Raw genomic sequence first — 209,314 nt, 5'->3', positions numbered from 1 at the left:
ACCTGTAGTAAGTGCTATATAAATGTAAATTAAATGAGCCTCAGTAAAATTTTAAAATATTAAAGATATTTTTAAATACTTAAAGATATTTCATCAGTCTATCCCGGCGCTGTCCTGATGATGAAACCCTGAGGTGGCACGTCCAGAGCTGCCTTGCTCACGCTCCCTCAGTGACATTGCTGGGACTAGGGCCCCACTCTGTCCCCCTGCCTGGGCTCTTCCTGGCAGGCCAAGGGCAGTTTCCAGGACACTGCCCAGGACCATGTGGGCCCATCTTTTTTTTTTTTTTTTTTTATCAATTAAAAAAAGAAAAAAAAGAAATTAACACAACATTTAGAAATCATTCCATTCTACATATGCAATCAGTAATTCTTAATATCATCACAAAGATGTATGATCATCATTTCTTAGTACATTTGCATCGATGTAGGAAAAGAACTAGCAAAACAACAGAAAAAGATAGAATGTTAATATAGAGAAAAAATAAAAATAATAATAAAAAATAAAATATATATATATATAAAAGGAAAAAAAAAACAAAAGACAAACAAACAAAAAAAACTATAGCTCAGATGCAGCTTCATTCAGTGTTTTAACATAATTACATTACAATTAGGTATTATTGTGCTGTCCATTTTTGAGTTTTTGTATCTAGTCCTGTTGCCCAGTCTGTATCCCTTCAGCTCCAATTACCCATTATCTTACCCTGTTTCTAACTCCTGCTGGTCTCTGTTACCAATGACATATTCCAAGTTTATTCTCGAATGTCGGTTCACATCAGTGGGACCATACAGTATTTGTCCTTTAGTTTTTGGCTAGACTCACTCAGCATAATGTTCTCTAGGTCCATCCATGTTATTACATACTTCATAAGTTTATTCTGTCTTAGAGCTGCATAATATTCCATCGTATGTATATACCACAGTTTGTTTAGCCACTCGTCTGTTGATGGACGATCATCAAATTTTGGCTGTTTCCATCTCGTTGCCCTTAAGTCCTTTGAGTAGATACCTAGCAATGGTATTGCTGGGTCGTATGGCAGTTCTATATTCAGTTTTTTGAGGAACCGTTAAACTGCCTTCCACAGTGGTTGCACCATTTGACATTCCCACCAACAGTGGATAAGTGTGCCTCTTTCTCCGCATCCTTTCCAGCACTTGTCATTTTCTGTTTTGTTGATAATGGCCATTCTGGTGGGTGTGAGATGATATCTCATTGTGGTTTTGATTTGCATTTCTCTAATGGCCAGGGACATTGAGCATCTCTTCATGTGCCTTTTGGCCATTTGTATTTCCTCTTCTGAGAGGTGTCTGTTCAAGTCTTCTCCCATTTTGTAATTGGGTTGGCTGTCTTTTTGTTGTTGAGTTGGACAATCTCTTTATAAATTCTGGATACTAGACCTTTATCTGATATGTCATTTCCAAATATTGTCTCCCATTGTGTAGGCTGTCTTTCTACTTTCTTGATGAAGTTCTTTGATGCACAAAAGTGTTTAATTTTGAGGAGCTCCCATTTATTTATTTCCTTCTTCAGTGCTCTTGCTTTAGGTTTAAGGTCCATAAAACCGCCTCCAATTGTAAGTTTCATAAGCTATCTCCCTACATTTTCCTCTAACTGTTTTATGGTCTTAGACCTAATGTTTAGATCTTTGATCCATTTTGACTTAACTTTTGTATAGGGTGTGAGATACGGGTCTTCTTTCATTCTTTTGCATGTGGATATCCAGTTCTCTAGGCACCATTTATTGAAGAGACTGTTCTGTCCCAGCTGAGTTGGCTTGACTGCCTTATCGAAGATCAAATGTCCATAGATGAGAGGGTCTATATCTGAGCACTCTATTCGATTCCATTGGTCGATATATCTATCTTTATGCCAATCCCATGCTGTTTTGACCACTGTGGCTTCATAATATGCCTTAAAGTCCAGAAGCGTGAGACCTCCAGCTTCGTTTTTTTTCCTCAAGATACTTTTAGCAATTCGGGGCACCCTGCCCTTCCAGATAAATTTGCTTATTGGTTTTTCTATTTCTGAAAAATAAGTTGTTGGGATTTTGATTGGTATTGCATTGAATCTGTAAATCAATTTAGGTAGGATTGGCATCTTAACTATATTTAGTCTTCCAATCCATGAACACGGTATGCCCTTCCATCTATTTAGGTCTTCTGTGATTTCTTTTAACAGTTTTTTGTAGTTTTCTTTGTATAGGTTTTTTGTCTCTTTAGTTAAATTTATTCCTAGGTATTTTATTCTTTTAGTTGCAATTGTACATGGAATTCATTTCTTGATTTCCCCCTCAGCTTGTTCATTGCTTGTGTATAGAAATGCTACAGATTTTTGAATGTTGATCTTGTAACCTGCTACTTTGCTGTACTCATTTATTAGCTCTAGTAGTTTTGTTGTGGATTTTTCCGGGTTTTCGACGGATAGTATCATATCGTCTGCAAACAGTGATAGTTTTACTTCTTCCTTTCCAATTTTGATGCCTTGTATTTCTTTTTCTTGTCTAATTGCTCTGGCTAGAACCTCCAACACGATGTTGAATAATAGTGGTGATAATGGACATCCTTGTCTTGTTCCTGATCTTAGGGGGAAAGTTTTCAATTTTTCCCCATTGAGGATGATATTAGCTGTGTGTTTTTCATATAGTCCCTCTATCATTTTAAGGAAGTTCCCTTGTATTCCTATCCTTTGAAGTGTTTTCAACAGGAAAGGATGTTGAATCTTGTCAAATTCCTTCTCTGCATCAACTGAGATGATCATGTGATTTTTCTGCTTTGATTTGTTGATATGGTGTATTACATTAATTGATTTTCTTATGTTGAACCATCCTTGCATACCTGGGATGAATCCTGCTTGGTCATGATGTATAATTCTTTTAATGTATTGTTGGATTCGGTTTGCTAGAATTTTGTTGAGGATTTTGCATCTATATTCGTTAGAGAGATTGGTCTGTAGTTTTCTTTTTTTGTAATATCTTTGCCTGGTTTTGGTGTGAGGGTGATATTGGCTTCATAGAATGAATTAGGTAGCTTTCCCTCCACTTTGATTTTTTTGAAGAGTTTGAGGAGAGTTGGTACTAATTCTTTCTGGAATGTTTGGTAGAATTCACATGTGAAGCCATCTGGTCCTGGACTTTTCTTTTTAGGAAGCTTTTGAATGACTGATTCAATTTCTTTACTTGTGATTGGTTTGTTGAGGTCATCTATGTCTTCTTGAGTCAAAGTTGGTTGTTCATGTCTTTCCAGGAACCCATCCATTTCATCTAAATTGTTGTATTTATTAGCGTAAAATTGTTCATAGTATCCTGTTATTACCTCCTTTATTTCTGTGAGGTCAGTAGTTATGTCTCCTCTTCCATCTCTGATCTTATTTATTTGCATCCTCTCTCTTCTTCTTTTTGTCGATCTCGCTAAGGGCCCATCAATCTTATTGATTTTCTCTATTGTTTTCATGTTTTCATTTCATTTATTTCTGCTCTAATCTTTGTTATTTCTTTCCTTTTGCTTGCTTTGGGGTTAGTTTGCTGTTCTTTCTCCAGTTCTTCCAAGTGGACAGTTAATTCCTGAATTTTTGCCTTTTCTTCTTTTCTGATATAGGCATTTAGGGCAATAAATTTCCCTGTTAGCACTGCCTTTGCTGCGTCCCATAGGTTTTGATATGTTGTGTTTTCATTTTCATTCGCCTCGAGGTATTTACTAATTTCTCTTGCAATTTCTTCCTTGACCCACTCGTTGTTTAAGAGTGTGTTGTTGAGCCTCCACGTATTTGTGAATTTTCTGGCACTCCGCCTATTATTGATTTCCAACTTCATTCCTTTATGATCCAAGAAAGTGTTGTGTATGATTTCAATCTTTTTAAATTTGTTAAGACTTGCTTTGTGACCCAGCATATGGTCTATCTTTGAGAATGATCCATGAGCACTTGAGAAAAAGGTATATCCTGTTGTTGTGGGATGTAATGTCCTATAAATGTCTGTTAAGTCTAGCTCATTTATTGTAGTATTCAGATTCTCTACTTCTTTATTGCTCCTGTGTTTAGATGTTCTGTCCATTGATGAGAGTGGTGAATTGAAGTCTCCAGCTATTATGGTATATGTGTCTATTTCCCTTTTCAGTGTTTGCAGTGTATTCCTCACGTATTTTGGGGCATTCTGGTTCGGTGCATAAATATTTATGATTGTTATGTCTTCTTGTTGAATTGTTCCTTTTATTAGTATATAGTGTCCTTCTTTATCTCTTTTAACTGTTTTACATTTGAAGTCTAATTTGTTGGATATTAGTATAGCTACTCCTGCTCTTTTCTGGTTGTTATTTGCATGAAATATCTTTTCCCAACCTTTCACTTTCAACCTATGTTTATCTTTGGGTCTAAGATGTGTTTCCTGTAGACAGCATATCGAAGGATCCTGTTTTTTAATCCATTCTGCCAGTCTATGTCTTTTGATTGGGGAATTCAGTCCATTAACATTTAGTGTTATTACTGTTTGGATGATATTTTCCTCTACCATTTTGCCTTTTGTATTATATATATCATATCTGATTTTCCTTCTTTCTACACTCTTCTCCATACCTCTCTCTTCTGTCTTTTCGTATCTGACTCTAGTGCTCCCTTTAGTATTTCTTGCAGAGTTGGTCTCTTGGTCACAAATTCTCTCAGTGACTTTTTGTCTGAAAATGTTTTAATTTCTCCCTCATTTTTGAAGGATAATTTTGCTGGGTATAGGAGTCTTGGTTGGCAGTTTTTCTCTTTTAGTAATTTAAATATATCATCCCACTGTCTTCTAGCTTCCATGGTTTCTGCTGAGAAATCTACACATAGTCTTATTGGGTTTCCCTTGTATGTGATGGATTGTTTTTCTCTTGCTGCTTTCAAGATCTTCTCTTTCTCTTTGACCTCTGACGTTCTAACTAGTAAGTGTCTTGGAGAACGCCTATTTGGGTCTATTCTCTTTGGGGTGTGCTGCACTTCTTGGATCTGTAATTTTAGATCTTTCATAAGAGTTGGGAAATTTTCAGTGATAATTTCTTCCATTAGTTTTTCTCCTCCTTTTCCCTTCTCTTCTCCTTCTGGGACACCCACAACACGTATATTTGTGCGGTTCATATTGTCCTTGAGTTCCCTGATCCCCTGTACAAATTTTTCCATTCTTTTCCGTATAGGTTCTGTTTCTTTTTGGAATTCAGATGTTCCATCCTCCAGTTCACTAATTCTAGCTTCTGTCTCTTTAAATCTACCATTGTAGGTATCCATTGTTTTTTCCATCTTTTCTACTTTGTCCTTCACTCCCATAAGTTCTGCGATTTGTTTTTTCAGATTTTCTATTTCTTCTTTTTGTTCAGCCCATGTCTTCTTCATGTCCTCCCTCAATTTATTGATTTGGTTTTTGAAGAGGTTTTCCATTTCTGTTCGTATATTCAGCATTAGTTGTCTCAGCTCCTGTATCTCATTTGAACTATTGGTTTGTTCCTTTGACTGGGCCATATCTTCAGTTTTCCGAGCGTGATCCGTTATTTTCTTTTGGCGTCTGGGCATTTAACCAGATATCCCTGGGTGTGGGACCCAGCAGGGTGAAAGATTTTTCTGTGAAATCTCTGGGTTCTGTTTTTCTTATCCTGCCCAGTAGGTGGCACTCGTTGCGCTCGTCTGTCTGCGGGTCCCACCAGTAAAAGATGCTGTGGCTCCTTTAACTTTGGAAAACTCTCACTGTGGGGGGGGGTCGCCAGCCAAAGCGGCTTGGGGTAGTGCTGATCCGAATCTCCCAGCCAGCCCGGGAATCCGCGCGTGGGGAGGGTCGCCGGCCTCCGCGGCTTGCGGGAGTGCTGGTCCAAATATCCCAGCCGGCCCGAGACGCCAAGCGTAGTGGGGGGGGCGCTGGCTGCCGCGGCTTGTGGGAGTGCCTATCCAACGTTCCCAGCCAGACCGGGAAGCCACGTGTGTGGAAGGGACCCTGATCGCCGGTCTCCGCAGCTTGGGGGACCTCCGATCCAATTCTCCCAGCCGGTTCGGGGCCCGCACGTGGGGGGGGGGTGCGCCAGCCGCCGCAGCTTGAGGAGATCGCCTGTCCAATTCTCCCAGCTGGCCTGGGAAGGAGGGAGGGAGGGACTCCGGCCGCCAGCCGCCCCGGCCCGGGGAAGCGCGCGCCCCTTGGTGATCTCACTGCAGTGGATTCTCCCTGCCGGTTCAGCCGTTCCAAAGTGGGGTACGCTGTCTTTTTGGTCTCTGTTGTGGCTCCGGGAGGTGTTCTGTACCGTTTCTATTTCTTTAGTAGCTGTTCTGGAGGAGGAACTAAGACCTGCGCGTCTTACTAAGCCGCCATCTTCTCCGGAAGTCTCCATGTGGGCCCATCTTGATCAGAGGGTAGGATAAAGGGGGTTTTCTTTTCTAGGTATTTTTTTGTAGTGATAAAGACATATTTATCATGTTTATGTTCAACATGTAATTAATCATCCATTTACTCAGTTAACAGTTATTTACTGAAAACCTAGTGAGTACCAGGAAAACACAAATTCTTTAACAAAATATCCTCACTTCATCAAGGAAAAAAAAAACTCTTTAAAGCTAAATTTCGCATTTCCATTCCAGATTTGACACCTGAAGCTGTAAATGTAGCTATCGCAGCACCTCCCTCAGAAGGAGAGGCTAACGCAGAGCTCTGCCGATACCTTTCCAAGGTCTTAGAACTCAGGAAGAGTGATGTGGTTTTGGATAAGGTACGTCTCTCTGTTTTAAAAGTATCTTTTATTATTACACACCAATCATTATTTGTAAAATAATGATTTTTTTCTTTTTCAAATAAGTGAAATACCAGTTTCCCTCCCATATTCATGTAATCAGTCTTCATTCAGACCATCCAAACCCTGTATTTACATTCATTCCTTCATTACCACCATGTCTGGCACTTTCTTCCTCCTGAATGCATTCCTGCATCCTGCTCTGCCAGGCACTCTTGCTCGCCTTTTCCATCAAGCCTTTCCCCTACTAAAAAGCTTGTCACCTCCATTAGCCGCCCGGTGCCAGCCCCGCCTTGCCCTTGCTCACCAGCAGTTGCTCACTCGGAAGGTGGAAGGTCCATGTGATGTTAACACCAGGGGTGTGTATCAGGGTCACCTGACATTGGTTTCTAAACTAGATGTTTAAAACAGAATCTGCAGGATTGGGTCCTAGGCATGTTTACATATTTTAAAGCTTCACTTGTTTTCAGTGCTAGAGAGCGCCATCTGATTTCCAGCTGGCATTCAGAGCCATTGATTATTAGGCTCCACTTAATTCATTTGATGTGGCAAGGTCACTCCTCATTTTCTGCCAGTACTTGTACGCTAATGGTTGCCTGGAAGTTGCTCCCCACTTTTTGCCTGTATAAACTCTACCCATCTATCTTAGTCCTTGCTCACATTTTACCTTCTTTAAAGTATCTGTTTCAAAATAAATCCTTTTTAAAGTTGTCTTAAGTGGTTGTGAATCATAGCACTTGGATGTGTGTTTGGTTTTTGTTTGGAAATTTCAGAAGTGGGCAAGGGAAGGTGATTACAAAGCCATCAGGACAGCTTCAGCCCACCTGTGACAGCCTCTCAGCATGGGTGTGGCTGCGCACAGCATATCTCTGCTATTTCTGATAGCATTAGAAGGTTCAGAATGTGTTATCCTGACACTCTTTCCTTTTGGTCCAGGGTGGTAAATCTCGTGAGAAGGTGGTGAAGCTTTTGGTCTCCACAACTCCAGAAGAGATCTTAGAGAAATTAAAAAAGCAAGCTGAAGACAAATAGAAGCCAGAAATGAAAAATACATCCTTGAGAAACTTTTTTACTGCTACCAATGAAGAGGCTGTTATATAGGAAACATATTTAAGTACAGGGGGGAAATACATTATATATACATTTATTATGTATATATATATAATAAATACATATATATATGCATTTATTAAGAACAAAACTAAAAATTTTAAAAGTATTATACATTAATTACAGGGTTTAAAATTCCTGACCCAAAACAGTGTGGAGCACGTAACTATGATTTCATGGCACTACAGAATTACAGAGCTGGAAAGGAAATTCAAGATGACCTCACTTTACCCATTTCATTTTATGATGGAGATTCTAGTATCCAGAGGTTGAGAGACTTAAGGTTACACAATGCAAGATGATGACTAGAACCCAGATCCTTTAATTCCTTGTTGAATGTAGTTTATCCTGAGTGTAAATTAAAATATTTCTATTTGTGCTTTACTTGTTTAGAACAAACATTTCTGGAATTCTGACAGTTTACAAGTAACAGGAGAATATCTGCCACTGTATTGTAGTCTTAACTTATATTTTAAAATGCTTATCTAAATGCAAAAATGTTTTCTACACCTTTTTAAACAATTATATTGAGGGTGCACGGGTAGTTCACTGGTAGAATTCTAGCCTGCCATGTGGGAGACCAGGGTTAAATTTCTAGCCTATGCACTCCAAAAAAAAAAAAAAAAAAATTCAACAGATGGTGCTGCAATAATGGGATATCCCCATGGGAATGAGTAAAATGTGACCCCACTGCACATATACCAAAAAAACTATTGAGCCTTTTTATGAAAAACTAAATAAAAATAATCCAGACTTATAATTTATTGATGTTAATTATAATTTCAAGAAGTCAATGAATATTTTTCTCCTCAGAACATTGATGGTAGCTGTGCTCATCAAATTTAGTAGTTTGTGTGAATTTCCAAAGATCCTTAAAAGAAGAAAGAGTATCAAACCTATTTTCAGTAGTTGTAAAAGCCTTTCAAAAATCACATCTATAGTAAAGCTTCAAAACCTACTAATGAATATCTTTTAATATTCAGTGCAAATTATAATAACATAGTGTATTAGTTTGTTAAGCTGGAGGAATGCAATATACCCAAAGTGGAACAGTTTTTTAAAAAGGAATTTAATAAGCTGTAAGTTTACAGTTCTGAGGCCATGAGAATGCCAAATTAAGGCACCAACAAGAGGTTACCTTCACTCAAGAAAGGCCGATGTCCCCAGGACAGCTGTCAACTGGAAAGGTGCAGGGCACTGCCTGCTAGCTTCTCTCCCAGCCTCTCTTTTCATAATGCTTCCCTGGGGTCACTTTCCTTCTGAATCTCCAAAGGTCTCTGCTGTGTGGGCTCTATCAGCTCTGAAACTGTTCTCCAGGTGTTTGCATCTGCTCTCCTTTCTCCACAATGCTCCCCCTTTTACAGGACTCCAGTAAAACTAATCAAGACCCATGTATAATGGGTGGAGTCACGTATCCATCTAATCAAAAGGCCACACACACAATCGGGGGTGTCACATCTCTGTGGAGATAATTTAATAAAGTTTCCACCCTACATATTGAATCAAGATTAAAAGAAACAGCTGCCCACCCACAATTAAAACATGGTTTTTCTGGGGTACATAACGGTTTCAAACCGGCACACATAGTAAGGTAAATAACTTGATTTCCTTGTGTTAACCAGAAGAGCTGATTTACAGCTGTGTGCTTTGTCTAGTAAGTACATGAGAGAATGTGTTAATAGAAAAATCTTTAGAAATCTACAAAAAGCCCCAATAATAAAAATTATTGCTGGTAAGCACTGGAAACCACACATCTGACACCGCTCTCTTGTCAGTATGAACTGAGAGCGAGAAGAATGAGGCGGCTTGTAATGGTCATGACCACAGTGCATGGCTACGGCAGAGCCCGGGCTAACGCCCAGTTACCTGGTCTTGTAAACCTTTCTGCCTCCCGGCAGGTGTATTTATGATCTTAGCGAGAACTTTTCCCACTCTTTCAACACTGTTCCAGGATGTGCACTCTGAAAGCATTCACTTGTGATTTTTTGTAATGTGGATCACTGTTTGTTAGTATACTTTCCTTGACAAGAAACAGAAACCCGACGCCATGTGACAATAAAGGGATACATACCTGGAAAACCTAGAAGCAAGGTGCACTTACGCATTTGTTAGACTTGGCAGCTCAGGGATATAGAGGATCACTTTTTTTCCTTCCCCTGGCTCATAGCTCTCTGCTTCATCCTTAGGCCCACTTCCTTCACAGAAGCAAGGCCTTGGTTCCAGGTTCTCATAAGAGCTGTGCATTTATTTTCCAGAGACTCCCAGTTAGCTTCCTTTTCTATCTCAGCCCTGATTAGGGCACATGAGGTTTCTAAACCAGCCCCTGTGGTCAAGTGATGCCATACTATAACCCAATATACCTAAACCAGTGACTGTAGAAAAGACAATTACCCTAACGTCTTAGACCAGTTAAGGCCCATCCTAAAGCTGGAGATGGAGGTACTATACTCAGAGGCAAAGGGGTGAGTAGTGAGGGGTAGATGTCTAAATAGAAACGAGAAAGTTAGGAAGAGAGGAATAGGTGCTGGATTGGAGCCAACAAATATCCACTACAATTGACTTCATTTTAAGTTGCCATAGTTTTTTTTTTTTTTTTTTTGTTTTTTTTTTAAAGAGAGAGGGAGGAAGGGAAGGAAAGACAGAGAAGGAAGGAAGGATGGAAGGAAGGAAGGGAGGAAGAAAGGGAAACATCTTGTTTTATTATATTTTGTTTGTTTGTTTGTTTTTTACATGGGCTGGGGCCGGGAATCGAACCGGGGTCCTCCGGCATAGCAGGCAAGCACTCTTGCCCGCTGAGCCACCGCGGCCCGCCGCCATAGTTTTTTAATATGGGGTTTTTTTGCCTAACCACAGTTGTGTCTTGATTTTTTGTTTGTTTTTGTTTTGTTTTTGAGGAACATAGTATTGTTTAATGAAGAAGATACATTCCAGTGACACTTTGTTGTCAAAAGCTGGAAGATAAACTGGTCTGGAAGCTATTCCAGGACACGATCTCCCTTCCTTCTCCCCTTGCAAACAGCAGTCTTCTGTGGTCTAGCCTTCTTGTCCCAGACTGGGCTGTTCCCACCAGGGACAGCCCAGCTAGAGCCTGTGGAAGTTCAGCTAATGCACCTTTCTTCAGCCGGGCCCCTGGGCTTCCCCCGAGAATCTACCTGAAGCAGGTCCAGTGACCTTCCACCACGGAGGCAGTATCCAACCCTCATACTATTCGTGTGTCTGATGGCACGACTCTAACTCTGCCCATCCCCATTAAGTTTAAGTGAGTAGCTGTGAAGTGACCCAACTGCATTGCCTTTCTTGCCCCGGGGACCCTACGTCTGAGACGACCCTTGAACGAGGTTTGGAAGATAGTTTTCTAACTCTGGTGAATAGTATCATGGTGATGGCCGAGCACTGCATCTGCCATCTATCAGCCCCACCCTGACAAGTGATAATTGCTCCTGCGAAAATGATTTATTGACAACCTGGGTGCCCACTACTTGCCAGACGCTGCTAGGTGCTTCACCTACAGCATACATGCATGGGACCTGGGAGGAAACGCCTGAGTCATCCTGCTCCAGGCAGTAGCAGAGAATTTAGACTCCTGACTTTGGTGGGCCCTTCCACACTCCTCTTGGTAAGGGAATGGAGAGAGAGCACCAGGGGATGTAGGTGGCACTTTAGCAGTGTTTAAAGTTCCAAATAGCTACAAACTCATAAATTTTATGAGGAAGTTCTTTTCTTGGCTGTTGACTATGAACAACCTTCTAGACAGATTCCAAGGGTTTGGTTAAGTAGTTCCTCAACTGTAATGCAGGATATAATTTTTAGAACCCACCAGGGTTTCTAATTCTGATTTTTTTCAATGCATGTAAGACTAAAAATTAAAGCTAGATTTTCAGTTTCCTTCCAAGAGGTGGCACCATAATGCAACAGCAAAAGCCACACAGTTTGGGAAAAGGAACTGACTTAATTCCTTTTGAAATGAACAGCACTATTAGGAAATCCATTCTGCAGTGCCTGACTGCCAATCTTACACACTCTGATCGTTCTTATCTGGTCTTCTCAGAGGCACTCTTTGCACTTAATCCCCTCGTAGCTTAAGTAGCTTAGCTCAGTCACAGTGTTTAGTGGAAACCCAGCTGGGCACTCAGGAATCCTGGCTCAGTCTTGATGGGGATGGCATGGTCCTGAGTCCCTCCCTTAATTCTGCAGTTTTCAGAAATCCCATTTAATCAGTGTTTTTGAAAAATGGAATTGGGCTAGGCAAATGGAAAGAACTGATTGTTAAATAGATGCCATTTTACTAGTTTGCGTGAAGAACACATCTGCTAAATTAGACTGCATGGTGGAATCCTCTAGTTGGTACATTCTGTCTCTTGGGAAAACCTTTTCAAGAAGCCAGTCATCACTGAAGTCTACCTGGAGGGTGTGGGGACACAGCCATGGAGACAGGGGCCGGGGCCCGGGAGCTCCCTGGACCTATTTGTACCTAACTTACCAGCTGGCTGCAGCCCTCTCCTCGAACATGGTACAGGAGTTCTTGTTTTCCAGGCTCCAGGAAGACTACCTTATCTGCCAACATCGGCTTTCTTCAGACAGCTTTTATAATTCAATTGATAAAGTTTTAGCATTTTTTAACCCCGTTTTAGCTTTCTGCCACAGGATCCATCTAGTCCCCTTGATTTTAGTGAATGAGGGAATCCTCAAACTTTGCAGATACAGATTACAGACTCTCTGGTCATTCTACATGAAAGTCACCCCATCCATGATGTGATTTTACTGTCACAGTGGCTTTCAATTTGTTTCTGTTTCAAAGCCTTAGGGGCCCTGGGAGTTTGGGGTTTGTGCGTAAGTGGGAAAGTCAAGACAGCAGAATCCAAGTCTTTAGTTGTGGTTGTCTGAAGTTGTGCTGTCCAATACAGTAGCTGCAAACCACAGGTGGCTACTGAACACATGATATGTGGCTAATCCAAATTGAGTTATCCGTGGATTGCAAAGACTTTGTTTACCATTTTTATGAGAAAAATGGTAAACATTTTGTTAATTTTTTATATTATTACATGTTGAAATGATGTTTCAGATATAATGGGTTAAATAAAATAGATTATTAAAAAAAATTTTACTGGTTTCTTTTTACTTTTTTTCTCTTTAATATGGCTACTAGAAAATTTAAAATTACACATGTGGGGTGCGCAGGTGGTTCAGTGGTAGAATGCTCACCTTCCATGCAGGAGACACAGGTTCGATTCCCAGACCATGCACCCCCCCACAAAAAAAATTACACGTGTGGCTCACAGTGTAATTCTGGCATGTGTATACATAAACATATATATATAATTTTAGTGAGATTAAATTCAGGTTGGAGTCCTTATACCACCACTCCTCTCACTCTCAAAGCAGAACACAAGAACTCAAGGAAGATATTGCAAGGCTTGTTGGAGGAGATAAAAGGTGAGCTAATAGACCTCAAGAAAGTAAAAGATAAAAATGTCCTAGAAAGAAAGACCATGTTGGAAACAACACATCAGAAAAGAGGCTGAAACAAGGTATGGAGTTTGGAGGGCAAGACAGAAAGGTGAACAAAGAAAGGAAAATGACAGATATGGAAGTCAAACAGGAAATCCAACATAGACATAATGGAGGTTCCTGAAGAAGAGACCCAAAGAAATCCAAACAAAAAAACTTAAAAGATAAAACCAAGAAAACTTTGAAGAAACAAAAGAAAAACTTACAGAATGAAAAGGTGAAGTAATGACAGAAGAACGACCAATAATAAGACATAATCTATAAAGTTCTCTGCTTTTAATGATAAAAAGCTTGTTGAGGTCATTGGGGAAGAAGGGGAGACACAATATCCGTGGACTATTAAATTACTGTGGATTACATGTATTATTGATGGGAATGTGAATCACTACAGTGTTTTAGAAAATGTGGCAGTATTTATTAAAATTAAAAATATAAATCTTTTAACTCAACAATTCAATTTTTAGAACAATCCTAAAAGAACATGAAAAATAAAAGTACCAGTACAAAGGGATATATGTACAAAAGAATTGCAGCATTGTTGGGGGGGTGTTGAACAACTTAAGTGTACAGATGGGAGAAAAATCATATAATTAATGGTATAGCCATACTATAGAATGTGCTATTTTTAAGGTTAATCATTTCTAATTTATAGCTATTGATCTGGAGTGATGTGTATTATATTCTGTTGAGTGAAGAGTAACATATAATGTAACCCCAATTCAGTAAAAAACAAAAAGAAAAAATGTATATGTATATCAAATTATATAGGTATATCAAATTTTATATATTTGTGTGGACATGATGAATGGGACAGAAGCATGCACAACAGGTCACAGCCACTACTGGGTGTGTATTACTTATTTTCATATTGTTCAACCCTTTATAATAAGCATTATTTTGTCACAAAATGTACATAATGAAGGACATTTTAAAATGGGATAAACACAATAAAACGAAGCTTCTGGCCTTTAGCAGTAACATCAGTTTTATTTATGTAATTCAGACAAAGAGGCTGGAAATTCTTTAGGGAGTTAAAGGCACTGGCAGTGGAAAAAAAGCATGAGATCATCATCACATCATCTCCTGAAGCTGTCTCAGGAGAAGTAACTGAAACCCTGAGAAAGTCTAACTGGTAATTAATACATGGGGCTCTCTGTGCCCCTTAGGAACAGAAACCAAAACACCAACTGAATCAGCCCATGAAGACACTGGTGAAAGATTTGTGAGCCACAATTCTTACACCCAAGCCACCCAGATATCCACTGTAACTGTGGAGGCACAAAACATGGTATTCGCTGGGTATCTAGTGCGGGGTACTTGCGTCTGCTTAATCCTGCAAGGGGTAGTCAAATTATAGCTGTTCTTTTCATTAATCTGCTCCTCCATAACCCTCTGAGTATTAGCCACAACTCATTCTTCACTGTTCCAGCCTGACAGCTCTTGATAACTGAACTCAGAAGGAAGAACATTTCTTTGGTATCCAGAGGCCTCAGTTGCAGCAGCTACCAAGCTCCTTCCTCAGCACTGGCATACTGCAATACAGTGCACCTTTACAACTGGAGACCAATGCAGCCAGCTTGGCCCTTGTCTATTTTCTCCCAGAAAGGAATCTCTGTTCCCCTCCCTCTTTTTCCTAAAAACTGGCTCCATTGGAGGTCGACCAGACTTCTGGAAAGGAGAACATACTTGCTCTCAGGGTTACCTTGCAGTCCAATGGCATAAGCTACTACTTCAATCTCGTTGTTGATTTGGCTCTATAATCATCTAATGTAGCAGGACCCAGGATAAATCTTTTTTTTTGAAATATTATAGAATGTCACATCTCAATATATCTGAATCCTTAACTACTAGCATCACTGACGAATACCAATGTCAAAAGAGTATTTTCTCCCAATAGTCCTAATTCATTCTAAATTGAAACATGAGAATTTTAAAAGCATACCTTTCTAAGTTTATAAACAGAAGAAATAAAAGAATGAGTGACCTATATAATTAGGTTTTTCACACACAATTAACCAAAGCCTAGTATTTCAAAGTCTTCATATACATATATTAGACATGCTTCTTTGGTGAAAATACAAAATATTGAAAGAAAAATCTAAATAGGCTTCTTTTTAAATCAGGGGAATAGTTTACATATAATACCTCATTCATCTGACATTACCAAAGCAAGAGCTTTTCCAAGTAATATTTCCAGATGAATGAAGTTATCCAGAGGTAACAAGCTGCCTCAAGCTCAGATTATATGCTACTTTCTATGTTTCCTAAAGAAAATAAAATTCCTTTTCACTGCAGACAACAATGCTTAAATAAAATAAGTCAGAGGCTCTGGACACAGATTTCTTTGCACAGCCAAAGTTGTGTTTGAATTGAATCAAATGGAATAGAAAGTCTAGGAAATGCTCTACTCATTTATTAGCTCTAGTAGTTTTCCTGTAGATTTTTCAGGGTTTTTAACATAGTGTATCATATCTCCTGCAAACAGTCAGAGTTTTACTTCTTCCTTTCCAATTTGGATGCCTTGTATTTCTTTTTCTTGTCTAATTGCTCTGGCTAGAACTTCCAACATAATGTTGAATAACAGTGGTGACAATGGACATCCTTGTCTTGTTCCTGATCTTATGGGGAAAGCTTCCAGCTTTTCCCCATTAAGGATGATGTTAGCTGTGGTTTTTTCATATATTCCCTTTATCATGTTGAGGAAGTTCCATTCTGTTCCTATCCTTAGAAGTGTTTTCAACAAGAAACGATGTTGAATTTTGTTAAATGCCTTTTCTGCATCAACTGAGATGATTATGTGGTTTTTCTGCTTTGATTTGTTGATACATGGTGTATTACATTGATTGATTTTCTTATGTTGAACCATCCTTGCACACCTAGGATGAATCCTCCTTGGTCATAGTGTATAATTCTTTTAATGTGCTGCTGGGTTTGATTTGCAAGAATTTTATTCAGAATTTTTGCATCTATATTCATTAGAGAGGTTGGTCTGTAATTTTCTTTTCTTGTAGTATCCTTGTCTGGCTTTGGTATGAGGGTGATATTGGCTTCATAGAATGAATAGGTAGCCTTCCCTCCTCTTCAATTTTTTTGAAAAGTTTGAGCAGAATTGGTACTAATTCTTTCTTGAATGCTTGGTAGAATTCACATGTGAAGCCATGTGGTCCTGGACTTTTCTTTTTTGGGAGCTTCTTAATGACTAATTCGATTTCTTTACTTGTGATTGGTTTGTTGAGGTCGTCTATTTTTTCTCAAGTCAGTGTTGGTTGTTCATGCCTTTCTAGGAAGTTGTCCATTTCATCTATGTTGTCTAGTTTATTAGCATAAAGTTGTTCATAGTATCCTCTCATTACCTCCTTTATTTCTGCAGGGTCAGTGGTTATGTCTCCTCTTCCATTTCTGATCTTATTTATTTGCATCCTCTCTCTTCTTCTTTTTATCAACCTTGCTAGGGTCCATCAGTCTTACTGATTTTCTCATAGAACAAACTTCTAGTATTGTTGATTTTCTTAATCATTTTCATGTTCTCAATTTCATTTATTTCTGCTTTAGTCTTTGTTACTTCTTTCCTTTTGCTTGCTTTGGGGTTAGTTTGCTGTTCTTTCTCTAGTTCTTCCAAGTGAACAGTTAATTCTTCCATTTTTGCTGTCTTCTTTTTTGATATAGGCATTTAGGGCAATAAATTTCCCTCTTAGCACTGCCTTTACTGCATCCCATAAGTTTTGATATGTTGTATTTTCATTTTCATTTGCCTCAAGATATTTATTGATTTCTCTTGTAATTTCTTCCTTGACCCCACTGGTTGTTTAAGAGTGTATTATTGAGCATTCATATATTTATGAATTTTCTGGCACTCTGCCTATTATTGATTTCCAACTTCATTCCTTTATGATCCAAGAAAGTGTTCTGTACGATTTCAGCCTTTTTGAATTTACTGGGACTAGTAAATTCTTGGTTGGCAATTTTTCTCTTTTAGAATCTTAAATATATCATACCACTGTCTTCTTGCCTCCATGGTTTCTGCTGAGAAATCTATGCATAGTCTTATTTGGCTTCCCTTGTATATAATGGATTGCTTTTCTCTTGCTGCTTTCAAAATTCTCTCTTTCTCTTTGACATCCGACATTCTGATTAGTAAGTGTCTTGGCGTATGTCCATTTCAATCTGTTCTGTTTGGGATATACTGCACTTCTTGGATCTGTCATTTTAAGTCTCTCATAAGAGTTGGGAAATTTTCAGTGATAATTTCCTCCATTAGTCTTTCTCCTTCTTTTCCCTTCTCTCCTTCTGGGACACCTGCAACATGTATATTCGTGCACTTCATGCTGTCATTCAATTCCCTGAGTCCCTGCTCATATTCTTCCATTCTTTACCCTATATTTCCTTTTGCTTGTCAGATTTCAGATGTCCCATCCTCCAGTTCACTAATCCTGTTTTCTGTCTCCTGAAATCTAACATTGTAGGTTTCCATTGTTTCTTTCATCTCTTCTGCTGTGCTTTTCATTTCTTTAAGTTCTGCGATTTGTTTTTTCAGACTTTCGATTTCTTTTTGTTCACCCCTTACCTTCTTTATATCCTCCCTCAATTCGTTGATTTCATTTTTGATGAGATTTTCCATGTCTGTTCGAGCATCCTGAATTAATTGTTTAAACTCCTGTATCTCATTTGAATTGTTGGTTTGTTCCTTAGAGTGGACCATATCTTCAATTTCCATAGTATGATTTTTTTGCTGGTGTCTAGGCATTTAATTTCCTTAGTTTATTCTGGAGATTGTTTTCACTCTTATAGCCATGATTTTCTTGCTGGATGGCTTTGTTCTCTGTTCTTTGACATTCAGTTCAGCTTATTCTAGACCTCTAGCGTAGGTTTTTTTTAACAGATCAGAATTTTTCAGTGCTTATTTTCTTGTTTTTTGCTCTGCCTGTATGGTGCCTCTGTTTTTCCCCTCTTTTGGTAGGGTCTACTTAGGTATTATAACCCCAGTCAGATTTTCTCAGATCAGTCTGGTCTCTCAGGAGGAAAGAGTCACCTGTGTCAGTTTTCCTTGAGGGTGAGACCCAGCAGGTTGAAAGACTTTCCTGTGAAGTCTCTGGGCTCTGTTTTTCCTGTCCTGCCTGGTATGTGGTGCTTGTCTGCCTGCAGGTCCCACCAGCCTAACTTCAGCAGACTCTCCCTGCGGGGGGGTGGTTGAGACAGAGGAGAGGTTGTAGGCTGGCTTTCATAGCTTTAGTTTTCCTGTCCCTGGGGTCTGAACTCCTTGAGGGAGGGATTCCACCTGAGCTGGGCCCCACCCCTCTCCTGGGAAAGGCACAGCTCCAGGGAATTGCCTTCTTTCCCTTGACCAGCCTCTTTGTCTCTCAGACAAGCTTACTTCCTCCCTTGCCTGGGGCAGTTGGGGCCTGAGAGCAGTTTTAAGTGGTAGAAACAAAGGGAAAAAAACCCCTTTTCAGAGTAGGACCCCATTCCTCCTGTTTGTTAATCAAGAGCTTAAGTTGATACTTTGCTCTAAGTATCTTCAGGTCCTATGTGTCCCCTCTGTTTTTTTTTTTAGGGTCCAGATCTTTTACAAGTATTTTGTGCTGTCCGATCAAAAAAACTTCTGGGTTTCCTCCCCACCTCAGCTCTGCCCCCTCTGCACTGGGGTAAAAACTAGTAACTTTACCTTTTCTAGGTTTCGGCTGAGCTGGGGGCCTATTTTTAGTAGTCAGAATTTGTTAATTAGTTCCACAATTCGAGTTTGGTTGGGCTCAGCCCCTGGGAAGCAGCCTGTTGGGGAGAGGCACTGGCCACCATGGCTTGGGGGACGCAGGGTTCTGGGGGGGCTCGCAGCAGGTCCAGCGTGTCCGGACTGGAGTATGCTGTATGTCCAGTCACTAATTTGGCCCCAGCTGTTGTTCTGTCCTGTTCCTGCTATTTACTAGCTGCTCTAGAGGATGAACTAAATCCTGCACCTTGATAAGCCACCATCGAAGGGGTGGACTATTCTTTCAAGTAGGGCTAATAGGCCACAGGCCCCCCATTTATACTAGGTACTAAAATATTTAAATACTGTTGGAAAATAACCTCTTCTGAGATTCCAGAGAGACATCCCCTGCTCCCACACTGCCCCTTGGGCCCACAGATTCCCCTAACAAATGTAAACAGCTGGCACAGCAAAGGGCCCTCAGGATCCTACTCCAAAGCTATGACCAACCATTGTCCTGACCTGTCAGTGCCTGGGCTTTAGCAGCTGACAAGTATTTTGAACACCCGCTGCTTTCGGAGATCTTGGGTTGCAATCAGGACAGTCTAGCCTCTCTAGACTAAATATTTATAGTCGAGCTTGTTGCTGGCTGATGTAATTAGAGGAATGCAGGAAAAATCCTTCCCTTATCATCTTTTTATTTACAAACCAGTGTGAACTGGTTTATTAGACCCTTCCCAAGAAAACAGTTATGTGAAAGTATGATTCTTCAGGAAGGGGAACGGTGGGGAAAGAACCCCAACATGGGTAAGTACCAAGAGGAGTCAACCTCAAGGACCTAAAATGGGGTGCTGAGAGAGAAGGCAGCAGAAGGCAGATTTAGGAAGGTGCTTTTTAATTCCTATGACCTAAGAAAAAATTTGTACTTTTGATATTACCCTTAAATCAAATAAACCCTTTCCAACAGATATGAAGGACAGTTAATAAAAAAATCAAAAACCTCATCTCAGCACAATGATGAATGGGATAACTCCAAAACTTGGGAATAAAGGTGCTCAATTTTATATGGAAGTATCATGACCATTTAAATAATATGGAATACAATGATCACTCAGAGTCATTTACAGCAACACTGTATTTCTAGAAAAGCAAGCAGCAAAGGTACACATTTGGAAGTAAAGAGAACATTGCAAAATGAACCAACATTAAATGCAATAAGAGTAGAGAGTCAAAATACACCATTATTTATCATTACAGGTAAACATTTGTATGATGTATGAATTTTGACCCCTATATTTAAGTTAGCAAAAAGCCTAGTTTACAGAAAACGATGTATGCCCTAATCCCACCTACCACATCAATAGACACTGAAACTGAAAGTAATTCCTTCCTCATTTTACAGCTTTATTCTTAATTTCCCTACAAAAAGAGCCTGAAGTGAATGTGGAGGTGACTCAAACCTGTAGAACCAATAATCATACACAAAGTACATTATTTTTATCTTCTAACTGCGAGTGGTATGTACAATATATTACAAGTAAGCATAGCTGTGCATCCATAAGGTGATTGTACTAATATCTGTAAAATTTTAGAAATGAGCATGTCTGGGTGTATGGATACTCTCTCTTTTTTTTTTTAACATGGGCAGGCACCGGGAATCGAACCCGGGTCCTCTGGCATCGCAGGCAAGCATTCCTGCCTACTGAGCCACCGTGGCCCGCCCTGGATACTCTCTTATATTACAAAGGAAAAGCAAGTATTTTCTAGTTAAAAGTTTTTATTTCTGTGTAAAACAAAGAACTCCTGAAGGTCAGACATGGAAAAAAAATACCAAACTCAAAACACATTAAGTTGTAAAACAGATGAATCTGGGGTAGAAGTTCAAGCAATATAATCCACAACCTTGTTAGGGGACGATTTATTCCCAGCTACCACCACATCTCTCTAGTAACATCTATTTAAAAAAAAAAAAAGTCTCAAGTTGCAAAAAATTAATAATCTACTCTCTAAAATCAGATGTGAAACTTTAACCAAATGAAGACACACTCAGACTTCTGTGGCTGAAGTGAATGGCAGAAATTCAGTAGTAGCCGTGACCGTAGGGAGGCCGCTGACTGTAGCCGTAGTGTCCATACTGGGGAGGGTAGGGGGGTTCTCGTCGGTGCTGCTGGTAGCTGTCGCCCCAGAAGCGTCCATGCCACTGATTGGAGCGATTGTCACTTGGCCACCCCCGTCTGCTATCCCTACCTCTAAACTGTCGGTTATCTTGCAACCTACAACAAAACAAAATGGTTTTTAAACTTCCCTTTTAGAAACATGACAAATCTATCTAGTACACTTGATTTCTCAAGCTAATCCTCAACAAACAAGAGAGTAAAAGCATTTTTCTCTGTAAGAACATTACAGCATCACTCGCTCGAAGCTTTTCTAAGATCTAAGGCATTTTTCCAGCATTGGTGGGCACACTTCACAGAGAAACAGACAGACTACAACACAAACCAGTAAAACAGTTCTGAATCAACTGAAACCAATTCAGTTGCACAAAAGCCATATGGCAATTGATTATTTTGATAATGCTGAAATATTAGATATAAGTTGTTTCCATTTTATAAACCTGAAGTAAAACCAAAATGACACCCTCTTTATGGAGTTTTGTGGAAACATGCAGGGATTCTGTGGAGGATTTTTTTGTATATTTGCAAAGAAAATAATATATTGCTTAGCCCATAGAAGGAACATTTTTAAAAACATTAAAACACATATACACAATTGAACAGCAAGAGAGAAAAATACGGTGCTGACAAAACATTAAAGCAGTGTTTTTCAGGCACTTAGTCAGTGCCAGGCGCTGTCACTAGGGCCTCGGTGCGTCATTCTCAACAGCACGCTGGTCCCTGTCCTCACGGGCCTCAGCCTAGCTATTCCAGAACAGAATAAAGCTATTCTTCCCCAGTCAGCCCCTATTCTTCACAAGTAATACATACCGATTTCCTCTGTTTCTCTGGGTCCCTCCAGCTCTGCTATTCCAGTCTTCAACAACTGGAGGGGTCTGAGGAGGTCGTCTCAGATATTCCTGGTACTCCTTGTCATCCTCTGAAAATCTACTGGCAAACATCTCTTCAAAATTCGGAACAGCTTCAGAAGTATCAGTCATCCTGAAATCCTGTATAGTTTCTAATTAGTCATTTTTAAGAAATTAATACTGTCTTACCAGTTAATAAAAAAACAAGTGAAGGGGGTGCAAGGGTAGTTCAGTGGTAGAATTCTCGCCCACCACATGGGAGGCCCAGGATTGATTCCTGGCCCATGCACTTCCCAAGCACAAACAAACAAAAGCAAACAGACAGACAAAAAAACCTCAACAAATGGTGCTGCAATAACGGGATACTTACATGGAAAAAGAATGAAATGTGATCCCGCCCATACAGCATACAAAAAAAAAGTAAACTATTTTAGACAGCGTATTCATAGCTGTCCCTATGTAGTTTTAAAGCTCAGTTAGACTTTAGACATTCAACATTTCTTGACAATTTTCTTCCAGGCATTGTCCTAACCAGGAGCCATCATGGACCCTGCCCTCAAAGAGCTCCCAGACTAGAAGAAACAGATATGGTGCAAATATAAAGAGAACAGGGAATGTCAAGAGATGAGACTGGCCAGGTAGGCAGAGGTTAAATCTCGAAAAGCAACACAAATTACTTTGCACTTTTTCTTGTAGGCAATGGGGGAAAAATGAAGGTTTGGTTTTGTTTTAAGCAGGAAGTCTAAAATCAAATTTACTATTTTAGAAGGTTCACTTTTCTAACAGGAAAATAGATTAGTGAAATCAGACCACAGCAGATAACTGCAGTAATTTACATGACATGCTGAGGGCTTAATCTGGGGCATGGACTGAGATTAGTTTTAAAAGAATTCTAGGAGGAATGTATCATTGAATAGATGCAGGAGGTGAGGGGGAAATAAAGGATAACTTTTAGGCTTCTGTCCAAATAAATTAGATTATAGTGCCAGGAAGAAGGGGGAACTAAAGCACACGCTTGGGTTTGAAGTTAGCTGTAGTCCCTACATCCAAACAGAGAGTCAGTTCACAGTTAACTATGTGAAAGCTGTGCTGAAGATGACTATTGGAGTCATCAGAAATTTTGTTGGTGGTTAATGCTGTGAGAATGGATATGATTCCTACCAGAAAATGTGAAATCAGAGGATAATGGAACAAAATCCCGGAGAACATCAATATTTAAAGACAAGATGAAGAAAAGATAAGAGGAGAACCTGAAGATTATCATAGAAGCCAAGAGAATACTGAGCGAATGGCCAGCAGTGGCAAGTGGTACAGTGATAAAGAAGCAAAAGAAAAAAACTGGATTTACCACTGGGAGGTGACTGAATAGTGGAGATTGAAGCAGGACTGAAATTGATTTGAGAAGCAAATGAAAGGGACAGTATAAACTAAGATTTCAAGAAGCCTGGCTAAAAAGGAGAAAGATAGGATAGTAGTTAAGGATTACTAAGCAGTTTATCTCTTGGTTTTCCTAGGATAGGGTATCTGAACTTGCTTATAAGAGATGAGAAAGGAGCCAATAAAAAGAGGAAAGACTGAAAATATGTTGAGAGACATGAAAATAGAAAATGTTTGAAAGGTATTTAAATGCACAGCTATTAAAGTCTAGGATAATTACTTTATATTAATTATATTCACTGGATTCTTATTCCAGATCTTGAGACAAATGAAAAATAACTACTATAGATAAGATTTTATCTGATAGCTATAAAAACTGAAATCTGTATCAGCTGGGTTTTACCAGGTCGATCATGGATTCACTCAACTAGTAGTATTTCTTAACCAAGACCTCCACTTTATCAGACAGCCCTCTGCCTCTAGGAAAAGATTTAAGCCTCAGAAGGCCTAATCCTCGAGGAACCAGGAACAGTTGACTTCTTTCCATCTTCATTCAAGGCCTTGGAGCCAGCCCTAGGAGGACTCTGCAGAAAGCCCTCACTTCCCAGTCTTCCTTGCCCAGGTACTGATCAGCATTCCCATCCTTACTTTCTCTAACTAAAAACTCACCTTTCTGCCCCTTGCCTCAAGATTCCTAAAACTTGTTTTGTAACTTAGGGCAAATAGGGCATTATGCTGAAACTTTGAAACCAAATCTTCCTTTTATCTGACATCTAAAAACTGGGTTTTTTCCTGTATTATTTCAACTTCTAATAAAAAGTTTATGGTAAAGAGATGTGCTTGCTATTGGAAGACTGCTTCTTCATTAACAAAAACTATTAGTTTGTCTTTTCTTCAAATCCTTAAAACACATGTAGAAAGTAAAACGACAGCCTATTCAATCAGGGAAAATATTCAAAAACCACATATCTGATAAGAGTTTAATATCCAGACTACATGAAGAAATCCTATAACTCAAGAACAAAAAGACAAACAACCCAATTAAAAAATGGGCAAAAGACATGGATAGATACTTTTCCAAAGAGGAAATACAAATGGCTAAAAATCATATGAAAATATGCTCAATTCCAATAGCTATTAGGGAAATGCAAATCAAAACCACAATGAGACACCATTTCATACCCACCAGAATGGCCATTACTGAAGAAAAAAAAAAAATTTTTTTTAAAGCCAAAATACCACAAGTGGTGGAGAGGATATAGAACAATAAGTATACTTATTCACTATGAGTGGGAACACAGAGAGGTGCAGCCGCTCTGGAAGGCAGTTTGACAGTTCCTCATGAAGCCAAGTATAGAACAGCCACATGATCTGGCAATCCCATTACCAGGAATATACGTTACTAGGTATATACTCGGAAGAACTGAAAACAAGGACATAAATAGACATGTGCACACCAATGTTTATAGTGGCATTATTCACAATTGCCAAAAGATGGAAACAGCCCAAATGTCAATCAACTGATGAGCGCATAAACAAACTGTGGTGTGTGCATGTGATAGAACACAATGCAGCTATAAGAAGGAAGGAAGTGATGACGCATACAACAACGTGGATGAACTCTGAGGACATTACATTTGAGTGAAATAAGCCAGAATCAAAAGGACAAATATTGCATCATCTCACTAATATTAACTATAATGAGCAAACTCCAGGAGTTAAATTTGAGAGCCGAAGTTATCAGTAGATAAAAAGTGGGTAGAGATTGGGCAATGATGCTTAAAAGTAAAGAATGTTTAATAACACTGATTGTAAATGTTCGGAAATGAATAGCACAATATTGTGTGATGACAGCACAATACTGTAAGTGTAATTACCAAAGCTGAGTGTGAGTATGGTTGCAAGAGGAAGGCTAGAGTCATGTATGTCACCAGAAGGAAAGCTAGAGGAGAAAACCTGGGACTATTTAATTTAGCAAAACCTAGAGTGTATGATGACACTGGTTAATTGTACAAATATAAGAAAGTTCTTACATGAACTGGAACAAACGTCATTATTACTGTGTTAATAGGGTGGAATGTGGGGAAAAAAATTACTGCAAATTAAGGTCTGTTAACGTGACATCGCAATATTCTTTCATTAATTGTAACAAAGGTACTATACCAAAACTAAATGTCAATAATAAGGAGAAAAAATAGGTATGGGATTTTTTTTCCCCCAGGGAAGAAATGAGAATGTTCTAGTATTAATTATGGTGGTGAATGCATAACTGTGTGATTCTATCAACAGCCACTGACTGTACACTTAGGATGGGTTGTAGGTTGTGTGAATAAAACTTAAAAAAAAAAAGAGCAAATAATATTTAGAATATTATTTCTAATATTTAGAATAATATTTAATATTTAGAATATTATTTCCATACTTCCAAAATTTAACCAAGGTTATGGTGTAGATGCAAGAAACACTATCCAGACTTTCTACCTCCCAGACTGCTGCTGCTATCTCAACAAATACCAGACTTTCAATGTGGCCAAATGATGTCAACCACTCAAAATCCAAAGTGAGTTTAAAATAAATTCAGCTAATGAAAAACGTACCTCGATTTTTACAGAAATCACTATAAAGATGACCCACACCTAATCAAGATGGGCAGTAAAAATCACCATTTTTATGTTCTGTCCCCCTCCAACATGAGGTAACAAATGTTATCTTTACATTATTCATATTAGGATGGAATTTCAGTTGATCCCATGTTTACCTACCTCAGGGATTTGAGGCAGCTGTCTTGTTTAATACTTAGGTTCTTAAAATCTGTGGGAGAAAAACAGAACTTCACTGAAGGAAACCCTAAAAACCTGGGGTAGGCGAAACAACACCAGGGCCTTGGTCAATGAATTATTAGTGCTCCGAACACCTCCACGGCCACCACCCGAAACTCAGTCTCCTCCAGAGCCAGAGGAGGAGCCGCAGCCTCCGGCCTTGAAGCCAGGCTACCTCGAGCGCGAATAATACCGTCCCAAGGCATCTTCCCTTTTGAATAAAGGGCACAGCCTTTCGGATGTGTGCTGGAACACTACTCACTCGTTCATCACTAGGAGAGGCGCAGACCCTCTGGAAACGAGTCCCCGGAACGGAGTTCGCGGCCCAGGGGGGTGAGCACAGGAAACCAGCAGACTAAGAGAAAGGCTGGAATCGACTGCGTTTTCAGTCCTGCTCCCTCGATGCACCCACGGCTTGTTTGTCAAGGCTTCGAGTATTCTGCCGCAAACCGACGCACTGGCCGTGAGGGTGGGCGAGTGGCGGGGCAGGAGCCGAGAGGGCAGCGGCTCCCGGTCTCCCACAGTCCAGACTCGGGATGCGCAGACCAAGGACGCCAGGCCGGCCGCTCGGCTCGGCCCAGCGCGCTCCGCCCGGCCCGGCCCAGCGCGCTCCGCCCGGCCCGCTCGCGCCTTCCCCTTGCCCCGAGTGGGGGCTCACCAGCTGAGGGCGGCGTCTACCCACCACCGGCCCGACGCCGCCGGCGAGACACGCAGAAGAAACCGCCTCGGCCACAACTCGGTCAGGGGACGTCCAGACCCCCACACCGCTCCAAGGCAACGGAGTCACTTCCGGCAGGGCCCGCTCACCACCGACTTCCGCTTCCGGCAGGCAAAGGCCGCGGCGGGACCGTCGAGCCTCGCGATGTCTCAGGCTCCCCTCGCTTCTCTTCAGCGTCCGCCGGGTGCCAGGTGGCGAGGAAACAGGCTGCGGCAGGCGGTGCTCCCCTGCCGCTGAGCAGGGAAGCTCGGGCCGAGTACGAAGCCCTCAGAATGGGCGCGCCTCGCGTGAGGGCGGAAGTTCTGGGAAGACGTGGCGAAGCGAGGGCGAGGCTGAGGAGGCGATGGACGCGTCTGGACCTCTGCCGCGGGCCCGTGAGCCGGCCTCGGCCGGGAGGCCTCGGGAGCCGGGTCCCGGGTGCCCTCTGCCCGCGCTTCTGCCGAGGCGCCGCGGCCCCTCAGCCCGTCCCGGCTCGGTCTCGGCCTGCCTGCGGGTGTGCAGGCGCCGTACGTGGCCCCAGCTCGGAGCTCGGGCGCGTTTCACGCGGTCCTTTCCCTTCTCGCCGCCGGGGACTGCAGGGGGTGCGCCGGCGCGGGCATGCGGGCGCCGCCGCCCCTCGTGGGCGTCCCCCGCCCCTGGCCGAGGCGCGCGGCCCTGCCGCCGGCCCACCTGTGGCTGCGCCTCGGCCCTGCGCTTTCTCGGGACCAGCCGCAAAGCCGCGGTCCTGGCCCCACCGGCGCCCGGCTGCCGGCGGAGGAAGGCGGATCCGGGACCCCTTCTCTCACTGGGTTCCCTGGCCTTGCCGGGCCGTTCCCCGTGGCCGCGGCCCCGCAGCGCCTCGGGGTGAGTAGCGGTCCGCTGCGCCGGCCCCGCCTGGGCTTCCCCCACCCTCTCACGTGCGGGGTCGCGGAGACCCTCCCCGGAGGCGCCCCCCGGTTAGCCGCGCGGCTCCTCCGGTCCGAGCCGCCTGCACCGGCAGCGCCTCGCCCGGCCCTTCCGCGCGGCCCGGAGCAGACCGTGGTCCTCCGCGTTGCCGCGCCGCGCTCAGGAGAGGAGCCGCGTGGAGTGAAGTAGGGAACTGTGAGTTTTAGAAACATCGACGTGCCGAAAATAGAGAGTGGAGTGTGGGCAGTTCTGTTCCATCCAAGTACAGCAAAGGTACTCGGATTTTTCTAGTTCTCAGGGAGTTACATTTGGGGGGTTTTCTTACGCATGTGTGTTTTCTTTTCAGTTTTTAATCTTTATCCCTAAACATGTTTTGTACTGCTTTTTAGAAAATTCTTTTGTGTATACAGAGAGAGACGCGTCACACAGTAGTCAACGTGTAGTTCCTCAGGTCTTGTGCTGTCAGGTGTCATGAATTACATCCCTCATGATTGCTTTAAACACATTTCATTTGTAAGTGAAAGTGGGACATTTGGCCCTTGAAAAATATGTATAGAAGATATTATGGAAGGGGAGATATGACAGTCTTAGTGCTGGGAAGTAAAGGTCAGCAGGAAGGACCAGGGTAAGAGGTGAATAGCACTGCCCTTAGTGACCCACAGATCGAGGGGAATCCGCTCAATTCTTTGAGCCTGGGAAATGAGGACTTCGGGTCCATGTAATAGCATGAAAGAAATGACGTTTGGTGCCTAGTCACCGTGCCTGGCTGAGTCCTAAGTTTCCCTTCTGAGTGAGTCCCGCCCTGGCCGTCCCTGCAGCTGCTAAGGCTGCTCCCCCAGTTTGGGCTGGTCACCGCCGCCCTAGCCTCTGCAAGGGCCGGCCCCTTCCGCACTGCAGTCCCCTTCCACTTCCTCACGGACGGTTCTCAGCTGCCCTCAACGGCCCTTGCTGCTTCTGCTTTTCGTGCCTTCTGTTTTGAAACTTCCAATTTCGCGCATCCTGGGACGCCCTGTTCCTCTGCTCTGGATTTCACAGCCCCACATGTGCTTCTTACCTCCTCCTCCGCCACCCTTGCAGGGGCCTAGGTTGTAAACCCGACCAGCCCCCTCGTCACCCCCACTCCCCTGTCTCCGTCCAGGTAGGCTAACAACACGTCCTTTCATGGGTTCTCGGTCAGCTGACTGTGTCTGCGCTTCCTCACCAAAGCTTTCCACATGACATCCGAAACAGTCCCAACGGTGTGAGTTGGTTCTAAGGCATAAATGAGTTTAGAGCTGAAATAGATTATAAAGTTTGAGATGATAATGAAATGTCCAAGAGAAAATTTCTGGGGTACTGATGGGAGGGAGGTTGTTAGAAGTAAAGGACTAAAGCTCAGAAAAATGAGGCTATGCCTAATTATGTAAATATGAGTCATCCATGAAAAGACAACACTTGAAGTCATGAGAACATATGATCTTTCAAAGGGAGAAAGCCTTTATATGGAAGAGCAAAAGGCCAAGGTCTTTGCCTCAGGAAATACCCACATTTAGAAGGCAAGAAAGGTAATATAAAACTTGAAGAGCAGATTGAAATAAATACCTGGGTAGCAATGTGACAGTTGAAAAACAGAGAAATGCTTCCCCACCTAGTAGCCTCAGGAGCCAGGGAAGGTATTTGGAAAGGGAATAGGGTGGGGATGGTGAGGGTTGAAGGCCAGCTTTCTGGTTCCCCTGTGACTTTATTATGACAGTATTTCCTTTTTTCTTTTTTTTTTGGTTTTTAAAAAGGGAATTTATTAAATTGCAAGTTTACATTTCTAAGGCCATGAAAGTTTAAAAATTCAGACACCAACAAGAAGTTACCTTCACTTAAGAAGGTTCATGCATCTGAAACACCTCTGTTAGCTGAAAAGGCACGTGGTGACATCTGCTAACCTTGTCTTCTGGCTTTTCATTTCATAAGGATTCTCTGGGGGTGTTTTCCTTCTGCATCTCCAAACGTCTCTGGCTGTGTAGGCTCTGAAGCTTTTTCCAAATTGGTCCCATTGTAAAGAAATGTATTACACAACCCCACCTTGAATGGGTGGAGACACACCGTGGAAATCACTTAATCAAAAGGTACCACCCACACTTGGGTGGGTCATATCTTCATGGAAACAATAAAGATAACATAGCAGTATTGAATGAGGGTTAAAGAACATAGCTTGGCTTTTCTAGAGAACACAACAGTTTCAAGCCAGCACAAATGCTAACCCTTCCTTATTCTACCAACCCTAACCAAAACCTAACACTATCCCTCATCTTAATGATAAAAATAAGCCTAAACCTCACCCCAATCCTATTCCAACACCAACTTCAAAACTTAACCCTAATGCTTTTTACTCATAAAAAAGGCTGATATTACAAGGAATCACTAATGTTTTTGGTATAGGTTGATGTGCCGTTATGGCAGTATTTCTAGGTAATGAGAACTTACCCAGAAAGTAGGCATTTCTTTCCTTTAAATTCATATAATGCCCCTGAGGAGCTCCTGGTCTTCTGAGAGTTTCTATGAAGAACTTAAGGTTTTCACCCAATTTTCATATCAAACTTTTTCTCCCTGTAATGTTTTCTCATATACTGATATCCTATTAATTATTATATATCGTTTTTTAGCATCATCAAGAAATAATTTATCCCATGAAAGGGAATTTTCCAGTTAACTCACATTTAGCTTTTAAGCACCAAAACTTTTTCATTGGAAACACTTTTGATGGTAATGTACATACAGTGCATTCCTTACTTCTCTGCATCAGCCAGAGTATATAGGCCATAATCTTACTTTTTATTTGTGACTAAAGGCGATATTTATAACATCAGTTACTGTATTCTGCTGGACAATAATGTCCTGGAGCCTGTTGATGTATATGGGAAAAGCTGCCTTTTAATACTTGATTTTGTTGTCTCTGTTATTATCTCCCTCCACATTGGGTAGTAGTGTCATATCTCAGTGTTTCACCTTCTAGCAACTTTATAAATTGACCTAGTTTTACCTGTAATTTTAATTCTCACTTTGACCCAGTGATTTAGGGCAAAATTCGCCAGCAGAAGGCCCTGGCGAATCCTAGAGTAGAAAAAGCCCTGCTTTCAGAGGCCCTGCATGACCTTGGACAATGACCATTTTAAAGATGATGAAACTGCAGCTCAAGAGCTTATATAATTTATCCAGTGGCACAGCTTGTAAGTGACAGAGCAGGGTTGGGATCAGGTCTGTGGTATTCCAGAAAGCCTTGCTCTTTCCTCAGTGAAACTGTTTTCTCCTTCCCGTTCCCTCCTTCACAAATCTTAAGACACGTCAGACAACTTGTTATTCCCTACACCCACTGGTTATATACCTTATTGCCTCCTTTCTCCTGTTTTTTTTTCTTTCAATGTAGAATGTCCTTTCACCTTTCAACAAGTGTGTGTTGAAATCTTACACTCAAATCTCCCCTCAATCCATGAATTCTCCCATGATTTCTCTCAAATAACATTAATTATTCTTCCCTATTCAAGCCCCCAACATTTTGTTTATGTCTTATGTGAGTTAGAGTTCTTAGTTGCAGATGTCAGAACCCAAAGTAGCTCATGTAAGTAGAGAAACAATTTATTAAAGGATATGTGGTAAGTCACAGAATCTTGACAATATAGAGATTTGGATACCTCGTAACCAGGAACAACACACAAACCCCAAAGCTGTGGAACTACACCAGCAGAGCTCATCTTGCTACTGAAGCCCAGCCCAGACCCTCGCATGCCACGGGAGATGTGGAGCCCTGGAAGAAAGAAAATCACCCTCTGCAGTTTCTCTGCCAGAAACTAAATTCCAGAATTACCTGTTTCCTCACATTGCTTACCTTAAAAAAAATATTTTTGAAGGTGCATCTCATTGGCAAAGCCCAAGTCCTCAGCTAAAAGGAAGGCCAGCACCTAAGGGTATGGTGTTCTCCTTGGGGACACGTTTCTCATAAGACAACACGTTCTCTAAACAGAGGAAAGGTGTTCAGGAGATGCTGAGCAGCCAAGAAACATGACTGTTACCGCTACCCACCTTGCCTGGTAGCACACTTCATTGTGCACACAGAACCCCAACGAAGCACTGAAATGGATCATTTAGTTGAATGTGTTTTAAAAACTGTTGTGCTGAGAGATTGATTCCTCCAACATCACAAAGCTGGTCAGTGACAGAGCTGGAACTACATGACCTGTAACAGACTCGCCGGCTACCGTCAGGCAGTGCTACAGGTGCTGCCACACCAGGGAGTAAGGCTGGAGCCCTGCTCTTACAGAACCCATGCTCTGTCGGGGAGATGAATGATAAAAAAGTGACCATGTGAGTGCTATGGGGAATAACTAAGCCCAGTAAGGGGACAGCAGGTCACATGGACTGCTACTTTGGATAGTGTGCCAGCTTGAAAAGATTATGTACCTCAGAAAAGCCATGTTTTAATCCTGGTCCAAACTTGTGGGAACAGCTGTTTCTTTTAATCCTGACTCAATACTGTAGGGTGGAAAATTAATTAGATTACCTCCATGGAGATGGAGCTCCACCCATTCCAGGTGGGTCTTGATTAGATTACTGGAATCTTTTAAAAGAGGAAAGATTTTGAAGAGTCAGGAAGCAACAGAAGTGACAGAAGCCTTGGAGCCTACAGAGAGAGCAGATGTAGACGCTTGGAAAACAGTTGCTTCAGAGAACAGAGACACGGATGTTTGGAGATGCTTGGAGCCCAGAAGATATCGTGATGAGATGTTAAGCAAACCAGACCCTAGAGAGAGCCAAAGGAAGCCAAGAGATGAAGGCCAGCCCAGAATAGCAAAATGAGGGACTCCCACAGGAACAGAGACTGAAAGCAACGGAGTGCAGGAACAAGGGACCAGCACATGCCAGCTGACGGAGGTGTTCCTACCCATCAGCCTTTCTTGAGTCAGGGAAACCTCTTGCTGGTACCTTAATTTGGACATGCTCACTTCCTTAGAACTGTAAACTTGTTGAATTACCCTTTATAAAAGCTGTTCCAGTTCTGGTATCTCGCATTCTGGCAGCTTGCAAATTTACACAGTGTAATCAACAAATGTGTGAAAGTGTATGGTGTTTATCTTAATACACTTCCTCGTAATGGGAAATACTTAGCAATTTCCCTTCCCATTAGAAATGTAGAAATTGAATGCTTAATTCTGAATATCTTTTCCCTTCATAAATGAGTAGAGGAATAGCTCTCATTTCTGGGACAAAGCATAGATAGCAGTGTTTTAGATCCTAGACCATGTTGGGTAGCAAAATTGAAATTCTGTATCTTTCTCTATAGCTTAGATTTGGAATTACAAATTTCCAGACTGTTCTTCTGCCACTGTATCACTATTCAAACCACATTCCTCTCCTCCCACCTCCTGCTCTATTCAAAAATGCCCTGACCATGTTCACAGAGGCAAGCACATGGATGAGACCTCATAGATGAGATAACTTACTAAACAAAAATAGCAGCACCCAGTACAGGCATAGCGCTGTCATAAAGCGAATATGATAAAGTGAGTCACAGAAATTGTTGTTTCCTGATGCATCTAACAGGTTTATGCTACACTGTAGCTTATTAACTCTGCAATAGCATTATGTCTAAAAAATATACAAACCTTAATTTAAAAGTATTATACTGCTAAAAAAAAAAAAAGGCTAACCGTCATCGGAGCCTTTAAGTAAATGGAAACTGGTGGTGGGGAGTCTGCCTCATATTGGGACCTGCTGACTGACCAGGGTGCTGGCCGCTGAATGTTGCGGAGTCTGTGGCCATTTCTTAAAATAAGACAACAATGAAGTTTGCTGTACTGGTTGACTCTTCCTTTCCTGAAATATTTCTCTGTAGCATGTGATACTATTTTACCCACCATAGAACTTCTTTCAAATTACAGTCACTCATCTCAAACCCTGCCTCTCCTTTATCTCCTAAGTTGATATAATATTCTAAATCCCGTGTCGTCATTTCAACGATGTTCACCGCATCGTGACCAGAAGGGGATTCCATCTTAAAAAAACCACTTTCTTTGCTCATCCATAAGAAGCAGCTCCTCACCTGTTAGTTTTATCATGAGATTGCAGCAACCCAGTCACATCTCCAGGCTCCTCTTCCGTTTCTGGTCCTCTTGCTATTTCCACCACATCTGCAGTGGCTTCTTCCACTGAAGTCTCAAACCACTCAGAGTCCTCCGTGAGGGCTGCCGTCAGCTTCTTCCAGACTCCTGTTACTGCTGATGCTTTGGTCTCCTCCATGAACGACTGAAGTGAATCCTTTCCAGATGGTTTTCTAATTACTTTGCCCAGATCCACTGGACGAATCACTGTCTATGGCCATTCTATATCAACTAAATATAGCTTACTAACTATAGCCTTCAAAATGTATTTCTTAAATATTAAGACTTGAAGTTCTCTGATCCATGGCTGCAGAATGGATGTTGCCTTAGCAGCATGAAAACAACACCCATCTCGTTGTGCGTCTCCGTCAGAGAGCTCTGGGGTGACCAGGTGCATTGTCAATAGGCAGTAATGTTTGGAAAGAGATCTTTTTTTTCTGAGCAATAGTTCTCAACCATGGGCTTCAAATACTGGGTGAACCGTGTTGTAAACAGGTGTGCTGTCGTCTAGGCTTTGTCCTCCATCTCTAGAGCAGAGGCGGCATAGATTTTGCATCATTCTTAAGGGACCTAGGATTTTCAGAATGGCAAATGGGAATCACCAGATGCACTTGCCCCTAGTAAGACAGCCTGGCCTTTGAAGCTCTGAAGCCAGACACCGATTCTGCCTGTCCAGCTCCAAAGTCCTAGACGGCTTCTTCTTCCGATAGAAGGCTGTTTCATCTCCATGAGAATCTGCTGTTTAGTGGAGCAGCCGTCGTCAGTTATCTTAGCTAGAGCCTCTGTAACTTGCTGCAGCTTCGACCTCAGCAATTGCTGCTCCACTTGCCTTCAATGCTATGGAGGTGGCTTCTTTCCTTAACCCTCTGGCACCCACGCCTGCTAGCTTCGGACTTTCCTTCCACAGCTTCCTCACCTCCCTCAGCCTTCAGAGAAAGGAAGATAGTTGAGGCCTTGCTCTGGATTAGGCTTTGGTTTAAAGGAATGTTGTGGCCGGTTTGGTCCATCCTGACCACTCAGACTTTCTCCGTTTGAGCAATGCGGCCGTTTGCTTTTTTACCATTTAGGTGTTCACTGGAGTAGCACTTTTAATCTCCTTCAAGATCTTTCCCTTCGCATCCTCAACCTGACACTCTCTTTGGTGCGAGAGGCCTGGGTTTTGGCCTGTTTGGGCTTCTGGCATGCCTTCCTCACTAAGCTTAATCACTTCTAGCTTTTGATTGAACATGAAAGACATGTGAGTCTTCTTTTCACTTAGAGGCCATTGTAGGCCGTTAACTGGTCTAATTTCAGTATTGTTGTGACTCAGGGAAGAGGGAGGCCTGAGGAGAGGCGGAGAGGCGGAGAGGCGGAGAGGCGAGGGGCCAGCTCGTCCGTGGAGTAGTAGAGCACACACAGCAGAGATCAGTGAAGTTCACTGTCTCATGAGTTCAATTCATGGTGCCCAAAAACCATGACAGTGAGAACATCGAAGATTCCTGATTACAGATCACCATAACAGATAGAATAATAACGAAAAAGTTTGAAATATTACAAGAAATATGAAAATGAGGCACAGAAACACGAAGTGAGCACCTGCTGCTGGGAAAATGGTGCGGCAGACTTGCTGGATGCAGGGTTGTCACAAACCTTCAATTTGTAGAAAATGCATTATCTGTGAAATGCAATAAAGCAAAACACAATAAAACGAGGTATGTCTATGCTTGGTCAGATCTGAGTGAATCTCATCCTGTTTCCCTGCCCTGATTTTATCTTCCGTAAAATAGGAATAATAATCCTTGCTACCTCATTGCTTTCATAAATTTATTATGAGAATTAATTACAGTATTCATAAAACCTTTTAGGTTTAAGTGAAGAAAGGTGCTATGTCAATGCAAATAATAATTAGAGCTATTATAAGTTATGTAAGTGTTTAGTCTTCAGGAAATCATTTCAGGTTGTATAAGGCATTGGTTTGCGTTCACATCTGTGCTCCTGCACCTCAGTGACATGGAATTCTTTTGATCACAGATTGCAAAACCCCCAGCTCCTCACCTCTATGTCATCCTCCCACATAAGAATCCTTTGAGTAGGGGACTCTCTTCAGGGAAATGCAAGAGGTGTGCCAGTGCCGGTTGCAAGTTTAAGTATTTGTAACATAGATGCCAGTTAATATCATGCAGGAAATCACAGAAGAAAGTGAAAGAAACAATCTTGGGGCAAAAAAGCTGCCAATTGGATTTAATGAGATTGGATTAAAGACTTCCAGTTCTATAATAACCTGTGATGATGAGATGAAATCATTTTCTCTTTTTCTTGATGTTTATTATATAAATAACAGCACGAACTGTATTTTCCAAGTGGGAGTGTTTTGGACTGATATGATGGTTGGATTCTGGTGTCAGCTTGCCCAGAGGATGGTGCCCAGTTGCATGGTCAGGCAGGCACTGGCCTAACTGTTACTGTGAGGACATTTTGTAGCTGGCTGATAAACCAGAAGGCTGGTTTATTAAATCATCAGCCAGCTGAATTACATCTATGGCTGATGACAATTAACGATCAACTAAAAATGTGTCTTCCACAAATGAGAGAACCCATCAGTCGGATTTGATCCAATTACTTGAAGACTTTTAAAGGAGAAGAGAGAATTTTCACTGCTGCTTTGGCCAGCCAGCCTCTCCTGTGGCTGAGACCCTTCATCGCACTTGCTGGCTTGCAGCCTGCCCTACAGATTTTGGACTTGTACATCCCCACAGTTGCGTGAGACACTTACAAATCTCACATCTACAGATATCTCCCATTGGTTCCATTTCTCTAGAGAACTCGGACTAATACAGCTTGGTGCCACTAGAGTGGCTATTATTTTAAAAACTGAAAATAACAACTGTTGGAAAGAATGCAGAGAAACAGGAATCCTTGTACATTGTTGTTGGCGATGGAAAATGATGTAGCCATTTGGAAACAGTTTGGTGGTTCCTCAGAAAGTTAAACATAGAATTACCATCTGACCCAGTAATTCCACTCTAGGTATGTACCTAAGAGAATTAGGAGTAGGAATTCAGATATGTGTACACGTATGTTATTTGCAGCATTATTCACAATAGCCAAAAGGTGGAAGCAACCGAAGTGTCCGTTAACATGTGAACGGGTAAAAGAAATTGGTTTATCCATACAATGGAATGTTGTTGTGAAAGAGAGAAGTGAATGACTGGTACATGCTACAACATGAATGAACTTAGAAGATACCATATTGAGTGAAATAAGCTGGACACTAAAGGACAAATATTTTATTGTTCCACTTATATGAAAGAGGTAGAACAAGCAAATTCATAGAGACAGAAAGCAGAACGGTTACTAGGGGTCAGGGGAGAGGGGAATGGGGAGTCATTGCTAAATGAGTGAGTTTTGGTTTGGGATGATGAAAATAGTCTGGAAATACACAGCTGTGAAAGTTATACCTTATTGTCAGTGTACTTAATGTCAATGGTTAAAATGATTTTTATATTACATATATTTTGCCACAGTTAAAAATTGATTTAAAAAAAGACAAGACGGACTTAAAAGTTCCACATTAAAAAGATGTTCAAGCGCGGGCCACGGTGGCTCAGCAGGCAGAGTTCTCGCCTGCCATGCCAGAGACCCGGGTTCCCTTCCCGGTGCCTGCCCATGCAAAAAAAGAAAAGTGTTCAAGGGCAGCAAGTATCTTCCTCAGGGTCAGTGTGATTTAGGGAGTGAAAAGGGCATCAGGCAAGGAGTCAGAAACTTGGGTTAAAGTCTTACTCCCTTGATGCAAATTTCTAAAAAATGTTCATGGGTGATGAATATACTACTATGTGATGATATTGTGAGCCACTGATTGTACACCATGTGTGAAATGTTTGTATGTTAAGGATATATGTGCTTGTAAGTTGTATCAATAAAAATTAAAAAGAAAAAAATTTACTCCCTGTGAGCTGTCAGGCAAATCACCCCCTCTCTGGGCCTCAGTTTTCTCATGTTGCTTCTTATTTCACAGAAAAAGTGAGACTTGAGCATCAATTCCCTTAACGTCCTAATGCCCTGCCTACTGTTTTACCTCTTCCTGCCTCGTTTCACCTTTTGTCCTTGGATCTCTGGCTGCTGGCTATGTCTTTGGTTATTACACCCTCTGCTCCTCTGGACGTTATTTCTTGTCTCTGCTCCATGTTCAGTTCTCCCTCTTTACTAGCTGCCTTGCTCCCTGCTATGTAAACTTTCTTGAGTTTCTCCAGCATCAAAACAAAACCAATACCCTGCCCTTAACCCTGTGTCCTCCTCTACCTCCTATCTCCCCGCCTCCCTCCACCTACAGTAAGTAAGAACATTCCACACCTGCATTTTACCCTTCCCTACCTTTTCTATTTAGGGTAGTTGGCTTTTTGCCCCAAGCACTCCACTGAAAGCAAAGCTCACTAGGGTAAAATTGACCTACAGTCAAATTCAAGACTGTCTAAAACCTTCAGTTTACTTAATGTCTGCAGCACTCGGCATTTTTAACTTCTCCCTTAAATCTTCTTCTCACTTTGTTTCCAAGTTTCTCATGATTCTCCTCTGCTCTGGGTCACTCTTTCTTCTCTAGCCTGTCTCCTTGGCTGCCTCCTCATTCCTCTACTTACCCCTTACATGCTGATGACCCCACTAGCCTGTGTGTACTCTCCTTGTGACCTCTATGCAGGCTCTGTCCGTGACGGCTTCACCTACCTGCTTTGTGCTGGTGATTTAACAATCTCCATCCCACACGACTTTTGAGCTCTCGACTCATAAATACTCCTGTGCACTAGAAATTTCTGATAGCTCCAGCCAGTTGTCTGGTGCATCTCCTGCATGTATCTGAATTTGAATTCCTACCTGATTCACAGCAAGCTAAAGAAATATTTATTGAGCTGGTCCCTACCTTCCTCTCCAGTTTTGTATCTGTCTAATATTTTCCCATTTACTTTCCCCTCGGTAAATACTCAACCATATTTTAAGACTCAGTTCACCTCTGCACATGACCCATTTGCTCCCTAGAGATCCCTTTATCACCTAGATTACTTTATTGAGTCTTTTTATCTTCATGTCCACCCCACCTGCTAAAGTGTAAGCACAGACGTCTAGGACCAGGGGTGACATGTCTGTGTCCTGGCACCTTGCACGGGAGCTGACACACACTCGGCAGTGAAAAAATGTCTGGGAATATGTAAGTGAAGGAATGAGACCTGCTGATTTCTAAGGTCTCCCCCAACTCCAAAACCATTATTTGAGGTTTAGAAAACTAACATAAATTAGAAGTTTTCGTTCAGCAGATGAGAACAGCTGAAGCACCAATTCAAACAGTTGGCAAATAGAAAAGTAAACATTTAGGAAAGTGAGTCAGAATGAAGGTTCCAAAGAATCGGGAACATTGAAAGCAATGGGTCTGAGTGGGCAGTGAGTCTGAGCGGGCAGTGGGTGTGAGCGGGCAGTGGGTGTGAGTGGGCAGTGGGTGTGAGCGGGCAGTGGGACTGAGGGGCAGTGGGTGTGAGTGGGCAGTGGGACTGAGTGGGCAGTGGGACTGAGTGGGCAGTGGGTGTGAGTGGGCAGTGGGTTTGAGGGGCAGTGGGACTGAGCAGGCAGTGGGTGTGAGCGAGCAGTGAGTCTGAGTGGGCAGTGGGACTGAGTGGGCCGTGGGACTGAGCAGGCAGTGGGACTGAGTGGGCAGTGGATGTGAGTGGGCAGTGGGTTTGAGGGTCAGTGGGTCTGAGTGGGCAGTGGGTGTGAGCGAGCAGTGAGTCTGAGTGGGCAGTGGGTGTGAGCGAGCAGTGAGTCTGAGTGGGCAGTGGGACTGAGTGGGCCGTGGGACTGAGCGGGCAGTGGGTCTGAGCTGGCAGTGGGCCTGAGGGGCAGTGGGTCTGAGCGGGCAGTGGAACTGAGTGGGCAGTGGGTCTGAGTGGGCAGTGAGTCTGAGCGGGCAGTGGGACTGAGTAGGCACAGGCACCCTCATTGCACTGCTGGTGGATTCCATATGTTCCCTCCAACGACACCGGCATCCTGAGAACTTCTCAGAAGTTTGACAACCTTCCTGTGCAAAACCTGCTCCTTCTGGAACTTAACTGAAAGTACATTATTTCTCTGTAGCAACAATTAACTTTTTTCCTTCAGTAAATTTCACTTTAATTTGCTCATTTTGTAAGCTAAAAACAAATTGCCATTTATTTACTATTTTATTTTTCTTGAGATAGAACTCTAGAAAAACCCTAGCTTAAAGACTCTTGGGATTTGTGATCTTGCTTATTTTTTCATTCCACAAACATTTATTGATATCTAGCCTAATAGTCGGCTAAGGTGTGGAGGAGTGGGGAGAAGTTTTAAAATGTAGAACACAAATCCTAAGACCTAATCAAAGCGTCAAGCAGAAGATACTTATGCTGCAGTGTATATACTATATAAAATGGTGCGTGATAACCCATTAGGGTGAGGAGAGGGTCATTCCAACTGGACATATGAGTATAGAAGGACTTCGGGGAGAGGGAAAACATCAGAACAAGGTGAAACAGACCAAGACAAATGTACCGAAGGAGGTGGTTCTCCAGCGGGCACGTGAGCGTGCGCACACGCAGTGCACGGGGGGCCAGGAGATCCTGTACAGAGTCTGGGGGATAGAGAGCGGCTACTGTCCTACTAAATTCTCTTCAGATAAAGGCTCCAAGGTGTCTCCTAAACGTCCCTTCAGGCCAATTCATAGTTCCCCTTGCAAGTTCTCCTTCCCAAGTCCCCTCAGGGAGCCTCTGTCTACTCATCCTTGCTGTCTTTGGAATATGAGTGTAATCCCAGGGTAATCAACACTTAGGGAAATGCTTGGCTCTCCTCGGATTTCGGTGGACACCAGTTAGGTGTTGTTCACTGTTGACTCTGCTTTCCACGGCGGGGAGGAGCCTGCGCCCCACCCCAGTGGGTGGAGAACCTTTATCCTAGGGTGCTCTTTACTGTTTCAGGGTGGAAGGGCGTTGCCTCTAGGTGCAAATCCACCTCGATGGTTTTACTAAGGTACTTCATTGGAGCTCAGTTTCCTTGTTTCTAAACTGAGATTATAATGCTTATTGTTTCCCACCTCCTAGGTTATGAGGATTAACAGACATTAGTTACACTCTGTGATCTGAATAGGGAGAGGTTCTTATGGAAACATTTTGACTTCATCCTGTGAAAACAGTCATATCAAAATGTGAACACTATTACTACTGCTATTTATTGAGGATTTACTACATTCGGGCACTGTGCAAAGCTTTATGCTTATATCATCTTAGTTCATCCTCATAATAACCCACTGAAGTACAAGTTACACCTCTTTTATGAATGAGGCCTAGAAATAATAAGTAACTTGCCCAAGGTTGCATAAGCAAGCAGGAGAAACAAGAACTGAGCTCTTCTCTGCCCATGCCCTTCCCACAGAAGGGACACAGAATGCCGATGTTGGGTGGTGGTGGGTGAGACAAGGTCCTTTTACTTTCCACACTAGACTCCACTTGCACCTGAACTTGGAGCCTGTCAAGGTTTGAGTGATATTTTGAACTCACTTCACAGTTACTTTTACTTTAGTTTATTCCTAAAGTAGAGGAGATGCAGTGCTAGAGATATAAATGGGGCAAGGATGCAGGGAAGCTTCTGTGGCCTGCATCTTTAGAAACTTCTGGAGGTGGACTCAAAGTCAGGTGTGTCTTTAGGGCTACACAGAGCGAGATGCCCACCAGGTCTAAGCACACAGAACTGCGGACCCACTGCCCAGCTCCCCACAGCAGCTTATACCTCCAGACAGAGCAAAACTCTGGTATTCAGGAGGCCACATCACCTCAGCCTAATACCCACATTCTAGATCTTAACATTTCTGCTGTGCCAGCACTTGGGGCAATCTCCCTTTCCCTACACCTGCACTGCAGGGCCTGAGGATTTTCCTTTTCGTCCATTTGGGTGCTTTCCATGGGAAGATCTTGCCATGACCTACCACAGACACATTGGGCATAAAGCTGTTCCTAGTGAAAAACTGAAGAATGCAAGTCGTATATCCGCCTTCAGGTAGACGTGCAGAAGTGCTTAGATAATTAAGGACAAAATTTTGTTCAGAAAAACAAGCTCTTCCCCAACAAATTACTAACACATGGACTCCAACAGCACATTAAATGGATTATATGTTATGACCAAGTGTGTTTATCACAGGAATGCAAGGAAGGTTCAACATAAGAAAATCCATTACACTACATTAATTAAATGAAGGGGGGAAAAAGGCATGAAATTATCTCAATTGATACAGAAAATAATTTTTGAGAAAATTCAACACGCTTCATGATAAAAACACTCAGAAAACTAGGAAGAGAAGGAAACTTCCTCAACATGATAAAGGGAATTTTACAGCTAACGTTACACTAGTGGTGAGGACACATTGTTTGATTTAATTTGTATGAAATGTACAGAATAGGCAAATCCATTGAGACAGGAAGGTGATTAGTGGTTGCCAGGTGCTGAAGGGAGGGGAGAATGGAGAATGACTGCTTAATAGATGTGGGGTTTGCTTTTGGGGTGATGAAAATGCTTTGGGACAGGATAGTGGCGATGGCTGCACAACACAGTGAGTGTACTAAGTGTGACTAGTAATACATTTCATGTTACATGTATTTTACCAGTGAAAATAAAAGAAGCTCTGGTAGGGACAGAAAGCAGATCAGTGATCACTTGGGGCTGAGGGTGGGAAAGGGACTAACTACAAATGAGCACAAGAAACCCTTGGGGCAATGGAAATGTTCTAAAACTGGATTGTGGTGATGGTTGCACAATTCTACAAACTTACAAAAAGTCATGACATTGTACACTTACAATGGGTGAATTTTATGGTTTGTGAATTATTTCTTAGTTAAAAGAGAAAAATGAGAGGGAGGGGGGAGAAATGAAAAGAGAAAAACATCTCTGGATCTGCTTTAATATATGACAAGCACTTGGATGAAACCCCGGGTAACTGGCCAGAGAGCTTAGAAGAGAAGATTTTGGCCTGGAAAGCCTTAAGAGCAGGAGTTAGTAATCGAATCTCTTATCCAGACATGTAACTTTGAGTAGTTTACCTCCTGATGCACCCCTTGGAAAGATGATGAGTAAGTATTAATAATGGCTGCCCCCACCCCACCCCCAAGCCCCTCCTCCCATCTCCTTCCACAGTAGAGAAAGGACTTGAAGACGCTGGTGTGTTCCAGAACTGGGCTGACTTCAGCAGAGTCAGAGGTTCATCAGGAGAGCAGCAGCTTCTTGATTTCAGGAATCCTTTAAAATTCATTTGAATTTTAAAATAAACTCCCCATATTGTCACGGCATTTAAAGAGAAATGTCACCTGGCTAGAGCCATAATTACTAGTTTTATTTGAAAATGATGTCAAAGTAAAACATGAGACCCTCAGTGGCCCTGGCCACCTCTGTGCCTCTGTCCATCTCTCTCTCTCCCCCTCTCACCTCTCCCTCTCCCTGTCCCTCCTCTGACCCCACCTCTTCTCCCAACTAGTTCAGCATTCGGAGAGGGGGAGGAAAGGGATCACGAGTGATAGAAGCCAGAACCTTGTCCCCGCGCCCCATGGAAGGGCAGGAGCAGAAAGGAGGCCAGAGCTTCCTCCAACCCCAGAGTGGGTTTTGGTGCCGGCACCTGGGGCATGGTCCAGCCCCGCCCCCACCCCAGCCAGGCCTCAGCTGGACATGCCCCGAAAGCCAGAGTTGCTCATTATCAAGGATAGGCTTATGCTGACCAAGTCTACGATCAACTTGGAAAACTAAATACCAGTTTATTAATTTACAATAAGAAATATATCCTGCCCTTTGGATGGACCACTTCCTTCCCACTGATAATTCGGGTAGCCGGTACCTGGCGTCTTGGAATCTGGGTGCGACCGCAGGCTTCCCACCTCTGCACCCCCAGCACGGTCTAGAACACAGTGGTATTGGACAAATATTCCCAAGCAGTGAATTTCCCTGGGAATAAGACCTGCTTGTCTCCGACCATTTTTGGTTCAACAGGAGCTGGAAATATTTTCACCCTACGTATTAGCTCAGTCTGATATGGTTTCTGAGCCACAGGATCCACCCAAACACCGCATGGCAAGATTAATGAAGATGGCATTTGTTTGATATTTTTTCCCAGATAGCTGACTTCATGATAAAGAAAAATTCCCTCTCAGGGGATTTACCTAGCAAGATGTGCTCTACTTCATTCTGTGCTTTCTCTTTCCCTTTACACTTGAAATGGATGCTATAAAGGATTCCACTATGTCACAGGTAATAATAGCACACACACTACACAATGTCCACTGCCTGTCCCTAAAATAGATTCTCCAGTAGAGAGAACAACAGTGCTGTCATTTACCGAGTTGTATGGGAAATAAGGTTCTGAACAGAAGATATAAAAAGAATTATGAGTCAGTAGAATCCAGTTTAGCTGGAATGGTAGCATAAAGCACACTGTTAAGTCCATTTTCAGGGGACATTATCTTGTTTGGGCAGGAAGCATCCTGTCCAGCTGTCAGGACCTTGGTGATAAGGTCACTGAAGATCAGTAACTCTTCTTGGGCCCCAAAACATAAGTTTCCCCTTCTCTTGGGCCCCCTCAAATCCCCTGCTGGTCCAGATATCCTTAAAGATCCCTGAAGTCTCCAGACAGCTCTGTCCCCCTTGGCCTTAGGAAGGAACAGTTTCTGGTTGAGCTCAGGAGGCCTTGCTCAAAGCTCGTGTTTCTCTCTCTCCAAGACTTTCTCAGTGTCTTGCTGCTCTCCACTGAGGTCAGTACACTCAGGACCTGACCCTTGACCGCTTCTCATTCTACACACTCTTTGTGTGAAATCCTACCCACAGGTATACCTCATTTTATTGCACTTCACAGATAATTGTGATTTTACACATTGAAGGTTTGTGGCAACCCTGCATCCAGCAAGTCTGCCGCACCATTTTCCCAGCAGCAGGTGCTCACTTCGTGTTTCTGTGCCTCATTTTCATATTTCTTGTAATATTTCAAACTTTTTCGTTATTGTTCTATCTGTTATGGTGATCTGTAATCAGGAATCTTCGATGTTCTCACTGTCATGGTTTTTGGGCACCATGAATTGAACTCATGAGACAGTGAACTTCACTGATCTCTGCTGTGTGTGCTCTACTACTCCACGGACGAGCTGGCCCCTCGCCTCTCCGCCTCTCCGCCTCTCCGCCTCTCCGCCTCTCCTCAGGCCTCCCTCTTCCCTGAGTCACAACAATACTGAAATTAGACCAGTTAACAGCCTACAATGGCCTCTAAGTGAAAAGAAGACTCACATGTCTTTCATGTTCAATCAAAAGCTAGAAGTGATTAAGCTTAGTGAGGAAGGCATGCCAGAAGCCCAAACAGGCCAAAACCCAGGCCTCTCGCACCAAAGAGAGTGTCAGGTTGAGGATGCGAAGGGAAAGATCTTGAAGGAGATTAAAAGTGCTACTCCAGTGAACACCTAAATGGTAAAAAAGCAAACGGCCGCATTGCTCAAACGGAGAAAGTCTGAGTGGTCAGGATGGACCAAACCGGCCACAACATTCCTTTAAACCAAAGCCTAATCCAGAGCAAGGCCTCAACTATCTTCCTTTCTCTGAAGGCTGAGGGAGGTGAGGAAGCTGTGGAAGGAAAGTCCGAAGCTAGCAGGCGTGGGTGCCAGAGGGTTAAGGAAAGAAGCCACCTCCATAGCATTGAAGGCAAGTGGAGCAGCAATTGCTGAGGTCGAAGCTGCAGCAAGTTACAGAGGCTCTAGCTAAGATAACTGACGACGGCTGCTCCACTAAACAGCAGATTCTCATGGAGATGAAACAGCCTTCTATCGGAAGAAGAAGCCGTCTAGGACTTTGGAGCTGGACAGGCAGAATCGGTGTCTGGCTTCAGAGCTTCAAAGGCCAGGCTGTCTTACTAGGGGCAAGTGCATCTGGTGATTCCCATTTGCCATTCTGAAAATCCTAGGTCCCTTAAGAATGATGCAAAATCTATGCCGCCTCTGCTCTAGAGATGGAGGACAAAGCCTAGACGACAGCACACCTGTTTACAACACGGTTCACCCAGTATTTGAAGCCCATGGTTGAGAACTATTGCTCAGAAAAAAAGATCTCTTTCCAAACATTACTGCCTATTGACAATGCACCTGGTCACCCCAGAGCTCTCTGACGGAGACGCACAACGAGATGGGTGTTGTTTTCATGCTGCTAAGGCAACATCCATTCTGCAGCCATGGATCAGAGAACTTCAAGTCTTAATATTTAAGAAATACATTTTGAAGGCTATAGTTAGTAAGCTATATTTAGTTGATATAGAATGGCCATAGACAGTGATTCGTCCAGTGGATCTGGGCAAAGTAATTAGAAAACCATCTGGAAAGGATTCACTTCAGTCGTTCATGGAGGAGACCAAAGCATCAGCAGTAACAGGAGTCTGGAAGAAGCTGACGGCAGCCCTCACGGAGGACTCTGAGTGGTTTGAGACTTCAGTGGAAGAAGCCACTGCAGATGTGGTGGAAATAGCAAGAGGACCAGAAACAGAAAAGGAGCCTGGAGATGTGACTGGGTTGCTGCAATCTTATGATAAAACTAACAGGTGAGGAGCTGCTTCTTATGGATGAGCAAAGAAAGTGGTTTTTTTTAAGATGGAATCCCCTTCTGGTCACGATGCGGTGAACATCGTTGAAATGACGACACGGGATTTAGAATATTATATCAACTTAGGAGATAAAGGAGAGGCAGGGTTTGAGATGAGTGACTGTAATTTGAAAGAAGTTCTATGGTGGGTAAAATAGTATCACATGCTACAGAGAAATCTTCCAGGAAAGGAAGAGTCAACCAGTACAGCAAACTTCATTGTTGTCTTATTTTAAGAAATGGCCACAGACTGCGCAACCTTCAGCGGCCAGCACCCTGTTCAGTCAGCAGGTCCCAATATGAGGCAGACTCCCCACCACCAGTTTCCATTTTGTATAGATCATACTCAGATATGCATGTCAGACTGCACCTGTCTTACCTGTCTCATTCAGTGTATGCACTTAGAGCTCTGTTTCCTTAAAATAAAATTATATTGTGGCTTCAATTCCCAAATTTCCAATATTCAGAAACAAAGGGGGGAGATTTAGTGAGTTATGAAGTATCAATATAATGCAGCTTTTGTAAATTAGAGAATTTGTAGGTTTACAGAATCAACATGCATAAAATACAGGGTTCGCATACACCACCCTATTATTAGCATCTTGCACTGGTGTTGTACGTTTATTACAATTGATAAAAGCGCATTTTAATAATTGTAATATTAAGTAAAGTCCATGGTTTAACTTTGGGTTCACTGTGTTGTGCAGTTCCTTGGATTTTTGAAATGATTTTTATTCTAGTAACACACTTACAACCTGACACTTCCCTTGTAATCACTCTCACATATGAATTTCAGCGCTGTTGATAGTGTTCTCATCTTGTGCTGCCATTACCACTACCAAAAGTGTTCCATCACCCCAAACAGAAACACTTTCTATTTTAACTCCTTATTCCCGACCCATTCCCTGCCCCAATAATGTATATTCTACATTCTGACTCTATGAGTTTGTTTATTCTAATTATTTCATTTCAGTGCAATCATACAATATTTGTCCCTTTCTGTCTGGTTTATTTCACTCAACATTTTGTCTTTAAGGTTCTTCCATGTTGTCACATGTATCATTCCATTTTGTGGCCGAATAATATTCCATTGTATGCATAGACCACACTTTGTTTATCCGGTCATCAGTGATGGACACTTGGGTTACTTCCCTATGAATATCAGTGTGCAAATATCTGTTTGAGTCCCTGCTTCCAATTCTATTGGCTATATACCTAGAAGTGGAATTGTGAGGTCATATGGTAATTTTATACTTAACTTTCTGAGGAACTGCCAAGCTGTCTTCCACAGTGGTTGCACGATTTTACATTCTCACCAGCAATGGGTGACTGTTCCTATTTCTCCATATCCTTTCTAACACTTGTAATTTTCTGTTTGTTTTTTTAGTAGTAGTCATTCCATATTTGTATGTCTTCTTTGAAGAAATGCCTATTCAAATCTTTCACCCATTTGTAAATTGGGCCTTTTATCTTTTTGTTGTTGAGTTGAACCAATTCTCTAAATATTCTAGATATTAAATGCTTATTGGATATTTGCATTCCAAATATTTTCTCCCAGTGTGTAAGTTGTCATTTACTTTCATAATAAAGTCCTTTGATGCACAAGAGTTTTAAATTTTTTTTTATTTCTTTATTTTTTTTATTAATTAAAGAAAAAAAAGAAATTAACACAACGTTTAGAAATCATTCCATTCTACATATGCAATCAGTAATTCTTAACATCATCACATAGATGCATGATCATTATTTCTTAGTACATTTGCATCGATTTAGGAAAAGAACTAGCAAAACAACAGAAAAAGATATAGAATGTTAATATAGAGAAAAAAATAAAAATAATAATAATAGTAAAAAAAAAGACACAAACAAACAAACAAACAGACAAAAAAAAAACCTATAGCTCAGATGCAGCTTCATTCAGTGTTTTAACATGATTACTTTACGATTAGGTATTATTGTGCTGTCCATTTTTGAGTTTTTGTATCTAGTCCTGTTGCACAGTCTGTATCCCTTCAGCTCCAATTACCCATTATTTTACCCTGTTTCTAATTCCTGCTGGTCTCTGTTACCAATGATATATTCCAAGTTTATTCTCGAATGTCTGTTCACATCAGTGGGACCATACAGTATTTGTCCTTTAGTTTTTGGCTAGACTCACTCAGCATAATGTTCTCTAGGTCCATCCATGTTATTACATGCTTCATAAGTTTATTCTGTCTTAAAGCTGCATAATATTCCATCGGATGTATATACCACAGTTTGTTTAGCCACTCGTCTGTTGATGGACATTTTGGCTGTTTCCATCTCTTTGCAATTGTAAATAATGCTGCTATAAACATTGGTGTGCAAACGTCCGTTTGTGTCTTTGTCCTTAAGTCCTCTGAGTAGATACCTAGCCGTGGTATTGCTGGGTCGTATGGCAATTCTATATTCAGTTTTTTGAGGAACCGCTAAACTGCCTTCCACAGTGGTTGCACCATTTGACATTCCCACCAGCAGTGGATAAGTGTGCCTCTTTCTCCGCATCCTCTCCAGCACTTGTCATTTTCTGTTTTGTTGATAATGGCCATTCTGGTGGGTGTGAGATGATATCTCATTGTGGTTTTGATTTGCATTTCTCTAATGGCCAGGGACATTGAGCATCTCTTCATGTGCCTTTTGGCCATTTGTATTTCCTCTTCTGGTAGGTGTCTGTTCAAGTCTTTTTCCCATTTTGTAATTGGGTTGGCTGTCTTTTTGTTGTTAAGTTGGACAATCTCTTTATAAATTCTGGATACTAGACCTTTATCTGATATGTCGTTTCCAAATATTGTCTCCCATTGTGTAGGCTGTCTTTCTACTTTCTTGATGAAGTTCTTTGATGCACAAAAGTGTTTAATTTTGAGGAGCTCCCATTTATTTCTTTCTTTCTTCAGTGCTCTTGCTTTAGGTTTAAGGTCCATAAAACTGCCTCCAATTGTAAGTTTCATAAGCTATCTCCCTACATTTTCCTCTAACTGTTTTATGGTCTTAGACCTAATGTTTAGATCTTTGATCCATTTTGAGTTAACTTTTGTATAGGGTATGAGATACGGGTCCTCTTTCATTCTTTTGCATATGGATATCCAGTTCTCTAGGCACCATTTATTGAAGAGACTGTTCTGTCCCAGGTGAGTTGGCTTGACTGCCTTATCAAAGATCAAATGTCCATAGATGAGAGGGTCTATATCTGAGCACTCTATTCGATTCCATTGGTCGATATATCTATCTTTATGCCAATCCCATGCTGTTTTGACCACTGTGGCTTCATAATATGCCTTAAAGTCAGGCAGTGCAAGACCTCCAGCTTCGTTTTTTTTCCTCAAGATACTTTTAGCAATTCGGGGCACCCTGCCCTTCCAGATAAATTTGCTTATTGGTTTTGCTATTTCTGAAAAGTAAGTTGTTGGGATTTTGATTGTATTGCGTTGAATCTGTAAATCAATTTAGGTAGGATTGACATCTTAACTATATTTAGTCTTCCAATCCATGAACACAGTATGCCTTTCCATCTATTTAGGTCTTCTGTGATTTCTTTTAACAGTTTTTTGTAGTTTTCTTTGTATAGGTTTTTTGTCTCTTTAGTTAAATTTATTCCTAGGTATTTTATTCTTTTAGTTGCAATTGTAAATGGGATTCGTTTCTTGATTTCCCCCTCAGCTTGTTCTTTACTAGTGCATAGAAATGCTACAGATTTTTGAATGTTGATCTTGTAACCTACTACTTTGCTGTACTCCTTTATTAGCTCTAATAGTTTTGTTGTGGATTTTTCCGGGTTTTCGATGTGTAGTATCATATCATCTGCAAACAGTGATAGTTTTACTTCTTCCTTTCCAATTTTGATGCCTTGTATTTCTTTTTCTTGTCTAATTGCTCTGGCTAGAACCTCCAACACGATGTTGAATAATAGTGTTGATAATGGACATCCTTGTCTTGTTCCTGATCTTAGGGGGAAAATTTTCAATTTTTCCCCATTGAGGATGATATTAGCTGTGGGTTTTTCATATATTCCCTCTATCATTTTAAGGAAGTTCCCTTGTATTCCTATCTTTTGAAGTGTTTTCAACAGGAAAGGATGTTGAATCTTGTCGAATGCCTTCTCTGCATCAATTGAGATGATCATGTGATTTTTCTGCTTTGATTTGTTGATATGGTGTATTACATTAATTGATTTTCTTATGTTGAACCATCCTTGCATACCTGGGATGAATCCTACTTGGTCATGATGTATAATTCTTTTAATGTATTGTTGGATTCGGTTTGCTAGAATTTTGTTGAGGATTTTTGCATCTATATTCATTAGAGAGATTGTCCTGTAGTTTTCTTTTTTTGTAATGTCTTTGGCTGGTTTTGGTATGAGGGTGATGTTGGCTTCATAGAATGAATTAGGTAGCTTTCCCTCTGCTTCGATTTTTTTGAAGAGTTTGAGGAGAGTTGGTACTAATTCTTTCTGGAATGTTTGGTAGAATTCACATGTGAAGCCGTCTGGTCCTGGACTTTTCTTTTTAGGAAGCTTTTGAATGACTGATTCAATTTCTTTACTTGTGATTGCTTTGTTGAGGTCATCTATTTCTTCTTGAGTCAAAGTTGGTTGTTCATGTCTTTCCAGGAACCCATCCATTTCATCTAAATTGTTGTATTTATTAGCGTAAAGTTGTTCGTGGTATCCTGTTATTACCTCCTTTATTTCTGTGAGGTCAGTAGTTATGTCTCCTCTTCCATCTCTGATCTTATTTATTTGCATCCTCTCTCTTCTTCTTTTTGTCAGTCTTGCTAAGGGCCCATCAATCTTATTGATTTTCTCATAGGACCAACTTCTGGTCTTATTGATTTTCTCTATTGTTTTCATGTTTTCAATTTCATTTATTTCTGCTCTAATCTTTGTTATTTCTTTCCTTTTGCTTGCTTTGGGGTTAGTTTGCTGTTCTTTCTCCAGTTCTTCCAAGTGGACAGTTAATTCCTGAATTTTTGCCTTTTCTTCTTTTCTGATATAGGCATTTAGGGCAATAAATTTCCCTGTTAGCACTGCCTTTGCTGCGTCCCATAGGTTTTGATAAGTTGTGTTTTCATTTTCATTCGCCTCGAGGTATTTACTAATTTCTCTTGCAATTTCTTCTTTGACCCACTCATTGTTTAAGAGTGTGTTGTTGAGCCTCCACGTATTTGTGAATTTTCTGGCACTCCGTCTATTATTGATTTCCAACTTCATTCCTTTATGATCTGAGAAAGTGTTGTGTATGATCTCAATCTGTTTAAATTTGTTAAGACTTTATGACCCAGCATATGGTCTATCTTTGAGAATGATCCATGAGCACTTGAGAAAAAGGTGTATCCTGCTGTTGTGGGATGTAATGTCCTATAAATGTCTGTTAAGTCTAGCTCATTTATAGTAATATTCAGATTCTCTATTTCTTTATTGATCCTCTGTCTAGATGTTCTGTCCATTGATGAGAGTGGTGAATTGAAGTCTCCAACTATTATGGTATATGTGTCTATTTCCCTTTTCAGTGTTTGCAGTGTATTCCTCACGTATTTTGGGGCATTCTGGTTCGGTGCATAAATATTTATGATTGTTATGTCTTCTTGTTTAATTGTTCCTTTTATTAGTATATAGTGTCCTTCTTTGTCTCTTTTAACTGGTTTACATTTGAAATCTAATTTGTTGGATATTAGTATAGCCACTCCTGCTCTTTTCTGGTTGTTATTTGCATGAAATATCTTTTCCCAACCTTTCACTTTCAACCTATGTTCATCTTTAGGTCTAAGATTTGTTTCCTGTAGACAGCATTTAGAAGGATCCTGTTCTTTAATCCATTCTGCCAGTCTATGTCTTTTGATTGGGGAATTCAGTCCATTCACATTTAGTGTTATTACTGTTTGGATAATATTTTCCTGTACCATTTTGCCTTTTGTATTATATATGTCATATCTGATTTTCCTTCTTTCTACACTCTTCTCCATACCTCTCTCTTCTGTCTTTTCGTATCTGACTCTAGTGCTCCCTTTAGTATTTCTTGCAGAGCTGGTCTCTTGGTCACAAATTCTCTCAGTGACTTTTTGTCTGAAAATGTTTTAATTTCTCCCTCATTTTTGAAGGACAGTTTTGCTGGATATAGGAATCTTGGTTGGCAGTTTTTCTCTTTTAGTAATTTAAATATATCATCCCACTGTCTTCTAGCTTCCATGGTTTCTGCTGAGAAATCTACACATAGTCTTATTGGGTTTCCCTTGTATGTGATGGATTGTTTTTCTCTTGCTGCTTTCAAGATCCTCTCTTTCTCTTTGACTTCTGACATTCTAACTAGTAAGTGTCTTGGAGAACGCCTATTTGGGTCTATTCTCTTTGGAGTGCGCTGCACTTCTTGGATCTGTAATTTTAGGTCTTTCATAAGAGTTGGGAAATTTTCAGTGATAATTTCTTCCATTAGTGTTTCTCCTCCTTTTCCCTTCTGTTCTCCTTTGGGACACCCACAACACGTATATTTGTGCGGTTCATCTTGTCCTTGAGTTCCCTGATACCCTGTTCAAATTGTTCCATTCTTTTCCCGATATTTTCTGTTTCTTTTTGGAATTCAGATGTTCCATCCTCCAATTCTCTAATTCTGGCTTCTGTCTCTTTAAATCTACCATTGTAGTTATCCATTGTTTTTTCCAGCTTTTCTACCATAAGTTCTGTGATTTGTTTTTTCAGTTTTTCTATTTCTTCTTTTTGTTCAGCCCATGATTTCTTCATGTCCTCCCTCAATTTATTGATTTGGTTTTTGAAGAGGTTTTCCATTTCTGTTCGTATATTCAGCATTAGTTGTCTCAGCTCCTGTATCTCATTTGAACTATTGGTTTGTTCCTTTGACTGGGCCATATCTTCAATTTTCTGAGCGTGATCCGTTATCTTCTGCTGGCGTCTGGGCATTTAATCAGATTTCCCTGGGTGTAAGACCCCGCAGGGTGAAAGATTTTTCTGTGAAATCTCTGGGCTCTGTTTTTCTTATCCTGCCCAGTAGGTGGCGCTCGTGGTGCTCATCTGTTTGCGGGTCCCACCAGTAAAAGATGCTGTGGCCCCTTTAACTTTGGAAAACTCTCGCTGTAGGGGGGGGTCGCCAGCCGATGCGGTTTGGGGGAGTGCCAGTCCGAATCTCCCAGCCGGCCCGGGGATCTGCACGCAGGCTGGGTCGCCGGCCTCCGCGGCTTGGGGGAGTGCCTGTCCAAATTTCCCAGCTGGCCCAGGGCGCCAAGCGTGGCAGGGGGGCGCCAGTCACCGCGGCTTGGGGGAGTGCCTATCTACCATTCCCAGCTGGACCGTGAAGCCACGTGTTTGGAAGGGACCCCGGTCGCCGTTCTCCGCGGCTTGGGGATCTCCAATCCAATTCTCCCAGCTGGTCTAGGGGGCTGTACGTGGGGTGGGGTGTGCCAGCTGCCGCAGCTTGAGGGGACCGCCTGTCCAATTCTCCCAGCCAGCCCGGGAAGGAGGGAGGGAGGGACTCCGGCCGCCTGCCGCCCCAGCCCAGGGAAAGCCCACGCCCCTCGGCGATCTCATCGCAGCGGGTTCTCCCAGCCAGTCAGCCGTTCCAGAATGGGGTACGCTGTCTTCTTGGTCTCTGTCGTGGCTCCGGGAGCTGTTCTGTACCATTTCTACTTCCCTAGTAGCTGTTCTGGAGGAGGAACTAAGACCCGCGCGTCTTACTAAGCTGCCGTCTTCTCCAGAAGTCCCCAAGAGTTTTAAATTTTGATGAGGTTTAATTTATCTATTTTTTTCTTTTGTTGCTTGTGCTTTGCATGTAAAGTCTAAGAAACCACTGCCAAACACAGGGTCCTGAAGATGTGTCCTTATGTTTTCCTCTAGGAGCTTGATAGTTCTGGCTGTTATGTTCGATTCTTTGATCCATTTTGAGTGGATTTTTGTATATGTTATCAGATATATGGTATTCCTGTGCAAATACCAATTTTTTCAGCACCATTTGTTGAAGAGACTATTTTTTCCCAATTGAGCAGACTTTGCCACCTTATCAAAAACCAGCCAGCCATAAATATGAGAGTTGATTTCTGAGCTCCCATTTCTATTCCATTGAAATGTCTGTACTTGTACTAGTACTATGCTGTTTTGATTACTGTGACTTTGTAGTACATTTTAAGATTCGGAACTGTCTCCAACTTCATTCTTCTTTTTCAAGATGGCTTAGCTATTCAGAGCCCCTTATCCTTCCATATAAATTTAATGATTGGCCTTCCATTTCTGTGAAGAAGATTGTTTGTATTTTGATTGGGATTGCATTGAATCTATAAATTGCTTTGGATAGTATTGACATATTAAGGATATTTAGTGTTCCAATCCATGAACATGGGATATCCTTCCATTCATTTAGATCTTCTTTGATTTCTTTTATCAATGTTATATAGTCTTCTGTGTACAAGTCCTTTATATCTTTGATTAGTTTATTCTTATATTTTTTATTCTTTTTTGTTGCTATTGTAAATGAAATTTCTTTCTTGATTTCTTCTGATTGTTCATTACTAGTGTATAGGAACACTACTGATTTTTGAGTGTTGATCTTTTACCCCACCATTTCCTGAATGCATTTATTAGCTTCAGAATCTTTATTGAAGAATTTTCTGCATGTAAGAACATGTCTTCTACAAATAGGGAAAGGTTTACTTCTTCTTTTCCAGTTTGGATGTCTTTTATTTCTATTTCTTGCCAAATTGCTTTGGCTAGACCTTCCAGAACAGCGTTGAATAATAGTGGTGATAGAGGGCATCTTCAACTTGTTCCATATCTTAGAGTGAAAGCTTTCAATCTTTTACCATTAAGGATGATGTTAGCTGTGAATTTTCACATATGCCCTTTATCATGTTGAAGAACTTTCCCTCTATTCATAGTTTTCAAAGTGTTTTTATCAAGAAACGATGCTGTATTTTGTCAAATGCCTTTTCTGCATCAATTGAAATGATCATATCTCCCCCCTTCATTCTAGTAGTGTGTTATGTTGCATTAACTGATTTTCTTACGTTGAACCACACTTGTATAGCGGGGATCAATCCCACTTGATCATGGTATATAATTCTTTTAATGTGCTATTGGATGTGGTTTACTAGTATTTTATTGAGGATTCTTGCATCTATATCCATGAGAAATTGGTCTGTAATTTTCTTTTCTTGTGGTAGGTTTTTGATTGTTTGTTTGTTTTACATGGGCAGGCACTGGGAATCGAACCCGGGTCTTCGGCATGGCCGTGAGAACTCTGCCGCTGGGCCACCATCGCACCACCCTCTTGTGGCATCTCTATCTGGCTTGGGTATGAAGATGATGGTTGGCCTTGTAGAGTGAGTTAGGATGTGTTTCCTCCCATTCAATGTTTTTTCTCTTTTTAGAAATTCAATTGAATGAAAATCACCCACTACTGTAGCATTATATTCCATTGAAATTATTTTAAATATTTTTATTGACAAATCTTCACACACATACAGTCCATACATGGTGTACAATATCATCACATAGTTATGTATTTATCACCATGATAATCTTTAGAACATTTGCATCACAATGGAAAAAGAAATTACAAGAAAAAAGGAAAAGCTCATACATCACATATCCCTTACTCTTGTCTCTCATTGACCACTAGTATTTCCATCTACCCAACTAATTTTACCCCTTATCCTCCCTATTATTTATTTAGTTTTTATCCATATTTTTTTATTCATCTGTCCATACCCTGGATAAAGGAATACCAGACACAAGGTTTTCACAATTACACAGTCACATTGTACAAGCTATATTGTTACATTTTGTCTTCAGGAATGCAGGTCACTGGAACACAGCTTAACAGCTTCAGGTCCTTCCTTTCAGCCCCTCCAATACACCATAAACTAAACAGGGATATCTTTATAACACATAAGAATAACCTCCATGATAACCTCTCAACTCTGTTTAAAATCTCTTGGCCACTGACACTTTGCCTCATATCTCTCTTCTCCCTTTTGGTCAAGAAGGCTTTCTCAATCCCATGATGCTGGGTCCTGGCTCATCCCTGATTCTGTCCCACGTTGCCAGGGAAGCTTACACCCCTGGGAGTCATGTCCCACATAGGGAGGAGGGCAGTGAGTTCCCCTACTGCCTCCTCTTCAATTTTTTGGAAGACTTTTGGAAGTGTTAATTCTTTTTTTTTTTTTTTTGCCATTTATTTTTTTATTAATTAAAAAAATTAACAAACAAAACATTAAGATATCATTCCATTCTACATATACAATCAGTAATTCTTAATATCATCATATAGTTGCATATTCATCATTTCTTAGAACATTTGCATTGCTCCAGAAAAAGAAATAAAAGACAACAGAAAAAGAAATAAAACGATAACAGAGAGAAAAAAAAGATTATACATACCATAACCCTTACCCCTCTCTTTCATTTACCACTAGCATTTCAAACTAAATTTATTTTAACATTTGTTCCCCGTATTATTTATTTTTATTCCATATGTTCTACGCATCTGTTGATATAATAGATAAAAGGAACATCAGACATATGTTTTTCACATTCACAGAGTCTCATTGTGAAAGCTATATCATTGTTTAATCATCATCAAGAAACATGGCTACTGGAACACAGCTCTACATTTTCAGGCAGTTCCCTCCAGCCTCTCCACTACATCTTGAACAACAAGGTGATATCTACTTAATGCATAAGAATAACCTCCAGGATAACCTCTCGACTCTGTTTGGAATCTCTCAGCCATTGACACTTAGTCTCATTTCACTCTTCCCCCTTTGGTCGAGAAGGTTCTCTCAATCCCTTGATGTTAATTCTCAGCTCATTCTAGGGTTTTTCTCAGTCCTTTGATGCTGAGTCTCAGCTCATTCCAGGATCTCTGTCCCACATTGCCAGGAAGGTCTACACCCATGGGAGTCATGTCCCACGCAGAGAGGGGGAGGGTGGTAAGACTGCTCGTCATGTTGGCTGGAGAGAGAGGCCACATCTGAGCAACAAAAGAGGCTCTCTTGGGGGTGACTCTTAGGCCTAAATTTTAAGTAGACTTGACCTATCCTTTGTGGGGTTAAGTTTCATGTGAACAAACCCCAAGACTATAGCTTTGGTTGTCCACACTGCTTATGAGAATATCAAGAATTCAACTTGGGGAAGTTGAATTTCTCCCCACTCTCACCATTCCCCAAAGGGGGCTTGCAAATACTTTTCCAGTCACTGATCAAATCACTCTGGGATTCATCGGGGCATCACTCTGGATAAACCAACAAAATCTCATGTCCTACCTGAGATTCCAAGTACTTATGACATTCAATCAAACTATCTACATGAGTTATATTAGGAAATGCTCTAGTCAAAATATAAATTTTGTAACAAATAAACATTTTTTGCTTTAGTCTCACACAGAAGGTGACATTTTAAAGTATTAATTATCATCTATTTTCAGCACCCTGCAATAATGACATTCCTTTGTTCTTCCTCATGCAAAAACATTTTTAAAATTTGTACATTGTACATTTCACTATTATTATACACTCTAGGCATTCCTAGATTATACCATCTCGATCTTTACCAACTATCTTTCTTTCTGATTTCATTTATGTCCCCAGCCCTCGTCCCTCTATCATTCTCACATGCAGATTCATTCAGTGTTTTAACATAATTACATTACAGTTAGGTAGTATTGTGCTGTCCATTTATGAGTTTTTATATTCAGTCCTGTTGCACAATCTGTATCCCTTCAGCTCCAATTACCCAATATCTCACCCTATTTCTATTTCCTGATGGTCTCTGTCACCAAGGAAATATTCCAAGTTTATTCACTAATGTCAGTTTATACCAGTGAGACCATACAATATTTGTCCTTTTGTTTCTGGCTAATCACACTCAGCATAATGTCCTTAAGGTCCATTCATGTTGTTACATACTTCATAACTTTATTCTGTCTTACAGCTGCATAATATTCCATCTTATGTAAATGTCACAGTTTGTTTAGTCAACTGTCTGTTGATGGACATTTTGGCTGTTTCCATCTCTTGGTAATTGTTAATAATGCTGCTATAAACATTGGTGTGTAAATGTCCATTTGTGTCCTTGGCCTTGTGTCCTTTGAGTAGAGACAGCATATAGATGGGTCCTGTTTTTTAATCCATTCTGCCAGACTATGTCTTTTGATTGGAGAGTTTAATCCATTAACATTCAGTGTTATTACTGCATGGGTAATACTTTCTTCTACTATTTTGCCTTCTGGATTTTATATGTCATATCTAATTTTCCTTCTTTTTACCTTTACTCATAGTCTTCCTTTCTACACTCTTCTCCACACCTCTCTCTTCTGTCTTCGTATCTGTCTCTAGTGTTCCCTTTAGTATTTCTTACAGAGCTGGTCTCTTGGTCACAAATTCTCTCAGTGATTTTTTGTCTGAAAATCTTTTAATTTCGCCTTCATTTTTGAAGGACAGTTTTGCTGGATATAGAATTCTTGGTTGGCAGTTTTTCTCTTTTAATAATTTAAATATATTATCCCACTGTCTTCTCACCTCCATGGTTTCTGCTGAGAGATCTGCACATAGTCTTATTGGGCTTCCCTTGTATGTGACGGATTGCTTTTCTCTTGCTGCTTTCAAGATCCTCTCTTTCTCTTTGACCTCTGACGTTCTGATTATTAAATGTCTTGGAGTATGTCTATTTGGATCTATTCTCTTTGGGGTACGCTGCACTTCTTGGATCTGTAATTTTAAGTCTTTCATAAGAGTTGGGAAATTTTCAGTGATAATTTCCTCCATTAGTTTTTCTCCTCCTTTTCCCTTCTCTTCTCCTTCTGGGACACCCACAACACGTATATTCGTGTGCTTCATATTGTCTTTCAATTCCCTGAGTCCCTGCTCATATTTTTCCATTTTTTTCCTATAGTTTCTGTTTCTTGTCGAATTTCAGATGTTCCGTCCTCCAGTTTTGAAATCCTATGTTCTGTCTCTCGAAATCTACCATTGTAGGTTTCCATCGTTTTTTTCATCTCTTCTACTATCTTTCATTCCCATAAGTTCTGTGATTTGTTTTTTCAGACTTTCAGTTTCTTCTTTTTGTTCTTTCCTTACCTTCTTTATATCCTCCCTCAATTCACTGATTTGGTTTTTGATGAGGTTTTCCATGTCTGTCTGTACATTCTGAATTAATTGTTTCAGCTCCTGTATGTCATTTGAATTGTTGGTTTGTTCCTTTGACTGGGCCATATCTTCAATTTTCCTAGTGTGATTTGTTATTTTTGCTGGCGTCTAGGCATTTAATTTCTTTAATTAGTTTATTGTGGAGATTGCTTTCACTTCTTTTATCTAGGGTTTTCTTGCTGGATGAATTTGTTGTCTATCTGTTCTTTGACATTCCATTCAGCTTTATCTGGACCTTTAGCTTAAGTTTTGTTTAACAGAGGAGAATTTTTCAGTTCTTGTTTTCTTGTTTCTTGCCCTGCTTGTGTGGTGCCTTTCCCACGCACCCACTTAGGAGTGTCTACTTAGATATTATAGACCCCAGCCAGATTTTCCCAGACCAAACTGGCCTTCTATCAGGAAGAAAGAGTCACCTGCGTCGGTTTTCCCTGAGGGTGAGACCCAGCAGGTTGAAAGACATTCCTGTGAAGTCTCTGGACTGTTTTTCTTATCCTGCCCAGTATGTGGCGCTTGTCTGACTGCAGGTCCCACCAGCATAAGATGATGTGGTACCTTTAACTTTGGCAGACTCTCCCTGCTGGGGGCGTGGTGGAGACAGAGGAGAGGTTGTATGCTGGTTCTAATGGTTTCAAATTACCGAGCCCTAGTGTCTGAATTCCTTGAGAGTGGGATTCCACCAGAGTTGGGCTTCACCCCTCCCCTGGGGAAGGCACAGGCTCCAGACAAGCCTCCAAAAGAGCTCACTTCTGCCTATGACTGGGGCAGGTGCAGCCTGAAAAGTCCTGCCGCTGTATCCAGAGGCTGTCAAGCCTTTGTAGATATACAGCCACAAAAACCTGTTTCCTTCTTTTTTCCCCCCTTTTTCTGTCAGTCCTGCCCCCTTGGTGCCGGGGCAAAAATGAGCAACCTCCGCTTTGATCAGGTTCACCTAAGCTGGGGGCCTATTTTTAGTAGTCAGAATTTGTTAATTAGTTCCACAATTGGCGTTTGATTGTGCCCAGTCCCTGCTGCTGGTAAAGTCCTTTCCTTTCCCCTCTGGGAAGCGGCCTGTTGGGGAGGGGCACTGGTCACCACAGCTTTGGTAACTCACGGTTTTGGGGGGGCTTGCAGCCGGTCCAGCTGGTCCAGACTGGGGTACGCTGTGTGTCTGGTCACTGACGTGGCCCCAGGACGTCTGTACTGTTTCTGGTTATTTAGTAGTTGTTCTGGAGGATGAACTAAACGTGCACGTTGTTAAGTCGCCATCTTGACCTGGAACTATGGAAGTGTTAATTCTTATGGAAATGGTTGGGATAACTCCCCTGTGAAGCCATGTGGTCTTGGGCTTTTCTTTGTTGGGATTTTTAAAATTATTATTGATGCAATCTCTTTACTAGTATTGCTTTGTTGAGATCTTCTATTTCTTCTTGAGTCAATGTAGGTAGTTTGTGCGTTTCTTGGAATCTATCCATTTCATCAAGGTTATCAAATTTGTTGGCATACGGTTGTTCTTAGCATCCTCTTCTAGTCCTTTTTATTTCAGGGTGGTTATTAAGTAATGTCCCTCTTTCCATTTCTGATTTTAGTCTTCTGTGTCCTCTCTCTTTTTTCCATCAGTCTAGCTAAAGGTTTGTTAATTTTATTGATCTTTTCAAAGAACCAACTTTTGGTTTTGTTGATGCTATTATTTTTTTAATTCTCTAATTCATTTACCTCCATTCTAATCTTTATTTCAATCCTTCTGCTTGCTATGAGTTTAGTTTGTTCTTTCCTAATTCTTCCAGTTTTGAGGTTAGGTACCTGATTGAAATCTTTCTTTTTTTTTTTGAAATCTTTTTGATGTAAGTATTTAGAGCTATAAATTTCCCTCTCAGCACTGCCTTTGCTTCATCCCTTAAGCTTTGGTACGTTGTATTTTCATTTCCATTCACTTCAAGATATTTTCTAGTTTCCCTTGTGATTTTCTCTTTAACCCACTGGTTGTTTAACAGTATATTGTTTAATTTCCAGTTATTTGTGAATTTTCCATTTCTCCCTCTGCTATTGATTTTTAGCTTCGTTGGAGAAGATACATTGTATGATTTCAATATTTTAAAAATTTATTGAGATTTCTTTTGTGGCTAAGATATTGTCTATCTTGGAGAATGATTCATGCATACTCAAGAAGAATTTGTATTCTATTGTTGGATGAAGTATTCTATATATGTCTTTCAGTCTACTGGTTTAGAGCATCGTTGTATTGTCCAAGTGTTCTATTTCTTTATTGATCTTCTGTTTAGATCTGCTATCTTATTGAAAGTGGTGTACTAAAGTCTCTTAATATTAATGTAAAACCATCAATTTCTATCTTCAAATCTGTCAGTATTTGCTTCACATATTTTGGGCTCTTCTGTTAGGTGCATATATATATATATATGTATATAAATGTTATGTCTTCCTGTTGAAAATTGACCTTTACCAGTACATAATGACCATCTGTGCCCCTCATGACTGTTTTTTTACTTGAAGTCTATTTTATCTGATATTAGTATAGCTACCCCATCTCCCTTTTGCTTCCTGTTTGTGTGGAATATACTTTTTCAATGCTTTCAGCTTTATCTTACACATGGCTTTGAATTTAAGGTGAGTCTCTAATAGGTAGCATAAAGTTGGGTCATGCTTTTTTTACCCATTCTGCCAATCTTTGCCTTTTGTCTGGAGAGTTTAGTCCATTTATATTTAAAGGCACTACTGATAATGCGGGGCTTTCTCTTAACATTTTGCTATTTAGTCTTTGTATGTCATATACTTTTTTTGTCCCTGAATGTTTCCATTAATGCCGATTTTCATATTTATTTGATTTGTTTAATTGTACCATATTGAATCCCTTCTCTTTTCTGTCTGGATATAATTTTTCTGTATTTTCCTTCTGCTTACCATGGGGTTAAAATTTAGCATCCCAAATATGTAACAATCATATTAATACCATGCAGTTTTAAACAGTTATTTAAAATGTTTACAAACTATGGGCAATTTTATTTACCACTCCATATACTTTCTAAATTTCCCCAATGAGTATATCTTTTTTATAATTAGAAAAACAGTTAAGTGAAATAAAATAGGGTTGCATCAGAGAGGCAACGAGTGACATGATCAAGGGTGCCATGGAGGGAAGGAGGAAGAGAGGCAGCATTTTGCTGTCACATTTGCTGGTGGACCCCTAGCTCACCCCAAAGTTTTCTCAGAAACCTTCACTTTAGCTCTCTTTCCCCTTCCAAGTAGCCTGCCTTTGAAGGTAGCTGAGATTATGATCAGCCTTGAAAGTAAAGCCTCTACTTTGCCTTTTCCCTCCTCTCAAAAGAAAGTACTTTTTTATACTCTGAACTGCCTGAGAGAAGGCTCATATTTTCCTCATTTTTGTAGCCCTGACGCGCTTACACAGTGTGTGAGATGCAGGCTGAAATATTGGAATATTATGCAGTGTAAAAAGGGATAGGATGCTTTGTCTGTTTTGTTATGAAACGACCCCCAAGAGACATTATGTAAGAAAAGCCTACTGCAGAAAAGTATGTATAGAATATTACCATTTGGGTAAAAAAAGGGGAGGGGAAACAAAGTTTTAATTCCTGGAGGGAATTATAAGAAACTGGATATCTCTGGGAGGGCACTGTATTTCTGGGAAGAATGGGGTGGGAGTGGGACTTTTTTACTGAAACACTTCTTTACCTTTTGAATTTTAAATGATGTGAATATTTTACTGATGGAATAAAGAAATAAAAGTAAATTTAAAAATATATGTTGAATGAGTGAATAAATTAGTAAATGAATAAAATGCCTATTGTATTTACAAATATATTAGACATAGGTCTCTCTGCAATGAGATATCTCTGCTTTGTGTGGTTTTAAATGGAAAATTCCAAATATATAAAAAAGACAATATAATGAATCACCACTTACCTATCACCCAGCAGTAACTATTAACAACTCATAGCCAGTCTTATTCCTTGTATGCCCCACCCCACTTTCCTCATACACCTACTGGGTTATTTTGAAGCAAATTGTAGATACTTCAGTATGTATTCCTAAAAGCTAAGGGTTTTTTTAAAAAACATTTACATTATCATACCTAAAATATTATATTATCTTTTTTTTTTTTTTTTTTTTTTAGAGAGGGAGGAAAGGAAGGAAAGACAGAGAAGGAAGGAAGGGAGGAAGAAAGGGAAACATTTTTAAACATTTTCTTGTTTTATTATATTTTGTTTGTTTGTTTGTTTTTTACATGGGCTAGGGCCGGGAATCGAACCGGGGTCCTCCGGCATGGCAGGCAAGCACTCTTGCCCGCTGAGCCACCGCGGCCCGCCTATATTATCTTTTAATATCATCAAAAATCAGTGTTCAAATTTCCAAGATTATCTCAGAAATGTCCTTTTTAGAGTTGACTGTTTCTTGTGGTCTTAGAGACCAAATTACTTTTCCCAGAACGTCTTCAGAGATCAGTCTTCGAATTTCCCAAATTATTTCAGAAATATCTTGTTTAGTGTTTGATTTGTTGTTTTGTGGTTTTAAAGACCAAACTACTTTTCCCAGTACTAAGCTAGTAAGTTCATTTTAGGCCACAATGAGATCTGGAGAAAGTGAGAATTTCTTATCTGTAAGATGACCGGAGTTGGAAAAGATGCTGTCAGAGTCCCATTTCTACCTAACAGTTCTTTTAAAGGCGTTTCTGAGGAACTCCTTCCCCATATATGACCAGGAAGTGGCTGTAGATGCGAGTCATGAAATGCCACTGAGAAGGTTGACGTCCCGATTTGGAATGTCCCAATTTAGCACCTGAACTCATCAGCAGGAATCTGCTCTCCCTGTGGGTTATTATATCTTAGCCTTCCCTCCTTTGTTATACATGGTTCTGGGCACCCTTCCTTTCCCGCTCTCCCTGCCTCGCTGTCCCTCTATCCTCCCAATGCCCAGTGTCCAGGCATTCTGAAGCGGCTGCTGGTTCATCAGCTGGAAAAGGCAAGCCCAGAAGGAGGCTGGAGGATCCGCGTTCCTGCAGGGGATGAGTCTTCCCTGCTACACAGTAACTCTGCAAGAGGAGTCCTGAGCTTCCCCATTTCACAAACGGGAAAGGGAGGCACCGAAGGGGTTCTAACAAGTCTAAGGTGGTCCAGGTTGTAAGTGGGGAGCCAAGAGAAGCTTCCAGACCTCCTGCTCGCCTCACCGCATGCTCCACCCCTTTGCCCCAGGCCGTAATTTCTGCGGTTAGACAGCAGTACATTGGAAGAAGGAAACAATCACCTGATAGCAAGCAAAATAACAACTGCTTCTTTCTCACTCAGGTCGGCTCTGGGTGTTATATCCTTTATTTCAGCATTTCCCAAAATACGTTCTCTGGAAACCGCCTTGAGATGCTCCTCCCTAAAAGATTTCATTGTCAGTTTAATTTAGAAACTACAACACATTGAATTCACATCTCGGAGTTTCCACAATCTACATTGACATATGAAAAGTTTTTTTAAAAAGACCAGTGATGACCCCTGTTTCACCGTATTTAACCCAGCATTTCCTAAGCCCGTACAGCATGGAAACTTCTGCCCCCACCTCACACCTGGCGTCCCACGGAAGCACTGCTCTGGGTAAACTTTCTGGCGGGAAGATAAACAGGGGCGGTTTCAGAAATGACATCTGAATGAAACAAAGCCTTGTTGGCTTCCTCAGAAGGAAGCCTCTTCTGGCTCTGGCCAGGTGGTGTTCCCGGTGGGTTTGCGTCACAGGCTCTGCGGCCTGGTGCCCCGGGGTAGTGGGGGGCTGTGGTGCCCGGGGTGCTGTGGGGGGGCCGTGGCCCAGGTGTGTGTGGGGTGCTGTTGCCCAGGCATGGGGGACCGTGCACCTGCTGTGCTGGGGGTGGCACAGGCCCCAGGGAAGGGGCGGTGCGTGAACTCCCGCCCGGGCTGCCCTGGGCTGCTGGACCCAGGAGGCTGGAGGTGAAACTTCAGCTCCTCCAGCGTCACCGGTGTCCAACATCTCTGTAAATACTGACCTCAGCCCAAGGACATGGACACTTCCTGACTACCTGATTTCCATGAAATGACCCAGCTGGACCCAAGGTAGCCATGGTGTCCCCAGCACCTGCGGGCATCCCTGATGGCACTCCCTGGCCGGTGGGCACCTGGCCCCTTGGCTCCAGACGAAACCGTGCCCCTCAGCCATCCCCATCTGCAGGGCACGCGGCCAGGGCCTGATCCCCCGAGGCTGTGGAGGCCCGCAGTGGAGGTGGACGTGCGAGGGCTGCTGGAGGGTGTGGCGGGGTACAGGGGCCACAGGCCCGCGGGAGCCCTGGCTTCCTGCGGAGGTTCCGGAACGTGGCCAGCGGTCCAGGGGTTCCCAAGAGCGGGACGTGCTGCCCAGGGTCTCTGCTGTGTTGGGTGGCCATACCCTGATGCTGGAAGGGCCCCTCCAGGCCCCGTTGGCACACGAATGTCCAGTCGTATCCCCCAAGTGCTGAGTCAGCGTCTGCAGGTCACAGCCCTGAGAATCTGGACGTTTAATAAGCGTCGTGAGTGATTCTCACGATGGAGCAAGTGGGGGGAAGACGGCACCGTGGGTCAGCGGGGCCTGCTGGGAACGAGGGCGTTTACTCCACCACTCCACGTGCTTTTGCTTCCCAGCCTTTAGTTTTGCGCCCGACTTGGACATCCCCGGAGGATGGCAGGCTGGTCAGTGAGCCCCTCTCCTCCAGGGCTCTTCTCCAGGGCTTTCCCTCTAGCCAAGGGCACTTCTGAGCCTGAGGTGGGCCCAGCTGGAGATTTCTCCCTCTTTTCTGGGTCAGCATTTCTTCTTGGTTCAGTAAGAAGGGATCTTAAAAGAAGTAGCTTGATGGGAGGACACTGGTGCCAGCTTGGCCTTTTTAATTAAACCTCTGCTATATGCAAAACTAGGAATAATAAACACAGTACTGAGCAACTAAAGAACAATGACTATTAAAGGGAATAAATGACCCTGGTCAGGATCCAATGGGAGAGGAGAGAAGGCTCAAAAGGACATCATGGGACATACGAAAAAAAATGGGAATACACACTAAGCTTTATACCACTGTTAAATTGCTTGAACATGATAACTGCACTTAAGGTGGTTATGTAAATGAATATCCTTTTTCTTCGAGTGTTAGAAAATGGATTGATAAATGACAGATAGATAGAGGAATAGATAGATGGATGGATAGATTTATGACAGCAAATGTGACAAAATGTTAAAACTGGTGTAGCTGGGGGGATGTTTTAGTTTGTTAATGTTGCCAGAAATGCAATATGCCAGAAATGGATTGGCTTTCATAAACGGAGTTTATTAAGTTACAGGTTTATAGTTCTAAAGCCATAAAAATGTCCCAACTAAGGCATCCATAAAAAGATACCTTGACTCAAGAAAGGCCGATCTGGGAAGGCACGTGGCTGGCATCTGCTGGTCCTTTGGCTTCTGGGTTCAAAACAGCTTCCCCGGAGGCAGGCATAGACTTTCTGTATCTTCGAAGGTCCCTTCCTGTGTCTCTTTGAAGTTTTTTCCAAAATGATTCCCTCCTAAAGGGCTCCAATAAGTGACCCCACTTTAAATGGGTGGAGACGCCCCTCCATGGAAACCACCTAATTGAAAATTCCCACTCACAACTGGGTGGGTCACATCTCCATGAAAATAATTTAATAAAAAAAGCTCCCACCCAACAACATTGAATGAGGATTAAAGAACATGGCTTTTCTGGGGTCCACGACAGTTTCAGCCCAGCACAGGGGATATGGTATGCTGCAGTTCTCTGTATGAGGTTACCATCATTTTTGTAATCGTCCTGTAAGCTTGAAAGTATTCTGAAATAAGTCTAAAATAATTTTAAAAGCTATTAAAATAAGTAAAGTAAATGACTGTCTGAACATTTAAAAACTAGCTCAGGAGACAATACATCCAAGAAGTAACTGAAGAAATTTACAAAGTGATAAGCTGGCAAATGTAAAGAAGCACGTGAACTTGAAGGGGTGCTTGAAAAAAGTAGACCAAACTCTCAGACAGCTTTTGTGCAGGATTTTGAAAGAGGCAAACGCCTGTGGACCTGAGAATTATGCAAATGAAAGAGATGGCCTGTGCAAAGAGCACAATAAACCCGATGGAAAATTCTAGACTGGAGGGTCTGTTAAGCAGGCAGCCCTCGCGTGCTACCGACATAGCTTGGGCAGTGTTTGCTGTGTGCTGGGAGGCGCTGCAAAGGAAATGGCAGACAGGGACGGCAACTGCGGCAGGTGGACCACGTGTGAGGGAGCAGCTACCTCTTATGTTGAGTGTGTGGAAGGCATCGTCCGGACTCAAAGGGATTCTGTACAGTGTATCCAGGTATTAACTGAAGAGGGAGAAAGTAAACTCCTGGAGACTGCTGCGGGGTCACCCATTGGAAAGATGGTCAGAAAAGGAGCATTCATTTGGGTCAACTGCCAGATCACGCCTCTTCGCCTGGCACAGACGCTGGGCACAGAAATGGACCTTGGGCCGGGAATCAGCTCCTATGGGGAACCCAACATGGGGAAGGGCTTTGGGGATGGCCAATGGCTGGTTTCCAGGGAAGGCGGTGCCTGCCACAAGGACCCCAGAGCTGCAGGCGGACCTCACTGGGAACAGCTGGTGGATGAGCTGAGCTGTATTGAAGACAACAGCTCTAGGAATTAGAGCCACTGAGGCCCCCCAGATGGGACTGCGGAAGAGAGTGGGGGAGCGGGCTGTGTGCCCGATGAGCCACCCCGGCCAGCCAAACCATCTGGGGCGAGTCTGGCAAGTAGCAGGCGTTTAGTAAATATCTGCTCCATTGACGTGAGCTGAAAACCCAGTCTCTATTTTGGTATTATTTATTTTTTGTTTGTTTTTGTTTTGCTCTAAATTCGCTGGTAAAGAATTATTTCATTTTTTAAATGGTGACACTTGACTCAGCCAAATGAAACTGAAAAGGGGTCGGAATGCATCAGGAACAGGGTAGCCCCCCAAATAATGACAGCCTCTTCCCCCTCCTCAGTCTCTTCTCCCCTGGCGACTCCATTCATGCCCTCCGCAGCCTCCTTCAGCTTTTCCTGGGTTCAGACACCGTCTCGATGATGCCTCCCAACTCTCCCTTCCAAGCTCTGTACCTACCAGGTCTCCCGGACGTCTTCAGGAGGACAAAGCCTATTGGACGTCTGTGTTCGTTAGTTCCTCAGATTCCTGCATTCATCCAAAATTGCACTCAACCTCTCTGCTCTCATATTTGCTGCTGCCCCTCTCCCTCCTCGATCTCACATTTCCTTACGAGGCATTACCATCTGCAGAGCCTCTCCAGTGAACACATCTGTGCTACACCTCTCCACCATCACCTGGACTCAGTCCCAGCCTGGTGAAGTGTGCCTCAGACGTGGACCCCACGTCAGCTGTCTGAACGCGCCCCGTCCCAGCTGGTCCAGCTGTGCCAGTAGGTTCTCCTCACCCGGCAACCACAGGCAACTCGTCCTCATAACTCCAGCCCCTCTCAGACAGCTGGCAGACTTTAAAATGGTCCTTCTGCCCTGCATTCAGAGGGGGTTCCGCGTCTCTCTGGTTCCCCTCCAGAGCCCTGAGTCTCATGAAAGCCCAGTCAGTGAGCTCGGGTATGTGCTGTCACGTGTCCACCACCCACTTCTTTTCCGGCACTATTTGGGAACTTGCAGAGTCCTGACGCCCTGGCCGCCCCAGACCCATCAGGCAGCCTCTCTGGAGGCGGTGCTCCGTATTGGTGTCTGGTTGAGGCTCTTCAGGGGATTTTAATGTGAGTCATGGTTCAGAACTATTGGTTTAAGCTGTCTTTTTCCATTCTTTCCACTTAGGATCCTCGCAGCTGTGCCCTCTCTCCAGCTCTCAAGAGGAGCACTTTCAAGAACTAGTCCATTCTTCTCCGTGAAGAGCTTAACTTGGAATAATTCTGTTTCAACTTATCTTTCACCCAACGACTCATCCATTTTCTTTGTGCCTGGGATGTGCTGATTGTGAGGATTTGTCATTTGCTTTTCAGATTTTTTTGGGGGGGGAGGCACCATCCCATAGCCATCTACCTTACTGCTGGTTCTGAGCCCTTGATTTTCCTGTAGATGTCTCCTCCAATCTGACTCTCAGTCCGTACCACCCTGAGAAGCTGCCTCCACACCTGACCCCACGGTGGCATGTGGCCCTGGCGGCTTCCAGTTCCCCTGGGCACAGAGATGGGTTCAGGGAGGGGCCACACCCAAGGCAGCACGAACAGTCTGAGGAAGGAGCTGGAGCAGAGTGAGGGGGTCCCGGATGGACTCTGCCCTAGAAGATCAGAGTCTAGCAGAGGGGACTCACCTTCTGGCACCTGGAAGGAGCAGCAAGAGTGACAATCATGTGGCAGTCAGGAGTGGGGCTGCACAGCTTCCATGCTCCCGGGGCACTTGCAGCTGGCTGGGAATCATTTGCAGTGATTTTCACTTTTGCCTCTTCTAATTGAATTCTGCTGAGGGAAAGCCAGAGAGGCCCAGACTCTCCTCAGAGGAGAGTTTGATTACTGACCCCTCCCCTGGCAGCTGCAGCTTTTCATTTTTAGGAGAAAAAGAAATGAGAATTTTCTGCAAAGCATTTCTTTTTTTTCTGCTCCTACTCTTTACTGGGAGCTGGAGCCGGTCTTGCTTAGATCCTCCTAAGAAGCTTCTCCCACCTCTAGTCTCTAACCTTCTGGACGACCCTCCCGCTGCTGCCAGAGGATCCAAGACAGTGTGATGCCATCCTCCTGTTTCGAAACTTCCACTTGCTCCGTCTGGCCTTCAGTGTCACATCCCAACTCTCTAATGTGCCCTGAGGTCTTGACAATGTGGCTCCAATCTTCCTTCTTGGCCGCTTCCACCATCCAGTATTGAGCCAGCCACACGGCCATCCACATTCCAGAATGTCCTGCCTTTTTAATGCCCCCCCCCACCTGCCTTTGTACGCACTGCTCCCTCCACTGGAAATATGGTTTTTTTTTGCATGGGCAGACACTGGAAATCCCATAACAGCTTTTGAGACCCAGCTCAGAGATCTCCTTTCTGACACCTTCCCCAATCAGAGTCAGTATCTCTAAGGTCTGTGGTACTTCATTCAAACTTGAGTTACAATACAATATAATACAATACCTCAACAACACAATGCTTGTGTATTTTGCATATTAAGTTGAGGACAGACTGGCTCAAAATAGGTGCTCAGTTAAGGCTAAATGAATGAATGGATGGTATAGAATCCTGGAGGTTCGAGGACAGACGGACTTAAAAGCTGTGGCTGGGAAGGGGGGAGGACAGGGAACTGCAGGAAGCACAGCTGCCCTCCTAAGGGCCAGCCCTGGGACAGATCAGAAACAGGAGGGGAGGCGCTGGCTGTTCCGCATCGATCAGGTGATTCTTGAAGAATCTGCCCCAATCTTCTCACCCCTAAGGCGCCCTGCAAACAGATCCTGAAGCCATGGAGGTTTCTGGCACAGGTTAGAGGGGTTTGTCCTAGTTTGCTAGCTGCTAGAATGCAACACACCAGAGATGGATTGGCTTTTAATAAAAGGGGGTTTATTTCATTAGTTCTTCAGAGGAAAGGCAGCTAACTTTCAACTAAGGTTCTTCCTTACGTGGGAAGGCACAGGGTGATCTCTGCTGGCCTTCTCTCCAGGTCTCTGGGTTCCAACATCTTTCCCCAGGGTGATTCCTTTCTGCATCTCCAAGGGCCTGGGCTGAGCTGTGAGTGCTGAGATGAGATATGCTGAGCTGCTTGGGCTCTGCTACGTTGCTCTCTCTCATTTAAGCACCAGCCAATTAAGTCAAACATCATTCATTGCAGCAGGCACGCCTCCTAGCCGACTGCAGATGTAATCAGCAACAGATGAGGTTCATGTACCATTGGTTCATGTCCACAGCAACAGAACCAGGCACCTTCACCTGGCCAGGTTGACACCTGAATCTAACTGCCTCAGGGTGTTACCTGGCAGAAAGTGTGTGAGCCATTTCTGCAGTGGAGGCAGAGCTTCAGAATCCTCAAACCAACTCTACCAAGTTTAAAATGTGGATTATCTGAGTACCATTTTAACGGTATTGATTCAGGTCTGTCTGACGCCAATGCTCATGCGTCCATCCTCGGTTGTTCCGTCATCCCAATAAATTAACCCCATTATCTCTACTTCCAGGCCTTGTCCATGTGTACTAATTCTGTTTTTTTTTTATTAATTAACGGAAAAAAGAAATTAACCCAACATTTAGAAATCATACCATTCTACATATGCAATCAGTTCACATAGATGCATGATCATCATTTCTTAGTACATCTGCATCGGTTTAGAAGAACTAGCAACACAACAGAAAAAGATATAGAATGTTAATATAGAGAAAAAAATAAAAGTAATAATAATAGTAAAAAAAAAAACAAAAAAAACCCCTATAGCTCAGATGCAGCTTCATTCAGTGTTTTAACATCATTACTTTACGATTAGGTATTATTGTGCTGTCCATTTTTGAGTTTTTGTATCCAGTCCTGTTGCACAGTCTGTATCCCTTCAGCTCCAATTACCCATTATCTTACCCTGTTTCTAACTCCTGCTGGACTCTGTTACCAATGACATATTCCAAGTTTATTCTCGAATGTCGGTTCACATCAGTGGGACCATACAGTATTTGTCCTTTAGTTTTTGGCTAGACTCACTCAGCATAATGTTCTCTAGGTCCATCCATGTTATTACATGCTTCATAAGTTTATTCTGTCTTAAAGCTAAATAATATTCCATTGTATGTATATACCACAGTTTGTTTAGCCATTCTTCTGTTGATGGACATTTTGGCTGTTTCCATCTCTTTGCAATTGTAAATAACGCTGCTATAAACATTGGTGTGCAAATGTTCGTTTGTGTCTTTGCCCTTAAGTCCTTTGAGTAGATTCCCAGCAATGGTATTGCTGGGTCGTATGGCAATTCTATATTCAGCTTTTTGAGGAGTACTAATTCTTTTTACAGAATTATACTCATACCGAAGTTATAATTAGATTATTTTACAAACTTAACTTCAAATAATATGCATGCAAGCCATTACCAAGCCCTGTTGTATCTACCTCCAAATATATCTTCAGTCTGTAACCCACTTCCCTTCGATTAGAACTACCTGTATCTTTTTAAAAAAATGTATCATGGCGACATATACACAGCACAGAATTTCCCACTGTGACTACATTTATACGGTTTGATGATATTAATTACATTCCCAATACCGTGTTGCCATCACCATCATCCATTAGCAAAACTCTTTCATCTCTCCAAACAGGGACTCTGTGCCCATCAGGCCATAGCTCCCCACTGCCAACGCCCCCACACCCGACCTCACCAGCCCTTGGTAACCTGTAATCCGTTCACTGTCTCTGTATTTGCTTAGTTTAGGTATTTCATGTAAGTACAACACCTGTCCTTTGTCTCTGACTTCTGCTCAACATGCGGTCACAGGGTCCATACCCGTGGTAGCCGGTCAGCATTTCCCTCCTTCGCAGAGCTGCGTGCTATCCCACGGAGGGACATGCAGCATTCTGTTCAGTCCCCTGTGGGCGGACATGTGGGCTGCATCCACCTTTTGGCATTTGTGAACAGTGCCGTGATGAACCCTGGTGTGAAAAAGTCTGTTCGAGACCCTGCTTTCAATTCTTTGGGGTACGTACCTAGAACTGGAGCTGCCAGGTCATACATTGGTCCTCAGTTTAACTTTCAGAGGAATCACCCAACTGTTTTCCACAGTGGCTGCACCATTTTACATCCCTGCAAACAACATACGCAGATTCCTGGCTCTCTGCTTCCTTGTCAATGGCTGTTACTTTCTGATTTCTAACAGAATAACCATTCTGGTAGGTGTGAAGTGGGATCTCATCGTGCTTTTGATCTGCATTTCTCTGACGGCTAATGGTACTGAGCATCTTTTCATGCGCTTATTGGCCATTTAGCTCTTCTTTGAAAAAATCTCAAATCCTTTGCCCATTTTTTAATTGTCAGCTACCCTGGGCTTCTAGGGCCCCTCACCTGGCCTCCTGCTTCTACGCTCGTCCGCTTCCCATCTCGTCTCCTCCCAAGATCATTCTGCTCTCGAAAGTCATCAGCCTGAGCGTGACGTTCCCCAACCCACTGCAAAGTTCTCACCTGGCTCTGGTAAACCCAAGTCCCTCCCCACCCTGGGCGCCCGCGCTCCCCTCCTGCCCTGGGATGGCCTTGCCCAGCTCCGGCCCTCGGGCCGCCTGGCCCTTTCCCAGGGCCCTGCCTGGCTGAAGCTTCTCCATCCTTCTCAGAAGTCTCTTCAAAGAGGCCATTCCTGGCGGCCCTTCCCAGCCCAGACTAGGCCTGCTGATTTAGCCCCGCTCATCTGTTTACATCCTGGTGGTGACTGGATTGCTGCATTGCATCCTTTCCCACAGTTCCAGGAGGGAAGGGCTGTGCCGGTTTAGCTGCAGATGTGATCAATGTTTGTTGAAAGGTTAAATCTTTTTCCAGTTATTATCTAGTCTTCACCAATATAATCTAATAGTTGCATAATACTTGAGAGTGTATCGATTTAATTAGTGGCTTTAACAAGACATTTGTTTCGCGCAGTTAGGAGAGCTGACCTCTTGTGGTTAGAAGAAAAAAATCGCTGAATTTCCTGGATGAGTAATTCATAAATCTGAGCACATTAATAATAACAGTATACATGTATGTAGCGAGCCAAATTTTGTTAGCAAAAGAAAAAATGTAGAGTTACAGTGTTTCAGGTTAATTTAGCGCATTGCGAGTGGCACCGCTTAAAAAAATAGAGCAGAATAGAAAAGGTCTGAATGCATTGCAGGTGGGAGAACAACAACTGTTTTTGTATAAATTTTGTTTCCATTTTAAACAGATTTAGCTGTAGATAGAGAGTAGAAGTATGTAGTGGTTACAATGTAAAATATATTTCTCACTATGGGTGGCAGGGGAAAAAACAGGAAAACGCTGATTTCAATGACTTTATTTTGGAGTTATATACATATTCACCACCCCCGAGTAACCCCTGACCTGAGACTTATTCAGTGTCCCACATGCTCACCTTTCTGATATCACCGATGACTACTGGGTTGAGGAATTGATTTACAAGAAGCTCCCAGGTCCAGCTCTCTCTCTCTCTCTCTTTTTTTTCCTTGCATGGGCCGGCACCGGGAACTGAAGCCGGGTCTCCGGCATGACAGGCAAGAACTGTGCCTGCTGAGCCACTGTGGCCTGTCCCTAGCTCTCTTTTTAAATAAACTTTTTATTTTGGACTAATATTAGATTTATGGATAAATTGCAAAGATGGCACAGAATCCCTGCCTACCTCTCACCCACTTTCCCCTCTTGTTAACATTTTCACTACCACAGCACATGTGTCAGAACTAAGAAACCAACATGCATTTGCTGTCAAGTCCAAGCTGGGTTTGGACGGCACCGTTTTCCCACCCGCATCCTTTCTCTTCCCAGGAGCCAGTCCAGGCACCACGTGGCATTTAGGGGATGTGTCTCCGAGTCTCCTCTGGTTTGTGGCAGTTTCTCAGGCTACCCTTGTTTCTAATGACCTTGGCAGTATTGAGACGCGCTGGTCAGGCATGTTCTGGAACGTTCCTCAGTCCGGGCTGGTCTGATGTGTTTGTCACGAGCAGACTGGAGTTATGGGGCTTTGCGGCCAACACTGCAGAGGTGAGGGGTCCTTTTCGCCCCGGCCCCCCGCTGCCCCCGACGTCCTCGCGCCTCACTGCTGGGGCCTGAGCCTGGGCTGCTGGCGAGGGGCAGTGTCTGCCAGGCTTCTCCACTGCAGTGTGTTTCCCCCTTTCACTGGCAGCAAACCGCTAAGTTCAGTGCCTGGCGAGGGCAGGGGACTGAGCTCCACCCGTCGGAGGAAGGAAGACCTACGCTTACTACTTGGAATCCTTCTGTAAGGAAGATTTGTCTTTTTTCTCCCATTTGTGCATTCATCCAATCATTTAAATTCGAATGGACTCACGTACACTTATTTTTTACTTCGGGTCATAATTTCATGCAATGTTATTTATTTTATTGCTCACGGCGTCCAGCTTTGGCCTCGGAGCTCCGGCAGCTCAGCCCTGTGGCCCAATGACCCTCCTGTGTGTTTGGGGTTCGCCCTTACTTCCTGGCACTCTGGGACTTGTCCAGGCTTGGCTTGTATTTCCCTGGCAGCAAACCGCTAAATCAACCCGTTTTCAGGAGCTGGATTTCCTTTTCTTTCTCTTTTCAAACAATTTCAAACTTAGAGGAGAGTAGACCCACCAGCTTTTTGCATTTTGCCGCGTGTGGTATTCTATCTATCTAGCTAGCTAGCAGTTTAGCTGTCTATTTTCTGAACACTGAGGGTAGGCTGTGTGCAGCGTTGAACACTTAAGGTCTCCTGAGAACAAGGCTGCACACTTACGGAACTATCTCAAATACAGTTACCAAGCTGAAGCACTTGACATAAAGCTTACAGTGCATATTGCATGCTCCAATAATGCCCCTGGGCCTTTTCACCTCCATCATTAGTCCCAGGAGCTGGCTCTTGACGGACAAGTCACAGATGTGGAGGGGCCTGCTTAGACCAGAGCTGCACAGGGCAGGCCTGGCCCGAATTCCCTGGGAAAAGTAGTTGCCAGTAGAGAAGAGGGAGCCAAGCTCCGGGGCCGCCCCCTGCCCCCCTCATTCCTCGGGCATGGGTAGCTCTCTCTCTCTCTCCCGTCTGTCTGGAAAGCCCTCATGGGGACCCATCCTAGGTCTGGAGTGGAGGTGAAGGAAAGGGGTGAAGGGCACTGCCCACAGGGCTGGAAGCCAGAAGCTGGAGGAAAGAAAGGTGTCCATTCCAAATCTCGTCCAGTCCACCCTCCCTCTCTTAACTCCTGGAGAGCCTTTGTCCCTGGGTGTCAACCACTTCAGTCACGGAGCATCTAGCCTCCCGTGGGCCCAGACCTCCCGCCTGAGCCAGCAGCCCCCCTGCTTGGCCTCATGACCTCTTCCCAAGGTAACTCAGGTGGGCCCGTCCCATCAGAGGTGCAAAGGGAAATGCCCCACCCTGTGGTTGTGCCATGGACACTGTTCCCAAGCCCCTTCCCTGGCTCCCGCCACCGACTCTCCTTCTGCTGACTGCTGCCCTCGACCCAGCCTGGTTTCCTTCCCCCAGGACCGGCTCAGCCCTGCTCCTTGGGATTCAGCCCCAGGACCCAGTGCTCACCCTGGCTGGGCTCAGAATTCACTCACTTGTGCTTACACTGGCCACTTTTGCATGTGTATGGCTGACCTATTCAACTATTTATTCTTTCAACAAACAAGTATGGAGAACTGTCAGGCACAGCTCCAGGCACTGGGGGGACAGTGATGAGCAAAAAGACTTGGCTTCTTGGCGTTTGCAGAGATGTTGGGGAAGGACAAGTTTTAAACCAATAATTTATTTCACAAATATATAATATAATCCATAAGTGCAACCAAGAAAAAGTGCAGGGAGCTCCTACTCTTATCCCGGGCATTAGTGGAGCTTCCCCAAGGAAGCGGCAGTTTAAGGGAGGCCTGAAGAATGAGCAGGAATTGAGGAGGCAAGGGGGTTGGGGCGGGGCAGAAAGAAAAGGAGAAAGCCTTCCCAGGCTGAAGAAACACGGCGTGCAAAGGCCCCGGGCCGACCAGACCACCGAGTGGCCAGCTGGCGCAGTGCGGAAAGGAAGGGGGAGGTGGGAGGGACAAGGCTGGGGAGGGCAAGTGAGGATGCTGGGCCTGTTGGGTATCTTCATCTTCGCCTTCATCCCAAGGACAGGGGGAGGAACCCACTGACACCTGAAGCAGAGGGCAGGTTCGTGTCTGAGAAACTCTCAGACGGCCGCGGGATGCGCAGGTAGGAAAGGCCCCTGTAGGGCCCCGTCTGCAGGTGGCAGTCCTGGTCCCAGGGGAGATGGGGGTGGGGCTGCTGGCCCTGCGTGCCCCGCTGGCTTCTAGCCTCTGGCGCCCTGAGTGCCAGGTCCCTGCGGGCGGTGCGCCCCGTGCGCCCTCGCGGGGGCGGGCGGGGGCGGAGGCGCGGGGCCGACCCACGCGGGGCGGCTGCAGAAGCTGCCCTCTCCGTTGTCCCTCTGCCGCCCAATTCCCCTTGTCTAAGAATCAAGCCAAGCCCGCGGCCGCCTCGGCAGAAGCGCCTGCCCTCCTGCTGGGCTCCCTAGGGCGCCGGCCTGGCTGCAGGCGGGGACGCGTCGGGGACTTCGGGCAGGCGCTGGGTCGCTCCCCCGTCCTGTCCTGGGGGCCTGGCTCTAATTGGAATGCGCGACCTTGGGCAAATCGCGCCTCCGCGCTGGGACTCGGCTCCGGTAGCTGCGAACTAAGGGTGGCCCCAGAGTCCCCCTCCCCGGTTGCGAGTGGGACCCTCAGGCCAGCCCGCGGGACGCCCGGGGCACTGCGCCAGGCCCTGAGGGGGCGAGGCGGGGGCGCGTCGGCGGGTCTGTAGTGGGGGGGCTGCGGGGGGGGCGCCGCCCGGGGCCACGAGGTTACGTAAGGAGCGGGGGGGGGGGCCGCGGAGGCCGGGGGCGGGCGGGGAGGGCGGGGAGGGCGGGGCGGACACCGCCCAGCCCGTGGCGGCCCAGCCCCCGCCCGCCCCCCGCGCCCGGCGGCGGCGGTAGCGGCGGCCGCGCAGCCCCGCGAGTGGAGCGGCGCCGGGGCTGAGCCGGGCGCGCACGGGCCGCCGCATGTGCGGCGCGAGGGGCGGCTGCGGAGCGGGCGGAGAGCGCGAGCGAGAGGCCCCGTCGGAGCGGCCGCGGGAGCAGCGCCGGAGATGGGGTGAGTGCGCCCCGCGCCTCCGGCTCCCAGCCCCTGGCGCGGCTGCCAGCGCGCGGCCTGAGCCGGAGAGCCCGCGAACCCGCCCCCCGGCCCGCGCCCCGCGCCCCCCTCCCCGCGCCTGCACCCCACCCTCCACCCCCGAGCCCGCGACCCGCGGGGACGGCGCCCCGGCCCTGCGCCTCCTCCCGCCGGGCGCCGCCGGCTCCAGGGCCTGTGCCGGTGAGGACGGGACGCAGCTTGTCGTGTCCGCGACCGGAGTTACTGCAAACGGAATGAAATCGAAGTTTTCCTGGAAAGGGAACAAACCAGATCGCAGCCCTCCCGCCAGAGGACGCGCGCACTCGGGTTGCGCCCCGAGGGTGGCTGAGGCCGGGAGAGGGCTGGGAGGAGCCTCGCGGGGCGCAGTCTGTGAAACAGCCCAGCAGATGCCCGGGAGGGAGGTTGAGGCAGCCTAAACAGGGGACGGAGGCTTCCTGCGTGGGGGTTCGTTTGTGAAGCAGGGCTGACCCCTCCTGCGCCCCGAGCTCCGGCGCCGCGCGTCCGGCAGCGGTGCCGAGGGCGCTCCCGCCCCGCGCGCCGCGCTCGTGCGCCGTCTGCATGCAGGGAATGGTCACGATCCCGCTTCTCAGATGAGGAAACTGAGGCCAGGGGCGCTGGCGAACCCCTCGCGGCTGCACAACTGAGCGGCGATGCTGGAGGGGCTCGGCAGGGTGCTGGGGGTGACAGGGAGCCGCGCCCCGGTGCCTGTCCAGCGCCCTCATCCCGTGAACATGGCCCGAAGATGACCCTTGGTGGGTCCGGAGCGCCTGCTTTCCTGCGCGGGAGGGGTGAGCTGTGGGGAGACGCAGGCTCGGAGCAAAGGGGCAGGATTGTCCCGGCCACCTGGCGCAGCTGGAACACCGAGCCCGGCCCTGGCTGTGCCTCCTTCCGGTGTGCGCCCTGGGCCCCCAGCCACGCGGGGTTTGGAGGGACCAAGGCAAGCCAAGAGGAATTTTGAGGAAGGGAAGTATGAGGGCCACAGGCCGACATGAGTGGGCAAGGGGTGCCCAGAGGGATGAGGAAATGTGCTCAAGATATTGGCCTGGTCCCAGGAGATTTCATGCGCATGGAGACCGCGAGTGAATTTGTCCCCGGAGCCTTGGCTGAGAAGCAAATTTTCTGTAGCATTTTCAGTGACCTTTGGTGGGTTGTGAAAAGGCTGCTCTTTGAGCAGTAGGAATCTCTGAGCTTCTCAGATTTCATACTTAAAAAAAATGTGTATGGGAAGGAGTTGGCAATTGTAGGTCTCAAGATGGAAGATCAAAGGAACCTGGCCACTCTAACCAACCCCCACCCCACCTGCCAGCTCACACAAAACCAGAACCAGCCCAGCATACTTGCATGATCAAAAACAAATATTGAAGAACTAAGGAAATAAATTCCCTTTCATTAAAAGCCAAAAAAAAAAAAAAACAAATATTGAAACTCTGACTGTGGTTGAGATCAAATAGCTCTGTGGAAATGAAAATGTTTACTCTTAAAAGCATAAAGAAAGTGTCAGGAAATAATGTGTGTTTGTGGAGAAGCAGGGAGGAGTAGCTTGGGATTTTGTTTAAACACGGAATATGTCTTTCATGTAATTTTAAATCATCCAATAAATGTATCTTACTCACTTCTTGTAGGTGAGGGCTGGTTTGTAACTCCTGCCCACCTCTGTCATTTTTAATATATCTGCTTCTTCCATAATTTATGTGAATGTACAGACCATGACTGTAAGTTGAGATGGAGCCGAGAGCTGGATAAGCAGCTCACACAGAGGAGGGCGGAGGGAGTCATTTCAGCTGAAAATAGAACCAGTGTCGTCCTTTCAGAGTTGAGTGGGAAGAACCGAGAAATGCAGCTTAAAGAACCTCGCTGTGGTCCTGCGGCGTGGGTACAGCTCCGCTGCTCGGGCTCGACCAGGATTTAAGGGAAAAAAAAGACATCTGAGTTTCCTCTCCCCACATAAGATACTTCCCCACGTTCAGACACGCGCTGCTGTTTCCCCCTCCTGCGGAGTATTCTGCAGCGAGTGGCTTCCCCAGTAAGTGTGTGTCCTCACCTCCAGGACATTCGCTTCATTCCTTCTTCTCCCCTTCTCAGGCCTCGTCCCTTTCTTTGGCAAAGTAGAAGCCAGAGACCAAGGGAACACTTTTATCTCCCTGCATTCCAGGGTGCAGCAGGCCTGGCCTGTGAGAGGCCCACTCCTCCAGGGAGCCCTCCAGCCCTCCCCTCTCACCTTCCTGGGAGCACATCTTTCTCCACCCCCTCCTCCCCTTGGCATCTTCCCATCCATCCGTGAGCCGGGTGTGGCCCAGCCCTGTCCCACAAAGTTCTGTGCTGATGAAAATGTTCTATACCCCTGCAGCCTTTGGGTACCAAGGAACTGAATTTTTAATTGTATTCATTTCTAATTAATTTACATTTGAACAGCCACGTGTGGCTGGTGGCTCCCTCACTGTAGAGTGCCACCCTAGGCCTCTTTTAAAGAGGAGCTCTCCTTGGTCCCACACCCCTCCTGCTTCCATTCCACTTCTTTGCTTCCCTTCACCTGAAAACATGGAGAGAGAAGGCCAGACCCACCATCCCGAGTCCCCTTCACCTTCTCCTCCTGCCATCAGCTCCCGCTCCGTGCCCTCCGGGCTCCCTCCGCTGTTCCCTCACTGCCCCCTTACCACAGCTCCCACCCTCGGCCCAACCACTGCTGCCTCCTTCCCGGACTCACCGCACGGCCCGCAACGTCTGCAGCCCCAGTGACCGCCACCTTTTAGAAACGCCAGTTGGATTGTGTCCCTCCTCTGTCCACCTCTGGCCCACGGGGCTGGCCCCTGCCCTCTCTGTTTCTGGCCCTCTCCATCCCTCTCTGACTTTCACTGACCCTGGCCGCCTTTCCTTTCCTGGCATCCGGCCCTGCCTGGGGGTCTTTGGACTTACTGTTCTCTCTGCCTGGAAAGCTCTGGAGCCCACCGGAAAGCTCTGGAGCCCACTGGAAAGCTCTGGAGCCCACCGGAAAGCTCTGGAGCCCACTGGAACGCCCTGGCCGTGGCTCTGCACAGAGCTGCTTCCCTTCAGCGTCAGGGCCACCTGTCCGAGTCCCCCCGTGACCGCTCAAGACCCTGTTTTGTTTCCTGCACTTGCTCACCGCAGCTCAGTGGTGGTGATTTGGGCTTTGTTTACCGGTTTATGTCCTGCCTCCTCGGTTAGCAATTCCCCAGGACAGGATACCTTACCCCCTCAGCTGTGGATCCCAAGCCCGGCACTGCCTCAGGCACCCCACAGGCACCCCGTAAGTGTTTGGATGGGGACAGTGCTCCAAGTGGGGGCAGTGCTGCAGAGCTGCCTGCAGGCCGAGGTGGCTTTGCCTTTAGGTATAGAGCCTGCTTGAGTGAGAGTTGCAGGGGCCAAGGAGGGAAGGAATTTTGATGCAGTTTTCTTTTCAGGCTAAAGCAAGCCAGTTAGCTTTTACTGTGGTGTGGGTTAACATTTTGGCTGTAACCTGAGTAATGGGGCTGTAAATGATCTTTTCACACTCCTGCCAGAGACGCACAGAAAACCCGGCTTGTCTGCGGTGGTGACTTTTAGCTGATTTTGTCAGTGTTTACAAGCAAGATCGACTGTGTTTCTGTTTGGCTTCGTCTTACCTTGTTTATTTCGTTCTGCCAAGATCAGCTTGCACCGTGCGGACGCCCGGCCGTGGTTTCGGACCACCTGGGCCTTGTTTCAGCAATTGACACCGGCTGACTTTCTGCTGGGGTTCGTTCCTTCTCCTTTCGTTTTCCGTTCCTCCTGAATCACACCAAACTGTGCAGCTCCTACAAACTACAGGGCTTTTCTTTGATGTTCCTGTGGCCTAAAATAGATACAATCTCCCCTATGGGGAAGGGGATTTGTCTCCTCTTGGTCTGTTGCAGGTTTTAAAACTATGCAGGGCTCATTCCTCAGCTTTCATTGAAGACCCTTCATTGCTGAGGCCGTTGGCACTGCTGTGGGGGGGCCCAGAGGGGGCGAGACCTGCTGCTGAGGATTCCCTGCCCGTGTGGAATTCCTTCTTTAGAGGGAGATGAGCCACCCCCAAGTCCCAGCTTTGAGCAGAAGTGCTGCGAGTTTAACTAAAATGTCATCATCGGAGGGGGTGGGGCTGGGCCCTTCTGCTTGGGGGGCTTGGGGAAGGTGTCTTGGTCCACCGGGAGATGCTGGGGGTGGTGGCCCCTGGGGCCAGCCGCCTCCGTCGGTGCCCGGGGGGAGGGATGCGTGGCACCCGCTGTAGGGCAGGCACAGAAGCACTTGTCTTGGGTAAATGGGTGTCTACTCCTTTTGGTGGGACTTTCACTTTGGGAAGATGCTGCATTGTGTTGGGAACTCCTGGCCTGGACGGCTGCGGTTAGTTGTATCGCGTCTCCCCCAAATTTAAGTTCACTCAGAGCTTGGGAATGGGACCTTACTTGGACAGAGGGTCCTTGCAGGTGGGTGAGTTACGATGAGGCCACACCGCGTTCCCGGGTGGCCCTGAGTTCCGTGACTAGAGTCCTTGCCTGGGGAGGGGAGAGCAGGGCGGCCGGGGGGCTGGCCTCGCGCACACGGCAGGGGCAGGGAGGGGGCCCCCCGCCGACACCCCGGTCCCTGCGATGCAATGGGGCTGTGTGGTCACGGCCACCCCACTGCGGACTGGGACAGCCCGAGGACACGGCAGCACGGCTGCAGGGTCAGTCGCCCGGCCGTGGCTGCCTGCACACCCGTCCCAGGAGGGGGGCCCTGCCTCACTCCTGCCCGTGGGCTCCGAGGTTTGCGTGAGTCACCACGTCTCTTCTCCATAAAGGCTGCTGACAGCCCAGCGTCCAGGTGTGGCCACTCTAGCACAGTTTTCACACCCCATTTGTTCCTGGCCCACTTTTTTTTTTTAAATATTTTTTATTGTGGAATAGAACAGATATATTAAAAAGTGATGCATTTCAAAGTCCATTTTAAAGAGCAGTTATAGAGCAGATTTCAGAGTTGGGCATGGGTTACAGCCCCACACTTTCAGGTACTTCCTTCTAGCTGCTCTAATACGCTGCATACTAAAAGGGAATATCAGTGTCATGACTCAGCTGTCACATCGTTTGTTAAATCCTGTCTTCTCTGTATAACTCCTCCTTCTCCTTTGATCTTTCTCCCACTCTTTAGGGATATTTGGGCAATGAACACTCTTAACTTTTTCATGTTGTAAAGGGGTGCTGACATGATGGGGGGTAGAGGAAACTGGTTGAAGCTCTTGGAGACACTGGGAACTCAGGGCCCATCTGGTCTGGGAACCATCTGGAGGTTTTAGGTTTGTGGAAAGTAAACTTAGCCAGCGAAACTTTCGTAAGAGTCTCAGAACCCTGGGTGTTCTTTAGGGTTTGCTTTAGGAATACTGTTGGTTGGGGGTTGGCATACCATGGCAATTAGTAATATCTACCTGAAACTTGCATAGAGGAGCCTCCAGAGCAGCCTCTTGACTCTATCTGAGCTCTCCCTGCCACTGATACTTGATTAGTTACACTTCTTTTCCCTCTTTTGGTTAGGATGGAATTGTTGATCCCACAGTGCCAGGTCTGAACTCATCCCTGGGAGTCATCTCCCACGTCACCAGGGAGACTTTCACCCCTGGATGTCATGTTGCACTTAGGGGGGCGGGCAAAGGTTTCACTTACAGAGTTGGGCTTAGAGAGAGTGATGCCACATCTGAGCAATGAAAGAGGTCCTTCAGAAGTAACTCTTAGGCATAATTACAGATAGGTTTAGCTTATGTGTTACATAAATAAGCTTCACAAGAGCGAGCCTCAAGATCAAGGGCTTGGCCTGTTAGTTGACTTGTGTGTCCCTAATGTTTGCGAGAGTATCAGGGCTTTCCCACATGGGGAAACATAATAGTTCCATGTTTTTTCTCCAGACACTGAAGGGACTTTACCAATACTTTTTAATTATCTCCTGGCTCACTTTTATAGCACTACTCTTGTTTTGTCTTCATCCCTTCTCACCTACCACTTTTTTTTACAAAATGAAGAGTTTTACTTTTTTCCAATTATAGAAATATTACATGTTTATGCTAAAAAAGTCAGCATAAAGAAGGAAGCGAACATAACTTGCCATCCCATGCCTTCAGCAGGCACGGAAGACTTCCCGGTGAAGGTTCTTTTCCAGGCCTCTGTGTATCTAGATGTATGTTGACATATAACAAATGTATTTTTAAAAGATGGATTCATACATACTTTTTGTAATACAATTCTTTCAATGTAACATTTTTTGGGTGGCTATCCTTCCACATTAATAAGCACAGATATTCCGTCATCACGCACATCCACGCCTGCTTCTAATCTGTCACTTTGCCAAGTTTTATATTTGTAAACCTGCTTGAATCCTTCTTAGAACAAGGCAGGTTATCAAAAAAATAAAAACGACATTTTCACTGCTTCTCCCAGCATCTGCTGGCTTTCTGTGAATTACTGAAGGAAGGAAATGGCAGAGGAGACCAAGATCACAATTATCATTGTACAGTGTGCAGCGACTGTGTAATTTGGGGTGAGTCAGGCTCCTTGTGCCTCTTGGTAAGAATGCCGAGCATCCGTCATCGCTGCTGGGGCTGCTTGGTGAACCAGCCCAGCTGCTCAGCTCCGCTCCGCTTGTTTGGACCAGCACGGCAGAGTCAGGCTGCTCTACAGACCTTGCTGGGGGCTCTGCGGGCACCGGGCCCCTGCACCCACCCTGGCATGCCCTCTGCCTCCCGCCCTGCGTCCGGTCTGCCTCACCCCCCACCCCCCTTTCGAGAGAATTCCCTTGGCCACAGGATGGGCACAGGGAGGGTCGCGTCCCTGCTTTCCTTGTAAAGTAAATGAGAGAAAGCTGGGTAAATCCAGAGGAGCCCCCCAGCCTGCACAGGCATCTGACCCCTTTGCAGGAGGCCCCCCACCCTGGGGCATGGGTTGTGGGGCGGGGACTTTTCCATTTGGAAAGGAGGCTTCCTGTCCCTCGGATCACACTCACCTTTCTTTATGTCCAGAGTGAAATGAACAGCAGGCAAATAGCATGTTTGCAACTGAGAACACAACGTTTTTCCAGAGTATTAGAAATCCTAGGCACATCAAGTCCTGCCCCTACAGCTCTTGAGAGTTAGACACTGTCTTTCTCAAGCCTGAGACAAATTGAGCAAGAAGCATCATAGGGAATCAGGGCAAAAGGCTTCTAATTTACGTTGGTTGGGATGCCTGGATCTCCCAGCTGTGCTGTCGTGTGTCTGCCTGTCTTCGGCATTATACACTCAGCCTCCCCCAGGCGGACTTTTTGGGGGTGAGCCTGCTAGCGGGGTGCGCTGCTGGGAGGGGTGCAGGCCCCGCAGTTCTGCCACCAGTGAGTCAGCTGGGATCATCCTGGAATAATTTATTTAAATTATATTACAAATCAGCTTGCTGGAATAAAAATGCACTTGTGGGGAACACATTTAGACGTCTGTCAAAGACTAGAGCGATCCTTTAAAAACTCCTCTGCTCGCCAGCCTGGCTGAGGGTCCCTCCTCTGAGGACCTGGGGTGTGTGGGGTCCCTGCCGGCACTGCCCCCCATGGGCTTGGCACTGACCCCCTTGACCTTGGCACTGACCTCCAGCCCTGGCACTGCACCCCCCCCCCCCCGGCCTCAGCACTGCCCCCAGCGCCGCAGACCCCGGGAAGGCTGCCCCAGAGTGGAGGGGCTCCCGCGGCCCCTTTTCCCACCCTGGTCACCAGGGCGGGTGCCCGACCTTGGCCTTGCAGCTCTGGGGGTCTCTGCAGGTTAGGGTTTGGGGGTGTCTTCAGATCCCACTGCCGGACCCCACCTCCCTTGTGGGGGTTTAGTGGGGGTGTTCAGATAAAGGGGGGAAAGGGGTCACCGGGGTCTCTGCAGCCTGGGGGGGGTCCCCCTGGGGAGGGGCCTGGGTCTTGTTCACGAGCCTCGGAGCGTGGCCGGGGTGTCATGCGGGCCTGGGGTGACCTCAGTCGGACGCGGGACGTGCCCCCTGTTCCCGCAGAGCTGAAGGGTCAGGCCTGGCCCTCCACAGTGTTGAATGGGGGGGGGCCCAGGCCAGGAGAGCTGAGCCAGGACGCTAGGCACCCGCCCCTCAGCGGCCGCTTTCCCGGGGTGCAGGTGCCGGCCAGGAGGTGGCGCGTCTCACAGCGGGGCAGCAGCCCCGGAGGCGGAGCGAGCTGTTTGACGATTTTCATGTCCGCTTGTTCATGCAAGCTGTGTTGTCCGCTTGTCTGGTGTCGTGGCTGTGGCCGAATGTGTCCCCCAAAACAGAAAGCTGAAAACTTCCCAGTCCCTCACGCCTGGGACCTGAGAATGGCGCTGGGGGCCACGTGGGCTGCGAGGCAGATCTTCGCAGTCTGCCCTTCCCGCCCGCCCAGGGGGGCCGAGCTCCCTGCTGCTCTCCCCTGCCTGCCCACCGCGGTCAGGCCTTCCTGGGCCCCCTGGCCAACGGGCACCCCCTGGGCGTGGCCTCCGAGCGTCACCCGGGATACTGGCTGCAGCACAGGACGCCCTCCCGAGGGTGACGGGCGGGCAGCAGGCAGCGGGCAGCGGGCAGCGGGCAGCGGGTGAGCCCTGCACGGGAACAGGGGCCGGGATGAAATGCCCGGCTGTGAGGGGTCTGGAAGACTTCCTGCAGGGTGACCTTCGAGCTGGGTCTTAAAAGATGAACAGAAGTGTGTGGGGGTGTTTGGGGACGGAGGGCCACTGTGTGTGGGCAGCGGAGAAAGCTAGAGGTCAAGGGCAGGGGCCGTGGCTGTGTGTGGCCGCCGGCTGCCTGTGTGACCCGGACCCACCGCTCATGGGTCCTCCTGTTCTCTTGGCAGGAAACCGGGCTCCCCGATGGTGCCGCTTGGCACTGGCCATGGGGGGCCACAGGGAGTCCCGTCCAGTGGGCCTGGAGGTGAGAGAGGGCGTGGCGCCCTGGGGAGCGAATGGGGGGCCCTGGGAGGGCGTTGGGACCCCATCCTCTGGGTGGGGGAGCCAGTCTCAGTGAGGCTGCAGGAGGAGTGGGGGCACCTGGGCGGCGGGGGGCCGGGGGAAAGCAGTGTGCCGCATGCCGAGGACTTTGGGCGTCAGCCTGCAGGCAACGAGGCAACATTTTCAGCTTTGAAGAGGAGAATAATATCTGTTTTAGGAGAATTACTCCCAAGATAGCAGTTGAAGGGTGGAATGGAGAGGAAAGAGTGGAGTTGAGGGGCCTCCCAGGGACCGCTGCTGCTGCTTTCCGGGCAAGAGATGTTAAGAGCAGGAGGGGTGGAGAGAAAAGCAGACACAGCACAGGTGCATTTATAATTTACACCCTGCCTGCCTTGCGCCAGCCTGGGGATGGGGTTGGGGGGCACCTCGCGGGGGGCGGGGCTGCTGCAGGGACTCTCCTAAGTGTTGCTAAGTTAGGACCCACAGCTGGCTGTCATTCAATGAGGACTTAGTGGGTTGCGGTTTGCAGTGTCTCATTTAATTCTCGCAGCAGCCCCCACTGCCCTCGATGGAGAACCCGGGTTTGAGAGACTGAGTAGCCTCCCCAAGTTCCCGCAGCCGGAGGTGGATGGGTGAGAATTAAGCTTGGGTCTGTCTGAGAGCAAAATCCGTGTCCTTAAGAGGCACCTTGTGGAGGCCGAGCCCACCGGGCGGTGGGTTTACAGGTCCTGGTTGCTGGGGTGAGAGGAGGAGAGAGGCTGCGGGGCCAGCCCTCCGGGGCCCCCAGGTGTGCGCGCGGGAGGAGACGCTGCTCTGCGGGGTGGGGTGCGGACAGTGTTGGGTGGACGCGGTGATCCCCGGGTGTGGTGACTGTTCATGCCCTGGAGAGGGGCTCTGCGAGGGGCAGCTGGCCCAGCGCTCGGCCATCCGGAGAGCTGGAGATCCGCGTGCGGGAGGCGTCACCCCCGGGACAGACCTGCTCGCCTGAGGAGAGCGCGGGCCCAGAGGGAAGACGGGGCCTGGGAAAGGGCTGCAGTTAAAGGGGAGGAGAAGCAGCTGGAGGATGAGACTGAGCGGTGAAGGGAGCCAGACGGGGCGGGGTGGGGGGGGGGCAGTGTCCGCGGGGGGGGGGGGGGGGCAGTGTCCGCGGGGGGGGGCGTTGTCCGGGGGGGGCGGTGTCCGCGACGTGGGGGGGTTCTGGACGGGGCCTGCACGGGGCCCCACCAGGGTGGCGCTGGTGGGGACAGGGCCGGTGCTGACCTGTCACCGCCGTGTGGGGCACGGGCCGGAGGGCACCGGCGGGTTCGGAGCGCACGAGCGGTGGTGGGACAGCACAGGCCCGTCTGCGGCGGTCCGGCCTGCGTGGGGGTGTGGAAAGTCTGGCTGAAGGTAAAGGTGAGCGTGAGAGAGTCAGGTGGAGGGAAGATCGGTTTTTGTTTTCTAAGGTGAACATGTTGGGAGGCAGAGGGCAAAGAAAAGGGAGATTGAAGACATCGGAAAGGAGTCGGTGAAGTTGCCGCCAGGAAGACCGGTGGAAGCCGGAGCAGGAGCTCAGGAGATGGAGAAGCTTCCAGAAGGGGCTTGGGGCGTGGTCCTCAGAGCAGGGGAGGCATCGACAGATGCAGCTTGAGGCTGTCGTGGGAAGGGGTGCGAGGGGCGGCTCAGCCCTCTTCTCTGCCTCGGTGAGCGCCGAGGGGCTGGGCAGAGGACCGGGCTGATGCGGATCAGGTGAGGGGAAGGATGGGGGTGGGGTCAGCGGGGCAGAGGCCTGGGGCCGGCCTTGGGGGACAGCTGGAGATGCAAGACGGGAGTCTGCAAAGACGATGCCATCTGGCTGGGTGACCACAGACAGGCCAGGCCCTGGGGTGGGGGGGGCAGAGGGAGCCTCCCAGCCCCCAGGATAGGTGGAGGGGTGCTGCAGGGGGGCTGTAGGGGGCTTCATGGGGTTATGGGGGGGTGCTGGGGGCTACTGGGCCTACTGGGGGAGCTGAATGGGCTGCAGGGGGCTGTTGGGGGCTGCCAGGGCCCGCCAGGGGCCTGCAGGGGGTTGCTATCTCTGCGCTGCAGCCCCTGCCCCTCTCAGGGCAGGGTGCCAAGGGTCCTGGCCTGGCTGGTGGTGGGTGGCTGAGAGGGACGCAGAAAGGGCGGGGTGTGCTGTGTCAACCCCAGTGGAGGCGGCCAGGGTCTCCAACCTCCCGGGCAGGGCGTGCGGTGGGGACTGAGGGCCACAGGGCTGCCTGGACTGTGGGGGCGAGGCCAGCTGATGGCCGCATTTGGGGCCAGGCCAGGAAGGCCCAGCTTTGGGCGCTGTTGGAGGAGGTTTGGGAGCCTCCCCAGGTCGCTCTGGAGCCGCCTGCGCCCAGTCGTGGCTGGGACCACCACGGGGACGGCTTCCAGGTGACCTGGGAAAACAGTGTGAGACAAGGAAACGTGTAAGAAACGATAGAGGCGGAGGGTCTGGGACAAGGCCTGCCAGCTTCAGACTCCCAGGGCAGGGAGGGTGTCCCCTGCAAGCAGAGGGCAAATCCCAGACTCCTGTGAATGGGAAGCTCCAGATGAACCAACATGCAAAACCGCAGCACCAGGCAGAGGCTCAGGAAGGCAGGGGCCGCCCTGCACCTGCACTCGCCCCGGAGAGGCCTTGCTTATGTCGCTGGACAAAGGCTGTGGAGACCTTGCCCAGTGCACTCAAATGCCCAATTCCAGAGGCCCTGGGATTTCAAAGAGGGAACAAGTTTATTACTAAGCGCATAGTAGGGGATCAGATGGCCTAGCAGCCCAAAATCTGTCTCCCTGAACTGCAATAACTCTGATAGTTTTATGGAATGAAAAGATGGGCAGATTTAGGATAAGAGACACAGTGGCCCCCGATGATGGAATTGGGGGTGATCTGGTTTGAGCCTGCGCAGACTGACCACCTGCTGAGTCACAGAACCTACGTAAGAAAATGGCGGCATGAGGTCTAGGGGACCCGGAGGTTGAAGTCTAAGCTACTGCGCATGTCAGGTGCCCACTTTGGTTAGATCCAGTCTCGGTCACCAAGGTAACTTTGGACTTGAGGTGGGTTAGCTCTGGGCGGACCCAAGACCCTTCATTACTACGCATTTGGGGCTGTGTTTAGTGATCACAAGACTCCAAAGTTGGAAAACTGGATAGCTGGGTACAAATGAAGGCTAGTCACAAGGTTTTTACAATCACAGAGGCAGAAGATAAAGGCTGTACAATCATCATCAGGGACCAAGAGCTGGATTACGGTTTAGAGATTTCAGGTGTTTCCCTCTGTCTGTTCCAATACACCAGAAGCAAAAAGAAATGTCCATATATAATGATTCAGTAATCAAAATCATTAAAAGCATTGAGTGTTAATGCTCAAGAAAATCTCTGTCTTATCACCAGCTGGTTACAAAATCAAGACATCCCAGGGAGTAAATCCCAGAGCTAACATTTAAAAGAGTGTAAAGTAGAGAAACAGGAAATGACGGCCCATCGGAAGGGAGAGGATGAAAATCCAGAAAACAGCAGTGAAGAAGATGAGAATGTGGACATACCAAACAAAACCTTTAAAAAAATGATCTTGAAAGTGGTTAAAGAGATGAAGGAAAAATACAGAGGAAGAACTAGAGGCTCTCAGGAAGGCAGTGAGTGAGCAATATGAGAGTCTTAAGGGAGAGAAATTTTAAAATGGAAGCAGAGAGAAGTATTGGTGTTGAAGACACTGTGTCGGTGAGAGTTCTCTAGGAAAACAGAACCTGCGGGCGGGATCTGTAAACACTGTGAGATTTCATCAAAGCGTCTCACATAACTACAAATGCATGAGTCCAAATTCCATAGGGCTGGCTGCAAGCTGGGAATGCTGATGAAGGTTTTCAACAAATTCTCCAGGAGACGCTGGCCAGCTGAAGTAGAGATGGAATTTCTCTCCTCTGACGGCTGAAGTCATCACTTCTCTTTTTAAAGCCTTTAACTGAGTGGATGAAACATCTCTCGTTGCTGCTGATACTCTTCCTTAATTGATGGTAGAAGTATCAATTATAGGTGCAGTCAACTTACAGATGATTTAAGTCCATGAAATGTCCTCACAGAAGCAGTTAGGCCAGTGCTTGCCCGACCAGACAACGGGACACCATCACCTGGCCAGGTTGACACATGAACCCAACCACCACAAGCACAATAACTAAAATAAAAAATGCCCAGGGGGGTTTCAAGAGCAGATTGGAGTTGACAGATGACAAGACACTTGAAATGAGTCAGGCTAAGGAGCAGAAAGAAAAATGAAAAGAGCCTGAGACAACTATGGGACACCATCAGGTGCACCAACCTCTGCTTTCTGGGTGTCCTGGAAGGAGAAGAAAGAAAGAAAGGTACAGAATAACAGAGAAGGAAATAATGACAGAGAACTTCTCCAACGTAGCAAAAGACGTGAATGTGCACATTCTAGAAGCTCAGAGAACACCAAATGGGACAAACAGGAAGAGCACATCCCATCATGTATTGATTACACTGTCAAATGCAGAGGACAAGGAGAGAGTTCTGAAAGCTGTGAGAGAAAAGCAACATGATACATACATACAAGGGAGTCCCAATTCGAGTGAGTGCCAATTTCTCATCAGAACCCATGGCAGCAAGAAGGCAGTGGATTGAAATACTTAAAAGTGCTGGAGGAAAAAAACTGCCAGCCAAGAATTTTCTATCTGGCAAGAGTCTCTTTCAGAAATGAGGGAGGGATTCAGACATTTTCAGATAACTGAAACTGACCTGCCCCACAAGCAATGCTAAACAGAGTTCTTCAGACTGAAAGGAAAGGACATTAGACAGTGGTTCAGAGCAGCGTAAAGAAATAGAGACCTGTGGTGAAGGTGAGTAACCATTTGGGGAATTATAAATGCCTGTAATATTGTATTGTGTTGTTTCATATGTAACTTCACTTCTTCCTATAGGTGCTAAAATGCAAATGCATAATAAGTAATGATAAATCTATGTTTAGGGCATGCAGTATACAAAGATGTAAGTGGTAACAAGTATTAAAAAGGTGGGGGATGGACAGAGGGGTATAGGAAAAGTACATGTGCATGCTATTGAAGTTTAGTTGATATCAAACCAAATATAGTTGTTATATATTTAGGATGTTGGATTTTAACCCTATGTTTCATTTGTTTCCATAAGGAAAACAAATGAAAAATATATCCGGATAGGCATGAGAATGCACTCAGTATTGTACAACATGAAAAAGCAAATAAATATAAAAGTAGGCTTTAATGGAAGTTAGGGGTAAAAAGGATATAAGACTTCAAAGGCTAAATTGTAGAGACAGAAGACTTGTATTATCAGTAGTGACTTTAAATGTAAACGGATTAAACTCTCCAGTCAAAAGGCAGAGATTGGAAGAATGAATGAAAAAGCATGAACCACTAAATGCTGTCTGCAAGAGACTCACTTTACAGTCAAAGATACAAGTAGGTTGAGGGTAAAAGGATGGAAAAATATAAACCATGCAAGTAGTAATCAAAAGAGAGCTATAGTGCCTAAACTATATGAGATAAAATGGACTTTAAATAAAAAACAGTTACAGGATATGTATGGGTTTGAAATTATTTATATACCCTAGAAAAGCCATGTTTTAATCCTGATTTCATTTTGTAAAGGCAGCCGTTTCTTCTAATCCCTATTCAGTACTCTTTGTTTGAAACTGTAATTAGATCATTTCCCTGGAGGTGTGACTCAGTCAAGAGTGGGTGTTAAGCTGGATTAGGTGGAGACGTGTCTCCACCCATTCAGGTGGGTCTTGATTAGTTTACTGGAATCCTATAAAAGAGGAAACATTTTGGAGATTGAGAGAGATTCAGAGAGAGCAAAAAATGACAGAGCCACAAGAAAGCTACGACAGTGAATTCCACATAACCACGAAGCAAAGAGTCCACCAGCCAGTGACTTTTGGAGATGAAGAAGGAAAATGCCTCCCAGGGAGGTGGAGAGAAAGCTAGCAGATGACACCGTGTTTGCCATGTGCCTTTCCAGCTGAAAGAGAAACCCTGACTGTGTTCACCATGTGCCTTTCCACTTGAGAGAGAAACCCTGAACTTCATCAGACCTCTTGAATCAAGGTATCTTTCCCTGGATGCCTTAGCTTGGACATTTCTATAGACTTGCTTTAATTTGGACATTTTCTTAGCCTTAAAACTGTAATCTAGCAACTTATTAAATTCCCCTTTTTAAAAGCTGTTCTGTTTCTGGTATATTGCATTCTGGCAGCTAGCAACCTAGAACAAACTACAAAAGTGGTCATTACAGACTAATAAGACAACAATTCATCAAGAAGATGTAACAATTATAAATATATATGCACCTAACAGCAGAGCCCCAAAATACATGAAGCAAATACTGACATATTTGAAGGGAGAAATGGAAGTTTCTACATTAATAGCAGGAAAATTTAACACACCACTTTCAGTAATGGAGGAAACATCTAGTAAGAAGATCAACGAGGAAGTACAGAGCTTGAAGGGTGAACCAAACCGACTGGCCCTAACAGACATAGCAGAGCCCTGAACCCAGTGAAAGCAGAGCGCACACTCTTCTCAGGTTCACGTGGACTTTTCTCCAGGATAGACCATATGTTGGGTAACAAAGCAATTCTAAATAAATTTTAAAATATACAACATATATTCTCTGACCACGATGGAATGAAGCTAGAAATCAATACAGAGAGAGAAAGGGACATTCACAAATATGTGGAAATTAAACAACATACTCTTAAACAGCCAGTGGATTAAAGAGGAAATCAAAAGCGAAATTAGGAAATATCTTGAGACAAATGAAAATGAAAATACAACATGCCAAAACATATGGGATGCAGCAAAGAGAGTACTGAGAGGGAAATTTATACCTCTAAATGCTGATATTAAAAAAGAAGAAAGATTTCAAATCAGAGATCTAACCACAAAACTGGGAGAACTAGAAAAAAGAAGTGGAAACTAAGCTCAAAGCAAGCAGATGGAGGGAAATAAATTAGAGTGGAGATAAATGAACTAGAAAACAAACAAAAAATAGAATCAAAGGTTGGGGTTCATGGATGGTTCAATGATAGGGTACTCACTTGCCATACAGGAGACCCAGGTTTGATTACTGGCCAATGCACCCCCCCCCAAAAAAAATACATTAAAAAAGGGGGGTGATGGTGCAAGGGTGGTTCAGTGGTAGAATTCTTGCCTGCCATATGGGAGACCCGGGTTCGATTCCTGGCCCATGCACTTCCCCCTCCCCCCCCCAAAAAATAAAAAAATGATGCTGTAATAATGGGATAATCATATAGAAAAATATACTTATTGTATGCCAATAAGTTAGATAACCTAGATGAAATGGATGCAGTCCAAGAAACCCAAAAATTACCTACCTTGACTCAAGAAGAAACCCAAGATCTTAACAAACCAGGTACTAGAAAAGAGATTGAATCAGTAATCAAAAACGTCCCAACAAAGAAAAGCCCAGGACCAGATGGCTTCACAGGGAAATTCTACCAAACATTCCAAGAGGAATTTGCTTGAATTTTGCACAAACTCTTCCAGAACATCAAAGCAGAGGGAACCCTCCCTAACTCGTTCTCCAAGGCCAACATCACCCTGATACCAAGGCAGGATAAGCATACCACAAGAAAAGTAAACGACAGGCCAGTATTTCTCGTGAATAAAGATGCAAAAATCCTCAACAAAAAGTCAACCTACACAATGGGAGAAAATATTGGGAAACCACATATCTGATACAAGAGTAATATCCAAAATATATAAAGAAATCTTTCCACTTAAGAAAAAGACAACCCAGTTTCAAAATGGGCAAAACCTTGAACAGACATCTCTCCACGGAAGATATACAAACGGCCAGAAAACACATGAAAAGATGCTCAATATCATTAGTCATTAAGGAAATGCAAATCACAACCACATTGAGATACCATTTCACACCCATTAGAATGGCTGCTATTGAAAAATAGAAAAATAACAAGTATTGGAAAGAATATGGATAAATAGGCACACTCATTCATTGCTAGTGGATATGTAAAATGGTGTAGTCACTATGGAAGACAGTTTGGGGGTTCCTCAGAAAGCTGACTATAGAACTACCATATCACCTGGTAATCGCACTTCTAGGTTATACCAAAAAAGAAAATTGAACGCAGTGGCTCTAACAGATATTTGCACACTGATGTTCATAGAGGCATTATTCACAGTTGCTGAAAGATGTAAGCAATCCAAGTATCCATAAACTGACAAATGGAGAAATAAAATGTGGTATATACATACAAATCGTATATTATTCATCCATAAAAAGAACTGAAGCCCCAATGCATGTGAGAGCATGAATGAACCTTGAAGCCATCATGTAGAATGAAATAAACCAGACACAAAGGACAAATATTGTACGATCTCACTAATTTGAAACAATTATAATAAACCAATTCATAGAGTCAGAATCTATAATATGTTACCAGTGGATCGGGTGAGGATAGGAGATGGGAAGTTAAGGCTTAAGATGTATTGGGTTCCTTTTTGAGAGTGTTTTGGTAATGGGTGGTGGTGATGGGAGCAAACACTGTGAATGCCATTTAATAGCACTGAAATACGTATCTGAATCTGATTAAACGGGGAGATGTTAAATTGTATATGTGGCAACAGAATACAAGTTCTTTTTTTCTTTTTTTTTTTACAAGTTCGTTTTAAATATCCATGTAACTGCACTACCTAAACAGTGAACTCTAAGTTAAACCATGGACTTCAATTAATAGTACAATTGTAGTGTGGTCATCAGTGTAGTTGTACAATAGTACAATTACAGTGCTGTCATCAGTGGTAACTAATGTTCCACACCAGTGTGAGGGGGTCTCCCCAGTGTCCCCCAAGGTTGTATTTGGAGAGAGGCAGGCCTCTGCGTAGGCCCTTGGAAAGGGGGGTGTGTTAGTTAGATTCAGTTATCAACTTGGGCAGGTGAGCATACCTAGGTATGTTGCTGTGGACATGAGCCAATGGTACGTGAACCTCATCTGTTGCTAATTACATCTGCAGTCGGCTTGGAGGCGTGTCTGCTGCAATGAGTGATATTTAACTTAATTGGCTTGTGCTTAAATGAGAGATCGCAATGTAGCACAGCCTAGCAGCTTGGCATTCCTCATCTCAGCACTCGCAGCTCAGCCCAGGCCTTTGGAGATGCAGAAAGAAGTCACCGCGGGGAAAGTTGTTAGAACCCAGGGGCCTGGAGAGAAGACCAGCAGAGATCATCCTGTGCCTTCCACGTAAGAAAGAACCTCAGTGGAAAGTTAGCTGCCTTTCCTCTGGAGAACCAACAAAATAAATCCCCTTTTATTAAAAGCCAATCCATCTCTGGTGTGTTGCATTCTGGCAGCTAGCAAACTAGAACAGGGGGTCTGCCGTTTTCCAGAGCCCCAAGGGTAAATGACTGTCAGAATTTGGAATCGAATGGCATTTGCCCTGCAGGTTTTCAGAACTGTTTGGGTCCTGTGACCCCTGTGTTCCTTCTAATTTCTCCATAAGGAGATGAGAATTTGTGTCCTATGACTGTTCCTCCTTTGTCTGTTGGCAGCAGATAACTTGTTCTGAGTTTTACAGGTCCAGAGCCAGAGGAGAATCATGCCTTAGGAGAGACCATGCCTGTAGCTGACTTTGATGAGATTTTGTACTGTTTCTGACTTTGTGTTGTATTTGTATTGTTACTGAAATGGTTTAAAGCTTTGTGATATTGTGATGGAGTGAATGCATTTTGCATTTGGAAAGAGCATGGCTTTTGGGGGTCCAGAGGGTGGAATGTGCAGTTTGAATCTGTCGTGTACCTCAGAAAAGCCATGTTCTGGAGCTTTTTAAATGTTTCCATGGAGATGTGACCCACCCAGTTGTGGGTGGTAACTTTTAATTAGGTGGTTTCCATGGAGATGTGTCTCCACCCACTGCAGGTGGAGTTGCTTACTGGAGTCCTTTAAGAGGGAACTGTTTTGGGAAGCTTTAGAGCCCACACAGCCAGAGACCTTTGGAAATGCAGAAGGAAAATGCCCCTAGGGAAGCCTTATGAAAAGAGGAGAAAAAGCTAACAGATGTCACCACATGCCTGTCCAGCTGAGAGAGAAACCCCAGACTTCATCAGCCCTTTCTTGAATCAAAGTATCTTTCTCTGCTTGGACATTTTCACAGCCTTAGAACTGCAAACTTACAACTTAATAAATTCCCCCTTTTTAAAAGCTGTTCTGTTTCTGGTATTTGCATTCTGGCAGCTTTAACAAACTAAAACAGATTTAGTGTTTGTGGTCCATCCTTCCTAAAAGATAGATTCCAGGAAATATCTCAACAGTTTGAGATGAAATTGGAAGTAACTTGAAGATCTTATACCTGGGTGAAAATGAAAAACGGACTGATTAATTTCATGTTGAGTGCTTCCTGTCTGCCCGACCCTGCCTAGGTGTCCGGATTACAACGATGAGTGACCCCAGCCTGGCCCCTCTCCCCCACGGAGCCTCTGCTTCCAGTGAGGGGAATGGACCCCACCTGGCATGCCCATCCCCAAAAGAAAGACCCTACAAATGGATCCGCAACAAAATAAGTGCATATTGTGCTCAGTGCCACGAGGGAAACGAGCAGGGGCTGGAGGTACCTTAGAACGTGTGGTTAGGAAACGGCTCTCTGCAGAGGGAACGTCTGTGCTGCCACCTCAAGGCTGAGAGGGGGCTGCTCTAGTGAAGAGAGGGAGCAGGTGCAGAGGCCGAGCGAGGGAAGGAGCTATGGGGAGCGTCTGAGAAACGGAAACCAGACCAGCAGGGCTAGGGTACGTAGCCTAGTGGGTTGGAGAGTGAAGAGACAGGACAGGGTTGTAGGCTGTGGTGATGACCGTGGACTTCATTTGAGATGCAGTAAGGAAAGACTGAAGGGTTTTAATCAGGCTGTGACCTGATTCTTCTTGTGTCTTCAGAGAACTGCTCCGGTGCCTGTGGAGAACAGTCAGGAAGGAGACATGAGTGGAAGCCGGAGACCAGTTGAACGGTCCCTGGGTTCCAGGTCAAGAGGTTGCTCTTAGGCTGGGAAAGTTGCAGAAGAGTTGGAGAAAACCAGGCAGATGCCACGGATGTCTCGGAGATGCATGTGTCTGAGCTCCCAGATAGGTTGGCTGTTGGGGTGAAGCATGGGAGAGAGGGAGTAAATAAAGAAGACCCCTTGGCTTTTGGTTTGAGCGGCTGGACCCGCTGGAGGGGAGCGGGCGGGGCCGTGCCTGCGCAGCATGTTGGGGGGGTAGTGAATGGAGCTAGGGAAGAGGCAGAAGCAGTATGCACCTGGGCTTCGAGGGGTCAGAACGGAGGTCGACGGTGAGGCCACCAAGGGAGAGAGGGTAGACGGGGGAGGGAGCGCTGCGGGCTGAGCCTGGGTACCCCGCATTTACGCGGAGGGCAGACGCGGGAGGAGGCGCGGCTGGCGAGGGGAGAGGATGATGGGGCGGTGGCATCACCACGGCCCACGGAGAGGCCACCTGAGGGGGGGGACTGGGACGGGCGTTGAATGCTGCCGAGGGGTTGAGCAGGAGCAGAGCAGACGTGGCCTGGCCCGGGCCGCGCGGCCGCTGCCGGGACTTGTGACCCCAGCAACCCCAGCGGCGAGGGGGAGTCGGACGCCGGGTGGGTCGAGGGCGAACGGGAGTTCGGGAAGGAGGGCGGTGCGGGGATGTGTGGGCCACTGTTTCGGGACGTGGAGCAGAGACCTGGGAGGTGGCATGAGATGCCGCCCGGGAGGGGAGAGTTGCGGTGGGTTTGGACACTGGTGGGCGTGGCGTGCGCGAGGGGCCTGGCCGAGGAGCCGGGGCTTTGGGCTGGGGTGAGGGGTGGGTTTGCAGAGCAGCAGGGAAGGATTTTCCCTTGGGGTGGGCACCCTCCTTTGGACAGGAAGAAAGGAGGCCACTGTGGGGACAGGTACGGCAGCCTTGGGTGTGGGGAGACGCACGGGCTCTCATCCACCCTGGCCCCTGACTGGTCTGTGACACTCGAGGCAGCATCGTCAGCTGGGAGTGAGGGTGGAGGAGGGGGCGGAAGTTCAAGGGGAGAGATGAAGGTGTGAAATTGTTGTCTGGGGTGGGTGGCAAGCCTAGAGAAGCAGCGATGCTGTGCATTGCAGAGGGACAGTTTGAGGTCAGAGGACGTGTATTTAAAGTGCAACCTGTCGGCCCAGTTTTGCGATGGTGCCCGTTGGCTGGGTGTGGGCATGGAAAGAGCGCAGGGCAGGACCCAGCAAACTCGGGTTTTTCCGGGCTCACATGGCAGGGACAGCTGGGCTGGGGGGTCAGTTATTCTCACGGGGTTGGTAACAACGATAGATCATGGGTGGACATGGGCCATTCAAGGAGGAAAAGGAAGTCGAGAGGCGGTGAGTGGAGAGAGAAAATTCTAGAGATCTCTGTGAAGTGGGAAATGCCCGAGTGGACTGAAAAGACCTGAGTGCAAAGCAGGAGATCGGAAATTCACATTTAAAGGCGGTGCGTTCCTGCTGACCGGGGCTCCGTGTGGGAGAGGCCACTCAAGGCTGTGGGCAGAAGACGTTGCCGTGGAGAAGGCCAAGGGCCGGCGGTGGAGGGCTGTAGGTGTTGGCTGTGACGGGAGTGGGCAGGGGGAAGCCGCTCTGGGAGCTGAAGCCCGTGACAAATGACAGGAAGGATTTAGAGGCTGGCGAAGGTGGGCGGGAGGCAGGTGGCCCCCAGGGCCATGGGCATTTGCAGGATGGACCCACGTGATGGGGGGCCCACCCGAGCACGCCAGTTTCTGGTCTGTGTTGTGTTGTTCTACAAAAGTGTGTGTGGGGGGGGACAGAAGAGCTGCAGGGGCAGCGGGTAGGTCCCCTGGGACCTGCTGGGTCTCGGTTAGGGCAGGAAGGTGGCCAGGGCTGGTGGTACATGCTGATTTCAGGAAAGATCTGGGAGCACAGACAGGAGGGAAGCTGGGTCAGATTTGGAGATGTGTAGAGCGAGGGGAACCTGAGAGCCTGAGAGTGGACGGTGACTAAGAGGGGTGGTCTGTGCCCGAGGCCCGTGGATATGGGAAGGGCCGGGTCTGGGATGCGTGGCTGACGGTGAGCGAGTGTAGAGAGACTTGGGGTGTCGAGTGGGTGGTGAGCCCTGCTGTGAGTCAGCTTCGGGAGTGTGGTTGCCTGAGCCCCACTTGGAACTTTGAAGCCCCTCGTGGAAGTGTGGAATCTCCAACGAAGGGGGCTGGGGCCTGCTGTGTGGGCAGGGGCCCCCCTTGGCTCTGGGTGCTGCGCAACCAGATGGCATGAGCAGGGCGGGAGGAGTGGGCATGTGTCCTGCGAGGGTGGTTAGAAAGAAGGGGTCTGTGAATACTGCTCCCTGAAACTTGTCCTAGCACTGTACCTGAGTATGCACTTCTGGGAGGGGGGTCCCTCATTTTCATCAGCTTGTAAGAGGGTTCCTTGACCCCAAAGAGATTTAAAGGCACTTGTTTAAAGGACTTGGTACTGCTTAGCCTGGAGAAGGGAGAACTTGGGCCACGAGGTAGGGTGGGGGACTAGACAGCCATTTCCGTGTAGGTGACCTGCTGCTGCTTGGGTGGGACCTGGTTTCTGTGGAGCTGGTGGGAGTCAGGTAGAGGGAGGGGCTGCTGGGCGCCGGGTGGGGCTCTGTGTGGCACACCTATCACAGGTGGGGTATGCTCAGGGTGGACGGGGCCTGTGGTGCTGGCAAAGCTTTGTCCAGAGCTGCTTTCTGAGGGTAGACAGCTTTGGGCATTGCCAGGTTCTCCCCGTCCTCAGGGAGACAGCTCCCTAGGGAGTTGAGGAGACTCTGCAGGTCTAAGGTACCTGCCCACCTTTCTGGAGACAGCAAATTAAATATCATCTTGGGGAGAGCAATTAGGCCAGAGCAGTACGGCAAGAAAAAGAGTTAAAAGGCAGCTACATTGGAAAGGAAGGACTAAAACTAACTCTATTTACAGATTTTGTGTATAGAAAACTCAAAAGAATTCACAATAAAATTATTAGAGCGATAAATGAGCTCAGCAAGGTGGCAAGGTACAAGATCAACAAGCAAAAAAAAAAAAATAGTTCCTATAACACTAGCAATGAACAGTTTGAACAGGAAATTAAGAAAAAAATTCCATGTACAATAGCATCTGAAAGAATAAGGTATCTAGTAGTAAATTTCAGCAAGGATACAAAACCCTTGAATGCTAAAAACTGCAAAACATTGCTGAAAGAAATTAAAGGAGAACTAAATAAATAGCAAGACATTCCATGTTCATGGATTGGAAGAGGTAATACTGTTAATATGACAATATTACCCAAAGCAATATATAAATCCAGTGCAATCCCTATCAAAATTCCAGTAGCTTTTTTTTTGCAAAAATGGAAAAAGCAATTCTCAAATTCATATGGAGCTGCAAGGGGCCTCAAATAGCCAAAAAGAAGAATGAGTTATCTTACAAAACAACAGTAATCGAGAGAGTGTGGTGTTGGCACAAAGGTAGACAAGCAGATCTGAGAACAGAACTGGAAGTCCAGAGATGGACTTTGATGCCTACGGCCAGTTGCTGTTTTGTCGTGGGTGTTTTGTGCACGAACGGGGAAAGTGCAGTGCGTCCAGCAATGTTGGAGCGAGTGAAAATCCACGTGTGGAGGAGTGAAGTTAGACCCCTACCTCACACCGCATCTGAAGGTCAACTCGAAATGGATCGAGGACCTAAATGCAGGAGCTAAAACTTAGAAGGTAGCATAGGAGCCAATCTTTGTGGTCTGGGATTGATGATGGATTCTTAGATATGACACTGGAAGCACAAACAACAAGAGAAAGAATAGATACATTTGAGTTCATCAAAATTTAAAACTTTTGTGCATTGAAAGAAGATATCAAGAAAGTGAGAACACAACCTACAGGAAGTTAGAAAATAGTTTTAAACCACATACCAAAGAAGGGCTTGATGCCCAGAATATAAAGAGAACTTTTACAGTGAAACAAAAAGACAACCCAGTTCAAAAGTGGACAAAGAAAGAAGATCCCTGAATGGCTAGTAAATGCATGGAGAGATGCCCAGCACCACCAGCCATTAAGGAAATGCACATCAAAACCACACGAGGGGCGCCCAAGTGGTTCATTAGTAGAATGCTCGCCTTCCATGTGGGAGACCTGGGTTCGATTCCCGGACCATGCACCCAAAAACAAACAAAGCATGAGGTCCCCTCATGCCTGCAAGGATGGCTATTAAAAAAAATAACAGGAAGTAAGTGCTGGAGAGTTTGGGGAGAAATCGGAGCCTGGCACTGGCTGGTGGGAAGGTACAGTGGTGCAGCTGCTGTGGAAATGTGATGGTTCCTCAGAAAGTTCGATGTAGGCTGACAGTGTGACCTGGCAACCCCACTTCTAGGTATACACCCCAGAACGGTGAAAGCGGGCTTGCACATGGATGCTTGTACACCCATGTTTGTGCTGCATTATCCACAATGGCCAAAAGGCAGGAACGACCCAAGCAGGGTCTGCTGAACGAACGGAAATGCGCAGGATGGAATTCGGTCCTGCCTTGGGGAAGGATGGCGAGGTGGGCAGCTGCTCCTGCTCCATGGTACGCAGTGAAGTCAGCTGGGCCCTGAGGACAAAACCTGTGTTTCTCTTAGAAGAAATGACCAGAAATAGCAAATTTGCAGAGATAGAAGCTTATGAGATAAGGGGATAAAGGGGGGCAAGGAGGGAAACAGCATTTCTAAAAATAAAGTGTGAAACTTCCCTCGTAGGGAGAGAGCCTTCAGCTTGTCCCTGATTGGGGACAGCGTCCATCAGCCCCTCCCCCGCGGCGACCGGGCTGAGCCCCCCCCACCTTCTTGCCCCCTGATGGCCTGCAGCTCGGGGTCTCCCTGAGGGGTGCAGTTGGCTGAGAAGCACTGAACTGGCTGCCATGCCCAGGATGGACAGTCTCTCCCCGGGGGGCTCTGCCTGCTTGTGCCCTGAAGGCTGGTGGGGGGCTGTCCCCCTCCCGAGCCCCCCCCCCCCACCAGCCGGAGCTGCTGACCCTAATGGTCGCTGCCGTGGACACATCCGCCCGCTCATCCATTCTGGCCTGGCCAAAGCTTCCTCCTTCTAGAATTTTCCCCCAGTTTTATTTTTTATTTGAAGTAGACCTGCCTCTCCAGGGCTGGATTGTTCTGGAAAACTGGAGTTTCCCTGTGAGTGAAAGCCGTATGCGCAGCCAGTCCTCGGCTTCCCCGTGTGCTGTGTATGCTCTGGGGCTTTGCCACCAAGGAACCGTGCTTTGGGCCTGAAGGAACTAAGCGGAGCACCCGGGAGTCAGCCCGGCCTGGCTGCACCGCAGGGCTTGTCCCTGCCGCAAAAACGGACACTGCTTCCGCCAGTGGAGAAATTGGCACAATCTTGGAAATGGCACGGAAAAGGCTAGAGGGTGGCATGTGAAATCGTGCCGTCTTCCCCCAGAGCCTGCACCTGCCAGCTGCTGCAGTGGCCTGGGAGCGCCGGGCACAGCTTACTGTCCCCTGCGCGGCCACGTGACTGCTCCTGCACAATGACTTGGCCTCGGACCACAGCTCTGTCCTTCCGGTGCAGGACTGGCCATGGTTCTTGTATGTACTTGGTGGAAATTTCTGGAGAATACATGCAGCCAGGGGAAGGCTACTTCAATTTTTTTCAGACTCTTCCCTTCGGGAACGAGGGCAGCACAAAGATCTTGTGGCTATCCCCTGGCTGTCAGCTCCGTCCACTATCACACAGGCACCTTCTCTCTGAGGACACCGACGGTGAGCTGGTCACATGCAGTCCCGTGTCGCTGCCAGTGTGGCGTCTTACTTGGTTGTAGAAGAGAGAGTTTGCCAGAGAGGATGGAACTAGTAGTTATTGATTACCATTTGCTTGATTTCAGTTAAGTTCCATGGTGTGATGAATGAGGAAACGGGAGCTCAGAGAGGTTAAGTTACTTGCTTAAGATCACACAGCAAGGACACAAAGCGGGACCAGTGATTATATATATTGCCTAACTCTCTGAGGCAAAACACTGTAAGAATTTTATGATTCTGTGAGAAAAGCAAACTTTGTTTCAAAAGTACAACTTGAGGTCCTTTAAAAGCAAAAGCAGAGACATGCCTCTAGGAAAGTTCTGCTAGCACATCTTTCAAAGGGCAGAGGTTAAAAGCAGGGATTTACTCTGATGTTGTGAACGCATAGCTGTTACCCAACTGTCTGAATTTTCTGCCAATATCTTTCCTTCCCAACCTGTTGAGCCATTCCTTTTTCCTCCCTCTCTCATCCGCTATACCCCAGTTTCTCCGTGGTCCTTTTGCATGGTTTCAGTGGAGGCTGTCAGAATGGTGTAACTTCAGACTTGCTAAACGGTCTGTTGCAATCATATCTCCTAAGACCTTGAATATTCAGACCACATAATTGACATCAGCATCTCGAATGAGTAAGCCTGTTCGGCGGGCTCCCCATCTGGTAAGTTACATCGAGATTAATCTGAGGCAGAGGCAGTCTTGCAGTCTCTGCCAGGCCTGCGTCCCTCACCTCTGTGGCCGCAGGTCGGGTCTGCCGCGTGGCCGCCAGTCCCTGCTGTGTTGTGGCCCACGGTGTTTGTCTTGGAGACGGACACACGTGCCATGGATGGGGGCGTGGGTAGGGGGTTCCTGGGGGGGGGGCTTCCCAACCACAGGGCACCGTGTCTCCACCGAAGTTAGCCTGAATCTGCAGTAGTGAAATTTGGTTCTTTCTGTGCACCTTAGGAAAATTGATTGGTTTATGATGTGCCCTTTTTCCTGGAACAAAGCTCTTACCGCTAATGGCTAAATTAACCTCGTGAATCGTGCGTGCTGCCTGGCGCGGAAGCCCCAGCCTGGAAGTGTGGTCTTAGGTCTAGACATGGGTCTGGTTAAGAGTTTTCTTCCTGGAAGAAGTTCATGGTTGAAGTCTTCAAGGTAATTTGCTGTGTTTTTAAAGTGAGCATTTTCAGGTAGCCTCTGGAACTGTTCTTGGGAGCAGGAAAAATCAGTTTCCCTCATATCCACGGGAGCAGATTCCTTTTTACCTGGTGGAGGCAGACACCACCTGCTGCTGTCTGCTGAGACGTATGTGCTAAGAGCTTCCAATATTTGGGGCTTAGTTTGTCAGAATAAACTGCTTTAGATTACCTGAGCTAAGGTGGCCGCGCATGGGGGCAGAGCTGCATCCAAGCAGCTGAGGGAGACGCGCCCTTCACACACAGGAGATTTAGCCCAGGAAAGCGCTCTTTACCTTATGACTTTGGTCCTCACTCGCTCATTTAGTGTTTACTGAGTGCTTCCGGGGGGACTGAGGTCGGCTCTGTCCCTGTCCTTACAGAGCTTACGGTACAGCAGGGGAGCATGAGTACTAAACAGTCGCAGAAATAATTATTTGATTATGATTAATTCATTCAGCAAATATTTATTGAGTATCTGGTTTGGTACCTGCTGGTAAAGGGGTGAGCAAGTCACCAGACAATCCTGTTTGCATGGGGCTCGCGTTCCAGTGAGGGAGCCATGTAATAATCACAACCCTAACACACGAGGAAGCTTGTGCAAGGTTCGAGGAAGACAGGTGCTGCGGGAAGCAGCGTCAGGTAGAGCTGGTTTGGGAGGCGGGGGGAGGGGGTGTGGGTGTCGTTTCGGAGAGGGGGTGCATGGAGTGAAAATACGCCATTGGCAATGGCGGGTTCTGGCTGGGAGTTGGAGGAGCCGAGAGGGGTCATTTGTGTGTTTATTGAAATCATTGAGAATCAAGATAAGGCAGGACAGGGGAGGGGCCATGAGCCTGGAGCTAAGACCCCTGAGAAGATGGGGGGGGTGACGCGGGGTTGGCAGGTGATGGCATCGTGGCATCGGGGGGTAGGTGGGTGCTGGAGCCTGATGCCGGGAAGCCCATGGCTGAGGAATTAGAGGGAGGAGGGAAGGGCGTTGTCTGGGAGGTGAGGCAGGAGCCTCCTGGCTTGTGAAAAGAGCACCTGTGGGTGCTGTGAGGGTGGACGCTGGGGTAGCTGACCTGGCCGCTTCCCTGAGGAGGGGACATTGGAGAGGACCAGGTGGGCACATGTGGTCCGGAGCGGGTCTGGGGCAGGGTGGCCTCTGCGCCCCACAGCCGGGAGGAGCTTGTCTCCTGGCTGGAGGGAGGGGGCAGGAGGTGAGGACAAGGGGCTGGGGAGAACAGGGGCCGCCAAATATGCGCCTGGTGGCCGAGGAGGAAGAGGCTGCTAGGGTGTCTGAGGCCCTGGGGACACCTGGGCGGCCGAGGGCGATTCTGTGGCCATCCAGGAGGCCTCGAGGCAGCTGCTCCCCGTCTTACCGGCCGTGGCCGGGCATCAGGGTCTGAGAGGGCCCGAGAAGCACTTTCATGGGCAGGAACCGGGAGGCTTTGGGAACCCAGGGCGGGGTGTGTTCTCGGGGAGGGGTCCCCAGGAAGGGCAGTGGCAGTGCTGATGGTGAGCAGGGCTTGGGTCTCTGGGTCATTTCTCAGTTCCTGTGATGACCCCTGGTCAAGGAGGGGTCAGGTGACCCTCTTTGCCAGACAGCAGCCTGGCGCCCCCAGGACTTCTGCTGAGCGCAGCTGTGTAGGAAAAGGCAAGGGCCGAGGTGGCCTGGGGACGAGGGTCGGTGGAATGGACAACACTGGCCGCATGCACAAAGGAGCAAGACCAGGAGAGGATGAAGCATCAAGTGGAGCTTTGGTGGCCTGATGACCTTTACCTGGTGGCTGTGTGTGGCCTTGGCCCGGGGACTTCATCTCTCTTCCTTTTCCTTTTCTCTTTTCCTCGGTTTAAATGAAGACACAGATGCTGGTTTCTCAAGGTTGTGGGGGGTTTTAGGTGAGAAAACGTGGGCCTGGGATGAGCAGGCTCCCTAGGTGGGGGCTGGACCCTGGGGCTGCAGGAGGAGCCCAGAGCAGGCGGAGGGAAAGGGTCCCGGGGCTGCCTGCAGGGGCGCGGGGCCGCCGAGGTTGGCGAGGAAGGGACGGGCCGTGGCAACAAAAGGCCCTTCCCCTGTGGGCAGGGGTCCCCAGTGCTCCCCCTAGCCCCCTCCCCGGCCAGTGCATGGGCCTGAGCACTGCAGAGCCGCAGCCGCCCCTATTTCTGCCTCCACAAGCTGATTTTTAACCTTGCGCCTTTGCCCGCAGGGATGGATCGTGCAGGCCTGAGTTTCGAGGAGGGCAGGTGCCCTAATTGCAATCCCAGGTGTCCAGAGGGAGGGAGGCGGGTTCCCCCACACAGAAGAGGGAAGGCCACGAGGTGATGTGAGCAGAGAGAGGGACCCGGGGGTGCTGGGATGCCGGCTCGCGAGGCGGGGGGACGCAGCTGTGAAAGCTGAAAGGGCCAGGAAAGGAAAGCGCCTTCATGCTGCCAGGGGACTGGGGCCTGCCGGCACCCCGGGGTCCACCCAGCGAAACTGACTTTTCACTCCTGGCCACCGGCCCCGTGTTGGGACGGGCCACTCAGCTGCAGTGTGATTGCGGACTGTGGGGACAGCCCCGGAAGGGAGGCGCCCTTTAACCTCGGTGCTGGGCGCTTTTCCGTCACGTGGCCCTTGACGTTGGAACTGTGCACAAAGACACAGGCTTCCAGCCTCCGCTTGGCTCTGCGGGGACGATGTTTGTGCTGTCCTCACATGCCCTCTTTTTTTGAATGATTGCACAGGGCGTCATTGTGCTCATTCATTGACTTAATTCTTCCCGGAGCGGACGTCCCAGCGGACTTCTGGTTGACCTGTGGTGAATGGTGCTGGGACCTGAGGTCCTTTTGATCCCTGCAGCCTGCTTGTTAGAAGACAGGCAGAGCCAGCTCGCCGCACCCCAGCGCGGGACGGTGCCCCAAGGGCCTGCCGGGGTTTCCCCGCAGACGGATCCCTCCCAAGCGGACGTGGGTGTGGGCAGCGGGGTGGGCGCCCTGCCCTGGTCTTAGGCTGCCAGGTTGGGGTGGGGGGCAGACATGCGCCCCCCAGGCTGGGGCCCCCAGGGAGACCTGCGTGCCAAGGACAGAAGCCACAAGCAGAGCCAGGCATGGCGCGTCTCCCAGTGGTGTTTCCTAATCAGTGGCCAAGGCGCGTGGACAAGCAGGCGATGCCCCAAGGTTCAGGCAGCTCCCCCTTCACCGGATACCTCCACCCACCACCTGGCACCTTAGTGCAAATTAGCCAGTCCTGCTTTTCTCTCAGTTTCCTGCCAGGCAGCGACAGAACAAACGAGCAGCTCTTTCACCAGCACCCTGAGGCCCTTGGAGGATGGGGCGGGGGAGTGGGCAGAGGCCGCCCTGCCCCAGCAGGTGCTGGCTGAGACGCCCGTTTCTACCCTGGTGCCACAGCTGGTGGGCAGTTGCCGAGATGGGCGCACAGGTAGAGGCGTGGGGTGGGGCTGGGGGGCTGCCTGAAGCAGGCGCCCGTTGGGCCTCTTCCCGCGGACGTGGCTCCTGGGCCGGGGAATCGGGCCTGTGGCAGGCTGGGGTCCACCAGGACCACAGTACAGCGCAGCCTCCCTGGCCCAGTGCGGACATAGTCCAGCCCAGCGTGGGGACGAGGCCATGTCCCACAGCTCGTGGGCTGTGTCCCAGTGACATCACGCCTCCTGGGCGGCACCTGCCTGCCCTGAGGGTCCTGCCGGACACCCCGGCCCTGACAGCCGAGCTGGGCCTGTCCTGCCCTCGGGGTGGGGCTTCCGCACATGGAGCTCCTGCCAAGGCACTCGTGGGTGGGTGTGCTGGGAGGGGCCGGGCCAGCTGCATCCTCCAGGGCCCTGGTCCAGCATCTGTCCAGCCGGAGACCAGGGGAGCCCTGCGACGGGACGCCACACCTGTCCTTTTGGTCCAGGTGGGCTGGTTCCACTTTTGCCCTTGACACTGTGGAAAATGCTGAGAAGGGGGTTTGCCTTGCTGGGCACAATCTGGCATTACAGCGAGGCTGCTTCATTTAATTTAGCGGTCACTTTTGGCCCTCGTGCCTGGTCCTCCAGCAAGGAAGGGGCTGGTAGAGAGGCATCGCTGCCGTGTCAGCAGAAACTCTCCATGACTCGGGGGCAGCCAACGTGTTTTTATTCGGTAGATTTTCTTTCCTTAAGACAGACGGTGCTTCAACAGCGGAATGTGGGGCTCTAAACACGTGGCTTCTCTGTCCGCGTGGCACATGCCCTGCCCTGCTCGCACCGCTGTGCATCGGCTGTGGGGTGGGGTGTGTGTCCTGGGTGGGTGACAGGGCAGGTGCCCGCATGCGGCCCCCAGGGCAGCCGCGGGGGAGGTCCCAGGGTGGGTGATACAACCTATCTGGGGAAACGCGCAGGTCAGGGCCCCTCCTGCCCTCCCTGGACCCCTGGCCCCCCCCCGGCGGTCCCGGGCTGGAGCTGCAGCCCCTGTCCCCGCTCCGCTCTGCGCTGGTGCCCCTGTGGACTCTTCCCCTCAGGACGGGCCTCCCGGCTCCACCGTGGCCACCGCTTAGCTTGGTTGGTTCCACGTGGTCAGCTCGCAGGCGGGGTCTGGAGTTTACCCTTTTTGGCCACATCATCGGCCAAGCCATTTCATTGTCTGCCCAAGACAAGATGCTGTGGGGACGTTGTCCCGCCTTCTGGTTGCTCGCACTGGTAACCAATGTGCCTTCTTCATTGTTGGCTGGAATCATTGTGTCTATTCTTTCCCCCCCTATATTTAAGAAAGTTATTTTAATCCTTCCTGGAGGAATACAGATTTGAATGAAGTACATTCACTCCATAAATACCTTCCCAGCCAAGCCTTCCCTGCTGCAGCGACCGGCTGTGCTGGGGAGCAGGTGCAGCCCCCCACTGCCAGCTCGCCCGGCTGTCAGCTTCTTGCCAAAAGCTGGGCATGCTCAGGGGCTGCGGAGACAGGGTGGACGGATTAACCAGGACCCGAAAAGGCCCGCGGTGACCTGTGAAGCCTTAACCTTCCAAGTCCTTGGGCACCTTCGTATCCAACAGTGGGATCCGGCACAGGGTGGGGGACCCCCTGGGGGGTGGGGGCCAGCGGTGCACGTGTGCCAGCCTGTCCGGAGTCACCTGCTGCTCCCAAAGTGGGCACGGTTTCACAGGTGTCCGGGTACTTTTCATAGATCTTAGACCACCCTCTTCCTTCCCTTCTGTGGCCGGGGGCGCTGCTTTGTCGTGGACTGGCCTGCAGCTGTCTCTTCTCAGGAGATGGTGCAGCAGGCTCAGCTGGGCTCCCCAGCCCCCCACCCGTGCCCCTTCAAGTGGTGGGGGGTTGTGCGGAAGATGGAGGCATGTCTACACCTGCCAGGTTTTCCAGGTAATGGTGACAAGTGACTTTCCCTTGCTTCTTGCAAAGCTGGCTGCTGAGGCAGTGGCCCAGGTGTCTGTCCTTTCCTTCCGTAGCACTGCCCAGTGCCTGGCTGCTCTTTTTAGTTTGCCTTCTAGGGGTCTGCTGGAAATCTGGAAGCAAGGTCGACCCTAAAACTCCTGTGGGCTTTGGTGATGGAATGAACTGTCGCCGAGCTCAGTAGCAGGAGAGGCCAAGGCAGGGGCTGCTTTTAACTCGTCAGCTGCAGGCACAAGAGGACGCAGACACGTATGTCCCCGTCCCTGCTGGTACACATGTCAGTCACAGAGCTGTGCATGGGACGAAATGCCAGATGGCTGAGAGGCAGGGGCCAAGGTCACCGCACGGCGTCATGGGCTAGAGGAGGCGGGCACAGTGCACAGTTCACAATAACTCGGATTCGCTTGTCTAGAGAGAAGGTGGCTCAGGTATAAGTGCCTCTCCCAGAAGTCCCGCAGATCAGGAGTAGACCTCAGAAGCCGACAGCCCCCTTCCCAAACATCGCTCAGAACTAGGAAACAACGCTCTCTTTTCTCAGTCTAAGGGCTCTCATTAGGGTCCTTTTTCTATAAGTGCTTTATCCATTCCATTTAGTCTGTTTTGATTATTGGATGGAAGGAAACAACCATTTTCTATAAAAACCATTGCCAGTGGGTAACCGCCATCTGTGTTTTCTCCCTTTTGCATTGTCTATCCAAGATAGTTTGTTTCTTTTCTTCTTATTTACGTGCAGAGACTCTCACTGGCTGAGTGCAGAGCACGGGTAATCCCAGTCTCCTGGTCCCTCCCCTCCCCCTTTCCCCCTCCCCCTTTTCCCCTCCCCCTTTCCCCCTCCCCTCCGCCCCCCCTTCCCTCCCCAGCCGGAGGAGGTGCAGGCTTTCAGGTGCCAGGTGGGAAACTTAGATAAGCCTTTGTACATTTCTCGCAGGCATAGCCCATTTTCCTCCATGAAAACTGAGAAGCTCCCTTAGGTGACCTGCTCTCTACGCAGCTTTTACCCCACATGGGGCCGAGCACGAGCTGCTTGAGGGCCTGCCCTGCACAAACCTCCTGTCGCAGTGACACCTGAGGTTCTTCTCGCCACGTGGGGGACCAGGTGGGGCTCCAGGTGACCTGCTGGGCGCCAGCCTTGCCCCCCTCCAGCGTACCTGCAGCTCCTGACCAGCCGCGTGCTGAGGGGCGTCTGCAGCATGCGTGACCTCTACGCGCCTCGCCACCGAAACCACACTCGCAGGGCTTCGTGCCTAGGTGCCTGCATGGGGGCATGAGGTTTGGAAGAAGAGAGGCTGTCGCACGCAGCGCTGTGCTGTGGCTGCTGCGTGGCCCTGGCCGGGGGGACAGGGGACGGCTGCGGGCGCAGCTGGCAGGGGGCCCGGACCCAGTTGTACTTCTGGTCCCAGTGCAGGTGGGTGTGTGTCTGGGGCCCAGGAACTGCGGTCCATGGAGCATCAGCCCAGCTGTAGCTTGTGAAGTGCAGAAGTTGGTTTTCCCGTCCTGGGGCCAAGCCACTAAATTCTCTCTTCCCGGGTCCTGGCTTTGAGCACAAACGTCATCCAGTTGCGTTCATTTTCCTCAGCTGTCGCGACGCTGAGCCCCAGGGCGCCCCGAGGGCCATGCCCCAGGTATGGGGGCTGCCTTGGCCGCCCAGTCTGCTGCTCCGGGGACTCGCCGGGGATTGGGGGCCACCCACGGTGGCCGGCCCAGTACAGGCTGCTTTGGGGGGAGCCTCTCAGCCCTCCATGGGGTGTCGGCCACAGAAGGTGGGGTCCGTGGGGCGGGCAGCAAAGGAGAGTCCCGGTCACGCGCAGGGCTGCGACTGTCAGCAGGTTGCTGGATGCGCCTCGCCTGAGTGGCATTGTCAGCGCAGTGAAGGTGGCACCCAGGGAGGGCTGACGCGACCACAGAGCTGCCTCCTTGGCACTCAGGAGACGCCACTTTCCTGGGGGAAGTGGTTCCGGGGAGGCGTGCTATGTGAGGCAGAGGGCGGGTGCCCCCGACGTGCACCCCCAAGCCCCCTGCCTGCCTCCCAGGGCCCCCGAGCTCCAGCTGCTCCCAGGACCGGGGACCACGGGGCGAAGACGTTGGGCCTCCTGTGCCCGCGGGTTGGGTGTGCTGAGCACTGCCTGGTTCCCACCTGCACACTCACTGGAGGGCGGGTCCCGTGCTGAGAGCTGCAGGCAGGGGCGGCCGTGCTCCACCCCCAGCACCGATGGAGGGGGCAGACACGGGGGACGGTGGCCTGTCACCTGGGGAGAGAAGAGGCCAGGCAGGATGGTCTGGCAGTTGCCCCCTGCATGGAGTGGGGGTCTGGTTTCTTTGGGGTGGCCTGCGTGTCACCCTCAGTCCCCGGTACCTACTGGGGCCTCTTACCTGTGCCCTAGCTCCCTGGTGAGACCCTCCCGATGGGGAGCTCTTTGCAGTTACACGGGGCTTTGATCAATAAAGAACTGAGAAAATAAGTTATTGTTTCGTAACCACCTGACCCCAGAGCGCTGCAGCCTTCCGTAAACGAGGCCCGAGGGGATGCGACTAGTCAGGGAGCCCCTGGTCCCTCGCGTGGAAACCAGCGGCTACTGCGAGAAGCAGAACAGGGCCTGCGAGCACAGCGGGCTCCCTCCAGAGCCATCGGGGCCGGGAGTGTCGAGCTGGGCCTGGGCGCAGAGGGCAGCTCGGGAGGGCAGCTCGGGAGGGCAGCTTGGGGCTCCGCTTAGTGCGGCCGCAGCCACGACCTGCTTGACCATCTCTGTCTTCTGGCCGTGGAAGGTCCCTGGAAGACATGCCCCTCCCCACCAGCTGCGGGCCTGGGGGCCTCTCACACCTGAGTGCATTCCATAATCATGCCCTCACCTCCCATTGTGTGTGCACCTCCCCACACACGTAGGTGTGTGCACACCTGCACGCCCCTCCCCCCACGCATGTGTGTGCTCCCTCCACGCCCCCCACACGCAGGTGTGTGCCCCCTCCATGCCCCTCCCCCCACGTATCAGAGGGAGGGTGGTGAGTTTGCTTGTTGTGTTGGCTGGAGAGAGAGGCCACATCTGAGCAACAAAAGAGGCTCTCTTGGGGGTGACTTTTAGGTCTAATTTTAAGTAGGCTTGACCTATCCTTTGTGGGGTTAAGTTTCATATGAACAAACCCCAAGACTGGGGGCTCAGCCCGTAGCTTTGGCTGTCCACACTGCTTGTGAGAATATCAAGAATTCAACTTGGGGAAGTTGAATTTTCCCCCTTTCTCACCATTCCCCCAAGGGGACTTTGCAAATATTTTCTTACTCACTGTTCAAATCTGAGTGGTGTTTCTTAAATGAAAAGATATCATACCTTATTTGACTAATCTCCAACTGTGGGGATTATTTCCAAGTGTTTTTTTGTTTTTGTTTTTAATAAATAGCATTTCCATGACTGTCCTTTTGCCTAAGTATCTTTGCCTTTAATTATTGCCTTTGAACAGATTCCTAGAAGTGGAGCTGTTGGCCCTGGAATATGGAGTTTCAGGGTTTTAATATGTAACCGTGAGCTGTCTGGCGGAGAATTACATGAAATTCCACTCCATCAGTGGAGGAGAAGGTACAGATCTGCCCTGCCTTAGGAGACAATGATGTTTTTTTAAGTCTCTGCCAGTCTGATGCTGGAAAGGATTATTGTTTTGGCTCACAGTTCTTTTCTTTACGAATAAGGTTTAATTTTTTTATCGAGAGGTTTTGGCCACTTTTCCCCCTGGCTTCCTCCAGTCATTTTGCGCTGTGGCCCCCCTCCTTGAAACTCTGCCTCCCCCCGACGCCAGCTTTAGCCTTCTTTGCTGGTTCTCTCTCCTCCGCGTCTCTTTGCTCCATTTGTCCCTCAGACGCGCCTTTTGCAGCTCCTGGTGCTTCCCGGTCTTTGCGGGATCCCCTTCGGCAGCGCCTCCGGCGTGGCTGTGCTTGTGCTGCGACGCTGCCGCTTGGGGGGCCAGGCTGGGGGCCAGCACCCCGCGAGAAGCCTGAACCCAGAGTCCAGTGGGAGGTGTCCCGCAGAGGGACGGCAGGCAGCGAGGCCCGTTTCCCACGGTGGGCAGAGCCGGGCAGTGTCACCGGCCGTCCCTTGTCGGGGATTGACACTTGCGGGCGGTGGTGTCTGTGGCTTTGAGGAAGGCGGGCTGAGCGCCGCTGCTGTGGGGTGAAATGACAGCGGCCAGGACAGCAGGGGCAGAGATAAGGGGCAGGCTGAATCCTGCGGCCCCCTGGCCAGCAGCAGCCCGGGTTTCCATGAGAAAAACAGAGGGGTCAGCAGCTCAGGCCTCCCTGGGGTCGTCAGGGGAGTGTGGGGGCATTTTAAGAAAGGTGGGTGCACCCTCGGGGGCGGGGCTGCTGGAGACCCCCTTCTCCAGCTTGGGCAGCTCTCACTAAGCTCCCCCACCGCAGGCTGTGGGCCCCCAGTGGGTGCTGTGGGGGCAGGGGTGGGGGCTGCTGGCTGAATGATGCACAGTGCAGGGCCTGGGACCTCAGGGAGCCGTTTTCCAGAGAATAGGGGATACTCCTGTCTGTCTAAGTGGGAATCCTAGGGCCACATGGGCAGGTCAAGCCCAGGCAGCTGCACAGAGCCCAGGAGGCCCCTGCCCTTTGTCCTGGGCTGTGGTCCCAGGTCTTTGTGAGGATGAGTGGGTGGAGGCCACTCACGGGTCAGCCTGCAGAGCCTGCCCCCCGCCTCAGGACAGCTCTGTTAGAGCTCTGCTGGTCACAGGCTTAAGGGACAGATGCCTGGAGTCTAAATTCCAGCAATAGCACCTTAAAATAGCCAAATGTCCAGGTTCAGTGAAAAATTACAAAACACATAAAGAAACAGGATGTGTACCTCAGGCAGAGGAGAAGTTTAAAGCCCTAGAAACATCACTAAGGAGGCTCAGAGCTGGCGTTCCAGACCCACATGAAAAATCATGACCCTCAGTGTGTCCAGAGCTGAAGGGGAGAAAACACAGACAGAGAACGAAAGAACATGGGGAAAGGGATAGGTGAACACCAAAGTGGAAACTATAAAAAAGGAACCAAAGGAGCTGAAGTCCACAGTAACAGGAATTTAAATGCCTTAGAGGGTCCAACAGCAGATTGGGAAAAAATCAGAGACCTTGAAGATGAGAGCACTGAAACCACGCCGCCTGGGGAGCCGAAGGAAGTCGTAGTGGAGAGAGGTGGAGAGAGTACAAGGGACCTGGGGCCACCATCAAGCAAACCAGCGCACACTTCGGGGCCCCAGGGGAAGAGGACAGTGAGAAAGGGGCAGAGAGGATGTTCAAAGAAATTATGCCTGAAATTTCCCAAATTTAACGGACGTGAATATACACCTCCAAGGTACTCAGCAAACTCCAGACAGGAGAGACCCACATTGTGCCATGTTATAATCCAGCTGTCCAGTGCCAGAGATCGAGAATTCTGAAAGCCACAAGAGAGAAGCAGGGTGTCCCATACAAGGGACCCCAGTAAGATTGCACTCCAGGCAGTGGCATGATGTATTTAAAGTTCTGAAAGCAAAAACTGCCCACCAGGAATTCTGCAGCTGGAAAAACTGTCTTTCAAATATGTGAGAGATTAAGATATTCCCAGATAAACACAAGCTGAGGGACTTGATTGCCGTTGGACTGGCCCTATAAGAAATGCTAAAGGGAGTCCTGCGGGTTGAAAGGAAAGGGCCCCAGACAACTGAATGGAGCCACGTGAGGAAATAAAGCTCCCCAGCAAAGACAGTGAGGTGGACATAAATAAATGCCAGTGCTGTTGTGCTTTTGGTCTATAAGTCTACTTTTTAGTTTTTTAAACCTTTTAAAATTGTATAATATAACATATATACAAAGCAAAGAAAGTAAAAAGCAATGGTTTTCAAAGCCCTCTTCAACAAGTAGTTACAGGACAGATCACAGAGTTTGTCATGGGCTACCGTACCATGCTCTCAGGTTTTTCCTTCTGGCTGCTCCAGAACATTGGAGGTTAGGAGGGATTTTTTTTATCATCACAATCGACTTTTTTTTCTTTTTTGTGAAAAATGACATATACAAAAAAGCAACATATTTCAAAGCACATCACAGCAATTAGTTGTAGACAGATTTCAGAGTTTGGTCTGGGTTACAGTTCCACAATTTTAGGTTTTTACTCCTAGTTGCTCTAAGACGCTAGAGACTAAAGAACTGTCAGTATAATGAGTCAGCCATCATACTCATTTGTTAAACCCTCCCTTTCTGTATAACTCCATCATCACCTTTGATCTTTTTCCCACTCTTTAGTGGTATTTGGGCTGTGCCCATTCTAACTTTTTCATGTTGGAAGGGGCTGTCAGTAATAAAGGGTTGGGAGATGGAACCACTTGATGTTCTGGAGAGGCTGGGCCCTCTAGGTTTCAGGACTTATCTGGTCCAGGGACCCATCAGGAGGTTGTAGGTTTCTAGAAAGTTACCCTAGTGTGTGGAACCTTTGTGGAATCTTATGTTTATAGCCCTAGGCATTCTTTAGGATTGGCAGGAATGGTTTTGGTTGAGTTTGGGAAGTTACAATAGGTAGCAATGACTAACTGAAGCTTGTGTAAGAGTGACCTCCAGTGTAGCCTCTCGACTCTATTTGAACTCTCTCAGCCACTGAAACCTTATCTGTTACACTTCTTTTCCCCCTTTTGGTTAGGATGAAATTCTTGATCCCATGATGCCAGGGCCAGGCTCATCCCTGGGAGTCACCACCCGTGCCACCAGGAAGTCTTTCACCCTTGAATGTCATGTCCCACGTAGCAGGGGAGGGCAATGATTTCACTTGCAGAGTTGGGCTTAGAGAGAGAAGGGCCACATCTGAGCAAAACAAGAGGTCCTCCAGAAGTAACTCTTAGGCATGCTTATAGGTGGGCTAAGCTTCTCACTACCTACATAAGCTTCACAAGAGCAAGCCTCAAGATCCAGGGCTTGGCCTATTGATTTGGGTGTCCCTAAGGTTTGGTACAGTGTCAGGGGATTCCAGGACGGTAAAATTTAATAGTTCTGTATTGATTTTCCTGTCCCTCAAGTGGCTTTGACAATACTTTTTGATTATCTGCTTGATATACTCTGGGATGTGTCCAGGCATTGCATTAAGCTGTACAGGATTGAAGGACTTATTCTGGAATCCCTGGGTTTGGATTGTTTAAATGATTGTAACTCCTCTTTTACTTCCTGTAGAATCTAAAAGGCAAATGCATAAAATGTAAAGACTAATCAGTGATTTTGAACTCAATGTATAAACATGTAATTGGTGACAAGAATTCCATAAAGATGGGGGGATGGAGGGTATAGGAATGTAGTGTGTTTGTTCCATTGAAGTAAAGTTGGTGTCAAAGCAAACAAGATTGTTACAGGTTTAGGATGTTAAATTTAAGCCCTGTGATAATCATAAAGAAAATATCAGAGAAAATGCAAAGCTATAGAGACAGAAAGGGGAGTGCAGGCACCAGGAGGGGGCGGGAGCAGTGGGAAGTTCATACAAAATGAGTATCGGGTTGCTGTTTGGGGTGAGGGAAATTACTAGAAATGGATGGTGGTGAAGGTAACTCAACACAAATGTGATTAATCCCACTGGTTGGCGAGCACGGCACGGGTTAGGAGGGAGGCTTTATGTTGTGTACAGGTTTCCTCAGTTAAAAAAAAGAAAGAGAAACTAAAGGTAATGGCAAGTAAATGCAATACTGGATGGGATGTGAGAATGGAGGAGATAGGCTCAAAGGGACATTTTGGGGGCATAAGTAAAAAATAGAATATAGAATTTGAGCTTTATAACAATGTTGAATTTCTTGATAACTGTACTTAAGGGATTCCGAAGGTGAATATCCTTGTTGGTAGGAAATGTGCGTGGAGGTGCTGTGTGTTGAAGGAGCGTGCTGTATGCAGGCTGCCCTCAGATGAGCTGAAGATAGACAGACAGACGGATAGAGAGAGAGAGAGATGGCAGAGGTGAGGTGGTAAAACATTACAACTGGTGGATCTGGGTGTCTGGAGGCAGCAGTATGTTGGAGTTCTCATGGGGTTTCTATTGTTTTTGCAACTCTTCTGTGTTTGAAATTTATTTCATGATAGAAAGTGTTTTAGAAAGTGGAACAGCCGAAATGTCCATTATCTGCCATAAACAGTAACGAAGTAGCGAGCTGTGCGACAGCATGTGTGAGCCTTGCACATGTGACAAGTGAACAGAGCCGGACGCAAACAGCCACACATATTGTGTGATTCCAAGTGTAGGAAATAGCCAGAGTAGGCAAATCCATAGTGACAGAAAGTGTTTATTTGCCAGGGGTTGGAGGAGAGAATGAGTGGGGACAGCTGACTGCCTGGGGTGATGAAAACATCTGCAGCTAAATAGCGGTGGTGGTTGCACAGTTCTGTGAATGTGGTAAAAACCAACAAATTGCACATTTTAAAAGGCAAGTTGTATGCCATCTGAATGAGCATGCAATAAACAGTAATTTTAAAACATATATAAAATTCAACTGGAAGTCCTAAATTTTTATTTGCTAAATCTGGTGACTATGCCTGTCACCTGTTTTTGTAAATAAACTGCTATTGGAACACATGCAAGATATTCATCAGCCCGAGAGACCAGCCAACAGCACAGATGCCAACAGCACACGCACTCGTTCAAGGGCATCCCTCCTGCACCTTTGGTTTTGGGTTTTACACCTTCTGCAATTGCCTTGGCAAGTTACCAGCCTTTTCACACCAAGCCATTCTAATTTTAAACAAGATTATTTCCTAGGAAAACACATTTCTTCTTTCTCCCCAAACCCAATTTCAGGGAGGTGGGCTGCTGGGGCTGGGGTGTCCCTTGGGCTCCCCAGAACCTGAAGGTAAAAATGAACCACGACTCTGATTTGCCCAAACGAGTCATTTAGTGTTGCCACGTAGGGGTAAAAACAGGTCTCAAACTTCTAAAATTTTAAACTTTAAAAAAATTGTAGATTATGCAAGTATACCATTATTCTATTGAAGATTTCTTTCTAAAACTTGCTGATGATGACAGAGCGCGATGCCGGGGTTGCCTGGTGGGGGGCAGGGGTGAGGGGGTTCTCTTCCTCCAGTGGGATCCGTTGTAATTACAGGTGACAACACTTCTTCAGCAGGTTCCTGTTAAACTATAAGAAAACCATTTTACACACGTCGTCACAATGAATCCCAGCAACCCTTGCGGTGGTTGTGTGTCATTGGCCCCATCTCTCAGGGAGAAGCCACCAGCCCGAGGCATCAAGTCTCTTCTCTTGCCCGGAGACCACATCCCCCTTCCAGGTCTCGGGGCTGGTGCCTCCCTCACCCCCCCACTCCCCCCACTTTTTTTAAAATTTGGTGAAATAACATAAAATTTACCGTGTTAACTATTTTTTTTTTTTTTTTTTTTTAGACAGAGAGAAGGAAGGAAGGATAGAAGGAAGGAAGAAAGGGAAACATCTTTAAACATTTTCTTGTTTTATTGTATTTTGTTTCATGGGCTGGGGCCGGGAATCGAACCGAGGTCCTCCGGCATAGCAGGCAAGCACTTTGCCCGCTGAGCCACCGCGGCCCGCCCCCGTGTTAACTATTTTAAGAGCACAGTTCTGTGGCATTTCTTGCATTCCCAGTGCTGTGCAGCCATCGCCACCCTCTGTTTCTCATCACCCCACACTGAGCCCTGGACTCACTAAGCAGCCCCCCCACACCTCCCCAGCCCCTCATAACCTCTTTTCCCTTGAGTTTTACTGAAATATATTCACACAGCACACAAACCGTCCGAAGTGTGCAAACACTGGCTCACAGCATCATCATATAGTTGTGCACACATGATCAATTTTAGGACATTTTCATTACTCTAGAAAAGAAATTAGAATAAAAAATAAAACCCAAATCCTCCCGTACCCCTACCCTCCCCCACTTCGCTGACCCGTCATGTTGGTGTCGTGCGTTCGTTACTGTTGATGAGAGAATGTTGAAATAATCACTGTTCGCTGTGGTTGCTTCATTCCTTTGTACAGCTGAATAATTAATCTTCTGTTGTGTTTGTACCACATTTTCTTCAGCCGTTCATCTGTTGATGGCCACGTGGGTTATTTCTACCGTTCGGCTGTTGTGAGTTATGTTGCTGTGAATGCTGGTTTACAAGTATCTAGTTTTTGTCCCTGTTTTCCATGTTGGGGGTGTATACCTTAGAGTGAATTTCCTGCTTGCATGGTCATTCTGTGCTTGGCTTTCTGAGGATTTGCCCTCCCGTCTCCCACGGAAGCTGCACGATATCCCATCCCACCCACAGCGGGCGGCGAGGGCCCCAGCTGTCCAGAGCCTCAGCAGGGCCTGCTCTTTTCCGCTTCCTTTTCTTTATCACCCCCCCACCCCGCCGTGGCCCCCGTAGAAGGCAGGCAGCATGTCACACACTGCGGTGACCTCCCTGACTCTTAAAGAGGAGAGATTTTGTGGGCCAGCCCCGCCTCCTGACCGATGGAAAGAGGCCTGTCACAAACCAGCAAGCAAGCAAAACCCTGTGACACTCCTGAGACAAAGTAAAGTCAGTTAAATCTTGTCCCTGTATATTTCAGGTATCCGTCACTTGTTCTCCTTTCCTGCCTACAGCAGGCAATGCGGTGGCTCTTGCGTGGTCCCAGGGCTTTTGGGAAGAAGCCTTCAGCCAGGGGGATTCTGGAGGCTGCGGGTCCAGCCCTGTCCGGGCTCCTCTCCCTGCCCCGTCCTTGCTGCCGCCCCTGGTTGTCCCCTCCTGGGTGGCTCCAGTCCCCGCTGCAGCCAGGCTTCCCTGGGGGTCCCCATTTGCCTGTCGTCTCTTTCCAGAGTTCCCTGGGTGGGGCCCCTCTGAGCAGGACCGATGCCCTTTGTGCCGTCACCGTCCTTGCACTGCCCAGGCCGCCGGGCTTAGAGTCGTTGGGTCTTTTTTTCTCTCCCATCCCCCACCTCTCATCCTTAAAAACGACCTCCTCCCAGCTCTGCTTTTGAGCCCTCACCCCACCCTGTCTTTCCGCCTGCACTGCTCTCAGCCAGGTGCCCGGGCAGTGCCCCTGCGCGCCCCGCACTCGTCCCTCCAGTGGACGCTTCTCATTCGGCGACGCCTGTCCCCAAACACCACACTTCCTGTTAAATAGATGGAGTAGATGGAAACACTAGCGGACAATGAGAGGGAGTGGTGAGGGGTATAGAAAAAAATAGAAAAAATAGCGGGAATAAAGGCTAAAATCTATTGAGTAGATGGAAATACTAGTGGTCAACGAGAGGGAGGGAGGGGAAGGGGTGTGGGATGTGCAAGTTTTTTCCTTTTTCTTTTTATTTCTCTATCTGGAATGATGCAAATGTTCTAAAAAATGATCATGGTGATGAATATACAACTGTGATGATATTGTGAGCCAATGTTTGTATGTTAAGAATGTTCGTATTTGTAAGCTTTGTTGTTTTTTTTTGTCAGTTCTGCCATGTTTATTGAACAATAAAATCCCTACTGATAATGAAATAAATTTCTGCAAGTATAAATGTGATGCAGTTTAACAAAACCCATTGTTCTGTACCTATAAATAGATTTTCAAAATGTCATAAAGAGTGCAGTTATGAATTGTTGTATGTGGTTTTGGTTTGATAATACAGAATAAATTAAGTTAAAAAAAAACACATTTCCTAAGTGTATTTGACCGCAGACCGGCGCCCTGTTGAGGAGCGTGAGCGGGTGCTCGCGTAGGGGAGTGACCCGTGCGTCCAGGGGGACAGCAGGGCGGGGCCAGCCTGGGGGACCGCTGTCCTGCAGCAGGGGAGGGCCCAAGTGCCGCGGTAGTTACCTTCTCAGGTAGACGATACAAAGCCCTCAGCGCCTGAGACTGGGAGTTCTTCTTCCAGCCCTCGAGATAAATCCCCTCTGCTTATTACCGGGAACCACGTTGCCACATCCCACCAGGCATTGCCTGACGTCTTCCCTACTGTGACTTGGTGGCAGCGTCATTTGAAAATTACTGTGCAGATGCATCGCCACCGAGGCAGGTGCAGCTGCTTCCGATGTAGTCTGGACCCTGCTGAGCAGGGCTGGCCGAGACCCTGCGTTGTGGTCAGCAGCGCCCACCAGCTTCGCGGAAATCGTCACTTGGATGATTTTCCGTCCTTGGCTTCTGGGGTTCATTGGATGAGAATCATCAAACTCTGCGCTTTGTTTCAGACTTGTATTGTTCACTGTGGATCCGGTGGAATGAGTTTTTATGGTATAAATGCTGAGTGTGCCACACGCAGAATCAAGTCAGGAGTACATGTTGAAACCCTCAGGCAGGATACCTCCGTAAAGCTGCTGCGGTGAGGGGGGGACCACCGTGGGTGCCAAGCACAGCCGCACACCTGCGCACCTCACACCTGTGCGGCCTCACAACTGTGTGGCTCACACCTACGTGGCCTCACACCTGTGTGGCTCACACCTGCGTGGCCTCACACCTGCCTGCCTCACACCTACGTGGCCTCACACCTGTGCGTCTCACACCCGCGTGGCCTCACACCTGTGCAGCCTCACACCTGCATGCCTCACACCTGCGCGGCTCACACCTGTGCACCTCACACCTACACGCATCACTCCTGCATGCCTCACACCTGCATGCCTCACACCTGCACGCGCCACACACCTGCACGCCTCACACCTGCGCGCTTCACACCTGCACAGCCTCACACCTGCATGGCTTACACCTGTGCAGCCTCAGACCTGCGCGCCTCACACCTGTGTGCCTCACACCTGCACACACCACACACCTGCACGCCTCACACCTACACGCCTCACACCTGCGTGCCTCACACCTACGTGGCCTCACACCTGTACGGCTCACACCCGCGTGGCCTCACACCTGCACACCTCACACCTGCGCGGCCTCACACCTGCATGCGTCACACCTGCGTGGCTCACACCTGCATGCCTCACACCTGCGTGCCTCACACCTGCACGCACCACACACCTGCACGCCTCACACCTGCGCGCTTCACACCTGCACAGCCTCACACCTGCATGGCTTACACCTGTGCAGCCTCAGACCTGCGTGCCTCACACCTGCACACACCACACATCTGTGCGCCTCACACCTGCGCAAGCCGCACACCTGCACGCCTCACACCTGCACACCTCACACCTGCGTGCCTCACACCTGCGTGCCTCACATCTGCATGCATCACACACCTCCACGCCTCACAACTGCGCACCTCACACCTGGGCATACCGCACACCTACGTGGCCTCACACCTGCACGCACCACACACCTGCACACCTTACACCTGCGCGCTTCACACCCGCATGTGCCTCACACCTGCACATACTACACACCTGCACATACCACACACCTGCATGCACCACACACCTGCACGCCTCACACCTGTGCACCTCACACCTGCGCACCTCACACCTAGGCACACCACACACCTGTGTGGCCTCACACCTGCATGCAGCACACACCTGTGCACCTCACCTGCATGCACCACACACCTGTGCGCCTCACACCTGTGCACACTGCACACCTGCGTGGCCTCACACCTGCACACCACACACCTGTGCACCTCACACCTGTGCACACCGCACACCTGCATGGCCTCATACCTGCACAACACACACCGGTGCGGCCTCGGGGGCAGGAGTCCTCCATTTCCCGCAGCCTGGTTCACAGGTGGTACCTAGGGGCCCAGGTATTGCGTCATTATGTGAACAACTCTCCAAGCGATGACTGTTTTTAAATGTTATTGTGGTGACGCACATATAATGCCAAATCTCCCATTTTAGGCAGTTTTTAGGTGTGGAATCTAGTGGCGTGACAACAGTGACAGGTTGTGCTGCCATCACCACTTCCCACCACGAGCACTTGCTCCTCCACCCCACCTTCTCCTACCAGTTTTCCTAGAAATAGGTATTTGGGGTTGTGTCTTAACAGTGAATTTCCACAGAGCGAGTGGGGAGCAGGGCCGTCCCGGGGCACTGCTGTCAGACTCCGGGGGTCGTGGGTGCTTGGGGACTGACGGGCTGGTGAGCAGAGGCCGGAGGGCTGGACGTGGCCGGCCTGGCTGCCTGCTCTGGCTCCTCGGGCTGGACGGCTGGACGTGGCCGGCCTGGCTGCCCGCTCTGGCTCCTCGGGCTGGACGGCTGGACGTGGCCGGCCTGGCTGCCCGCTCTGGCTCCTCAATGTCCGTGGTGGCGTCCTCTCCTCTGTTCTCTCCTCCGGACTTTGCTGACCCCAGCTTCCGGCTTCCTCTCAGGGCCCCTTTCCTCCACCCCCACGGACTTCAGAGGGCCCCAGGCAGTGTGCGCACCTGAACATGGCATGTCCACGGCTCACCAGGGGGCTTGCATCCAGGCCGGGGGCACCCGAGCGGCTCTGGTGGGGGCCTGACTGCTCCGAGCCCGTCCCTGGGCACCCACGATCTGTTTGTCCACCCCACGCCTCAGCGAAGCTCCCGCCCCCGGGGGGAGGCAGGGGTGGCCCCCTCCCATCCCAGCGCCGCTCCCCGCAGGGCCCTGCCCCTGTGACCCGCCCACCCTTTCTCAGGGGACAGGCCCTGTCTCCAGCAGGTGGTGGTACAGGTGGCAGCTCCTGGAGCTTCAGCCACGTCCCCCAGGGGCCAGGAGGCTGACGTCTGCTGGAAGCCCCCCCAGAATCCTGGTGGGCGGGGCTGTGAAGCCTGTGCACCTTCGACGGGGCAGCCCTGAGTCCACGCCCTGAGGCACTGTCACCAGATGGGGAGCCCCGGTCAGTGAAAGAGGGGACCTGTGACGGGCGCTCCCCATCTATGGGGTCTGCTGACCTGGCCACTGGTGGGGGTGGGGTGGGGGTCCCTAAGGGAACTGGGTGGTGGCTGCTACAGCAGGGCTGGGCTCCAGGCACACACCTGCCATCCTAACAGGAATTGGGGAGCAAGCCCTGCGTCCCCCAGTGGCAGCTGCCTTACCAGACCCTTCACTCCTCGGACTTCTGTTTCTGGGCTCTATGTGCCATTGACCTATTTATTTCCAAAATCTCCTGTCCTGCTGGGGTAACCGTATAACAGCGTGTTTCCGTGTCTGCACAGGCTAGGCCTCCTCTCTGCCCCTCATCTTCTGGCTTTTCTTGGTGATCCTCAGATGCTGAGTTTTCCACATGAATAACCCTGTCTAGTTCTAAAAATAATCCCAGGGATATTTTTATTGTGTTAAATTTGTGTACTAATTTAGAGATAGTTGACATCTTTATATCAACTCTTCCTATTAAGAATAGAATGCCTTATTTATTCAAGCTGTCTTCCGTGCCTCAGTGGTTTTTATTTTTCAAAATGTAGATCCCGCATACTTCTTAAATAGATTCCTAGAAATCAGTTGCTACTGTAAATGGGATTTTTAAAACACCATTATATTTTCTACCTGGTTGTTCGGTGTGAAGGAAGGCTAGTCAGTTTTTTTTAAGTTGTAGTGACTTTCTCCCCGCCACCTACCGAATCTGTAGTCACTTGATTTGGAGTCGCGTGTTTTAGGCATTCCAGCTGCTTCATCTGACATCTGCAAGGAAAGGTGGTTCTCCCGGGGCCCTGTGTGAAGCAGAGCCCAGCATCTCCTGAGGCAGACCCTGGGGGACGTGCTGGGGGCACGGCTGTCAGACCCTGGGGGACGTGCTGGGGGCACGGCTGTCAGACCCTGGGGGACGTGCTGGGGGCACGGCTGTCAGACCCTGGGGGACTCTGTCTTGGCCACAGGGTGGGAACTGTGGGTCACAGAGCGGGGGTTTCAGGGCCCTTATGATGGGCCCACTAGGGTCTGGGTCCTGAGAGTGCAGCATGGGTTCCACAGGCCGCTGCGGGGTCCCGGGGGGGCTGAGAGGGGAGGGAGGGCTGTGGCCTGGGTGGGGATGGACTCGGATGCAGGTTGCTCGGTGGGGTGGGGCAGGGCGGGCGGAAGGCTTCTGGCTGCGGACATGCAGGTCGCCCGGACTGGCTGGGCAGGAGACTGAGCCAGGAGGGCCTTGGGGCGGACGACGGGCTGTGGGCGGGGCAGGGGGGCTGGCTGTGGGCGTGGCAGGGGCTGGCTGTGGGCGTGGCAGGGGCGGGCTGTGGGCGTGGCAGAGGGCGGGCTGTGGGCGGGAGGGGGCGGGCTGTGGGCGGGGCAGGGGCGGGCAGCCAGCTGTGGGCGGGGCCTCCCTGTGGGCCGGAGCCGTCGTCCTGGCGCAGGCGTGGATGGCACCTGGGGAGGCTGACACTGGGGCAGGTGAACCAGGCAGGGCACCAGATGAGACTTTCAGACACGATGTGAGTGGCTGTAAAATAATGACCAGGTGATTCGTTTTGATTTGAGTCAAACAGAAGTAGGAGAAATAAGAACCATGAGATTCTGCAGGCTCCATAAAAGTCTTGAGCTGAGCATTGCGAGTCAAGGATTATGATGTTTAAAAATTCTTCTTTTTCCTCCAAAAGAAAATAATGCCAGTTCTTTGTGGAATCATTCCACATGGCTCCAGAAATTGTTTAAAGCACAAGTGCTCTCTCTGCTGAGTGGTTTTCGTATCCCAAACACACGTGTGTTACCCAGAGTGCCTCGTTGTTGCTGGGGATGAGTGCTGTCAGGTCCCCAGATGTGTTCAGTGAACAGCAATTGGTGTTTATTCATCTCCAAGAGGATTATACAAGGCAACAGTAGGTTATGTTGTCTGCGGAAAGAAACACGTTGCCATCCGGAGGCATCTGCTTTCTATTTAAAGCACTGGAGAAGGAATGGGAGTGGATTTGAAATGTGCTTCCCAAACATCGAGCACCAAACAGCGGAGGATAAGATTAGGCTCTCTGATCCAGGCGCCCTGCAGCTTTCCCTGCTGGGAAGGAAATGTGGCCTCCTGCGTCGGAAAGTTCTACTTCTCTTGAGTTTTTCTATTTATACTGATTTGCACGCTTAGAGGAACTGACTTCTGTGTCCTACTTCCAGCTCTTTTATTGTCTCAGGTGAGAAAAGACACTTTTTCAAAGTTGGGGTCTCATTTCTAAACTTCATGACGAGGTTTATAGAACACTCTGACATTGCCCATAAAGATGTGAAGCTTTGTCTCCGGGGTGCCTGAACCCACCCTCTGCTGCACCAGATCCCCAGGAGATAATTCTGCCCCCTCGCAGCGTCCAGGATTAAGTGAGAGTGGACACGGCACGCTGGGAGCCCGGTGCGCTTTCTGCAAAGGGGACAGTGATCAGTTTTCTGTGGCTGTGCGATAAACTGCCACAGATTGGCAGCTTGCGGCAGCACGCATTTGTATCTCAGTTTCTGTGAATCAGAAATCTGGGTGCAGCTTAGCTGGTCCAGTGTCTCAGGAGGCTGGAGTTGGGGTGTCCTGGGGTATGCGGGGTGGCTTGACTGCACAGAGATCTGCTTCCAGCTGGGGGGCTGTGGCAGGGTCAGTTCCATGGGGAGGCTGGGTGGGGGCAAGAGCCCCCTCAGCTCCCTGCAGCATGGGTTTCCCCAACATGGCGCTTACTGGCTCTGACATGTTGGGGAGACCCCTCGCAGGACAGGGTCACTGCCTTCTGTTCCTGACCACATGAGCTGCACCCCAGCACCTATGCCGTAGGAGGGGGTTGTGGGAGCCACTTCAGGGACTGTGTGGGGCGGGCGGCCACTGCCTTAGGACGCGTGGGTGAGGTGACGGTGGAGAGGGCAAGTGTTCGTGCCACGTGCAGCTGGCGTCACGTTTCAGATCTGCCACCTACAGTGTGGCCCAGGGCAGGTTATTTGGCCTCTCTTTGCCTCAGTTTCCCCACTCTGCAGCCCCATCCTCATCAGATGGCTGTGATGACTGAATGGGAGCCTGCGTTCCAGGCCCGATAGTGCGGTGAGCACGCAGTGAGTATCGGCTGCTGGGTTCCTTCTCTTTGTCTTTTTGGCCTTTAAGTACCATTAGGCTTCGGCTATTTTTGAGGAAGTCCCCACTGCCCTGAGATTTGGCCATTCGTGTGGGATCCTGGTGCCATGGGTATCTCCGGGGGCTGCCCACTTCCCTGCTGTCGCCACTGTCCCCCCCGAGGTCAGTGGGGCTGTGGCCCGAGGAGTGCCCGTCCTGACCTAGTGGAACCCTGCAGGGCCTCTCGGGGCCCTCCCTCCCCGCCCTGTAGGGTGCCTGGCCACACTGCCCACGGGTGGCCGCCTGGACCCCGATGACTTGGTGGGTCCGCAGAGCTGAGCGGGCGGCCTGGGAGGGGGGCCTGTCCTGGGTGCTCGCTCCGTCCCCTCCTGTTGCCGTCCTTTCCCTGCCTCGTTCCTGGAGGCCTCCGGGACACGGAGCAGATGGTCAGTGCCTGGCCGCCACACGCTGCCCCCTCCTCCATGACCCCGCCGCCCCCTCCAACCCTTTGCACCCAAAGACCCTGTCCCTAGTCACGCTGTGATCCCTGGGCATGGAGGGGCATTCAGGAGAGATGCCCCCGGGAGACCACAGCCCCCTTCCTTTTAATGCAAGGCCCCTGGCTTCCCTGAGGATAAAACGACCTGGGGCTCTTGCTGAAAGCAGTGCTGCCCAGACCCTCCCAGGGGGTCCAGCGTGGGGCCTGGAGACGCAGTTTTGGTGCTCGTCCAGCTCATTTCTGTCAGAGGGTTGGGAAGGACTGATGGTGGACAGCCGGAAACCAGCCGCGTCCCTGGTCCTGGGGTGGGGACCCGAGGGCAGCCTGGGAGCTGGGTGGGCCGGCTCCTCTCGCACGCACCCACCCCCCAGCACCCACCCCCCAGCCTGTTGGGGAGGCAGAGGTTTCAGCACAGTTTGATTCTTTAGAAACACTTTCTGTTGTTACTGTCCTTAAATCACTCTTCCTCTCACACGGGCCGGAGAGCACCGCGAGGAAGTGCTCTCTCTCCTTTCTGCTGCTGCACTTGGAAGTTTGCAAAATGTGTTCCCTGGGCTGAGTCCTTGGGCTATGGCGGGAGCATGGGCATTAGGTCCAGCGGTGGCCGCGAGGCTCAGCGGTGACCGCGCACTGCCCGCGGGCTGGTGCCCCCCACAGCAGGTGGGGGGGCACAGCGAGGCGGCCCCAGGTGCATGTGCAGTGGTCACCCCGCCCCGGGCAGTGTTGGTTTCGGATTGATGGGTGGGCGAGCTCCACCACTGCCCGAGGACAGCAGTGCCCTCATCACCCCATCCCGAGGCCACGCGTCCTGGGGCGGGCGGTGGTGGTGGGGGATCCAGAAGGGAAGTTCCAGCGGGGCAAGAAGGGCTGGTCTCAGGCTTCCACAACGCCCGAGGTTTTTACTCATCTGGACAAATGTCGTGATGGAGTGTTGCTGGTTGTCGTGTTGCCAGTGGTGTTATTTAGCATCCCTTGCCTGAGGCCCGAGCGGCAGATTGCTTTTCTAGGAAGTTTGTCTGCTAACAAAGAGCTTTCTTTCCAAAAGTGCATCTTCTGCAGTCGAGTTCAAAGTCCACTGTGCTCAAAGCCACTGCACCTGGAGCCCAGAGCGCTCAAAAGTAACTTCTCCTTTCTGATTTCTTGCACCTGTTTGGGTGTCTGCGTTTTCATGGTGTGGTAATGGTCTCGGACAAAGGCCATAGGTCCTCTTGCCCAGTGCACTCAAATGACCAGTTCCTGAGACCCCCGGGTTTCAAAGAGAAAAGGAGTTTATGACTAGGCGCATAGTAGGACAGCAGATGGCCAGGGCCCAAAATCTGTCTCCCTGAAATGCAGTCATTCTGATAGTTTTATAGAATTAAAGGATGGGCAGCTGTAGGCTAATGGGAACGGTGGCCCCAGGTGATGGAATTAGAGGTGACCGCGGTACCGCCTGTGTCCCAAAGCTGTGTATGAACAGGGTGGACTTGTCAGGTAAAGTCCCCTTTGGTTAGATCGAGTCTCAGTTATCAAGATGACATTGGATTTGTTGTGGATTAGTTCTGGGCTGACCCAAGACCCTTCATTAATTAAACATTCAGGGCTTCCTTAGTGATCATGTGACTCTAAAGTTGGAAAACTGGACAAAACTGGGTACAAATGAAGGCTAGTCACAAGGTTTTTACAATCACAGGCGCAGAAGATAAAGGCTGTACAATCATCATCAGAAGTTTCAGGTGTGTCTCTCTGTCTGCTCCAGCATACCATGAGGCAAAAAGGATTATATACATAATGATTCAGGAATCAAAATCATCCCTTAAATCTTGATTTCTTAATTACAGTAAGGATTAAAAAAATTAATTTGCCTAAGTTACCTTTTGATTTAAATTTGTTTCTCTAATAAGCATTTATTAAATCTGTAGCATTTTAGAATATTGGGATTATTTTATATCCTGGTGGCTTTCTTTTTCTATTTTACCTTATTTTGGATGATCAGGATTTTCGAGGCAGTTTACCTAAACATCCTTTCTTTCAGAGATCAACATGCTTTATAAAGAATCTGTTTCACTTTGTGTTACTTTGTGAAGTAGATACCTTAAAATATGAAATGCAATGGAATCCATTACATTTCTTATCCATTAATGCTTGTTGTCAAAATCTAATTCCCCACTAAACAAACAAAAAAAACATGGGCAACATGCTGGTTTGGTCAGTAATCACATAAAGTGCTTCAAGGTGTGTGGAGTGAAAAAGCAACAGGGACAATACAGAGGCAGGAATAAGCAAAAGGGATGCATTTGATGCATTCTATATGAAACCTGAAAGGTTTTTATAAGTTGGAAACAAAACTTTAAGGCTTGGTCAAGTTGAAAAGTCTGGTTCCAAAAGTAGACTAAGCAGATTCTCACAAGGTTATAAAATAATTCTGTCACACCGACAAGTACTTAATAGAAATATAACGGTATGTTGCAAATGGGCTGCAGAATCCTAACACTGTTGCAGAATCCTAAAAATGAATTGGTTCCCAAACTTAAAAACGCCAGCAGGAGGTCAGAAGGAGAACTGGACACTTGTCCGGCTGCAAAATCCCTGAGTGGGGATTTGAATTCTGAGCAGCTTGCTCCCTCGGCCCATTGCAGCCGCAGCCTGAGGCACTGCCAGGAGGGCGGGGTGGCGTGACTGCTTGTCCCTTGTCTGCTTTTACCTGTCCTCACGCATATACCTCTTTCCTGCCGTCTCTTTACAACCTTTTGGGCCAGCGGGCGTCCTGGAAAGCCTAAGGTGCTGGGGGTCGTCTTCCGCCCACTCAGGCGCCTTCTCTCCCTTGCAGGGAGCAGCCCATCTTCACCACGCGGGCTCACGTCTTCCAGATCGACCCCGGCACCAAGAAGAACTGGGTGCCGGCGAGCAAGCAGGCGGTCACCGTGTCCTACTTCTACGATGTCACGAGGAGCAGCTACCGGGTCATCAGCGTGGACGGGGCCAAGGTACGCCGGCTCTCCTACCAGAGCATTGCCCTCGCTTGAAAAGAGCGGTGGCCGCCACCCGACAGGCAAGCTCAGGCTGTAATCACACATATTCTGCTTTTTTTCCCTTCATTTAAATGAAAAAAAAAAGTAGATTTCCCTGGTACCCCGTAGTCCTCATAATTAACATGTAGTGCTTCTAATAATCCAGCCACGGGCCTGGAACGTCCGTGATTCCCCCCATGGTGGGAGAGTTCAGTGGCTTCTGATTTTTTGCTAGTAGAGATTATGAGCCTCTTCAATCAACAAATACCCTTGTCAGTCATCACATACCTATCGCTTCCTCCGGGGTATTTCCTTAGGATGGGTTCCTAGAAGCAGTGCTGCAGTGATGAAATCTGCACTTCGTGACTCCTGAGGCTATTACAAAGTGCTTAAGGAAGGACCTTCCTCTCAGCTTGTTTGCAGATGGCACCCCTGGGTGTGACTGCTGGTCTGATTTCGGTGTTATTGGGCACGGGACTGGAGTTTTATTAAAGAGTATTTCTCAAAATGATTTTTCCCCCTCGTACTTCAGTGTCCTCTGCTGTCTTCTTAGATGTCTCTACCGCTTTACTGTGGGAGCAGAATGAGTAGGGATGTCGCAGAAGCACCATCAAGAGACTTGGTGCTTTACAGTCTCTTTCCATCTCTAATCTGTGCTCATCGTGCTGGATGCTTTCCCTTGGATTACCTGCTGCCCTGGAGTTCAACTGCCCCCTCTGCCCCACCTGTCCCCTTTCCCTTTGCAGGTACTCAGGGCAAAAGGGCCCAGTCTCCATTCCCTTTTCCGTCCGTCTGGCGACTCTGCCTCTGAAGCACGGCACGTACCCTTTGTTTTGTTTCCAGGCTGTAGCTCTGGGCCTGGCTCGGACCCTGCAGGGGCTTCGGACTGGGCTCGCCCCCACCTTCTGCCGCTGGGTCAGCCTCCCTAGGGGTCTGGGCTGGGGAGTAGGGTGGCTCCTGGTCCTAGGTGTGGCTTCTCCCTCCACAGGCACGGGGCACGGGGCAGGGGTTATGGATGCAAGGCACGGGGCACAGTGTGCAGGGCGGGGGCCGGGGACAGGGCAGCAGGCACGGGGCAGGAGGCAGGGGCACGGGGGTAAGGGGCAGGGGGCAGGACGTGGAGAGGGCGCGGGGTGGGCGCAGGGTGGGCGCAGGGCGGGCATGGGGCCGGTGCGGGCAGGGCACAGGGCAGTCCATCGGGAGCCTCCGGGAGAAGGTGTGTGTTATCCTCCCTCCAGCCCGTGTCCTCCCAGCACTGCAGAGGCACAGATGGAGGTGGCCTCCCCGCAGAGGGTGCAGCAGCCTGGCCAAGGAGGAACTGGGCTCCCCTTCCCTCCGCGGAGCGGGCGTCCCTGGCTGGGGAGCGTGTCCCCGCACCGTCCCGCAGCCAGTGTGCGGTCCCCTCCACGCGGCCCCACCTGGCGTCCGGAGAGCCACAGGAATTGCGCTTCGGTGGAAGCAGGGGGTCGGGACACTTGGCAGGGCTCTGGGAGCAGCCGATGAGTCGGGGCGGGGGCACGTGCTGGGGTGCGGGTGCAGGGGAGGGCGCCCTTGAGCTCCCCGCCCCCACCAGGCACCTCCTGCCCAGTCCGAGCTTCGGACCTGCCTGCTCGGAGCTGCCGAGCGGACAGGACCCCGCATCCCCTGGGCTGTCGTCCGCCAGGTCCCGTCTTAGGGCCTTTCTTAGGGAAGGCGCCCCCACCCTTAGCAGGCCTTGGGTGGTCTGCGGGGTCAGGCCCTGTCACCCCCACCATGAGTCCTGCTGGCCCGTGGGAAGCGGGGGGCTGACCCCTAGACTGCACGATGAGCTCATGGAGGCCCAGGGTGGGGCGATCATGGAGTTACGGGGTCCCTCACAGGTGGCATGGGGAACCCGCGCCTCTGTAAGGCAGACCCGAGCCAGAAGCTGTTGGGGGCCCCTCGGAGGGGCCTGGGGCCACCGGAGCTCTGCCCTGACGGCGGTGCGGGGTGGGGGTGGGGTGGGGAGGGGCGGCAGCGATAAGGACAGCGACTGAAGACTCGCCCTGAGGATGGGGTGCTGAGCCCTGGGCAGGGACACTGGACAGCGCAGTCACCCAGCAGCCAAGGTCTGGAGCACAGCCTGTGCCACCAGCCCGGGCAGCTGGGACGGAGAGGGGCCTGGGGTGGTGAGTCACAGGGAGGGTCCACTGTTGCCACCGCCTGGTCTCCCCCCACCCAGCTGGACCTTGCAGCCCCTCCCGCCCATGTGCTGCTGCCTTCCAAGTCACCCCCCGCCACCACAGCCTGTGGCTAACCCAGACTGAGCACCCCTTCCCTGGATGGGGAGGATACCACCCGCCCTGAGCCTCGGCCCTCCTGCTCAGGGCCCTAGCCTGCCAAGGTGCACCTCCGTGGCTCACCCCGCAGCCCCAGCAGGCGCCTGGAGACCCAGGGCTGAGCGCCCAAAGGGGTGGATGGGCACTGCCTGGTCCCTGCCACTGTGCCTGGCCACACTGGACGCCCCACTTTAAGACTTTGGACCCCAGATATTGGACTGCGCTGAGACAGTCAGATGCATTTAGCCCCTGGGTGAGACTCACCCCCGGCTGCCGCCCGTGACCCCAGGCAGGTCCAGGGTTGGGCCTGGCTCTCTGGCCATGTGGAACCCCCCGCTGCCCCCCCTCAGCCCCCCGCCTCACCTGGTGCTTCCGGCCAGCTGGGGAGTGTGCCCCACCCCTCTCAAATGGAAGAACAGACTTTCCACTAACAGCCGCTGGTGTCAGAGGGATGTGAGGCTCCTCCAGAGCAGGCCAGGCCCTGAGTGGACGCTTCCGGGGCAGCGAGTCCCGCAGCCCTCAGCCACTGTTGCTGCACGGCCGGGCCAGCAAGTGCTGCGCCCTGCCCAGGCATCTGTCGGGGTGCAGCCGGGGTGCAGCCAGGGAGGTGCATGGAAACTTGCCCTTCCCCGAAGGGCGCTCAGCTCTTCCCATCGTAGGAAAATTCCCAATTTCCATTTTCCCTGAGCTCCTAGGGCATTCCTTCTTGACTGGAGAAGATGTGCCAAGTGCTCACCACAGCCGCTGCCTTCACACCAGGGCGGGGGGCGTCTCAGGCTGTGTTCATGCCACGGGGTCGGTGGCTCTGGGTTGGGACCCTGCCCCGCTCGTTTTTGGCTCCCCAGCCCCAGCCCAGAGTGGGGGGTGGTGAGTGGGGGGCGAGGGCGGGCCTGCCATTTCCTCTCCGGGTCTGACGCAGGGGCACGGGTCCCCAGAGGGGGTGGGCAGGGGTGGGGTCTCTGCCAAAGGGAACCAAACCGTGAAGCTTACCCCGAGGCTGGCCCAGCCCGTGGTCCTCCCGACATGGCTGCGGGAGGCTGGCGCATTTGGGGCCAAGCAGGCAGCCCTGGGGGAACCCCGTTCCCAGGGCATCTGTGGGTCGGGCGCCTGCCCTCAGCTCCTGGGTGCTGCTGGCAGAGCTGGGGGTGCCCATCTTTGTGGGAGATCGAGGCAGGTTTCCATCCTTCCCGCTGCCCTCGGCGCGCGGCCGTTTGTGGGGTCACTGACCCCCACACTGGGGCAGCCTTGGCAGTCAGCTGGCCTGCAGAGAGCGCCAACGCCCACAGCGACACGGGGGCTCAGGGCACTGAGGGTATGAAGCCCCACTGGGGTGGGGGTGGCAGGTACTTCTGGAGTGTAAAACCGTGAGCAAGAGCACGTGTGGCCCCTCTGCAGTGGCTGAGTCTTCTCGCGTGGGTGCTGTGCAGCCCCTTCCCGAGAGCGAGCCCGGTTGGCTCTGAAGACACAGCAGGTTCTCAGCAGACGTTGGCGTCCTTTCTTCCAGGGATTTAAAAAGCCAGAGAACCTGTGACTAAGACCTCCGGAAGCAGCCGTGACTCAGCCCTGCCCATGGCAGGTCTCCAGGCTGTCACCTCCACCTGCCTGTGCCGGGAGGGCCTTGGGGAGGAATGCAGGGCTGCTGTCCCTGATGAGCATCTCCCGGGGGGGGGGGGGTCCAGAGCCGGGAGGGGGGGCTTAGCCTGGAGGAGCTCGGGGCGGGGGAGGTGGCCTTGGCCACAGAAGAAGAGGCTGGGTGCGGGGCAGGACCCCCTTAGTGTCCTCTCTGTTGTCCTGAGCCACCCCTCCCCTTTCTGGGCCCTGCTGTCCTCCTGCCCCTGTCCCCTCCTGCCTCCGTCCCCTCCTGCCCCTGTCCCCTTCTGACCCTGTCCCCACCGCCATCTGGACGGCCTCCCGTGGTGGCTGCATGGAGTCAGCCTCTTCCCTTTGCCCGCTCCCCCTCCTGCGCCCCCTCCCGCTCCTGCACCCCTGCTCCCATGCCCCCCAATCCCATGCCCCCCGCTCCTGCACCCCCATTCCCGTGACTCCCCTGCTCCCACGCTGCCCCACTCCTGCACCCCCTCCGCTCCTGTGACCCCCCCTTCCCCCCAGGCTACCCAGACCCACCTGGTCCCCGAGGTCACAGCCCACAGATCCAGCCACCGTGACTTCCCGGTATCCCCCTGGGGACGGGGGGCCCTGCAGCCCCATGGAGCATCTGTGTGCCCCCGCCCCCCGCTGAAGAAGTAGTGGAGTGCCGTTTGGACAGCCCTTTTCGGGCCTCCCCTAGTGAGACCTTCCCCGTGTCACCCCGTAAGAAAGCTCCAGTCCCGAAATGTGTGTCACACGTTCCCCTGCTTTGCTTTAGTTTTTCCACGTGTGTCTCCCCTAAAGCAGGGGATGGCAAGCCTTTTCTCGACAAGATTGCAGTTAGGAATTTTTAAATTGTGTCCGAGCCCTGCAGGCCCTTCTCACCTCTGTCCTTTCAGCAAGAAAACAGCCCCAGGCCCGTGTGTAAGTGAGGGACGGGCCACTCCAGTACAGTTTTCTTCACCAGAGCAGGCTGTGCCCTGGATGGGAAGGCTGTGGTTTGTCATCCCTGCCCCAAAGCACTCTATTGTTTTAGTATTGCCTGTTTTGGACCTTCATGTAAGTGGAGTCATGCTGTGGACTCACACTGCATGTGTGACAGCCTTGTTTTAAGTGTCTGTGATGCTTCTCTGCTGAGGCCGGCAGCCTTGGTTCATGTCACTGCTGGACAGAGTTTCCCTGTATTAATGTGCCGCAGTCTGCTTATCCATTCCGCTGTTGAGGGCATCTGCTCTTGTGAGCATTGCTGTTCGTTTCTCCTGGTGTGCTTACACAAGGGTTTCTCTCGGGTGTATATACTTAGGGTGGGGTTGCTGGGTGGTAGGGAATGTGCATCTTCAGCTTTGCTGGAGAAAGCCACAATGTCTTTCAGAGTGACTGTTACCCACCAGTACCCCGTTCAGCTCTCTGCTGGAGCTCTCACTGTCCCACGCCCTTGCCTGCAGCCTTGGAATCATCAGACGTATTCTGCGTTGGGTGGGCATATAACAGTATCTGGTGGTGATCATAATTTTCAGTTCCTGCATCACTGGCTGAAGTTGGCCCTCCGGGATCTTGGGGTCCGTTCTGATCAAGCTCCAGCCTCGCCCCTTCCCTACGCCTGCTTTGCTTCCACCATATCAGTCCTGGCTAGTGCCAAGCTGGATCCCAGCCAACCTCCAAGGTTTGGGGGGGTCCCAGAAGCTGTCGCCTACATTTGCCCATGGTTTAGATCTGCATTTTCAACACCCCCTCTCCTGCCCCCACTTCTTGAGAATGTCTGGTGACAGCAGGCGGAAGTCTCTGCTGTTTCATTTGGTTTCTGGAGAACATTTGATAAGGTGTGTCTAGACTCATGGGCACTGGTATTTTGGAAGAATTATCACAGAGGAAGAAAAAGCTATCTGGATCGCCATGAAGGCATCAGGCTACTTCACAGAGGGGAAGAGAAGTGACAGTACTTGTGGGTTTCATCACATGTAACACAAGCAGCAGCAGAATGGAGAAGCTGAGAAATCAGGGTTTGGGGTCAGACAACCTGGTTTTTTATCTCTAGGCTCTGCTACTTCTCAGCTGTGTTACCTTGAGCAGGTTAGTTCAACCTTTCTGACCCTCAGTGTCTTCTTCTGTGAAATGAAGATGATGACAGTCGTACTCCACAGGCTTGTGAGGTTTAAGTGACTGGTATAAGGAAAGCGCCCTACAAGGGCTCAGTAAATGCTACTTGCTTCTATTAATATGGCTTAGGGTTCTTCTTGAGCTGATGTCTCATTAGCAGACTCAGTAGGTTCGTATGTGGAACAATTATACAGACATTACTTGTTGCCCAAAGCCGTTTATAGTTAAATAAGGACCTGTGTTTGGAGGCTCTGTCCTTTACCAAAATATTTCACTCAAGTTCTACCAGGGAAAGCAAAACGTTTTCTCTTCCCATTTTGTATCATCAGTGTTATATCAACACAGAAGTGTTGACTGTTGAGAACAAACGTAGCTTTAATAAGCCTTAATAGAGTCACACTTTATAATATTTACTTTGATTGCTATTGGTTCCTGCTCAGATTATCAAAAAAGTATTTGAATTGCTTCATATATTTCGGGGCCGGCTATGAGGTGCATGTATGTTTAGAGCTGTTACTTCTTCTTGTTGAGTTGATCCTGTTATCAGTATATAATGACGGTCTTTGTCCCTCACAATGGGTTTTTACTGTCTTTTTAAGCTGATATCACTGTAGCTGCCCCAGCTCTCTTTGGTTGCTACTTGCGTGGCATTTTGTTTGGTTGGTTCTTAGAGCTAAGCATAACTTTTATGATTTGAGTGAGTATGGAAAGCACGGCCTTGTGGCTGGCGTGGGCCGTTACATACTCCAATCTTCGTAAAAACAGTTCTGATGAGGAAGTAGCTGGGGGCTGTACTGCACCCCTCACGTAAACATCTCAGAATCCCTTATTTCCAAGGGCGTTTTTCTTGACTGTTGCTTTAGCATCTTAGGGCTCCCCAGGTTTCCTGCCAGAGCCAACCTGTTGTTAACATTTTATGACACTCATCATGTTGTTTTGTTGTGATTGGTTTACATGCCTCCCCTTTGCTGACCAGCGACCTAGGCTCCCCCACCTCTGCAGCGGTGACCAGTGGGGGCCGGGCCCAGGGTCAGGGCCCATAAATGTTCGGTGATGTACGAATGAATCAGGTGCTGTGTGTCCTTTTCCCCTCCAGTTCCTTCTCTCGCCTTCTTCTCACAGCTCTGGTTCCTAAGGAGCTGACCTGCCGTGCACACCAGTGGGCCTCAGCCCTCTGGCTGCCCAGTGGGTGTGAGCGATGGCCAGACAGGGGAGGGGGAAAGCGGGGTGCGCTTGCCACATGCTGCCCGCTGCTTCCACCGAGGGCCACCCTGTCTTCAGGGTGGCCGCTCTACCTGGCTTGCTTCCTCCCAGACGCCCGGCCTCTCCGTGCCTGCGTCCTGCTCAGCCAGGGGTTCCCGACCCTCCTGAGGAGCCCCTGCCCTCCTCGTGCCTCCTGAGTGGCGTCTGTAATGTGCCCGTCCCCGGCTGACCTGGCCATGGTGCGCCTGCTGCCCGCTGTCGGGAGGCCCCGTGCCCCGGCTGTCTGGGCACATTTTCAGGAGGGGGGGGCCGGGCCTGGGGCACCAGGTGCTCGGAAGGCCCATTGGCAGACCGGGGGAGTCAACGGCAGTTCTCGGAAGTGTCCCCTGCTTAGGAGAGAGCGTTCCTGCCGGTAACCCGTAAGATGTTACTTTAGACTGTCTGGGGTTAGTCTCTGCAGCTGCTGCTTCCCACGGCCTGCCTGAGTCAGCACAGGCGCTGCAGGAGAGGGGGACCCCCGGCCAGAGCAGGCCCGGGAGGGGCTTCCCGTGCTTGTTGTGCCAGCAGAAGTCTTCGCAAGGAGTTATTTTGGGGTCTAATTCAGTTTCTACATTTTTACTGTCTTGGCTTCCTCGTGTTGTCATGAAAGATGCCCCGACCAGGGGCTGAGCCAGTGGCATGCGCTGTCCCGGGGCGCCGAGGCGGGACCCCGAAACCAAGACGCCAGCCATGCCCAAGACCTGCGGGGAGAAGCCCCGGGCCCCTCCCTGGCTCCTGCTGGGGGCCGCGGCCTGGTCACCGCATGTGTCACCCCAGGCCCTGCCTCCTCCCTCCACACGCAGCCTTCTCCCTGTGGGGCCGAAAGTCCTCCTCTCGGGCCCCCAGGCATCCCGGATCAGAGCCCCCGTCCCTCTGATCCTGCTGGGCCCCTGCATCACTAGTCACCTCCTCAGAGACCCTGGTTTCAGATGAGGCCTGATTGCGGGACTGAGGCTCTGGGCGTTGTACGTGGGGGCACAGCTCGGCCCGTGACGGACTGTCTGGGCGGTTCTCTGCAGGTGATCATCAACAGCACGATCACACCAAACATGACCTTCACCAAAACGTCGCAGAAGTTCGGGCAGTGGGCCGACAGCAGAGCCAACACGGTGTTTGGTTTGGGATTTTCTTCGGAGCAGCAGCTGACAAAGGTGAAGTAGACCTTTCACAGTGCCCTGAGCACCCCCGCGGTTTCAGGCCTGGCGCCGGACCACGCTGTGCGGTTGTTGAGCGGGATTCCCTGCTGGCCTTAAGTCTCCCTCCTTCTGGCACCGCAGCGTGGCCGGGCCAGGTGCCCTTTGGAGAATACCAGATTCCATGAAAATGATAAGTAACGTTCGTACTTGACAGGTCCTGCTTCAAAGCCTGAAGTTGCAGCATGGGGAAGCAGCTTTGCCAGTCACTGTTTTCCCCCAGTGTCAGCCACCACTCTCTGCTCAGTGGCGTTGGCACACACAGAAAAGGAGCTAGTCCTTTGTCAAAATTGGGTCGTTGGGATTTTCGTGATTCTGAGAATTAGGTGATTGTTAGGATTCTCCAGACAGACAGAACCGATGGGATATGTTATTACATTTAATATATATTACATATATATTAAGAGATTTAGTATAAGAATTGGCTCACATGACTGTGGGTATTGACAAGTCTGAATTCTGTCAGGCTGCAAATTGGAAACTCCATTGCAGGTGAGGTTGAATTCCCCAGGAGACGCTGCCTGGCTGAAGTACTGGCAGGAATTCTCTTTCTAACTTCTGAAATCTTCAGTTCTGGCTTTAAGACCTCCAGCTGATTGAGGAGACTCCCCTCATTGCTGAGGACAAATCTCCCTTGTTGATTGTAGATGCAGTCAGTTGTAGATGCAATTGGCTGATTATATATGGAAATCCATCTATGAAATACCCTCTCGGCAGCAGGCAGACCAGTGCTTGTTTGACCAAACAACTGGACACAGTCACCTGACTGTGTGGACACAAACAGTTAGCCACTTCAGCAACTTTCTCATGAGCAGGAGCAGTTGTGGAACTGGGGCCAGTGCATCTTCAGTGAAATAAGCTTGATAAGTCTTTTCAAAGATTGCACAGCTTATCTCTGACAGCTGTCAGCGTAGAGGACTTATAGTTGGGGTCCTTAGAAGAGGCAGTAAAGTTAAGCATGGTAGGACTTCTCAACCTGGAGTCCCCAAACCTTTAAAATGTCACACAGCGTTTTGTGTGTGTGTGTGTGTGTGTGTTCTGGCACTGCAGCTAGAAAGGTGTGGGGAGCAGGCCATGCTGACCTTGTGACTGAGGACAGTTTTCAAGGAAGGGGAGTTGACATGGGTCAGGAAGTCACCTGAGAGGGGCCTGCGAGTTTGCACCTTGTATTTGTCCTGCATGTGCACACACACACGCACACACGTGCACACACACACGCACACACGTGCGTGCATGCACACACACACACGCGTGCATACACAAGGTTCTAAGGAGGCCCCAACCTGCAACTCTGGCTGAAACTCACCTGGCCACAAACACAAATGCTCTCCCCAGGGGAGGACACCCCACGGGCTCTGCGTCCAGAGGGGCTTCCGGGGGGCTGTTCCCTTAGGAGCCCACATGCTTAGCATGGCCTGGCGGTGCTCCCTAAGGTCCCTCGTGCCGCCCTAGTAGAGGTATTCTCTCCTGGGTACTGCAACTTCACGTCACCAGGGCCTGGGAACAAGGGGCCGAGAGCAGACTTTCTGAGGGTGGGTGGGTGGGTGGCTGTAGCTGTGGGAGGCGCCCCTCCCTCCCAAGCTATGGCGGGAGAGGCCGGGCGCCCTGTAGCACTGACCCGGTGGGCAGCAGCCAGCGTGGCCCTGCCAGTTCCTGCTGAAGGAGGCCCCCTGAGCCCTGGGACCCCGCAGGGTTCCAACCCCACTTCCGCTCACTGCAGGGGGGCTCTGCTGGGCGCAGGCCGTGCCGTGCACCACACACGAGGCACTGGGCCCACGGACGCTGCAGCAGGCAGGGCCTCACACCGGGAGCTGGGGGGGCGCAGTCTGCTCTGTGGGTGCACGTCTGCAGCTCCAAGAGAAGGGCCCAGTGGGGGCTCCCCAGAGGCGCTGGCTGGGCCTTGCGGGGTGCAGGGGGGGCAGGAGTGCCTGCAGGGGTGGCCTGGGCGGATGGACACTCAGCAGGGAGAGCAGGGGTGGCCGTGGGGACAGGGGTGCGGGGGGTGGTTCTGCTGGGTCCGCGTTGGCCTTTGAGCAGCGGGTACCCGCGAGCCACCCTCCTGCCCCCCGGCCTGGGGCCGCTGCGCTGCTGGCCGGGCTTCCCGGGAGAGTGAGCGCAGTGCGGGCCAGGCCTGCTCGGCTCCGTTTTGGCTTGTCGTGTGGGGGGAGCTGCTTCCCGGCTCCCAGGCCCCCCTTCCCGTGTGGATGCCGAGTCCAGGCCACACCCCCTCGGCCCGGTGGCCCCTGCCATGGTGCCAGCCCAGGGACCAGTGCCAGGCTCCAGCCACCTCTGCTCCCCCCGGCTGGGGAGGCCTTGGTCAGGGTCGCGTGGGCCCCCCCAGACCCTGCGGCCCCTCAGACCCTGGGCCCCCCCCAGACCCTGAAGCCCCCCCAGACCCTGCGCCCCCCAGACCGTGCATGTCCCCCCAGACCCTGCGGCCCCCCCAGACCCTGCATGTCCCTGCATGTCCCCCCAGACCCTGGGCCCCTCAGACCCTGGGCCCCCACCCAGACCCTGGGCCCCCCCAGACCCTGCATGTCTCTGCATGTCCCCCAGACCCTGCGCCCCTACCCAGATCCTGCGCCCCCCAGACCCTGCGCCCCCCAGACCCTGCATGTCCCCCCAGACCCTGCACCCCCACCCAGACCCTGCGTCCCCACCCCAGACCCTGCGCCCCCACCCAGACCCTGCACCCCCACCCAGACCCTGCACCCCCACCCCAGACCCTGCACCCCCCCAGACCCTGGGCCCCCCCAGACCCTGCATGTCTCTGCATGTCCCCCAGACCCTGCACCCCTACCCAGATCCTGCGCCCCCCAGACCCTGCGCCCCCCAGACCCTGCATGTCCCCCCAGACCCTGCGCCCCCACCCAGACCCTGCGCCCCCACCCCAGACCCTGCGCCCCCACCCAGACCCTGCGCCCCCACCCAGACCCTGCGCCCCCACCCAGACCCTGCGCCCCCACCCCAGACCCTGCGCCCCCCCCAGACCCTGGGCCCCCCCAGACCCTGCGCCCCCACCCAGACCCTGCGCCCCCCCCCAGACCCTGGGCCCCCCCAGACCCTGCACCCCCACCCAGACCCTGCACCCCCACCCCAGACCCTGAGCCCCCCAGACCCTGGGCCCCCCCAGACCCTGCACCCCCACCCAGACCATGCGCCCCCACCCAGACCCTGTGCCCCCCCCCAGACCCTGCATCCCCCCAGACCCTGCACCCCCACCCCAGACCCTGCGCCCCCCCAGACCCTGGGCCCCCCCAGACCCTGCACCCCCACCCAGACCCTGCACCCCCACCCCAGACCCTGCGCCCCCACCCAGACCCTGCGCCCCCCAGACCCTGCACCCCCACCCAGACGCTGCACCCCCACCCCAGACCCTGGGCCCCCCCAGACCCTGCGCCCCCACCCAGACCCTGCGCCCCCCCAGACCCTGGGCCCCCACCCAGACCCTGCACCCCCACCCAGACCATGCGCCCCCACCCAGACCCTGTGCCCCCCCCAGACCCTGCATCCCCCCAGACCCTGCACCCCCACCCCAGACCCTGCGCCCCCCCCAGACCCTGGGCCCCCCCAGACCCTGCGCCCCCACCCAGACCCTGCACCCCCACCCCAGACCCTGCGCCCCCACCCAGACCCTGCGCCCCCCAGACCCTGCACCCCCACCCAGACCCTGCACCCCCACCCCAGACCCTGCGCCCCCACCCAGACCCTGCGCCCCCCCCAGACCCTGGGCCCCCCCAGACCCTGCACCCCCACCCAGACCCTGCACCCCCACCCCAGACCCTGAGCCCCCCAGACCCTGGGCCCCCCCCAGACCCTGCACCCCCACCCAGACCATGCGCCCCCACCCAGACCCTGTGCCCCCCCCAGACCCTGCATCCCCCCAGACCCTGCACCCCCACCCCAGACCCTGCGCCCCCCCCAGACCCTGCACCCCCACCCAGACCCTGCACCCCCACCCCAGACCCTGCGCCCCCACCCAGACCCTGCGCCCCCCAGACCCTGCACCCCCACCCAGACGCTGCACCCCCACCCCAGACCCTGGGCCCCCCCCAGACCCTGCGCCCCCACCCAGACCCTGCGCCCCCCCAGACCCTGGGCCCCCACCCAGACCCTGCACCCCCACCCAGACCATGCGCCCCCCCAGACCCTGGGCCCCCACCCAGACCCTGCACTCCCAACCCAGACCCTGCACCCCCACCCAGACCCTGCGTCCCCACCCATGGAGCTGCAGGCAGCCCCGAAGTCGGGGCGTTGAGAGGTTCCCGGGAAGGGTTCTTCCGTCTTTGGAGGGGCCACAGGGAAACGTTGATAAGAAAAGGATCTCAAGAAGGGAGAACTCAAAACAAAACAAATTGAAAAACTAAGAACAAGTTGTTAAAGTTTAATTCCTTGTGCCTCTGGGAAGTGGAGAGACCTCGAGCTGTGCCTTAATGTCCCCTCACTAAGAAGGGGCGCCCGGGCCTCCCGCCCCAGCCGAGGTCTCCGCCCTGTGACTGGCTCCTGCCGGTGCCCAGAGGGACCGAGTGAGACTTTCACGGCTCCTGTCCCACCTGCTCCTCCTCCTGGGTGAAGGGAGCGGCCACCCCACACCCACAGCCCCTGAGGGGTGCAGTCAGGGCAGGGGGGTGACAGGTGCTGCTGGAGGGCGGGGGGAGGGGGCGCGTGGTGAACTGCAGAGAGACCCCCACGCACCCGGAAGGGAGTGGGAACCCACCACCGAGACGGGGCTAGAAGGAGGACCCTGTGTGGATGTCTCCATCTGAAAACACTTTCTACAGAGCCCTCTCTTACCCCCCAGGGAGAAAATGGAGACCTTGTTATAAACTGTTCCTTTTATAAGATCACTTCACACCACGGCCAGAAAGGTATTACCGGGAAACTTCCTGCTCCTTAGACAGGCTTTCCAGAAACCGCAGGAGCTGCCGTTCCCCAGAGTCACCAGGGACTTGCCTGTCCTCCCCCTTGGTGGGACCTAGTGCTCCAGCAGGCTCAGGGTGTTGAGGCGGGGTCTGCCTGCTCTGTTAAAAGGAAGCACTTATGAAAAGAGACAAAGGAAGGACAAATAAACGAGCCCATTGTTGGAGTGCGGCTTCCTCTGGCATTAGGGAACTGAGAGAAATCTTGAAATGCCCTGTGCTCAGCCTGGCTGTGTCTAATCCCGCATACAGAAGGCAGTGCAGGCTCCCGCTAAGGGGAGGGGTCCCCACAGAGCTGCGGACGCGCATGGGTTCCCGACGCACCTGGAATGGGGTTTCATTCGGATACGCGCCCTGCCACCCACTCCATGAACGCAGTGTGGTCGTGAGAGCATTGCCCTGTCCTTCTCCTCTCTGAATCCTGCATTCAGGTCCAGGTATTAGAAAACAACCAGAAAGAGAAGGAGATATTAATAATTTTTTGGATGTTTTAGTTGAGATATCTTTGCTGCAGGTAACAGAGCTCCCAAGTACAGTGCTTAGCAGAGGGGGTTGTTCTTCCCTTGCACAAAGGTAAGTCCGTAGGCGAGCAGTGGCTGGTGTTGGCACACTGACTCCATGAGAAGGGGCCTGAGGGCTCCGTAGTCTCTTCCTTTTATTGGTCTTTGCCTCATGGTGATAAAATGGCCTCTCCTCTCTGTCCATCACATCTGCATCCATAGCAAGCGGAAAAAGGCAGAATGGTGGCACCATAACAGCTTCCCTGGAAACTCCTCAGGCAGACTCTGCTGGGTCCCCTTGTAAGCCCCAGTCCCCTAGGTCTCCCCCTTCCCCACCCCACCCCACCCCCTCTAGCTCCCCCAGAAAAGCAGAGAGGTCGGTTGCCGTGACTGACTAGAGCCGCCACCCTATCCCACCTAGGAATGGGCTCTTTCCTGCCACTGACAATCTAGTTCAGAAACTTTGGTAGTTTGAGTATCCTTTGATCTGTGAGTTCTACTAATAGGATTCTACTAAGGAAATAACTGCAACAGAGCACAGAGATTTAACTACAGTGATTTTCCCAGCAGCAGTGCTTCTAACGGCACAAAATTAGAGACACCCTGAACACCCACCCAGGAGTAGGAAATTGGTTAAATGAACTCTGGCATATCCTTCAATGCAATATTATGCAGCAATTATAATAATGTGGTAGAAGATCATGTAATTTCATAGAAATATTGATCTTGTACTGTTCATTTCAATAGCAGGCTATAAAACATTATGGCAGTATTGTTCCACTTTTAAAAAGGTTCCACAAGGGTTCCAGGCACTAGGGTAACTTTCCAAAACCTACACCCTCCAGATGGGGCCCTGGGCCAGATAAGTCTTGACATGCAGAGGGTAAACCTCTCCAGAACATCAGCTAGTTCCATTACCCCATCCCATATTATCGACAGCCCCTTCCAACATGAAAAAGTTAGAATGTTCATAGCCCAAATACCCTTAAAGAGTGGGAGAAAGATCAAAGGAGAAGGTGGAGTTATACAGAGAAGGTCGGGTTTAACAAACGAGTATGATTGTGGAATCATTGCATCGATGTTTCTTTTAGTCTCCAGTACCTTAGAGCAGCTAGGAGTAAAAACCTAAAATTGTGAAATTGTAACCCATACCACACTGTGAAATCTGTTCCACAACTAATTGTTGTAGCGTACTTTGAAATTTATTGCTTTTTTGTGTATATGTTATTTTTCACAAAAAAGAAAAAAAGAAAGAGAAGAGGAGTATAACAGAGAAGGTAAGATTTAACAAATGAGTCTGACTGCTGAATCATTATATTGATATTTCTGTTGGTTTCTAGTGTCTTGGAGCAGCTAGAAGAAAAAACAAAAAATCATGGAACTGTAACCCATACCAAACTTTAAAATCTGTTCTATAACTACTTGTTAAAATGTCCTTGGAAATTTATTGCTTTTTTGTATATATGTTATTTTTCACAGTAAAAAAAGTGATGTGTGTAACAGAAGCATGGAGGCAGATAACAAAAAGCCAGAAGTTTATGTAGCTAATGGCTGTCTCTGGGTGATGGGAGACTGTAGGTTAAAACAAATTTTTTGTTCTAAACTATATTTTCTAAATATTGTAATAAGGGAAGAAAATATTAGAAAACGCTTAGAGAGAGGGACTTTTTCATGGATGGACAATCATTTGGAGCCTCTCTGTGGCTGGTGCTTTTTTCTAATAATTGCAGCTGCAAGGACAAGCATTCTCCCCGCCTTTCACCCAGGATTCTGTGTTGCCTCCAGGTGCTATTATTGCTAGAATTTACTTCTTTATATCAAAGGCCTGTTTTTTCCTTAGTCTCAATTATTTTCACAGGACAGTTTCCCAGGAGTGGTATCGCTGGGCTGGAGGGCATGAGCATTTTTTTCCACTCATGGTACATATTTCCAAATTGTTTCTCAGCGGGACTGTACCGATAGACAAATGCCGCCAGAAATATCTTGCTAGCACCGGGTATTATGATTGTATTTAGTGTTTGCTCATTTAGCAGGTAAAGAATGGCACCTCATTATTTTAATTTGCATTTCTAGAGAGGCTGAGTGATTTTTTTCTATAAGTTGTTTACTTTGTTTTTTTTGTTGTTGTTGTTAATCATGAATTTTGCTGTTTTTCTATTGGAATTTTAATGCTTTCCTTTTCAATTTGTATAAACTCTTTCTATACTAAAGATAATAGCATTTTTTCTGTTGCACTAGCCTAGCCATAGATATTTTCCCCAGGCTGTTGTTTTCCTTCTGATATAGTTTTTTTTCCTCCCTTTATGTTCAAAAGCTTTAAATTGTTCTGTTGTCAAATCTGTTACTTTTGCGATTTTCTTTTATTCCTTCCAGCTTTAGAAAATTATCCTCCCACCACTCAAGCAGAAATTAGGTAATTTTTCAATTCTGTTTGGAGCTAGATTTTTTAAGGTCTGATTTTTTTAAATATGCATTTAAATCACAGTAATTTATGTTGTGACTGATTTGAGGGAAAGATTTAAATTCCTTTCTCCCCAACTTACTCAAGTTATCTCAATCATCATACAGTGAGTAATCTTCCCCATTTGTGATCCCTTCTCCGTGATACCTAATTATTGTATGTGGTGGGCTCCTTTTGTTCAGTTCCGTCTTGTATCTATCTGTATTTGTACCAATACCCCGTCTGTTTTTATGTATTGTGGTGCCATGTATGTTACATAAAATTTTCCATTTTAACCACCTTTTTAAGGGTGCAATCCGGTGGCATTCTTTGCCCTCACAGTATTGTGCTGCCAGTGTATCTCCACGTCTTTTTCATCAGAAGCTCTGTACCATTAGGCACTAACTCCCATCCCCCCCTCACAGCCCCCTTTCTGTCTCTGTAAATCTGCCTGCTCTCGCTGTTTCATGCGAGTGGAATCCTACAATAGTTGGCCTTTTGTGTCTGGCTTCTTTTACTCAGTGTAATTGTTTGCAGGGTCCATCAACATTGTAGCTATCAGCACTCCCTTCCCCCTTGTGGCTGGCTAACCCCGTTGTGCGAACACACCACACTTCGCATATCCGCTCATCTGTTCATGGCCCCTTGGATTGCTCCACCTTTTGGCTATCGTGAGCAATTCTGCTATGAACACTGGTGTACCAGTGTCTGTTTTTGTCCCTGTTTTCAATTATTTGGGGTCTATACCTCAGAGCGAAATTTCTTGGTTATATGGTATACTAGTTTGTAAACTGTCACAATGCAATATACTCAGAAACAGAGCAGCTTTTAAAAAGAGGAATTTGTTAAGTTGCAGGTTTACAGTCCTAAGGCCATGAAAATGTCCAACTTAAGGCAAGGCTATAAAAATGCCCAAACTAAGGTATCCAGGGAAGAATACCTTGGCTCAAGAAGGCCAATGAATTTGGGATTTCTCTCTCAGCTGGAAAGGATCAGAGTGACATCTGCTAGCCTCTCTCCAGGCTTCTTCAACAGCTTCCCCAGGGCATTTATTATATGCATCTCCAAAGGCTGGCTGCATGGGCTCTGGTGTTTCTCTCAGCTCTAAAGCTTTTTCCAAAATGGTTCCCTCTTAAAGGGGTCCAGTGAGCAACTCCACCTTTAATGGGTGGAGACACATCTCCATGGAAACCATGTAATCAAAAGTTACCACCCGCAACTGGGTGGGTCACATCTCCATGGAAACAATCATTTAGGATTTTCCTTCTAGCTGCTCCAAGACACTGGAGACTAAAAGAAGTATTGATACAATGATTCAGCAGTCAGACTCATTTGTTAAATCCTATCTTCTCTGTTATAACTCCACTTCTCCTTTGAGCTTTCTTCCAGTATTGAGGGGTATTTGGACTACGCCCATTCTAGTTTTTTCATGTTGGATAGGGGTATCATTAACAGGGAATGGAACTAGCTGATGTTCTGGAGAGGCTGGGCCCCCTAAGCTCAGGACTTGTCTGGCCCAGCACCCATCTGGAGATTATAGGTTTCTGGACAGCGATCTTTGTGCCTGGAGCCTTTGTAGAAGCTCAGATGGAGCCTTAGGTGTTCTTTAGGGTTGGAAGGAATGGTTCTGATTGGGGGTTGACAAGCCATGATAAGTAGCAATGTAAATTTAACTGAAGCTTATGTTAAGAGTAGCCCCCAGAGCAGTCTCTGGCTCTATTTGAACTTTCTCCAGCCATTGCTATCTTATTTGTTTCAACTCTTTTCCCCTTTTTGGTCAGGAATACTTTGTCGATCCCTTGGTGCCCGGGCCAGACTCATCCCTGAGAGTCATGTCCCACACTGCCAGGGAGACAGACGTTCACCCCTGGATGTCATGTCCCATGTAGGGGGAAGGCAATGATTTCACTTGCAGAGTTGGGCTTAGAGAGAGAAGGCCCACATTTGAGCAAAAAAAGAGGTCCTCCAGAATTAACTCTTAGGCACACCTATAGGTAGGCTGAGCTTCTCTGCTACCTACATGCATAAGCTTCACAAGAGCAAGCCTCAAGATCCAGGGCTTGGCCTATTGAGAGCCCCTAGTGTTTGAGAAGGTATCAGGCATTTCCCTGGTGGTAAAGTTTAATAGTTCCATATTTTTTCCTCCCATGCCTTGAGAGGCTTTGGCTTGACCCATTTTTTAATTGGGTTGTTTGTCTTTCATTATTGATTTTTAGAAATTCTTTATATATTCTGGACACTAAACCCTTGTCAGATGTATGATTTGTGAATCTTTTTTTCCATTCTATAGGTTATCTTTTCACTTTCTTGATAATGTCCTTTGATGCACAAATGTTTTTAATATTGATGAAGTCCAATTTATTTTTGTCACCACATCTTTTAAAATGATTATTTATTCAAAATGTGCCTGATAGGCTTTATTCTCTTCTTAAACGTTAGCTTATTTTCTGAAATTTTCTTTGTGTTCTGCCCCTGTCTGAAGGTAAATGAGGTGCTCTGTGAACTCAGGGCTCTGTGGAGGTCAGGCCTGGTCTTTCTTGACCGTTTCAGCCTTCCTAGCACAGCGTAGGATGGAATGTTATTCAGCAGGGAGAAGGAATGGCGTCCTGAAGCATGCGACAGCATGGATGAGTCTTGAGGTCATTATGTTAAGTGAAATAAGTCAGACACAAAAGGACAAATATTGTATGATTGCACCGATATGAACTAATTATCTTACATAAACTCATAGACATAAAATCTAGAATATAGGTTACCAGGATATAGAATGAGGCTAAAGAATGGGGAGCGGGTGGTGCCTACGTGCAGAACGTACAACCAGGGTGAGCTTCAACGTCTGGAAATGGGCAGAGGTGATGGAAGCGCGTTATTGTGAGAACAGCGAACAGAGCTGCATGGTGTGTGGGTGCGGTGGGAAGGGGAGATTTCGGTGGGAAGGGGAGGGTTGGAGTCAGGCGTGTCGCCAGAAGGAAGGCTAGAGCTGACAGCGTGGAGCGTGCAGCAGTGGAGCCTGTGCATGGTGGACATGACGGCAAATGTAAAGTTCTTTCACGAACCTGAACAAATGTACGACACCTTTTAAGGAGTTAGAGAAAGAGTGGTGTATGGGGAAAATGTACCTATTGCAGACTATGCAGTATAATTAGTAGTGATATCTTCGTATTATTTCGTTAGCAGTTACAAATGCAGCTCACCAATACTGGAGGTCAACAATGGGGAGGAATAAGGGGTATGGGATATTTTGGGTTTTCTTTTATAATTATATTTTATATTTTTATTGTTGGAGTGATGAAGATGTTCTAAAATGATTGTCGTGATGAACGGACAACTACGTAGTGAGAGTGTGCACCACTGACTGTGTCCTTTCGGTGGATTGTAAGATGCGTGGATATGTCTCAGTAACATTGCCTTACAAATGACATTTTCCAACACAACGAAAGTACTATTAGCATTTCGGATAAAATGAATACTAATTCCCTGATGTCATCTAGTATCCAATCTGTGTCCGGATTTCCCCAGCTGGCCCTCAGAGGTCTCTTAGAGCTGGTCTCTGAAAACAGTCCAATCCAAGACCCAGTGCTGCATTTAAGATCTGATTCCGTAAGCTTTAAAATCTAGAACTGCTTCTTCTCTACAGTTTTTTTTCATGACATTGACTTATGCAAAAGAGTTCCTAGATCTGTACATTAGGGATTTATGAGGTTTTTCTTGGATCCCTTCTGTAGTACAGCTTTTTTATGACTTACTGTTGAACTGAAGTTTTCTGTTTTGTTTTTTTTACATTTCATCACCGACCTAGATTCAGCAGCTTAGAAATAGACTCAGGTCTGACCTCGGCCAGAGGTGTTTACTGGAAAACTGGAAGAAGCATTCCCTGTATTCACTTACCTTCATTGCAAATACAATCTTCTTCTGAGTTTTAACAGAGTTTATTGGTTTAAAATGATCAAGGTGGGTTCTGAATGTCAGCCACGGGTAGATTTAATAAAATCCTTAATAACTTCCCTTCCTGTTCAGTTTGCAGAGAAATTCCAGGAAGTAAAAGAAGCTGCCAGAGTAGCAAGAGACAAGACCCAGGAGAAAATTGAGAGCTCAAGTAGCCATTCCCAAGTAAGTCATCTGTCCATAAAATGCATCTGAGTGTCATCAGTGACTGAGACTCTTCATTCCCCATCATTTTGGGGGGATTTCAGCAGCCAGCCGTTTTGAAGCACGTTCAGCTGTTAGCCTGCTGGCAGCGAGGGGATGCGATGTGATTTCATGGGGTCTTGAATTCAGGATGTGGGGCTGTATTTTTGACAGACAATGGCTGATGAGATTAGAGTGAGTGTGTGTCCCTGGCCCCAGGGAGAATTCTCTGGTCACGGTGTGTTTTGTGGCGATGCTGACCCCTCTGGGGTACCTTGTGCTCACAGGAGAGAGAAAAACTTGGTTGACGCCACAGCGCTATGTGCCTTTCCCCGTATTTCAACAGAAGTCGGGTGGGAGAAGGCGTTCCAGTAGCTCTGCCTTGGCCAAAGGAGACCTGGCTCTGCCAGGAAGTAAGAAGGCTTTCTCGGGGTTTTCTGAAAGTGTGACTATTGGCCGAAAAGGACCTATTTTAATCTGGCATGAGATTGTGTTCTGATTGGTGTGTGTTGTGGTGAGGGAAGGCTGAACCTAGTGACAAGGTAATTGGTGGGAAAATAAGGGGGACAGAGAACATCAGAAGCAAAGATTTGGGGTCAGGAATCAGCACAATGTGTTCTCAAGACAGCAGGGAGTCTGCATGCTGGGGCCGAGGGTGGCTTGGGAAACTGGAGGTGGCGTTTGGGTTATTGGGAGCTGTCGCTGGGCGCGGGGCAGGTGTTGGAGGAGTTTTATGAATAGTGTCTCAAAGAGGCGCAAGGGTGGTCCGTGGCTGCTGGGAAGTCGGGCGTGACTGACGGAAGATGGCTGGGGGCTGGGGGAAGAGACGGCAGGTGCAGGGCAGCTGTGGGGGCACCGAGGAAGGGGGGATGTCAGGGACAGCATGCTGGCAGGAAACGGGGGGTCTGGATGCCTTGTGCTTCAAGATCAACGCTGTAGACTTGACGGCCCACTTGCAGAAGCAATAGCTGAAACCTTGGCTGCACCAAGAAATGGTGGGGGGAGGCAGGCTGAAGCCAGAGCCTGGGCTCCCTTCCAGGTTAGGGAAGGAAAGGAAAGCAGAGCAGGGAGGATTCCAGCTTCTAGATTTGTGGAAATGAATGTATGTTAGATTTCAAGTGGTCAGGAAGTCTCCTGGTCTTTCTAAATAATCTTGAATATAATCTAAATGATGCTGTTAGTTTAATTTAATTGAAACAATTAAATATTTTGAGTACCCTACCAAGCAGTTTAAGAACCTATAAAATTAGGCATATGAAATGGTCCATGATTCAAAAACTTTCTAACATGCCATTTCTGAATAACACATATTATAGGGATATCTTTAAATTTCAGTATCTGAATTTCTTTAGGCTTTGTTTCAATGTTTGTTTCCCCCAAAAGTATTTTAAACCTTAAATAACTTAACTATACCCAGAAGATATTATGTTATGTATATATGTTAATAAGGTATAAATGTTTGTCTCCAAGCTGTAGTTTTTATTTACGTTTCCTGAGGTTTACCCCAATATAGAGACCACTGTACATTTTTCTTTTTCTTTTTATTAGAAATCACACAACTCCTTGGTTTCCTGAATCTCACAGAGAATGAACACTTTAAGTTTGCCAAATAGCTGATGATTTAAACAACCTTGTTACAAAAATATTTAATGTAGGCTTTTTTCTGACTATAAAAGTGATACATTTCTTATAGAAATGAACCATATGATAAAAAAGGGAATGGAAATTATCCAGTCCCTCACTCTTCCAAGATATTTTGCTAATATTTTGGTATGTATCTTTTCAATATAATTTTCCAGTATATTTTAAACTATTCTCTTTAAGTTTCTTTTTTATTAACTTCATATATCATAATCATTTCTTTGTATATTCACATATTCCTTTTCAAAATGTTTTAATAGCTAAACAGTCTGACCTTTGTTTGCATCACACCTTATTCCACCAGCCTCCTATAATTTGGGACATCTATCTTATTTTTTATTTTCCATTAATACAAATAACACTGTGGCAAACTTTCTTGCACATCTTTTGGCATTTGATGATTTCAGCAAGAAAAATTCCTAGAAATGGAAATATTGAGTTAAAAAGTTTGGACATTTTTAAAGCCTTTGATGCGTGAGGCAAATGTAGCTTCCAGAAATACACACACAGCTCTGCTTCCCACCAGCAGAGAAGGAGAGAGCGTTCTCTTCCCACGCCCTCACCAGCTTCTGACAGATGAAAACCATATCTTACTGGTTTTTTTTTCCATTTTGTATTCCTTTACTAACAAGCTTAAATACTTTTCAGTGTTTTTTGATTCTATGTATTTGTTCTTTTGTAAATGTCAATTGTGTATCTTTCCCTTAAAAAAAATCGTGTTGACCTTTTAAATTGATTTTCAAGAGCCATATTTTTTAACATGGAAATTACCAAACACATACAAAGCTGGGCTCAGTAGTCCAGTGACAACCCTCCCGTGTGCCTCTAGATCAGTTTTACAATGAGGAACTCAGGACCAATTGTTTCCTCTCTGCCCCATCCATCCCCCTTCTATATTTAGAGCATCTTATCTTTTCATCCATAAATATTTCCGCGTGTAGCTCTAAAAAGATTAGGATTGTAAGACCTTCCTAATAGAGGAAAGGTATTCACATTTTGCGTTTAATATCTGCTGCATATATTTTCCCTAGGTTTTGTGTTTTTTTTTCATTTTCTTTATGGCTTACGTGTTTTTAACAACACAGAAATTTAAAATTAGTCAAATGTATGCCTTGTTCCCTTCATGATCCCTTTCTTTTGCCTTCATGCTTATTTGAGGGTAATTAAGTGCCTTCTAAGATCTTATCCAACATCAGTGAGACTTGACTCCATGTGGCACTACTTATTACCGAGAACATCTCAGAAGAGTCATAATAATGTTAGGCGGTAATGCAGACAGCGAACATTCATGTCGGGTTCTGTTTTTGGAGTGAGTATGTTGATCTAATTGTGTATAGCCCCAGGATTTGTTTCTTGTCTTAGCTCCTAATGACACCTCTCTGTCCCCCTTGGCCGTTTGGCGCTGTTGTTTGCAGCAGTCCTTCCTCTTCTTTTAGCCTACAGCTTCTTCTGTGCGTTTTAGGAGCTGCTGGGCCAGGCTTGGTAGGTTCATCTATAAAACTTGAGTGTGGGCGGCCTGAGGCCCGGTGGTGAAACGCACACCCAGGAGTTCGTGGGGCTGTGGGCGCTTGTGAGCCTGCGGGCTGAGTAGGCCCCGTCCCGGGAGCTCAGCCCCTCGCCACCTCGCGTACCGCGGGCAGCCCCTCAGCTGGAGCCCCGGTGCAAGGCTGCGTCTCCCACGCAGGCGTCCAGCGTCAACGGCACCGACGACGAGAAAGCCTCCCACGCGGGCGTGGCCGACACGCACCTGCACCTGAAGTCGGAGAACGACAAGCTTAAGGTGGCGCTGACACAGAGGTGAGGCTGCCCGAGGCCGCATCCCGGCTGCCACTCAGGGCCTCCCCAGCCCCCCCGCAGTTCCCTGGAGCGCCCCCCACCGAAGTCCCCCGAGACCCCCCACAGAGTCCCCCGAGCAACCCCCCGAGCCCCCGGAGGCCCCCCCACCGGAGTCCCGGAGCACCTCCCCCCGGATTTCCCCGAGCCCCCCACAGAGTCCTCGGAGCCGCCAGAGAACCCCCCCGAGCTCCCCCCATAGTCCCCAGAGCCTCCCCCAGTTCCCGGAGCATCCCCAGCCCCCCCAGGACCCCCAGCCCCCAGAGCCCCCAGAGCCTTGCCATCCGCCGGGGCCTTGGGAGGTGGGAAGAGAAGCCCGGGTCGTGCCAGGAGCTAGCCAGGGCAGAGGAGGCACCTGGCCCGCAAGGCCGGACTCAGCAGCATGGTGTGCGTGTGAGAGAGCGTGCGTGAGTGTGAGTGTGCTCTCCATGCTCGTGTTTCTGAGCCGCTAGAAGGTGGCCCACTTCCCAGGGGCTGCCTTGGAGCCCCTGGCCCGGCTCGGGTCTGCACAGGGACCGCTGGCCCCTGTGTTTCAGCGCACCTGGCCTGGCCCCACCTGGCTGAGCAGCTGCCCTCAGGGTGGCTCCATTTAAGAGCCGTGTCGTCTTCCAGGCGGTTTACCTAACCCTTGTACTTTACAGCTGGGGAAACTGAGTCCCAGTTGGCAAAGGAATCCTTGCCCCAGGTCACGTGGCTCGTAAGCCTTTTGTCCCCACTTCCGGCCTGTCCCTCAAGGCTGCGGGTGACCGCTCTGCAGAAGCCCCTGGAGGCTGCCAGCCACCCATTCCTCTGCAGGGTCCCCAGAGCCCTGGCGCCCACGCCCTGCTCAGCCCGGCCACTGTGTGGAGCCTCCTCCTGGGGTGGGCCTGGGGCGTCCAGGAAGGTGACCCCAGACCGGGTGAGCTGCCCTCCGCCCCGGCTCCTCGCAGGCCCTTCTAAGGGCTGACCCCTGGCTGGCCACCTCTCGGCAGGGATCCTGGGAAGCTGTTTTCGGTTGCTGAAGTGGCAGTAGGCAGCCAGGGTGGAAATGTTTCACCCCTGAAATAAATGTTTTAAAAGCCCAGTTTAACGAACAAGTGAGTTACAGGAGTGGGCACGCAGCCCTTCCCTAAATCAGCTTAAATTCTCAGCCATCCACCCCGAAATTTATCAGATAACCTTTTCCTTTTTCTTTTTAAGTCTGTCTTTTCCAATCACATTCGTAGGCCCCTGAGGCTGTGCGGTGAAAGATAACAGATCGTTCAGATGCATTTGCATTTATTAAAAAAAAAATAAGAATAAAGGAAGGAAAGCCTTTAGCGAGGCGCGCTGGGCCTGCGGTGCAGACAGTGGCCGCAGCCTCGGCCTGGACGTGTCCCAGCCCGACGTGGGCGCCGCTGTCACCCTGGGACCTCAGCGGGGGAGGCCCTGGGTTCGGGGGGCCGGGCTGGGGCCCAGGGGCCTGGGGCGCCCGGGAAGGAGCTGGGGCTTCGGCGGCCCGGGTGGCACCCCTGCGGCCCGCGCGCCCAGCCCCGACTCTGCCCCGGAACGACCCCTCCTCAAGGGCCCCAGGGAAGGGGGGCGCCCAGGCGGGAGGCTGGTGCCCCGGGTCACCGCCGCGCCCCCGCAGCGCCGCCAACGTGAAGAAGTGGGAGGTGGAGCTGCAGAGCCTGCGGGAGAGCAACGCGCGCCTGGCCGCCGCCCTGCAGGAGGCGGCCGCCAGCGCCGAGCAGTGGAGGCGGCGCTTCTGCAGCGGCCGCGACAACAGCGCCCGGCTCCGGAGCAAGGTGGGCGGGGCGCCCGGGCCGCTTCCCCCCCAAACCCCACCCCGAGGCCGCAGGCTGCTCCCTCCCCCAGGCCTCCCCCCTGGGGGCCGCAGGCTGCCTACCCCACCAACCCCCCCCACCCCCGGGACCACGGGCCGCTTCCGCCCCCTCAATCTGCACCCCGCCCCCCCCCGGAGCTGCAGGCCGCCTTCGCCCCCGCCCCCACCCCGCTGACCCGGGTAGGGCCGCAGCCCTGTACATAACTGATGGATTGTCTTTGCGGAACCAAGTTGTCCTGTTGCTGCTGGTGGAAAGCAGAGCTCTCAGTTCTGACGCCAAAAGCTCGCCCTCCAGCTCCCCATCCCCAGTCCCCGCGCCCCGAGTAGGCGGCCCTTTATTCCAGGTGTCATTTTCTGGGGTTTGGGGACCTCAGGTGGAAGGGGGGGCGCAGAGGGTCTGCGGGCAGAGAGAAAAGGGGCTCAGGGACCCGTGAGGAGAGGTGGCCCAGAACCCTGCTTCCCGCCAGCATTATTTCTAACAGGGAGGGTGGGGGAGGAGCGCGGCCTGGAGGGGGATGACAGCCTCACGGGAATGCACAGGTTGGGATTTGTTCGCACACTGCAGCCTCCCCAGGTGCCCAAGCCTTGTCCTCGGGCCGGGCTGCGCAGGGGTGTGGGGTGCCAGGGACCCCCTTGCGTGCTGTCTGTGCCCGCCGTGCTGGGGCTGCCCTGCAGGCGCAGGTCTGGGGCAGCACATCGGTGAATGAGCTGTCACCCTCCCTGGCCCCTTCACACCGGGCCTTAGGCGCTGATGCACGCGGGTGCTTTTGTGGCACCTTCTCAAGCCTTCCTGAGTTTTCTGCTTAAACACCCTACATGCTGGCAGTGTGGCCCCAGGCCGGGGGCAGCATCTAGGGTCCTCTCCAAGGCCAGGCAGAGCTGCCTGCCGCAGGGACCCCACTCCTCCTTTTCCAGCCTAGAGCTGAGCTGCTTGCTCTGGTATCTGGTGCAAGAAGCAGAGGGCACCACGAAGCAGGCACTGCCCGGGTGGTGCTGGGGCCCTGCTTCCAGGGCTGGGGGCAGAGAGCGTCCACTGCCCCTGTGGTGGGGTTCAGGCCCTGGGGGTGGGTGCGGCCCCCTCCAGAGGCGATCCTGCAGCAACCACCCAGCGCCTCTCCTGGGGCTGCCCGGCCCCCTCCTCCTGTGGGTGCCTGGGTCCCTGCACCTCACCCGGCCCTCCCCACACATGCGTCCACCTGCTGATGGGGAGGCGGTCTGGGCCTGGCGTGGCGCCTGCCCCTCTGCCTCTCTTGGGAGGGAGCCAGCGGTCAGGTCCCTTCTGTGCTGCCTGTGCTTCCCGCTTGGCGACCACTGCCCCCCAGTCACCCACTCCCTGCCCCGCTGGCTTCCAGCCTTGAGATGAAGCAGCGTCACTCGGGACCCAATTCAGATGATGTGAAAAGTCATGCTGGGGAGAAGCAGGTAGGCGCAGGGCATGTCCACCCCTGTCGTGAGCGGTCCGTGAAGCAAACCAAGAGTTTCCACCCCGGAGCTGGGAGGAAACAGGAGCCCAGAGGGTCCTGGCTTCAGCTGGGCTTGTTCCCAATTAGGCTGTGCCGCATTAGGTGGCACAGGCCCTGTGGGCAGGCCAGTCACAGCCCCCGCAGGGGGGAAACATTCACAGGAGGGCCAGTGTGTGGTTTATGACGAGGTGGACATAGCGGAACCGCGTGGCCTCTGCTTAATCACTGAAGGCGCTCAGTGTCCCCGCCTCAGCGTGTGATGTTTCTTAAAGGTCGATGCACTGGAAGAGCAGTGCAGCGAGATTAACAGAGAGAAGGAGAAGAACATCCAGCTGGAGAAAAGAATCGAGGAACTGGAGTCAGAGCTGAGAGAAAAGGAGACGGTGAGTCACGGAGAAGCAGTGCCTTGGCTGGTCTCCACCATGGATGTGGCCAGTGGCTGTGGCACTTGTGACCCAGCGCTGGCAGCTGCTGGGCCTTAGCTTGGAGGCAGAGCCAGGTGTCCACGGGGCTCAGAAACCCGGGGCAGGGCCCAGCCCGCCCTATGCCCTCCTCATTACATCCCCTGCACAGTCAGACTGTCAGGCCCGGGAGGGAGCTGAACATTTTACAAAGCGGTCAGGAAACCCACACCTCATCTATCATCAGAAGTTGCATTTTGCTGAGCAATTACTGCAGCCATTTATTTTCAGGGGGACTGGACAGCCACGTTCACAGATGCTGTGAACCATGGCAATTTGCCAGATGTCTCTAAGCCTCAGTTTCCCCATCTGCAGGAACACAGATAGGAATTTAGGAATCACAGGCTGCCTGCCTCTCTTTGGTGATGTGTGGCCCCATGAGATAATGCATCTGTCTCAGTTCCCTGGGGCGGCCCTAAGAAAGGGCCACACTGAGTGGCTGAAAACAGCAGGCATTTATTGTCTCACAGTTGAGGAAGCCAGAAGCCCACATTCCAGGCCCTGCTCCCTCTGGAACCTTCCATGCCTCCTCCCAGCCCCTGGCGTGTGCCGTTCCTCCTTGGCATGCCTCGGCTTGGAGCTGCAGTTCTTTGTCCTCTGCTTCGGCCATCACAGGCACCCCCACACCCCCACGTCTGTGTCCAAATGTCCCTCTTCCTACATGGAACCCATCAGAGAGGATTCAGGGCCACCGACTCCTGGAAAACCTTATTTAAGTTTAACTAATTCCACCTGCAGTGACCGTTTCCGCACAAGGTCATGTGCACAGGGGCAGGGTGAGGACTGCCACCTGGCTTTTGGGGGACATGGTGCAGCCCTTAGGGGGCCCTTCCCCTGGCCTGGTGCCTGCCAAGGGGGAACCGCGGCCCCTTATCACTTGCCACGCAGCACAGGCGGTGGTTCCGAGAGCACGCTGTATCTGACTTGCTTTCACGTTTCTTTTCCAAATTCCGTCCCCTGCAGGAGCTGAAGGACCTCCGGAAGCAAAGTGAGATCATCCCTCAGCTCGTGTCAGAGTGCGAGTATGTGTCAGAGAAGTTGGAGGTACGGGGACCTCAGCCCCCACCGCCCCTGGGCCCCGCGACACCTGCAACAGCCGCTGCCTCGGCCTTTTGCTCCTCCCCCCCTCAGGTGCCCACGGCCTGCAGAGGCCGTGACAGGGGCTGGGACCCTGGACAGACCCTCCCCGTGGGCATTTCCACCTCCCGACTCCAGTCGGGCGCGCAGAGGCTCACGGGAGCCTCCAACCAAGTACCCCAGCTGCTCTCAGTCCCAAGGGGGAGCGCGGCATTGGGGAGAAGGTCTGGGGGAGGGGGGCGCGGGATGGGGGAGGAGGGGCGCGGGGCTCAGACATGGCCTCAGGGCATGCACCACACATCCCGGGGGCCCGACTGTGCAGGACGCCTCGTGGGGACGGGTCATCCTGAGTGTGATCTCAGTTTGTTGCCCTCACCGTGGGACTGGAGGGGCCTCTGCTGACCATTGAAGCTGCGCCGGAAAATGCCTCTTGCTGGAATTTCAGGCCGCCTCTGGGGCCCTTTGGAAAAGTCACTTAGGATCGGGTTTGGTGCTGGGCTTTGGGTCCTCCAGCCAGGTGGGGCCGTGTGGCCTGCCTGGAGCAGGCAGGACCCGGGCCACCGGCAGGAGTCACTCACCCGCCGCGTCCGGCCCAGCACCTCTGGCCACAGGCTCACGGGGCGTGAGGATGGGCACACGTCCCCGGGGGTCTCAGGCCCGTGGTGAACGTGGGGAACGTCAGGCTTGGCCATAGCGGGTCTCGGCGGACACCGCCACTCGCTCCGCTTTCCTGACCTGCTCCCGGTTTGCTCCAGGCGGCCGAGCGGGAGAACCAGACCTTGGAGGACAAGGTCCAGGCGCTGAGGTCGGACATGGAGGAGAGCCGCTTCCGCCAGCACCACCTCAAGGGCGAGCTCAGGAGTTTCCTGGACGTGCTGGATGGGAGGCTCGACGACCTCCACGACCTCCGCCGCGGCCTCTCTGAGCTGGGCGCCGACCACTAGGGCGCAGCGCGTGGCCGTCCCCATGCGTGACACGGGAGGACACGGGCCTCCTCGCAGGCGTGCTCTGGCCCCCGGCACACACGTCACGTCCCCACACCAGTCGTGCCGTCCACTCACTCCTCTCCAGACAGAGACCTCCCCTCGCCGCTCTGGCCCGGGGGGCTGTGGACAACTGGAAGACGCTGACTCAGGAATCCAGAACTCGGTCTACCTTAAACGTTTGTGCCGTCGCCGCAGGGACATTTGTATCTTTCTTAAGAGCTGCTGCAACTGTACGAGCAGGACAGTGTATTTTCTAACCCTTCACACCAGGCCATTTTGCTCTTTTTAATGATGAGTGCTGAGTATTTGAATGTCCTCCTGGGCCAGCCCTGGGGGCCTGGAGGTGACACCTCTTCCCATAGATAGAGAGATGTTGTTCCACGGCTGCTCGGTGGGGACTCACCCGGAGAAAGAGAACACGCTGGTGGTGGGCAGGTGTCCCCTCGCGGGACTTGCTTGTACCCCAGCACCCCGGCTGTGCGGTTGTGACATGCTCTGCCGTGTGGTTTCATGTTGGAACAGGGCACTGCCCGCTGTGGGCGCAGGTGAGGGGTGCTGCACACAGGGTCTGCACAGAGTAGGTGCTGAATAAATGTTTGTTCAGTTGAACATGTGTACAGAATTTAGCGTTTTAATCAAACCCCAGAGTTCAGGGGTCCACTGTTGAATTGTGTAGCATCTTTGTTGTACTGACTCATTTGGGCAGAGATTGGACCCAGCGCCAGTGGGAAAGGATTGCCTCAGGGGCTGTGGGGTGGGGAGGGGCTGGTCGGAAGCCCCTAGCCCAGCAGGGCATGTGCCTGGGGGTCTCTGACCTGGGGCCTCTTGTCCCCCAGGCAAGCGGCCCATGGCCCAGAGCTCCTGGCTGCCCCTGGCCACCCCGGGCTGCACTTGAGGGCTGGACCTTGCAGTGGTTTGAGGCCCAGGCCAGTAGGGGAGCTGGCCAAGCCCGGCCTTCACCTGCCAAGCCCTGCCTGTGCCTTCTCCATGCCTGCCGGAAGGGACCCAGCCATGGCCCTCCCTGTGGCCAGGTTGTGGGCAGTCAGTGCTGGGGACACTGACCGGTCAGGGCAGGGTGATTTGAATCCCTGCCCCACACGTTCCTGGACACCTCTGGGCAGCTCTGAGATTCTCTTCTCCTTTGAGAACCACCTCCGAGAAGATCCAGTTCTAGAAAACTCTTCTCTGGAGGTTAGAGCATCTCCCTGCTGGGTAGGGGTGTAAGCCGGCAGCCTGAGGGGAGGGGCAGGGCCGCGCGATGTCACCTGGGTGCAGGTGAGTCCCATCCGGTGGCTCCCGCACCCGCTGAGACCACCTCTGAAGGCCGATGACCAGGGGTGGCGGGCCTTTCGGGGAGACCCCCAGGCCTAGCAGAGCCCTGGCTGGGGGCACAGGGCTGGCGGGGTGGGCCTGACGGGGAGCATGGAGGGAGGCCGCGGGCGCCGTCATGGTGACTGGGGTTGCCCAGTGCCAGCCTTGCCTCCCCCAGACCCCCACGTGGTCCCCCTGCTGGCCGCACAGTGGGGGGATAAAGGGGTTTCAGCCCAGGCCAGCCCCTCACCTGTCAGCCCTGGCCCGCCGCTGCCCAGGACATGGACATAGGATCCCAGACGCCTTCGACTTGGTCTCAGCAGGTCTGCACTTCTGTCCACGAGGGTCTGGTTAATCTAGGAGAAACCTCACGACTCTCTGGTCAGGTGGCACAGCTCAGGCGACTCTGCTAGGAGCACCGAGTCCTTTGCAGGAGCCACTGTGGGTCCTGATAGTAGAGATGTCTGTGAAGAAAGCAGCTGTGGAGGAGCCATCCCCATGCCCAGCCCCATGTCCCACGGCAGCCGAGGCCAACGCTCTCGGCCACGGCACTGTGGGCTGGGGAGCCCCGTGCACTGGAAGGAGGAGTGAGGTGCTCAGAGCGGACCCCATGCACTTGGAGGGAGGGGGAGGAGCTCAGAGAGGACCCCGTGCACTTGGAGGGAGGGGGAGGAGCTCAGAGAGGACCCCGTGCACTTGGAGGGAGGGGGAGGAGCTCAGAGAGGACCCCGTGCAGTTGGGGGGAGGGGGAGGAGCTCGGAGAGGACCCCGTGCAGTTGGGGGTGAGGAACTGGGAGGGGACCCTGTGCACTCAGGGGTGAGGAGATGGGGGGATCCTGTGTCGGGCAAGCTGCCTCCATGTGCAGTGGCCTGAGAGCTGAGAGCAGTGGGAACCCCTTTATAGGGAAAGGTAAAGGGGTTCATCAGTAAAAACACAACTTCCAGTTCCTTCTGCTTTTCTCTGAAGACCTCAATGCTTCCCACCCACTTTCCTTAAAAAAAACCTACGGTGGAGATTTATGGATGGTCAGTCAAGAGACTGGCTGTGCTGCTTGTTCTGGCGAGGAAGGGCAGACTCTGTGCAAAGCAGGTGGCCTGCGACTTCAGCCCAGTCCCCACCCGGGCTGGCTCCCCCTGCCCTCCGCTGTCATGGCCCACTCCTGGCCCCATTTCTTTTAGCTGGGGTTCTCTTAAGCCACGTGCCGCAGGGCTGAAACCTTTCATCCATGTCAAACCAGGTGTGCTGCCTGGGAGGTTTAGGGCCATGGGGTAGCTAGGGTCATGTGTCAACTTGGCCAGGAGACGGTGCCTAGTTCTGTTGCTGTGGACATGAGCTGATGGTACGTGAACCTCATCTGTTGCTGATTACATCTGCAGTCGGCTAGGAGGCATGTCTGCTGCAATGAATGACGTTTGACTTAATTGGCTGGTGCTTAAATGAGAGACTCAACGTAGCACAGCCCAAGCAGCTCAGCACAGCTCATCTCAGCACTCGCAGCTCAGCCCAGGCCTTTGGAGATGCAGAAAGGAATCACCCCAGGGAAAGTTGTTGGAACCCAGAGGCCTGGAGAGAAGGCCAGCAGAGATCATCCTGTGCCTTCCCGCGTAAGAAAGAACCTCAGTGGAAAGTCAGCTGCCTTTCCTCTGAAGAACTAACACAATAAATCCCCTTTTATTAAAAGCCAATCCAGGGCAGGCCGTGGTGGCTCAGCAGGCAAGAATGCTTGCCTGCCATGCCAGAGGACCCAGGTTCGATTCCCGGTGCCTGCCCATGTTAAAAAAAAAAAAGCCAATCCGCCTCTGGTGTGTTGCATTCCGGCAGCTAGCAAACTAGAACAGGCCAGGACCTGTACTTTTGGTGTCCGAATGGGGTCTCCTGGTTTGGACATCCCCTGCATGAGCCGTTGCCTGGACGGGCTCGCTTTCTGCACCTGTGAAACCTGGGGCCTAACGGAGGCAAAGTGGAACTTGGAGCCCTTTCACATGGTGACACTTAACAGTAACTGTGCTTGTTGCAGGCAAAGGAAAGCCCAGCAGGCTGAGTTTACCGCATAAAATTCTGCATAGAGAGATGTCTGCGGCTGCACCTGGCCTGAGGGGGCGGGTGGATGGGCACAGCCCCCGAGGAAGGGAGGGAGGCGGGCACAGCCCCCTGGAGGGGAAGGGGCGGCGTGCAGCCCCCAGCCCGCCTCTGGGCCCTGACACTACGGCCAGCGGGCTGCCTGCAGGGCATGGTGGCAGTGGGGATGGAGAGCCAGGGTGCCTCGTGCTCAGGCCGTGGACTGTGCACCCTGACAGCAGGGCAGGGGACACGCCTGTGGGCAGTGACCAGCCGAGCCGTCTAGGAGCAGTCAGGGGCCCAGACCCCCCGCTGTGCCAGCTGGGCCCTCACGGGGGGCGCCCAGAGCCAGGGGACAGGTGGGTAAGAGGACTTCCCTGTGGGGACATAGGAGGCAGATTCGTTCCGTCCCGTGGGAGCCAGGAACGACAGGCGGGGGGGACACTCAGCGGGGAGCGCGCGGGAGAAGTGGGAGGCAGGCGACACGGCAGGGGGGCGGTGCAGCAGAGGCTGCGGGGGCGCCAGGCACTGGTCCCCTGTCCCAACCTTGACATGAAGGCGGGAGGGGGGCAACCACCCGCGTGGGCCTGCGGTCCTGAACCCCCTCGGTCCCCGCTGGGCAGAGATGTCAGAACGCGGCCGCCCCGGCCTGCGGGGCAACCCTGGAAGCTGAAGGGCGGCCGACTGTTGCATGAGTCCATCTCCTCATCCAGGACAGCGCAGCACTGTAACTAGTTCTTTATTATAAGATTACAGTGCATGAAACACAAAATAAATTCCCCTTGGATATTAAAAATGCTTCCTGAATATAAGCACTTTATTCTGATCCCTGCTGTTGAAACGCCGCACTCCAGCCCTGGCGCCTCAGGGGGCGGAGCTCGCACAGCAGCAGGACCAGGTCGCCTACAACACCCGGCTGGCGACCGGAGTGACCGGCCATGGGGGACAGCAGGCACTGGGCAGCGATCCCAGCCACAGCCTGCCACGGCCAGGGACGTGGCTGTCCCCATCCCCTCCTGACCACTGACCGTGGCCAGGGATGTGGCCATCCCCCTGTCCCCTCCTAACTGTGGCCAGAGATGTGGCCGCCCACATCCCCTCCTGACTACTGACCGCGGCTGGGGATGTGGCTGTCCCCCTGTCCCCTCCTAACTGTGGCCGGGGATGTGGCTGTCCCCCCGTGCTCTCCTAACCACTGACCATGGCTGGGGATGTGCCATCCCCCATCCCCTCCTGACCACTGACCATGGCCGGGGACGTGGCTGTCCCCTCAGCCCTGTGGCCCCCCCAGGCCTAGTGGCCCCACTCGCCCGGGTCCTGCTCCTGGTCCCCATCCTCCACGTCCGTGGCCACGCTCCGGATCCTCTGCAGGGCGGCGCGCAGGCTCGTCTCAAGGGTGCTGGGTGGTGTCCTGCTGCGGCTGCGGCCGGCCTCCGGGTGGATGTGCTTGAGCTTGACCCCCTGCCGGATGGCGGCCAGGAGGGGGTGGCTGAGCGGGCCGTGGGCCGGGGCGGCGGGCCAGGGGGGTTCAGCACGCCTCAGCGAGGCCAGCACCGCGTCCATCGAGCCTGAAACAGTGAACAGAGCCAGCACTGTCGCGGTCGCCTCCCAGAGGTCAGGGCGGCCAGCACGGTCAGCCCCCGACCAGCCACTGCCACCCTGCAGGCCGGGGCCAGGCACCCAGCACAATTAGCCCCCGACTGGCCACCACCGCCCCGCAGGCCCGGGGCTGGCAGCCGCAGAGCACAGGCCCAGGGCAGGGCCGAGCAAACCCCACGGCGCTGCACGCTCCATGCCTCGGGCCGGGTGAGAGCCGGTGGGGATGCTCCGTGCCGAGCCGTGGGCTCCCACGCGCGGGCGGCTGGAAGGAACCCTCCACCAGGGCTCAGTGAGCTGGGGGGCCTGGGCTGGGCGTATGCTTTCCCCCACCACAGCAGCTCTGCCTCTGAGCGTGGGAAATGCTGTCAGAACACACCTGAGGTCAGAGGTTCGAGCCCTGGCCAGAGGCCACCCCACGCTCCTCTGTCACTGGAGCCCTGAGGGTGATGCTTTTCATCCCGCTGGAGACAGCGGCTGCTGTGACCACCGACGTGGAGATCTCACAGGTGAGGCCTCAAGACATCTCTCAACAAGGACTGAAAGCCACGCTCGGGCAGGCGCAACAGTATTTCACTCTGGACTCAAACCTATCACTTGACATTACACGTCTGTTCAGGAAGTAACATGACAGAGTCTCAAAATCAAGGCCATTTTGGGTGGCAATTCACTCTTTCTTACAGATCTGTGCTGGTTTGAAAAGATGTATGTCCCCTAGAAAAGGCATGTTTTAATCTAAATTCCATTTCATAAACGCAGAATAATCCCTCTTCAATACTGTATATTTGAAACTATAATCAGATCATCTCCCTGGAGATGTAATTTAATCAATAGTGGTTGTTAAACTGGATTAGGTGACGACATGTCTCCACCCATTTGGGTGGGTCTTGATAAGTTTCTGGAGCCCTATAAAAGAGGAAACATTTTGGAGAATGAAAGAGATTCAGAGAGAGCAGGGAATGCTGCAGCACCAGAAAGCAGAGTCCACGAGCCAGCGACCTTTGGCCATGAAGAAGGAAAATGCCTCCCGGGGAGCTTCATGAAACAGGAAGCCAGGAGAAGAAGCTAGCAGATGATGCCATACTCGCCATGTGCCCTCCCAGATGAGAGAAAGAAGCCCTGACTGTGTTTGCCATGTGCCTTTTCACTTGAAAGAGAAACCCTGAACTTCATCAGCCTTCTTGAGCCAAGGAATCTTTCCCTGGATGCCTTAGATTGGACATTTCTATAGACTTGTTTTCATTGGGATATTTTCTTGGCCTTTGAACTGTAAACTAGCAACTTATTAAATTCCCCTTTTAAAAAGCCATTCCATTTCCGGTATATTGCATTCCGGCAGCTGGCAAACTAGAACACTATCTTTCCAGTGAAAGGAGGCAGCATTTGAGACTCGAGCTTCCCAACCTGCCGTGCACTAGACGTAAGCAGGAGAGAGACCCCAAGCAAGAGTGTCAACATCCCAGCTCCGATCTCGGCGCCCGCTTTTCACACATACGACGTCGCTGCACACCCACCAAAACAGGCACCTGGTCTCCAGACAGGACTGTAGGCTCATTTGTGCTACTGCTGGGTGAGGGAAGACCCTGAACCCAGAAACCTGGAGTATCCACAATGCGGACGGTTAAACAGTAAACAGAAATCATTTAATCACCTCTTGCAGCGACCTTGCACATTTTAGGAGGAGGTGCTCAAAAGTATTTTTTTAAATAAATGTACACAGCACTTTTGTAGGGTTTACCTAAAACACACACACAAATACACGCCAAAGCGGCAGGCTCAGAGTGTAGGCAGATGTAGCGCAGTCTTCTCAGCAGCCAATTCTAAGGCCATAATTAGATTGATGCGTCAGTCAGGACTGTAGCCCTCATTAAACAGACATGCTCAAGTGTATTCAGTGCACCACACGTGCACAGGCGAAATGTGGGGTTTTTTTTGAGCCCACTACATTTTAGAAAGATTTACCACAGTAAGGCTTCTCAGTTTGTTAGAATATTCTGCTTAAAACACAAGAATTTAATTCTGCAAAGGCGATGCAGATGCAACAGTAAACTTAACTCAAAGCAGTGCTAAAAAATATTCAAATGACTGAAAAGTGGGAAGACGGCGGAGTAGGAGGCGAGTCCGCCCTGCTCCAGGGCACGGCCAGAGAAGGGACAGGAGGGTGTCTGGAGGCAGCTCCAGGTGGGAGTGGCCAGGAGGGTCTCTGCCCCACCGGCGGCCCCGGTTGCAGAGGCTGAGGAACTGAGAGCAGAGACCCGGGCCGGCCCGCGGGTGTAGACAGCCTAAGGCCGAGCACGGAGCCCACAGGAGGCCCGGGCGGGAGGCGGGACCGGGAAGGGAGCCAGGCCGCGGCCCCTGACGTGTGACCCTCTCCAGAGTGACCCTCTCCTGAGCAGCCCCACGACCCGCCCCACCCCGCCCCCAGCCCTTGGACCCCGCCCCCGCCCCTGGACCCCGCCCCCAGCCCCTGGGCCCCGCCCCCAGCCCCGCCCCAACCCTGCGCCTGCGCACAAGCCTATCCCAGCCCACCCCCACCACTACTCCGCAAGGGCATCTCGCCCCGCCCCTCTCGAAACCCCTGTACCTGTCTCCAGCCCCTCGACACCCACCTCCCCCTCCCTGCCCCCTGCAGGTGACCTATATACCTTCCTACCCGCCCCAGCCCACACACTCGCTCAGTTGCGCCCAGCCCCTCCCTCCAGCTCTGCGCAGGCGCACTTCAGCTTCCAGCCTCAGATGTGCGCATGTGCCCACTGATGCCACGCCCCCTCAGCTCCGGACAGGTGTAGACCTGCGCATATGGGCCACACCCACCCCCAGCCCACGCAAGCACAATCCCACTCCACTGCCCCTGAGCTCTGCACGGAAGCACACTAGGACCCCGCCTCCGCACCCACACCAGGGCCCTGCCCCCCAAACCCACACACACCAGGCACCAGGGCCCTGCCCCCAGACCCACACACCAGCACACCCACCTCCTCCTTGCTGGGCACCCACATATCTGTGCATGAACTGCTTGACCCCTGCACCCCAACCCTCTGCCCCCACCCTTGCCCCACCCCACGGCACAAAGTGCCCTTCTCCCACACCTGGCAGTTGCTCTCGGGTACATTTGTGCCACAGCCTCCTCCCTGCACACGCAGGAACCCCTACCCCACCCCACCCCTGTACCAACATCAGGGCCCTGCCCATCCATCATCACCCACCCCTGACACACATCCCCCCAACTCCGTGACCTGTGCCCCATCTTTACACACTCACACATCCACATCCTGGACCCCTGGACCCATCCCCTGCGCAAAGATACACCCTCACACCAACCTCCTTGTGCCCCTTCTGTGCCATGCACCCCACATGCGTCACATGCCCACCCACATCCTGCCCACATACCAGCCCCAGGACAGCTGCTCAGCAACCCCTCTGCCTCCTACCATGCCCTACCTCTATGTCCCCACACCACGCCCTACTCCTGCACTCCAAGGCCTGCCTGAGCTGCACTCCATGCCCTCAGCTCCCTCACTGCATGTCCACAATCTTGTGACCTGCACCCTACACCAGTAAGCACTAGCGGAGAGTCCCTGGCCTGTGCACACACCTGCACTATAACCAGTTACTGCACTGTTTTCCCTCACATCCTACTCTACATCCATCCCACAAATACAAAGCTTTAGACTACAGAAGGAAATCAATTTCCCAAGTAAACCTTTCAAGATCTTTACATGCCTTGAAGGCAACAGAAGATCATTAAGCATATCGCAATGCAGACAGAGCCCAGCCTAAGCACCAAACTAAAATACCGGAGGAGACACAGACTTTGGAATAACTAATCAAAGATGTTCACATAACTCTACTAAATCAAATCAGTGGGATGGCTAATGACACAAAGGAGAACAAGAAGAGACTAGAAGAGCATAAAGAAGAATTTGAAAGAATGAATAGAAAAATAGCCGATATCACAGAGATGAAAGATACTGTAGAGAAAATAAAAAATATACTAGAGGCACACAACAGAAGATATGAAGAGGCAAAAGAGGGAATAAGTGAACTAAAGCACAGGACAATTAATTTTGAACTCACAAAAGAATAAATGGCAAGAAAGATGGAAAATTTTGAATTGGCTCTCAGGGAAATGGTGGACAAAAAAGCACACAAACATAAGAATCACTAGTGTCCCAGAAGGAGATGAGAAGAGTAAAGAAGATTCGTAGAGGATATAATGGGGGAAAACTTCCCAACCTTTATAAAAAAAAAATAAATACTCAAATCAAAGAAGCCCAAAGAACTTCAACTAGAATAAATCCAAATAGGCCTTCTCCAAGACACATACTAATTAGTATGTCAAATGTTGAAGAGAAAGAAAACCCTGAAAGTGGCAGGAAAAAACAGTCTACTACATACAACAGATATCACAAAAGACTGAGTTCAGACTACTCAAGTGGCACTATGGAGGCAAGAAGGCAGTGGTATGATATATTTAAGATCCTGAAAGAGAAAGACTTCCAGCCAAGAATTCTGTACCCAGCCAAACTGTCCTTCAAAACTGAGGGAGAGTTTAAAATTATCACAGACAAACAAATCCTGAGAGAATCTGTCAATAAGAGACTGGCCCTACAAGAAATACTAAGGGGAGTTCTGCCAGTTGAAAAAAGAAGACAAGAGAGGGAGGTCTTGAGGAGAGGACAGAATTGAAGAGTCCCAGTAAGGGTAACTTAAAGGATAAAAAGAGAAAGAGGGAAAAAAATATATAGATCTGACAAATAAAATCCAAAGGATAAGATGGTGGATTCAAGAAATGACTTTTCAGTAATAACTTTGTATGTTAACGGACTAAACTTGCCAATTAAAAGATACAGATTGCAAAATGGATTAAGAAATATAATCCAGCTACATGCTACTTAAAAGAGACTCATTTTAGACACAAGGATATAAATAGATTGAAAGTGAAAGGTTGGAAAAAGATGTGCCACACAAGTTGTAACCAAGCTATACTAATATCGGACAAAATAAATTTTAAATGTAAAGACATCATAAGAGACAAAGAAGGACACTATATACTAATTAAAGGGACAATACACCAAGAAGATATAACAATCATAAATGTATATTCTCCCAATCAAGGAGCTCCAAAGTACATGAGACAGACATTGGCAAAACTAGAGGGAGCAATAGATGTTTCAACAATAATAGTAGGAGACTTCAAAACACCACTCTTCTCTATAGATAGAACAACCAGGCAGAAGATCAACAAGGAAACAGAGAAGTTAAACAACTTGATAAATGAAGTAGACCTAACAGACATATATAAGTCACTGCACCCCCAAAACACCAGGATATTCATTCTTCTCTAGCACTCATTGAACATTCTCCAGGATAGATCATATGCTGGGGCATAAAACAAAGCTTTAAAAATTAAAAAACATTGAAATTATTCAAAGCACTTTCTCTGATCACACTGGAATGAAGCTGGATCTCAATAACCACCAGAGAACACAGTCACAAATATATGGAGATTAAATAACACATTCTTCAACAACCAGTGGGTCAAAGGAAGAAATTACTAGAGAAATCACTAGCTATCTGGAGACAAATGAAAATGAGAATACTACGTATCAGAACTTATGGGATGTGGCAAAGGCTGTGCTGAGAGGGAAATTTATTGCCCTAAATGCCTATATTAAAAAAGAAGAGAAAGCAAAAACTGAGGATGTAACTGCTCACCTGTAGGAACTTGAAAAAGAACAGCAAACTAACCCCAAAGTAAATTGAAGAAGAGAAATAGCAAAGATTAAAGCAGAGTTAAATGAATGGGAGAAAAAAAGAACAATAGAAAGAATCAATAAAACCAAAAGTTGGTTCTTCGAGAAAGTCAATAAAGTTGATGGGCCACTACAAGACTGACAAAGAAAAAAAGAGTGAGGATGCAAATAAACAAAATCAGAAATGAGAGGGGGATCATTACCACAGACCATAAAGAAATTTTAAAAAATTATAAGAGGATACTATGAGCAACTATACACCAACAAACTAGACAACTTAGATGAAATGGACAGATTCCCGGAAACCCACAAACAAGCTGCACTGACTCAAGAAGAAATAGAAGATCTCAACAAACCAATCACAAGTACAGATATTCAGACAGTCATCACAAGTCTTCTTACAAAGAAAAGCCCAGGGACAGATGGCTTCACAGGGGAATTTTATCAAATTTTATCAAAAAGAGCCAACATCAACCCTGCTCAAACTTTTCAAAAAACATGAGGAAAAAGGAACAGTACCTAACGCATTTTATCAGGCTAACATCACTTTAATACCAAAAGCAGGTAAAGATGCTACAAGAAAGGAAAACTACAGACCAATCTCCCTTATGAACATAGGAGCAAAAGTTCTCAACAAAATATTAGCAAATTGGATCCAACAGCACATTAAAAAAATTATATACCACGGCCAAGTGGGGTTTATACCAGGAATGCAAGGACGGTTCAACACAAGAAAATCAGTTCATTTAGACCCTGTATAGCTAAAAGCACATCAACAAATTAAAAGGGAAAAATCATATGATCAACTCTATAGATGCTGAAAAAACACTAGAACAAAATTCAACATCCTTTTCTGATAAAAACACAGCCAGCATCATACTCAATGGTGAGAAGCTGAAAGCTTCCCCCCACCCCCCAAGATTGGGAATGAGACAAGGATGCCCTCTGTCACCACTATTAATCAACATTGTACTAGAAGTTCTAGTGAAAGGAATCAGGAAGGAAAAGGAAATAAAAGACATCCAAATTGGAAAGGAGGAAGTAAAACTTTCATTATTTGCAGATGACATGAAACTATACTTGTTAAATCCTGAGAAATTGACGACAAAGTTACTTGACATAAAAAAAAAAAAAACAAATTCAGTAAGGTGGCAGGTTTTAAAAATAATGTGCAAAAATCAGTAATGTTTCTATACATGAGCAATGACTTAACCAAGGAGTCAATTAAGGAAAAAATTCAATTCAAAATAGGAACCAATCAAAATTCCAATAATCTACTTTGAACACTTGGAAAAGCTAGTTACCAAATTCATCTGGAAGAGAAAGAGACCCTGAAAAGCTAAAAAGCATCCTAAAAAAGAAGAATGTAGTGGGAGGGTTATCACTCCCAGATTTTAAAACTTATTATAAAACCAAGTGGTGAAAACAGCATGGTACTGGCACAAAGATAAAAGTATTGACCAACGGAATCGAATCAAGAGCACAAATAGACCACCAAATCTACAGTAAATTTATCTTCACAAGCCCCCCAAATCTACTGAATTGGGACAAAATAGTTTTTTCAATAATTAGGCATGGGAGAACTGGGTATCAATAGCCAAAGAATGAAAGAGGACCATTACTTTACACCCTATACAAAAATTGGATTCAGATTGGATCACACACCGAAATATAAGAACCAGTACCATAAAGCTCCTAGAAGAAAATGTACGGAAACATCTTCAAGACCAAGTAATAGGAGGTAGCTTCCTAAACTTTACACCCAAAGCACAAGTATCAAAAGAATAAATAGATAAATGGGAACTCCTCAAAATCAAATGCTTTTGGCCTCAAAAGACTTTGTCAAAAAGGTGAAGAGGCAGCCAACTCAATGGGAAAAAGTATTTGGCAACCACACATCAGATCAAGTTTGGATATCCTGTACACACAAAGAAATGCTACAACTTACAACAAAAGTACAAGCAACCCAGTTATACAGCGGGCTAAAGGTGTGACTAGGCATTTTTCTGAGAGTAAATACAGATGGCTCAAAAGCACAAGAAGAGATGCTCATTCTCATTAGCTATAAGGGAAATGCAGATCAAGACTATAATGAGATACCATCTCACACCTATAAGAATGGCTGCAATTAAACTGGAAACTACAAATTTTGGAGAGGACATGGAGAAATTGGAATACTTATGCACTGCTGGTGGCAATGTATAATGGTACAGCTGCTATAGAAGACAGTCTGGTGGTTCTTCAGAAAACTATCGAGTTGCCCTATGATCCAGCAAAACCACTACTCAGTATATACCCAGAAAGAGCTGAAATTAGTGACACAAACAGAAGTTTGCACACATGTTCATAGCAGCATTATTCACAATTGTCAAAAGATGGAAACAATCCAAGTGCCCATCAACAGACGAGTGGATTAACAAAATGTGGTACATACATATGATGAAATATTATGCAACAATAAGATAAAATGACATCCTGAAGCACATGACAAGATGGTTGAACCTTGAAGACATAATGCTGAATAAAATAAGCTGGAAGGTTGGGTTTAGCAAATGAGTATGTGTGCTAAATCATAATGCTGATACTTCTTTTCATCTCCTGTACCTTAGAGAAGCTAAAAGTAAAAACCTAAAATTGTGGCATTGTAACCCACACCAAATCCTAGAAATCTGTTCTACAACTAATTGTTGTGATGTACTTTGAAATTTCTTGCTTTTATGAATACATGTTATTTAAGGAGAAGGAGTATAACAGAGAAGACAGGACTTAACAAATGAGTCTGATGATTCCTCTTTTATGACCAGGGTAAAGGTAAACTCAGAGGCTTATAATACAGAATATAAGGACCTAGAGATAGACAGAAGTTTGAGATGAGTGAACAGTTAGCTAATGAGGTTGAACTCCAATGTAAGGGAACAGACAGAAGTGAAGGTGGTTCTCTAGTGGGTCTGGAAGTACTATGACCATATTGAAGGTGAACAAGATCGAAAGGGGTTGTGTAGATGCCTGTGTCCTACCAATTAAGACTACAAATGTAAATAAGTTCTTGCACGAAGTACTGCAAAGCTATGAATCTTGTACAAAGAGTGTATAATTTCGGGCTATAGGGACAAAATTCTATTGCTTGCTCTGGGTTATGTTTAACAGGAAAACGTAAGTAGTACCACAGCAATACCAGGGGTACATAATGGGGGGAGGGACAAGAGTTAAGGGGAAGTTTAGATTTTCTATTTGGTGAGGGTGTATTTATTGAGTATCTTTCTCTTGGGAACAATGAAATTATCTAAAACTGAGAGTGTTGATGGACTGTGGACTTTGGACATTATACATGATGCCTAATAAATGCAAGTGGCTGAAGGATGCACTGACTGAGAAGCAGACTGGTGAATGATGGTGTATACATAAGATTGAATATTGTGCTGCTACACAAGGAATGAAGTTGTGAGGTACACAACATTGTGAATGAACCTGTGGGACATCTGGTGAGGCAAAGTAAACCAGAAACGAAAGAGCAAATATTGTATGATCTCATTTAGAAAATACTTATAAGAAAACTGGGGCCTAGATTGTAAGCTCTAATAGCAGTCACACTTAGTCTGGAGTGGTAATTGTTATTTCTGGATTTTAAAGGCTGTTCTATATTTGTATAAACCGGTACTTAGAGACATAAATGAAGTCAGTCAGGTGGGGATTAAGGTAATTCAGAACATGAGTAAGGAAGACACTGCTTGTTTTTAAAACTTCACCTACTTCTTAAGATTAAAGGAAGAACGTTTATTATGTCCAGAACCTAAATTTTTTGTAGCACATAATCGAACTCAACCTGTTGGATAAATCACTTAAATAATCCAAACACAGGGAGCCCAGAGTAAGACTGAGGGCCTTTAATCCTATATAGCTCAATGTAATGCTCTGATACATCCCACAGTATATTAAGCAAATAATCATAAAGTATTGGCAAAGTCCCTTGACGGATGGGAAAAAAATTATGAAACTATTGAACCTTATAGCAGGGAACCCCTGACACTGTGCCAAACATTAGGGATATCCTAATCAATAGGTCAAGCCCTTGATCTTGAGGCTTGCTCTTGTGAAGCTTATGTAGGTAGTGAGAAGCTTAGCCTACCTATACGTGTGCCTGAGAGTTACTTCTGGAGGACCTCTTTTGTTGCTCAGATGTGGCCTCACTCTCTCTAAGCCCAACTCTGCAAGTGAAACCATTGCCCTCCCCCGACGTGAGACATGACATCAGGGGTGAAAGACTCCCTGGTGGCATGGGAGATGACTCTCAGGGTTGACTCCAGCCCTGGCACCATGGGATCAGCCATGCCATCCTGACCAAAAGGGGGAAAAGAAGTGTAACTAATAAACTACCAGTGGCTGAGAGAGTTCAAGTAGAGTCTAGAGGCTACTCTGGAGGTCACTTCTATGCAAGCTTCAGTTAGACCTTGTTACCTATCACAACTTGCCAACCCCCAACCAGGACCATTCCAGCCAATCCTAAAGAACACCCAGGGCGATATATAAGATTCCACAAGCGTTCCATGCACTAGAGTAGCTTTCCAAACCTACCACCTCCAGATGGGACCCTGGGCCAGATAAATCTTGAAATGCAGAGGGGCCAACCTCTCCAGAACATCAGCTAGTTCCATCTGCCTATACCATATTATAGACAGCCCCTTCCAAAGTGAAAAAGTTAGAATGGCCACAGGCCAAATACATGTGGCAGAAAGATCAAAGGTGATGGTGGAGTTATATGGGGAAGGTTGGATTTGGCAAATGAGTATGTGTGCTAAATCATAATGCTGATATTTCTTTTCGTCTCCCGTACCTTAGAGAAGCTAGAAGTAAACACCTAAAATTGTGGCATTGTAACCCATACCAAATCCTGAAATCTGTTCTACAACTAATTGTTGTGATGTACTTTGAAATTTCTTGCTTTTATGAATATATGTTATTTAAGGAGAAGGAGTACAACAGAGAAGATAGGACTTAACAAATGAGTCTGACTGCTGAATCAATGTACTGATATTTCTGTTGGTCTCCACAGTCTTGGAGCAGATAGAAGATTAACTGAAAAATTATGGAACTGTGACTCATAACTTCAAAATCTGTTCTCTAACTACCTGCTAAAATTTACTTGGAAATTTATTTTTTTGTGTGTATAATTTTTCACATTTTAAAAAATACATAAAGTCTTAAGAAACCTGAAATAGGTTGATGATTTCTAATAACCTCAGAGACCCCAAGGTATGCGACTATGAAATGTGTAGAGAGGGTTTCTTCAAGTCAGCCTGCATTTATCACTCCCCTTTAGACTACACTACCTTTGCAACCGAAGAGAAATACCTAAGGCAGCAGATACTGGAATACTGAAGGTTGTAGAGAATTCTGAGAAAGATCTCAGTGACCACGCAGCCTCTAAAGCTGGAGGCCTCCACACCTAGCCCCTGGGGAGAAGGGGGCGGCCCCGGCGGTCACCTGGGCCTGCCGAACCTTCCGAGGGCTCCGCGGGTCTCTCCGCAGGCGCGTCGCAGCGCAGAGGAAGGGGCCCATCAGCTCCCGAGGTCCCGGCCGGGCTCCGCCGAGGGGAGGACTGAGGAGGAGAGGCCAGAGCCGGCAGGGGCGGCGGGGGCGGCGGGGGCGGCGGGGGCGGCGGGGGCGGCGGGGGCGCGGCCTCGCTCCGCGTGCACCGCATCTGGTCACCAGCTGGAGCAGAAACCCGGGGGCTGGCAGGGCCGCCTGGCCCCGCGGGGGCTTCCCCGTGACTGTCTCTGGGCGGGGCGCAGGCGCCGGGTGCCGTGGGGGGCGCTGGCGAAGGGGTCCGCTGGGCCGGCTCGCGGGCCGGGTGCGCAGTCCCAGATCCCGAGCAGGACGCTTTTGGTCCAGGCTGACCCGGACCTTTCTGAAAATGAAAAACTGTCGTGAGAAACTCGCCACAAATACACACCAACAACATGCAGACACTTGCAATAAATAAATCTAAATAAATGAACACTGAAGAGTTTCTACGCGCAGAGTTTTCTAATTCAGAGTGAGTGGCTCCTTCTCACTTTGCACACTCGCCCTTGCTACTAAATCTTTCATGTGTTAAAAAATAACCACTTAGATCCTTTGATCCAGTAATACCTCCTCTGTAATAAAACAAAGATATGAAAGGATACATATAGATGAAAATATTCATCATCTTATTTCCTGAAAAAATCAGACTCCACAACAATAGGCAATCAGTTAAGAAAATTATGGCAAATTTATTTAAAACATTAAGCTGCCATTAAAAACCATAAATACTCCAAAATCTGTTAAATTTCCTGGGAAAATATAGGTGATACAGTGTTAAATAAAAATAACAGGATACAAAATACGCCCTGTAACCATGTAAAAAAATAGTTCTATGCAAAATCCCAGTAGAGAAGACATCAGAGAGACGGCGTAAGAAAAATTACGAAGGTTTCTTTTTTCTAATTTTTCAGCTTTGAGTAAATTCTACAGTTTAAAAAAGGTAAATGAAAAATTCTAGTCTCTCAAGAATAAGCTTAATAAGGGAAAAGTCTAACCTTACAAAGAACTAGGCTTGAGGGAAGCCCTAAAGAAATCATTGATTAACCAATAAAATATATAAAATGTAATACTATGTAGCCATTAAAATGAACTAGATCCACATCTATCAACTTGAACTTATCTCAAAAACCTAACTGGAGTGAAACGCTGCCAAGGACAAAAGCCACAGGGTTACAAGGCATGAGCTCAGCATGTTTCCCTCCCTCTCTCCCACATTCTTCTAAATCTTTTCAAAACGAACTGCGACATGTGGCAACTGGCGCCCAGGGCGCAGCTCTGAGTCGTCGGTGTCCTCTTGCCCTCGGGCAGCTGACAGCCACAGCAACTGGAGCCCAGGGTCTAAGTGGGGGCGGGAGGGACTCCCAGCCACCCAGCATCAGGCGGCCGCTCGGGGGTTGTGCCTCCCACTCTCAGGCCGCTGTCTGGCTGAGGGCTGCCCAGGACAAGTTAAACCCCTGTAGCTCGTGACAGCCTTTCGGGGGCTTAGAAAAGCAGCTTCCCCCGGCTCAGCGGCACCGCATGCCACTGCTGATTTCACTTGCGGAGTTCTCTCTCTCCTACTCATTTCCGTCCCAACATGCTCAAGTTGGCTCTGTTCCCTGCAGAGGAGGCAGTTCTTGGGAAACAGAACTCCCTCGGCCCCAGAGGACGCGTCTGTCCGACATTCTGGAAGCCCAAGAGCTTCTCTGCAGCTTCACACATGGGGACCCATCAAGCTCCAGGCTCGTCCACGCCCCCCGTTCTGAACCACACACTCTTTTCTACCCAACGCAAGGGTGCACCTCCAGACCACTACTTTTCTCTAATTTTTCTCTAATTTTTTGTTTGGACCCAAAACTTTGCAACTTATGCCACTGTGTTAGTTAGATTCAGTTGTCAACTTGGCCAGGTGAGCGTACCTAGACTTGTTGCTGCGGACATAGCCAATGGTACGTGAACCTCATCTGTTGCCAATTACATCTGCAGTCAGCTAGGAGGTGTGTCTGCTGCAATGAGTGAGGTTTGACTTAATTGGCTGGTGCTTAAATGAGAAATTGCAACGTAGCACTGCAAAGCAGCTCAGCATTCCTCATCTCAGCACTCCCAGCTCAGCCCAGGCCTTTGGAGATGCAGAAAGAAGTCACCCCGGAGAAAGTTGTTGGGACCCAGGGGCCTGGAGAGAAGGCCAGCAGAGACCATCTTGTGCCTTCCACGTAAGAAAGAACCTCAGTGGAAAGTTAGCTGCCTTTCCTCTGAAGAACCAACAAAATAAATCCCCTTTTATTAAAAGCCAATCCATCTCTGGTGTGTTGCATTCCGGCAGCTAGCAAACCAGAACAGCCACTTTCAAGTCAGTTTGTTAGATTTTAACCCGTTCCAGCTCATCAGGAGCAGAGGAGGCCTGTCTCCCATCTCCAACCCCCACCCCATGAAAAGCTGGTCACTGATTTGACCAGTCAGGGCTAAGAAGCTGGACTTGCGGCTGCCCTCGAGACCCTGCCTGAGCGGTGAGTCCAGCCTCCCACTCTCCTTTTAGGAGCCCCTGCGGGACCCTGCCAGGCTGCCCAGACCCACGGTCTGGCTGGGTGTACCCAGAAGCTGCGCGTGGAGTCGTGCGAGGGTGTCTGTGGGGCGGGCTGGGGGCGCTGCCTCCCGTGGGTGCGGAGAACTCGCGAGCGCGAGGCCCGGTGCACAGGGGACCCCTGGGGCAGCAGGAGGGCACGCGCGGCTCGCGTTAGGAGGTGCAGTGCCTTCAGGGACCCCTCGCCCCGCCGCCTCCAGACCCTCCTGCAGCGTGGGCTGCGCCCGGGAGGGTCTGCGTGGGGGTGGGGGCGGATGAGAGTGGATCTGTGGTTTATACTCGGCAAATCTGATGAGAATTTAAAACAAGTGCCTATTCTTTTTAACCCAGCGCCGCGCTGTACTTACTACAGTGTTTCCTGGGCAGCGCTGTAAAGGATTCCATGGCCAGGGCGGAAAGGAGCCAGCCCAGGCCGAGGCGGCCACCACAGCAGGCACCCCTCAGTGGGGGGGCAGCGAGCACCGAGGGTGCTGCGACCTCCAACACATCCTGATGGACTAATTTTTTTATTTACATACCACAAATAATGGCATCTTGGAAAATTTCTGCATTCTAAATTACCAGTTCATAAAACTTTGTATTTTTCTCCTAAGACAGGTAATCTTCATTCATATCCCCAGAAAATGTAGATGAGGGGATTATTTCAAGAACTTACCCCTTTAAATACTCTCAATCGTTGCAGTGTTTTTTGGCGTTCTTGGTTTATCCATTCTTTTTTCTTTCTCTCCTCTTCTTTTACCTTGTCTCTTTTCTACATTGAAACAAGCATATATTTATGCATTTTCTCAAAACGCAAGTCTTGACAAAAGAACGGGCCGTCCCCTGACATTCCCACCCGCTGCCCCCCATGCCTCTCTCAGAGCCTGGCAGGCCATGCCCCCCTCCAGCCCCCCTCCAGCACCCCCAGCCCCAGTGCCTCTCTCAGGGCCAGGCGGGCAGCAGTTCCCTTTTTAGGCCGGCGTGTCTCATCTCACAAACATAAAACATTCTTTCTTCAACACTCACCATCTGAATGCTATGATGCTGATGAAAATACTTCACACTTTCTGCAGCCTGCTGCAGTCTGAGCCGATGGTTTTCTGTGCACTGGTCCTGGTGGAAGACAAGATGGCCAATGTGGTTTTTATTGTCAGCAAGTGCCAGTGCCTAAAGGTTAAAGGGGAAAGGCCTCCAGACTGCCATGCAGGACACAGCTAAAGAGGGTCCCAGGCCTGGGGTGCCACCTCCTTGCAGGGGGCGGGTGGGCCGAGACCTCTGCTGTGGAACAAACGTGCCCGCCCCACCCCAGGCAGCAGGGCCAGGCTGGGAGCTGGTGCTCTGAGATGAAAAATGAGGGAAATGAGGATATACACTCACGGAATTGTTTTCCCATAATGTTATAAATAGATTTCCCAACATGTCTATATAAGTTTACAAAACCTCAAGTATTTGACGTACATTAAAAACTGTATTTCCACTACACTCAACCACTGTCCACTATTCCTAGTGTGTGTAGAAAACACAGTGATGATCACACGACAGTACTTGAGCATGTTTTAGGTCCCAACCTCAACGCTAAGCACTTTGCATGCCTTATGCCATTTCATCTTCAAACCATGTACGCTTATTATTCTTTTTATCAGATGAGAAGACTGAGGCTTAAAGTCATTTCCCTAAGGCCAGGCGGTCCCTAGGCGGCCGAGCTGAGGTCTGCACGCAGGCTGGACTTGGAGCCAGGCCTCTGCGTACATCCTCCTACCCCAGCGCCGTCCGCCTCCTACCACGGCCAGAACTCAGCGGCAGGGGTTCCATTCGGAGGCGAAGGTTAGTGCTCCAAACCTGGGTAAGTGAAGACCTTGCCCCCAGCTACACCACAAAGGAGGTGGCGGAGTCTCTTCATCCCTCCCAGTTCTCCAACTGCCCCGGGGAAGGGGCTTCTCCCCATTCCCCCCCGGTATTCTGAAATGGGGAGCAAAGCACAATGCCTGTGCACTTTTAAATTATCTGAGGAGCACCTCCTAAGTCCAGAAGCTACAGTTTCTAAGCACAGATATGCAAATAACATATTCTTCCAACACAGCTTTTAAAGATGGATTATATTTGCATGGAAGAATAATAATGAACATTTTTGTAAAGCTACAAAAGAAATCATGATTTTCATTTTTTTCCTAATTCCAATAAGAAAAGTACAACAAATAAGTAAATACAAATGAAAATCTGTACGAAGATGAAATACTGGAGCTTTTTATTAAATTTCTTAGTGTGTTACTTTTTTATGTAAACATGGAATTTTTGAAAACTAAAAAAAAAACCCCATATATATATATATATATATATATATATATATAAGGACAGAAATGGGCTGATTCTGTGATTGTCATTTTATAATCAGCAACTTACAACAGAAATACATTTTAGAATTTACTATAGCTGATTATTAGAAATAAAGTTTCCAGCTATTGTCATTGTTACAGCACCTGTTTACATAACAGGCATTCAACACACAGTGGTTGAATGAATTCACTGAAAACTAGAGATCATGGAAAATGCTTAACTTCCCACAGAAACAATCCTTCAGAAGAATATTTACAATGTATTTTAACTAACTACTGAGAGGTAGGCAAACCCATTCCTCTCGGTGAAAGCCTCTTTCTGCCGCCTCATCCTGGCTAGTGAAAGAAGCAACCCCCGGAAGGGGGAGGAAAGAGGGAAGGGGGAGGGGGGAGGAAAGGCGGGGGAAGGGGGAGGAAAGAGGGAAGGGGGAGGGGGAGGGGGAAAGGGGGGAAGGGAGAGGAAATGGGGGGAAGGGGGAGGAAAACGGGAGGAGAGGGGGGCAGGGGGAATGGGAAAGGGAGGAGGGGGGAAAGGGGGAAGGTGCAGGCCCCGGGCACCCACCCTTCTGTTGCGGAGCTGGGCTCTCCTGGCGCAGATCCTGCCGCGCTGCGCCTGCAGCCGTTCCACCTGCCGGGCGAGCGCGCTCCCCGCCTCCTGCAGCCCCAGCGCTCCTTCCATAGCTTTCAGGTCCTTGGGACTTTCACACGTGTCGTAATACACAACTTCACCTTCTTTCTCTAGAAACGTATTTGTGATTTAAAAAAAAAAATTGCCATCATAAAAAATAACACAAAGTTTTTTTAATGTAAGAAAAGTCAAGATGGCCTGGACCCCACCGTCCAGAGGGAACCACTATGAACATCTGCGTGCACACACGCGGTACACAGGCGGTACACACTCAGCTACAGACAGCGACACAGACTGACAAACATTTTCCAGGTGAACTTTAATGGCTACATAGTATCCTCTAGTTTAAGCATCCCCTGTTGTTAGAATGTTCTGATTTTCCATTACAAATTTCACTGTGATGAACATCTCTGAATAGAGATCTCTGTGTATGGACCTTTGTTATTACTTCTCACCAGATGAATATTTAAGGCTCTTGGTACCTATTTGCCTTATTGCCCTCCTGAAAGGCAACTGACAGTCCACCAATCTTATATGAAGTGTCCTCTATTTAACATACTTTATTAAAATAATGATAATACATGCATATTGTAACAAATTCAAACCCTACAGATGTGTGTAAAATAAAAAGTGAAATTTTCTCCCTCCTTCACTAAACTTTCTGAATCCCATTCCCAGAGGAAAATATTATAAACAATTTGGCCATATCCTTCCAGATTAACTTTTTTAAAAATACAATTTTTCCTAAATATATAAAATGTTTATATCTGGAAACAACTACAAAAATGTCTGAATACCTAGGATTAAACAAAATGTTCAGAATCCATATGAAAGAAATAATTAAATGTGGAGGAATTAAAAAAAAACTTTTTTAATAAATGGAGACACGTACCATGTTCTTGGATGGGAAGATTCAAAATCGCAAAGATGACAATTCTCCCCAAATTAAACTCTAATTTTAAGTGTAATCCCAATCAAAATTCCAGTGAATTTTTATTTGTTCCTTTTGAATGTGCCAAAGTGATTCTAAAGTTTATCTGGAAGGATAAAAGAGTGAGAATGGTCAGAAAACTTGTGGGAAAGTAGAGTAAGGAGGGATCTTCTTGCCTTCCCAGATACCAAAAGGTACTTCCAAGGTGCTGCAATATGTAAGATGTAGGATAGCATCAGAAGGAACTCACAAGTCAACAGGAGGGAAGGACAACTCAAAAGCAAATCACAGTAAATCCAAGCATTTGGATATGAGAAAGGCAGCAAGTCAAAACAGTAGGGAAAAACAAATTTTTAAAAATTAGTGACTGGGAAAAAAACTATTGAAGAATTTTGAGCCCTGAAATCCAAGAAGACTGAATAATTTATAAAATGTAAAGCAAAGAGTTTAGTCTTTTCTCAAACAATAAAATGATTTCTCAGAAAACATCAACATGTTACTCTTAATGCTTCTTAATTTGTTCCTTATATACAAACCTCTTGTACAACTTATAACAATAAGAGGCATAAAATTTAATTGCTTAGCAATTCGAACTTTGCAATAGCAGTGTGATTTACTGTGGATTCCCAGAGGATCCTCTCAGTGGGTTTAACCAGATCTTGTCTTCCCTCGTCACGTCCTCACCCTGCCTATTCGTCAGAGATTTCATTTTCCCACCTCAAAACCTGTCATTGTAATTTTCATGCCCTTTCTTTTTCTTTGTTCTAAATGTCAGTGAAATCTTATCTCCACACTCTCCTGTCATAGGTTAACAGCTTGGAACAAAGTTCAATTAGCTTCTCTAACATAGTAAAACAAAATGCACAGATGAAAAAATTAGTAGCCACTGCTCCGTACTTTATGCAACCACCGGTTGTTGAATCTTGCCCGTCAGGGAAACTGAGTTAGTGGATACGATTGGAAACTGTTGAAAGTGTTGTTAACACACTGACTTGGGCAACTTTAATGTAACTGCAATGTTCCAGAATATGCCCGAATTGAGATGATATTGCCCTGGAAAAGTTCTTAGTACAGATTTTATTCTCTTGATGTGATACTTAAGCATAGTGTGAAAACCAAAGAATCCTAGAAACTGTGGAAATTTAATAACAGAACACTATCTTAACATTGTTAAGCCTTTTGAAAGAGATACTGGTTCATTTCTGTATATTGCATTTACTCAATTAAAATCACCTTTGCTAGTATGTTTAAGCTGCGGATCATTGTCTGTACTTATTCTACTTATGCTGCTGTCTGCTCAAGATAACCTGGAAATTATATGTGCAGGGAAATTTTCCAAAGAAATAAATATCATTGCAAGAAAAAAAATTAGTGACAGGGACTACTCACGACTCGGGGAAAAAGTCAGAGTACTACCCAACCGCAAGTAAATTTCACCTGGATTAGAGCTCTTTTTTAAAAACCATTAAAGCACTAAAAGAAAACATAAGAATAAATGTCGATACAACTTTGGAATGAAGAGGACTTTACCAGGATAACACCAAAAGCAGACGCTATGGGAGGAAAGAATGATAGCAAAGACTTCATAAAAATGAAATATTTCTGCAAGGCAAGAAAAAGCAAATGACAAGCCGGGAGAAATTATTTATAAAATATGAGAGATAAGAGTGTTATCTCATATTTTCCATATTGGAAAGGGAATACTCCAAAGAAACATGGCTAGAGATCACAAATAGGCAGTTCAAACAAGAAATAAAAATGGCAAGTAAACAAGTAAAAGTGTGTTCAACAGCTCTTATAATCAAATCAGTGAAAATGAGAAGATACCATTTTTTTCTATCCAGACTTTAGAAGAATGGCATGTGAATGGGGAAACAGACGCTCTCATACTCTGCTAATGGAATATCATTTTGCACAGCCTATCTCCAGGGCAATTTAGCAGTATGAAATTTAGAAGTCAGAAAATAATATCGAGGTGAGGAAAAACGTCTATAAAATGATTGCTGTAGTGCAGTTCAAAAATATCTGTATCAAATTGTAAAATATGCATTGTCCTTGACCCAGTGATTCCTTTTTTAAAATTTTATTCCAAGGAAATAATCAGTCCTGTACACAAAGGAACGCTCTTCATGATATAGGGCTCTACAAAAGTAAAAAAGCAGAAATCGTACTACATCCACAGAGAGAAATTTGATGCAGCCATTAAAATTTTTGATGTCTTTAATACTTACTGAAATGGAAAGATGGTTATTATGTATCACGTGAAAAAGGACTTACTGAACAAAATTTACAGTTTGGGCTTCAAAACCTGATAGACATTTATATATACTGGAATACAAAAGAAGACTATGTAACAAATTGCTATCACTAAATATAGCTAGAGAATGGGACTGGAAGTGACACTGGTTTTTCTTTCTTTGTCTCTGTGTGTTTAACAATGACTATATCAGTTCAATAAAAAAATACTGAAGGGAAACCCTATTTTGGAAATTTCAGTAAATTTATAGACAACTGATAAGAAGTAATTGATAATGTACTTTGTACTTCCTAAAATATATAATTCAAACATTTTAGTATGTTAACATACATAAATTTTACCTTTTATAAGTCTTTTAATAGAGTCCAACTGTACAATAAGCAGTATTTCTTCATATTTCAGTATGTTGAATTTAACCTCATATAGTTCTAACTGAGCTTCATAATACTGTATTTCAAGTTCATCTATAGCATCTATACTTTTTTCTTGTTCTGGAAGATCTTCCATCTTGGTTTCATGGAAAACAGAAGAATAAATGAAAATAAGTAGTCTATTAAAAACAGCAAACTTGAGAAGCCCTCTAGCTGTTTCTCGGGCTGTGCTCAGTAATGAACATAAAAGTGCAAACGGTTGAAACAACTGTTGGAGACTGAATCGTGTTCCCTGGACAGGCGTCTTAGTCCAGCGCGGTGAACCCCAGGCACAGGCCCTTGAAAGTGTTAGCTAAGAGGACCCCAAACGGAATGGGGCGGGCCTTGCCCAGCACAGCTGAAGTCCTCAGAGCACAGCTGATGTCCCTACAAGCCAGGAAGTCGGACCCGAAAGAGAAGCCTCGCGAGGAGCAAGAAACTGGAGTCGACAGAGTCCAGGCACCAGGTGGCAGAAAAGCCAAGCGCCGGGGTCTCAGACACCCAGCCCCAGAGTGGCCGCCACCGGCCGCCACCAGCCCCGCCTCGCGAGGCCTCACCTTCAAAACTGCCAGCCAGTAAGTTCCTGCAGTTAAGTCAACTCATTGCACTGGACTTGTTTTAGCAACTGGAACACTGAAAAAAGAACACTCTTCCACTTCACCTAGTGATACAAAAATGCCTTATTCAACATGTGTTAAAAGTGCTTTATCTCATCCTTGAAACAAAGAAACATTTAGGTTTTGAGAAAAATAAATGAAATTAGGTATTTACAAGTGTTTCCTGCTTTAAGGTCAGAGAAAACCTGCTTTTAAGGTCAGGAAAAATGTAAGTGTCCATAATCCTAGGAGGAAGCACCCTAGTCGTCATTCTAAAGTTGTGCCAAAAGCATGGTTGGTTGATTTTAAAACATTTTACCCATTCTAACACTGAACTCAGTGTTGTTATAAAGTGAATCCTACAATACAATACTCCAAAAACATCTTAGCCAAAAGAAAACTTCATGGCCTACCTCTCATATCATATTTCTTATAATTGTAGAAGACGGTATTAGAATAAGGGAAGAGACTTTAATATTATCTGGGAAAAAAGGTGCTATCTAAAATAAAAGTCAATTTTTAAAACAAAGTAGTATTTATCTCTGTCTTACCTTTCCTTGAATTGCAGCTGCTTTGTGATTTAAACACAACTCTTTGGCTCTCATGAGTTGCAGAGTCTCTCGGGCTAACATTAGCTTGAGTTTTTCTAGCCTGGAAGTTGCCGAGGCCCAGGCAGCCTGGCCAAAGCGCTTCTGGTCCTGCTCCATTTGTTTCTGCATTCCTAGTGGGTTATAATTAATAAAATAAAAAGTAATTACAACTTACTCAAGAGAGAAAAATTTACCCTGAACTAATCTTGTTTACTGCTTCCTATGGTAACTGCAATATGTCCTTTTTAAAATGAAAATTTGTTTTAATGACTTATTATCAGAAAAATAATACAATGAATTGAAAGAAAATTTCAGATGCTCCATGTGATGCTTAATGTCACGTGTCATCTTAGTGAAGTCATGGCGTCCACCCATTTGGTCAAGTAAGCACTGGCCTGATCATCACGATGGGATTATTCACAAATGGAACTGAATTGACTGCAATTCGTGGACTTCAACTGACTGCAACGGTGACTGACTGTATCTACAATTAACAAAGGAGAGCGCTATCAGCAAGGTGGGGAGTATCCCCATCCAATCAGCTGTGGGTCTTCAAAGGCAGAACCAAGGCTTTCAGAAGTTAGAACGAAGACTTTCCGCCGGAACTTCAGAATCACGTGTATGGCAATTTCCCACTTGCTTACTGCCCTATGGGCACTGGACCTGCCAGTCCCCATGTTCACATGAGCCAATTTCTGATAATAAACCTCTTAATAAATAAAAGTATTTCTATACAGACTCACACCATCTTGTCTGTCTCAGGAGAACCCTGACTAACACACTCCATTAAAATCATAAATAATAATAATAAATCATGATCTCACCTGCCTGAGTCAACGGCCCCTTACATTTTGGTCTACAAACTTCCAGTGTGTTTCTATGTCTAGTTACCCAGATTTATATAGTTTCACACACAACAGGATCACCACTGTGCTTTACATCTTCGCTTATTTCACTTAATACAGTGTGGAACTCTTAACATCCATAGAAAGAGAGCTGTGCTGGACAGCTATGTGGTACCCCTTTTATGGATGCACCATAATCCTACACCCTGATTTCAGCACACTGACAGACATCGAGCTCTCATCCTGCCAGGCAACGCTGACAAGGATTTCAGAGCCCTTCACCCAGCCCCAGGAGCCCCAGGGCTGACCCCGCCTGCCTCGCCGACCTCCCCCTTGGCCGCACCTGAGCACAGCCCCGCTCAGGCCTTCACGGCCGCCCTGGCCCAGCCCCACGGGTCCAGCCCTGCAGGTGGCCCGCTGGCCTGCCACTTTCCATCTGTGAGAACGGACACAGCACAGCGCGCCCTCACCGGACGCACAGAGGCCCACACTCAACGCCCCGCGCCTGGAAAACACTGACGAGGCAGCCAGATGTCTTCTGAATGAAGCGAAAATTACTTGTAACCAGCATGAACACTTTTATCATTACCTGCTAGTGCTTCTACTGTTTCTGTAAAATAATTCACTGTGATATCCTGGATGCAGACCACGCTTTCCTCAGCCCGCCTGGCCCATTCCCGGGCATCCTCCTGCAGCGCGGTTCTCCGTTTAGGGCCCAGCTCATCCTCCTCTAAGGATTTCTTCAGAAAGAAGGAAAAACTGTGTTAGTGACACAACAGCAGCGTGGAGCGACGAGGAAGGGGCCACCGGGAGCACTTCAACTACTTTGTTTGTTTGTTGTTTGTTTGTTTGTTTTTGTCATGGGCAGGCACCGGGAAATGAACCCGGGTCTCTGGCACAGCAGGCGAGAACGCTGCCGCTGAGCCACCATGGCCCGCCCTGCTTCAACTACTTTTATGACCACTCCTTCGTCAATTAATTTTCCTTTTGTCCGGCAAGCCCTCATTAAGAATGAAAAGGCTCTCAGCCAGACACAGCCCAGAGGATAAAGAGATACTCGGGGCATAAAGAGTAAAAAAGCCTACTACCACTTTGCATTGCTAGAGCATCTTTTTCTAGGGAGGTAGGTATCCAGTTGTGTTATCGTTAATAATTCACGCGACTGCTTACATGACACCTGCCTTGCTGGGCACTTAGCTCTGGGCCTGGTGAACAGCCCTCAACTGTTAGCTGTTGCCGTGGATATTTTCTATACACATGACAATGAACTTTTCAATATGATGGCTGTTTTCTGAAGGGCAAAAGTAAGGTAGCAACCTAAAAAAAGGTAAAATCTGTACATCCATGATTATGGCATTTACTGTATCAGCCAGCATCTGATGCTTCCTCTACAGAGCATAGATTCTTCTGGCATAAACATATACAGGTCAGTCATCAGGCAAATGCAACCCAAAAGCACAATGAGATACTACTCCAGACCCACAAGGATGGCTAAATAAAAAGACAGACAATAACAAGTGTTGTCGAGGACGTGGAAAAGCTGGAGCCCTCATATACCGCTGATGGGAAGATAAATTGCTTTGGAAAGCAGTCTGGCAGGTCTTCAAAGGTTAAATACGGAGATGCCCTAGAGCCCAGCAATCCCACTCCCAGAAATACGCCCAAGAGAGATTAGCGCAGTGTCCATGCAAAAACTTGGGCACAAGTGTTCACACGAGCATTCCTCATAACAGCCAACAAACAGACGCAAGTCAAATGCCTGCCAGCTAAACATGGATAAATAAAATGTGGTATATCCATACAACGGAATATTACTCAGCTGTAAAGAGAAACAAAGTTCTGAAATATGCTACAGCACGAATGAATCTTGGAAAAATGTAAGTCAAAGGGAGCCAGTCACAAAGGACCACACAGGGTATAATTTATGTGAAATGTCCAGTCGGCAAATCCATAGAGACAGAAGGTAGATTAGTGGTTGTAAAGAGCTGGGGGAGGAGACAGAAAATGGGAAGCGACTGCAAATGGTTATGAGGTTTCTTTCTGGGGTGATGATAATGTTCCAGAATTAGATTGCGGTAGTGAAGGTACAACTCTGAATATACTGAAAGTCACTGAACTGTATACTTTAAAATGTGTGCACTGCAATGAGGAAATGTGTGAATGTAAGAAACAATGACAAACACAGGAATTGATCAAATATGCTGATAAATTAAATACACTATTAGTTGAAACACACACAAAAAAGTAACTTTCTGTGCTAAAAAAAAAAGTAAAACCAAAATACCAGATGACATTATAAATGAGAAAAGCATCCTAAGATCCTTGGCCTATGCTGGAGACAGAAGTACTAGATAACTGTGTTCTTTATCGGGGAAGAATCAGGGTTAAACTAAGGAACAAAGCCTTGGAAAGAATCAAATAAATACAAGAGACGAGAGTAAAGATCCATTAGAGCAGTCGGAGGGAAGCCACAAAATGCAACATGTGGGAACCAAAGAGGGGCTTCATTTCAAGGAAGCATTTGTCAACCCATTAAATAATCCAGAGAAAAAGGGGTGAACTGTATGATATGTGAATCAGGTCTCAAAGCTGTTATTTAAAAACAAGTCACGCTCAGATATAGACCCTCTCATCTATGGACATTTGATCTTTGATAAGGCAGTCAAGCCAACTCACCTGGGACAGAACAGTCTCTTCAATAAATGGTGCCTAGAGAACTGGATATCCATATGCAAAAGAATGAAAGAGGACCCGTATCTCACACCTTATACAAAAGTTAACTCAAAATGGATCAAAGATCTAAACATTAGGTCTAAGACCATAAAACAGTTAGAGGAAAATGTAGGGAGATATCTTATGAAACTTACAATTGGAGGCGGTTTTATGGACCTTAAACCTAAAGCAAGAGCACTGAAGAAGGAAATAAATAAATGGGAGCTCCTCAAAATTAAACACTTTTGTGCATCAAAGAACTTCATCAAGAAAGTAGAAAGACAGCCTACACAATGGGAGATAATATTTGGAAATGACATATCAGATAAAGGTCTAGTATCCAGAATTTATAAAGAGATTGTTCAACTCAACAACAAAAAGACAGCCAACCCAATTACAAAATGGGAAAAACACTTGAACAGACACCTACCAGAAGAGGAAATATGGATGGCCAAGAGGCACATGAAGAGATGCTCAATGTCCCTGGCCATCAGAGAAATGCAAATCAAAACCACAATGAGATATCATCTCACACCCACCAGAATGGCCATTATCAACAAAACAGAAAATGACAAGTGCTGGAGAGGATGCGGAGAAAGAGGCACACTTATCCGCTGTTGGTGGGAATGTCAAATGGTGCAACCACTGTGGAAGGCAGTTTGGCGGTTCCTCAAAAAGCTGAATATAGAATTGCCATACGACCCAGCAATACCACGGCTAGGTATCTACTCAAAGGACTTAAGGGCAAAGACACAAACGGACATTTGCACACCAATGTTTATAGCAGCGTTATTTACAATTGCAAAGAGATGGAAACAGCCAAAATCTCCATCAACAGACGAGTGGCTAAATAAACTGTGGTATATACATACAATGGAATATTATGCAGCTTTAAGACAGGATAAACTTATGAGGCATGTAATAACATGGATGGACCTAGAGAACATTATGCTGAGTGAGTCCAGCCAAAAACTAAAGGACAAATACTGTATGGTCCCAATGATGTGAATCGACATTCGAGAATAAACTTGGAATATGTCATTGGTAACAGAGTCCAGCAGGAGTTAGAAACAGGGTAAGATAATGGGTAATTGGAGTTGAAGGGATACAGACTGTGCAACAGGACTAGATACAAAAACTCAAAAATGGACAGCACAATAATACCTAAGTGTAAAGTAATGATGTTAAAACACTGAATGAAGCTGCATCTGAGCTATAGGTTTTTTTTTTGTTTTTTTTTGTTTTGTTTTGTTTTGTTTTACTATTATTATTACTTTTATTTCTTTTCTCTATATTAACATTCTGTATCTTTTTCTGTTGTGTTGCTAGTTCCTCTAAACCGATGCAAATGTACTAAGAAACGATGATCATGCAACTATGTGATGATGTTACTGATTGCATATGTAGAATGGTATGATTTCTAAATGTTGGGTTAATTTCTTTTTTTTCCGTTAATTAATAAAAAAAAAAAAAAAGTCACATATACAGGATATGAATTTCCAAAATAATGACCACAAGCACTTTCTCCACAGGCCTAAGAGGCGTGAGTTTCATCTAAGGTGTCACTGTCCTTGCAGGCATCACGCGTGTGCGCCCGGACAACAGCCTAGTACGGTGGCAGATGAGGAGCCCTCTGCCCCTGAGTCCTGCTGGCTCTAATGCTCTGCGATTTCACACGGCGAGGATAATAAAGGCTCTTCTAACAGCCTCCTCGGGCTTGATGACAACATTTATTGAAGTTCAAAGTACTGAATTCCAGCCTAGGGCTCTGCTGTTTAAGGTCCCACCCTGTTTCCATGAGATGTTCAAATGTCCTTAGAGGCATAAAATAAACTGCAGCACAGCATCACATCAAAACACTAGTCAGCAAAAGCTAAGCTACCTACCAAACTCCAAAATCGTTCTACAACTAACTGGTGCAATGTATTTTGAAATTTATTGCTTTGTTGTATATTTGTTATTTTTCACAAAAAAAGAAAAAAAGAGAGAAGGAAGAGTATAACAGAGAAGATAGGATTTAACAAATGAGTATGACTGCTGAATCATTATATTGATATTGCTTTTGGTCTCCAGTGTCTTGGAGCAGCTAGAAGAAAAAATGAAAAATCGTGGAACTATAACCCATGTCAAACCCTAAAATGTATTATACAACAACTTGTTAAAATCTACTTGGAAATTTGTTGTTTTTTTGTGTTTATATTATTTTTCACAATAAAACAAACAAAAAAATAAAGCATGCTATAATGAAAAACATATACTTTTGGTTAATTGATGCATAGAACTATATTTTATATTTATATAAATAATTTGATTAAAGTTTGTTCATTTGCCTTGTTAAGAAAAAAAAAAGCTAAGCTACTTATAATGATGCCTAAGCATCACCCCCAGAGAACCCCTTGTTGCTTAGAGTCCTCTCTCTTTAAGCCAACGTGGCAGGTGAACTCACTGCCCTCTTCCCTTACTTGGGACATGACTCCCAGGGGTGTAAATCTCCCTGGCAATGTGGGACAGAACTCGCAGGGATGAGCCAGGACCCAGCATCATGGGACTGAGAAAGTCTTCTTGACCAAAAGGGGGAAGAGAGAAATGAGACAAAATAAAGTTTCAGCGGCTGAGATTTCAACACAGTTGAGACGTTATTCTTATGCATTATACAGATATCCCTTTTTAGTTTATGGTGTACTGGAGTGGCTGGAGGGAAGTACCTGAAACTGTGGAGCTGTGTTCCAGTAGCCTTGATTCTTGAAGACTGTCTAACTATACAGCTTTTACAGTGTGACTGTGTGATTGTGAAAACCTTGTGTCTGATGCTCCTTTTATCCAGAGTATGGACAGATGTATAAAAAAATAAAGATGCAAAAAAATAAATAATAGGGGGATGTTCTAGTTTGCTAGCTGCTGGGATGCAACACATCAGAGACGGATTGGCTTTTAATAAAAGGGGATATTTTGTTGGTTCTTCAGAGGAAAGGCAGCTAACTTTCCACTGAGGCTCTTTTCTTACGTGGAAGGCACAGGATGGCCTCTGCTGGTCTTCTCTCCAGGCCCCTGGGTTCCAACAACTTTCCCCGGGGTGACTTCTCCAAAGGCCTGGGCTGAGCTGCAAGTGCTGTGATGAGGAATGCTGAGCTGCTAGACTGTGCTACATTGCGTTCTCTCATTTAAGCACAAGCCAATTAAGTTAAACGTCACTCATTGCAGCAGACACGCCTCCTAGCCGACTGCGGATGTAATTAGCAACAGATGAGATTCACCTACCATTGGCTCATGTCCACAGCAACAGAACTAGGTGCTTTCACCTGGCCAAGTTGACAACTGAATCTAACTACCACAGGGGATAAGAGGTTAAAAAAAGGGGGGGTTATATTGCAATAGTAGCAGTCAATGAGAAGGAGGGGAAGGGGGGATGGGAATGGATGGGTTTTTCCTTTTTTATTTCTTTTTCTGGAGTGATGCAAATGTTCTAAAAAATGATCATGGTGATGAATATACAATTATGTGATGATATTGTGAGCCACTGATTGTATACTTTGGATGGACTGTATGTGCATGAAGATATCTCAATAAAAATATTTTGAAAAAAGAAGTCAACAGCAGAGAGGTGTTCCAAACCTTTAATATCTGCAGGAATTTTAAGGCATTGAGATGGCCAATGTAAATGTCTTAATTTTTAAGTGAATTTTAAATATATATTCAATATGTCTACAATACCATCTAAACATAAGTGTGAATTTAAAGGGCAAACACAGGATTGAACGTTAAATGTGACTGAAGAAATAATATATGGCAAGTAATAAATATGACAAAATAAAAATATAAAGAAAACATACCAAAATGTCAAGCTTACATGAAGTCGCAACTTCTCGCATATCCCTAAAGGGCTGCAGCAAATACTGGTAGAACATGGTTGCCATGGTAACTAGTTCCTGGTACGCTGCATCTTCCTCTTGATAAACCTTCATTAGCTCTACCATGGTGCTGGCTTCTTGGTGCCTTTCAAGAAGCTAGACAGCAGAAAGGAAGGAAGGCTCAATGTGGAAAGTTTTTACAAGACCATCTTACAAAACTAAAAAAAAAGAAGTCTTCATGCTCTAAACTTTAATACACGAATTTTAAATACTCATTAAATATGAAAATACTACTGCCTTCCAACCAAAATGGCCAATTATAAAAAACATGAGTAGCTAAATAAATCGTGATATTTATCAATGGAGTGCTACTGCCAGTCACTGGGCACCGTGTTTCGTGGGACTTTGATTTAAATGGGGGACGGCAAAGTGCAATTTTATCTCAACTATTTACTAAGGATGCAGAGAAAAGAGCCTGAAAACGTCATCAAATGTTAGCAGCAGTTATCACTGCGGCAGATTATAGGTTATTTTTCTCATTCAGACCTTAAAGCTTTTGTGAGCTTGTATTCCCTTTTTGAAAGGTCATAAGGACATCATGGAGATGTCTCTAAATACTTCTCCTCATTGCCCAAGTTAATAAGGCCACGCGGCTGCCAGCAGAGGGGACTTACTTATTAAAAACCTCAGCCGGGGCTCTGGTCTCTATGCAGATGGTGAATAAATGGGGTACTTTATAATCTGGATGAATCTGTGTAGTAAGAAGTCATTTTACTTCTCAGGAGAAGAGAAATAAAATAATAATAGCAAGTAATAGTACAGAAATTTCTTTCAGTCGATACATTCTTAAATTCTTCTATCTCTAACCCTCAATTTAAGGATAAAGTGATCTACTTTCCGTTGCAGTTCTTTCCAGGTTTAAAAGAAAAAGTTTCCCTGAACAAAATTTGAACTAATAATTTTAAAAAAAAAAAAGTAAACTTGAGGCAACTGGTACTTTTCAGCCTTTAACTATTCAGAAAAGTTCGAGAATTGAATTATACAGCTTCATTTTATTATACTAGCAATTGGACTAATTCTAAAATCATTGCTTTTCTATTCTAAATAGAGATGAGTATTAAGATTATTGATACATACCTCCACGGATGTGGGTGTTTTGTATTTAAGCCCCTCCCACCCCCACCAATTCGTAAGTTCCAGGTAAACAGGTGAGCTATGCTACCAAGAACAGCTCAGCATGTCAACTACAGCAGTGCTATAACACCGCTGAACGAGCTTCAATGAGGGAAAAGTGTAACTTTTACAACAGTAGCTACAAATACCATATAAATGTTCTAGCTTTAAGGAGAAACCACTTCACTGTGAGAAAGCAAGTATCTGAACAACAGAAGTCCATTTGATACAAACCATAAAGGTGAAGGCCAGGAATCCACTGGCTGGGCACCTATTCTAATTTAATTCCTTTTATACAACTATTTCAACTTGAACAACTCATTCTATATTTAGCTTGACAGGATATAATTAAGATATTGAGATGTGACTGAATTCTCCTACCCTTTCCCCCAAAGAATGCACAGACTTAACACCAGAAAAATCATTCAGGTTAGGGGTCTGTAAGGAGAACAAACGAGGCAGGCCATGTTCAGGGCACGGAAAGCAGCAAGGCTTGGCTTTCCTTGTTAAACTGTGCCTACATAAGCCGCATTTCTCCTGAACTCTTCTGTGAACCTGTATCTCCCCTTCTTAAGTTCTACAGATTTATCATTCAAATAACGGCCTGTTCCTTAGCTCAAAGCACCTCCTTCAGGGGAGTATAACAGAGAAGCTAGGATTTAACAATGAGTCTGACTGCCGAATCATTATGTTGATATTTCTGTTGGTCTCCAGTGTCTTGGAGCAGCTAGAAGAAAAAGCAAAAATTGTGAACTGGAACCCATACCAAACTTTAAGATCTGCTCTACAATTACTTGTTAAAAGGTACTGGGAAATGTATGGGTTTCTGTATACACATTTCACAATTTAAAAAAACTGCCTCCTTCCAGCTTGAAAGGACAGAGTTGTGGCTGTCAGCGAATAACCTCGCTTTGCGTCGGCTTCCAAAGCCCCTTCACCTCTAAAACCGCGTCTGCACGATGCGTCTCCCTCCCGCACGGCCCTGGCTCTGCTTACGGTAAGGCCATGTTATTGCTTCCTGCGAGCACAGGGAGTTTCAGTTTCGCTTTCTCACTCCTTCGGGACCGCCTCGCCCGCGACCTCGGGGAGGGACTAGCGGGCCGGGCCTGGGCCCCTCGCCCCTGCCGGGCCCCCACGCCCCAGGCACTGCTCCAGCTGCCCGGCCTCCCGCGCCCGCGCCCGGGCCGCCGCCCCGCAGGTGGGGGTGCGGCAGGGATCCCCCCGCCTCACCCGGGCGCGGCGCACCCAGCGGAGGCCCCCGACTCCCCCAGCCGCCGCCGCGCTCCCGGCCCACCCCGGCCCCCGAGCGCGCCCGCGGGTCGTACCTGGCGCAGCCGCGCGCGCGCCTCCGCCTCCCGCGCGCGCAGGGTCCTCTCCCGGAGCGCGCGCGGGCTCTCGCAGTCGGCGGCGGCGGTGGCGGCCTCGGCCGGGAAGAGTGCGTCGCGCAGCGTGGCGCAGCCGCAGCCGCCGGCCGCCTCGCCCAGGTAGCGCTCCAGGTGCGCGCACAGCTCCCGCAGCGCCGCCTCGCCCGGTCCCGCGGGCGCCGGCCACAGCAGCGCCCACAGCCCCGGCGCCCGGGCCCCGGCGCGCGCCTCCAGCTCGGGCGGCAGCCGCGGGAAGCAGCGCTCCAGGGGCGGCCACAGCGCGGCCAGCTGCCGGTGCGCGCCGCGGAGCCCCGCCGCCGAGAGCAGGCCGGCCCAGCTGGGCGGGGGCGCGGGCCCGGGCCCCGGCGGGCCCCCCTCGCGCCGCCGCCGCCGCCGCTGCGCCGTCCTGTCGTGACAGGTCACTGCGAACTTGCCCTCCGCGTCGTTCCAGGCCACGAGAAAGTGCAGCTGGTGCCGCTCGGGCTCGGCGAAGAGGTCCCCGCGGAGCGGCACCCAGCCCTCCAGGCTGTCGGGCTGCCCCTCCGCCATGGCGCGGCGCGGCGCGGGCTTGGGGCGCGGGGCCTGCGCGCGGGACCGCCCAGCTCCGCGGTCCTGGCTGCGGCCGGGACGCCCCGCGCGCTTCCGGGAGGGCCGCGTCGTGTGGGGCGGGCGGGCGGAAACGCGGGGGAGGCCCGGAGCCCGGCCCTCCTGCCCTCTGGAGTCGGCGGCGGTGCCTCGGCCGCAGCCCGGGAAGCCGCGCCGGCCTCGCCCTCTCCGCCGCGCCCGCGCTGGGCAAGTAGTCGGCGAAGGCACGAGCGCCTTCGTGGCTTTCCCTCCGCGACGGAGTGGCCCCAGCCGGCGCGCCTGTCACCCCGACGTGAGTGATTCATGGTTCCTGCCCGCGGAGCCCTCAAGCTCCGTAATTATTTTCGAGGGCCTCGAAGCGCCAGGCACCGGGTAGAACCACAGTCTCCTGCACCCATCCATGAGCTTGTACTGAGTGTCCGCTGTGTGCCTCTCTGTGCGTATGGGGGGAGGAATCGAAAAAGATAACCCCCCCAAAAAAGATACCCCCTCAAGGGTCCCACATCCCAACCAGCATGTTTAAGGACAATTCGTGTTTATTTGAACAACTCATTTTAAAAATAAACTGAGGCCTGGAAAAGAAACTTAAGATTCATTCAGGCGAGAGATCCCTCCTTTAAGAAGCTGGGGAATCCAGTTTGCCCTCCGGGAAGGGGCGTGGGGGGCTGGACTTGCTCATGCCACAGAGGACGAGAAAGCCCTGCCGGGAACACTTACCGGGCCGCCCCCTCCCTGCCGGTGAGGTGGGAAGGGGCTGGGAGGAGGAGCCCTTCAACGCAAGGCTTGAGGGTCTCTTCAGGGAAGTGAAGAAGCTTTGGAAGGTTTTGACCTTTCCAGGGAAGGCCAAGGTAAAAAAGCAAAAATCAAACAACAACAAAAAACGGGGGCCAGGCCAAAGGTGTGTTAGGGCCTCGCCCTGCCCTGGAGGTGACTCAGGGCACCGGCACCTGTGGCTGTAGAAGGTGGCGCTGCCCTCTTCCACCCCAGGCCCGCCCTTCAGAGAGCTTGCCGTACGTCCTGCAGGTGGGCCACCGGTGGCCAGGACAGAGGACCGGTGGTGACCAAGATGGAGGACTGGCTGTCCTGGTGGCGGGGCCAGGGGCAGGGGTTGTGCTGGGATGGCCTGTAGCACGGCATTGGCTGGGACCGTGGAGGAGCTACTTTCCTGGGTGCAGGTGTGGGCCCTGCAGGAAGAGAGAGCCAGCAAGAGGTCACGCAGGTCCTGCCCAAGAAAGCCACCTGCAGGGGACAGCAGACCCCACTAGAGAGATCCCGCAGGCCCAGCAGGGCCTGAGGGAGAAATACAAGGAAGTCCCTGGTATAAAGGGGCATCTGGCCTGGCCAGAAGAATTCAGGAGAGAGGCCTCCATGCTGAGGAGTCCCTGGGAGAGAAAGAGAAGCCCGCGGTGCAGCCCCAAGCAGGGTCCAGTGCAGCAGCACCAGCTCAGGTAGGAGCGCGCGTTAGCCCTCCTGCCCTGGCACTGAGCCAGCAGCCCGATAGGGAGCTGTGGACACAAGAGGCCACCTCCCGCAGGAAGCCAGGCTGGGAAGTGGAGATGTTGACGCTGGCTGAACCGAGTTTGGTTTTTTCCCTCATGTTGCAGTGGGCGTTCAATCACTGAACAGAGACTCTGACATAAGTGGGATGTGCCTAGCAGGGAGCAGAAAGTCATGGGGTCTGCAGGATTTTCAACCAGACGGGAATAATTCCCATCCTCACAAACAGTGAAGGGAAGGTGGTAGCTTCTTCTGCCAGGCCGCTCAGACAGACACCACCCATGGGTCGGCTTAGAACAGGAATGTGTTGTCGCACGTTCGGGAGGCTGGACGCTCGGCATCCACACCATGGCCAAGCCGGCCGTCTCCCGGGTCTGTGGCTCCCCTGCAGTCCTCTGTACCCCAGCACTCGTCTCGCCCTGTGTCCACTGCCCGGGATCCCTCTAACCTCTGCCTTCTACTCCCGTGGACAATTTCCTTTGCTCCTCAGGACCCCAGCCGTGTGGATTGTACCCCCTCCGTTCAATTTACCTCGTTTAAACAGGATCTGAATAGAAGCTCCTGTTCGCAAATGAGCCCACACCTTAGCAAGTTACAGCGTCTTCAAAGGTCCTGTTTACAGATGCAGATTGCGACTTGAATGTGTCTTTTTTTTGGGGGTGGGGGCGGTACATGGTCTGGGAATCCACCCCAGGCCTCCCACATGGCAGGCGAGCATTCTACCACTGAACCACCCGTGCGCCCTTGAACACATATTTTGTGGGATACACGAGTCCATCCTCAACAGTGGAGAAAAAAATTAAGTTGGATTTGATTACCCCCAGAGTTGTGTATGTGCAAAACCCTGTGGGGAAAGTTGGACGCAGAATTCCCGCATGACCCGACAGTTCCACGCCTAAGTTCATAGCAAAAGAAATGCAGACAGGGACGAGGACGGATCCTGTGCACCAGCGTTCATCGCAGCACTGCATTCACAGTAGCCAGATGGTGGAAACCACCTACATACCCCCAGGGGATGAACGCACAAACAAAATGTGATTATCCATACAACGGAAGATTATTCGGCCATAAAAAGGAATGAAGTACTGATATATGCTCAGCAGGGCTGAACCTCAAGACATCACGTATGATTCCGCTTAAGTGAAATACCTGGAGTAAGCAAGTTCACGGAGACCAAAGTAGGTTGCAGGTTAGCAGGGCTGGGGAGGGGAACAGGCGTCATTGCTTAATGCTCTGGAGTTTCTCTCTGGAGAGCTGAAACCCTCACCTTAATGGCGGCACACCCCTGTGAGGGTCATTGACACCCCTGAGCTCCCGAGCACCTTGGAGTGGGCAGCAGACCCCTGGCCCAGGCCTCTGCCCATGGCTGGCCAGCTGAGCGCCACCAGGCCCACAGCCCCACAGCCCCTTCCAGGCTCGCTCAGGGCACAGCGTGTGCCCTTTCCTGGTGACACGTGAGCAGAGAGAAGTGGAAAGCAGCAGTGGCCGCCTATATTTGGGCTGCCCCAGGGCAGGCCTGTTGCTATTTGTGGCCTGAGCGGCTCGTGTGACCTGAGGTCGCTGCCGCCCCCTGGGAAGGCAGGGGTCTACAGGCGGGGCCTGGGCAGGCACCCGGGAGGAGGCCAGCTGAACGCAGAAATCCATCCTGCAGAAATCCAGGCCTTCTCAGCTGAAAAAAGACTTTATAGATCCTTAAATAGCAGGCAAGTTTTCACATGCTTGTTTTCTTCTAATGCAAATTGTGATAGAAACACGGTGACTTGGTGCCACAGTGGTAACGCGAGAGCTTTCGTCCAGGTGGGAAGAGGAACAGAGCACAGCAGTAGTTTAAATCCCCGTAAACTGTGTGAGGTAGTGGTGCCTTCTTATACGATTCACACTTACTGAAGGTGGTGTCGGTGTGGGCTGGGAAAGCCTCTGCTGCAGGTAGGAGGGAGCAGGGGATTTTTACAGGGTGTCTTAGGGTATTTTTAGGCCTATTGGCTGCAACAGTTTGGAACTCTATGTATTGATATCATCTGGCCGTGGTATGGGATTGATGAAATGCTTTTTTCATTTTTATTTCCATGTGCTTTCTGACCTCATGTTTTCATGCTTTGATCGAAAGGCTGAAAATAGCATTGTAATCATTTTTCGCTTGTGAATAGAGCACTCCCCTAGGGAGTTCTCAGGTTTGGGGCCATGCCTGTGAAACTGACTTGAGTCCTTTGCATTATGGTACAGCTAACACTTTAAAGCAAGTTTTCTTTAGCTCCTAAGAAAACCTTTAAATCAGGAATTGCTGGGGCTTTATGAATAAGCTGAAAATATGTGCAAAATTATGTTTGTGCCTTGATGAGCTCATCTCTGGGGAGAGAATTCACAGCTTTCAATAGATTCTCAGAGGCACACGTGACACAGAAAAGGTGAAAAAACACTTCCTTAGGGAACTTTAATTAAAGCGCAGGACACACATCTAAGTTTTGTTTTTTTGTCGTCTTTTATTTCTCTTCTTGTTTTTGACTGTGTGGCACGGAGTCCAGGTTACCAGCTGGTATATTCACCATAGGCTGTGATTTATTACTTTACTTCTCTGAGCCTCAGTTTCAACATTTATAAAATGGCAATTTAACTGTGAATGTTCCTTTTCTCCCCAAATTCTCATTCTTTGGCCAAGAAGACGCAAGTGTTTAGATGTTAAGGAGATGAGTAAGCACCAACTGTGGGGTCCATCGCAAACTCCCCTCTTAGATGCTGAACGCACACACCAGTGTGTCAGGGAATGCTGGCTGGGAAGCTCTACTACTGTGTGTGTTCAGGGTTCCCCAGTTTTGTTCTTCGGTCTCCCCTGAGTTTGGAGTTCCACATCCCAGCTTCTGCGTATAAGGCTTTGTCGCGCTGCTGTGCTGGCAACGTGGGATTCCGTTTACCTCCCTTGGGTGGCGTGGACAAGAGCTGCTCCTGTGGGCTGTGCCCGGGCTGGGGTGATGCGGCTCGGTGGAAACCTGAGCCCTCCTCTCTCCGTGCCCCCAGCGGCGCCCGCCCGAGTCAGGGGGGCCCCTCTAAGCCCTTGTTGAGTGAGATCGGCAGACGCCCTTTACCGCCCCTGGAATTCCATCGGCCCCTATCCCGCGAGGAGCTTGGGGTCGACGTCTCCATCCCGAGCCCCCAGCACGGCCAGGCCTGCCGGGGGCCGTGGCAAGGGCCTCTCCTGCCTCTGGTGCCTTCACCTTCTCCCGCTTTCGAGGGCAGACCCCCCACAGCCCATGCTGTGGCCTCTGTGAATTTTCCTTCTCCACCCCCGGCCTCACCCTCCGCATGGGACCAGTCAGCCTTCTCAGCCGGGCCTGGGAGCTCCTGCGTTCACACCTCAACCTCCGTCCACAGCTAACACGTGGTGAGGACTTCCTTTGTGCCAGATACGACGACGCTAAGCATCTCACAGACATTGTTTCCTTTGATCTGTGTACCAGCCTATGAGATGCTGTTAATAAGCCTGTTTTACAGTCCGTGGGCGTGTGGCCCAGAGAGGTGCTTTTCCCAAAGTCACAGTGCTGGGAAGTAGCAGACAGCATGCCAGCATGGGCCCGTGTGCACCCAGCGCCCACGGGTGGGTGAGCAGGCACGGTCCCCTCCCCACTCCAGAGCCAGGCCGCCGGCCTTGGGGATGGGCTGCAGGAAAAGCATGCTCTCTGGAGAGCCTAGGACGCAAAACCAGAACCAGCATAAATTGGGCATTCATTAGATCAGTGGGGTCACAAGTGAGCCCCTGATCTCTGGTTTGGGTGCTGGAGGGAGTCGTGCTCTTATTATTGGAAATTAGGGCTGAAGTGGCGCTCAGGGAGGGTGGGACAGGCACTGGCCATGGTGGACGGGCAGGCTCAGAGGCAGCAGCGAGCTAAGGAAGGTGGGGAGCTCTTCGCCCACCTGGGGGGGGGGGGCTTACGTGGGAGGACACTGGGAGTGAGCATGAGGGACAGAGAGTGTCCGCTGAAGAAGAGAGGACGGAGCTGCTTAGAGTTTGGGGCTAGGGCAGGGGTGGTGGCCGATGCCCAGGGAAGCTGAGACTCTCCAGGAATGTGGGGTGTGCGGCCTCACCACTTCTGCCTGAGTAAAGCGACATGTGCTATGTACCGAGATGGGGAGGAAGAGCTCTGCCTGCAAAGTGACACTTAGGGGTGGTACTAGAGGCCACAAAGGGACTCTGTGATTTTGGCCTGTGTGACCAGAGCCTGTGCCTTAGGAAGGAAAGCTACCCTGGAATGCCAGGATGAGGGAAGTTGGCGTCGCTGAGGAGTGGTGCCTCAGCTCCAGATGGGGACTCACCTACCTTCTTGCCTAGGCCCTTCTTGGGCCCAGGAACTGTGTCTGTCATCTTCTGACCCCGCACCGGTGCGCCTGTTCTCTTGAGTCCACACCTCTCTGGCCCATGAGCCATCAGAGCTGGGCCAACGATGCGCGCCCGGCGCCACGGACCATGCCTGCAGCAGGCTTGGGCGCAGGTCCAGGGGGACTTCTGGACTTCCTAGGTGGTTTCTGCGCGGGCACAGGCTTCCCGGGCCCCTCGTGCTGGGCCCGGGACTTGGGGCGGGGCCAGTAGAGCCTCTGGAGCAGCTGGGTGGCCTGTGTCTGAGCTCAGGGGACCTGTCACTGCTCTTGGCGAAGAGGCCTGGAGAAATGTGCCCCCTCCTCTACCTCCGGCTCTGTTTCCAGGTGCAGCTGCCCTTCCAGCCCATGCAGGTGTCCACGGTGAGGCGCTGTTTCTCCCTAGTGGGGTCATTTGGATCCGCTGAGCGATCAGACACACAGCATGGGGGGAAGTACTGCAGGGGGCCAAGGGCGGACCTTGATGGGAGAGGAGGCTCGGTGGTGTTTCCCTGGCGGGTGGAGGCTATTTGGCCTGGGGGCCCTGAAGGAGCGGTGGCTTACACACGGTGATGTGCCTAATACTCTGGAAGAGCTAGCAGTCCTCTGGGTTTGGTGTATGGGTGTGTGTGTGTGAGTCTGCATATGTGTGCATGTGCGCGTGTGTGCATATGTGTGCATCTGCATGTGTGTGTATGTGTGCGCTGTGCGTCTGCATGTGTGCATATGTGTACGTGTGTCTGCGTGTGTGTGCATGTGCGTGTGCATCTGTATGTGTGTGCATTGTGCGCGCATCTGCATGTGTGCGTGTGCATCTGCACGTGTGTGTGTCTGTGTGTGTGTCTGCGTGTGTGTGCGTGTGTGTGCATCTGTATGTGTGTGCATTGTGCGCGCATCTGCATGTGTGTGCGTGTGCATCTGCATGTGTGTGTATTGTGTGCGCATCTGCATGTGTGCGTGTGCATCTGCATGTGTGTGTGTCTGCGTGTGTGTGTGTCTGTGTGTGTGTCTGCGTGTGTGTGTGTATATGTATGTGTGCGCTGTGCATCTGCATGTGTGCACATGTGTGCGTGTGTCTGCGTGTGTGTGCATGTGCGTGTGCATCTGTGTGTGTGCATTGTGTGCGCATCTGCATGTGTGTGCGTGTGCGTCTGCATGTGTGTGTCTGCGTGTGTGTGCGTGTGCATCTGTATGTGTGTGCATTGTGTGCGCATCTGCATGTGTGTGCATGTGCATCTACATGTGTGTGTGTCTGCGCGCGTGTGTGTCTGTGTGTGTGTCTGCGTGTGTGTGTGCATGTGTGTGTGTCTGCGCGTGTGTGTGTGTGTGTGTCTGCGTGTGTGTATGTGTGTGTGTCTGCGTGTGTGTGTGTCTGTGTGTGTGTCTGCGCGCGTGTGTGTCTGTGTGTGTGTGTCTGCGCGTGTGTGTCCCTGTGTGTGTGTCTGTGTGTGTGTGCGCGCGTGTGTGTGTGTGTCTGCGCGTGTGTGTGCATGTGCATGTGTGCATCTGTATGTGTGTGCATTGTGCGCGCATCTGCATGTGTGTGCGTGTGTGTGTGTATATGTGTGTGTGTGCGCGCGTGTGTGTGTGTGTCTGCGCGCGTGTGTGCATGTGTGTGTGTCTGCGCGTGTGTGTGTCTGCGCGTGTGTGCGCGTGTGTGTGTGTATATGTGTGTGTGTCTGCGCGTGTGTGTCTGTGTGTGTCTGCGCGCGTGTGTGTGTATGTGTGTGTGTCTGCGCGCGTGTGTGCATGTGTGTGTGTGTCTGCGCGTGTGTGTGCATTGTGTGCGCATCTGCATTGTGTGCGCATCTGCATGTGTGTGTGTCTGCGCGCGTGTGTGTGTGTGTCTGCGCGCGTGTGTGTGTGCGCGTGTGTGTGTGTGTGTGTCTGCGCGCGTGTGTGTGCGCGTGTCTGCGCGCGTGTGTGCATGTGCATGTGTGTGTGTGCGCGTGTGTGCATGTGTGTGTGTCTGCGCGTGTGTGTGCATGTGTGTGTGTCTGCGCGTGTGTGTGCATGTGTGTGTGCGTGCGCGCGTGTGTGTCTGTGTGTGTGTGTCTGTGCATGTGTGTGCATGTGTGTGTGTCTGCGCGCGTGTGTGCATGTGTGTGTGTCTGCGCGTGTGTGTGTGTGTGTGCGCGCGCGTGTGTGTGTGTCTGCACGCGTGTGTGTGTCTGCGTGTGTGTGTGTGTCTGCGCGTGTGTGTGCATGTGTGTGTCTGCGCGTGTGTGTGCATGTGTGTGTGTCTGCGCGCGTGTGTGTGCGTGTGTGTGTGTGTATGTGTGTGTCTGCGCGTGTGTGTGTCTGTGTGTGTGTCTGTGCATGTGTGTGCATGTGTGTGTGTGTCTGCGCGTGTGTGTGCATGTGTGTGTGTCTGCGCGTGTGTGTGCATGTGTGTGTGTCTGCGCGTGTGTGCGCATGTGCATGTGTGATGGGGCAGGGGACGCCTCCTGGCCCCTTTTGGAACTAGTTTTGCGGGAGACGATGTGCCCCGTCCCCTTGGAGCCCCACTCTGCAGCTCCGTGAGATGCTGGGTGAGGTGGGTCAGGGCCCCAATCGGCGTCTGATCCCGGCTGCTCGGAAGGGCCCAGGAGTGCAGCCGGGTTCCGGGATCTTCACAGTCATGGAGGCTGCGGAGGGAAGACACGGCCACGTTTCGGGAGGCCACCTCGGGAGCGCCCCTTCATCCACCCCATCTTCCCACGCGGGGTGCAGGTCCCGCCTGGGGGGCAGCTTGGCGAGGGCCAGCACGGGGTGCAGCTGGCACCTGGGCACGTTGGTCCCTCGCGGGGGTGTCCCCAGCCTCAGCAGGCGTCACAGAAGCGACCCCTACCACCTCTTCCACGTGGCGAGCTTGGAGCGTTAGAGAACGAGACTGAAGCTTCTCTGTGCCCAGGTCTTCGTGTCTCAGGAGTAACTTTTCCTTGTGGGGCACCAGACCCCAGAGGCCAGAGGCAGGCCACAGCAGAGCTTTGTCACCTGATGGCTGCTGGCCACCCGCCTGCCCGGGTGGGCCCCCCAGGTGAGGCGTGGCCGGCAGTGGTGCTGACGGAGGAGGCGAAGGGCAGTGTCCTGTGGGAGCTTCAAGGCGAAGAGAGGGAGGGGGGTGCTCATGCGTGGTCCCTCTGCCGCCGGCCGGCCATGGCTCTCCCCCACAGCAGCCCTGGGCCTGAGGGCACAGGTTGGTCTTGCATTTGCCGTGGGCAGGCGGCAGGGCCAGCCCACAGAGGCCTGCGAGGGGTGTGGTCGTGACTACGATGGGGGCACAGCCTGTGACGTGGAGCCCAGAGGCAGGGGCTGTGGCCCACTGTGAGGGGACAGGTGTGTCCTCACCACCCCTGAACCCCAACTCTGGGCTCCAGCCTCTGGACGGGTCAGCACGTCTGCTGTCCTCAGCACGGCCTGTCCTTCCCCTGGAGGCTCAAGGGTCAGAACTGGGAGGGGTGGGGACAGGGCCCCGAGGCCAGGGCCACCTCTGGTCAGTCACGGACACAGGGCAAAGGTCCTTTCCCCGCGGGTGTGGGTAGAAAAGCTGAGGGAGCCTTGGTCTCTGCAGGTGGGGGCCCGCAGCGGGGAGAAGCAGGGCCTGAGCGGGAGGACGTGGGAGGGGCTTGGGGAGCCAGACTGTCCGCTCAGGATGCCACAGCCGGGAGGGCGAAGGCAGACCTGGGAGGAAGGTTCCCAGGCAGGGTGGCTGGAGCCCTGAGGGGTCTCTGGAAGGGATGCTGCCTCCCCGGCCCCCAAAGCAACCAGCCCGGCCTCCGGGCATCGTCTCGTGCCCTCTGCGGACCCGCAGCCATCGGGAGATGTTTAGAAACGCAGCTTTCAGACCCTGCCCTAGATTCTCCAAAGTGGCCTTAACCTGCTCCCAGGGCGGCTCCTGCACACCTGGGGAGGGCTCTGGCAGGGGTGCGGGGGACACGTGGGGTGCCCACAGGCTTGCGGCTGGGGGCCACGTCCAGTGGGGGAGCAGGAGGCCCCAGGCTCCATTGGCCGTGTCGAGTTTGTGGTGACCAGATGCGCTCAGGGAAGTGGCAGTTCCGCTGACCCTGACGCTCAGGGCAGAGGTTGAGGACGCAGAGGTTGGAGTGGGGGGATGAGCGTGCCCCCAAATACATGGCCACCTGGACCCTCAGGATGGGACTTACTTGGAAGCAGGGTCTCTGCAGATGCTGTGAGTTAAGGGTCTTCAGATAAAATCCTCCTAGGTTTAGGGTGGGCCCTAATCCAATGACAGGTGTCATAGAAAAGGGGGGACGGCACAGCCATGGGGACGAAGGCCACAGGACCCCGGAGGGTCCCCCTGCGAGCCGAGGGCCGCCGCTGATGGGTATGTACGTGACAACTTGGCTAAGCCAGAGGACCCAGTTGTTGAGTCAACACTAATCCAGATGTCGCTGTGAAGGTATTTTGTAACCATTTTAACATCTGCAGTCAATTAGCTTTAAGTAAAGGAGATTTCCCTCCGTTATGGGTCTCATCCAAACAGCTGGAGGTCTCAAGAGCAAAACCCAAGGGTTCTCTGGGGAAGAAGAAGTTCTGCCTCCAGACTGCAGCAGCCACTCCTGCGGGAGTGTCCTGCAGGCAAGCCTTTTGAGGGGGTCCAGGCTCGCCAGTCCCAGCACAGAGCCAGTCCTTCCGACTGTTTCCT

General features: G+C 48.8%; 4 protein-coding genes across 10 annotated transcripts in view; 2 read left to right on the top strand and 2 right to left on the bottom strand.

Annotated features, from left to right (window-relative positions):
- Window positions 1-8,601, top strand: part of C12H15orf40 (chromosome 12 C15orf40 homolog) — a 13,792-nt gene extending 5,191 nt beyond the window's left edge. Inside the window, exons 3-4 of the mRNA XM_077124325.1 lie at window positions 6,583-6,710; window positions 7,668-8,601. Coding sequence (XP_076980440.1) covers window positions 6,583-6,710; window positions 7,668-7,763 — 224 coding nt within the window. The 3' untranslated portion in view covers window positions 7,764-8,601. The remainder of the gene's footprint in view (window positions 1-6,582; window positions 6,711-7,667) is intronic.
- A 12,190-nt stretch (window positions 8,602-20,791) lies between these two features.
- RAMAC (RNA guanine-7 methyltransferase activating subunit) lies at window positions 20,792-27,077 on the bottom strand. 3 transcript variants are annotated; one of them, XM_077124322.1, is made up of 5 exons: window positions 26,909-27,077; window positions 26,513-26,689; window positions 26,194-26,242; window positions 22,017-22,195; window positions 20,792-21,305 (listed from the first exon to the last, which is right to left on the bottom strand). In XM_077124322.1, exons 4-5 carry the CDS (start codon window positions 22,184-22,186, stop codon window positions 21,113-21,115), a joined length of 363 nt encoding a protein of 120 aa, XP_076980437.1. In that variant the 5' UTR covers window positions 22,187-22,195; window positions 26,194-26,242; window positions 26,513-26,689; window positions 26,909-27,077; the 3' UTR covers window positions 20,792-21,112. The 3 variants fall into 3 exon arrangements, with proteins under 3 accessions (XP_076980437.1, XP_076980438.1, XP_076980436.1); XM_077124323.1 differs by lacking the exon at window positions 26,909-27,077 and having other exon boundaries at window positions 22,017-22,206; window positions 26,513-26,833; XM_077124321.1 differs by lacking the exon at window positions 26,909-27,077 and having other exon boundaries at window positions 26,513-26,831.
- A 50,411-nt stretch (window positions 27,078-77,488) lies between these two features.
- HOMER2 (homer scaffold protein 2) lies at window positions 77,489-162,339 on the top strand. Of its 5 annotated transcripts, none has more exons than XM_077124316.1 (9): window positions 77,489-77,594; window positions 131,882-132,038; window positions 140,305-140,436; window positions 152,355-152,447; window positions 155,791-155,903; window positions 157,549-157,705; window positions 159,479-159,589; window positions 160,631-160,711; window positions 161,500-162,339. In XM_077124316.1, the coding sequence occupies exons 1-9, from the start codon at window positions 77,587-77,589 to the stop codon at window positions 161,686-161,688; spliced, it is 1,041 nt and encodes a 346-aa protein (XP_076980431.1). In that variant the 5' UTR covers window positions 77,489-77,586; the 3' UTR covers window positions 161,689-162,339. The 5 variants fall into 5 exon arrangements, with proteins under 5 accessions (XP_076980431.1, XP_076980432.1, XP_076980433.1 ...); XM_077124317.1 differs by lacking the exon at window positions 77,489-77,594 and adding an exon at window positions 78,410-78,523; XM_077124318.1 differs by lacking the exon at window positions 77,489-77,594 and adding an exon at window positions 105,180-106,086.
- A 3,469-nt stretch (window positions 162,340-165,808) lies between these two features.
- Window positions 165,809-198,797, bottom strand: WHAMM (WASP homolog associated with actin, golgi membranes and microtubules). The gene is made up of 11 exons (XM_077122332.1): window positions 198,202-198,797; window positions 195,686-195,859; window positions 189,733-189,883; window positions 188,260-188,429; window positions 187,044-187,209; window positions 183,449-183,624; window positions 181,580-181,666; window positions 181,230-181,325; window positions 178,146-178,357; window positions 177,934-178,097; window positions 165,809-166,668 (listed from the first exon to the last, which is right to left on the bottom strand). Exons 1-11 carry the CDS (start codon window positions 198,787-198,789, stop codon window positions 166,394-166,396), a joined length of 2,259 nt encoding a protein of 752 aa, XP_076978447.1. The 5' UTR covers window positions 198,790-198,797; the 3' UTR covers window positions 165,809-166,393.
- Window positions 198,798-209,314: the final 10,517 nt, after the last annotated feature.

This window comes from Tamandua tetradactyla, chromosome 12, assembly GCF_023851605.1.
Source record: "Tamandua tetradactyla isolate mTamTet1 chromosome 12, mTamTet1.pri, whole genome shotgun sequence".
Classification (NCBI taxonomy): domain Eukaryota; kingdom Metazoa; phylum Chordata; class Mammalia; order Pilosa; family Myrmecophagidae; genus Tamandua; species Tamandua tetradactyla.
The sequence above is the reverse complement of the archived record's forward strand: the minus strand, read 5'-3'. Positions and strand labels throughout refer to the sequence as shown.

Coding starts and splice junctions, on each gene's coding strand:
- RAMAC (XM_077124322.1), bottom strand. CDS start 22,186: ATGACTGATACTTCTGAAGCTGTTCCGAATTTTGAAGAGATGTTTGCC. Junction 21,306..22,016: donor CAGAGAAACAGAGGAAATCG/GTATGTATTACT, acceptor GTTTTGTTGTAG/GTTGCAAGATAACCGACAGT.
- HOMER2 (XM_077124316.1), top strand. Junction 140,437..152,354: donor CGGAGCAGCAGCTGACAAAG/GTGAAGTAGACC, acceptor CTTCCTGTTCAG/TTTGCAGAGAAATTCCAGGA. Junction 159,590..160,630: donor AGCTGAGAGAAAAGGAGACG/GTGAGTCACGGA, acceptor CGTCCCCTGCAG/GAGCTGAAGGACCTCCGGAA.
- WHAMM (XM_077122332.1), bottom strand. CDS start 198,789: ATGGCGGAGGGGCAGCCCGACAGCCTGGAGGGCTGGGTGCCGCTCCGC. Junction 195,860..198,201: donor CGCGCGCGCGGCTGCGCCAG/GTACGACCCGCG, acceptor TCTGCTGTCTAG/CTTCTTGAAAGGCACCAAGA. Junction 178,098..178,145: donor CCAGCTGGTGACCAGATGCG/GTGCACGCGGAG, acceptor GCCGCCCCCGCC/GCCCCCGCCGCCCCCGCCGC.